The following is a 266,571-nucleotide window of genomic DNA, read 5'->3' as shown; positions in this document are numbered from 1 at the left end:
GGTGGTTGTGGCTGGAGCCCTCCGAAGGCTCTCCTGGGCTGCGCGTCCCAGATGGCTTCCTCATCCACAAGGCTGACACTTCAGTCTTCCACGGGGCCTCTCTACAGCAGGCTTATACTGTGGCTCAGCACCTCTGGAGGGGAGTGTAGCATACAGGAAGAAATTGGTGGCAGCCATCTTTGGTGACAAGCTACCCACTGGGACCTCCTGTGGTTGAAGGCAGCAGGCTGGGAGGACCAGGGATGGAGGGTGGAGAGCCAGAGCCAGGCTCTTTGGTTATTGCCGAGGGGTGTTTGTCTCTCCTCACCTTCCCTGCTTCCCTCCAGGCTTTGGAGTTTCTGCCCCTGGCTTGTGTCTTGATGAGTGTGGATGTCTGTTCCCTTTTGCCCAAGTCTGGGTGATCCTAACTCAAGGAACACATTGGTGTGTGTACATACATGTCTCTTTCTCTCACTCCACTTCTCTGTGTGTCTCTGTCCAACAAGAACTCTTCCCCCTTCTTGCCTACTCACTGAAATTAGGCTGTTTCCCATGCCTCTTGCTTACTCTCTCTCACGGATGGGGTGGGAGACTGGCTCTGGCTCTGGCTATCTTTGCTTCCCCCCAGGGACTGTCTGTTAAGTGTGGGCTTGTCTTCGAGTTCCTAGCATCTTTGTCCTTTTCTTGGTGACCCTCCTTCCACAGTTCACATGTCAGATCCCCTTGTCGTATACTCATCACTGCCATCTCTGTACGTGTCCCTGACTGGGGCCTCCAAGGGTGTAGACACCTCTTGTCACTGGCTGCTGGCAGGAATTGTGGCCTGCTGGACCTACCACCAGAAGGGATGCCAGCCCCAAGCCACAGAGTCTCAAGAGCCCTAGTTTACCTGTATATGGTGAGTACCACCCAAGTGCTGCTTTGGGGCCAATCTCCCAACTCAAGGGTAGATAGGCCTCAAAGCAGACAATACTCATGTGGAAAGGGAGCACCCTCCCCCTCCACCCTGCAGTTACTGGGACCATGGAAGTGAAAGGGGCCTGTTAGCCCAGCCACCAAGTACCTGGGTATATGGGAGTGGGGAGCCCTATGCAGAAGCTCAGCCTGGGGCCAAGAGAACACATTGCCCATCAGGACAGAAACCCTGCGAGGGCACGGATTCAGCTATGTTCTGTTTACTCAGCGGTGACTGGCACGATGTGGGTTTGATAAAGCACTTGAGATCATTGTGTCTCCTATAGGTGACATTCCCTACCCATCCGCTCTGCGTGCCCTTCAGGCTTACAGCCCCTGAGGACCAGCTCCCCACTCCCCCACGCTCTGCCTCATCAGGCTCTCGGGCTCTCAAGAAACCTCCATTGTGTCTAAACAAGAGGCTGCAGTTAGACTAAAACCAAAAATCCAGCGGCAAGCATTTGGCACGGCGGTTAAGATGCCGCTTGGGACGCCCACATCCCACGAGTGGCTGGGTTCATGTCGAGGCTCTGCTCCCCAGTCCATCTCCTGCTAATGTACACTCTGGGAGGCAGCAGGTGATGTCGGAAGTGGCTGGATCCCTGCCACCCACATGGAAGATCTGTATTTAGTTTCTTACTCCTGGCTTCAGCCTGGCCCAACCTGTTTTCTGGTGGGCACTTGAGGAATGAACCAGCAGATGGAAGATCTCTGTGTCTCTTTCAAATGCATTAATTTTTTTAAAAATCCTGAAAATCCATGTTCTAGTATAAGCCAGAGTATAGGATTTAGGCAAGAACAGTGCACAGGAGTAAGGGCAAAGGATCTGAAACAGTTGACGGGCTTAAACTTATTTTTCAGAGAATGTTCTAGTAAAACTTATCCTCTAACATTGTACTCCGAGGGGGCCCAGACCACCATGGACCAGGAGAGCTGCAAGAGGCCTGAGTCAGTTTGGAACAGGCACAGCCCACGTGAGTGCCCTCCGCTGCCCCTTGCCTGCATCCTGGATACTCCCCTAACCCTTCCTATAAAAGCCCTGGGTAACTGCTGCTCAGGGAGGCAGTTTCTGGAACTATCTTCCCTTTGGCTCCTTTAAATTAAGCCAGCTTCTGGACAACTCCCGCTTGAGGTTGGTTATTTGGCAACACCACAAGCAAGTGGATCCCTTGTGTCTGCAAATGCTGGCCTCCCATTTTGACTGTGACAAGCACTACCTTTCTCCTCTCATTTTAGCCCAGGCTTGCTGGCTGCCTCTCTTTTAACAACTGAATTAAAATATACATACAGAAAAGGATACCTAACAGAAGAGTGTACAAAACTCATTTCTTTTTTTTTTTTTAAAGATTTATTTATTTATTTATCTGAAAGGCAAAGTTAGAGAGAGGCAGAGAGAGAGAGAGGTCTTCCATCCACTGGTTCACTCCCCAAATAGTGGCAATGGCTGGAGCTGCACTGATCCAAAGCCTGGAACTAGGAGCTTCTTCCAGGTCTCCCATGTGGGTACAGGGGCCCAAGGACTTTGGCCATCTTCCACTGCTTTCCCAGGCCACAGCAGAGAGCTATGGTGCCCATAGGGATGCTGGCACTGTAGATGGTGGCTTTACCTGCTTCACCACAGCGCCAGCCCCCAAAACTCACTTCTTACAAATTAGATACTCTTCTGGAATCAATACCTGGGCCAAGAGGAGCTCCCTTCAGGTCCTCCCCACCCCCCAAATCCCAAAGGGAACCACTTTCTTGACTTCTAACAATGTAGGATACTTTGGCTTTGAACTTTTTGTAAGTACAGTAAGACATTTTTGTGTCTAGGGTCTTTCGACTAGCACAATGTGAGACTGAACGTGCCGTTGCGTACATGAGTGTCAGCAGTCTGTTCATCCTCATTGTAGTATTCTGTTTCATTGTATGACTAGACCATGCTTCATCTGTTCGAATGTTCCAAAGCATTTGGGTAAGCTTCCCTCTGTGAACATTCTTGTGCACCTTTTGATGGACGTATGCACTCATTTCCCTTGGGCATTGTACAAGGATTAAAATTGCTAAATTGTGGAGCAGATTGGTGACTCCACCATCACTTGGCATTCCCCACCTTTTTCGTTTTAGCCCTTCTGGTGGGTGACTGACCTTTCAAGAACCACAGTGGGATGAAGGGGTAGGAGTTGAATGCCAGATGCCAACAATCTGCCAGGCACTGATGGATACCAGGGCTCCCGCCCTCTGGAATTTCCCAGGGTGGGGGCGGGGGCTGGTGTGAGTGGCCAGAGAAAACAATGCTTCTGTAGCCAAGAGTGCAGGATTTAGACAAGAGGAGGCCACCAGAACACGGGCAGAGAATCTGAAGCAGTTTGTCCATTTGAGCTGGTTTTTCAGACCATGTTCCAGGAAAACTTAGATTACGGTATGTATTCAAAGGGGCCCAGGCCACTGTGGACAAAGGAAGCTGCAAGAGGCTGGTCTGAGAGTTTTGTCTTTTTTTTTTTTTTTGAAAAGCAGAGTTTGAAGGAGAGACAGAGATAGAGAGACCTTCCATGCGCTGGTTCACTCCCGAAATACCCATTAACAGCCAGAGCTGGGCCAGACTGAAGCCAGGGGCCAGGAGCTTCTTCCAAGTCTCCCACATACGTGCAGGAACCCAAGAACTCGGGCCATCTTCCACTACTTTCCAAGGCTTATTAGCAGGGAGCTGGATGAGAAGTGGAGCAGCTGGGAATTGAACTGGCACCCATATGGGATGCCGGTGCCACAGGCAGCAGCCTAACCCGCTGCGCCACAGTGCCAGCCTCCAGTCTGAGAGTTTTGAACATAGGATGTCTGGATATTGTGCTGCCTGAGAGGAGGGGCCCTTCCGCTCCCCCTTGCCTGCATCCTGAGTGCTCCCCCAACCCTTGCTATAGGAGCCCTGGCAAACTGCCTCCCCAGAGGGAACCATTCCTTCCCTATGTCTGCTTGTCATGGGGATACAGAGTTTTCCTCTGAGCAACTCCTGCCTGAGGCCAGTTATCTGGCACCCCCCCCCACCGAAGTGAACGGATCCTTTATGTGTGCTGTCCTTTTCACCCCTCCATCTGCACCCAGGGCCATTTGATCCTTGCTATTTTGGACCCACTTTGCTTTACCAATGTAACAGATCCCAACCTTCTTTATCCTTCTGTCTAACTGCATTTGGGTAACTTTTTTTCAAAAAATGTTCCAATAAAGCTGCTTTTGCAACATTGTACTCATGAACAAGGAAAGCTACAAGAGGCCTGGGGTAGAACATACAATGTATGCAGATGTGTGAACAAGACACACAGTCCCTGGTAGCAGGCACCGCAGGTTCCTGCCCACAACCCCCAAGGCCTCACTGCTCCAGTGGTGCTGACCAACGTCCTGTCGCCAGGGTCTAGATTGCTCTGCCAGAGGTCAGGCTGGACGTCCCAGGCAATGAGCCCCGTCTGGAAGCAGCCCTCAACCCCTGACGGATGAGAGTTGGTAGATAAATCCCCTGCCCCTCCTGCCACTCGGAGAGGCCAGCTCTAAGTGTGCGTTCTCCAGCAAACCCCAGAACCAGCAGTGCCAATGCGTGCCAGTTGTCTGCAGAGCCAAGTGGCTGCAGTGGGGTGCCTTCTCCATCGTCTCTTCTTTAGTTCCTGAATCACTTCCTAAGTAAACTGATTTCAGTCCTTGTCTCTGGGTCTGCTTCTGTACGGACCCAAACCAAGGCAGTTTCTGTCCTCCAGGAGTTCACAGGGTGGTGGGCCTGGCTGAAAGTCAACAGGACTTCCATCAGCAGATGAGACAGGTTCTACCAAAGACCAGTATGGCTGGGATATTGTGAGCAGAAGCATGGCTAGAGATGACTATGGAACCTGTCAGGGGCCAGATCCGTAAGGTTGTGATTGGCAAGAGTTCAGATTTTACACACGGCACAAAGTTCACTGGAAACTTACTGCAAATCCAGATTAGCAAAACCCATCCCAGACAATTCTGCACTAAGGGGGATTACTTACTGTTTATTTTTTATTTTTTATTTATCTGACAGAGTTAGACAGTGAGAGAGAGAGAGAGAGAAAGGTCTTCCTTCCGTTGGTTCACCCCCAAAATGGCCACTATGGCTGGTGCTGCACCAATCCGAAGCCAGAAACCAGGTGCTTCTTCCTGGTCTCCCATGCGGGTGCAGGGGCCTAAGCACTTGGGCCATCCTCCACTGCCCTCCCGGGCCACAGCAGAGAGCTGGACTGGAAAAGGAGCAACCTGGATCAGAACCTGGTGCCCATATGGGATGCCTGCACCGCAGGCAGAGGATTAACCAAGTGAGCCACAGCGCCGGCCCCTGCTTACCGTTTTTCTCATGGATCATCCAGGATATGAAAACAAAACATCATACCAGATGCACAGTGGCTATTATAGTATTCTCCTTTCACCTGTGCAGGATACATTTCAAGACACCCAAACCACACACACACACACACACACTCACTGTGCTTTTTCCTATAAACATATATCTGTGATAAAGTGTATACAATAGGCACGGTAAGGGATTTAACAGTAGTAACATAGAACAAATTACAACAAGTAATAAAATTGCCAGCATCACTATTCTTATTCTTTAGGGCCATTCTTATGCAAAATAAAGGTAACTCAGATGTAATGGTGCCGGTCAGAGCGTTGAAGGGTGCACAATTTAAAACTTAAGAATCGTTGGCTTCTGGAATTTTCCATCTATTATCTCTGGACCTTAGTTAATTATGGGTAACTGAAATCATGGAACATGAAACCATGTGTTAAGGGAGGGCTGCTATACTGATCGATATTATAATCACCACCGAATATATTAAGCAGCTAAAACTGTGGACTTGAAAATGTAGTAGGGGAAAACTGGTGGAAGGATCCAATATGGGCCTGCAGATTTTGATCCTGAAATATTAGACTGGGTAGTAACTGGCTGCAGATAAAGTTCAGAATGACAGAAGGACCTCCTGGGTTTCCTGGGACTGTGATACAGCAAGGAACAAAAGATTGAAAAAACAGTGCCATGGCGCAGTAGGTTAATCCTCCGCCTGTGGTGCTGGCATCCCATATGGGCACCAGTTCTACTCCCACTGCTCATCTTCCAATCCAGCTCTCTGCTGTGGCCTAGGAAAGCAGTGGAAGATGGCCCAAGTGCTTGGGCTCCTGCACCCACGTGGGAGATCTGGAGGTCGCTCCTGGCTTCAGCCTGGCCATTGTGGCCATCTGGGGAGAGAATCAGTGGATGGAAGATCTGCTTCCCCCTACCCCCCGGAACTTTTCCTTTCAAATAAATAACTACATTTTTAAGAATAAATAAATAAAAATGAAGCCCAAAGGGGGAATCAGGAAGTTGGAGTTGGGGGAAGGACATTCAGACCAGTACCGAATCCCTGAAGCAAGAATGTGCCTGTGATGTTCAAGGAGTAGCCTGGGCCCAAGGAGCTGTCTGGAGGGAGTTATAATTGCTTACACTTGATACAGATAAGAGACCTGATATATGGCTTGAATTATCACTATAAAAACTAAGAAGAAAAGAAATAACCCCTCTGTAAATTATTCCAGGAAATGAAAACAACAAAAGTTGGCTTTGGATTAACTGCATCACAGGATGACACTGATTGAGAAGTGAAATTCACTCAGGAGAATTCACTCTAGAGCAAGCTTTCTCAACAGAAATTCACCCGAACTGGTCGTATTCCAATTTCCCATGCTGGTTCTATTTGGAAGCAGAGTCGGCACATCAGACGTCAGTTGTATGCGAGTTAGGATGGGTGACCCCAGGGCCAACTGAAGGGCCAGGATCCAGGCAGCAATCATTACCTGTACATCAGTGTGAAGAAGGGTTCATTCACTCGTTCAATCATTTATTCATCCCACAAATACTTACCCAGTGCTTACTCTGTGATGGGATATAGTAGTGCATAAATCAGGTGAAATGGTGTGGGCATTTGCCCTAGCAGTTGAACTCTACTTAATGACACCTGCCCCCCATATCAGAGTACTGAGGTGTGATGCTTGGATTCAGATTTTTTTTTTTTTTACAAATAGACAGTGAGACAGAGAGACAGAGAGAAAGGTCTTCCTTCCGTTGGTTCACCCCCCAAATGGCTGCTACGGCTTGGCACGCTGCACCGATCCAAAGTCAGGAGCCAGGTGCCTCCTCCTGGTCTCTCATGCAGGTGCAGGGGCCCAAGCACTTGGGCCATCCTCCACTGCCTCCCCGGGCCACAGCAGAGAGCTGGACTGGAAGAGGAGCAGCTGGGACTAGAACCCGGAGCCCATATGGGATGCCTGCGCTGCAGGCAGAGGATTAACCAAGTGAGCCACGGCGCCGGCCCCGGATTCAGATCTTGACTCCAGCTTCCTGCTAATGCAGACTCTGGGAGGCAGCAGTGGTAGCTCAAGTAGTTGGGTCCCTCCTACCCCCATGTGGAAGACCTGGATTGAGTTTCAGGCTCCTGGCTTCGTTCTGGCCTTGTTCCAGCTGTTGTAGGCATTTGGGGAGTGAACCAGTGAATAGGAGCTCTGTCTCTCTTTCTCACAAAGAAATAGTACAATAAAACACCCCCAAAATTCCTGCCTTTTTGGAGCTGACATCTAATATAGGAGATAGATAAATTTCAAGACCAAATAATTTTGGGTAATTGTCGCTCCCCGTCTTCGTGGAGGAACGACACAGGACCCTGCGCTGTTCTTTCGTCTGCTCGGCCCTTCCCGGGTTTGCTGCTGGTCCTTCCCGGGTTGGCTACCGTCCCTTCCACCTCCGTGGAAGGGCGGTTCCCCCTGCCACATTCCCCACTTCCGCAGGGGAGCGGCACACCGCCGGCCGGCTCTCTCGGGGGCTGCACAGGTATTCCCCTTAAATGTTCCTGGTGCATGCCGTCTCTCTCCTCCTTTATAGTCCTCCTCCGCCAATCCCAACTCGGCTGCCCACACGCCGAGTACGCTGCTCTCCTCCAATCAGGAGCAGGATCAGCTCCTGGAGGTCATCACTCAAGTTGGCAAGAGGCAGCTGCGTGGAAGCTGTTTTCTCCTCTCCCAGCGCCATATTGTGGGAGAGCAGATGCATAGAATAAGTCTTAATTCCAGTAACTCAGTCCAGTCTGGGTTGCTCCCCACAGGTAATGATAATCACTAGACAAACAAGTAACATACGTAAGCTGATGCTGTGCACATGTGTGGGTGTGAGCACCCTCAAGCATGTGTATCTGTGGGAATTCTAGCTAGAGTGGTCAGGGTAGAGGCCCCATTAAAAAGATGTCATTTGAGAAAGACCCAAAGAAGGTGTGTAATTGAAGAGCACTTTGAAACAAGCACTCAAGTTTGGGGACAATCAAACTTAGTGGTTAGGGGTACATCTTTTGGAGCCAGATGGCCTAGGTTCACATCACAACCCCCTCTAAACTAAATGTGTGACCTTTTGCCCCTTTTCCACCTCTGTACAGTGGGGGCCATTGATGTTAACTACCAGATATAGATAGCAAGAGGCTTGAGTGCTTACCACAGTACTTGACACAGATGAGCTGTCTGTACACATTAGCTGAATGAAATGATGGAGGCAGGGAGGCAGCTAGCAAGGAGGAGCTGAGAGGCTGGCATTGTGGCCATTCTTCCAGGTCTCCCACGTGGGTGCAGGGACCATCTTCTACTGCCTTCCCAGGCCATAGCAGAGAGTGGGACCGGAAGTGGAGCAGCAACCATATGGGATGCTGGTACTGTAGACTGGGGCTTTAACTCACTGCACCACAGCACCAGCCCCTGCTCCACTTCTGATCGTGGTCCCTGCTAATGGCCTGGAAAATCAGCACAGTGGAAGATGGCCCAAATTCTTGGGCCCCTGCACCCATGCAAGAGACCCAAAAGAATCTCCTGCCTCCTGGCTTCTGCCTGGCTCAGCCCCAGGCCATTACAGCCATTTGGGGAGTGAATGAGCAGATGGAAGATCTCTCTGTCTCTTTCTCTGTAACCCTGACTTTCAAAGTAAATAAATCTTTTTTATACATATACAGACATTTATTTAATCAGAACAATAAATAAATCTTAACAAACAAAACAAGGTGGAGCTGAGGTCGTCAGCCCCTCCCTGCAGCCCTGCCTGCACTGCCCAAACTCCTGCCTTTCTGAGCAGTGGAAAACTGCACCTTCTGCGGCTGGCGCCGTGGCTCACTAGGCTAATCCTCTGCCTGCAGTGCCGGCACCCCGGGTTCTAGTCCCGGTCGGGGCACCGGATTCTGTCCTGGTTGCCCCTCTTCCAGTCCAGCTCTCTGCTGTGGCCCGGGAAGGCAGTAGAGGATGGCCCAAGTCCTTGGGCCCTGAACCCACATGGGAGACCAGGAGAGGCACCTGGCTCCTGGCTTCGGGTCGGTGCAGTGCTTGCAGGCCGCAGCACGCCAGCCGGAGCGGCCATTGGAGGGTGAACCAATGGAAAAAGAAGACCTTTCTCTCTGTCTCTCTCTCTCTCTCTCACTGCACCTTCTGCAAAATCACCACTCAAAGCTGGCACTGGCCAAAAATATCCATCCTGACTGCAAGCTGCATCTCTGCAATGCCCTTTAGCTCATTATAATTGTAATAAAATTACCAATGACTGACACTCCTATTCCCATCATGCACCTGATGCCATGATGCTTCTGAGATTTCAAAAGAAGGGCAAGGAAATGAGTGGCACTCAATCCCTGCCCCAGACACCGCTCATTATGAATAATCCATTAAACCCCACCCCAGTCACCATCCCCTATGCCCCCAGTTTATTCAAAGGGCTAGACTTGAATCGAATGTCATCGACTGTAGCTCTCTCTTAAGCATGCCCACACTCCTTCTTGAATGTACGCTTTGCTTTGCTTGCAAATAAATCTTGCTTCTCTGCTAATCTTTACCTACATCTCACCCTGGAGTTCCTTCTTGTGTTAGAGACAAGAACCTGGACTTAGCCACCCCATGACAGAATGAGTCTTCTTTAATTTTTAAAAAATATTTTATTTATTTGAGAGGTAGAATTACAGACAGAAACAGGGAGACAGAAAAGTTTCCCATCTGCTGGTTCACTCCCCAAATGGCTGCAATGGCCAGAGCTGGGCTGATCGAATCTGAAGCCAGGAGCTTTTTCCAGGTCTCTCACGTGGGTGCAGGTGTCCAAGCACTTGGGCCATCTTCTGCTGCCTTTCCAGGCCATAAGCAGAGAGCTGGATCGGAAGAAGAACAGCCAGCACATGAACTGGTGTCCATATGGGATGCCGGCACTGCAGGCGGAGGCTTAGCCTACTATGCCACAGCACCGGCCCAGTGAGTCTTCTTTAATATTAATGTAGTGATCATGGGAGTTTTAAAATATATGCCCTTAGCACCAGTTCTAGTCCCGGTTGCTCCTCTTCCAGTCCAGCTCTCTGCTGTGGCCCAGGAGGGCGGTGAAGGATGACCCAAGTGCTTGGGCCCCGCACCCGTGTGGGAGACCAGGAAGGAGCACCTGGCTTCTGGCTTCGGATCGGCACAGCGCCGGCCATGGCGGCCATTTTGGGGAGTGAGCCAAACGGAAGGAAGACCTTTCTCTCTCTCTCTCTCACTGTCTACAACTCTACCTGTCAAATATATATATATATATATATATATGCCCTTAAAAATGGAATGGTGGGACCCATGGTGTTGGGAAAGTTCTGATTGTGGACCTGAGATAGAAGGTGGTTTGGGAACCCTGGCAAACACGATGGCAAGGTTTTGTGTTTGGCATTGAAAGTAGTGGTTCCATGGGGCCAGTGCTGTGGCATAGCAGGTAAAGCCACTGCCTGCAGTGCTGGCATCCCATTTGCCCGCCGGTTCAAATCCCAGCTGCTCCATTTCCTATCCAGCTCTCTGCTGTGGCCTGGGAAAACAGTGGAAGATGGTACCAAGTGCTTGGGTCCCTGCACCCATGTGGGAGACCTGGAAGAAGCTCCTGGCTCCTGGCTTCGGATCGGTGCAGCTCTGGCCATTACAGCCATCTGGGGAGTGAACCAGCAGATGGAAGACCTCTCTCTCTGTGTAACTCTGACTTTCTAATAAATAAATAAATCTTTAATAAAAAAAAAGCAGTGGTTCCTGGAGATACACTTTGAAAAGTACATCCAGTCAGGACTTGAGCAGTGGCTGTCAGAAAACCTGCATGGTTCTTAGAGTCAGTCGTCTCAAAGGCAGAGAGGGTTCTGGGAAACTGCAGGGCGCAAAGTGAGGCTCTGGGGCCCCAGCTGAAACTTAGGGAAGCTGATGATTGCCACAGGTGTAATTCAGTGTATACCTCTGGGGGCTCTGAAATGCTGCAGCCTCGCCTCTTTCAAGTCTGGTAAACATCAGCTTCTCAAAGAGAACCCCCCTTCACTAAACGTCCCATCCCCACTCCCAATCCACCTGTATTATTTATTCTCCATGCTTATTAGAGGTTTTTTCCCTTCCATCGCATACACTATGGATACACCCTACATTGTGTATATCATCCTTTCAGTTATGGCCATGACACCAGGACTTTAAAAAATAAATTAAATAACTGTTTCAGTGAAAGGAGAGAGGAGAAGGGGAGGGAGGAGAGGAGAAGGGGGAGAAGGGAGGGAGAGAAAGGAAAGGAAGGAACCCTGCAAAAGCCCCACGCTAAGATGATAAGGCAGGACTGGTGTGCTGGAGGCAGATCACACAGGATTTCAGAGGTGTGTATATGTGTGGTTATTTAGAGAGATATTTAAATGTTATGTCTACAAAGCCTGGGCATGCCAAGACTTTACCCACAGGGGAATGCCAAACCTGGGAATAGGTTTATTAGAACAAAAGAGTGATCACAATTTGAGTCCAGATAGACCACGTGCCAACAGAGTGGCCTTGGGAAAGGCACTTACTTTCTTAGTACCTGTTTTCTTTTGTAGGAAAGGGTGATCAGGTTAGCACCTAACCCACAGGGTGGCTAATAGCCTTAAGCAAGGCTGTAATAGTAATAATATAATAGTGATAAATGCTAACATGTATCCAGAGCTAACTGTCCTAATCACTTCACATGTATAATTGCCCCCATTGTTTACAGATGAGAACAACTAAGCCCTGTTCCAGGGCAACCCTTAAACTGCTTGGGTTCAAATCCCAGCTCTGCCACTTTACAGATCTTTCCCTATCATTTTTTTAAGATTGATTTTATTTATTTGAAAGAGTACAGTGAGAGGTAGAGACAGAGAGAGAGGTTTTCCATCCACTGGTTCACTGCCCAAGTGGCCGCAATGGCTAGAGCTGGGCCAATCCGAAGCCAAGAGCCAGGAGCCAGGAGCTTCTTCCAGGCCTCTCACGTTGGTGCAGGGGCCCAAGGACTTGGGCCATCCTCCACTGCTTTCTCAGGCCATAGCAGAGACCTTATGGGAAGTGGGGCAGCTGGGACTAGAACCGGTGTCCATATGGGATTCCCGCACTGCAGGCCAGTGTTTTAACCTGCTGTGCCACAGCGCTGGCCCCTTGCTATCTTTAGCATGGGGAAAACCAAGGTGTCTACTTGTGAGGATTAATGAGGTAATATGTGAAAGGCATGTAGAATCATTCCTAGTACATACAAGGGCACTTCAAAAAGTTTATGGGGAAAATGGAATTAAAAGATACATTTATTTTAGTCCAAAAATTTTGAAATCCATGTGTATGAGAGAGCTGCAAAAAGCTTATGGAAAATGCATATTGTGAGAAACAATGCATGGATTTCAAATATTCTTGCACCAAAATAAACTTTATTTATTTATGAGTTGGAGAGACAGCTACCATCTACTTGTTCACCTTCTAAATACCTCCAATGGCCAGAGCTGAGCTGGGGTTAAAGCCAGGAGCTGGGAACTCAACTGAGGTCTCCCACATGTGTGGCAGGGACCCAAGTAATTGGGCCATCATCTGCTGCCTCCAGGGTGTGCATTAGCAGGCAGCTGGATCAGAACCAGAAGTGAGACTTGATCTCAGGTGCTGTGACATGGCATGCAGGCAAGCCCAAGCAGGGGCTTAACTGCTTGCACAGCAATGCCAGTCCTGGAAGCTTTCATTTAAAAGCATGGGATCTGACCCTGAAAAAAAAGCTTCTGATTAATCACATTTAAATAAATTTTCAAAATTTATTTATTTTCCTTTTGCTTGAAAGACAGAAAGACACAGGGAGATCTTCCCTGCACTGGTTCATTCCCCAGATGTCAGAAACAGGTGGAAGCCAGAAGCTAGGAAATCTATCCAGGTCTCCTATGTGGGTGACAAGGAACCCAAGAGCTTGGGGCATCACCCACTGCTTCCTATGACACACGTTAGCTGGGAGCGGAGCCTGGACACGAAGTTGGGCACTCCGTAATGGGATGTGGCAGTCCCAAATGGCATCTTAACCACTCCGTCAAAAGCCAGCGCCACCCCCCCCCCAGTTTAGTATATTTTAAAACAGTCACACACACACGCGTATAATATTTCCCATACTGGGATTCAACTCAGGTGGTCTGGGTGAAAGCTGGTACCTAAGCATTGTAGAAGAAAATCCAAGCAGCAGCTGGTTCGTTTAATTTTAAAAAGTGTTTTGGACACACCCTCAGCTCTGCCCCCTTCCCTCGCATTGTGGCTGCATAGATTCTGGGCCCCACTGAGCACTTGGGCCATCTTCTATTGCTTTCCCAGGTGCATCAGTAGGGAGCTGGATGGGAAGTGGAGCAGCCAGGACTCGAAACCATACTCATGTGGGATGCCAGCATAGCTGTTGGCACCTTAACTCGCTGTGCCACATTGCTGGTCCCCAGCAGGGGGCTGGGGCTGTTTCTGATGGAATGTTTCTGGGGTGAATGATGGTGATTCTGGAGACACTCATGGAGATTTGCAATGGTTGGTTAGTTGTTGAGGTCAGGAGGGCTCACCCGTGTAGATGCCCATAGTAAGAGCCTCTTCTCTGTGAGATGCACTGTGGACCCACGCGGCTGTTGGAGCCTGCACTGCCAGATCACTGCCCTTGTTCCCTGAACATAGCAACGCAGCCACCATGATAGGCTGGGCACAGAATGAAGGACTCTATTTGTACGTTTCTGGCACAGAACATTTGCAGTCTGACCATGGGTGTACCTTGTGTTGCAAAGGCCACCCAACATTGGGCCAGCAGTCCAAGTGTTCAGTAGCCAGTGCACATTCCCTACCACCTGAGATTGTTGAGCAGCACAACACAAACGCAAAGGGATTTCAGACCCTGGCCCTCTCACTTCCTCCTGGGCTATACTAACCTTAAGTAGGCAGTTTGGTCAGTGAATATGGCTGTCCTCAGAATGGAGTCATCTCCTATTGGGTACCTCCTAAATGATGGTTAGGACAAATTTCAGGATTCTGCTCTGACCATTCCTGGACATGATGTAGTTTTGTTCTAACAGCAATCACAGGCTAGCCTAGTTGCTAACCCTCTGGGTGGCAGCCCAGTCACAAAGGAGCCTAGGAGATTTAGACTTAATTCTGATTCAGCAAGCTGGATTCTTTTGCTAGATGGACATGGCGTTAGGTCATTGTGTAATGTCCACTTGATTGAATGTACTGCTTACTGAACTACCATACAGTGGCCCACACTAGCCAAGAGAAAAGACATAAAAAAAAAATACTCTGGGGGCCGGCATCGTGCTGCAGTAGGTTAATCCTCTGCCTGCAGCACCGGCATCCCATATGGGCACCAGTTCGAGTCCCAGCTGCTTCTCTTCCAATCCAGCTCTCTGCTGTGCCCTGGGAAAGCAGTGGAAGATGGCCCAAGTCCTTGGGCCCCTGCACCCACGTGGGAGACCCAGAAGAAGCTCCTGGCTCCTGGCTTTGGATCAGCGCAGCTCCAGCCATTGTGGCCAATTGGGGAGTGAACCAGCAGATGGAAGACCCCCTCCCCCGCCTCTCCTTCATCCTGTGTGTAACTCTGACCTTCAAATAAAGAAATAAATAAAATAAATCTTAAAGAAATAGCTTCGTCCAGTTCTCGTGTCAGGAGACTTCTGACCTCATATCATGTGTTTAGGAGTGACTGCTTGTCTTCAGTTTTTGAAGAAGCACTTGTTTAAAAGTTATTATTTCTTTCTTAAATGTTTGTTGTAATTTACCGATCTTTGGGAAATTTTCCAAGGATCTTTCTGCTACTGATTCCAAATTTAATTCCAATGTGATCATAGAACATTTCTTGTTTGACTTGAATCCTGTTCCATTTGTTCAGACTTGAAAAGAATGTGTACTCCGGCTGCTGTTGAATGGAGAGTCTCCCGAATGTCAATCAGGTTAAGCTGTTAAGAGTGTTGCCCACGTCCACTGTGTCCTTGCTAATATGGATGGATCGCTCGCTCTGTTAGCACTGAGTGAAACTTATTAAAATCTCTGACTGTAATTGTAGATTCCTGGCTACATATTGTTATAAACTCCCTAATCCACTTTTTGTTTACACAGTCAACTGTATTTTAAAGATACCAAGGATAGACAAAATCATGCATATTCCAGGTAATTACCATTTCTGATTCTCTTCTTTCCTTGGATAGATTTATATTGTATTTACAACTGGAATATTTTTCCCTTTGTCTGATGAATTCCTGTTTACATTTCTTTTTTAAAAAAAGATGTATTTATTTAATTCTAAGAGTCAGAGAGAGAGAGAGAGAGAGAGAGAGAGGCCGGCGCAATAGCTCACTAGGCTAATCCTCCGCCTTGCGGCACTGGCACACCGGGTTCTAGTTCCGGTAGGGGCAGGATTCTGTCCCAGTTGCCCCTCTTCCAGGCCAGCTCTCTGCTGTGGCCAGGGAGTGCAGTGGAGGATGGCCCAAGTGCTTGGGCCCTGCACCCCATGGGAGGCCAGGATAAGTACCTGGCTCCTGCCATCGGATCAGCGCGGTGCGCCGGCCGCAGTGGCCATTGGAGGGTGAACCAACGGCAAAGGAAGACCTTTCTCTCTGTCTCTCTCTCACTGTCTACTCTGCCTGTCAAAAAAATAAAAAATTAAAAAATAAAATAAAAGTATGGAATCTAGCTTTATAAAAAAGAGAGAGAGAGAGAGATCTTCCACTTCTTCCTGGTTCACTCCCCAAATTCCCCAAGTGCCTGCAACATCTAGGGTTGAGTCAGGTCAAAGTCAGGAGCCAGGAACTTCATCCTGATCTCCCATATGGGCGGCAGGGGCCCAAACACTTGAACCATCATCTGCCACCTCCCAGAGTGCATTAGTAGAAGTTAGATTGGAAGTGGAGGTGGGACTACATACATACCAGGTACTCTTATATGGGATGAGAACATCCCAAGCAGAAGTTTAGCCCTCTGTGCCACTTTTACTTTAAAGATGTTGTTTCACTGTATCATTCTTATGTCTCTTGTCAAATTTTTGAACTTGTGCAACAGTTATAATACTTCTTTATTTTTTAAAAGATTTATTTTTTAAATTATTTATTTATTTATTTGAAAGTCAGAGTTACACAGAGAAAGAAGGAGAGGCAGAGAGAGAGAGAGAGAGAGAGAGAGGTCTTCCATCCACTGGTTCACTCCTAAACTGGCCACAACCACTGGAGTTGCACCAATCTGAAGCCAGGAGCCAGGAGCTTCCTCTGGGTCTTCTCACGCGGGTGCAGGGGCCCAAGGACTTGGACCATCTCTGCTGCTTTCCCAGGCCATAGCAGAGAACTGGATCGAAAATGGAGCAGCTGGGACTCGAACCAGCACCCGTATGGGATGCCGGCACTACAGGCAGCGGCCTTACCCACTATGCCACAGCACCAGCCCCAGGATTTATTATTTATTTAGGGGCTGGCATTGTGGCATAGTGGGTAAAGCTGCTGCCTGCGATGCCAGCATTCCATATGGGTGCTGGTTTGAGTCTCGGCTGTTCCACTTTTTATCCAGCTCCTGCTGATGTGCCTGGGAAAATCAGTGGAAGATGGTTCAAGTGCTTGGGCCCTTGCACCCACATGGGAGACAAGGAAGATGCATCAGGCTCTTGGCTTTGGCCTAGTCCAGCCTTGGCTATTGCAGCCATTAGTGGAGTGAACCAGCAATGGAAGACCTCTCTCTCTCTCTCTCTCTCTCTCTCTCTCTCTAACTCTGCCTTTTAGATAAATAAAATAAATCTTAAAATACAAATATTAAAATCTGTTAAAATATTTATTTATTTATTTAAAGGGTAGAGTTAAAGAAAGCCACAGACAGAGAGATCTTCCATCTACTGTTCCCACTTCCCAAATGGCCACAACGGCCGGGCCTGGGCTGAGCTGCAGCCAGAAGCCAGAAGCTTCTTCTGGGTCTCCCACATGGGTGCAAGGGCCCAAGCACTTGGGCCATCTTCTACTGCTTTCCCAGGCCATAGCAGGGAGCTCGAACTGGTGTAATAGCTGAGACTCAAACTGGTGCCCATATGGGATGCTGCCTGATTCGTCACAAGTGCTGGCCTGGTATAGTTAACTTTTAATGTACATTATTGCTAATTCTCATATATGTGCCAAAGCTGATTTGGTTTTTACTGATTGATTGTTATCCTCATATTTCCCTGCCTTGTTAGATGACTGCTAAGATTTGATAACATGCCAGACATTGTAAATTTTTTCTTATTGAGTGCTGGATAGTTTTGTGTACCTATAAATCTGTTTTACTTTTAAATAAAGATTTATTTTATTTATTTGAAAGGCAGAGTTACAGAGAGAAAAGGGGAGAGAGAGAGAGATTGAGATATTCCATTTGCTTATTTACTCCCCACGTGGCCAACACCTGGGCCATCTTCTGCTGCCTTCCATCAGCAGGGAGCTGGATGGGAAGTGAAGCAGCCAGGACTGGAATCATGGGATGCCAGCATGGCAGACGGCAGTTTAACCTGCTATAACACCAGCCCCTTCTTTTTTTTTTTCTTTTTTTCTTTTTAAAGACATTTCTTTACTTGAGAGGAGAAGCATCAGAGAGAAGAAACACACACACACACACACACACAGAGAGAGAGAGAGAGAGAGAGAGAGAGAGAATCTTCTATTTGCTGGTTTATTTCCCCCAATGGCTACAACAGCTAGGTTGGTCCAGGCTGAATCCTAGAGCCCATCCAGGTCTAGGAGCCCAAGTACTTGGGTCATCGTCTGCTGCCTTCACAGGTGCATTAGCAGGAAGCTGGATTTGAAGCAGCAGAACAGCTAGAACTCCTCCTCCTGCTGCTCCTCCGCCGCCTCCTCAGCTGCACAGCTGCTTGGAGGGGTCTCATCACTTTCACTTTCACTCTCACTCTCCCGCTCCCGCCTGGGGGCTTGCAGCTGCCCCTCTCTTGCCAGAATCACTGTAATCAACGCACTCCTGCTTGCAGGTGGGAGGGGTGCTGCTCCTGGGTTTGCCACCCAAGCACTTGGGCCATCTTCTACTGCTTTCCTAGGCCACAGCAGAGAGCTCGATTGGAAGAGGGGCAGCCGGGACTAGAACCGATGCCCATATGGGATGCCAGCACCACAGGTGGAGGATTAACCTACTGCGCCACGGAGCCAGCCCCGAATCAGACCTATTTCTAGAAAGTGACTGTATATAGTGATGTTTAGAGCAACTCTTGATGGAATTAAGCAACACACATGAAAATGAGCTTACAATCACATTCTGCCTTAGAAATAATTTCTCACTGTGAGTTAAGGAAAAACTAAAAAGAAGCAGTGTGTTTTACTTATTTATTTGAAAGACAGAGAGGGAGAGACAGAGGTCTCCCGTCTGGGGCCAGCACCGTGGCGTAGCGGGTAAAACTGCCACCTGCAGTGCTGGCATCCCATGTGGGTGCCAGTTTGAGTCCTGGCCGCTCCACTTTGATCCAGCTTTCTGCTGTGGCCTGGGAAAGCAGCAGAAGATGGCCCAAGTCCTTGGGCCCTGCACCTGCGTGGGAGACCTAGAAGAAGCTCCTGGATCCTGGCTTCAGATCGGCACAGCTCCGGCCATTGCAGCCAACTGGGGAGTGAACCAGCGGATGGAAGACCTCTCTCTTTCTCTCTCCCTCCCCTTCTCTCTGTGTGTAACTCTTACTTTCAAATAAATAAATAAATCTTTTAAAAAATGAGAGAGTTCTTCCATCTGATGCTTCATTCCCCAAATGGCTGCAACAGCTGGCTCGGGGCCAAGCCAAAGCCAGGAACCCAGAACTCAGTGCAGCTCTTCCACATGAATGGCAGGGACTCAACTACTTCAGCAGTCACCCACTGCCTCCCAGGATGGGCATTAGCAGGAAGCTGGATGGGAAGTGGGTCTGGAACTTAAACCCAGGCATTCTGATATGGGATATGGGCTTATCAAACAGCATTTTTTAAAAACGATTTATTTATTCATTTGAAAGGCAGGCGGGGGGGGGGGTGGTCTTTATGTGCTGCTTCACTATTCCACATGGCCAAAATGGCCAAGGCTGAGCCAGGCAGAAATCAGGAGCCGGGAGCTCCATCCAGCTCTCCCACATGGATGGCAGGGTCACCATTCACTGCCTTCCCAGATGCATTAGCAGGGAGTTGGATTGGAAGTAGGGAAGTCAGGACTTGAACTTGGACTCTGATATGGGATGTCCATGTCACAAGTGGCAGCTGAATCTGCTGCTCTCTGACACCCACTGGCCAAGCAGCATCTTAGCCGCTGTGCCAAATGCTGGCCCCAGAAGCAGTATTTGTTTTTAAATGATTTTATTTATTTATTTGAGAGGCAGAGTTACAGAGAGAGAGAGAGAGAGGGAGACAGAGAGAGAGGTCTTTCCGTCCACTGGTTCACTCCCCAAATGGTTGCAACAGCTGGAGCTTGGCCGATCCAAAACCAGGATCCAGGAGCTTCTTCCAGGTCTCCCACGTGGGTGCAGAGGCCCAAGCACTTGGGCCGTCCTCCACTGCTTCCTAAAGACCAGTCAGGCATGGAGGGTAGGGAGTTCTGCTCATAATCTCTTACTATTTCAGCTTTCCCCGGGGTCTGGTCTAAAAGAACTCCGGATCCTCTGTGGTAGTCTGTGGAGCTTTCTCTGCTGGTTCCTCTCCTTTCCCTTCTCCCCTGAATGAGAAATGTGATCATGAAATGCTTAGGCTGAGGATGGGGAGTTAGATAGCTTCAGTGACTGCTTGTGAAAATTTGGACTTAGGGGTTGGCATCGTGGCATAGCAGGTAAAGCCGCTGCCTGTGGTGCCAGCATCTCATACGGGCACTGGTTCGAGTCACAGCTGCTCAACTTCTGATCCAGCTTCCTGCTATATGCCTGGAAAAACAGTAGAGGATGGCCCATGTGCTTGGGCCCCTGCACCCACATTGGAGACCTAGATGAAGCTCCTGGTTCTTGGCTTCAGTTTGGCCCAGTCCTGGCTGTTACAGCCATTTGGGGAGTGAACCAGCAGGTGGAAGATCTGCCCGTCTGTCTCTCCCTCTCTCTCTAATTCTTGACTTTCAAATAAATAAATAAATAAATAATCCTTTTTTTAAATTTGGAACTTAGCCTTTGTAGAGAAAATGAGACAAAGAGTGGGAACTTAGGGACAGGCATTTGGTGCAGTGGTTCAAGACACCTCTTGGGATAGGTGTGTCCTACATTGGAGCACATGTGTCAAGTCCTAGCTCTTCTGTTTCCAATCTAGCTTCCTGCTAATGCACACCCTGGGTGGCGGCAGATGATGGCCCAAGTCCCAACCACCGATATGGCAGACCTAAAGAGTTCCAGGCTCCAGGCTTTGGCCTGGCCCAGTCCTGGCTCTGGCAGGCATTTGGAGAGTAAACCAGAAGATGAAAGATCTGTCTTTCTCTCTGCCTTTCAAATAAAATGAAAATAAACAAAATTTTAAAAAGAAGTGGGAACTCCAACCCTGGGGCTGAAACTGGGACTTGAAATCTGGAGGGCAGAGTGAAGATTTTTAGTTCTCGGAGAGGAAATTGGGGAACCTGGTGTTGGTGGCATTAAGTTGGGACTTTTCCTCTGGAGGCAGAGATCTCAACTTGATTTCTGGCAGGAGAGGTCAGAACTCAGTCTTTGGAAGGAAAGATCGGAACTCGTCTCTGAAGCAAATAGTGAGAGTTGTGTCCTGGAGCTTTTGGTATGGAGTTAGCCTCTGGAGGGGAAACTGGGGTTGTGGCACTTGTCAGGATGGGTTAGGAGCTGCTCTCTTGCAGGGGGAAGACAGGGCTTGGTGCCTGGTCTGCAGGGTCCAGTGTTAGTGCCTGGCCTGAAGACCTTGGATTCAGTGTCTGATGGGTTAGCATCAGTGTCCAGAATTGCAAAGGGTCTGAGATTTGATCCTACTTGCAAGATAACAAGCTATGCTGTTTCACGGGTAGGAGCAGAAGATGTGAGATCAGAGATAAAGATAGGCAGGATATCATCTTGCTGTTTGGGCTGGATCCCCATCCCCCCCCTCCAGGTCTCAAGGGGCTAATGCAGGTGGGTCTAAATGCAACCCTGTACGCATGGTGGGTGATGTTACAGGAGAGGATAAACTGAGTGTGGGGAATTCATTGCTCTTATAATGAGCAATAACAAGCTTGCTTTTTGTCTGGAAGGAGATGCTACCTCACTTCAAGGGAGCTTGCTGAGAAATGGCCTGTGTAAAGAGTGTTCAGGACCTTGCGTTCTTGGCATGCCTAGCAAGAACGTGCAGGGACCCTGGGAGACCATGGCAGATTGCCTTTTGGCAAATCAGATGGACCAGATGGCCAGTTTTGTAGTTTGACAAATGTTCTGATTGGGAGGTTGACTTTAAGTCTGGGTTTGCAGGTTGACCAGATGTCTTTTTTTTTTTTTTGGACAGGCAGAGTGGACAGAGAGAGAGAGAGAGAGAGACAGAGAGAAAGGTCTTCCTTTGCCGTTGGTTCACCCTCCAATGGCTGCCGCGGCTGGCGCGCTGCGGCCGGCGCACCGCGCTGATCCGATGGCAGGAGCCAGGAGCCAGGTGCTTTTCCTGGTCTCCTATGGGGTGCAGGGCCCAAGCACCTGGGCCATCCTCCACTGCACTCCCTGGCCACAGCAGAGAGCTGGCCTGGAAGAGGGGCAACCGGGACAGAATCCGGCGCCCCGACCGGGACTAGAACCCGGTGTGCCGGCGCTGCTAGGCGGAGGATTAGCCTAGTGAGCTGCGGCGCCGGCTTGACCAGATGTCTTGATTCCCCATCAACCAATTGTCCTTTCTAGAAGCTTGGTTGACTAGATGGCCATTGAGGAAATTAACCAGGAACAACTCAGTGTAGGGGATAGCACTGTGGCACAATAGGTTAGGCCACCATCTGCAGCACTGCCATCCCGTATGGGTGCTAGTTCAAGTCCTAGCTGCCGCTCTTCTGATCCAAGGTCCCTGCTAATGTGCCTAGGAAAGCAGCAGCAAATGGCCTAAGTTCTTGGGCCCCTGCACCCACATGGGAGACCCGGAAGAAGCTCCTGACTCCTGGTACCTTGCTTTAGCCTAGCCCAGCCCTGGCTGTTATAGCCATTTGGGGAGTGAACCAGCAGATAGAAGATTCTCTCTCTCTCTCTCTCTCTCTCTCTCTCTCCCTCTCTCTCTCTCTCAGTGCAGAGAGGTTACTGCTTGCTACGCGGGAGGCTTCTGCCACTGAGGAATGAGACTAGAGCCTGTGTCCCACTAGATTCAATTTCCACGTTTAGGGGTCCTGGAGAAAGCAAGTGAGTCACACTAGGGGCTTGGGATCATCTGCAGTTCTTGGAGAACCCCACCTTGGAGTTCTCAGAACACTGCACTATGGCGCTCCTCAGCCATTCATTGCTCTCTAACCTACCTTGACTGAGAAATGGGCTGGAAGTGACTGGGTTAGGAAGCCATACTGGGGTGCAGGTACACTATCTTATGTTTCAGATCATCATCCCTGATTTCTTGAGGATCTACAATAAGGTCTCTAGATCCTCTTTTTTTTTTTTAAGATTTATTTATTTATTTGAAAGGCAGAGTTACAGAGAGGCAGAGGCAGAGAGAGAGAGAGAGAGAGAGAGAAAGAGAGAGGTCAATCTTCCATCTGTTGGTTCACTCCCCAGCAACTGCAACAGCCGGAGCTGGGCCTATCTGAAGCCAGGAGCCAGTAGCTTCTCCCATGTCTCTCACGTGGGTGTAGGGGCCCAAGGACTTGGGCCATCCTCTACTACTTTCCCAGGCCATAGCAGAGAGCTGGATGGGAAGTGGAGCAGTTGGGACTCAAAACCAGAATCCATATGGGATGCTAGCACTGCAGGCAGCAGCTTTACCCGCTACGCCACAGTGCCAGTCCCTAAATCCTCTTTGGAACCGTGGGAGCCTCCCTGTGTCAGTCCTGTTTCTTTCTGAACTCTCTTGATGGAGAAACAGTGATGGAAATTAACCAAGTAGAGACTGGACGACTAGTGGACTACAGTGAGGTTTGGGAGTGGTGGGAGGAGGCAGCCTGAGCCTGCGTAGGTACTGCGTTCTCTGGAGAGCTCCAGTGAAAAGGCTCTCACAGGCTGGGTTAGAGCCTAGGCATTTCACTTTCAGCAGTTGCTTTTCTAAGCTCCCAACTTTCATATGCATGGATTAGATCCTGATTAACAAACCAAATACTGAAAACCAAGTTTCAGACTAACCACTGGGGGCTACATACATGGGACAGACCCCCACCCCCCCAAACACTACAAAGCCTTTGAAAGCTGAACAGACATTGAAACCACACCCACAGAAGACAAGATGGAACGTGTGGCCTGAACCTAACCATCTAGATTGCTTGATAAAACAAATATGCCCACGCTCTTCATAGGATTTAAACAAGACCCAGAGTCTTATAATGTAATGTTCAAAATGTCCAGGATAAAATCCAAAGTTACTCAGCATACAAAGAACAATGAGACACTCAACTCAAATGGGGAAACACAACCAAAAGATGCCAAGGATAAGGTCATGAAGATGTTGGAATTATCTGACAAGTACTTCAAAGAGGCTGTTAGAAAGGCAATTGAATGAGCAACCATAGAATTCTCAAAACACATATATTAAAATGAAAATTATTGGAATAGAAAAGACATAAGGACTAACCGAATGAAAATTTTAGGACTGAGAGATAATTTTTTTAAAAAAACACGATGGACTCAATAGCAGAATAGAGATGACAAAAGAAGTAAGTGGACTTGAAGACACAGAGAAAGGAATATGGGTCAAAAAAATGTGTAGAAGGGACGGCACTGCGGAGTAGTGGGTAAAGCAGCCTCCTGCAATGCCAGCATCCCATATGGGTGCCGGTTCCAGTCCCAGCTGCTCCACTTCCGATCCAGCTCTCTGCCATGGCCTGGGAAAGCAGTAGAAGATGGCCCAAGTCCTTGGGCCCCTGCACCTGCCTGGGAGACCCAGAAGAAGCTTCTGGCTCCTGGCTTCGGATCGACACAGCTCCATTGCGGTCATCTTGGGAGTGAACCAGCAGATGGAAGACCTCTCTCTGCCTCCCCTTTTCTCTCTGTTTAACTCTGACTTTCAAGTAAATAAACAAATCTTTAAAAAAATTGTGTAGAAACAATGGTGCCAAATTTCCCAAGTTAGGTAAAGAAATAAACCTACAGATTCAAGAAGTCAACAAATCGCAGACAAGATAAAGCCAAAGAAATCCACATCTAGAAACACCGTAATCAAACTGCTGAAAACTAAAGACAAAATAAAAAGTCTTGTAAGCAGTAAGAGAATGATCCTGTAGAGGAACGATTATTTCAATGCCTAGAGATTTCTCATCAGAAACCGTGACAACTAGGAGGGCACATTTTTAAAGTGCTGAAATGATGACAGAAAAGAACTATCAACCCTAAATTCCATGTCCAGTGAAAATAGCTTTCAGAAATGGAGGTGAAAGACATTCTCATACGGAAGAAAATGAAGAGAATTTGTAACCCTGCTCTAAAAGAATTGCCAAGGTTAGTTCTTCAAATGAAAAGGGATACAGGAAGGAAATTTGGAAGATTAGACATGAAAGAACAACAGTAATGGTAAATATCTTGGTATATATAATAGACTATTATCCATTTGAGTGTTTTGAAACATGCTTGATATTTAAAAGCAAAAAATTAACACTGATGGGGCCGGTGCTGTAGCATAGTAGGTTAAGAGAGAGTGAGAGAACGAGATCTTCCATCCACTGGTTTACTCGCCAGATGGCTGCAATGCCCAGGGCTGGGCCAGGTCAAAGCTAGGAGCCTGGAGCTTCTTTTGGGTCTCCCATGAGGGCAGCGGGGTCTCAAATACTTGGGCCATCCTCTGCTTTTTCGCCAGGGAGCTGAATGGGAAGTGGAGCAACCGGGGACTTGAACCAGGACCCATATGCGATGCTGGCTTCACAGGTGGCAGCTTAACCCACTAAGCCACAGCGCCAACCCCAGAACTGACAGTTCTTTAGGGAAGAACTAAAAAAGGCTGGTACCATTGCTTACACAACTGTCTTGAATTTAATGGAGCTTATATTCAGAGATAAAGTTTATATTTTAATTTTTTATCTTTTAATTCTATTTTTCTTGTATATATGAGGGAACTTTGAACAGTTTGTGGGAAAATGGAAATAAAATATAAGTTTGGGGTGGGTTCTTGACGCAATGGTTAAGCCACTGCTTGGAATACCTGTATCCTGGAGTTAACTTTTTTTTTTAAGATTTATTTAGGGGCCGGCGCTTTGGCGCAGTGGGTTAATGCCCTGCCCTGAAGCGCTGGCATCCCATACGGGCGCTGGTTCTAGTCCCGGCTGCTCCTCTTCTGATCCAGCATATCTTCTATGGCCTGGGAAAGCAGTAGAGGATGGCCCAAGTCCTTGGGTCCCTGCACCCACATGAGAGACCCGGAGGAAGCTCCTGGCTTCAGATCGGCGTAGCTCCGGCTTTTGTGGCCAATTGGGGAGTGAACCATTGGATGGAAGACCTCTCTCTCTCTCTGCCTCTCCTCTTTCTGTGTGTAATTCTGACTTTCAAATAAATAAATGAATCTTAAAAAAGATTTATTTATTTGAAAAGCGGGGTTACAGAAAGAGAGAGAGAGAAAGAGAGAGATCTTCCATCTGCTGGTTCACTCCCCAAATGACCAAAGCAGGTAGGGCTGGGTGAAGCCAAAACCAGGAGCCTAGAACTCCATGCTGTGTCTCCCACATGAGTGGCAGGAGCCCAAGTACTTGGGCATCCTCTTCTGCCTCCCAGTCACATTAGCAGGGAGCGGGATCAGAGATGGAACAGTCAGGACTTGAACCAGCGCCCACATGGCATGCTGGTGTTGCAGGTGGTAGCTCCACTTGCTGTGCCATGATGCCAGCCTCTGAGTTAAAATCTTGGCTCTGCTTCTGATTCTAGCTTCCTGCTAATGCTCACTCTGGGTGGCAGCAGGTGATGGCTCAAGTATTTGGGTGCCTGTCACTTATATGGGAGACCCAGACTGGGCTCCTGGTTTTAGCCTGGCTCAGGCCCAGCTGTTGCAGGCATTTAAGGGAGCAAAACAGTGGATGGAAGATCTCTATCTCTCAAATTTAAAAAAAAATCAATACAATTTTTTAAAAATATAGAACTTTGTTTTGGGTCAAGACATTTGAAATCCATGCACATGAGGAGTTTTTAAAAACAATGTAAAATGCATTTTATGAAAAACTATGCATGATTTCAAAACTTTTTTGGACCAAAATAAACTTCTCTTTTTAAAAAGATTTATTTTCTTTATTTGAAAGGCAGGGTTATATAGGCAGAGACAGAAAGAGAGAAAAAGATCTTCCATCTATGGTTCATTCTCCAGATGGCTGCAATGGCTGGGCCAGGTTGGGTCGAAGCCAGGAGCCTGTAACTCCATCCAGGTCTCCCAGGTGGGCACAGAGGCCCAAGGACTTGGGCCATCCTCCACTGCTTCCACAGGTGCATTAGCAGGGAGCTGGATGGGACCTGGAGCAGCCAGGACTCAAACTGGCATCCATATGGGATGCCTGCTTAACCCACTATGCCACATGCTGACTCCCGAAATCAACTTTTAATTCCATTTTCCATAAAATTTTTGAAGTACTCTCATACAAGAAAATAACTCAATCCAAAAGAAGGCCAGGAAGTGGAATTAGAAGAATATGCCCAGGAAAAAAAAAGATAAACAAATAATAAAATGACATAACTAAGTCCAAACATATTGGTATTTATATCAAGTATAAATAGTCTAAACTCAGCAATTAAAATACAGGGCTTATGGGGTGGGTGTTTGACCTAGTGGTTAAGACGTCTCTTAGGATGCCCACATCCCATAGTAGGGTGCCTGGGTTCAAGTCCTGGCTCCCCTCCTGATTTCAGTTTACTGCTAATGTGCACCTTGGAAGGCAACAGGTATACCTCAAATAGCTTGGCCCCTGCCACCCATGTGGGACACCTGTATTGAGTTCCAGGCTTCTGATTCCAGCCTGGCCCAGCCCCAACTGGTGCAGGCGTTTGGGGAATGAACTAGTATATAGGAGCTCTCTGTCCATGTTTCTCTGCACCCCAAATAAATAAATAAAAACAATGACAGAATATAACAATTATCAGAACAATTTAAAAAGACCCAATTATGTGATATTTATGAGAAACTCACTTCAAATATGATACAGGTAGTTTAAAAGTAAGAGGATGGTGACTAGTATTGATCCTAGTGGTTAGGATGCTAATTAAGATGTCTGCATCCCTGGGGACTGGCACTGTGTCGCAGCAGGTTAAGCCTTCGCCTGCGACACTGGCATTCCATATGGGTGCTGGTTCAAGGCCCAGATGCTCCACTTCCCATCCAGCTCCCTGCTAATGCTCCTGGGAAAGCAATGGAAGGTGACCGAAGTGCCTGGTCCCCTGCACACCATGTGGGAGACCTGGAAGAAGCTCTGGGCTCCTGGCTTCAGCCTGGCCCAGCCCTGGCTGTTGTGGCCATTTGGGGAATGAACCAGCAGATAGAAGACCTCTTTCTCTATTTCTCCCTCTCTCTGTAACTCTGCCTTTCAGATAAACTTTAAAAAAATGATTAAAAAAAATCAAAAGATGCCTATATTTCATATTGGAGTGCCTGAGTTCAAATCCTAGCTCTGTTCCCAATTCCAGCTTCCTGCTCATGCACACCCTGCAAAGCAGTGGTGATGGCTCAAGTTACTGGGTCCCTGCGACCTGGATTGAGTTCCCAGCTCCTGGCTTTAGCCCTCTGACCAGCCTTGCCATTGAGGGCATTTGAGGGAGTGAACCAGCAGATAGGAGTGAGCACTCTAGTTCTCTCTCAAATAATTAAAAGTAAAAAAATAAGAGGGTGGAAAAATATACACCTAAGAGATATAAACATGAACCAAAAGAAAATCAGAAAAATTACGCTTTAGAAAAAAGAAAATTACCAGGGATGAAGAAAGGCATTAATATTGAAAAAAGGGTCAATTCACCAAGAAGACATAGAATTCTAGAAGGGTATGCACCTACTGAATTCTAAGATATACAAACCCCAAGCTGTCGATATTGAAAGAAAAATTAATAATTACTCTTTACTAAGTAATGGATAGAATTAGTAGACAGAAGCTTAGGAAAGCTATAGAACTGAACAATACCACCAACCAACTGAATCTAACTGACATTTATAGAACATTCTACACAACCACACAATGGATATTTTTCTTAAATGTCCATAGAACACTATCAAGATATACTGTAATCTGGGTGTTAACTAAAATCTTAATGAAATTCAAAGAATTAAAATCATAGAAAGTATGTTCTATGACCATAACGGAGTTACACCTGAAATAAAAACCAAAAAGGTAACAGAAAAGTCTCCAATCATTCAGAAAATAGACAACACATTTCTAAATAATCCCTGGGTCAAAGGAAAAGTCTCCAGAGAAAGTCAAAAATATTTTTAACCAAACAAAAAAATGAAAATACAATATATCAGATTTTGTGAGCTGCAGAAAAAGCAGTGCTGAGAGAAAAATTTATAGCATTAAGTGCAATTTTAGAAAAAAAGAAATTTCTCAAATCCACAATCTACGATTCCAACTGAAGAAGCTATAAAAAGAGCAAAAATTAATCCAAACATAGCAGAAGGAAGGAAATAACAGGCAATAGGATAAATCAGTGAAACTGGCAATCAAAAAGGGCAAAATCCATAAAATTAAAAGATGCTTCTTTGGAAAGATCAATACAACTGAAAAAATTCTAGCAAGACTGACAAAGAGGAAAAGAGACAAATAACCAATATCAGGGGGAAAAGGATGGATATCATTACAAATCTCACAAACATTATTAAAAGGATATTAAGGAAACTTAATAAACCACGCACAATAGACAACTTGGATGAACAGGATAAATTTTTCACAAACTACCACACCTCTCCAAGATTAAATTAATAACCGGAGTGACCCTATAATTATTAAAGAAGTTAAGAACTTTCTGGAAAATAAATCTCTAGGTCCAAATGATTTCACTAGTGAATTTGGCCAAATATTTAAAGAATAAATAACAATAACTATATGCTATCTTTTCCAGAGAATAGGAAGGAATACTTTCCAACTCATTTCATAAAGCCAGTATTACTCTGGTATCGACCCCAGATAGAGACAGGAGAAATCAAGAAAACTAGAGAGCAATATCTCTCATGCACATAGATACCAAAATCCTTAACAAAACAAGAATATCAAACCTAACAATATATAAAAATAATACCATACCATGACCGAAGTAGGATCTATCATATTAAAAATCTAAAGAAGAAAACCACATGGTCACATTAATAAATGCAGGTGATGACATACATTCTTGATTTAAAAAACCAATCCTCTCAGCAAGCCAGACTATAAGGGAACTTCCTTAACCTGAGAGGCAACATCCACAAAAATACATACAGCTAATATCATATTTCGTGATAAAAGGCTGCCTGCTTTTCTGTGAAGATTAGAAACAAGATGGATATTCACTCTTCCTATTCCTGTTCAACATAATACTGGCATTCTTAGTGCAATAAGGCAAGCAAAAGAAATAAAAAAAATACATATTGGAATGGAAGAAATAAAACTGTCTCTATTCACAGAAGACACGATTATACTTGTAGATCCGAAGAATCTCTGAGACATATTACTAGAGCTAATAAGTGAGTTTAGCAAAAGCATCACATACAAGGGCAACCTATAAATGCCATTCAGACTTCTATAAATAAGCAAGGATCAATTGAAAATAAATAATATTTACAACAGCTCTAAAAATGAAACACTTGTATATAAATCTAGCAAAACATGTATAAGACCTATATGCTGAAACCTTCAAAATGCTGATGAAAGAAATTAAAGCCATAAAAAATTATAGAGACATACTGTGTTCATAGATTAGAAGACTTAAAATAGTAAAGATGCCAATTCAATCCAAATTGGTCTATAGATTTAAAGCAATTCCAACTGAAATTGTACTAGAATTTTTTTTATAGATATAGTCATGCTGATTCTAAAATGTATATGAGGGTCAAAGAAACTAAAATGGCAGAAACAATTTTGGAAAAGAAAAAGGTTGGAGAAATCATACTATCCAATTGTAAGGATAATTTTTAGTGACAGAAAGAACCTGAGAACAAGGGGCAGGCATGCAGAGGGACTCAAAAAAGTTTTAGGCTAGTGGAGAGATTCATTATTTTGTTTGTGGTCTTGGCTTCATGAATATAAATATATATTATATATGATACATTTGTCAAATTGTATACTTTAAATATGTACTGGCTAATTCTAACTCAACAAAGCTATTAAAAAAAAAAAAAAAAGCTTTCCAAAGTGATGCATTACTTTGGTATCCAGTAGGTGGCAGTCGGAACCACGGATTTGATCAGAGTGTTTGACACAGTCTTCCCCTCCGGCAGTCTTCTAGTTTGTGAAATCACACACAGAAAGAGGAATAACAAGGTGGATTAGCATTGTGGCATATTTTCTAAGATTACAATGAAAATTAAAAGGAACATAATTGTACCGTCGTTACCAGGTTTCTATTTATTAGTTTTTTTTTCTTGAAGCTTTAGGTATGCTGAATATGGAATGCAGAAGAAAGAACAGATATCATCCCATTCCTCACCCCCTCTCGCTCCCAACCAATTTTCAGAGAATCAAGAGGCTTGCATTTCTATAGCACATTTTACAAAAGGTCTTACAGTGTATTATCAAGGGGTGTGTTGTCATTCTTTGTTAAAAATTAAATGGAACTGCAACCTGGTTAACAAAATCATTGATTCCTTTTTCTGACTGATTGACATTTTGGCCCCAGAATTCCTTCATTGTCTCCAAAGCTTTCTCTGGCAGGAAAGAACACCTATTGCTCAGCCCGCGTAGGAGTAGGGGGGAATTCCTTTGACCCCCAGGCCAGTTATCTGTTGAAAAAGAAAACAGAGAAACTCTGACAACAGGTAATTCGCAGGTGTTCTTCAAAAGCATTTTTATGTTTAATAATAATAATGTGCTTAGCCACTTATTATTCTTGTTTTAGTTCCTATCATAAAGAGGAATATATGTGAAATTTACCTGCAACCCAATTATTCACATATATTATAATCCAACTAGCATCCATTTACAACTAATTTGGATTTTAAACTGAATTTTATTTTTATCATCTCTCCACCTGTTACAAAAGGGGTTTCTCCATTTCTTTTCAGCTCAAAAGGTCTATGATCTTTATGTATGTGTTATGTTGCAAAAAAAAAAAAACCTTGAAAATATTTTTATGACATCAAAATAACCAACTGATCGATCTTATAAACAGTTTCAGGGTCGATGCCATGGTGCAGCTCATATGGCATCCCATATGAGCACTGGTTGGAATCCCAGGTGCTCCACTTATGATCCAGCTCCCCACTAATGCACCTGGAAAAAGCAGTGTGAGATGGCCCAAGACTTGGGCCCCTGCCATCCATGTGGGAGACCTTGATGGAGTTCCTGGTTCCTGCCTTTGGCTTGGCCCAGCCCTGGCCGTTGCAGCCATTTGGGGAGTGAACCAGCAGATGAAAGATTCTCTCTCTCTCTCTCTCTCTCTCTGTCTTTCCCTCTCTTTCTGAAACTCTGCCTTTCAAATAAATAAATCCTTTTGTAAAATTTTCAAATAAAGAATTTCAACAAATATTACTAAAGAAAACATTTGTAAGTACTGTACAAAGTAGGCAAACACATCATCTTCAATTTCAGATAACTTGCAGTCTAGAAAATCTAAAATGCCTTTAAGCCTAGCATGATGAGATTAACATGCTAAACAGAGTTGTGTTTGGGAAGTATACAATAGCATCAAGTGTTCAATTATTTAACCAAGGGTCCACCACCCCTCTCCAAAATAAAAGAAACAACCACATCACCTTGAAAATCCCACCAGCTTCAGGTTGCCTTGAAAGACTGTCGGGGTCTAGCCCATCCCGGGCACAGGTCACGTACATTTCAGAGTAGTCCTTCCCTCCAAAGCAGCATGAAGTTGTTTTGTCAACAGGCAGCTTCACAGTTTGGAGTCTTTTCCCTAGATCACCAGATATTTTATTCAGTGTTAAGCTCTAGCAATTTCCCACCTGTGCAATGTTTCTGGGCCCTTTGTGGAGGAATTTGGAAGTTTCTAGAAAACTGTGGCAGTCATCATTCATTCATGCATTTATTTTGAGCAAAAATACAAGAAAAGATGTTCTGGCTATAAATTGTCGTCTATATCTTTGGCTTTAATTTCAATTGGGACCATTGACTAAATCGCCAACTTTATTAGTAATGTTTCTCCAGTCCCTAGTGTGTGGTGTTTTCTAGAGTTGACAGGGATTTCTCATTTTGCTGCGGGCCTACCTGTTTCAGGATCTAAGCGAATCACTCTTCCTCCATTGTAACAGGCCACCCAAAGCTTCCCTTCAGTATCAATACACATTCCATCTGGGATTTGTTCTTCTTTCTCCAGCTTGTAAATACTTCGGCGGTTGGCTATGGTTAAAAACCAAAAATAGAAACAAGATCCCAAAAAACACAACAAAGCAACAAGTCACTGAGAATCAAATAATGAACTCTCAGAAATTCGTGACAAATATGTATTGCTAGAAAAATGCAGGGATTTCAAGAAAATTTTTACACCAAAAGGAATTTCTCTTTTAATTTCATTTTCCATGAACGTTTAGAAGCCTTGTAAATGCAGATCACTTCTGCTCATCCAGTGTTTGGCATATGAACAAAGGATTTCCTTTGCCACATGATTTGGGATGGATTTGTTCCCTTTTGTTTGGGTACAGCCTTATCTATCTAAGCTTTCAGAGGAGGAGAGAAAAATGAAAGCAAAATTTTTAATAAAATACCAATAGTTCTCTTTGAGGCTGACCTGACCCAAGCTGAGGCTCTGCATATCCATCTCAGATACTCTTCAGTCTGTGGTTAGACCTTAACTGTTTTGCTTCAAAGATGCCTACCATGACGAACTCCAAAACCCATAAGGCAATTTAATGGTGCCACATGTATGGTTTATGCACACAAGTTAGTAAAATATATGAGTTTTCTTTTCTGCCTGACTGAATGCTCTAAAAACCAAGACTAGATATTAAAAGGGCTTGCTTCTGAAAGGAAGGCACAGTCTGAACCCCCACCCCCCACCCCCACCATGGGCCTTAAAAGGGGAAATCCCAGCCTACAACAACAAACATCAAAGTCCAGGAGAACTTTACATCACAAAATCCAGATCACTACAATAAGCACATCAAGGTATAATGGGAAAATGTTAAAGCCATGTGTATGGAAAATGGGTAAAAAGTCATAAAAAAAGAGCACTGTGTATTTTAAAGCAAAACATCCCCCCATTGGAATATTTTGCCTTGGATTACATCTGCATGGAGATTCTTGTGATTTTTTTTTCCAGGTCATTTTTATGATTGGTTTTCCTCTTTTGGTTTGGCACCTTTCATGAATCGGTTCCAAGGACTCTGTTGTGCATTCTTCTTTACAATTCCTTCCCTCCCAGTTTCCAACTGTGGCTCATTTAAAGCCCATTGATAGAACTGAACAACATGCAACTGCTTTTTTTTTCTGCTTTTCCACTTTGAAAAGTTGTCAATTTGCCTCTGAGTAATTGCCTATGGTTAGTTAAAGAACAGAAAAGAAATATCAACCCCGAACTCTACTATTCTGCTCTTTTATTCCATTCTGTTGTACATTATTTTCCTTTCGGTACCTTCTGGTAGAACAGGACCCATTTTCCAGTGAGGCCCCCTCTGATGATGCGTGACAAGAAAGGAGATGAAGGACCTAGCCATATTATGCCAACTATGGTCATACTTGTGTTGAGGGCCATGGTTTCGCTGGTGGCATTGTCAAGTCTCTATAATCATTGCTGTATTGAAATACTTTTTTTTTTTTGACAGGCAGAGTGGACAGTGAGAGAGAGAGACAGAGAGAAAGGTCTTCCTTTGCCGTTGGTTCACCCTCCAATGGCTGCCGCGGCAGGCGCACTGCGGCCGGCGCACCGCGCTGATCCGATGGCAGGAGCCAGGAGCCAGGTGCTTCTCCTGGTCTCCCATGGGGTGCAGGGCCCAAGCACCTGGGCCATCCTCCACTGCACTCCCTGGCCACAGCAGAGGGCTGGCCTGGAAGAGGGGCAACCGGGACAGAATCCGGCACCCCGACCGGGACTAGAACCCGGTGTGCCGGCGCCGCTAGGCGGAGGATTAGCCTAGTGAGCCGCGGCGCCGGCCGTGCTGTATTGAAATACTAACACTGGCAAGTTCTCTATTTGACAAGTAAGGGCCTCTTTAATCTGAGCTGAAGAAAAGGTGCCTTCACGAGAGCAGAATCAGTAGTCCTGAGAAAAAGAATAAAAATACGTACAGATCTGTCCTGTCTGCAGGTCGTAGTCAAAGGCATCCACAGAGTAAGCCAGGCTGTCAATGTAGTAGAAGATTTTGTGGTCCAGGGACCAATCCAAACCGTTGGAGATGTCTACTTGATCAAAGTACTTTTTCACCTGGTGGTCAGGGAACAGGGCGTATAGGGACCCTTGGTGGCGCTCAAGAACCGCTGGGGCTGTCTCTTCAGCCATGGTGCCTGCAAAAATCAAACCACTCAGAGTTCAGCCACATGGCATTTCTCCCCATGCATGGTACCACCTTTTCTCACCACGGAATTGTTCCAGTGTTTTGTTTTTTTTTTTTTTTTTTTTAGATTCACTTATTTGAAAGGCAGAATGACACACAGAGAGGGAGATACAGAGAGCAATCTTCCATCTGCTAGTTCATTTCCCAAATGACCACAACAGCCAGGGTGGGACCAGGCTGAAGTCAGGAGCCTGGCTCTCCCAAATGGGTGGCAGAGGACCAAGTATTTGGACCACCTTCCGTTGTTTTTCCAGGCGCATTAGCAAGGAGCTGGATTGGAAGTGGAGCAGTGGAGACTCAAACCATAGCTCTGACATGGGATGCCAGCGTCACAGGTAGCAGCTTAACGCTTTGTGCCACAACACTGACCCTCCCCACTGACCGGTGTTTAAATCAAGGAAATTATTATACAATCCTAATCTGGGTACTATATATTTTTTTTAAATATTTATTTGAGAGGCAGAGGAGGGAGGGGGAGGAAGATGCAGAAATCTCATCTACTTGTTTATTTATCAAATTCCAGCAACGGTCAGGACCAGGCAGGCCTGAAGCTGGGAACTCAATCCAAATCTCCCATGTGGGTGGCAGGGACTCAAGTACTTGAACCATCACCTGCTGCCCTTCAGGGTACACATTAGCAGGAAGCTGGAGTCAGGAACTGGAGCCAGGACTTGACCCCAGGCACTATGAGATGTGGGAGTCTTAACTGACATCTTAACTACTAGGACAAATACCTGCCCCTCCCCCATATATATATATATATTTTAATTACAACTATGTGGAGAAGTTCTTTACCAGAAAAGGAGTAAACATCATTTTCTCCTGTGGAGCACAACTCTATAACCTGGATCAAATGCGTGGCACGGCTATTTGGGAATGCTGCAGAGTAAGTATCAAGAGGAAGTTCAGGGAAGAACAGCAGGATTTGTAGCGCCACCTAGTGGCGGTGAGTTCTTTATTCTCTTCTGCAGTATCCCCTGGCCAGCTCAATACAGCCTGACATCTGGAAGCGGGTGCTTGCAGTGCAGACAGACAATCAGAGAGCCAAGAGAAACTATAGATCTGGCTCAAGGAGCAGGAAAGAAAACTCCTGACGCCCACGGAGAACGGAAGGAATCCCTGAGTTATTTTCCGCTGCTTTTTCTTCCTTCTCTCCTGTGCCAGTCCCCAGATCATTCTGAAGCAGGGGGAGCCACGGAAAGAGAGAGCGCCAGCAACAGGAAGACTACATGAATGAAAACTCCGAGGGCAGGGACATTCCTCTCTATTCCAGGAAACTGCAACTCCAAAAGGGCGGAGTCAAACACTATTGCTTTTCTATTCTCTTTCCTCCCATCCTCCTGCTGCGTGGTCGCGATGCGGCACAATCATAGACATAGGTGATTTCTGGCTGGAGGAACGAAAAGGAGAGTTCCAGGAAGCTGGAAGAGAAACTGTATTGAGAGACAGCAAAGAAACAGCTGCTCAGGGACACAAGCCCTTAGACAGCTGTTTAGGATCAACGAGGCTCATCCTCAACTTGTACAGGCATGGAGGGCATTCTAATGAGCACAGCAAAGATTTTGAGAGTGGAGCTAATGGATCGACCTCCTACCAAGTCCCAGATTGACCCCTGTGTGGCACACATGAAGGACAGATCTTAATAGAATCTAATAGAGACACACTGGAATTTGGGGCTTGGACTTAAACACATGCAGCCTTGACTGCATAAGGACATTTCAGTCAGTGGCAGTGGCCCCAGAAGATGACATAACCTGGTGACACCCCTGCCATCTCAGCGTGGGTAGGGCTACTCTGTGATGGAGCAGGTAGTTAGTCTAGCAGTTGAGGTGCCAGTTAAGATGGCCACATCTCACATCAGAGACCCTGGGTTTGATACCCAGCGCTGGCTCCAGCTTTTTGCCAGTGTGGGCCCTGACAGGCAGTGGTCAGAGCTCGAGTAACTGGGTTCCTGCCACCCATGTGGGAGACCTGGATGCAGTGCCCAGACTGTGTCTCCGGTTTAGCCTGGTGATGTCTGTTGTGGGCATTCGGAGAGTGGACCAGCAGATGGGAGCTCACTCTCTCTCTGACTTTCATATAAATAAATAAGTAGCGAAAAAAGAATATTTGCACAATGACAAAATCGGCTAACAATGCATTTCTTAGAATGTGTCCCCATTGTTAAGTTTTACATGACTGTACATTGCTTGCTAAGACAACTATAGCAACATTCTCCAAGGGATTTAAACAAGACTCAAGGGCTCATGGTAGTCAAAATGGCTAGGAAAAGCCCCAAATTACTTAGTAACACAAAGAAACATGGAAATCTCAGCTTGCATAGGAAAAGATAATCAACAAGTGTCAAAAATGAGATGGCATAGATACTGGAATTATTTGACAAAGACTAAAACAGCTCTTATAAAAAGTTCAAATAAGCAATTATAACCGTCTTGAAACAAAACTCCAAACAGAAAGTGTCAGCAAAGAACTAAATTATACAAAGAATAACCAAATGAGCATTTTGGAACTGAAAACTAAAATTACTGAATGAAAAAAATTCACTGGATGGGCTTGGTAGAGATGACGGAGGAAAAGAGTCAGTGTAACCAGTGATACAGTCAGAAATGTGCAATCTGGATGACAGAGAAAAACTGGACAAAAAGGAACAAAGCCCAAGGGATCCACAGGCCAAAAAGGGGCTAATGTGTTATAGGATTCCCCGCAAAGAAGTGCAGGGCTCCTCCAAAATATTTGAAGATTACATGACTGAAAACTCCCCACGTTTGGTGAAAAGCATAAAATGATACATTTAGGAAGATGAGAAAATTAAAAAAAAAAAACAGGATAGAACCAAAGCATCCCCCATCCAGACACATGATAATAATCAAATTGCTGGAAACTAAAATCAAATAAAAATCTGGGGCTGGTGCTGTGGCGTAATTGGTTGAGCCACCGTCTGCAGCTCTGGCATCCCATATGGTTGCAGGTTTGAGTCCCAGTTGCTCCACTTCCAATCTAGCACTCTGCTGTGGCCTGGGAAAGCAGTGGAAGATGGCCCAAGTCCTTGGGTCTCTGCACCTGCGTGGGAGACCTGGAGGAAGCTCCTGGCTCCTGGCTTCAGATTGGCCCAGCTCCAGCTGTTGCAGCCATTTGGGGAGTGGGCCAGTAGTTAGATGATCTCTCTCTCTCTCTCTCTCTCTATATATATATATACACACACACACACACACACACACACACATATATATATATATATATTCTGTGTGTGTGTGTAACTTTGTCTTTCAAATAAATAAATAAATCTTTAAATTTTTAAAAAAATAAATCCTTGAAAGCCACGGGAGAAAAGTGACACACTACATACAAGGAAAGAAGGATATACAAAGCACAAATTGTCCGAACTGAAAGGAGAAATAGACAAATACAGAAGTATAGGAAGGTACTATCAACATCCCTATCTCAGTAGTAGATTCAAGTGGATGGAAAATCAGCACAGATAAAGAGCTGAGCACCGGCACTGAACTGCATCTAATTGCTATTTACAGACAGAAGCACAGCGGAATACACATCTTCTCAAGAGCATGCGGAGTATTTGCCACTGAAATCATTACTCAGCGTTCACTCAGGGAGACTTGAGTGTGATCTCAGGGGATAGAGCAGAATTTGAGTCTAATGAAGAAACTGGAAAGCTCATCTACTACAGCATAGTCCACTGGAAAGAGCAGTGAGTTAGAAGAGGAAAATGGACTAAAAATGGAAAGCCTGAATAAGAAAAGACAGGGTGGATCCTGGGGAAGCTATTAGACAAGAGTGGAGTAATGCCTAAATCAAAGGAATTTTTTTTTAAAGATTTGTTTATTTATTTGAGAGGCAGCGACACCGTGAGAGAGAGAGAGAGAGGTCTTCCATTCGCTGGGTCACTCCCCAGATGGCTGCAATGGCCGGAGCTACACCAATCCAAAGCCAGGAGCCAGGAGCCTCTTCCGGGTCTCCCATGTGGGTGCAGGGGCCCAAGGACTTGGGTCATCTTCCGCTGCTTTCCCAGGCCATAGCAGGGAGCTGGATCAGAAGTGGAGCAGCCAGGACTCAAACTAGCACTCATATGGGTCTGGCTTAACCTACTACAGGGCCAGCTTAACCTACTATGCCACGGCACCGGCCTCCAATCACAGGAATTTATCCAAGCTCATCTGGCAGTGACCGTGACAGTGAAGATGACAAAAAGTTAAAGAAGGCCCGGCGCTGTGGCTCACTAGGCTAATCCTCCGCTTAGTGGCGCCGGCACACCGGGTTCTAGTCCCCGTCGGAGCGCCGGATTCTGTCCCGGTTGCCCCTCTTCCAGGCCAGCCCTCTGCTGTGGCCAGGGAGTGCAGTGGAGGATGGCCCAGGTGCTTGGGCCCTGCACCCCATGGGAGACCAGGAAAAAGCACCTGGCTCCTGGCTCCTGCCATCGGATCAGCGCGGTGCGCTGGCCGCGGCGGCCATTGGAGGGTGAACCAATGGCAAAAGGAAGACCTTTCTCTCTGTCTCTCTCTCTCACTGTCCACTCTGCCTGTCAAAAAAAAAAAAAAGTTAAAGAAGCTGCATCAGAGAAACCCATGAAGAAGCAAAAGACTGGGGAAGCTTGCAGAGCTCTGTCCTCTTGCCAACAAAGCAGTAGCAGCCATGATAACTTGCTTCAGATCAGGAAAACGAGGGAGGCCAGTGTCCAGGATTTTAAAGGACAGTACTAACTGATACTGGGGAACATTGAATGGATCTATAACATGAAACGAAACCAGGAAGCCAAGGTACTTCTGTTGATCTGGAACAATGGAGCCAGCTAAAGCAGCAGGATATCTGACACTGACGATGCAGTAAGAAAACTCTAAAATCGGAGCCATATAAAGCTGTACCGTTCTAGTTGCTTTAACTTGTCTCATCACGCTGGCTTTTATTTTTCTATTTTATAAATGTTGTTTTCCAAGCTATTTTATATTTGGATTATAATTTGTAAGATGAATACTTTTTAAAAACTTATTTATTTAAGAGAGAGAGTGAGCACAAGCTCTCATCCACTGGTTCACTCCCCAAATGCCCACAATAAGCGGGGTTGGGCCAGGCTGAAACCAGGAGACAAGAACCACCTGAGCCATCACTGCTGCCTCCCAGGGTCTGCATTAGCAGGAAGCTGGAGTCAGGAACCAGAGGCCAGTACTTGAACCCAGGTACTCTGACATGGGTTGTGAGGACCCCAACTGCTATCTTAACCCCTGTGCCAAACACCTGTCCTAATGAGTACTTTTTTTAAAAAGATTTATTTATTTATTTGAAAGAGTTACACAGGGAGAGAAGGAGAAGCAGAGAGAGAGAGAGAGAGAGAGAGAGAGAGAAAGAGAGAGAGAGAGAGAGAGAGAGAGAGAGGTCTTCCATCTGCTGGTTCACTCCCCAATTGGCAGCAATGACTGGAGCTGCGCCAGTTCGAAGCTAGGAACCAGGAGCTTCCTCCAGGTCTCCCATGTGGGTGCAGGGGCCCAAGGACTTAGGGCATCTTCTACTGCTTTCCCAGGGCACAGCAGAGAGCTGGATCAGAAGTGGAGCAGCCAGGACTCGAACCAGTGCCCATATGGGATGCCAGTGCCACAGGCGGAGGATTAACCTAATGCACCATGGTGCTGGCCCCATGAGTACTTTTAAAATGTGCATTATTAAAAATGTTTTGGGGGCCCAGCACTGTGGCCTAGAGGATAAAGCTGCCACCTGCAATGCTGGCATCTCACATGGGCGCTGTTTTAAATCCCGGCTGCTTCTCTTTCCATTCAGGTCCCTACTAATGCACCTGGGAAAGTATCTAAGGATGGCCCAAGTGCTTGGGCCCCTGCAGCCACATGGGAGACCCTGAAGAAGCTCCTGGCTCCTGGCTTCAGATCAGCGCAGCTCCAGCCGTTGCGGCCAATTGGGGAGTGAACCAGTGTATGGAAGACCTCCCTCTCTCTGTCTCTGTCTCTCTGTCTCTCCTCTCTCTGTGTAACTCTGACTTTCAAATAAATAAATATATCTTTAAAAAATTCTTTAGAAAAATAAATAAATAAAATCAAATCACGTAATTTTTTTTTTTTTTTTGACAGGCAGAGTGGATAGTGAGAGAGAGAGACAGAGAGAAAGGTCTTCCTTTTTGCCGTTGGTTCACCCTCCAATGGCCGCCACGGCTGGCGCGCTGCGGCTGGCGCAATGCGCTATTCTGAAGGCAGGAGCCAGGTGCTTCTCCTGGTCTCCCATGGGGTGCAGGGCCCAAGCACCTGGGCCATCCTCCACTGCACTCCCTGGCCACAGCAGAGAGCTGGCCTGGAAGAGGGGCAACCGGGACAGAATCCGGAGCCCCGACCGGGACTAGAACCCGGTGTGCCGGCGCCGCTAGGTGGAGGAAAATCACGTAATTATAATCTTAAAAAAAAGATATGGTAGCTCCTCCCTCCCTGGCGTTAAGGACGTCCACTTGCTAGTGCCCTGCGGTAGCGCAGTTCGGTTTGTTTCATGGATGTTCTTCCACGCCCTCTGCCTCACAGAAACAGATGCCCCGCATGTGAATGTGAATCCCCCACTGCTTAGAAAGGGCTCTTTCTTAGTGAGCTGGTAGCACCATAAAGGTCAGGCCTTGGGTACCATCACTTTGAGACTGCAGTCTAGACTACCAGGGGGCCTCATGTTTTTCTGGACCTGAGACACTTCTGAGCCCCTGCAGGGAACTATGATCTGTCTTTAGAAGAAGGTTCTTGGGTCATTGCTGTGGCCTAGCGGGTAAAGCCACAGCCTACAGTGCCAGCATCCCATATGGGCACCGGTTCAAGTCCTGGCTGCTCCACATCCGATCCAGCTCCCTGCTAATGCATCTGGGAAAACAGGAAGATGGTTCAAGTGCTTGGGTCCCTGTACCCACATGGGAGACCCAGAAGAAGCTCCTGGTTCCTGGTTTCAGCCTGGCCCAGCCACTTTCAAAACAAACAAATCTTAAAAGAAGAAGAAGGTTCTTGGGCATTTCTGGTGGATACACAACACTAATAGATACACCCACAATGACACCTGCAATTTTAAAGGGTCTCCTGACGGTGTAGGGACTGCAAGATGACATCTTTATATTTGTCTCACAAAGCGCCACAGAATTGTAAAACTTCCAGCCACCAACAGAGAGAAAATTAATTACATCAGGAGGTAAAATATCCAATCAGATTTTTTTTTTATGCTGCAGGCATTGCTGGCAGAAGGGCCTCCAATGCAATCTCATCTTTAGTCCTACAACCTGTCCTGAAGGATATTGGTGGTCATGGAAACTCCAGGAAGATGGGAAACAACCTATAGCCAGCTGTTCAGATCTCTCCTGCCTCCAAGTGGGCAGTCACTGGAGCCAGTACAGCCAAAAACATGAGGGGCCAGTGTGGGGATGAGGAAACAGTGGGGGGGGGGGGGTGAATCCTCTTTGCTCAACTCAGGGGGTTGTTGTGATGGGAAGGAAATGTGAAATACATGGTGGATTTAAAACTATGATCGAAATCCTTTTAAATCTGTATGTAACAGATTGGTACCCAAGGTCTGACCTGGTTGGTTCCAGCAAGAATCATCAATAGATGCAAAAGCTGCGGCCGGCGCCGTGGCTCACTAGGCTAATCCGCAGCCTTGCGGCACCGGTACACCGGGTTCTAGTCCCGGTCGGGGAGCCGGATTCTGTCCCGGTTGCCCCTCTTCCAGGCCAGCTCTCTGCTGTGGCCAGGGAGTGCAGTGGAGGATGGCCCAAGTGCTTGGGCCCTGCACCCCATGGGAGACCAGGAGAAGCACCTGGCTCCTGGCTCCTGCCATCGGATCAGCGCGGTGCACCGGCCGCGGCAGCCATTGGAGGGTGAACCAACGGCAAAAGGAAGACCTTTCTCTCTGTCTCTCTCTCTCACTGTCCACTCTGCCTGTCAAAAAATAAATAAATAAAAAAAATAAAAAAGAAGATGTAAAAGCTAAGGGAGAGATTCTGATGAGGACCAGGGTGTCTGCCAGTCTCCCAGGGTTCACACCTTCCTCCATCCCTGTGTATGTGATGACCGATAGCACTAGGGAGCTAAAGCCTCCTGCCAACCCCTACGTGAGCGCGCTCAGAAGTGGACGCTCCAGGGCCCTTCAGAGATCCCAGCCTCAGCTGACAGCTTGAATACACCCCCAGGAGAAAGCCCGTTCTAGAACCATCTAGCTGAGCTGCGCCCAGGTGTCTGACCTTCAGAAACTACATGAGATTAATATGTTATTTTAAGTCACCAAGTTTCAGGGCAGTGTGCTACATGGCAATCGATAACTAACAAATCCCACACATTGCTTATCAATTGAAATTGTAAAGTAGTTACAGTGCGGTAATCTGACAGGCCAGGTCATCAAAATTGCTGTCACCAATGAGGGGCCGAGGGACATCGTGTGCCTGCAAACAGACACGAGGAGGACAGAGGACAGAACCTCACTTACATGGTATACCGTGCCAAGAATGTGGAACATCAGTCTAGTCACAAGGCCACACCGCAGAGATACGGAATAAAGAATGTGCTATTCACACAGGGGGTATAGGATGGCACTGTACTCATCAAAAATGTCAACGTCATAGAAAACAAAGAAGAGCTATGGAAATGCCCCCGGTTAAGAGGTTAAAAACACCCATCGAAGTAACATAAGGCTGTATACTGGATTGTGTCCTAGAGGGGAAGAACTGATAGAAAGGCCAATTGGTAGACTGGAGGGAAGCTAGCACATCGGATAAAACAGCTGTATCAATGTTAAACTGCTTCAAGTTGGTATCTACCGTTATGTATAAATATGTCATTTTTCTTGGAAAAGTCATGCTGAAGGATTTTAGGAGTAAAGGCACATGATGTATATGCAACCTATTATCAAATGAGTCAAGGGATGAATACAGTTAGATATATAGAAACAGCAAAATGTTAGAGTGAGTGAAGCAAAATGTTAACACAGGGTGAATCCAGGTAAATAGTATATAAGTGCTGGGGCCGGCGCTATGGTGTAGCAGGTAAAGCCGCCGCCTACAGTGCTGGCATCCCATATGGGCGCCGGTTCGAGTCCGGCTGCTCCACTTCCGATCCAGCTCTCTGCTATGGCCTGGGAAAGCAGTGGAAGATGGTCCAAGTGCTTGGGCCCCTGTAACCGCGTGGGAGACCTGGGGGAAGCTCCTGGCTCCTGGCTTCAGATCAGCGCAGCTCCAGCTGTTGCTGCCGTTTGGGGAGTGAACCAGAGGATGGAAGACCTCTCTCTCTGTCTCTCCTTCTGTCTGTAACTTTACCTCTCAAATAAATAATAAATAAAAATCTTTAAAAAAATAAAATATACGTAAAATTTCACAAAGTTTTTGAAGTCCCCTCATAACTCCCTCCACAGCTCAGAAAGCAGGCTCTAGAAAGCAATCTTACCAGCAAAGTATCTTCCTGCGGGATCTACCTTCCCATCATTGAATCGATTGTTTTTCTTGTCTTTATCCACTGTGGCCAGGGCAACTACTGATTGATCTTCCAAGTTCAAAGCGCAGAACTTTGTTCCCACGGTGGCGACGTAGCCTCCTGACTTGCGCAGGGCCACCGAGGTAACTGGGGCATCTGTGGAGGCAAAAGCAGCAGTTAAAAGGCAGCAAGCAGTCTCGTGCCTCCTGTATCTCTTAGAGAAGGCATCCAGCAACTTGGACAATGGACCTATTCTCTGCCAAGTTCAAGGGAGAGGCGTGGGCATCTGGCACAACAATTAAGGTGCTGTGAGTGCCTGGGTTCCAGTTCCAGCTCCGCTCCTGATTCCAGCTCTCATCTAAAGCCCACCCTGGGAAGCAGCAGGTGATGGCTCAAGTACCTGGGTCCCTGCCACCCACGTGGGAGACCCAGATGGAGTCCTGAGCTCCTGGCTTTGGCCCAGTCCAGCTCCTTCCATTGCAGGCACTTGGGCAGTGAAGGAACAGATGGAAGATCTCTCCAGCTGTCTGGCTATCTGTTTCTAATCTCCGTTTCTCTGCCTCTCAAATTTAAGGTTTTGTGACATCTCTGCCTCTAATACAGGACTTTTTTTTTTTTTATAAAGGGGACCCTATTTTATGTATTTAATTGGAAATTGTTTCTCAAATATTGTCTGGAAGTAAGCATGATAAAAATAGTAAATAGGTAGAAATGTAGATGCAGTATTGGTACAATCACATGTCTTCATAAAAACCAAGTACTTCAAAGAGTTTGAGGCAATGGAATTAAAAGATAAGCTTATTTTGGTGCAAAGAAGTTGAAGGTCCTGCATAGTTTTTTCCATAACACTCACTCTTCATGAATGTTTTAAAGACCTCACATATCACTATATTTTGTAGTTTGAAATTTCAGGTTCTCTGGGGTTTAATATTTTTTTCATGTATAAGAACACTGTTCTTTTTAAAGTGGAGAGATTGATTGCCATGGCGAGCAGAGAGAGGAAATACATTTACCAGAATTTATTTTGAAAACATGACACAAGCACTTCTGGGTGGCCATGGGTGTGCTGAGAAGTCCCACTTGGCTGCTGATTTGAAGCCAGGGACCATGCAGGAGGGTCACACGTGATCTCAGCAGGGGTCCTGACCTGCGGCCTGAGACTTCCTCAAACTGGTGCTGACACCACAACCCCTTCTCCTGGTTGGGGGCTTTGCAGAGTAGGGGGAGGCCCCAGGGCATGCTATGAGAGAGAGTTAAGGGAAGCCAATGGGTCCCTAACCCTAGGCTGCCCTCACAGCTCACACAGCTTTGCCACTAGCCATGGTCTTGCCCTCAGGTGAATTTAAAAGCTGATCCCTCTCATTTAAAAAATAAAGGAAGGAAGGGAGGAAGGAAGGAAGGAAGGAAGGAAGGAAGGAAGGAAGGAAGGAAGGAAGGAAGGAAGGGAGGGAGAGAGGGAGGGAAGAAAAAAGAAAGAAGGAAAGAAAGGAAGGAAGGGAGGGAGGGAGGGAGGAAGGAAGGAAGGAAGGAAGGAAGAAAGAGAGAGAGAAATAAAGAAAGAAAGAGAGAAAGAAAGAAAGAAAACAGGGGTTGGCATTGTGGCGTAGCAGGTAAAGCCACTGCCTGCAGTGCTGGCATCCTTATAGGGCGCAGGTTCAAGTCCCAGCTGTGCCATTTCCGATCCAGCTCTCTGCTGTGGCCTGAGAAAGCAGTGGAAGATGGTTCAAGTCCTTGGGCCCCTATAGCCATATGGGAGACCTGGAAGAAGCTCTTGGCTCCTGGCTTTGGATCAGCACAGCTCCAGCCATTGTGGCCATTTGGGGAGTGAACCAGCAGATGGAAGACCTCTCTCTTCCTCTGCCTCTCTATAACTTTGCCTTTCAAATAAATAAATCTTAAAAAAAAGAAAAGAGTCAGCCTTTGGTGGGGGTCCCAACTGGATTCATGGGAAGGGATGCTGGGAATTCCCCAGGCTACAGGAATTCCTGGCATCTCCCCGCAAGGAATTTATAATCACCTCCAGCCCCTGCCCTGGGCCACAGAGGAGAGATAAACCCCTTCTCTGGACATGCTGGGGCCTTAAAGGGGATCACGCTGAAAGGCACATGAAATTCCTGATGTACTCTAGAGATAGGCCTGGTCTGATAAGTCCCAAAGCTCTTCTTTTCACCTTCAAAGGGCTTGGGACAGACTTTTTTTTTTTGTTCCTTTTCTTGTTTTGATAACGAAGTTCTTAGCCTGACTCAAAGAGGGCAGCAGCGGGCCTTGGCTGGGCCCCTTCACTGAGTCTTCCTATGCTAGCATAGGATGGCGTTAAGGAAACACAGTGCCGCAGCATCAAAACAAGACTGGGGCAATTTGCCCTGCCTCAGTATTAACCATCCCCAATTGCTTCCTGGGTCAAAGTGGGAAGACTTGGATTGCTACCCAGAGAGCATGACAATTCCCCAAAGCTTCCAAAGCTTTAATGCATAGTCAGTTGCTTTAACAAGAAAGACCTGGGACAAGGGTGAACACTGGGTAACAGCTCCTCCCTTGGGAAAAAGTGCCTGGCCCGGAACATGTGAGCCCAGCCTTCCTCCTTACCCATGGTCATTCGCTGCACTGCCTTGGTGAGTGGATTCCACCGGCAAAACTTTTTTCCAGGGATATCTACGAAGAGCAGAGAGCCGGATGCTTCCTCCCATACTGGAGACTCGCCGCAGTGGCAGTTCTCCGGCAAAACACACTCGATCTTAATGGAAGACATTGTCAGAGGGCACAGCTCCTGGAGGTAAACAGAAAATCAAATGCAATCGCAAGGTCCGAATTCAGTAAAACAGCTCAGTTACAACCCTGGTAAGATCCTGATACAGACTACACACCTACTTCAATTTTTTTGTGCTTTGTCTTACTGCATGTTGCAGGTTTTGCATGTTTTTTTCTTTTCTGGCCAGTTCAAGGTTTGTGCAACCCTGCACTGAGTTGAGTCTACTGGTGCCATTTTCCAGCACATGAACTTTTACATTTTTTAGCAAAAAAAGTATTTTAAATTAAGGCATGTATGGCTTCTTTTTTAAAATTTATTTATTTTGTTTGAAAGGTAGAGTTAGACAGATAGAAGCAGAGAGAGAGAGAGAGGTCTTCCATCCCCAATCGGCTGCAACGACTGGAGCTGCACTGATCTGAAGCCAGGAGCCAGGAGCTTCTTCCAGGTCTCCCAAGCGGTTATAGGGCCCAAGGACTTGGGCCCTCTTCCACTGCTTTCCCAGGCCATAGCAGAGAGCTGGATTGGAAGCGGAGCAGCCGGGACTCGAACCAGTGCCTATATGGGAGGCCGGCACCACATGCGGCAGCTTTACTCGCTACAGCACAGTGCCAGACCTTGTTTGTTTTTTTTTTTTAAAGGCACACTTAATAGACTACAAATATAACTTTTATATGCACTGAGAAATCAAACAAAAGTGGTTTGACTCACTACACTGTGACATCAGCTTTCTTGCAGTGGTCTGGACTGGAAGCCACAGGGTCTTTGAGGTTTCCCTGTCTTGGATTAGAACTGGACAGGCAAGACATAGGTCCTCAAAGTCAGGACAAGATACACAATGCAGTGGCTGGCACTGAGCCAGTTTGAGTCCTAGCTGTTCCACTTATGATCCCACTCTCCGCTATGGCCTGGGAAAGCAGTGGAAGATTGCCCAAATCCCTGGACCCATGCACCTGCATGGGAGACCTGGAAGAAGCTCCTGGCTCCTGGCTTCGGATTGGCCCAGCTCTAGCCATTGAGGCCATTTGGGCAGAGAACAAAGTGGTTGGAAGGTCTCTCTCTCTTTCTCCCTTTCTGTAACTCTGCCTTTCAAATAAATAAATAAAAAAAAAAAACTTTTAAAAAAGATACCCAATGCAACAGGAGAAGACAGGTAGGGAAAAGAACTGATAGGAGATAACAGGAGATATCTTCCGTGGACTTACCAGGGACTTTTGTTTTCAAGCTATCTTGAAAAGAAGTGACACCTGGGCATCCACACCTTGGTGCTAGTCCCCTGCTGTTCAGATAGCTGCAGGGCTTGTCCTTTATGCCAGCACCCTAGCTTCCGAGGTGGGTCAGAGGGCGGGCAGCTCTCTCATTGGTGGCCCCTCTGGGTGTCTGCAGGTCACCTTCTCCTGTTCCCCCACCCCCACCTATGCTCTTGAGCCCCTTCTCTGATGGTTCAAAGGTCAGAGCCTTTTGATTCTGCATTTTGAGAACCATGGTCACCCACGCTAATACAACTGAACTACAACCAGCATCCATTTTCCACTTCCGACAATGGAAGGAGCACAGGAAAGGAGCTCTGTGGGAGAGACTGACAGCTCCCTCAGCTTCTTCTCGCTTCCTAGGAGGGCGTGGAGCCAGTCTGGCAGTCTTAAACGCCACAGATGAGGAACATTCATTCTATGCCAGGACTTCAGGACAGGGGCTGTCACCAGCGAACTGGGAGAGGAAAAGTTAACTATTATTAGACAAGAAAAAACCCTGATCCTATAAGAATCCCGTGCGTGGGACAGGAAAGGCAGGCGACTTCCCAGAGCTTCGCCCCTTCCCAACTCTGCCCCAGGGAGAGGGGGGGTTCAGCAATGAGAAAGACTGCCTGCACCTGCCCCCCCCCCCCCAAGGAGTCTGTGTGCTTTGAACTAAGTGCTCCCACACGAGGCTGGGCAAACGAACAGAGGGGACACACAGAAAAAAGCAGCTTTGGTCTCAAAGAAGGTGTTTTTTTTTTTTTTTTTTTCTCAAACCGGTGGCCAATGCTGACTGCCAGAGTCTAGCATTTTCACCTTCGTGGCCTGTTAAACATTGGCTCCGACTCCAAAGGCTTTCGGCTATCAGGCGTAGATAAGGCCCCGAGATCAGAAGGATCAGAAGCGGGAGTTTTGCAACAGTGACTTTTAACCCCCCACGCTGTGTCGTGCAAGATCCGGGGAGCCTCCAAACGACCCAATTCTCCCAGGGCTAGGGGTGGCTGGACGCAGGGAGGGGGCGGGGCGGGGGCGTCAGGGTCCCCAGCGCAGCTTCTGGGTCGAGTACCTTCCCCGGGTGACCAGGAGCAGGAGTTGGGGGGGTCTTCGCACAATCTGGTAGCGCCCTGCGGCCTGCGGCGACAGCGACAGCGATGGCGACAGTGAGGCCCTGGGAAGCTGAAGGCTGAGCCCACCTCGTCCCCGGTGCGCGAGCTCCAGGCAGCCCGGGCCCAGCCTGCGCACTCGGCCTCTAGCTGGCTGCTGGGGCCCGGTCGAGCAGGTCTCGCTCCGCCGGCACCGTCACTTGGACTTTGCCTCGCCAGGGAGGGGGCGGGGAGGCTGCGCGCCCAGGGCACTCGTCTTCGCGGCGCGAAGGGCTGGCGGCCAGACACGGGAAGGGAAAGGGGCACCGCGCCTGGGACCAGTTGCTGGGTAAATGAATGGCTGCAGGCCTGGCTGGGGACAGGTGGGCGCCAGCGACCTCAGTGGCGCTTGCGCTCTGGCCCCCCTCTCAGCCAATGCTGACCTTAATTAAGCCTTGGAGCTTGGACAGGTACCTAAAATTTATCTCTTAGTTAAACAAAAACATTGGTTAAAATGCCTGAGAGATTGAGACGGGTTCTGGTTAAACACAAATAGCCTAAGCAGGAAAAGAACAAAGCAGTTAACAAATCCTTCGAAATCCTTGCTCCCCTTGTGGGGATGATTCTGATGGACCGAGGCCAACTTTTGCAAACCACTTTTGGTGGGGGAAGAGGAAAAGACTTCCTGTGATTTCTTCTTAAACTCTTATGGAGGGGTTGCGTTGTGGCACCCCCTATGGGGGCCTGTTTGAGTCCTGGCTGCTCCGCTTTGCTCCAGCTCATGTGCCTGGAAAGGCAGGGGGAAGATGGCCCAAACGCTGGGGCCCCTGCACTCCTGTGGGAGACCCGGATGGAGTTCCAGGCTCCTGGCTTCAGCCTGGCTTAGGCATGGCAGTTGCAGTCATTTGGGGGAGTGAACCAGCAGGTGGAAGACTTCTCTCACTCTGTCTCTCTACTCTGCCAAAAAAAATAAATAAAAACTTAAAAAAAAAAAAACAACCAAAATTGTAAGGAATGAGCCACCGAGGCAGCTTCACATCCTCCACTGGGAGCCTAAATACATCCCAGGCTCTGCCACGAGCCTCTCCGTAACTTTCCATAAAAAGCCCCACAAGTTTAAAACATTTCAAAAACGTGAGGGAGGGGGAGATAAAGAGAAGGGGCGGAGTAGGGGAATGTTCTGTATCCAGATGGAGCGCGGAGCTGCCCAGGTCTGTGTCCCAGCAGAAATCACGCAGTGGCTCACTGGAGGGTTTGTGCTTTTTATGGCACACATGGACTCCAAGGTCTGTTAACCTCATTAGTTATCTCTCAATCGAGCGACCCCGTTCCTTGCTCTCTGGACTGTCCTAAAAGCCCTTATTTACTCAAATCACAATCATTTTGGCATTCTAATACCCTTTATCTCATTAAAGAAGGTCAGAAGGCAACATCCAAAGGCACAAGAAAGGTCAACGCCAACAGGATAGGGTTGGAGCAAGGTCAGCTCCAAATTTAAGGTTTGTGCCTTAGAGTAATGAGCACTTAGGGCTCCGATTGTTTTCCTTTCTCCCTGGGAGGTACTTAAGACAGCTGCTCTCCCATGTCCCCAATTACAGACAGTAAAGTCCGATGCTGCACAGACCAGGACTCGCGGATTGGGCAAATAGCCTAAACCAGCAGCTGAAACTTACTAACTAGAGGGGCCCTTTCTTGGTGGGGCAACGGGTGGAACTGTGACCCCCCCCCCCCCCAGATGCTGGGGATCTCTGGCATTCAATTTGTTTAAACTTTTTTTTTTATTATTTCTTTGAAAGGGAGGACGAGAGAGAGAGTCAGTTTTGCATTTGCTGGTTCATTCCCCAAATGCCCACAACAGTACAATAGCCAGGGCTGGGCCAGGTTGAAGTCAGGAACCAGGAACTGCATGCAGATCTCCCGGTGGGTGGCAGGGACCCAAGCACTGGGGACACCCTCTGCTGCCTTCCCACAAGCATTAGCAGGGAGCCGGTTTGGAAGTGGGGCAGCCAGGATGGAACCAGCACTCTGATATGGTATGCCAATGTCGCAAGCAGCAGCTTAACCCACTGTGCCAAAATGACCATTGTGTCCTCTCTAAGAAGTTTCTTCCTCTCCCACGGCTTCTTCTTTTTTTTTCTTAAAAAATGATTTATTTATTTGAAAGGCAGAGTTATAAAGAGGCAGAGGCAGAGAGAGAGGTCTTCCATCGGCTGGTTCACTCCTCAGATGGACGCAATGGCCAGAGCTGGGCTTATCCAAAGCCAGGAGCCAGTTGCTTCTTCAGGGTCTCCCACACAGGTGCAGGGGCCCAAGCACTTGGACCATCTTCTACTGCTTTCCCAGGCCACAGCAGAGAGCTGGATTGGAAGTGGAGCAGCCAGGACTCGAACCAGCATCCATAGGGGATGCCAGCACTGCAGGCGGCGGCTTTATCTGCTGCACCACAGCACCAGCCCCCTCCCCCCACCCCCGCCATGGCTCCTCCTACTTCCTTAGTGCCGATGCGTCTCTCTAACCTGTGTCTGGGTCCAGATCGCTCTGCGCTACAAGCCTGTAGATCAAACCCTCTCTTCAGTAGCCCCACCAAGCTGCCCCAAACCAATCACTGTGTTCTCACGCACACTCCATCTTGGTGAATGGGACCGTGGTGCATCCAATGCACCAATCATGCGAAAAGCTCAGACACCGTCCTGGACTTCTCTTGTTCCCTAAGTCAAGTCCAGTTGGTCACCGGATCACAAACTTCTGCCTTGAACACCCTCCAACTGCGCTGGCACCACCTTCGTTCATTCAGGGCTTCCCTAGTTCCCACCCACACCACTGGCATCTCCCTGCGGGCCAGGTCTCATCCCGCTGGATCTGCTGCCTCTGATTGGGCATGCCTCTGAGTCCCTGACTCACCGGCTTAGTCCCTGGCTCCCACCACAGTACTGCCAGCCAGAGGTTATTCAGCGGCGGGTGCGGGTGTGGGTGTGGGTGTGTGTATAGGAAGGTAACTTTACTTAGAAAATATAAAGAATTCATGAATACCCTTCACCCACCAGTTTGTGTCTGCCAATCACCTGTAAGAATATATTCTGGCTGGCGCCGCGGCTCACTAGGCTAATCCACCTTGCGGCGCCGGCACACCCGGTTCTAGTCCTGGTTGCCCCTCTTCCAGGCCAGTTCTCTGCTGTGGCCAGGGAGTGCAGTGGAGGATGGCCCAAGTGCTTGGGCCCTGCACCCCGTGGGAGACCAGGAGAAGCACCTGGCTCCTGCCTTCGGATCAGCGCGGTGCAGCGGCTGCAGCGCGCCGGCCATGGCAGCCATTGGAGGGTGAACCAACGGCAAAGGAAGACCTTTCTCTCTGTCTCTCTCTCTCTCTCACTGTCCACTCTGCCTGTTAAAAAAAAGAGAATATATTCTATACAGTCTGAGACTAGTTTATAGACATTGTGCTCCTTTAAATATATGAGTACTTTGGTGGACATTTCCTGAAAATCCGGACATTCTCTTATATAATTGCAGCACAATGATCAAAAGCAGGCAATTAACATAGATACAGTATTATCAATTTTCCCAATTGCCTCACTAATGTCCTTTACAACAAAAAGGGTAAAAAAAAAAAAAAAAAGTATTTCATTCCTGAATCTAATCCAGGAACAAAGCATGACATTTAGCTATGTTTAGTCTCCTTTAATCTGGTACAACTCCTCAGCCTTTCTTTCTTTCATTTTTTCAAAAGATTTATTTATTTGAGAAGCAGAGTTACAAACAGAGAGAGGGAGAGACACACAGAGAGAAAGAGAGAGAGAGGGAGATCCTCCATTTGTTGGTTCACTCCCCAAATGGCCGCAATGGCTGGAGCTGTGCCGATCTGAAGCCAGGAGCCAGGAGCTTCTTCTGGGCCTCCCACGCAGGTGCAGGGGCTCAAGGCTTTGGGCCATCTTCCATTGCTTTCCCAGGCCATAACAGAGAGCTGGATCGGAAGTGGAGCAACTGGGACTCGAACCAGCACCCATATGGGATGCCGGCACCACAGGCAGAGGCTTTACCCACTACAGCACAGTGCCAGCCCCATGTTTTACACCATTACCATTTTTGGAGTTGAAAATGCAGAATGTGAGACTGGTGTTGTGGCATATCTGGTTAAGCTGTTGCTTGTGACCCAGCATCCCACAGTGCTTCTTCAAGTCCTGGCTGCTCCACTTCCAATCCATCCTCCTGCTAATGCACTTGGAAGGCAGTGGATAGTGATTTAATGGTCCCTGCCACCCATGTGGGAGACCAGGATGGAGCTCCTGGCTTCTGGCTTTGGCCTGGCCCAGTCCCAGCTGTTGCAGCCATTTGAGGAGTGAATGAGAGGATGCAAGATAGATCTCTTGGAGCCGGCGCCATGGCGCAGTGGGTTAATCCTCCACCTGCGGCGCTGGCATCCCATATGCATGCTGACCATGCATCTGCAGGTAGCATTGAAGACTGTCCAGCACATACGGGTCAAATGTAACAGGGGCAATGATCAGAAACAAGACGGTGCTTAGTCCTCATAATAGATGGCTAGGCAAGGAGAATATGTCCCAAAGGCCACCTTGTCACCGGTGCCAATCTAGTCGCCTTTTTTCCTTTAGTCTCGTTACAGACTATTGCATTTCACATGTTGCATTTCCACACAGGGGAACTTCCAAAGGCTCATGGAACATGGAATTAAAAGGTAAGTTTATCTTGGTGCAAAAATGTTTGAAATCCATGCATACAAGGAGGATGTCTTTAAAAAGTCCATGGAAACCTTGTATTATGAGAAAACCATGCGTGGATTTCTTTTTTTTTTTTTTTTTTTTTTGTTCAGGAATACAGATGTATTCCATTTTCCATGGACTTTCTGAAGTACTCTGATAAGTGTAGCAGAAGGTACAACCCCCTTTTGGCTAGCCCAAGGAAATAAAAGGCCATGTGATGACAAATGACAAATAATGAATTTTAACTGTTTTTTTTTTATAGGGGGCTTCCGAAGCGGAGCTTGTGTCTTTACGGCATTGGCCACTTGTGGGCCACCTTCTCCCAGTGTGGGAACTTCAGCTCACAGAGCACGCACCAAGAGTCAGTGATCGGGGCTGGCCCGTGGCCTGGGAAAGCAGCAGAAGATGGCCCAAGTGCTTGGGCCCCTGCACCCACCTGGGAGACCCGGAGGAAGCTCCTGGCTCCTGGCTCCAGCCTGGCCCAGCCCTGGCGATTGTGGCCATCTGGGGGAGTGAACCAGCGGATGGAACATCTGTCTTTCCCTCTCTCTGTCTAACTCTGACTTTCAAATACATAAATAGATCTTTAAAAACAAAAAAAGAAGACTCAGTTATCTTTCTTGGGAATTATTCAAGTTAACTTGTGTTTGCCTCTTCAGGAAAACAGGATTAACAAAAGAAGTAGCAGGTGTTTTTTTTTTTTTTTAAAGATTATTTATTTATTTATTCATTTGAGAGTCAGAGTTACAGACACAGGGAGAGACAGAGAGAAATATATTCCATTTAGTGATTCACTCCACAAATGGCCACAATGGCTGGAGCTCTGCTGATCCAAAGCCAGGAGCCAGGAGCTTCTTCCAGGTCTCCCACGTGGGTGCAGGGGCCCAAGCACTTGGGCCATCCTCCATTGCTTTCCCAGGCCACAGCAGAGAGCTGGATCGGAAGTGGAGCAGCCGGGACTCGAACTGGCACTGCAGGCAGTGGCTCTACCTGCTACGCCACAGCGCAGGCCCCCAGGGTGGCAGTTTTAAATAACTGAAAGCCTCTAACAAATTATTCCAAATATAAAGATACTCCAAAAAGACCATGGAATGAAAATTTGTTTTGCAAACATTTATGTACTTATTTATTAGGGAGAGAGAGAGAGAGAGAGATCCTATTTGCTGATTCATTCCCCAAATGCCTGCAATGCCTAGGACTGGGCTGGGCCCAAATGTGGAAACCAGAAACTCGATCCAATTCTCCCAATCACTTGAGTCATCACTGCTGCTTCCCAGATATTGCTTAGCAAGACATGGGAGTTAGGAGATGGAGCCAGGCATGGAGCCCAGGCACTCCCATACGCCATGTGGGCATCTTTATCACAAGGCCAAATGCCTATCCTGATACGTGGTTTTTGGTGCAAAACAATGTGAAACCCATACATTATTTTTTCATAGTATGTGTGTGCCATGAGCTTTTTTTTTTTTAAAGATTTATTTATTTGAAAGTCAGAGTTACACAGAGAGAGAAGAAGCAGCAGAGAGAGATCTTTTTTTTTTTTTTTTTAATTTTTTTGACAGGCAGAGTGGACAGTGAGAGAGACAGAGAGAAAGGTCTTCCTTTGCCGTTGGTTCACCCTCCAATGGCTGCTCCGGCTGGCGTGCTGTGGGCGGCTCACCACGCTGATCCGAAGGCAGGAGCCAGGTGCTTCTCCTGGTCTCCCATGGGGTGCAGGGCCCAAGCACTTGGGCCATCCTCCACTGCACTCCTGGGCCACAGCAGAGAGCTGGCCTGGAAGAGGGGCAACCGGGACAGAATCGGGCGCCCCAACCGGGACTAGAACCTGGTGTACCGGTGCCGCAAGGCGGAGGATTAGCCTAGTGAGCCGTGGCGCTGGCCGGAGAGAGGTTTTCTATCTGCTGGTTCACTCCCCAATTGGCCGCAATGGCTGGAGCTGTGACTATCCAAAGGCAGGAGCCAGAAGATTCTTCCGGGTCTCCCACATGGGTGCAGGGGCTCAAGGACTTGGGCCATCTTCTACTGCTTTCCCAGGCTATAGCCAGCACCTATATGGGATGCTGGCTCTGCAGGCTGTGGCTTTACCCGCTACACCACAGCACTGGCCCCAACCATGAGCTTTTTGAAGACCCTTGTACACAAGGATTTCACATCATTCTGCACCAAAACAAACTTCCGTTTTCATTTCATTTTCCCCACACATTTTCTGAAATCTCCTTGGATGCTAGATCAGCTAGGATGTGGCAGGTGGACATACGTCTGATGGCCACATAAGGCATGGCACCCTGGTGGCGACAGATTCTTCTGGGGGTCTATGTCTCACTGGCTATGAGCAAATGCTCTCTGCCTTGACATGGGCAGTTTCCTCGTGCATTCAACAGTTCCTGAAAAGCAGGCCAGAACAAGCCAGGCATTGCCCAAAGATTAGTCCCCATTCTTGATGAGCAAGGTTTTACTAACAGGATTGTAGTGATATCAGCAGAGGCAGGGAACAGTTTTGAGGTCAAAGGACAATTGAGGACCAAGGAGAATTTTTATGAGACCAAAGTTTGAGATTATTGATGTGAGGGAAAACTGAAGAACCTTAAGGGAGCCATAAAGGACACGTGTTTTCTCAAATGTTTAAGGGAGAACGATTAGATATTTGTGAGCAGAGTTAAGTTCAGGACAGCAGCGACGATGGTCAAAGAAAAATCCATCGGGAGTACTTTCTGTTTCTTAAGTGGGAGATTATCAGGGGTCAAAAGTCACAGGATGACGATAAAGGGGAAGAGATGGAAGAATCTTTCAGTAGGTTGCAGGAGCCTGTCAGGTACAATTGGCCAGATAAGTGGCATCAGGCAAGGCAAGGCTGCTGACTGATCAAGAAATTAGCTTTGGCCTGAAGCTGTCCCCTGGTTCTGGGAGGTGAGCAGTTTCTGGGAGGTTCCTAAGAACTCTCAGTTGCAAGTGTCCCCATGGAACAGACACCCCGTAGGCAGGACAGCTTTGAAGTTTGCGAAACACGAACTTAAGTATCAGTACCTTGGAGATCTTGCCTGTGTCGTTTGCTCACAAGAGCTGACCCTGTCTTTTCCACTGAAGCTCAAGGCAATTGTTCTCTGATGTCTTTTCGGCAAACCAACCCTTCCGGTGTGAGGGCACGCAGACTGCTCATGTGGGTGTCCTGCAAATGCAGCTTGTCGGAGGGAGAATCTAGGGTGGGAAATATTTTCTAAATGCATGCGGAACCCTGTTATTAACTTGAAGGAGATAGCTCAGGGCTCCTAGAGAGGACAGATCTTATCGTCCTCAAGAATCATGGCGACATTCTAGCCCATGGATCTTCAAGGGATTTCCTTTTTGTTTGTTAAGATTGATTTTTTATTTATTTGAAAGGCAGAATTAGAGGAAGGGAGGGAGGGGGGGAGAGAGGAAGGGAGAGAGGAAGGGAGGGAGAGAGAGAGAGAAAATCTTCCATGCTTTGGTTCACTCCCCAAATGGCACAACACCCAGGGTTCGGCCTGGCTGAAGCCGGGAGCCAGAAGCCTCTTCCAGGTTCCCCACGCGGGTGCAGGGGCCCAAGGCCTTGCGCCATCCTCAGCTGCTTTCCCAGGCCGCGACAGAGAGCTGGATCGAAGTGGAGCAGCCAGGTCTCGAACTGGCACCCATAGGGGATGCTGGTGTCACAGGTCGAGGCTTATCCTGCTAGGCCACAACGCTGGCCCCTCAAGGGATTTCTGAAAGCTTTGATAATTGTGGTTTTAGAATTCCGTTCATTCTCTATACCTTTCTTGAATTTATGCTTGATAAAGACAATTCCATTCTAGGAGATAAGAACAAAAATGATGTCTGACCAGTGTTTCGTATCTGTTTCCTACTTAGAGACTGTCAGTTTCTAATCTGTCCAAAGATTATTTTTTAATTCACTTTGTCCTGTATGTGAGGTCTGAAAGAATCTGGAAACCTTAATTTAAATCTTTATGATTAACAATTTTAGCAATTTTAAAGAATTTCATAAAATTAAAGCCTTTGAAAAGACATCTCTTATTATCATTCCACTTAGTTGTTCAAATATACAGGAAGTTACAGTAACAATGGTAACACTTTAATCATAAAAGCTGTGTAGGAAATTTAGGAAATCTAAATAATTTAACACTGTTATAAACCAAAATACTCTGCTAACATTACTTCCAAACGATAAACTAATTTTACCTAATCTCATTTAATTTTAACTAATCTCATTTTAACTAATCTCCCTAATTTTAACTAATTTCAGTCACATCCAAAAGTCTTTTTCATTGGGGACAGTGCTGTGGCACAGAAGGTTGAGCTACTGCTTGCAACACCTGCATCCCACATCCCAGTGCTGGTTCGAGTCCTGGCTGCTCCACTTCCGATCCAGCTCTCTGCTCATGCACCTGGGAAAGCAGCAGAAGCTGGCCCAAGTCTTTAGGCCCCTGTCAGCACGTGGGAGATCTGGAGGAAGCTCCTGGCTCCTGGCTCTAGTCTGGCCCAGCCCTGGCTGTTGTGGCCATTTGGAGAGTCAACCGGTGGATGGAAGATCTCTCTCTCTCTCTCTCTCTCTCTCTCTAATAAATAAATAAATAAATAAACAAATAAATCTTTTTAAAAGGTCTTCTTTGTCTTGGAATTACATTCTGTTTGGTCATAACTGTAATAACAAAGGCTATTTATTATGTAAACATGTTTTTAAGTGTCCACAAAAAGAAACACATTTTAATAATTTTTCTTTACTTTAGACACTTTTGAGTTTATCAGGACAAGATATTCCGAGAGCGTACACAAAAGAACTGAATGTTTTTATTTTATCATTCATTTTTTAAAGGTTTCCCAGGGAGTAAAAGAGAGGGAAAGGCAGAAAAAATTCAGAGGGAGCTGTTTTCATATATGAGATGATCATTTTAAAAAGCTAATTATGTTCATTCTTTAAGGACAGAGAATAATATGTAGATATAGAAGACCTATTTTCACAAGCACACCGTGGGGAGAGGGAGATAGATTCTAACTGGTTCAGATGATGACTTGGGCCCTTGACGATTTTCTCTGAAGAATTTTAAAGCTACCATTCATGAAAATCCTTGAAATATGGAATGAAGCATTTCCTATGTTACACTGACTGATTTTCAAATGTTAGAACCATCTTGCATTTCTAGGATAAATTCTACTCGGGGAGAGGGGGAGAGTGGAAGAGATGGAGAGGGAAGAGGGAGAAGGAGAGGGAGGGGGGAAGGGGGAGGGGGAGGGGGAGGGGGAGAGATTGTCCCATCTGCTGGATTACTCCCCTAATGCCTTCAATGGCTGGGGCTGGGCTGGGGCTGAAGCCAGGAGGTGGGAACTCAATACAAGTCTCCCACAAGGGTGGCAGGAACCCAATGAATGAACCACCACCACCGTCTCTTGGGGTCTGTATTGATGGGAAGCTGGAGTCCAGAGCCAAAGGTGGGGACTGAACCCAAGCATGTGTGGGATCTGGGCATCTTAACCACTAGGTTAAATGGCTGCTCCTATTTACCTGGTTTTTGGTACTGGGTTAACGCTGGCTTCAAAGAATGAGCTAAGAGGGGCAGGGTTGTGGCTTAGTGGGTTAAGCCATTGTTTGTGATGCCAGCATCCTATACTGGACAGAGCACTGGTTTGCTTCCTGGCTGCTCCACTTTGCATACAGCTCCCTGCTAATTCACCTGGGAAGGCAGTAGACAGCCCAAGTACTTGAGCCCCTGCCACGCACATGGGAGACAGGGATGGAGTTCTAGGCCCCAGACTTTGGCTTGGCCCAGACCTGTCCATGGCTGCCATTCAGGGAGTGAACCAGTGGATGGAAGATCTGTCTGTCACTCTGCATTTCAAATGAATGATTTTAAAAAATGAGCTGAGAACTATTCTCTCCTGTTTAATTTTTTTGGGCGAAGAGTTTCTGTAGAATTAGTATTATTTGTTTCTTAGAAGTTTGTTAAAATTTACCAGTGAAGTCATCTGGGCCTGGAGTGCAATTTTTAACAGAAAATTTCTTTTTTTTTATACTAAAGAGCTATTCAGACTAGCTATTTCTGCTTTGGTAGTTTGTGTCTTTGAACTAATTTGTCCATTTTGTCTTTGTTATTGAATTTACTGACATAAAGTTGTTTCTAGTATTTCCCTGCTATCTTTTTAATATACATAGAATCTGCTAGATGCAGTTATGAGTTAGGCTAGCTGTGGAGAAGGCAGGCCCATCGGTGTCTAGACCCACTATGAGCTCTTCCGGCCCATGTTTGTATGAATTATCTTGCTCTTTCCGTGTAAGCACTCAACCTTTTCTATTTTTTTTTTTTTTTTTGACAGGCAGAGTGGATAGTGAGAGAGAGAGACAGAGAGAAAGGTCTTCCTTTGCCGTTGGTTCACCCTCCAATGGCCGCCACGGCTGGCGCGCTGCGGCCGGTGCTCCGCGCTGATCCGATGGCAGGAGCCAGGTACTTATCCTGGTCTCCCATGGGGTGCAGGGCCCAAGCACCTGGGCCATCCTCCACTGCACTCCCTGGCCACAGCAGAGAGCTGGCCTGGAAGAGGGGCAACCGGGACAGAATCTGGCGCCCCGACCGGGACTAGAACCTGGTGTGCCGGCGCCGCAAGGCGGAGGATTAGCCTAGTGAGCCACAGCGCCGGCCTATTTTTTTTCTTGCTTGATCTCACTAGGAGGGCTTTATTCATTTGAGTGGATTTTGTCAAAGAATCAGCTTTGGGTTTCCATGATTTTCTGTACTCTATTTCAGTCCTGACCTTCATTATTTCCTTTCTTCTACTTATTTTGAATGCCATTTCCTTTGCTGCTTTGAATTTAAGGTGGAAGCTGAGGTCATTGAGCTGAGGCCCTTTTTTTCCTTTTAAAGATTTATTTATTTATTTGAAAGTCAGAGTTACACAGAGAGAGAAGGAGAGGCAGAGAGAGATCTGCCATCTACTTGTTCACTCCCCAATTGGCCGCAATGGTTGGAGCTGTGCCGATCCGAAGCCAGGAGCCAGGAGCTTCTTCCGGGTCTCCTACATGGGTGCAGGGGCCCAGGGGCTTGATCCATCCTCCACTGTTTTCCCAGGCCACAGCACAGCAGAGAGCTGGATTGGAAGTGGAGCAGCCAGAACTTGAACCAACCCGTATGGGATGCTGGCACTGCAGGGGGCGGCTTTACCCACTACGCCACAGCACTGGCCCCAAGAGGTTCTTCTTTTGTAATATAGGCATTTGCTGCACTATCAAATTCCCTCCATGTACTGTGTTTGTGCCCTCCCACCTATTACGTGTTATGTTCATTCAAACTAACCTTTTCTTTTTCTTTTTCAGTTCCTTTTTGATTTGTGTTATCTGGGAATGTGTTGTTTTGTTTCCTATAATTGGATTTTCCAGAACTGTTTCTGTTATTCTGATTTATAACTTCATCCTATAGTAGTCAAAGAACATACTTTTGACTTGAATCCTTTTAAAATTAAGATTTATTTGTTGGGGCTGGCATTGTGGCATAGAAGGTTGAGCCTCTGTCTGCAGCACAGGCACCCACGTGGGTGCCTGTTCGAGTCCTAGCTGCTCCGCTTCCAATCCAGCTCCCTGCTAATGCGCCTGGGAAAGCAGTAGAAGACGGCCCAAGTGCTTGGGCCCCTGCACCCACACGGGAGACCCCGATGGAGTTCTGGGCTCCTGGCTTTGGCTTGGCCCAGCCCTGGCCATGTGGCCACCTAGAATGAACCAGCAGATGGAAGGTCTGTCTATCCCCCTCTCTTTCAAATAAACAAATATTTTTAAAAAGATTTATTTATTTATTTGAAAGGTAAGAGATACAGAGAGAGAAGAGAGATCTCCCATCTCCTGGTTCACTTCCCAAATGGCTGAAATGGCCAGGGCTGGCCCAGGCTGAATCCAGGAGGCAGGAGCTTTTTCTGGGTACACCCCCATGCACGCAGGGGCCCAAGTACTTGGGCCATGTTCTGCTGCTTTCCCAGGTGCATTGGCAGGGAGCTGGATCAGAACTGGATCAGCCAGGACTTGAACTGGCACCCATATAGGATGCTGGCATTTCAGGCAAAGGCTCAACCTTTTAGGCCTCAGTGCTAGCCCCAACAAATAAACCTTAAAAAATACAAAAGCAATCAGGGCCAGAGCTGTGGCATAGTGGTTTCAGCCACTGTCTGCCACGCCACCATCCCATATGGGCACCGATTCAAATTCTGGCTGCTCCACTTCTTTTTTTTTATTTTTTGACAGGCAGAGTGGATAGTGAGAGAGAGAGACAGAGAGAAAGGTCTTCCTTTTGCCGTTGGTTCACCCTCCAATGGCCGCCGAGGCCGGTGCGCTGTGGCTGGCGCATCGCACTGATCCGAAGCCAGGAGCCAGGTGCTTCTTCTCCTGGTCTCCCATGGGGTGCAGGGCCCAAGGACTTGGGCCATCCTCCACTGCCCTCCTGGGCCATAGCAGAGAGCTGGCCTGGAAGAGGGGCAACCGGGACAGAATCTGGTGTCCTGACCGGGACTAGAACCCAGTGTACCAGCGCCGCAGGCAGAGGATTAGCCTAGTGAGCCGCGGCATCGGCCAATGCTCCACTTCTGATCCAGCTCCCTGCTAATGAGCCTGGGAAAGCAGCAGAGGATGGCCCAAGTGGAGACCCAGATGAAGCTCCTGGCTCCTGGCTTCAGACCAGACCAGCTCTGGCCAATGCAGCCATTTGAGGAGTACACCAGTGGATGGAAGCTCTCTCTCTCTCTGTGTCTCCTCCTCTCTCTGTAAACTCTTAACTTTCAAATAAATAAATCTTTTTTTTTTTTAAATTTGTTTAGGGCCAGCCCTGTGTGCAGTGGGTTAACGCCCTGGCTTGAAGCACCGGCGTCCCATATGGGCACCGGTTCTAGTCCTGGCTGCTCCTCTTCTGATCCGGCTCTCTGCTGTGGCCTGGGAAAGCAGTAAAAGATGGCCCAAGTGCTTGGGCCTCTGCACCCACGTGGGAGACCCGGAGAAAGCTCCTGGCTCCTGGCTCTGGATCGGCGCAGCTCTAGCCGTTGCGGCCATCTGGGGATTGAACCAGTGGATGGAAGACCTCTCTGTCTCTTCCATCTCCCTATAACTCTTTCAAATAAATAAAATAAATCTTAAAAAACAAAGATTTGTTTAATGGTCCAGAATATGGTCTGTCTTGATGTTTCCTTATCAAGAACATCATTTGAAATGGATGCGTGTTCTGCAGGTGCTTGGATGAGTGCTAAATCTAGGTAGCTGATAGTTATGTTCAAATCTTCTATATTACGGATATTCTGTGTACTTGTTCTGTTAATAAACTATAATTGCTGGACTTTCCACTTTTCCTTGTAGTTCTATCAATTTCTGCTTAATGCGTCTTGAAGCTATTAGGTACATTAACACTTAGGATTATCTCCCCTTGATGAATTTATCCTTGAATAATATTAATATAGCTTCTCTAGGGATGGGTGTTTGGTGCAGCTGTTAAGATGCCACTTGGGAAGCCAGCATCCTATCACTGTACCTGGGTTTCAGTCCTGGTTCTACGTCTTTTTTTTCTTTTTATTTTATTTTATCTATTTGAAAGAGTTACAGAGAGAGGTAGAGACAGAGAGAGAGGTCTTCCATCTGTAGGTTCACTCCCCAGATGGCCACAGCAGCCGGAGTTGTGCCAGTCCGAAGCCAGGAGCCAGGAGCTTCCTTCGGGTCTCCCACATGTGTGCAGAGGCCCAGACTTAGGCCAACTTCTACTGCTTTCCCAGGCCATAGAAGAGAGCGGGATCGGAAGAGGAGCAGCCGGGACTAGAACCGGCACCCATATGGGATGCTGGTGCTTCAGGCCAGGGCTCTAACCTGCTGTGTCACAGCGCTGGCCCCTCGGTTCTATTTCCAATACCAGCTTTCTGCTGATGTATACCTTGGAAAGCAGCCAATGATGGCTCACATTCTTGGGTCTCTGCTGATGATGTGGGAATTATGGATTCAGTTCCAGGCTCCTGGCTTCAGCGTAGCTCAGTACCAGGTCTTGTGGGAATTTGGGGAGTGAACTGGTGGATGGAAGATTTCTCTCAGAAAAATACAAATTAAAGTGTTCGCAGTATCTATCATAAGTGTACCTACCTTTTATTAGAAATACGTGTATAGTAGCTCTGGTTTCTTTTGGCTAGCGTTAGCATGGTATAACTTTGTCCATCCTCTTAAATTGACCCATTTGTGTCTTTATAATATGGGTTTCCCGTAGGCAGCAGGGGGTTGTATTCTCTAATGTCCAAGCTCTGTTGAGGTATTTGGAGTTGTCAAGAATTTCCTAAGTCTAGGGACTGACATTGTGGTGCAGCAGGTTAAGCTGCCACATGCAGTACAGGAGTCCCATATGGGCACCCATTCCAGTCCTGACTGCTTCACTTCTGATCCAGCTCCCTGCTAATGTGCTTGGGAAAGCAGCGGAAGATGGCCCAAGTACTTGGGTCTCTGTCAATCACATGGGAGATCCAGATGGAGACCCTGGCTCCTGGCTTCAGCCTGACCCAGACACCGCCATTGCACGCATTTGGGGAGTGAACCAGTGGATGGAAGATCTCTTTCTCCTGCTCTGCCTTTCAAATCAATCAATCCAAGGTTACCTGTGAGAAAGACTACCGTGGAGATGGTTGAGGGGCGAGCAAGAAGAAAGTAATTTCTCTAGGAGAGGATTTTATTGATAGAAAAAGACACCTGTTTTTCACTTTTAAGAAACTGTTCCAACTGAGAACAAAAGCTCAGGACCAAGAGTACTGCAGCTCAGACAGATCCACTGAGAATGAAAAGCCCATGGAGCCAACGTGGCACAGTGAGTTAAAGTCCTGGCCTGCAGCGCCAGCATCCCATATGGGCGCCGGTTCAAGTTCCGAACCAGCTCTCTGCTGTGGCCTGGGAAAGCAGTAGAAGATGGCCCAAGTCCTTGGGCCCCTGTAACACCGTGGGAGACCTGGAAGAAGCTCCTGGCTCCTGATTGGCCCAGCTCCAGCTGTTGCGGCCATCTAGGGAGTGAACCAGTGGATGGAAGACCTCTCTCTCTGTCTCTACCTCTCTCTGTGACTATGTCTTTCAAGTAAATAAAATAAATCTTTAAAGAAGGAAAAAAAATTGCTAGAGAATAAAAAGTCCCCTGAAAGAGCAAGGAGCATTTGCTCTATGTGCAGTGTATGTTCCCCATTTCAAATTTGTTTCTATTTCTGCTGTAAGAAATTACCACAAATTTAGCAGCTAAACCCAACACAAACTTATTCTCTTATAGTTCTGGGGGTCAGAAATCTATAAAGTCATCATGTAGGCAGGGCTGGCGCCCACGGAAAATTTTAGAGCAGAGGTAACATGTTCATAGGTTCCAGGGATCAGGACGTCGAGACCTTTGGGGCAGCCATTATTTCGCCTACTATAACCAGTTACAACTTTGACTAGCTATGGAGAAGGCAAGTCTGTCAGGTTCTAGGTCTACTGTGAGGCTGTCCTGTCCATATTTGTATGAATGACTGTGCTCTTTGGATGTGAGCCTACAAATTGCCTCTTGGTTACATGGCTAATTTTAGTCCAATCAGCTCTAAGATGGCAGGGGTCAAGTGGTGCAGAAACTATGACTAAACCTCAACTCAGCCTGCTTTCTCGAGAGGTGACTTTGGGTACAGGAGTCAAACAAAGTAACGAAAAGGTGTGTACTACATCTAGGGGACTTTGAACGACTGTCTTAACCATTTGTCAGTTTTTACCTGTGTCAAATGGTTGTCATGAGAGCTAAATATAAGGTAGTACATGTGAAAGGCTTAGCGAAAGGCCTGACACAGAATAAGGGCTTGACGAGTATTTTTGCTTTTATTATCTGGAGGCTTGATTAGTCCCAAATGTTTCCTGGTTTGTCTTACCAAGGATTTTCAGTTTGGTTGGTTCCCGTAGGGACCTAAGTAGCTGTTTTGAAATTGAGCTTTAGCTTGGTTTTTGCCTACGTGATTCTCAGTCCAGCACTGAGGACTGGAGGATGACACTGGCACAAATTCTGCTCCAAAGATGCAGGCATCTCTCTTTAGATTTTACGCCTGGTTACCCTTTGGAGACTGAATGGCCACAATATTGCAGAGCCAACACAGCCTTGTAAATACCATCCTTGGTCTTACCCCTGTGGCTACCTTCTGTTTGCACAACCAGGGGGAGATGAAGAATTAACCAGAGATCCCATTTTGGAAAGATCAAGAGGAAGTTAGGAAAAGTCTGTTACCAAAACCCAGTATGTATGCCAGGCTAGGCTTATATGAAGCAGGAATAAGTATTTAGTATTTTTTTTTATCCTAAGCAGTTCAAAAACCTAAAAATGGCAACTGTCCAATGTAAAGTATCTTTCTATTTTGAGGCTAAAGTGATTAATTCAGTGAGGTTATAATTTTCAAAACAGCCATTTTTAGAATGAAGGTTTTATTTTTTTTATTTGACAGAGTTAGACAGTGAGAGAGAGAGAGAGAGACAGAGAGAAAGGTCTTCCTTCCATTGGTTCACCCCCCAAATGGCTGCTAAGGCTGGCGTGCTGCGCTGATCCGAAGCCAGAAGCCAGGTACTTCCTCCTGGTCTCCCATGCGGGTGTAGGGGCCCAAGCACCTGGGCCATCCTCCACTGTCTTCCCGGGCCACAGCAGAGAGCTGGACTGGAAGAGGAGCAACCGGGACCAGAACCCGGCGTCCATATTGGATGCCGGCGCTGCGGGCGGATGGACGATTAACCAAGTGAGCCACAGCGCCGGCCCCAGGTTTTTTTTAATTTTTATTTTTAAAAGATTTTACTTATTTGAGAGGCAGAGTTAAGGAGAGACAGAGAAAAGTCTTCTATCTGCTGGTTCACTCTCCAAATGGCACAATGGCTGGAGCTGGGCCGATCTGAAGCCAGGAACCAGGAACTTCTTCCAGGTCTCCCATGTTGGGTGCAGGGGCCCAAGAACTTGGGCCATCTTCTACTGCTTTCCAAGGCCATTAGCAGAGAGCTGGATCAGAAGAGGAACAGCCGGGACATGAACTAGTGCTCATAAGGGATGCCAGCACTGCATAGCTGCTTAGCCTACTACACCACAGTGCCGACCACAAGAATGAAGTTTTTTATCATGTGAGAAATGACTCTAAAGTGAGGCCCATTTCCATGTATGAGTTTTGAAAGCAGCTTCATTACATCATGGCAAGACTTTTTAATATTTATTTATTCGAAAGGCAGAGTTACAGACAGAGATCTTTCATCCACTGGTTCACTCCCCAAATGGCTGCAATGGCCAGGGTTGAGCCAGGCTGAAGCCAGGAGCCTGGAACTCCATCTGGGTCTTCCATGTGGGTCTCAGCGACCCAAGCACTTGGGCCATCAGTGCTGTTTTCCCAGGTGCATTAGCAGAGAGCAGGATGGGACTTGGAGTGTGCAGGACTGGAACCAGTGCTCCAGTAAGGGATGCAGGCCACGATGCTGGCCTTGATGGGAAGGCTTTCTTCTGCAAATGCTCTCCAAATTCAAATCACTCCTGTAATCAGTTTGGCTTGAATAGTCAATTCCATTTTTCCAGTTTGTTGATAGACTGTTACTCAGTTGTAATTAATGAAATTGAGAAGATGCACAGAAGGAATGAGGGGAGGAGCACTTAAACTTGGGGTTGTTGCGGGCCTGTGTTGTGGCTCCCACCTGCAACGTTGGCATCCCATATGAGCACAGATTTGAGTTCCTGCAAATGAGCCTGGGAAGGCAGTGGAAGATGCCAGAGAGGAGAGATAGAGTGAGTGATCTTCCATCTGCTGGTTCACTCCCCAATTGGCCACAAAGGCTGGGGTTGGGTCCGGTCAAAGCCAGGAGCCCAGAGCTTTTTCTGGGTCTCCCATGTGAGCACAGGGAACCAGGCACTTGGTCCATCGTCTGCTGCTTTCCCAGGTGCATTAGCAGGGAGCTGGATCAGAAGTGGAACAGCCAGGTCTCAAATCATATGGGATGCCAGCATCCAGGAGGCTTAACTTACCATGCTGGATTTTTACCTAAATTCTTAAGCATGAGCAAAGTTCTGGAGGGAAGAAAACCCCAAGAATGTGCATCTTCTGGTTTATTATCTGAATTTCAAAGTTTCTTCAACACAAAGGTTCCTCCCCTGTTGGAAATGTACACACTACTAGAATTAAACCCAACAGCTCTTTGGGGGCCATAACAGTGTATATTTATAGTTTCAGTTCTCCAGAATTTTACCCTAACAGTTTATCAGGACAAAACAATCATTCATTAACAGGTAAGGGAGGGGGAGGGAGGCAGAGATTGGGAAATCAATTTCACCTTTTATCTAACTTCAGTACTGATTTACCCAATGACCTTTGGCAAGCACATTTCTCAAACATGAGAATGTAGATGATTTCTTTTATTTTTATTTTTATTTATTTTATTTATTTTTTTAATTTTTTGACAGGCAGAATGGACAGTGAGAGAGAGAAAGAGAGAGAAAGGTCTTCCTTTGCCGTTGGTTCACCCTCCAATGGCCGCCGCGGCCGGTGTGCTGCGGCCGGCGCACCGTGCTGATCCGATGGCAGGAGCCAGGAGCCAGGTGCTTTTCCCGGTCTCCCATGGGGTGCAGGGCCCAAGCACCTGGGCCATCCTCCACTGCACTCCCTGGCCATAGCAGAGAGCTGGCCTGGAAGAAGGGCAACTGGGACAGAATCCGGCGCTCCAACCGGGACTAGAACCTGGTGTGCCGGCGCCGCTAGGTGGAGGATTAGCCTAGTGAGCCGCGGCGCCGGCGAGAATGTGGATGATTTCTTCAAAGTGTCCCCATGACATTAATATACCCACATGACTCCAAATGAATATTTTAAAGAGTATATATGTAAATAATGCCTGACCTAAGCCCTCTGGATCCTGACACTTTAGATAGGATCATTTCCATGGTCATTTAAAAAATTATGACAGCAAGGTTTTTAATCTTAATAGCTTGATGAAATCATGAGTTCTGGATGGAGTTCACATATTCAGAGTTCTCTTTGGCTCTTGGTATTGACATGAATCGTGAATCTGTGCGTCTGAATCTTCCATTTTTCCTCGCCTCTTTCTTCCTCTTCTTGTTTTTATTGAATATACTTTTTTTAAATATAAAAGGGACATGTTTTTGATTTTCAAAAACCAGTATGCCAAACTATAAAATTACCACACTGATAACAAGTAGCAGTTTTCATAATTTAATGAAAAAGTATTGGTAAAAAGGAGACAATTGAAAAAAGACTGCATTTATCTTGGAAAACTGGGCTATATAAGACAAAATGAAAACAAATTAATACAGAAGATTAAGAGGTAATACTTCAAATAACAAGAAAATGTAGCAAATGCATTTTGGGGCAACAGAAGGCTCCTTCATTTACCTAGGAAAATCCTGTAAAAATATTACAACTCTATTTCCCTGACTGGAATGATATTAAGTCAATACTCTCCCAGTGGTGTTACATATGGAATTTGGCTGAAGCACTGTTTTGATGTTTGCTTTTCCTCCCACTCGGAATTGAAAGGCATGAAAGTACACCAGCTACTAGTGGCAGTGCTGGCCTCTAATGTACGGAGTTTACAGCACAGCTCCATTATAATCTCATTGCCATGAAGGTGTCAAATGAACAGCTACCCCAGGAGAACGCAAAGACAAAGCATAGAAATCTAGTGCACAAACGGGAAATTCTCTTCCTCCGTTTGGATAATTTTCATAGCTTTTTCCATTCAAACAAAATACAGGACACTTACAACACATGCTATGGCATGTTCACACACGTACATAGGCACAAAAGAAATTTTTTGAAGATGTAGTCAAAGGAGAAGCAAAATACAGATGTTTTCAGAACCGGAGAGGAAAAAGCAAAGGAACCCTTTAACAAGGCTACAAGAACAAAAGCCAGGTTGGGGGGGTAGGCGGGGAGGAAAACCTTGTGTTCCATATGGATGGAGAGAAGGCCCCTGCCTTGACTGACTGGCACCTATTGTAGCTAGGCTGTTTCCCCAGTTAGAAACTTTAACAACTGGATGTGACCTTTTTTTTGCCTGAAAATTTCATGACCACACTTTCCCAAACTAGAAGAAAGAGAACATTAATTTAAGGCTAAGAAGAAAAGAGAGCTGAGACTTATATTCTGCTTCACATTTTAAAACCTGTAACATTTCCCCCTTCTTTAAATGGGAAGCAGACATGTTTTTATCCACCCCCCCTCAAAATTTAATTATTCTCTTTCTCCCAGAAATTCATCAGGGCTGATAGTTTGGGAACAGAGTATAAGCAACTTCTGAAAAAATGGCTCTAGCCTTACTGTTTGGGAACTTGCCTTGGATTCAAAATTGCTACAAAGCTAAATTATATCCATGTGTTACACACATGCTTTCAAATTCTGTTTGACAATAAAAATCTGTTTCAAAATTAAAGCAGGTAAGAATACTTAACCTCTGTGCACTTTATATTTAATTATACCTCAATAAAAACTTTATAAACATTAAAGCAGGTATACAAAAACTGTCAGCCAAACTCATTTTAGTCAAATTTATTTGAAAACAACAACACAAAACCCCTGACCTGGTACAAATACCCCAGAAATGGTCTCAACTTTTGGAAAGGCTCTGGGATCCTTCACAAATGACCAAACAGAGAATCAGAGCATTTTCCTTGGAAGTAGTACTTTTGTACTTCTGTAAACACTATCCACAAGTTAGCCTCTTATGCTTGTTAGCTGCGTGAAATAGTTATGAGTGCGTCCCCAACAAGCAAGTCTAGGAACAGGCACTGGACACTTGTAAGCAGTAGCAGTATTGATTCAGTACGTCAAGATACTGTGAAAGGAACTCAACCTCGCGCAGAGCAAAGGAAGAGGGTAGTGAGTTTGACAGTATCTGAGAGTTGGTCTCCTGGCTTAGAGATACCAGTGGAATTAGAAATGTCCTACAGACAGGAGCTCTCAGAGTCACATGCTGTAGTTTCAAAAGCTAAGTAGTTTTAGTGTCTGGTAATCATGGTCTCTTGCAAATCTGTTAGTGACGCAAGGACACTTAATAATGTATTCATCAATGTGTTAATATAATTGGAAAGCTGCCCTGTATTTACTCAATAAATACTCTGGGTCCAGCTATTCCCAACAGCCTCTAACAAACCAACCTCTGGACAATCTGCAATTCTTGTAATGTGCTTGTGAAAACGAGACTTTGAAACCTTTTCAAAAACTGCAAGCAAATTTTACTGTGGAAAATTCTCTTTCTTTTCTCCATAACTCCCCCTAACATATGCTAGAATCCTTTTGGTCTATAGGCTTTCCCCAATAAATGGGACAAAGGCAAAGGCTGAGTTATATTTGCGAGTATCTCATCACCTCTGCGTTGAACTGTGGGAAAGGGGATGTGCTTTGCTTTTGCCATGGCACTCCCGTCTAGAGTCATGGGAAGGATTCTCCCTGTCTGAGCTCTCTCTCTTTACCCGAACTTTTTCTCTATTCCCATCACTTTCTGTTTCTGAGTCACTCAGCTCCACATCTGGGCAATACCCATCATTTTCATTATATGGAGCTTGCCCTGCAGGTAGCCTGAGAAGCTGCCTATCCCAGAACTGTTCCTTGGGATTCACATTCTTAGTTGGCTTCATATAGCACTGGAGGTCCTCAGTGGTCTTCACCCACCTATTGGTGGTCTCTTTAAATGACCTGCTGAAGTGATCCATACTGGATTTTCTAAAGCTGCACTGACTAGCCAAGTGGGGGCTGCTCACGGACTCCTGGTCAGAGAACATCTCGTGTGAGCTGTCTTTTTGGGTGACATTCCCAGACCAGTTGCCCTCCAGACCATTAGGTGCGGCAAACTTGGAGCTAGGCTGATTTTTCCCATTCCCAATGGAAGACTGTCCCTGGAGGGCAGCCTGAAGGACCAGAGGCTTTCCCTGTGACTGCCCATGATAGAACTCCAAAGATGGACTTCTCCAACCAGGACTGGAATCCTTTGCTTCACCTCTGGAATGGCTGAGAGTGGCTGGCAAACAGTTATTCTTGCTCTCTAGTGGATGCCTTGGAAACGACTGCATACTCATTTCTAGCGACTCCTGAAGTGCCTGCAGGCTCCTTATATCGTTACCAGAAGAGGTGCTGTCAGGAGAGCAGGACTGGTGATCAGTCTCTGTGGAGCCATTTCTGCAGTCTTCTGCAGCTGACTTGGGCATTTTTAACTTTAAGGTAATTCTTGGTGGTGGGTAGAACAATGAGCTTTCTGGTGTAGTTGTCAAAGGAAGTCCTGAGTTCAAAAAGAAAATACTCATTTTAGCAACTGATTTAAATAACAATGTCCGTGCTTATGGCAGAATTAGGGCACATACCTACTTTCACATGGGGTAGCAGGCAGAGTAAGCTAAACCAGAAGCTGCAGCTAAGTGTGCTACAGACGAAAAGCTTAGCAATGACACTGTTTGCTGTATGGCAATCCTCTATCTCTTCACCTCTGTTCTCCTAGTCCATAAATGACCACAAAGAGTTGTCTGCCGTCTCCTGCATCTCCAACTCTGTTCCTTCCATTTCTGAAAACAGTGTCATGAGCAATGTGGAACAGGGTCTCCCAACTGTATGTCTGTGTGTTTGTGTGTGTGCATGTGTGGGTACTGTCTAGCACTTGGGATGTGCCTTAAACACAGACTTTCCAGATCCCCTCCTCCAATAACTCTTGGCCTTCCTAAAGCAAACCAAATACAAACCTACAGAAATGTGGCACAGGTTGTGGTAGTACAGAGTATGTGTGTGCTCTACCCTGGCACTAGAAGTGCCTGTGAATTTTAGGACCTTAACCTAGAATAATCCCTTGACTACAAATGACAATTTTGGAGGTGTGAATGAGGTTTTGCAGTGGTAAGGCCAGCAGAAAAGAACTACAACATTTCTGCCAGTGGCCAGCTATGGGCCTGGCCTGGGGAGCATGGGCAATCAGCTACCTGGTGATGTTACTCAAAATCACAGGATAGATCTAACTCTATTATTCTGAGTGCTCTGAAATTAAACAAAAAAACACTATCAAATAATTCCTCTCTGCATATTACTTAATCTTTTGTCATTATCATCTTACTGTAACCTCACAAAAATGAAAAATTGAGAGGACAGCTTTTAGTTGTCCCAATGGGCAGCATTTGTTCAAGGGTCCGTATGGAATATCTACAGCCCCCACCTCTACCTGGGGTTGCCACCTGCTGATGCTGCAAGCTGTAATGAGGCTGATTCCTACCAATCAGAAGCCATGTGACTAGGGGCCAATTTCCTCAGTGGGGGGTGGTGGTGGCAGGGGGGCTCCTCCCTGCTGTCCTTTGGTTTGCCTTGTTTTACCTGGCATGTTGCTCTTCAGCTGCAAAGGTGGCTGGCCCCTTCTACACCACTCTGTGACTCTTGCCACTCACAAATGCCTCAGAGCCTCTGCTGCCTACCTGACACTTCATTTCTGAGTGTTTCTTTTGCTCTATGGCTGGCCCAAGGCAGGAGCTGATTCTGCACATCTTGCTTAGTGAACTCTAGTTACTCAGGCTCTGCCATCAACCTCTGTGTTAAATGAGGCACAGGGAAGCTATAGGTATCGCTGATACCTATAGCTATTGGCTGTCGTCATTCCAGCCAAGCTCCCCATGCTTAGGGCACTGTAATTACGCTGACATGCCTCTCTCACCAAGTGGGCAGTGTATGTCGCAGCTGAGAATTCAGTCTTGCTAACCACTCTGTCTTCTAACTCAGTTCTTAGTCCACAGTAGGTGCTCAAAAAATATTAGTAAATAAAAAGAGCCCAGATCTGTAACTCCTAGTTAAGGATTTGTTTTAATAGACTATTATTAAGCTGAGTAACTCTGGGGTTAAGTGTTTTCTGTAAAATGGGACTAGATCTTATCACATTGATTTCTAAATGTAAAAGAATAATTTTGTGACTCCAATTAATGGCCTTGAATATCTCTCTGGGATCTAGATCATCTGTCTTAGACCTGAAACACCCACAACCTTACTCTGGGACTTTTTGCTTCATGATTTGACACTGCAAAGTTGTATCAGTGCTAGATGAAAGCAAATAAGACATTAGACAAGATATTAAAAGGATTTTTCAGTGGACAATTGACATACAATCTAAATTGCTAAAATAGGTTAAACAAGTTTACATATGCATTAGGACATCTTGAATAACAGGTTACCTGCAGCAATTTCTTGGTTAATAAGCTGGACTTGCAACCCGAAGATCTGTTCCTGTAGTTTGTTTTGTGACAGTTTCAGCTTCTCACGTCTGCTTATCATGTAGCACAGGTTTCGGACCTGAAAGCCCAATCCCCAACAAGCAGATTTGTTTGTCATGTTAAACAACCTGACAGTTGAAGCTGTTAAGCTTCACTGAAGACAACTGAAGTCAGAAGAGGGGCTGGAGGGTTGGTGAAAACAGAAGATAGAACCCAAGGGTCCTAGAATAGTCACTCCACAGAAATGCACACAGGATGGTCAATGATGGGATCATAGTTTCCATATATATCAATAGCACAAGCAAAATGCTCCCAAACAGCCTCCTGAAATCTGCTCTATTTGTAGTATCCTGGAATCAATATTAATCTGAGCAGCCATGCTGGGAACATCAACTGATGGTTTTAACAATTCAGCTTTGGGGCTGGTGCTGTGGCATAGCGGGTAGTTGCCACCTGCAATGCCAGCATCCCATATGGGCACTGGTTTGAGTCCTGGTTGATCCACTTCCAATCCAGCTCTCTGCTATGGCCTGGGAAAGCAGTGGAAGATGGCCCAAGTGCTTGGGCCCCTGCATCCCTGTGGGAGATCCAGAAGCTCCTGGCTCCTGGCTTTGGATAGGCACAGCTCCAGCCATTCTGGCCATCTGGGGAGTGAACCAGCAGAGGGAAGACCTCTCTCTCTGTCTCTGGCTCTTTGTAACTCTGCCTTTCAAATAAATCTTTAAAAAATATTCAGCTTTCCCTTCAGATATGTGAGTACAAATGATGACAATGCTGAATCCAGTACAATTTTCTAAGGAGTGCTGGAACAGCAGGATAAAGGTATGCTGAGAAAGTGGAAGTGTTTTTTTGGCTCATACTTTGAGCTCAACAAGTTTCTACAACCACATGAGTAAAGTCCTCACTTTCTTATACTGTGTCCCAGTTTATTCATCTGTAAACAAGGATGATAACAGTATCTTTCCAGATGCATACTAGGATTAAATGAGTTAACATTTATGAAATGCATAAAACACTATTGACAACAAAATAGTAGATATTATATAGGTACATATTAAATTTTTAAAAGTGAGCCAGATATGTCAATTCTCTTTCAAATTTGGTACAGAAACAATTCAAGTCACTTTATAATTATGCAATTCTCTAGGATAAACATAGGACCTAACTTATCTTTGAACCCCTGCAGTACCTAATTTAGTAGATATGATACATATGAGTTATACTGAATTGTCTGGTTGAGTGGATCTCAACCAGGGATGATTTTGACCCCCCGTGTACATTCGGTAATTTGAAGACATTTTTGGCTGTCATGTTGGGAGTCATGGAGGTGCTACAGTATCTAGTGAGTAGAGGACAGGGATGCTGCTCATCCTATAATGTCTCCTACAACAAAGGACAGTCCCCTACAATAAACAACTATCCAGCCCAAAATCTCCACAGTGTTGAGTTTTTGAAACCCTGATTTAACACGTTCTTTAATAAAATTCACTAAAGCTTTCTTCAGGTGGCAGTATCAAAATGTGTCAGTAAAATACAGTTGAGTCAATTTAGGCTCAAAAGTGAATAAAAGTAAATTAAATGAGAATTTATTTCAAATTAAAAGTTCAGAGCATATAAATAAGGCCTCTCCAATCCCCTGAATGTGCCTGCTAAAAATTTAAACAGAGCCCAATGTCTGGGGCCACGACGATATCATAACATAAGCAAGGTCTCAGAAGCCCACACCATAACGAACTATTTTTAAAGTGGAAGTGGGTACCCCATTTCTATGCAGACCATAACACATCAGTCACAGGTGGTGGTGGTCACCTTACCCTTTCCAGGTCCTGCCGAAGGTGCATAAACATTCTCATGCGAGTGTGAATGCTTTCCTCTTTTGGCTGTATCAGGGCATTTTCTTCATCTTCCTTCGGAGGAAATAATGGCTTATTGAAGTTACTTTTGCGCTTCAGTTTCCAGTAGTTATAGATATAATCCACAGCCAGTGTGGGCATCCCCAGCTCTGCAGCCACATCTTCCATTCGGACGAAGGAATAGAACTCTTCCTCCAGCTCCCGAAGCTTCTGGGCCCGCAGGCTGATTTTCTCGCTTTTGGCCTGGCTCTGCTCTGTAGCCCTGTGGTGGGGGTACTCGGCCTCCCTGAGTTTCTGCCTGTTTTGGCTATGCTTGAGGCAGTAGGACCTGAACTTCACTTCATCCCCCTCATCTAGGATGGTCTTCATCTCAAGGCTGTGCTCGAAGGCACAGGTGACGTGGAAGGCAGTGATGCAGCTTTTCACAGAACACTACAAGAAGAAAACAGCTGTCAAGGTTGGGGGCGAGAGGGAGAGCCCTATGTCTCTGGGCCTAAATTGACAGCTTTTTAGGAAGCAAAAGAAAGACAAGGAGAAAGTTGGTCCTAAACTGACCATGATAGATGCTTTTTAAGTAACTCAGGAAGCCTGCTCTTATGGAAAACAGCAAAAACGGCAGCTTAAACATGTGAAACTCCCCCTTTTAAAGTTTCAACTCAAGAATTCAAGCTTTGGGCCAGTGCTGTGGCTCACTAGGCTAATCCTCTGCCTGTGGCACCAGCACTCCAGGTTCTAGTCCTGGTTGGGGCGTCGGTTCTATCCCGGTTGCTCCTCTTCCAGTCCAGCTCTCTGCTGTGGCCTGGGAAGGCAGTGGAGGACGGCCCAAATGCTTGGGCCCTGCACCTGTGTGGGAGACCAGGAGGAAGCACCTGGCTCCTGGCTTCAGATCGGCGCAGCGCACCGGCCTTAGCAGCCATTTGGGGGGTGAACCAATGGAAGGAAGACCTTTCTCTCTGTCTCTCTCTCTCTCTCACTGTAGATGGACGACCTCTCTCTCTTTCAAATAAGTAAATAAATCTTAAAGAAATACTGAAATCTCATTGTTGAAGCTGACTCTTTTGGAAGTCTACACTTCCAAAAAAAAAAAAAGTGAAGGGCACACTGCTTAATTAAGTATCTAATAAGCTGGGTTTTTGATAATTAAACACACAGAATGACCTTGGATACAACCAAGGAGAAAAAGAATGCAAAACCTGACAGATTCTCCTTAGACTGAGAAATTCAACAGGATACTGGCAACCATCAAAGATTTAATGAGGCAAATTCTGCTTAAACTAATTTCACAAGGGGCGGCATTGTGCTGTTAACAGGTCGGTGCCATCTGGGTGCTGGTTCAAGTACCAGCTACTCCACTTCTGATTCCGAGCCCTGCTAATGTGCCTGGGAAAAGAGAAAGATGGCCGAAGTACTTGGGCCCCTGCCACCCACATGGGAGATGCGGAAGAAGCTCCTGGTTCTGGTCTGGCCCAGCTCTGGCTGTTGCGGCCATTTAGGAAGTAAACCAGTAGATGGAAGATCTCTCGATCCCCCCCCCCCCCCCAAACACCACATAACTCTGCCTTTCAAATAAATAAAATAAATCTTTAAGCTAATTTCACAGGATAAGGAATATCTTTCCAAGGATGGAATTTAAGTCTAAGGCCATCAGATCAGCCTCACATTTACTTTTGCTTGAAATTCCTCTAGAGTACCTGATTTTCTACCTCCAGACCCTCCCACCTTTCTCCACCTTCCATTAAGTGGTGATCTAGCTACTTATTGAATTCTTCCACTGAGAAGAAACTCATAATCTCCTAAGAGAGCCCACTCTAACTTTGGAAAACTCTACAGGAAAAGTTTGTTACATGACATTGAAACCTACATCCTTAAAACTTCCGTGTATTTGACAAGCCTCACGAAAATGAGGATGATGGAAACTCAAGACATACTTTTAGCTTTTGTTTTTGGGTAGCTTTTGTTTTCACTTGGCTAAGACACTAGTCAGACAGTTAAAAAATAAATAGCAGGGCAAGCATTGTGGTGCAGCAAGTTAAGCTGCTGCTTGGGATGCCTGTATCTCCTATCAGAGTGCCTGGTTCAAGTCCCAACTGTTCTGTGCTTCTGATCCAACTTTCTGCTAATGTGCTTGGAAAGTAGCACATGACGGCAGTTCTGTACTCCTGGATTTGTCCTGGGGCAGCCCTGGCTGTTGTGGAGATTTGAGGGGAATGAACTAGTGGGCAGAATATCTTTCAGTCACTTTGCTTTTCAAATAAATAAATAAGCAAATGAATCTTTTAAAAAAGCAAAAAAAAAATTGCAACTGCATTATTTAGCAAAAGATTTAAAGTGTTGGGCATAATGCTGGTTTAATGTTTTATAACAGCTAAAAATAAGGGAAGAAAAAGCAAAAGAATTTTCCAAGGGAATGTATGCATGACATAAAACTACTACTAGAAAAAACCTAAGATCATCTGGTATGGGTGTTTGATCTAGAAGCTAAGATGCCAGCTGGGATGCACACAACTCAAGTGTCCTTAGGAGTGCTTAGGTTTCAGTTTATGGCTCCTAATATGAGCTCTGGGAGGCATGAAGACAGCTCAAGTAGTTGGTTCTCTACCACTCATGTGCGAGACACAGATTTAGTTTTGGGCTCCTGGCTTTGGCCTGGCCTAGCCCTGGCTTTTGCTGGCGCATGGAGAGTGAACCAGCCAATGGGAGCTCTGTCGTCTGACTCTCTCTTTCTGCCTCTCAAATAAATCAAAGAATGTTTTTTAAAAGTCACTTCTCTCGGGTCTAATTTTACAGAATACTGAAGTCAAGTACCTATTTCCTTTTTTTTTTTTCTAAAACACATGAGGGCACTGAAAAATTCATGGAAAATAGAATTAAAATATAAGTTTATTTTAATGCAAAAATTTTGAAATCCATGCATATGAGGGGTCTTCAAAATGTGTATTATGAAACAAACTATACACGGATTTCAAAAAGGTTTTGTACCAAGAAGCAGCTATACACGGATTTCAAAAATTTTTTGTACCAAAATAAACTTAAAAAGATAAAAAAATGTAAAATCTTATTTATTTCTACCAATGTGACAGGGGAGGTATTATGACTTTTTTTTTTACAAAGCAGCTTTATTTTTATTTTTAAAATTCTTTGAAAAACTAACTGTAAAAACGATGTTGTCATTGTGATAAGCCATGATAAGCCAAGTAGCACTCATGAATGAGATATACTTTACATAAAACTCACCAGTTTTAAGTGTGTATTACAGTGGTTTCTAGCATACTTCGAGTTGTGCAATTATTGCCATTATCTAATTCCAGAACATCTTCATTGCCTCCATTAAAGAAATATAGGGGCCGGCACTATGGTGCAGTAGGCTAAGTCCCTGCCTGTGCTGTCAGCATCCCATATGGACAAGGGTTCGAGACCTGGCTGTTTCACTTCTGATCCAACTCTCTGCTATGGCCTGGGAAAGCAGTGGAAGATGGCCCAAGTCTTTGGGCCCCTGCAGCCACATGGGAGACCCGGAAGAAACTCCTGGCTCCTGGCTTTGGATCAGCTCAGGCTCTAGCCGTTGTGGCTATTTGGAGAGTAAACCAGTGGATGGAAGACCTTTCTCTCTGTCTCTCCCTCTTTCTGTCTATAACTCTACCTCTAAAATAAATAAATAAAATCTGTAAAAAAAAGAAAAAGAAAAAAATCACACCCATTTTTAGTCATTCCCTGTTCCCAAACCTAGTCCCAAGCAACCACTATTCTACTTTCTGTCTCCCTAGATGTTCTCCTTCTGAACATTTCATATGACTGGAATCATATACCGCATGGCCATTTGTGTCTGGCTTCTTTCACTCAGCATTTTTTAAGGTTTATGCATATTGTAGCATGCATTAGAACATCATTCCTTTTTATAGCTCCCGAATATTCATTGTGTAGATATATTCTATCCACTTACTAGTTGATATTTGAGTTTTTTTTTTTTTTTTTTTTTTTTTTTACTTTTTGGCTATTATAAAATAATACTGCTAAGAGAATTCACATAGAAGTTTATATGTGAATATATATTTTCATTTCTCTTGGGTATTGTGCAGCAAAGGATTAATCTTGTCCAAAGAGAGGTTTAGCCCTTTGCCTTTAGCTCCTGAAAGGTCACCTCTAAGCCCTTGGAACATACTGCCTGATAAGAGTGTTTCTGTTTCCCAGAGGCCTTGAGCCAAGTCAGATAGCCTCTGCTAACAATGTGACTTATGGTGCATGCTTTGGGCCTTGCAGTATCAGTCTGACCTTTGGGATCAGAGACTAAGGTCAGCCATGCAGATGGACAGCTGTGTCTAGGTAGCTGACACCTAATAAAATCTCTGAACGCTAAGGCTTGGTGAATCTTCCTAGCTGACACTACTCTGTGTGTATTATAACTGTGCCTGGGAGAAATAAGCATGGTTGCATGACTCAAGTTGGAGGGGGTAATTGGAAACTCCTTTCCTGGTCTCTCCTGGACCAAGATCTATCTATGTGCCAATTTCCTTGGCTGATTTTAAATCTGTATTCTTTCACTGTAATAAACCACGACTGTGAGTAGAACAGCTTTTCTGAGTCCTTCTACTGAATTATTGAACCTGAGGGTGGTTCTTGGGGACCTCTTGAACTACAAGTACACACTTAGGAGTGGAACTGCTAATTCACATGGTATATCTGCATTTAATGTTCTGAAGAATTGCCTAACTCTTTTCAACAATACCTGTATCATTTTCCATTTCCATCAGCTATGCACAATGGTTCCAGTTTCTCCACATTCTAGACAACAGTGCTTACTGCTTGCCTTTCTTGTTGTTCCCAACCTACTGCATATGAAGTGGTATCTCATTGTGGTTCGCTTACTTCTAAAGGGGGAAATTTTTTCTACATAATTCTGCTGAAACTGCAGAAAATAATTTTTTAAATACTTTCCAGTAGAGGGAAAATGCTACACTTACACATCCACATTTGTAAGGAGAGTTTCTGTGTGATGAGCATTGGACTGAATAGGGTGGCTGGAATAAAAAACTTGAAAAAGAACATCACAGACTGATTTAGGAATTAAAGCACTTCTTTCTTCTGAACAGAAGTATTTTGCTACCTGCAAACAGAAAAGTATGCTCTCCTAAGAGCAGATCAAACCTGCCTGGGGCACCAAGGGCCTGGGGCCTACATCCTCACTGTTTTTTGTCCTGTCGCAGGACAGTATCCATTTGGTTGCCCTTAATCCCCAGTAATTCATGAACAGACAAATGGATGCTGTTAGAACATTTTGATCAAATTTTGTCCCCAGAAACAATGTCATAAATGGTCCAAACCAGCAAAAAAAGCTTACTTCAGCCACTGTGTACTTAGAAACACTAGCACCAATATCGACCACTGGCCCATCTGATATCTTAACCCTAAGGGTCTACAGGTCTGAGGAGAGATGTCACTGCAGTATTATTCAACTTTTAACAGACTTCAGGCTCCTGAAGGCAAGGAGCAGACAGTCTTAGAATAATTTTTACTGACAAAATTTGAAGCATGTGAGGAAAATATTAAGGCATTCCTTTTTGGAGGGGAGTATCCTTTTATCTCAACATTTCATTTTATTTTTCCTCCACCAGTACTACCTCTAACAGTCATTAAGTAGATGTACTTGTCTGCTCACCATTTCCCTATTGGCTGAAGATTTTTGCATTTTTAAAAAGTTCACTTCCTTCACAAACTCTTTTTAGCCTAACAATAAACTCACAGTGACCTACCAATTTATTTTGATTTCAACAGACATATAAATGACTTCAGACAGGTCTCTCTACTGTCAAGAGGAATGTATCTGAGCCTCAAATGTCTGACGATTCTATTCAGCTTGGTTGGATGAATGCTAGGCCTTTTAATTAGCAAAGTCAGATTGGCTCTAGGAAATAATGTGAACAATAACAAGCATTACTAAAAGGACCACTGACATTAACTTTCTGTTAGGCACTGTGTTGAGTTCTTTAACACTTTAAGTAGGTACTATCATCTTCTCCATTTATAGATGGGGAAACTGAGGCACAGAGATGTTAGATAACTTCTCCAAGACTGCACTAAGTACTGAAAAGTGAAACCAAGATTTGAATCCCAGGAGTCTATCTCCAAAGGCCATATTCTTAACTACTCTTCTTTATTTCCTTTCAGAGAAGACCTAAAGCATCTGGATTTAGGTTAAATGGGGCTTGAACAGAAGATATAGAAGGACCCTAAGGGAATTCTGGAAGGCTGGCCATTAGAGTGAGAGTGTCCAGGGTCTAGTCAAAATTCAGAGCTGCCTGGCATACCTGATCTGAACCCAGACTTTAGGATCTGCTCCAAGATTACAGAGAAGCCTGTTTATGTGTGGTCCCATGAGCTAAGAATGGTTTTTACAATTTTAAATGGTGAAAAAAAACCAAAAGAATATTTTGTGATATGAAAATTATATGAAATTTAAATTTTAGAGTCTATAAATAGTTTTATTGGCACACAGATGTTCATTTGTTTAAGTATTGTCTATGGCTGCCTTCACACTACAAAGGCAGGGTTGAGTAGTCATGACAGAGACAGTATGGCCCCCTCAGCCCCAAAATATTTACTATTCAGCCATTTATCAAAAAATTTGCCAACCACTGCTCTAACCAATCAGGCCCCTAAGTAATCTCTTTGATCTTCTCTTTTCACACACACTATTCCAGTTGCACTGGTCTCTTTCCTGTCTTTCAAAATGGCCAGACACATTTCTATCTTAGGGCCTTCACAATGGCTGTTCCTCTGCCTGGAATTCTTCTACCCTAAAATCCGCATAGCCCCTTTTCTATTTCTTAAATTTATTCTTAAATTTTGGATTAATATGTGCTACTGCACATTTTTAAAGGGTATAATGCAACATTTTAACACACATACATAGCTTAAACTGACCAGAATAGGCAATCAACTTTCCAATTTCCTATCTTTTCTTTGTGTTTAGAGCCTACCAGCTCTTCTGTTCTTTTTTTTTTTTTTTGATGGGTAGAGTTATAGACAGAGAGAGAGACAGAGAGAAAGGTCTTCCTTCCATTGGTTCACCCCCCAAATGGCTGCTACAGCTGGCGCTGTGCTGACCCAAAGCCAGGAGCCAGGTGCTTCTTCCTGGTTTCCCATGTGGGTGCAGGGGTCCAAGCACTTGGGCCATCCTCCACTGCCTTCCTGGGCCACAGCAGAGAGCTGGACTGGAAGAGGAGCAACCGGGACTAGAACCCAGTGCCCACATGGGATGCCGGCGCTGCAGGTGGAGGATTAACCAAGTGAGCCACGGTGCTGGCCTCTCTTCTGTTCTTTACATAGAATATAATACAACCTCATGAGCCACAGTCACCCCACTATGCTGCAAAACCCCAGAACCTGTTACATTCACCTTCTCTTGCCTTCAAGTGTTTGCTGAAATTTCACTTCCACAGTGAGTCCTACCCTGACCACTCTATTTAAACTGTTAACTTGGGCTTCTGCCTCACATTCCCTTCCTTAACATACTCTATATCTTTACCTTCCTATAGCACTTAGCATCCTCTAACAATGCTGTTAATATTTACTGTTTATTGTTTATTTCTCCCAACTAAAATGTAAGCTCCATGGTACAAGATTCTCCGTTGGTTCATCAATAGGCTCAAAGCCTGGCATACAATTAGACATAAATATTTGTAGCATAATGTAATTTCTTAAAAGAAAAATTTATGGATTTCAATTTGGCAAGACCAAAATGAAGAATCTGAACTCTAAGAAATGACAATGAGAAAATTGCCATGAAAATGAGGAATCTCCTCCAGAATGTTTCATCTACCCATCTGTTCATCCATCAATCTAATATTTATTGTCTGCATGTGATGTCAGGGCCTGGGGGGAATCTAAGGATGAAACAGTCTGAGCTTACAGTCTAAGAGGGAAGAAAAAACTCATAAATAACTACAATAAAGGGAAGAATGTGGTAGTGCATAATGCAGGGCTGTAATGCAAATCTAGGTCTGCTAAGGTCAAGGTTAATATTTCTCTTACCACAGTCATATTGCCAGTAACTAAAGGTTATTAAAAACATTCCTGAAGACAGCAAAAGTTGGGGAAAAATACAAGAACTACAATAAGGAAAATAAATAAATTACTGGATATAAGGTCAATATACTATTATAAAATGATTAATTACAAAAACATGGGAAATATTCCATTTTTAGTGAAGAAATACATGGCACAAACTAATCTATGGTACAATAAAATATAAATATATTTTCTCAATAAATACTAACTGAACACTAACAATGCAAAGGCACTTTACAAGTATCAGGTGAAATTCACAAAAGAATTGTAGACAATCTTGGCCCTTAAGGGGCTGATATATGGGGAGCATGGACCAAGAGAACTAAAACATAAACAAGTAATATGTTAGGGCAAAAGACCCCATTGGATGATTTCCTTTCAAATTTTTCTTTTTTGCAATTGCTAAAGAGCTGTAGTTAAAATAAATATAATTAGCAAAAAGAAAAAAAACAAAGAACAAAAAATATGAAAAATATACAACTCTGTTAGATATAAAAATTAATTTAAAAAATTAAAAAAGCCTTTGGGAGTCTAGATTGTGTTTTTTTTTTTTTTTTTTTTTTTTTTTTTTTTTTTTTTGACAGGCAGAGTGGACAGTGAGAGAGAGACAGAGAGAGAAAGGTCTTCCTTTGCCGCTGGTTCACCCTCCAATGGCCGCCGCTGCAGCCGGCGCACCGCGCTGATCCTGGCAGGAGCCAGGAGCCAGGTGCTTTTCCTGGTCTCCCATGGGGTGCAGGGCCCAAGCACCTGGGCCATCCTCCACTGCACTCCCTGGCCATAGCAGAGAGCTGGCCTGGAAGAGGGGCAACCGGGACAGAATCCGGCGCCCCAACCGGGACTAGAACCCGGTGTGCCGGCGCCGCAAGGTGGAGGATTAGCCTATTGAGCCACGGCGCCGGCTCCAGATTGTGTTCTTTAAATATCACTTCCCAGTAGAAGAACCAGGGCCCCTTGGAAGAGTAGCTGATTCCAGGTCTGGTGCAAGAAATATACAAGATGAACCTGGAACATGATGTTCTCATGCTAGACAACAAGAACATCTAGAGCCACTGTGCCTAAGCTATACCACCGTATCGCTCTTTCTCTGTGAAGGTCAGCAGGTGAATCCTAACTCCAATTAGTTCTGCAGTTCATTTGCAAGAGGTCTGAGGGGTAGAAGGTGGTCAATCTTTCCTTCCCTCTTGTCAGCAAAGCTACCTTGTTACATTTGTAATAGAAAGTAAAATGATAGTATGGAAAGGAAGATTATGAAGAATTATCCTTTATCCCTTTACTGGAGGCAACTTCTTTTTCCAATCTTATCTAAGTCCTCAATCTTACCAGCTGCTATTATTGGGTTCCATGCCAGCTGCTACTTGTATTTCAAGCAGCTGAATTCCTTTGCCTCAGATATCTCAGAAAAGTTTACCTGCACTATCATATACAACAAATGTACCTATGAGAATGATATTCAAAACTATCCAAAAGAATTAACTCACTCAGTGCATCTTTCCCTACCAAAATGGCTAACATCAGCACCACCTATCAAATCATTCTGTAACCCTAGTCCATTTACAGTTAGTGGGTAGGCCACACAAGAACATGGGTGTGAAATTTTAGAGTTATTGCTTATTTCCACTTAGGATGGTATCTATCATTAGCTTCAGAATGCAATGCATAAACTCTGACAGCAATGGATGGAAATGAACTATCCCTATGAATACTGAAAAGAAAAGGCAGGACAGTTCAGAGGCAACAGCTAGAATAGTCATTTCCAGAAATGGTCTGTACAATTGCAGAGCCCTAGGAATGAGTGAGCGGCCTCCTGAGTGCCCCTTGGCCAATTTGGGGTTAGCCTGCTCCACCACTTCTCATGGGGACTTACCTGAATACAAGCCCCTGTCTTCAACTTGCACAGACTGCAGACTAAGGCCCACCGACTTGGGGGGATGTGAGAAATCTTTGTGATTGGTTCCATTCTCTCAGGACAAGCAATGCTGACCTATAGATAAAACATCACGTAAGGCAGAAGCACCAAGGCATCCCAGAAATACCATTCACAAACCATAAATGATGCTACATGAAGCTCCAGAACACCAATACAATGGAGTTTAATAAGCCACATCTCTTAAGGTTAATATGGAACCAAGAATAAATAAAATCTGTCTATCCACTGCATGGTTCTTCATTTCCAGTAATGTAAATGATTCATATAAGGGATGAGAGGGCAGGAATGTAGGCTAGGCATGGTTACCTCAAGGAATCAGAGATTGTCAATATTTTACATAGGAACCAAAGAAAGCTACTAAGGAAAGAAATTAAAATTTACAAATTCTAGCACCTTTAGTATGTTAGAGATGGTGCCACATGACTTGCTATTTCATTTAATTAAGTAAGGATGAATATCTGAGCCAGTGACAAGTTTTTCCTTTTGATTTACAAAGCAACATGATATTGTTGGAAAGCTGAGGTAAATTTATGAAGAGGCTGCAGCATATGAGTAAAAAGGATGAAGATGCTAGCATTTCTAAACCAAAGTCTTTAAAACTTATCATCAGCTTACTCTACTCCTTCAACCAAGTAGCCTCAAAGTGAAATTAATCTTTGGAAAATTGCTGAAAGGAAAGGGATGCTTTAAAAAAGATGGAAAAATTCTTTTCCATGTGGAAATAAGAAGTCAAACAACCTTGGGTAATTGTTGTGCGGGTGTTTTTTTTTTTTTTTTTATAAACATATACATGTGTTTCTAAGAGAGAGATACAATTTAAAAACATGAAGACCTACCAACTAAGGATGGTCAAAGTAGTATAAATCCTGCCTACATCAGGAAACTGAGTTCAAAAAGGTAGTAGAAAACAAGAACTAAAAATCATAAGAGAATGTCAACAGCTGTGAAGTCTTACTTTATTTTATAGAACTCTTCCTGAGTCATATTTCACTTTTATGAGCTGACAAGACTGCTCTATTAGTTGGGGAATTTGCTGCTAGAAAACAGTCACTCTCAGGGCAGAAACCTGAGCTCATTTTACAATGTCTGTAAGTTGGATGTTCTTAGCTAGAAAAAGAAACTACTACTCAAATAGTTTTTAAAAATACTGATGTCTATAAGCCATAAGAACACAAAACTTTGTATGTAGGGCTTTTAGTTTAATTCTATGAACTTAATTATTAGATAGAAACTCCCCTAGAACCAATATTAACAAGATTAAAGCCACAGAAATTTTAAAGGTGAATGAATTACTAACACAGTATTACCAGCTTCCCATTAACTGAATGCTACACTCTCTCATGTCATGCAGTTAAATTGCCTAACAAATTTGTTAGCTTGGACAGGGGCTAGGGAGAGAGAGAGAGTGTAAGGAATCTCCAAATAGTTAAAAAAAAGGGGGGGGGGTCACAGCCACAAGAAATAAGAAGAAATGTCTGGAAGTCTTGTTTTAATAAAGTTAGTGCACATGTAGACCTTCAGGAAATAGCATCTACTGAGAGACCAAGTTAGATAATGAGGACTAGCATTTTAAATAAAGAAGGTCTTAGGCAAATGGTGAGTCTAAGCTCTGAAAAGAGCTTCAAAGGTAAAGGACAAGGGTGGGTGTTTTGGTGCAGCAAATTATGCTGCTGCTTAAGGACACCTGCATCCCCTTCAGAGTGCCGGGCTTTCAGTACTCCATGCTTCTGATCACTCTTCGTGCTAATACACCCCGGGAGGCAGTAGATAAGGCCCAAGTACTTGGATTCCTGCCATCTATGTGGAAGATCCAGATGGAGTTCCAGGCTCCTGGATTCAGCCTGGCCTAGTCCTGGCTGTTGCAGGCATTTGAGGAGTGAACCAACACATGGAAGATCTGTCTCTCTGCTTTTCAAATAAAATAAATCTTTTAAAAAAGGTAACATGTAACCATTATAACGGGTAAAAGAACTATTGCTCACTTTATATGTAACAGCCCAAAATCAGAAATAACAATCAAAGGAGAATGGACAAATAAATCATAGTATATCCATATAATGGAATATTACACATCAATCAAAAGGGGTAACTATTGATTTATACCACAACATGGAGTGATAGCCAGATAGAAAAGAGTACATACTGTATGAGTTCATTTAAATTCAAAAACATATAAAACTAATCCACAGTGACAGAAACAAAATGATGGCTATTCTTGAGGACAGGGTCTGCAGAGTGGGTATGAAAGATCTTTCTGGGGTGCTCTATGTCTATCTGGGGTATTCCATGTTTTCATCTGAGTTGTAGTTACAGATACATACACTGTAAAAATCCATGAAACTCTACAATTAATATTTGCTATGTTAAGGACTGTTTTATTTAAAAAACAATCTGCTACTAACATCCTGGTCTTTCTTGCCTCTCCTCTCCAACTGCTGGAAGTACCACATATAAACTAATTAGCATGGATTTCCATGGACACTTGTATCCAGAAGGATCTGAGGTAGCTCAAGTGGAAGCATTATTTACCTCAAAACAAACAGGCAAGCATGAAGCATCTCCATGCTAACCTTAAGTCAGTCTGAACAGGGAATAGGGACATCCTGGAGCAAACAGCCTCATAGGCCTGGATGAATTCTTACCTCTGGAATCCATAGGGCACAGCTGACATGAGCCCATTTACTCCCTGTCCTGGTGGACTTCATGGCTCCCCCTTTCTTTGGACATAACAGACACTGTGGATGAATGCCCAGGACACAGGAGCGACACAGCCAGCTGCCTTCTGGGACCTTGAGGATGCCATAACAGGCCTGGAAGCACGAGGAGGAGAAGGGAAAATGGTCAGCATCTTCTCACCAGGGTTGATGTCTGTTCTGATAGTCACAGAACAACCTCTGCTTTTGAGAGAGGCAAATAAAGCCAAAGAAGTGTATACCCAGGATTTAGTTATTTTGAAACAAAAAAGCAACTTCCAGCATCTGTCCTAAGATCAGCATGTCTGTCCATAACTGGTTTTCAGGACGACAGAACAAGACTAGAAGGAGATAAACCCAAAGGCTAGCCCAACTGTTACCTGACTGTTGGGATTACAAACCTATTTATTTATTTTTTTGTCTCTGTTTCTAAAGTTTCTCTAATGATTATATATTATAATTAGTCAAACTTACTAAACAATTTCTACATGTTGGGCACTGCTGTGATCAGGAAAACAAAGTGTTATAAGGAACAAACAAGTTAATGTTTATAAAGAATGTAATAAAGCCTGGTGCATGAAAAGCACTCAGCAAATCACAGCAATCATCTGCTTGGGTTGAAGAAAATGGGACTTATGAGTGAATCTTGAATAGAATATTATACTAATCACAATAATCCATAATGAATTCTGGAAACTGCTTCAAATCCTTTATAGAATGAAGTTGAGCTAATAAATGAACTACTGGTAGAGGTGGGAAATTAGCTAGGAAACATTCTAGATGCCCCTTTCTGTATCCCCAATTTCATCCATCCTTTCCTCCTTACTGCTCCACACTATTTAAGCCTGGAGGACACCTGCTTCCCTGTGTGACATGGCACACCCTTCATCACTGATTCAATATGGCAGTTTCAAAATCTCTACCTGCTTAAGAGATTCACACTTGGCTCAGCTTCAAGTAATAAGAGCTGCTATCATATAGGCCCTGAAATAATTGTTTCTTTTCTAATCTCCTTTCTGTATCACCACCATGCTTCCTTTTCTCTAGATCTAAATTCCTGGATTACCCACTTTTCTTCATCCACTGTCCCTTGGGCTTCCTATTCTTCTCAATAGAGTGGTCCTAAGACTCTTGCCTTCCTCTCAATACCCACCACAACTGCTCCATCCAAGTTCTCATCATTTCATGCCTGTATTATTTCTAGATTCTCTTCACACCTTTATTTTTCCTCTATTTGGCTTCCATATTCTTCTCACTAAAACAAAGCTTTCATACTGTTGTACAGTGGTAAAATTTTCAGGGATTCCTTTTGCTCTCATCTGTCCCCCTATTTAAACTACAAGTTGGCTACTGCTTGAGGCCTGTCTGTAAGGCCAACAAGAAAACAACGTTTTCATATTTTTAAGGGCTGTAAAAAGAATATTTAACAGAGACTGTATGTGGCATGCAAAGTCTGAAATATCTACTATCTGGTCCTTCAGAAAATAAATTTGCAGGCCCTTGATCTAAAGCTTGTGGCTCCTCACACCTCACTGTGCTCTCATGCCCCATCACACCCAAACACAGAGCCCCTGACTTGGACAGGCAGGCCTCCTGTTTTTTTCCACAATCAACTCCCTTTTTTGCATAATCAAACCTTTTACACCTGGCTCAAACTCCAGGCCTCTTCCAAGAATCCTGCCCAGTGTCTACCCCATGGCCCAACTTTGGTCTGCAACTCCATGCAATTTCCTTCACTAACTATGTAGTCAGCATGATGATGTATTCTTGTTCTCTACTTTTTCTGCTGGGCTTCATCTCTTTAGAGAAATTTTAAAGTCACTGAAGCTAGAGCTTTTATTTACCTGGAATTTATTTACCTGGAATGCCTCCTATGCTGAGCTCAAGTGGATGGTTTCATAGAACAAATTAAAGTAGCCCCCAAGCGCACACTGTTCTCATGACAGTGGTGCATCATTTTATAAAGTTCCTAATCTTTGAAACTCTTCTTTCTCTGAGGTCCAGAATGTTTACTAGGAAATGAAATCAAGCTTCCTCCCTAAAATAGAGCCTCTTTCAAACTGGCAGAAGGGAGGACAATGGCCAGTTCTAGGAATACCTTTTATCTCCTGACTATTCTATCAGGCAGAAAATAATATATTAAGCCTTTCTAAAAACACATTTATGGCCATAAGATGATAGAAACTTTTATTTCATAGCAGTGGCTCTCAACTTTTTCTGGACCATAAAATGATGGAGCCTGTGGAATCTTTTGAGAAAACTGTACACATCCACTGACATATTCATACCACACACACACATAAATATATATTTATAATTTCAGGGGACAAATAAACTCGGTATCAAGTATTTTAAATATATGTAAATACATATATGTATATACACAACATATTTAAAAACTAAGAAAAAACACGAATAAGAAACAAACAAAATCACCCTATAAGAACATGTACCTTCAAGCAAATTAAGTCAGGTCTTAATCTGAGTGCTCAACATTTGGGCTAAGAAGCAGAAAGTGGAATAGTCCCAACTTTCACATTTTTTAAAAAGAAGACATTAAGTTTATCATTAAAACCTAAAGCCCACTCATGTACACTTTTCTTCTAAGGTACTGAGCACAGTGTATTTTCATCACTGAAAAACAAAAACTGAATATAACCTAGTGGTTGTAAAGAAGATAAGTCATATTAATATATTCAGATGCCAGCATGTCCCCATTCTGTTTGAGTAAATATCACCTTCCAAATAATCTTAAGTCATTTTTCAGTCAACAGAGGGAGCTCTAACTTAAGTATCTCTTTAGAATCTAAGTAAATGCACTCTGGAAGAATCTCCTACATGAAACTTAATACAGTACCAACATTTCAGCTTTAATACATATCAGTTTACATTCTGGAAGGCCTGATCTGTTGTTATTGTCATGTCTTTCTAAGTGAGGGAGGAGTATCACAGTCATTATTGGATATGTTTTAAAAAAATACAATTACTTTGGGGAGAATTACTATGTTACATTTAATTTTGTTGAAGAATCAGAAAATAATTCCATAATATTTGTTCTAATTGTGAAGGAAAAATATTGAAAATTTATGTAGATGATCTTTGCACTATACCATTTAAGCGTACTACAGATCCATAATAATTTATCTGAAACCTTGAGGTTGAGAAATTTTAGGAAAATGATATGGTATATACATGATATATTACTTAACTTCACAGTGGGAATATTATATAATCTAATAATTAATAGTTCTCTAACAAAATATTTATGAATATTTACACAAAACAGATAAAGACTATAAATAGTTTTGTATTGGGTTTTAGTATTGTCCCAAAATCAGTTCTGGTGTAAAACTTCAGCAAATTATGAAGTTTTCAGAGCTTTATAATTTTTGAATTGTGAAGGGACTGTGGGCCAATTTTTTCAGATACTGAAGTTTATACTTAAATGGTAAAGTTTTTTTATCTCACTGAAAATGTGACATAAATGCCAATAATTGCTAGAGTGGAGATAAATTTTCAAATTTCACTATTTTGAAGGATAATCGTAAAGTTAGGAAAAGGCCCAATTAATCACAGAATAATTCTGAGGACCTTTAACATACAGAGGGTTGGGTTAGGGAATTAAAGTCTTAAGCCCTCTCTATATCTTACGTGATCTATCCTAATCATTTCATCCAGAATGATCTTTCTAAAATATAAATAGTATCCCTTCAGGGTTGAGAAGACAAAATATAAGTTCCTCAGTTTGTCAGAAGGTCCTTCGCATGTACCCCTTTTATCCTCCCAGACTATCATGCTCCGTGCCTTCCTCTGCTGCACTCCAGTGCTCCACAGTTCTGAAGCACTCAGAGAGTTGCTTCTGATACATTCTGCCTACTCTTCCTATCCCATCTGAACATGTTCTTGTCTCTGAACATACTTTGGTGGTTTACCTGTCATATGCTTTTGGATATTAAGATTCAGTTTGGATGCCATTTTCTGGAAGTTATCCCTGATTCCTATCCCTCCCAAGCATTACCACAGCAGCATGGACTTCAATCTATAAGAACACGTGGCATACTATGCTAACTTGGAAGTTTCCTTGTAGTCCCTACGGCAGACTAAAATCCTCCTGGGGGCAGAGACCATGTCTGCCTCTTCAGCACTGACCGTTTCCTCAGCATGCAGCACAGCCTTGGCCCATGGATGGTGCTGAGTACCTATTTGCTAGATAAATCAATGACATGAATGAAACATACAGCAGGTTCAGAAGAGTGAAAAATCATTTAGGGTAAGGGTAGGGGAGTTCAAGAAAGGACTGAGCTAGATCCTAGAAGTTATGCAGATTTTTAACAGCTGGAGATGGGAGAAATCTTTTTAAATGGGGGTGTCATGGAAATATAGAAACAGGGCAGTATAGGGATATTTATCACTGCATCTTGAATAATCTTATTTCACTTGTAGGGGAAGAAGGGGGAAGAATAGGAAAGAGTATTGATACAATCAACATTATTTATTTAAAAGACATGATGGTAGAAAGAATGACAACTTAGTAAAGTTACTTCATCTCTCCTGGTAGAGCATATCAAACCGAGGAGTTAGTCCTTTACATTCATAAAGTTATGTAATCTTTAAAAAGTGGGGTGGGGGAAGGCAAGCATTTAGCCTAGCAGTTAAGGGGCCAATTAATAGACACTCATGTCTCACATCAGAGTGTCTACGTTCAATTCCTGATATTCCAGCTCCTGATTCCAGCTTCCTGCTAATGTAGACTCTGGGAAGCAGCAGTGGTGGCTCAAGTAACTGGGTTCCTGCCACCTACATGGGAGACCTGGATTTAGTTCCTGGCTCCTGGCTTTGGACTGTCGTGGTCATTTGGGGAATAAACCAGATGAAATCTCACAGTTTGTTCATCTGTCTCTAATAAATGGATAAAAAATTTAATAAGTAGAGTGGGCCTAGCTTCCTGGGAGTGACACATTAGGGGATGGAAAAGGCCCTAGGGTATGAAGATAAGGAGTCCTGACTTGCATCTGTAGCAAGTGTAAACTCACCAAGGTTACTGACTATGAATGTAACCTGATGATGCTGCAGCGATTTGAAGGCAGAAGAAAGATAACCAGGCAGGCAGCAAGGACACCCCCTGGGGGGAATTGAATAAGGCAATCCCAATGGTCAGGGCAATAAGTGACATAATATAGATCTGCATTTAGCCCCCTTGAGTAAAGTTTGTAGGTAAGTCATCTAGGGGATCATAAGAACTATTGATTATGCAAGAAATTCTGAAGAACTTCCAGGCCAAATTTTTATTTTCACCCTTAATGCAAGCTGCTACCCAGATATGGGTGCTGGAGATCATTACTGAGCTTCAGAAAGGCTGACCGTGGGGAGGTGGCGGTCTCCACTCTCACTAACCTGATGCACACAGATGTTACACTTATCACAGAATACCATATCATTCCCTTCTTCACTGTCTGGAGACCGGCACACATCACAGATCACATCTTCATCATACTCTATGCCTAGCCCTTCCTCTGTCTCAATAGCATGGTTCATATTTTCATGGCAATGGCGTTCCAGGACTTCTACTGTCTTTTCCATAAGATTCTCATCAACTGGCCCACAACCTGCACAGAAATACAAACAATCAATCAACCCGTCAGTCAGCTGTCATTTCCAGATCACCTACTGTAAGCCCAGTGCAGGGATGAGTAGAATTCTGAATGATAAAACCATCTCTTCCCTGCTCTAAAACAACAGATTTCAAAGAATCTTTTACTAGAGCTACTCCAACATTTACCTATAATTATAAATTAGTGTTTGACATGTGAAAGGAGAAATGCATTTCACCATATTCCTTAAAAGATGTATTATGGACCCTTTCAATTTTCTGTCTAAATCCTAGCCAGTCTCCTACTAAATCTCTCTCCGTTTTCTTATTCCCACTGTGGAAAGATATTGACTGAGCATTGTAATTTTGAACACTTTAATTTGTAGTATAATAACTAAACCATGTAACTATTTAGATATAAACAAACAGTAATTCATTCTTAACAAATTAGCTTCAATGAGCATATCTAATGGTTATCCCAGTAAATTTTCCTATGAAAATGTATTATGCCATAAAAATTCTAGATACTAAAGCATACATGATTATACATATGAAATATTTTGTTTTTCAAACTTGAGTTTAAAAAAAACAACAATATTTTCAATGGCAAACTATAGTATGATATTAACCTATGAGCATTTACAACGGTCTAACTACAACTCTGAAATTACTTTTTTGCTTGATTCTTTATATATTTTATTTTTTTAGCCTTCCACACTTAGTAACCCAATTAAAATATTTATTCAGTGGATGTTGGTAACAACTAAACATTTTTCTTCTTAGGAGGACTAATGATTTTGTGAGAGCCCAAATATATTTATTCTAACAGCTTGTAAACTCAGGAATAATTCTCAAAAGGATCCAAAACAAATTTACTAAAGTATTTCATTTCATGTGTAATGTAAGATGTCCTGAGGAACTTTGGAATTGCACATAAACTACCTTTTAAACATTGTGGCTACTTGTGAAACTGAAAACTATCCAATCCTTACATTTCATTTTTTCAGCCAAGACAAATTACACATGTTTTTATTGGAGTACAATGTCTGGTTTTAAAAGAATTTAGGTTCAAATTCCACCTTTACCTAATATTAGCTATGTAAACTCTGACAAGTTATTTATCCTTCTAGGGCTGAGTGTTATCTATAAAAAAGGATAGTAACACCAAACTCATTGATTTGTTGTAAGGCTGAGATGAGGCAATGTTCTTACGTTGCTTAGTATGCTTAGACTATAGTAAGTACTGCTTAAAAAACCTTTAATCTGAATTTAAAATTGCTTAATTATTTTTAAAAGTTTATTTTAAGCTTGTAAAAGCTGCCTCATTCACTTTTTTGAAGAGGAACTTAAAATCAATCAATCCTCTTTTAAAAACCCTTCAAACCTAAATGTTGAATCCTGGATGGGATGCTGAAATAGAAGGTCATTAGCAGAAAAGCCCATGGGATCCCAAAAAAGCCTGGAGTTTAGTTCATAACAATGAACCTGTGCTTGGATTCTTGGTTTTGACAATTGTACCATCATAAAGTAGGATGTTAACATTAGGGAAACGGAAACTGTGTGGTGTAAAGAGCAACTCTGTGTACTAAAAGTGCAATTTTTTTATAAGCCAAACTATTCCAAAATTCAAAAGGACCTAGTTATAAAGTGATTTCACGCCAAAGGTAGCACTGTAATAACTGTGTAATGTCTATGGATGCTATATGCTTCACAGTCACATAGTGTGCCATCAATCCACCTGATTATGCCCTCATACTTTAATTTTCCTTTTCTATCAGTCTTTTGTCTTCTTTCCTGTGGTTCCCATTAAATTGACTAACCCCTTCTTTTCTTGGAGGGCACAGCAGGGAAAAACATAAAACACAAGTTTTCAAAAACAAAGAATAAGGATTGGTTCTTGGCAGAACAACTATCACTGCCATGCCAAACTGGATTTAATATAATTTTAATTTTTTATTCATGCACATTCAGATACCAGCCTCAAAAGGAAGAAAAAGTGAGGAAAGAAAAGGAAAAACACCATGTGATTCCAACAAAAATGAAATAAAATGCACCCTTCACCGTATCTCATATGGAAACTTAAAATCCACCCACTGTTCCACAGAAAAACTTGGACCTAAACATTGCCTAGACTGAAAACAGGTGAAAATAAGCTGAGTGTAAGTATAAAGTGAGCTTCCTTTCAGTGTATCATTTCCTAGCATTGCCAGTATGGTACTCTATGAGACACATTTATCTTAAAATTATTATTGTGTTTTTTCTAAGTTTTCTGCTTGCTTGTTTTCATTTTATTTCCTGAGAAATCGTTTGACAAATCTAGAACTCACTAGGAGTAGGTAAGAACTACATTGGGGATGCTTTTCCCTAGCCTGCCATTCTTCTAGGCAGGAAAATTACAAGTTCTACATTAAGGGAACTGTCACAGCAATCTGGCAGATGCTGAGGTGTTGCCCAGTGATAAAGATGGAGCTTCTTTCTGGCCTCCTGGTAGAGGTAGAGATGCCTGGCACTGCTCACTGCTCAAAATGCTTTTTGGGGCTCAGCCAAGATCTGGTCTCAGAATCCTTCTCAATCAGTTCACACTCAGAAATGGGAATCAGCCTTATGAACTCTACATGCTTTCCCTGATCTCTGCTACTTACCATGAATGAAAAAGTCAGATTTAAATGTCATTGCTCTTTTTCAATATATTCATGTAGTTATAGAAGTGACTCATTAAGATAAGATCAAAGAGAAAAATAAATGAAAATGCCAGAAAAGAAAGGAAGCAACAAGATAAAAATAAGTTAAAGGGTCTGGATAACTTAACACAAAAATTCTGAGTTGAGTCAAGGCACAATTTATGAGAAAAGAATTTACCCATTTCTGCAAGGTCTTCATTGAGTTCCTGAAGCCAGAAGATGTCCATGTCATCTAGGTCATAGCGGCATACAGATGACGCCAGCTCCAGGATGTTGAGGCAGCCAGGCTCTGCGGGTTCAGGGCTGGAGCACTGAATGTACTTCCGGGGCTGGACAAACAAAATTTCCTTCACTTTTTCGGCTGTAATCCTAGAAAAGCAAGAGAAAGACATTGACAACAATCAACAAATAACAGATTATGACAGATTCCAGACAGTGGATGGGCCCAACAATTCTCAGGCTATATAGCAGAATTAGATGATCTCCTTCCTACCACTGGTAAATGCTCTGCTTTGCCCTCCACGGGGTATGGCAGATCCCTTTCTAGAGAGCAAATGGTCCCACAAATTGAGTTTTTTCAACTGTTGTGAACTCAGCATTTTCTAACAACATGCTTTCATTCATCCTCCTGGATCTTAGGTCCCTACTACCATTTGTTCTAACAAAATGTTGTTGGCATTATTGTGTGCTCTTGGTGCAATGACCACAAATTTATAACAGGAAACCTGGGAGGGAGGATATCTGTGTAAAGGTATAGTCAGATTGCATACCAAAGATATCAAAGATATATTTCAGTCAAATTCATGATTATATGTAATGGAGACAATACTGGATGGTGGTAAAAATTATAGGTTTAAAACTCACAAAGGCTTTTTTTTTTTCTTCTGGTACTCATCCCCACAGTGATCTCGGGCAAATTTATATGGGGTAGAGGGAGCAGCATTTGGTTAAGCAGTTAAATGTCAAACTGCCTGGGTTCAAGTCCCAGCTTTGCTTCTGATTCCAGCTTCCTATTAAAGCACACTCTGGGAGGCAGCAGGCAATGGCTAATGTATTTGGGTCTCCGCTACCAATGTTGGAGACCCAGGTTGAGTTTTTGGCTCCTGGCTTCAGCTTGGTCCAATCCTGGCTGTTGCTGGCTTCTGGGGAGTGATCCAACAGATGAAAGACTTATCTGCCTGTTTCTGTCTCTCTCTTTCTGCCTTTCAAGACAAATGAAAATAAATAAAAATAAAAATTACATGAAGTTCAGTTTTCTTAGCTAAAAAGTAGGTATAGCTACTTTTATTTACTTATTATTTATTTCAGTGACAGAGACAGGGATCTTCTATCTGTTGGTTCACTCTCTAAATGTCCACAACAGCCGGGTCTGGGCCAGGCTAAAGACAGCAATTAGGAACTACAACTAGGTCTCTTACATGGGTAGCAGGAATTCAAGCACTTGGGCCATTATCTGCTGCCTCCTAGGTACATTAGCAGAAAGCTGGATTGGAAGCAGAGGTAGAACTTGATCCCAGGCACTCTGCTACAGGATGCAGATATCTCAACTTGGAGGCTTAATCCACTGTGCCACAATGCCTGCTCTTATTATGATGATTATATGAAATAAAATGTTTAGCATAGTGTACAGTAAAAAGAAGTTCAATGTCATTGCTATAATTCTTATTATTTTCAATATATAGATGAGTTAAAGACAAGAATCCATGTAGTTAAACAAACTCCAGTCATAAATTCCACAGTCATAAATGTTACCAACCATCAGTCTGAGCCAGGGTAATACAATGAGGTAAAAGATTTCTACTGTTGTGTCAACTTCTCCAGGAAAACTCAGCAAATCCCTATTTCCCTTCACTCTTCCTGATACCTATACACATTACTATAAATATTCTCAAATTATACTAGTATATTTATTAAACCTCTGGAAGAAAACAAAGGACAATGCATTTATGACCTTGGGGTAGGCAAAGATATTTTAAGTAAGACACAAAAGCTATTGACCATAACGGTTAGAGATGGAAAAATCAAGCAAGAAAAGAAACAAAAAAGTTTTTCATGCCAACAACTTATCCTACAATTGATGGTTTAAATATTGCATGAAACATCAGAAGATATAACCAACAAGATATCTAGATTATATTTCCCGAAATTTCAAAGAACAGGATGGGCCATCAAAAAAATGAAAGACACATAATTATCACCATAAAATAATGGAAAAGAATTTACCTGAAAATTCTGGAGTGTCTTTACTTTAGAGTTATATGTACAGAAGGATTCATAAACAAACATTTTTATGAATACAAGTAAATAAATATATATATATAGGTATAATATATCCTAAAATATAGAGAATATTTCCTCCTAAAAATTCTCCCAAAAGCCCAGTTCTTTTTTTTTTAATTTATTTTTGATAGGTAGAGTTATAGACAGTGAGAGAGAGAGACAGAGAGAAAGGTCATCCCTCCGTTGGTTCACTCCACAAATGGCCACTACAGCTGGCGCTGCACAGATCCGAAGCCAGGAGCCTCCTCCTGGCCCCCCATGAGGGCGCAGGGGCCCAAGCACCTGGGCCATCCTCCACTGCTCTCCCGGGTGACAGCAGAGAGCTGGACTGGAAGAGGAGCAACCGGGACTAGAACCCAGTGCCCATATAGGATGCAGGCGCCACAGGTGGAGGATCAACCAAGTGAGCCACGGTGCCAGCCCCCTAAAAGCCCATTTCTAAATCATGTATCCTTATTAAAGTCAATACTATACACATTTATACATTTTAATTTTTCTATCATATGGAGGTTTTTTTTAAAAAAAGATTTTATTTATTTTACTTGAAAGTCAGAGCTAAACAGAGAGAGAAGGAGAGGCAGAGAGAGAGAGAGAGCGAGAGCGAGAGAGAGAGAGAGAGGTCTTCCATCCACTGGTTTACTCCCCATATGGATGCAATGGTCAGAGTTGCACTGATCTGAAGCCAGGAGCTAGGAGCTTCTTCCGGGTCTCCCACATGGGGGCAGGGTCCCAAGGACTTGGGCCATCTTCTACTGCTTTCCCAGGCCACAGCAGAGAGCTGGATCGGAAGTGGAGCAGCCAGACTCAAACCGGCACCCATATGGGATGCCGGCACTTCAGGCCAGGGCTTTAACCTGCTGCGCCACAGCACCGGCCCCCATAAACCCAAGTAAAAAGGACAAGACATACATATGAATTCTCCAGAGACTACAGGATTAAATATGCTGTTTTTCTTTGATGTTATGTTCTATAAAGTAATTACAGAATAATTTTTCAAGATTCACCTTTCTATAAAGGAAGACTATTTTGCTAATTATTCATCTCAATTGCCTCAAGTTCTACATGGAAGAAGTTACATTATAAATATTCTCAAATTAAACAAGTATGTTTATTTAGCTTCTGAAAAAAAGGAGAATATATTTATGACCTTGGGGTAGGCAAAGATATTTTAAATAAGACATAAAAGCTATTAACTATAAAGGAAGAGGTGGAAAAATCAAGTTAGAACATTTTTTTAATTGAAAGACACAATTAAGTACAGGCAATCCACGGAAGAGAAGAAATTGGCAATCATATATAAAGAAAGGACTTATATCTGCATATTATATATATATATATATATAAAACTGTTATGAGTCAATTAGAAAAACAATTCAATTAAAAACAAGACAAAACCTTGAATAGACAGTTAAGGATATCCACGTGGCAAACAAATTTTTGAAAGGTTCTCACCTTTATTGGTTGTCACAGAAATGCAAATTGAAATCATAATCACTATGATCTACCAGCATGGCTAGACTTAAAAAGACTGACCCCAAATTGACAATGCCAAGTGCTACTGAAGAAGCAGATCAGAGACACCTTTCATATATGCTGTTGGTGGGGCAGTATGAACTGACATAATCACTTTGGCAGCAGATGTTACAGCTGAACATGTGCAAACCTGGTGACCTAGCAAATCTACTTCTGGGTATATTATTTAAAATACACACATATGAAAAAAAAAACACACACACACAAAGGCTCATATCAGTGTTTTTACAAAAGCTGAAAACCCAAATATCTATGGAGGGCAGAATGGGTAAATAAAATGTGGCATAGTCACATAACATAATGTGATATAGATTATCACTGTATTATTAGTAGTATCACTGACCAACAAAAGCTCATAAGCTGGGCAATTTTGTCAGGATAAGTATCACTTTTAATTTGGATTTTTGAGAGTAACCAATTGTAGTACTAGCTTTATGGATGAATGGTCTTTGGTGGAAGGATCCACGATCACAGCTGCTTAGCTCTACAGAGAGAAAGCCTATTCATTCTTCATGGTGTGCCAGAGTGGCTGGAATACCTCTGGCTCATATGGACACTGCTGTCACTGAGGTGGCAATAAAGGAAACTGCCACCACTCTAACTTGATCTATGGCCTTCTCCAGTGTCTTAGGCACAATGATCTATCAGTGTCTCTTCAGTTGATTTAAACATTTGGTAAGTACAGACTACGCTACAGTTTCTAAGTAGATTAGAATTACTTGGTTTTTACACAGAGAGAGAAGGAGAGGCAGAGAGAGAGAGAGAGAGAGAGAGAGAGAGAGAGAGAGAGAGGTCTTCCATCCACTGGTTCACTCCCCAGATGAAATGAGCCATCTTTCACTGCTTTCCCAGGCCATAGCAGAGAGCTGGATTGGAAGTAAAGCAGTCGGGACTTGAACCGGTACCCATATGGGATGCTGGCACCACAGACGGTGGCTTTACCCACTATGCCACAGTGCTGGCCCCATGCAGCTGTAACTTTGTCTTTTCAGTTTTTCAGGTGAAAATCCTTAACATCATCTTTCATTCTTAATTGTCTTATATACCATATTCAATATGTCAAGAAATCCTCCTACCTGTACTTTCAAAATATATCCAGATTTCATATAGTAAGTCAAAGGATTGATAAATGGGAGCACAAGCCAGTCTCCCACTCCACTGTATTGTACTTGGTCATCTAGGCCTCTCCCACCTCCCCCTGCTCTCCTTATTCCATTCTTCCTACACCTCCTTTCCTGTTCCATTTTAGGTAGCAGCACTTGATTTTCTACCACTCTTGCTTTCAATTATGAGAATTAAGTATGATGCACAATGTACAGAGCACTTTCCATACACATGTTTATCTTATTTCAAGTTTAAAGTAATTCTTTGTAAGTAGTTCAAGTTACTATTGCTGATAATAAATTCCTCCCAAACTTAGCATCTAGGGATTCTGTGGGTCAGACTTTCAGACAGGACACAGTATCATACTCAGGGATTCTGTGGGTCAGACTTTCAGACAGGACACAGTAGGGTTAGTTTCTCTGTTATACCACATCCAGGTCCTCATCTAGGAAGACTACTTTGAGGATGACTCCACAGCTAGGAGCTGGAACTGTTTGAAGGCTTACTCACTACTGATCTGACAGCCCATTCCTGGGCCAGATGCAAGTGGTCTGTCCATGTAGTTTGGCTTTCTTACAAGCCTGACAACCTCAGCACAGTCAGACCAGACTTTTTACAGGCTTCAGGCACAGGATTCTAGGAGTGCATGTTTCTGCAAATCAAGTGTAAGTTGCCTTCCATTTTATGATCCAGCCTTGCAGGTCTCATAACATCACTTCTGTTGGTCTATCACAAGCGCTCCCTTATTCAAGAGGAGAAATAGACTTCACCACTTGATGAGACAGAGGCAAAGTAACAGTGTAGAAGAACATTGGAATTTGGAAGAAAACTGTCTGTCAGAGAGTTTGTAATTGTCCTTTGTTTCCTAAGTTGAGTCATGGAGGCTTGGAGAGAAATAGTTATCCCAAGGTGGCAAGATTAAAAAGGGCCATCTTACAAGGTTATACCTGAAGATATTACTACAAGGGGCAACTAACTAGTTTTTATTTTATTTATTTTCATTTTATGTTATGGGTAGAGTGATGAAATGTTCCATCCACTGGTGCACTCCACAAATGCCTGTATCATCCAGGCTTAGGCCAAGCTGAAGCCAGGAGCCCAGAACTTAATCTGGGACTCTTACATGAGTGGCAAGGACCCACGTATTTGAGTCATCATCTGCTATCTCCCAGGGTGTGCATTAGCAGGAAACTGGATCAGAACTAAAGGAGCTGGGGGCCGGCGCTGTGGCGCAGTGGGTTGACGCCCTGGCCTGAAGTGCCGGCTCGTGTGCTAGCTGCTCCTCTTTCAATCCAGCTCTCTGCTATGGCCTGAGAAAGCAGTAGAAGATGGGCCAAGTCCTTGGGCCCCTGCACCCACGTGGGAGACCCAGAAGAAGCTCCTGGCTCCTGGCTTTGGATTGGCACAGCTCTGGCTATTGTGGCCAACTGGGGAATAAACCAGCGGATGGAAGACCCTTCTCTCTGCCTCTCCTTCTCTCTCTGTTTAACTCTGACTTTCAAATAAATAATAAATACATCTTAAAAAAATATGAGATTTCTGGGGTTGGTGATGTGGCTCAGCAGGTTAAAGCCATGGCCTGCAGTGCCAGCACCCCATATGGATGCTGGTTCAAGTTCTGGCTGCTCCACTTCCCACCTAGCTCCCTGCTAATGCGCCTGGGCAAGCAGTAGAAGATGGCCAAAGTGCTTGGGCCCCTGCACTCACATGGGAGACCTGGAAGAAGCTCCTGGCTCCTGGCTTTGGCCTGGCCTGGCTTGAGTCAATGCAGCCATTTGGGGAGTGAACCAGCAGGTGGAAGATCCTCTCTCTCTCTGCCTCTCAAATCAATCAATCAATTTAAAAAAAGTCTGAGAGTTCTACTGGAAACCCAAGTGTTCTGCTCTCCATAGCCCAATAAGTTCTGAGTCCACATTTCAAGGGGATATAGGATATAGGAGGTCTGTCTTTATATCCAATTATTTCCTCTTTCAGCTTCATCAGTGACACAGAAATATATGAAGATATATTGCTAAGTGAAAAAAGTTAAAGAATGATCCCATTTATACATACTACACAGTTAATGTTCTGTACTGTTTTTGTTTTTATAAGTCAATAATTCATCTACTTTAAAATACACAACTGAGGTGGATGTTTAGTGTAGCAGTTAAGCCAGTGCTTGGGACACTCATGTCCCATATCAGAATGCCTGGCTTTGAGTCTACATTCTAGCTTCCCACTAATACACACCTTGGGAAGCAGCAGGTGATTGTTGAAGTACTTGGTTCTTGTTACTCATTGGGGGACCTGGACTGAATTCCAGGCTCCTGGCTTCAGCTTGGCTGTTGCGGGCATTTGGGAAGTGAGCCAATGGACATAAGATTTCTTTCTGTCACCCTCCCTCCCTTCTCCATCTCTTTGCTTTTCATATAAATAAATACTAAAAACCATGCAAACATACAGTAAATCAGAGTATAATTTATAATGCATATCTGCTTTCAAGAAAAAAAATGTAACTTTTCATTCCATTGGAATCTTACTGCAATATAAACTAATGCAAATACATAAATGAAAACAAAAAATATCTAAAAGTTATTGCTTTCTATTATCTTAAAAACAGCTGAGATTTAAAAAAAAATGATTTATTTATTTATTTTAAAGTCAGAGTTACAGAGAGAAAGATCTTCTATCTGCTGGTTTACTCCCCAGATGGCCCGAATGGCTGGGGCTGGGCCAAGCTGAAGCCAGGAGTTTTATTCATATCTCCTACATGGGTGGCAAGATCCCAAACACTTGGGCCATTTTCCACTGCTTTTCCCGGGCCATTAGCAAGGAGCTGGATTGGAAGTGGAGTGGCCAGGATGTGAACTGGCACCCAAATGGGATACCTGTTACACTACAACAATAGCCCCTTGAGGTTTTTTTTTTAACATTTTATTTTTATTTGTGTGAAAGGCAGAGAGACAGAGAAAGATACCTTCCATCCGTTGGTACACTCTTCAAATGCCTGCAACAGCCAGGGCTGGGCCAGGCTGAAACCAGGAGCCTTGAACTCAATCTGAATCTTCCACGTGGGAGGCAGGGATTCAGGTAACCAAGCCATTGCTTGCTGGTACTCTGGGTGTGCCATTAGCAGGAAGTTGGAATTAGGAGTGGGGCTGGGAACTTGAACCCAGGCTCTATGCTACAAGATGCAGGCCTCCCAAGCAACATCCTAACTGCTTTGCCAAACTGTCCACCCCTGTTTATTATTGATTAATGTCAAAACCATCCATAGTCTACGTAGAAACATGTAATGAGGTAAACAACATCTTTGTTGAAATAACTTTTAAAAAATTCCTTGTGGTACTAAGCAGCCTCACCTAAGTGCAAACTAGCTATGTAATTCTTTGCACTCCTCCCCTCAGTCACCACATTCCACTACACTAAAAGAGAAATTGCAGAAAGGCCAGTGAAACAAAGGGAAAAATCTAGTCTGAAAGCCAGAACAAGGATTTTTAAACGATTTGCTCCATAATCTCTTGTATCTTCCCCCTTTTCATTACTATAGTATGAGTAGAGTAATTCTAACACCCAACATCAGGTCAATTAATTCATATACATCCAAAATGAATTACTTCAGTAAATCCACTAGGAAAAAAATACTAAAGCATTTTTGACAACCTTATGGATTAGGCTGTAAGTACAAAACAGATAGGTACTTCAATTTGAAGCATTAAAAACTTTGAGAATTAAACCCTTCTGCTGGGGTCAGTGCTGTGGTGCAGTGGGTTAAAGTCCTGGCCTGAAGTACTGGCATCCCATATGGGCGCCGGTTCTAGTCTGGCTGTTCCTTTTCTGATCTAGCTCTCTGCTGTGGCCTGGGAAAGCAGTAGAAGATGGCCCAAGTCCTTGGGCCCCTGCAACCGTGTGGGAGACCCGGAAGAGGCTTCCGCCTTCGGATCGGCGCAGCTCCGGCCGTTGCAGCCATCTGGGGAGTGAACAGGTGGATGAAAGACCTTTCTCTCTGTCTCTACCTCTCTCTGTAACTCTGTTTTTAAAATAAATAAAATAAATCTTAAAAAAAAACCCTTCTGCTTCTTTGTAAAAACTTATTAAGGGTACAATGCTTGTCTCCTTTCCATTGTATAACTTATAAAACAGAATAAGTACCTTTTCTATCCCTTTGCAAAATGTCATGTTACTTACTAAGTTTGGATCAGCTTCCAATATTTTGTTCTTTGTGCTTTAAATGTTGTATAATATTTACAAGAGCTTAATGTGCAATTTTACACTGGTATCATATCCTCTGAGACACCTTCATCCTTTTTATCATGATCACTTTATTTATGTCAACAAGGTGATCTTCCTTAAGTTCTTATGGCTGCAAATCTAGAGTTCCTCAAGTGGCAGAATATGTCCATATTCCCATGGTTAGTTTTTTCTTCTACATTTCATTTACATTTGATTCAAGTGTCTCTTTGAGCATGATTACTTTCCACTTCTTTAAATGTTTGGTAGAATTTTCCAGTGAAATCAAATGGGACTGGAAGTATTTTTAGGGGGAGTTTAAAATTAAAATTTTAATTTTGGGGCTTGCATGACTCAGCAGGTTATGCCACCACTTGCAATGTCACCATCTTAATTGGAAGATGGTTAGAGTTTAGACTTCTCTGCTTCCAATTCAGCTTCCTGTTAGTGCACCTGGGAAGGCAGCAGAGCATGGCCCAAGTACTTGGGCCCCGGCAATCAATGTGGGAGACCTGAATGGAGTTCCTGGCTTCTGGCTTCAGCCTGGCCCAGACCTGGCTGTTACGGGTATTTGGGGAGTGAACCAGCAGATGGAAGACCTCTCCCTGTCACTCTGCCTTCCAAATAATAAAGAAATAGGTAAATATTTTTAAAAATCCAAATATATACTGTTTTAAAGGAAACATATTTAAAATATAAGTAGGATTTAAGTAAAATGAAGTAGGATAAAGTAAAATAAAGAAAATATATGATGCAAATATTACTCAAAAAGAGTGACTATATTAACATCAAATAAAGTAGACGTCATAGTAAAAAAAAAGTTACCAGGGATGGAGAGAAACAGTATATAATCATAAAAGAACCACTGCACCAAGAAGTTGTCACAGTCATAAATGTATGTGCACCAAACAAGATTACTGCAAAATATGTGAGGACAAACCTGTTGAATTCAAAAGGTGAAATGGACAAATCCACAATTATAGTTGGGAACTTTAACCTCTTTCAGTAATTCACAGAGCCAGCAGACAGAAAATCATCCAGTATACTGAAGAAAAATAAAGATACAGGACACAACAACCTATCAACTAAGAGGACTGACTGAATTGATCCACCAACAGCAGCAGCAGCATACACACTAGTTATAAGCACCCATGGAAAATGCGTTGTGATAGAGCATATCCTGGGCCATAAAATAAACCTAAACAAATTTAAATGAATTGTAATCATATAGTGTGTGCTCTGATTACAATAATAAAAATTAGTAATCAATAACAGAAAGATAAGAAACTAACATTTTTGAAAAATCTGTGGGTGAAAAAGAAATCTCAAGTTGAAGTAAAAAATAGATTAAGGGAGCTGGCACTGTGGCATAGTGGGCTAAGCCTCTACCGGCAGTGCCAGCATCCCATATGGGCACCAGTTCTAGCCCTGGATGCTCCTCTCCTGATATAGCTCTCTTCTATGGCCTCGGAAAGCAATAGAAGATGGCGCCCACGCACCAGTGTGGGAGACCTGGAAGAAGCTCCTGGCTCCTGGCTTTGGATCAGCCCAGCTCTGGCCATTGCAGCCATTTAGGGATTGAACCAGTGGATGGAGGACCTTTCTCTCTGTCTCTCCCACTCTCTGTCTGTAACCATACCTCTCAAAAAAATAGATAAATAGATAAAAATTTAAAAAATAAAGATAATGAAAATAAAAACATGAGAATGCATCAAAATTTGTAAAACAGCTAAAGCAATACTGAGAAGGAAATTTATAGCACTAAATGCTTACACTGGAAAAGAGGGAAAGTTTCAAAATAACAAGCTAAGGTTTTAAGAAAGTAAAAAAAAAGAGCAAAATAAACTCAAAAGTAAGCAGACGGATGGGAATAACAAACATAAAAGCAAAAATCAGTAAGATTAAAACCAGAATAATAGAAAAAATAATAAAATGACTCTGTGAAATGATCAATATAACTCATGAACCTGTAGCAAGAGAGAAAAGGAGATAAAAATTTCTAACATCAGGAATGAGAGGGATTTTATGTTTTTTTACTTGTTCCAGGTGTGTTTGTAATTGTTCACTGAAGCATCTTTTTTTTCCCTTGAAGCATCTTTATTATGGCTGCTTTATTATCTTAAATAATTCCAATATCTCTGTTATCTTAGTGTATCTTGTTTGATCAGGTTGAGTTCTTGTTATTCTTGGTATGATGAAAAGTTTTGAAATTGAAACCTGGACATTCTGAGTATTACGAGACTCTGGATCTTATTTAAGCCTTCAGTTTTGGCTGGTTTCCTGTGACACAAATCTGGCTAGAGATTAGGGTAAAGGTAGGAGACATTTCCCTGTTAACAGCCAAGTAGTTATAGAAGTTCACTATTTGGCCTGTGTCAACCTCTGAGAGCAGGGACTCCCTTTTACTGCTGGGTGGGCCCAAAAGTTCTGGCTCCCCATTAGGACTCCACTGATATTTCCCCAAGATTGCTTTTCTTTTTTTTTTTTTAAGATTTTATTTATTTATTTGAGAGGTAGAGTTATAGATAGTGAGAGGGGGGTCTTCCTTCTGTTGCTTCACTCCCAGATGGCTGTGATGGCCAGAGCTGTACCGATTCGAAGCCAGGAGCCAGGTGCTTCTTCCTGGTCTTCCATGCAGGTGCAGGAGCCCAAGGACTTGGGCCATCTTCTACTGCTTTCCCAGGCCATAGCAGAGAGCTTGGTTGGAAGAGGGGCAGCTGGGACTAGAATCGACGCCCATATGTGATGCTGGCGCCGCAGGCGGAGGATTAACCTACTGCGCCACAGAACTGCCACCCCCCCACCCCCCCAGATTGCTTTTTGTCGCTCCCCCTCTTCGTGGAGGAACGACACAGGACCCTGCGCTGTTCTTTCGTCTGCTGGGCCCTCCCCAGGTTTGCTGCTGGTTCTTTCCGGGTTGGCTACTGTCCCTTCCACCTCCATGGAAGGGCGGTTCCCCCTGGCCACTTTCCCCACTTCTGCAGGGGAGCGGCACACCGCCGGCCGGCTCTCTCGGGGGCTGCACAGGTGTTCCCTTAGATGTTCCTGGTGCATGCCGTCTCTCTCCTCCTTTATAGTCCTCCTCTGCCAATCCCAACTCGGCTGCCCACACGCCGAGTACGCTGCTCTCCTCCAATCAGGAGCAAGTCCTACAGTTTATTGGCTGAACTGGAGGCAGCTGTGTAGAAGCTGTTTTCTCCTCTCCCAGCGCCATATTGTGGGAGAGCAGATGCATAGAATAAGTCTTAATTCCAGTAACTTAGTCTAGTCCGAGTTGCTCCCCACACTTTTCTTATCAAATTTTTTTTTTTTTGGTATTCACTGCTTATTGTTTCTGGGCTGTCACTGTCTCCAGCGTCAAGTCTGTGAGCAAAAAGAAAACCAAGGAAATACACAGCTGTGTTGTTCCTCAGGTCTCAAGGACTGTACTGTTCTTCCTTCTCCTTGAGCTTTCAAGTCTTCTGTGAGTTTAATATAAAATTCTCAGGAGTTTTAGTCGTACTTAGTGGGAGGCACAGGGAAAAGTACCTCTAACTCTACCTTTCTGGAAGTGAAATTCTGGCAATGACTGTTAAATTTTAAAATGAAAGCTACAGAAGTAATGTTATGAGTAATTATATACACATACATTTGACAGAACAAACAAACAAAGCCTTTAAAACACAAATTATCAAAAATCACCAGTAGGGAGTAAAGCCCTGTAACTTAAAAAAAATCATTTATGTAAAAGAGTGATAGAGAGGGATGAAGGAAGAGAGAGATATCAATTGATGGATTTCATCTACTGGTTCAGTCCCCAAAAGGCCACAATAGCTAGAACTCGGCCAGGCTCTAGCTAGGATCCAGGAACTTTGTCCCAGTCTCTCAGGTGGGTAGCAGGGATCCAAGCACCAGGGGCATCCACTGCTGCTTTCTCTGGCGCATCAGCAGAGAACTAGATCAGACACAGACTAGCAAAGACTTGAACAGGCTCTGATAGGTACGCCAGCATTGCAAATGGCAATGCCACAATGCTGACCCTATTGAAGAAACTCCCAAAAGAGAAGTCTCCAATCCCAGAGTGTTTTACTGTAGAACTTTGCCAAACCATTTTAATAATTATCAAGGAACCCTGGCTACCCTGTAGGCAGGATGCAGCTCACTCTCGGCAGTAATCAGAGCCTAGCCAGGAGGAAGGTATTGGAAAAGCCTCCATCTTATCTCTTGACATGTGGATGTGCTTTTAAGGTATTTTTTTGGGAGGGAGGATGCTGCTCCTTCGTACGCGGAGGAGCCGCACCGGAACGGACGCTTGTTGTTCCCCTTTTTTACAAGTCCTTTCTATAGTAAAGTAAGAATAAGTAAACAGCGAACTCCCAAAGCAAGAATGAGTAGAGAGAAACGAGAAAGAACGAAGCAAGGAACTTCCCCGCGAACTCTCCAACGCACTCTCCAACCAACCCACACCACCATGCCGTCTCTCTCCTCCTATATAGTCCTCTCCACCAATCCGTGCTCTGCTACCCACACGCTGAGCACGCTGCTCTCCTCCAATCAGGAGCAGCTCCTGCAGCTTGTCAAGTTGGTGAGAGGCAGCTGGGTAGAAGCTGTTTGCTCCTCTCCCAGCGCCATATTGTGGGAGAGCAGATGTATAGAATAAGTCTTAATTCCAGTAACAGTCTAGTCCGAGTTGCTCCCCACAGGAGGAAAAGAGTGGGCAACAAGAGAACTGGCAGGTATTCTGTGGGTGTGATAAGGGTGACATCTACCCATGTGCCCCTTCCCTGCCATCTGGGACTTATCACTGACTTTGCAAGGCCAGGGAACCAGCTTGCCAGAGAGTAGAGAGTTCTCACCTCCCAGGGAGAGTCTAAAATGACTTTCCCCAACTATTTTTGGGATAGAGGGAGAGGAGTGGGCCCGGAGACAGGACTGAGGGTTACTGGCCTCCCAGACGAAATTCAACCAGGTTTGAGTGTCTTCAAAGGACCTTCCTAATTTTCCTGTAATTTAGTTTTCACTCTGGAAAAAACTGTGGTGAACCTGTTTGGTCTACACACCTACAAGGCATGGGTTCAGTGTGGCGCCTACCCTGCAGAGCCTCCGTCCAGGCACCGAGTTGCCCTCCCCACCTCCACTCCTCCTCAGGCCCCAGGGCGCTGTCCAGGGCCGCTGGCAGCCACACTTACCGGTTCCACGTCAGCTGCCCCAGGCCTGCCTTAGCTTGGCTGCACAGCCCACATGATCCTTTGCAACGACAACTGGGAGTGGGGGGGGGGGCGGCTACCAAGCCCCTGCTGGAGGTAGAAGGAGCGGCAGCGGGGGCGGGGGGGAGGGTGTTGCAGGGTTTCCCCTGCCCTGCCCAGAGAGTGTGCAGAGCTCTGTCCTGGGTGAAGCCTGTGGTATTCCTAGGAGTAGGTAGAAATCTACTCTGGGGATTGCTAGGGTAGGCATGGCAGATAGGCTGCTGAAAGTGGGGTAGGCTGCTGAAGGTGAGAATAAAGGGATGGGAGAAAGGCAGATTTGGAGACTGGTAACTGAAGGCTGTAGAAGCTCAGAACACTCAGGACAGTGATGGAGGAAGGTTGTTGCATTGCTGAATGGGAGCACCTTGTGGGGGAGTGCAGGCAAAGACAATCCTTTCTTTTGATTCTGCTCATCCTCCAAGCCTACTAATGATGAAAAGGATCCATGCTGTCAAATTCTTGTGAAGTTTCTAAAGGGTGGGACTTTTTATTTTGCATTTGAATTTTCACTCAGCAAATTTTTCTTTAAAGCTTTAAATTAAGTTTTTAAATTTTTATTTAAAAAAGATAAAATAATAGGCTAAAAAAAGAATTATCACTAATTCTGCACAATCTCCTCCCAAAAATGAAGAGGGGACAATTCTCTCCAACTAATTTTACAAGGCCATTATTACCCTGACATAACACCAGATTAAAATATTGCGAGAAAAGTACAAGCCAATATTCCTCAGGAACATAGACACAAAAATCCTCAACAAGGTATTAGCAAACCAAATCAAACAGTATATATAAGAAAAATGATAAGCCCTGACCAACTGGATGCAATGGACCCAATATGTCCCTCTAAAATCCTGTTGAAGCCCTAACCCCTACTGTGACTACTTGGAGAAAGGGCCTATATGGAGTAATTAAGATTAAATAAGGTCATAAAGGTGAGGACTTATGCAACAATGCTAGTCCTCAGGCTCTTTGTCTCTCCCTTTCTTTCCTCACCCATATCAAGGAAGGGCCATGGGAGCACACAGTAAGAAGGCAGTAATCAAGAGAGCTCTCATAGGTGCCAGCGCCATGACTCATTTGGTTGATCCTCCGCCTGCGGCACCGGCATCCCATGTGGGCGCTGGGTTCAAGTCCCGGTTGCTCCTCTTCCAGTCCAGCTCTCTGCTGTGGCCCGGGAAGGCAGTGGAGGATGGCCCAAGTGCTTGGGCCCCTGCACCCGCATGGGAGACCAGGAGGAAGCACCTGGCCCCTGGCTTCGGATCTGCGTAGCTCCAGCTGTAGCAGCCATTTAGGGGGTGAACCAATGGAAGGAAGACCTTTCTCTCTGTCTCTCTCTCTCACTGTCTAACTATCTGTCAAATAAAAAAGAGAGCCCTCAAACTATTGAACTCTGCAAGAATTTGATCTGGGACTTCCAGTCTCTAGAATTTTGAGAAATTTCTGTTGTTTAAGCTACCTAGCCTATGGAATTTTGTTATGGCAGTCTAACCTAATACATGGAGGTCTATCCCAGCAATGCAAGGCTGGCTCAATAATAAAAATTCAAACAATGTCATCTGTAACATAATAGGTTAAAGGAGAAAAAAATCACATGATCATTGATAAAGAAAGTATTTGATAAAACTCAATACCTATTAATGATAAAAGTACAATGAACTAGTAGAGAGGTGAACTTCCCCAACTTGATAAAGAATATCTAAAAAACACCCTACAATTCACATCATACTTAATATTAAACAACTGGATGTTTTTCCCTTAATATTGGGAATAAGGCAAGATGTCTGCTCACATCACTGCTATCAACACAGTACTGGAAGTATTTCTCACTATAATAAGGCAAGAAACAAAAGGTAAACAGGTTAGAAAGGAAGAAATAAAGCTGTGCTTATTTTCTGGTGACATGATGGTTCATAGAGAAAATCTCAAGGACTATTTTTTTTTGACATGCAGAGTGGACAGTGAGAGAGAGAGACAGAGAAAAAGGTCTTCCTTTTGCCGTTGGTTCACCCTCCAATGGCCGCCGCGGCCGGCGCGCTGCGGCCGGTGCACCGTGCTGATCCGATGGCAGGAGCCAGGAGTCAGGTGCTTTTCCTGGTCTCCCATGGGGTGCAGGGCCCAAGCACCTGGGCCATCCTCCACTGCACTCCCTGGCCACAGCAGAGAGCTGACCTGGAAGAGGGGCAACCGGGACAGAATCCGGCGCCCCGACCGGGACTAGAACCCGGTGTGCCGGCGCCGCTAGGCGGAGGATTACCCTAGTGAACCGTGGCGCCGGCCCTCAAGGACTATTTTTTTGAAAAATTGCCAGAACTACACAATTCAGCAAGTCTGCAGGGATAAAAGATAAACATACAAAAACTGACAATATTTGTACATACCAGCAGTGAATACATGGAAACCAAGTTAGAAATCTGGTACTATTAAAATTGTTCAAAAAATTTAGCACAAGTATAAATCTAGTGAAATATGTACAGGACTTCTTTGCTGAAAACTACGTAATACTGATGAAAGAAATCAAAGATAATGGGGTCTGGGCCGGCACTGTGGTGTAGTGGGCTAATAAGCCTCTACCTGCGGCACCAGCATCACCTACGGGCGCTGGTTTGAGTGCCGGCTGCTCCTCTCCCAATCCATCTCTCTGCTATGGCCTGGGAAAGCAGTAGAAGATGGCATGAGGAGGCTGGTTCTGTGGCGTAGCAGGTAAAGCTGCCGCCTTCAGTGCCAGCATCCCATATGGGCACTGGTTTGAGTCGTGGCTGCTCTAGTTCCAATCCAGCTCTCTACTATGGCTTGGGAAAGCAGTAGAAGATGGCCCAAGTCCTTATGCCCCTGCACCCATGTAAGAGACCCGGAAGAAGCTCCTGGCTCCTGGCTTCGGATCGATGCAGCTCCAGCTGTTAAAGCCATCTAGGGAGTGAACCAGTGGGTGGAAGACCTCTCTCTCTCTCTGCCTCTCTTTCTCTGAGTAACTCTGACTTTCAAGTAATTAAATAAAACTTTAAAAAAGAAGAAGAAGATGGCCCAAGTGCTTGGGCCCCTGCACCAGTGTGGGAGACTGGGAAGAAGCTTCTGGTTTCGGATCGGCGCAGCTCTGGCCATTGCGGCCAACTGGGGAGTGAACCAGCAGATGGAAGACCTCTCTCTCTCTCTGCCTCTCTGTAACTCCACCTCTCAAATAAATAAATACAATTTTTTAAAAAGAAGATGAGATCAGTGTTGTGATATAGCAGGTTAAGCCAGTGCTTGTGATGCCAGCATCACATATTGAAGTACTGGTTCAAGTCTTGCAGCCCCACTTCCAATTCAGCTTCCTGCTAATGTGCACGCTGGGACGCAGCAGGTGATGGCTCAAATAACTGGGTGTCACAGATTTCAGACTTGCCCAGCTGTGGTTTTTGGTAGCCATTTGGGAAGTGAACCGGTGGGTGGAAGTTCCCTCCCTCCAGCCCTGCCCTCTCTCCACCTGTCACTCTGCCTTTAAAATAAATCTTTTTTTAAAAAAAGATTTTATTTATGTATTTGAGAGATAGAGTGACAGAGAGAGGGAGAGACAGAGAAAGGTCTTCCATCTGTTGGTTTACTCTAAATGACAGCAAAGGTCAGAGAGGGGCCAATCCAAAGCCAGAAGCCAGGAGCTTTCTCTAGGTCTCCCATGCAAGTGCAGGGGCCCAAGCACTTGGACCATCTTCTGCTGTTTTCTTGGTGCACCTTAACAGGATTGGAAAACGAAAAGCTGGGACTAGAACCAGCACTCATATGGGATGCCAGCACTGCAGGTGGAAGCCCGTCCTACTATGCCACAACACCCGGCCCTATAAAAATAAATCTTAGGAGCTTGTGCTGTGGCATAGCAGGTAAATCCATCAGCATCCCATATGGGAGCCAGTTTGAGTCCCAGCTGCTCTACTTCTGATCCAGCTCCCTGCTGTGGCCTGGAAAAACAGTAGAAGATGGCCCAAGTCCTTGAGCCGCTGCGCCTGCACGGAGACCCAGAGGAAGCTCTTCAGATTGGCACAGCTCTGGCTGTTGTGGCCGGCCATCTGGGAAGAAAACCAGCGGATATAAGATCTCTCTCTGTCTCTTCCTGTTTCTCTCTCTCTCTTTCTCTCTTTGCCTCTCTATAACTCTGCTTTTCAAATAAATAAATAAATCTTTCAAAAAATCAAAGAAGATCCAAATAAATAAAAATCAGAAGGCTGAACATAGTAAGAATGCCAATTTTTCTCAAATGATAAAGGGTTAATGCAAGTCCTATGAAAATCCAGTAAGACTGTAGATATAGACACTTACAAAATTTGTATGGTAAGATAAATAATCTAGAAAAGCCACACTAATTTTGAAAAGAAGAAGAAAGTGGGAGGAATAAACTTATCTGATTTTGAACTTAGACCTAAACCTCACATCCTACACAATAGAAATTCAAACTGGATTATATGTTTAAATGCCAAATGTAAAGCTATAAAACTCTTTTTAAAAAAAGGACTTATTTATTTGAAAGGCAGAGTTACAGAGAGGCAGAGGCAGAGGGAAAGAGAGAGGTCTTCTATCCATTGGCCTACTCCCCAAATCACCACAATGGCTAGAGCTGAGCTGAGCTGATCTGAAGGCAGGAGCCAGAAGCCTCCTTGGGGTCCCCTATGTGAGTGCAGGGGTCCAAGAACCTAGGCCATCCTCTACTACCTTCCCAGTCCATAGCAGAGAGCTGGATCAGAAGTGGAACAGCCAGGTCCCCCACTGCAGGTGGCAGCTTTTACCTGCTATGCCACAGCACCGGCCCGGCCCCAATGAAAAACTCTTAAAGGGACACACAGGAGAAAATCTTTGGGACACAAGGCTAGGTGGGAAGTTCAGACAGGATATTAAAAGCATGATCCAAAAGAAATAAAATTTGGGGACTGGTGCTGTGGCATAGTGGGTAGAGCTGCCATCTGTGGTGCCAGTACGCCATATGGGCGCTGGTATGAGTCCCGGCTGCTTCATTTGTGATCCAGTTCCCTGTTAATGTGCTCTAGGAAAGCAGAAGATGGCCCAAGTGCTTGGGACCTTGCACTCATGTGGAAGACCCAGAAGAAGCTTTTGGCTCCTGGCTTTGGATTGGCCCAGCTCTAGCTGTTGCAGCCTTTTGGGGAGTGAACCAGTGGATGGAAGATCTCTCTCTCTCTCCCAGCCCCACCCCAGTTAACTATGCCTTTCAAATAAATGGAATAAATCTCAAAGAACATTTCAATAAAGTGAACTTCATCAAAATCACTGACTTTTATCCCTCTGTTAAGAGGATGAAATCTAATCCTCCGCCTGTGGCGCCAGTACCTTGGGTTCTAGTCCCGGTTGGGGCGCCAGATTCTGTTCTGGTTGCTCCTCTTCTAGTCCAGCTTTCTGCTGTGGCACGGGAAGGCAGTGGAGAATGGCCCAAGTGCTTGGGCCCTGGACCCACATGGGAGACCAGGAAGAAGCACCTGGCTCCTGGCTTCGGATTGGCATAGCACACTGGCCATAACAGCCATTTGGGGGGTGAACCCATGGAAGGAAGACCTTTCTCTCTGTCTCTCTCTCATTAACTCTGCCTGTCCAAAAAAAAAAAAAAAAAGACGAAAAAACCATCCATGATAGACTGGAAGAACATATTTGCAAACCACATAGTTGATTCAATAGATTCATGTACCAGATGTACAAATAACTGTCAAAACTATAGTAAAAGAATCCAATTAGAATGGGCAAAAAATAAGAAGATATATTTGATCAGAGTATATAGGATGGCAAATATGAAATCTTAAGACTAGGTCCTACATAAAAGGCCACTCTTGGAGTAATTTCACACCATGGGGTTAAATAAAGTTTGAACTTAAACAGAATTTAAAACTGTTAAACGATCAAATTTGATTTTGAGAATTTGATGAAGAACATAAAAACTAACTCTTCACCAATGTTCCAATACGATTTCATGTCACAAAGATTTATTTTAAGGAGGCCTACAAAATCCAAAAAGTAAAAATTATAAGACACAGTTTGGTCCCTGTATAATGATGACAGCTAAGGACAGCTGCAATAAACAGTTGTAATTGAAGAGATGAGCCATTTCAAACATAAAGTTTCAATGCTATATGAACTGAACCTCCAATATGGTTGATTCGCACTGAAAGCTAAAAGGAAAACCCAACGCAGTTGACAGAATTATGAAAATTTCCACACAATTCAGGAAATAAGATAAGCATATTTCATAACAATTATGCTCAAAGTGTTATTCTCAGACTAGCAGTATCAGCATCATGTAGAAAGTTGTTAGAGATGCAAATTCTGAGGTATCACACCTCAGATCTATTGAACCAAAAGCTCTAGGGGTAGGGTTAAGAAGGCTAACAAGCTCTCTAGGTAATTATACACTCCAAAATTTGAGAATCACTGCTCCACAGGGAAGGCTATATATTATGGTAGGATTCTTATTGATGCCCTCTAAAAAACAGGAATTACAAAGAAAACGTGGTACATACATACAATGGAATACTGCTCAGCCATAAAATGGATGAAATCTTGTAATTTTCAACAACATGGATGGAACTTGGGTCACTATTTAAGTGAAATAAGTCAAACACAAAAAGACAATTATCATATAATCTCACTCTCATGTGGAGTCTAGAAAACTGGTGATATCACAGAAATTAATGGTGGTTACCACAGCTGGGGAAGAGGAGACAGGGAAAGGTTTATTAATGGGTACAGGCGGGCTGGTGTTATGGCATAGCAGGTAAAGCCACCAGCTGCACCCATATCAGCACCAGTCTGAGACCTGTCTGCTCTGCTTCTGATCCTGCTCCCTGCTAATGTGCTTGGGAAGCAGCACAAGATATCCCAAGTGCTTGGGCCCCTGCACCCACGTGGAAGATCTGGAAGAAGTTTCTGACTCTTAACTTTGGCTTGGCCTATCCCCAGCTGTTGCATCAATTGGGGGAGTGAACTACCAGTTGGAAGACCTCTCTGTCTCTGTCTGTCTGTCTTTCTCTTACAGTTTCTTCCTCTCTCTGTGTAATTCTTTCAAATAAATAAATAAATATTTAAAAATGGGTACTGGGTCATAGCTAGATATGAATAAGAAGTTCTGAGGTTCAATTATAAAGAACAGTGACCACATACAATGTTAATATACTATATATTTCTCTCTACAAAAAAACCACCACCAATAAACTAGAAAATAGGATTTAGGATGTATTCATCATAAAGAAATGTTAAATGTTTGAAGAGATAAATATATTAAGGCTTATTGGACATTATATAATGCACACCTGTATCAAACCATCACTTGGTACCTCATAAACATGTATAATTTTTGTATGTCTGTTGAAAAATTTTTTAAACAAAAGATTAAGAAAAAATAGAAAACTATACACTATTTACTTATTTGAAATTCAGAGTTAGAGAGAGAGAGAGAGGTCTTCCACCCACTGGTTCACTCTCCAATTGGCCGCAAAGGCCGAAGCTGCGCCGATCCACAGCTAGGAGCCAGGACCTTCTTCCAGGTCTCCTACGTGGGTGCAGGGGCCCAAGGACTTGGGCCATCTTTTACTGCTTTCCCAGGCCATAGCAGAGAGTGGGATTGGAAGTGGAACAGCTGGGACTTGAACAGGCGCCCACTTGGGATGCCAGCACTGCAGGTAGCTGCTTTACCCATTACACCATGGCGCTGGTCCCAATACATTCTACTTACCAAGAGCAATCAGTTCAGGATTTCATTGAGAAATTAATATGATTAATAACTTAGTAGTATGTTAGTATTTTTTTTTATTTGACAGATAGAGACAGACAGTGACAGAGAGAGTCAGACAGAAAGGTCTTCCTTCCGTTGGTTCATCCCCCAAATGGCCGCTACAGCCGGAACTACACCGATCCGAAGCCAGGAGCCAGGTGCTTCCTCCTGGTCTACCATGCGGGTGCAGGGGCCCAAGCAATTGGGCCACAGCAGAGAGCTGGACTGGAAGAGGAGCAACTGGGACTAGAACCCAGCGCCCATATGGGATGCCGGCGCTGCAGGTAGAGGATTATCCAACTGAGCCATGGCGCTGACCCCAGTATTTTAGTATTAAAAGTTGAAATATGGGAAACAGAAGAGACTTAGCAAAAAAAAAATCAAAACACTTAAAAATATTCTAAATCTTCAAAACATATATTAGGATACCAAGACTTCATATGAATTAGAGACCATGCTTCTCCATTTTTGAGAACAAGAAGACTCTTCTAGTCCTAAACTTATTGTTCCTAAACTGTTGCTCCATTCTTGTTACCTGACTTATTTATGGTTCACTCATCAGACAGACACCATTTTAAAATAGTACAATGAACATTCTCTACTTATCTTCAATAATTAAAATCATTTTCAATGAATAAATAATTGATACTGACTTACCAACAAGATCACAGTCAAAATGTTAGCCGCTCTCAATAATAACCAGGGCTACTACATGGTATATAAATGCTTGAAAACATTTCAAAAAGCTCATGGAGAAATTAAAGTATGGGTTCATTTTGGTGGAAACAAGTGTTTTCTTCATAATACATGAAAAGTATGTATTATGAAAAAACTATTCATGGATTTCAAAATTTTTTGCACCAAAATAAACCCACACTTAACAAAATTCACTTATTTGAAATGCAGAGCGACAGAGAGTAAGAGAGGTATCTTCCATCTGCTGGTTCATTCTGGAAATGCCTAGAACAGCTGGGACTGGGCCAGGCCGAAATCAGGAGCCTGGAACTCTATCCAGGTCTGTCATGTGGGTGGCAGAGACTCAAGTATTTGAGCCATAATCTGCTGCCTTCTAAGACACATTAGCAGGAAGGTGGATTGGAAGTGGAGTAGCTGGAACTTGAATCAGGGTTCCCAAGGGGCAGGCAGCTTAACCTGCTGTGCCACAATATCTTCCACAAACTCATAACTCCATTTTCCACAAACTTCTAGAAGTACCCTCATATTAAGATCAAGGAAATGAAAATGCCTGACTCTTGGGTTCATTCATGATACTAGTCTGAGTTTTAGGAGGCAGGAAATGGTTTCTATGATGAACTGGTGAGGCTCAGAATATGTGTTAAGGGGGGCTGTGGAAGCTTTCTTTCACAACATATAAATAGCCTCTCTTTGGTGGATAGCTTGGACCTGGGTTTCTAGAAGTGATTTCACAAGAATTTCTGGAGCATGAGTAGGTTCGAAGTACCTGGAGATAGGAGCAGAAAATTCAAGGATGTTTATCTCTACCCTTTAAGAAACTGACATGTAGTAGTAATATATGCACAATTTCTCACAGAAATCAGCAGGTCTCATCAGTCCCTTTATCTAGTATTCTATATTCTATTCATTCATTCCTTAATTTTTTTATTCATGCCATACATTAGGTAAAACACTGAGTATACAGAGACCAGTACAAAAAAACAAGCCACTACTCTTGAAGAACTGAACTTACTACTTCGGCAGAATGTCTTCCCTCTTCCCTCTTCCTTTATCAAAACCAAAGCTCTCGCTCTTATTTCAACTTTCTTCTCAAGTCTGCAAATGAAGGCTATGTGCTTATAGTCAATCCAATTATTCTAGTAATCCCCTTCCATTTGGGTTTACACATTTTTATAAGTTCTGTTTTAGTTCACTATTTATAGACACTATTACTATACAGCCCCTAACATACTGAAGCAACTTCCCAACCATGTTAATTAATTAATGCTCTGTTTCTCTTTGAAGACTAATAAACACTATTGATAACTGAGTTACACTTGGAAATCTTAGTCTCTAAAACCTTACCATAATTTCAGACTGGACTTCAAATAATTTCTTTTTTTTTTTTAAATATGGAACGCTTCACGAATTTGCGTTGTCATCCTTGCGCAGGGGCCATGCTAATCTTCTCTGTATCGTTCCAATTTTAGTATATGTGCTGCCGAAGCGAGCACATGGACTTCAAATAATTTCATCCTATAAATGGGCACATATTATGTTCCTAAATAAATGAACTTGACTTTAACTATTGACCTGTCATGGTGTGGTATCATCTGCCACTGGTCTCTGTGAATTGGTGAACATCGTATGTAACTTTGTATTTTAAATGTGTAATTAGTCTCCAAGCAGTACACACATAACCATTGAAGCATCCATTTCCTAAGTCAAAGATGCAAGCATACAAATACCTGAGGGAAGGCTGTGGAACATTGTCTGGATTGGCTGGTACCTGGACTCCTTTTTCCCATTCTTCCTTCCATGTATCCGCAAAGAGGTAATAACTGTCAGGATTAACGTGGTGAGAATCTGGAATTTTCATGGCACTGATGAGGTCCTTGCGGAATACCTGGGAAGATAGTGCACACAGTTTGAGAAAACCATTACTATCGGGTAATATCATTTAAAAAAACTTTATTTATTTGAAAGGCAGAGAGACAGAGAGAGGGAAATGAAACAGAGAGAAAGATCTCCCATCCACTGGTTCACTCCCCAAAGTTTCCTAATAGCCAGTGCTCAGCCAGGCTGAAGCCAACAGCCAGGAACTTAATCCAAGTCTCCCATCTGTGTAGCAGGGACCCAACTACTCAAGCCATCACCTGTTGCCTCCCAGGGTGTGCATCATCAAGAAGCTGGAATGGACAGCAGAGGCAGGACTTGAAACCAGGTACTCCTGGGGCCGGCGCTGTGGTGCAGCGGGTTAAGGCCCTGGCCTGAAGTGCCGGCATCCCATATGGCGCTGGTTCTAGTCCCGGCTGCTTCTCTTCTGATCCAGCTCTCTGCTATGGCCTGGGAAAGCAGTAGAAGATGGCCCAAGTGCTTGGGCCCCTGCATCCGCATGGGAAACCCGGAGAAGGCTCCTGGCTCCTGATCGGCACAGCTCTGGCCGTTGCGGCCATCTGGGGAGTGAACCAGCGGATGGAAGACCTTTCTCTGTCTCTACCTCTCTCTGTAACTCTTTCAAATAAATAAAATCAATCTTTTTTTTTTTAAAGAAAGAAACCAGGCACTCCAGATAGGGTATGCAAGAATCCTGCTGTGGGGGCCAGTGCTGTGGTGTAGCAGGTAAGGGCACAGCCTGCAGTGTCAGCACCCCATATGGGCGCCGGTTCAAGTTCTGGCTGCTACACTTCAATCCAGCTCTCTACTATGACCTGGGAAAACAGTAGAATCCTGGCTCCTGGCTTCAGATTGGTGCAGCTCCGGCCCTTATGGGCATCTGAGGAGTGAACCAGCATATGAAAGACCTCTCTCTCTCTCTCTCTCTGTAACTCTGCCTTTTAAATAAATGAATATATCTTTTCTAAAAAAAGAATCTTGCAGTGTCAAACATCTGGCCCCTAAGATTATTCAATTTAAAAAGACCATCCCCACCTACTGTCTGCTTCAAAGAAGAGAAATGTCTGCAAGTTCCGAAATGGATAGATGATTAACTTCTACTTGAAAAGGTTTGAAGTACTGACAGGGAAGTGAACTTATTTTAGATTTAATAAAGGGTAAAGGAATCCTTCATGAATTATTTTTGGGGGGCTACTTAAATGTAAATTATAAATTCAAGTTATCTTAAAACAGTCTATATAAAATGAACAATTATTTTTTAAAAAAGATTTTTATTTATTTGAGAGGTAGAGTTACAGACAGTGAGAGGCAGAGACAGAGAGAAAGGTCTTCCTTCCGTTGGTTCACTCCCCAGATGGCTGCAAGGGCCAGAGCTTCGCTGATCTGAAGCCAGGAGCCAGGTGCTTCTTCCCAGTCTCCCATGTGGATGCAGGGGCCCAAGGACTTGGGCCATCTTCTACTGCTTTCTCAGGCCACAGCAGAGAGCTGGATTGGAAGAAGGGCAGCCAGGACTAGAACCAGTGCCCATATGGGATGCTGGTGCCACAGGCGGAGGATTAACCTACTGTGCCACGGTGCCAGCCCCAAAATGAACAATTCTTAATTCTCCTAAATTAAGCAGCAAGTATCTACTAATTATTTAGCTATAATTTAAAAAATTATGTACTTATATTTCGAGACCTATTGAGAAGAGAAGTTACAAAAATAACACACAGTTCCCACACAGACTTCATTTAGTCTCCTCTTTAATATTAACATCTTACAGAGTACCATTACCTAAATCAGGAAATTACCATGGCTATACTATTAACTAAATACAGGCTTTATTGAAATTTTACTAGTTTCCCCTCTAATGTCTTTTGTTCTAGAACTGAACCCACACAATCGCACATCATAATTAATTGTCATGTCTCTTTAGTATCCACTAATTCATGACTGTTTCTCAGTCTTTGTTTTTATGATCTTGACATTTTGGAAGAGTATGTGTCATGTATTTTGTAGTATATCCCTCCAGTTTGGGTTTGTCTGATGTTTTCTCATGACAAGATTGAGATGACTCATTTTTAGCAAGAATAAAACAGAAATGCTGCTGTGTCCTTCCCATTCCATTATATCAGAGATCTATGATATTGACGGCAATTGCTGGTTATATTAAACTCAATCACTTGGTTCAGGCAGATTCATGTTGTTAGGTTATTGTATTTCCATTTTAAAAAGTTAAATGTCTTGAGAGACTACAAAAATATCCTATTTCTCTTCAAGTTGCCATGAACTAATTTTAGTGTCCATTGGTGGATATATGCTTGCACAATTATTGCTGTTGTTTTTTTAGAAAAGATTTATTTATTTGAAAGGCAGAGTTACAGAGAGGCAGAGAGAGAGAGAGAGAGAGAGAGAGAGAGAGAGAGAGGTGTCTTCCATCTGTTGGCTCACTTCCAACTGGCTGCAATGGTCAAAGCTAGGAGCCAGGAGCTTCATTTGAGCCTCCCATGTGGGAGCAGGGCCCAAACACTTGAGCCATCTTCCATTGCTTTCCCAGGCCATAGCAGAGAGCTAGATCAGAAGTGGAGCAGCTGGGACTTGAACCGGCACACATATGTGTTGCTGGCACTGTAGGTGGTGGCCTTATCCACTATGCCACGTGCTAGCCCCATTATTACTGTTCTAACGGTGACCTTATATGTCCATCATTCCTTCCATGTTTATTAATGGAAACTTCTCTATAATAAAGATCTATCCCTTAATTCTTTGGTATTCCATTTTTGTTTTTATACTTTTAGCAAATGTGTATGTATTTTTAAAATATATTTTGTAGTTTTAAAAAAATATTTACTTATTTAAAAGTCAGAGTTACCCAGAGAGAGGAAGATACAAAGAGACAGACATCTTCCATCTGCTGGTTCACTCCCCAAATGACTACAATGGCCAGGCCTGGGCCAGGCCAAAGCCCAGAGTCAGGAACTTCTTTCAGATCTCTCACATGTGTGTTTGGGGGCCCAAGCACTTGGGCCATCTTCCACTGCTTTCCCAGGCCATAACCAGAGAGCTGGACTGGAAGAACAGCATCCAGGACACAAACCTACGCTCATACAGGATATTGGAACCACACGCGGAGGCTTAGCCTACTTTGTCACAGCATGGGTCTCGGCCCCTGTAGTTTTAAAATGTAAACTGTGTCATACTCAAAATAAATAAATAAAGATCTATCCCTTAACCCGAATTTATTTATGTAATTATTTATTTCTATCATTACAGGCTCATGGATATCTATTTTATTTTCTAGGTAATTCAGGATCACTGTTATTTTATTGTTCAAATTATTCCATCTTTGGCCACAGGGATTGCTTTCAGATTGGTGTCTTCTCTCTTTTGGCATGTCCCATCCTTTTTTGAACAATTCCTTAATTTTTTTGAAGATTTATTTTATTTATATGAAAGACAGAGTTACAGAGAGAGGTAGAGCCAGGGAGAGAGAGGTCTTCCATTCTGATGGTTCACACCCCAAATGACTGCAATGGCCAGAGTTGGGCTGATCCAAAGCCAGGAGCTTCCTCCCGGTCTTTCTTGCAGATGCAGGGGCCCAAGGACTTGGGCCATTTTCTGCTCTCCCAGGCCATAGCAGAGAGCTGGATTGGAAGAGGAGCAGCTGGGATTCCAACCAGCACCCATATGGGATGCTGGTGCTGCAGACTGGGGCTTTAACCCGCTACACCACAGTGCCAGCCCCAATTCCTTAACTTCTTTTTTTAAATTTATTTATTTGAAAGAGATACAGAGAGAGAGGTAGAGACAGAGAGAAAGGTCTTCCATCTGCTGGTTTACTCCCCAAATGGCCGGAGCTGCGCCGATCTGAAGCCAGGAGCCAGGAGCCTCCTCCGGGTCTCCCACATGTGTGCAGGGGTCCAAGGACTTGGGCCATCCTCCGCTGCTATCCCAGGCCATAGCAGAGAGGCGGATCAGAAGAGAAGCAGCCAGGACTAGAACCAGCGCCCATATGGGATGCTGGCGCTTCAGGAAAGGGCGTCAACCCATTGTGCCACAGCGCCAGCCCCAATTCCTTCATTTTTAATACTACAACATGCCCTAGGCAGAGTTATATTCTTAACTGATTATAAAAGTTATTTACGGGGCGGGCACTGTGGCGCACTAGGTTAATCCTCTGCCTGTGGTGCCGGCATCCCATGTGGGTGCCAGTTCTGGTCCTGGTTGCACCTCTTCCAGTCCAGCTCTCTGCTGTGGCTTGGGAAAGCAGTGGAGGATGGCCCCGGGTGCTTGGACCCCTGCACCCGCATGGGAGACCTGGAGGAAACACCTGGCTCCTGGGTTTGGATATGCGCAGCTCTGGCCGTTGTGGCCACTTGGGGAGTGAATCAGCAGACGGAAGACCTCTCTCTCTCTCTCTCTCTTTCTCTCTCTCTCTCTGTAACTCTGCCTTTCAAATAAATAAATATTTAAAAAAAGTTATTTACTTTTATATATTGACTTCTTATTCCATAATTTTATTCAATTATTTTACTGTTTCAATTAGTTTTACCATTGATTTTCTACATTTTTCCAGATATACTACTGTATGACCTGCAAATAGAATTTTTTAAAAGATTTATTTATTTATTCTAAAGTCAGAGTTACACAGAGAGAGGAGAGGCAGAGAGAGAGAGAGGGAGGGAGGGAGGGAGGGAGGTCTTCCATCCGATGGTTCACTCCCCAGATGGCTGCAACGGCTGGAGCTGCACTGATCTGAAGCCAGGAGCCAGGAGCCTCCTCCGGGTCTCCCATGCGGGTGCAGGGGCCCAAGGACTTGGGCCATCTTCTACTGCTATTCTAGGCCACAGCAGAGAGCTGGATGGGAAGAGGAGCAGCTGGTTCGCGCCCATGTGTAAATGACAGCCTTCAGGCCAGGGCGTTAACCTGCTGCGCCATAGCCCTGGCTACAAATAGAATTTTGCATCCTCTTCATTTAGTCTTGTATTTCTAATTGATTTCTTTTATTTTTAATTGCACGGCTATTACCTCTACTAACATTTTGACTAGTAACAGAGATAGTGGGCACGCCTGTTTTCTTTCTGAAACTAGTGTAAATTTAAGAGGAAGATGGTTCCCCATTAAATATTAGATTCAGAACTATAATATATGTATTTTATAATCTTAAGAAAATATCACAGGGGCCAGCATTGTGATGTAGTGGGTTAAGTTTCCACCTGCAGTGCCAGCATCCTATACGGGCGCCGGTTTGAGTCCTTACTGCTCTACTTCTGATCCAGCTCCCTGCTTCCATGTGGGAGACCTGGAAGAAACTCCTGGCTCCTACCTTCAGCCTGGCCCAGCCCCGGCCATTGCAGCCATCTGGGGGAGTAAACCAGTGGACTGAAGACCTCTCTGTCTCTCCCCCTCTGTCTGTTAACTATGCTTTCAAATACATAAAGTAAATATTAAAAAGAAAGTATATTACAACTGCTATCTTAATGTTTTTAACGACTGGGTATTAAATCTGTTAAAGGCTTATTCAGTATATATTGAAATAATTTATTTTTCCTTATGTATATTAATATAGTGTATGGTATTATTAGATTTCCTAACATTGAATGAGACTTCTATTTCTGGGATGAACAATACTTGGTCATGGTGCATTATTTTCTTAGTATGCTATTACATTCCACTTTCTAATATTTTATTTAGTATTTTTGGGGCCATATTCATGAATAACACTGATCTGTAATTTTCTTTTTTGTAATTTATATAAGGTTAGAGTATACTTTAGTGTTACATGTGTTTGATAAAAGGAATTATGACATTTTCCTTCCTTACTAAGGCTCTAGAATAACCTGAGAATTATTGGGACTATATGATCTCTGTGAAACCATCTGGACTTGGTGATTCTTTTGTGGGCTAATTCCTCACTCATTTTCTCTACTTCTATGGAAATTGATCTCTTTAAGTTTTCTACTTCTAATGGGTCAACTTTAGTAATCTATTTCCAAAGGAGGTTATCTATTTTATCTAGGTTTTCAAATTTATTTGCACAGAGACATACAAAGTATAGTCAGTCCCACTTTGAACAGCAGTGTAGGATCATAAATATCATGCATATTGAAACCATGAAAATCCATCTTATGGGAAAAAATTATGGCTGTTTTGTGATCTTTAAATTTTTTTTCAAAATGACAGAAACTCTTACTGCTGGCTATAAATGTATAGAGAAAGGAAAAACAGAATATTTAACATATTGTAATTACATTAGAAACACTGAGAATGAAACAGTTTTCTTTCTTTGCAGATAAACTTATCAAGAACAGGTAGGGACAGGCATTGTGGTTCAGCAGGTTAAGCTGCCAGTTGGGATGCCAGCGGCCCAACATTGGAATGCTGGTTTGAGTCCTGGTTCCTCCGCGCTTCCTATCTAGCTTCCTGCCAACCTATCTGGGAGGCAGATGACTTACTTGGGTTCTTGCCATCCATGTGAGAGACTTGGATGTAGTTCCTGGCTCCTGGTTTCTGCCTGACTTTTGTGGCATTTTAGAAATGAACCAGAGCCGGCGCCGTGGCTCACTAGGCTAATCTTCCGCCTTGCGGTGCCAGCACACCGGGTTCTAGTCCCGGTCGGGGTGCCGGATTCTGTCCCGGTTACCCCTCTTCCAGGCCAGCTCTCTGCTGTGGCCTGGGAAGGCAGTGGAGGATGGCCCAAGTGCTTGGGCCCTGCACTCCATGGGAGACCAGGAGAAGCACCTGGCTCCTGCCATCGGATCAGCACGGTGCGCCGGCCACGGCGGCCATTGGAGGGTGAACCAACGGCAAAAAGGAAGACCTTTCTCTGTCTCTCTCTCACTGTCCACTCTGCCTGTCAAAAAAAAAAAAAAAAATGAACCAGAGGATGGAAGATCTCCATCTCTTTCTATAAAATAAATAAAACTTAAAAAATAAAACAATGAGGCTGCCACTGTGGCATAGTAGGCTAAGCCCCCCTGCCTGCAGTGCCAGCATCTCATATGGGCACCAGTTCGGGTCCTAGCTGCCCCTCTTCCAAACCAGCTTTCTGCTAATGGCCTGGGAAAGCAGTGGAAGATGGCCCAAGTACTTGGGCCCCTGCACAGTGTGGGAGACCTGTAAGAAGTTCCTGGCTTCTGGCTGCAGATCGGCTCAGCTCCAGCTGTTGCAGGCATTCAGGGAGTGAACCAGCAGATGGAAGAACTTCTTGTCTCTCCCTCTCTGTCTGTAACTCTGCCTCTCAGATAAATAAAATCTTTAAAAAAAATAAAATAAATACTAAGCTTCTTGGTATAAAATAAAGAGTAGGATGAACAATGTTTGTCTTCTTCTCACTGTTAAATTATGATATGAAACAAGAATCTAAGTTGTAATGTTTTCATTGTCATTCTTTTTAAAAACATTATAATTTCAATCTGTTTTCTCATTTTCACCATACAGTGGTATAATAGGTTTTAAAATTTCCATGTTGGAGGACTTATTTTTGCTATTAATTTCTGATTTTACTGTATTATAGTAAAAGTACTGTTTATGTCTACTTAATGGAAATTATCTGATGTTTTCTTTTGGTCTTAACACTTGATCATATTTTGTGTATGCACCATATGCTTTTGACAAAGTACATCATCTATTGTATTTAAAATCAAGGTGTAGAATTTGCTAGATATTCACCAGAATCACCTTACTGTTTTTGTTATTTAGATCTTTTATTTCCTTATTTATTTTGCTTATTTAATATGTCTGATACTGCAAGAGGTGTTATGAATAGTGTGTTTCTTTGAGTCTTTCCACTCCTATAGCTTTTGCTTCATAAAGATGGGTAGTATGTTATTCACTACATAAATACTGGAAAGTATCATATCTTCATGGAGAATAGCCTTTTGTATTAAGTCTCCTACTTTGTCTTCTTCTTTGAAGATTTATTTTATTTACTTGAAAGGCAGAGTTACGAACAGAGAAATCTTCTATTGGCTGGTTTACTCCCTAAATTGCCACAATAGCCAGGGCTGGGCCAGACCAAAGCCAAGAGCAAGGAGCTTCTGGGTCTCCCACATGGTTGCAAAGCCCCAAGGACTTAGGCCATCCTCCGTTCCTTTTTCAGGTGCATTAGCAGGGAGCTGGATCAGAAGTAGAGCAGCTGGTACTCGAGTTGGCACCGATATGGGATGACAGTGTAGCAGCTGGTGCCTTTACCCACTATGCCATAACACTGGCTCCTCCTACTTTGTCTTTTGGGCTTCAGTTCTAATTTCACTGATCTTTCATTGATATTAAGATCACTATTCCTGCTATTTTTCCTTCCATTTTCCTGATATACCTTTATTTGTCTCTTTATTTTTATCCTTTCTAAACAGGTGTCTCTATTATATAACATATAGTTGGATTTTCTTTTGTGAATCAAAATGAAAGTATTTTTAAAGGTGCTAGGCTCATTGACTTTATTGGTATGATTGTGTTTGGTCTCTCATATTTTATAATTATGTATATCATATCTGCTATACTTATTTTTATGCCAGATGTGTGTTCTTTACTTTTATTTATTTATCTGAGAGGTAGACACACGAGAGTGACTGAGTGCTCCCATCTGCTGATTCTCTCCCCCAAATGCCTGCAATGGCTGTGTTTGAGGGTGTGCATGTGCCTGCACGTGCGTAAATATAGCCCAGGGGCAGGGAATTACAACCAGGTCTCTCACTTGTATGGAAGGAGCACAATTATTTGAGCCATCAGTGCTGCCTTTCAGAGTTCACATTAGCAGGAAGCTAAAACTAGGAGCCAGAGCTGGAAATCAAACCAGGCACTCCAATGGGACAGACATCCCAACTGGCATCTCAACCACTAGACCAACTGCCTGCCTCCGTATTTTTTTTAATTGAGGAAGGTTTGTAATTTTATTCTAGTTGTTAACTTTTATACTCAGAGCTTTAAAAAATTCCCTTAATTTCATTTTAACCTTTTACTATCTGGCTTATCAGTTTTTATCACTATTATTGAACTCCTCAGAGGTGAGGAGGATAGGAATGATGTGGCAGCCAAGAGATTCTCAGTGAGAGCCCAAACCTTATCCTTGGAAGTGAGCCTGAGTAGTGTGGAAAATCTGAACATCAGGGGTAGGCGACACCTTAGACTTGTGTTATCCTCTAGTTTAATGGGCATTTGAGTAATTAAGGGGCATAGAAATAAAGCTCACCAGTCTGAAAATGTGACTGTATAACAGCTGTGTCAGTTTCAGCTTAATGATTCTGTCTTTTCAACAAAATAAGTACATTTTGAGTTTTTTTTTTTTTCTTTGACAGATAGAGTTAGACAGTGAGAGAGAGAGACAGAAGAGAAAGGTCTCTCTTCCGTTGGCTCACCCCCGAAATGGCCCCTATGACCGGAACTACACCAATCCGAAGCCAGGAGCCAGGTGCTTTCTCCTGGTCTCCCATGCGGGTGCAGGGCCCAAGCACCTGGGTCATTCTCCACTGCCTTCCCGGGCCACAGCAGAGAGCTGGACTGGAAGAAGAGCAACCGGGACAGAACCTGGCACCCATATGGGATGCTGGCGCCACAGGCGGACAATTAACCAAGTGAGCCACTGCGCCGGCCCCAACATTTTGAGTTCTTAAGCTAACCTGAGAATGACTTCAGTGATGAAGACCCAGTTAACATTAAAACAATAAAGGAATACACTTTCACACAAAAGGATGCATAGACTGGTCTGTGCCTCACATACTAATCTCTACTATTAAAAATCATACTACTTTCAAGTTGAAGATAAATATGTCCCCATTTCTAGAAAATCAATGGAAGACATGCTACCAAGCAAACACATTAGCCTTTAATGCTTATAAAGGTCCTCTAAGGGGTAATACTGTCCAAGTTCTGTGTAAAATGAAAGTAGAGTTAAGGAGCATGATCTAATAAAACAATTCTCAATGAGTGCAGTTCTACTTAAAACGATATTTCACAGAGTATAAGACTCAACTATCAGGGGCTGGCACTGTGGTGTAGTGAGTAAAGCTGCTGCCTTATAATGCTAGTTTGCCATATGGGCAGTTCGAGTCCCGGCTGTTCCACTTCTCATCCAGCTCTATGCTGTGGCCTGGGAAAGTAGTAGAAGATGGCTCAAGTCCTTGGGCCCCTGCACACGCTTAGGAAACCCGGAAGAAGCTCCTTGCTGCTGATCAGCACAGCTCTGGCTATTGTGGCCATCTGGGGAGCGAACCAGTGGATGCAAGACCTTTCTCTCTCTCTCACTCTGCCTCTCTGTAACTCTGCCTTTCAAATAAATAAATAACATCTAACAAAAGGACTAAACTATCTTAAAATCAAATGGTGCCATTTAAATGCATAAGGGTTTAATGTATTTGCTACTTTGCAGGACAACTCTGGAAATGCTTCCTGGTTTTACTTAGGGAAGATTTAGAATAATATGACTAGAACAAAGTAGAGAAGGAAATCCACCATAAACATGCTGGTGGCCAGGTGGCAATAAAATGACCTTCCTACCAAGAACCCTGGACAATTAAAGTTAATTGGATGTTACACAGGGAGAAAGCTAAGTCTACAGGAAACAAAAACTGGTGGTTTATTACATAATGCTTTGCATAAGTAAGAAGGGATCACACATATTCATTTAACATGTTTTGCACAGAGCTGAATGTTCTGTGTGACTTGTGGGAGACACTGAATCACCATTTTGCTCAACACTCCAAACCATTTTTATAAATTACTAGAGTGCTTTTAATGGGCCAGTGGTTAAGTAGTGGTGACAATAATAGTGCTAAATCATTGTCTTTGGGAAAAGATGGTGCTGTGGGAAATTCTACTTTCAATTTGGAAAGAATACTAGAGCCAATTATTTGTCAACATCTTAAAATATTTTATTATTTTCCAAGTGATACTCTTTACAAAATAAATTGTGTGCCAAATCATGGTTTTATCTTAATAATGTACCAGCTAATCACATAGCATAAACCATGTCTTTATACTTGATATATCTGCTTATTAAAATCTGTTCAGGCCTGTGCCGCGGCTCACTAGGCTAATCCTCCACCTAGCGGCGCCGGCACACCGGGTTCTAGTCCCGGTTGGGGCGCCGGATTCTGTCCCGGTTACCCCTCTTCCAGGCCAGCTCTCTGCTGTGGCCCGGGAGTGCAGTGGAGGATGGCCCAAGTGCTTGGGCCCTGCACCCCGTGGGAGACCAGGAGAAGCACCTGGCTCCTGCCTTCGGAACAGTGCGCTGCGCCGGCCGTGGCGGCCATTGGAGGGTGAACCAACGGCAAAAGGAAGACCTTTCTCTCTGTCTCTCTCTCTCACTATCCACTCTGCCTGTCCAAAAAAAAAAAAAAAATTTGTTCAAGTGGCCTGGAAACATAGTCTAATAGGTTGACTGGTAGCCCCTCCCAAAAGATGTCTACATCCTAATTCCCAGAGCCTGTGGATGTTACCTTATTTGGAAAAAGGGTCTTTGCAGATGTAATTAAATTAAGGATTTTGTGATGAAGAGATGATTCTGGAATATTTAGGTGGGCCCCAAATCCAATGATAAATGTTTCTATAGGATGAGGGCTAAGGGAGATTTGAGACAGAAGACAAGTAGGCAATGATCAAATGATTGATTAGTAAATCAATGAATGCTGACAACTACAAAGAATAGACTCTCCTCTAAAGTCGAGGGAGGAGGCACAGAGTGGCTAATTTTGAATTTCTGGCCTTCAGAAAGAACTGTGAGAGAATAAATTTCAGCTGTTCTAAATCACCTAGTTTTTTGTTATTTGTTATGGCAGCCTTAGGGAACTAATACACATATTTATCAAACAGAAGATTAACTTAAAGATTCTAGACAAAGACTGCAGAACACCATCCAACTTACACTTGTTTTTCTTAAGCAAATGAAAGCTAAATCCAATGACTATAATTTTCCCTTTCTCTTTAGAGAAAAAAAAGTAGACTTATATGATAAACCCATTTTCAATTTTACAAGCTAGTCAGATTAAACAGCATCAGATTCAAGTTTTCTAGAGAAGCATTTTAACTAAAGGCAAAGAACAAGGGTCTGCCTTATCTTCTTGTATAAGTCAAAGCTCTCAAGCATGAGGCAGAATATAAAATGTTGAAGAGGGGATCAGAATGTAAGTTCAGCACTCAGGCAGCTATCTGCAACGTGATATGAAATATACTTACTAAACTAGTCTCATGAACCTGCTTCTGATAAGAAAAAGCATCTATTAAGGTTTTTTTTTTTATTTTTTGACAGGCAGAGTGGACAGTGAGAGAGAGAGAGACAGAGTGAAAGGTCTTCCTTTTGCCGTTGGTTCACCCTCCAATGGCTGCCGCGGCCAGCGTGCTGCGGCCAGTGCACCGCGCTGATCCGAAGCCAGGAGCCAGGTGCTTCTCCTGGTCTCCCATGGGGTGCAGGGCCCAAGCACTTGGGCCATCCTCCACTGCACTCCCGGGCCATAGCAGAGAGCTGGCCTGGAAGAGGGGCAACCGGGACATAACTGACCGGGACTAGAACCCGGTGTGCCGGCGCCGCTAGGTGGAGGATTAGCCTAGTGAGCCACGGTGCCGGCCCTCTATTAAGGTTTTAAACTGAATGCAAACAAATCAGCTACAGTATATCTTTGTCAATGATGTGAGTTTTATACACATACAGTAGTCTGAAAACAAATTTGTACATATTTTGATGAAATAATGAAAGGATAAACCAAAATTTTTAAAGAAAACTGCAGTGGGAGAAGAAAGCAGGGAGGAGAGAGTCTTAGTCTGTTTTCTATTGCTGTAACAGAATACATGAGGCTAGGTACTTCATAAACAACAGAGATTTGGTTTATGGTTCTTGAAGCTGGTAGGCCCAAGAGCATGGTGCCAACATCTGGCAAGGGTATTTGTGCAGAGTACTCCGATGGTAGAAGGGAAAAGAGAAGACTAGAGCAAGAAAGGGCCAAACTCAGGGCTGGCATTGTAGTGTAGCAGTCTGTGACGCAGGCATCCCATATGGGTGCTCGTTCAAGACCCTGCTGCTCCACTTTCAATCCAGCTCCCTGCTAATATACCTGGGAAAGCAGTGAAAGATGGCCCAAGTGCTTGGGCCCCTGTACCCATGTGGGAGACCTGGAAGAAGCTCCTGGCTTCTGATTTTAGACCAGACCAGCTCTGGCCATTGCAGCCCTTTGAGTAGTAGAACAGCAGATGAGAGGTCTCTCTCAATCTCTTTTTCTCTCTCCTCTTCCTCTCTCTGTAACTCTGCCTTTCAAATAAGCAAAAAAATCAATCTTAAAAAAAAGGGCCGATGGGGCTGGCGCTGTGGCACAGTAGGTTAATGCCCTGGCCTGAGGCGCCAGCATCCCATATGGGCGCCGGTTCGGGACCTGGATACTCCACTTCCGATCCGGCTCTCTGCGATGGCCTGGGAAGGTAATGGAGGATAGCCCAAGTCCTTGGGCCCCTGCACCCGCGTGGGAGACCCGGAGGAGGCTCCTGGCTCCCGGCTTTGGATCGGCGCAGCTCCGGCTGTTGCTCAGCCCATTGGGGAGTGAACCATCAGGTGGAAGACCTCTCTCTCTGCCTCTCTCTATCTCTCTGCCTCTCCTCTCTCTGTGTAACTCTGATTTTCAAATAAATAAATAAATAAATCTTATTTAAAAAAGGGCCAAATTCGCTTTTATAACAAATCCACTCTGATGATAACTATCTCACTCCTCCAATATTAGTCACCTCTTATTAGGCCCCTAACCACCAACAATGTCACATTGGGAATTGAGTTTCCAGCATATGAACTTTGGGTGACACAGTCAAACCATAAAAGGGAGAAAGACAAAAGCTGGATCTCTATGAGTGTATTTCGTTTTATAGTTTCTGTTATTTCAATCAGGCAAATGTTACATATAGTTAAATTTTTTTAGAGAAAGGAATATGAGTTCTGGGACAGACTACCTGGATTGTTCTACTGGTTTCACTACTTAGAGCTTTTGGCTAGCTTTCTAAATTCTGTATCTCAGTTTACTCATCTGTAAAATGGTAATAATAATAACACTCACCTCATAGGTGGTAATGATTAAAGGGAGTGGTCTGGGATCATAGTAATTACTAAATAAACGCTAGATGTCATTATCTTATTACTATCATCCTAGTCTGTTTTTGTTCTAAAAGTAGAAAGAAGTATATGGCTGAGGTCTTTTATCTAGTCCATAAAGTAATTATTGACGGGATAAGAGAGATGAGTTTATAGCTCAACTAAAACATGTGTGCCTTGGCTCTCAGACACAAGGTTCCATCAAGAAAGTTAAAAAATTCCACAGTCTACAAGGTAATGCAGAAAGTTCACAAAATAGAACATGGCCATTTGTTGTTACATGAAAGATAATGAATGAGGGATCTGGATGTTGACACTGACCTTTATGGATAATGAAGTTGTGAAGTTTTACAAGTTCTTAATTGTGTGTCTATTTTATATGCACTGATAGTTTTCCCAAAAGCTCCTGAAACAAAAAGGCTTTGTACTTATCAGATAACTGCTCATTTGTGGTCAATGAGGGGATTCACAGGCTAACATACAGTCTAAAAGCTATGCCAAGTCCAACACTGCGTGTGCATCTGGCCTCTCAGTTGCTTGCAAAACAAAGGAGGCCTCACTATAAATTCAATGAGACCATCAGTGCTTAACCTGCCAGAGCCACAAAATGAAAATGCTCTTCACAAACAACTCTGGTTTTTATTGTTCTTATTAACATCTCTCAGTGGGCAATTTCTTAAAGTATAGCTAGTCTGAACATCTGTGTACATTACTCAGAGGAAAAGTCAAAACATTTATTTCCTATACAACACAAAGGGAAACAGTGTCTTGTCAGTATCAATGAAGCAGGGAGACTGATCAATTTTGATTCATATTCACTTGTATCTGAATCTATATGTAACTGACTACAAACTGATGTGTTAACCCAAAACTGTAAAACAGCTGCAAACATGATAACTATATTTAATCAAAGATAACAACAGAAGATTTTCAGGTAATCTAAAAGAATCAACCACTTAAAACAGACATTATATTCCATAATGCTTTTTCCAATGAAGAAAAATGTATTCAATTTCTAAATTTAGAAATTTAAAATAATTCTACGTTTCTTAGAAATCATAAATAACATTTTTGATGGCTTGAGGTTGATACCAACTGGAACATCAATTACAATATAGCAATGTATTTTGGGTTGCTTAGGTAAGTTGGATTATTCCCCTTACCCTGTACCAAAGAGATGTTTGCATCCTGGTAATGAAGGAGAGAGAGCAATCCCATCTGATATGAAGATCTGGGCAGTTCTCACACAAGAGATGACATTTGAGGTTTGTCTTTCAAGTTATTCTTCCTTCCCTCAATGTTCCTTTCTGTGCAATAAGTGTGCACTTGCAACTTAGTGCTTTTTACCTGCTGTAGGTCAGAAAACCAAATAATCAAGCTTATTAGAAATATAGGGAAAATGATGAAAACAGGCTATACTTGAGGGTATATAGTATTCTCCCATGAATTAAAATATATGAGTTCTTGCTCTGTTGTAATGGAAGTCTTGGGTAGTAACAAATAAGACTCCAGGACTACAGATGACATACAGTCAATCCTTTAAGACAGGTTGACAGATTTTATAGACTGGACTAATATTAGGTAAATATCCTGGCTTTTGAGAGAGAATGGAAAATTTTTAAAATATGTGCTTTTTCTAGGAAATTTGGTTTTTAAAAAACATCTTTAGGGGGCCAGTGCTGTGGCACAGAGGGTTAAAGCCCTGGCCCACATCACCAGCATCCCATATGAGTGCCAGCTGCTCCACTTCTGATCCAGCTCCCTGCTAATGCACCTGGTAAAGCAGCGGGGGATGGCCCAAGTCCCCCTGTACCCACATGGGAGACATGAAAGAAGCTCCTGGTTCCTAGCTTTGGATTGGCTCAGCGCCAGATTGTTGCAGCCATTTGGGGAGAGAACCAGCAGATGGAGGGCCTCTCTCTCTCTGTCTCTACCTCTCTCTGTAACTCTTTCAAATAAATTTAAAAATAAATCTTAAAAAAAAACATTTTAATAAGAGTATGGTCCTTTTGAGAATCAGATGAAGGATACTAGCCCAGAGAAAAAAAAGAAAATTCATATAAAGGTCCAGCAGATTAAGCTAAAGTTTGCAATGCTGGCATTCCATATCAGTGTTGGTTGGAGTTCTGGCTCCTCAGCTTCTAATCCAGCTCCCTGCTAATGAACCTGGGAAGGCAGTGGATGGTGGCCCAAGTACTGAATACCTACTACCCACATGGGAGACTTAGATAGAGTTCCTGGCTCCTGGCTTCAGCCTGACCGAGTTATAGCTGCTGAGGCAATTTGGAGAGTGAACCAGCAAACCTAAGATTCTCTTTCCCTGTCTTTGTGATTACTTCTCTCTGTCACTCTGTCTTCCAAATCAATCTTTAAAAAAAAAAATTCATGTAAGAATATACCCTTCAACGGGCCTGGGTCGTAGCACAGTGGGTTAAGCTGCCACTTGCAATGACGGCATCCCACATGGCCATGGGTTTGAGTCTCAGCTGCTCCCTGCTAGTGTGCCTGGGAAAGCAGAGGAAGATGGCGCAAGTGCTTGGGCCCTGTCACTCATGTGGGACACTATGATGGAGTTTCAAGTTCCTCGCTTTGGCCTGGCCCTGCTCTGGATCTTATGGCCATTTAGGGAGTGAACCAGTAGTTAGAAGCTCTCCTTTTCCTTATATCTCTGTTACTCTGCCTTTCAAATAAAAACATCTTAAAAAAAGAATATATGTTTCAAAATCTGTAGATTCTGAACACAAAGTAAAGATAAGGAAATGGAAAAGGCTGGTTGCCTGGTATGGTTGGTTTAGTCTATGTGTAAGTATGCATGTATGTACTGTATCACTTAAAAATGTGCGAGTATTACATGTTAAGCCAAAATTAAAAAATAAATGTAAAAGTAGTTTTTAATAAGAAATCAAACACTACTCTTCAGGATGTAATGTAATGTAGTGAAAGGAACACAATTACTGCGTCCTGTGTTGAGGTCAATGACTTCTTATTTTGTTCTACTTTAGGTTATATATGACCCTTCCCTTTTTATTTTATGTCTTCTTAAGATGGAGAAACTACGACTGGACCTTCCTTTAAAATTTTATGTCAATGCTAATTTTTTTTATTTGTGAGAACCAGCTTTTTATTAGTGGAACATCTCTAATCCTATACAATATGCTAATTATGTCATTTTGTGACCTTTAATACTTGTTTCTATAATAAAAGACCATTCCTTTTGTTATTTTGTACCCTTGTATCTCCAAAGTCATAGTTCCAGCATCTGAAAGCCAACAAAAAAGAACAGAAACTATTAAGTACTGTGTTCTTATAATAAATTAATACTTCCTGAATACCAATTGTTCTGATGCTAAGGATTCAAAGAAAAATTAGGTGTCATACTGAAATGGATGAATTCAATGTCACATAAGGAAGATATGTACATAAACCAAATGCATTTCAGTTTGAGTAGAGATTTGTACAACTCAGTTTATTCTGGTAGCCTTGCAAGACTGCCATTGTTCACCTACTGAAATTCAGTACTAATCCTTTCACAGGATTTAATAAGATGTATCACATTTAATAAGATGTATCTAGACAAACATGTGATGTAAAGAAATTTGTATACAATTTTCACAAGGTACACAAAGTCCCTTACTCATAGCTGGGATTCACATACTCTAGGAAACTCTTCTCTAGAGGATAAATCAGAGTGAGGCATGCCTAAAAATCACACTGATACACTAGCAAAGAAAATACATACCTAGCAATTTAAGAAATTAAGCCCCAGGAAAGAAGTTTATTTATGTCATATGCCAATGTCTAATTCCCAGTAAAAACATAAGGTTTGAGACTTCCAATTTTACCTTAGACCCACTGAATCAGAAAAAAAGATATTCCCATCTTAAAAGAAAGAAAAAAGCAGGACAGGCATCCAATTAATAACTTTTTGTGAATCCATCAGAGAAGTCACAGAACAAGTGGCCAACTCAAAGAGAGACAGATGTCTGCAGGGGAAGATGAGATAGAGCTTTGCTTACCTGGGGCAAATGACATTAAACTAGAAATTTGCCAAATTATTAGAGGCTGAGCTAGGGCTGTAGCCATAGGTGATTCCCACTCTCTTGTACACTTTCTCTCCTGGAACCTAACTAGACTCACACAGGGAAATGGGGGAGGCAGAGAATACTTGGAGAAAGCTCCTTGAGTGGTGCTATCTGGGTTCCTGGTGCCTACAGCCATGGGCCCTTCCTGAACGTGAAAAGCTTTATCTGCAGGGGAAGGTTATCAAGTAAGGGCAATACTACTGCTGGGGCCAGTTTCAGCCTCCCTGTGTTATCTAGCACCAGTGGGGTGGGGTTGTGAGGGGAAAGGGAGTCAATCTATTAGAAGTGGAAATCTCAAGGACAAAGATTGAGAACACCAGAGGATACCTGCTGCTGGCAGGCAGGGGAACAGGGAGCAAGAGCATAAAAGCTCTAGCCTAAAGACCATCTACCCCATCCCAAGCCCTAGACTGAGGACTACTATACACTGAGACTTTATCAGAGTATTAGAGAATGCTGCCCCTACCTCATACTTTATTGCCATGCTAAAGTCTCCAGTAATAACTGGCTAACAGCTGGGACTGCTGCAAGAAACAGAATATCTCTGAGGACAAGCATAAAAAGATCCTACCTAAGCCAAGAGGCGAGATAAAACAAGGTCACTAGAAGAAATTATGGTTTCTGGTGTCCATGGCAACAAAATTTGAAACGCCCTGCTGCATTGCTCATGGGACTGAAAAATGATCAATCTGCTTCCGAAAACAGCCTAGCAGTTCCTCAAATGGTTAAACAGAATTACTGTATGACTAAACAATTCCACTCTTAGGTGTTATGATCAAGACAACTGAAAACATATGTCCACATAAAGACTCATACATGAATGTTCATAGCAGAATTACCAATAATATCTAAAAAAATGGAAACAATCCATATGCCCATTAACTGATGAATGGATAAATAAAATGTGGTATATTTATACAATGTAATGCTATCCAGCCATAAAAAGAAATGAGGTACTGGTACATGCTATGACAGAGATGAACCTAGAAAACATCATGCAAAGTGAAAGAAGCCAGCGACAAAAGGCCACATATTATATGATTTCATTTATATGAAATATGTAGAATAGGTAGATTCATAGTGATGTAAAGATTAGTGGTTGTCAGGGACTAGGGCTAAGGAGATTGGGGAGTAACTGATAATAGGTAAAAGGTTCCTTTTTGGAGTGATTAAAAAGGTTCTAAATTTAGACTGATGATGATAACACAACTCTGAACATACTAAAACTCACTGAATTATACATTTAAATAGGTGAATTATATGCTATGAGAATTATATTTCAGATGTAAAAAATGTTTTTACAGGGTTAATATGGTATCAATGGATACCACCTTAAAGGTCCCTCCTCGGGCCGGCGCTGCAGCTCACTTGGCTAATCCTCCGCCTGTAGTGCCGGCACCCCGGGTTCTAGTCCCAGTTGGGGCACCGGATTCTGTCCCAGTTGCCCCTCTTCCATTCCAGCTCTCTGCTGTGGCCCGGGAAGGCAGTGGAGGATGGCCCAAGTGCTTGGGCCTTGCACCCGCATGGGAGGGCCAGGAGGAAGTGCCTGGCTCCTGACTTCGGATCGGCGCAGCCAGCCATAGCGGCCATTTGGGGGGTGAACCAATGGAAGGAAGACTTTTCTCTCTGTCTCTCTCACTGTCTAACTTTGCCTGTCAAAAAAAAAAAAGTCCCTCCTCCTCAATGTAGCATTAATAGAGTACAGGGAGGAAGCCTGGGCTGTCATCTGTACCCATCAGTAGTATACCCCTTACCACTACCACACCTCCCACTATCAGTGAAGCCAACAAAGTGAGGATTTCCCAGTAAAAAAACAAAGTAGGATTTCCCTACTAAGTAGTATGAGACTCCTCTACTTCCCAGAGAGATATGAGGATGGGGAGTCTAGGCATTCTGGAATTAGTGGTAATGAGTCAACATCCTCTTTCTCCACTGGCCCAGTTAAGGCATGAGTCTGATAAAAGAGAAGATTTAAATAAGACTCAGCGTTTTATAACATAATACCCAAAAAGTCCAGAATACACTAGAAAATCTTTCGCCACACTAAGATCTAGAAATGAGAAAAGACAATCAATAGGTACTAACACCAGGATGACACAGATATCAGAATTACCTAACAAGAATTTTTCAGCACCTATGATAAAAATGCTTCAATGAGAAATTATAAATACTTTTAAATATTAATTAAATTAATTAATTTTCATTCTATATGAAATGCAGGGGGAGGGAGAGGGGCTGGGGGAGAGGGAGAGAGAGAGAGAAACTGACCTCCCATCTACTTGTTCACTCCACAAATGCCTGCAACAGCTAGAACTGGGTCAGGCTAAAGCCGGCATCCCAGAATTCAATCCATGTCTCCCATGTAGGTGGCAGTGACCCAAGTATTTAAGCTATCATCTGCTACATCCCAGAGTGTGCATTAGCAGGAAGCTGGATCAGAAATAGAGCAGCCATCCCTTAAAGCAGGTACTCTGATAAGGGCTGTGGGTACCATAAGCAGCATCTTAAATGCTGTGTACCCCCACAAACACTTTTGAAAGAACAGGCAAACAAAGAAACCCAAAAAGTCTCAGCAAAGAAGCAGAGGAAAGAAAGAATAACTAAATTGAAATTTTAGAATGGGATATTAACAATGGAAATAACACACTTTTGGGTTGGTTTCAATTAAAGAATAGACTCAACAAAAGAAAGAACCAGAGCCGGCGCCGTGGCTCAATAGGCTAATCCTCCACCTTGCGGCGCCGGCAAACCGGGTTCTAGTCCCGGTTGGGGCGCCGGATTCTGTCCCGGTTGCCCCTCTTCCAGGCCAGCTCTCTGCTATGGCCAGGGAGTGCAGTGGAGGATGGCCCAGGTGCTTGGGCCCTGCACCCCATGGGAGACCAGGAAAAGCACCTGGCTCCTGGCTCCTGCCAGGATCAGCGCGGTGCGCCGGCTGCAGCGGCGGCCATTGGAGGGTGAACCAGCGGCAAAGGAAGACCTATCTCTCTCTGTCTCTCTCTCTCACTGTCCACTCTGCCTGTCAAAAAAAAAAAAAAAAAAAAAAAAAAACAAAAGAAAGAACCAGTAAACAAGAAAAGATATTACTCAACTGATGGTGGGGAGTACTTGAGGGATCTGTGGGAAAATAACAAAAGATCTAACATTTATGTAATTTAAATGACAAAAGGAGAAAAGAAATAAAGTGGAACTGAAAAAATAGCTGAAGATATAATGGCTGAAAATCTCCCAAACTTGGGAGGAAAACATAACTGCAAATTTAGAAAGCTTAACATACCCTAAAGAAATCCATACCTAGGGGATGGGTGTTTGACCTAATGATTAAGACACTAGTTGAGATACCTGAATCCCATATTGGAATACCTGGGTTTGATACCTGGTTCTGCTCCTGACACCAGCTTCCTGCTAATGTGGAACCTGAGAGGCAGCAATAACAGCATAATTAACTGGGTTCCTACTATTCACATGGGAGACCTGGATTGAATTTCTGGCTCCAGGCTTTAGCCCCCAGTCCAGGGCCTAGTTTGGTTTACACTTTGTATATATTTTGAAATATTTCACTGTACCTCATAAAATGTATAAGTATTGAGTATTAAAAAAATTTAAAGCGAATTTAAGGAAAAAATATAAAAGAATGGATAAAGGAATTTCTTCAAACATAAAGGAAAACTGAAACATCAAGAATAGAGGACAAATATGGGTAAATAAACTATCCTTTGCTGGATAAAACTTTGATGGTTAGAAGCAAATATCTAATGTGGTTCTCAATGAATGTAGATAAAATATGTAAGACAATTACAGGGGCCGGCGCTGTGGTGTAGCAAGTAAAGCTGCCTCCTGCAGCACTGGCATCCCATATGGGCTCTGGTTTGAGTCCTGGCTGCTCCACTGCCCATCCAGCTCCCTGCTAATGTGCCAGGGAAAGCAGCAGAAGATGGTCCAAGTCCTTGGATCCCTGCACCCACGTGGGAGACCCAGAGGAAGCTTCTGACTCCTGGTTTCAGATCATCCCAGCTCCTTTGGCCATTTGCAGAGTGAACTAGCAGACAGAAGTCCCCCCACCCAACTCTGCCTTTCAAATAACTAACTAAATCTTTTTTAAAAAAGACAATTATAGAGGTGATCTAAATTAAATTGTTGCAAAGTAGTTACATGTCACTATAAGTGGTAAAATGAGAGATCAGGAGAATGATAAGTTATATATGTAAAAGAGAATATACCAAGAGCAGGAAGCAAATAACTACACAAAGATATACACTCAAAAATTACTACAGACAAATCAACATGGAATGCCAAAAATTGTGAGTAATCCACAGAGAGGCGAAAAATAAAACAGAGGAATGAGAACGAACACCAACAAAACAAAGAACAAATAAAAAATAAACAGTAAAATGACAGACTTAAGCCAAATTACACCAACAGTTATAGTTTAAATACACTAACCAGAAGACCATGACAGTACATTTTTAAAATGACTCAACTCTATATCATTTATGAGAAACTTAATTCAAAATATATATAGATTGAAAGTATATGGATGAAAAAATTTCATGAAATCATGAATCAAAAGAAATCCAGAAACTATATTAATACTGAAAGGAGTCAGAACAAAAATCGTAGGAAGGCAGAGAGGACAAAAGGCCCCTTAGTAATTTGGAAAATTTTCTTAACCTAGCTGAGAAACCAGTCTGAGCTAAGAAGCAAGTTTGATAATGAAGGAGACATAAAGAATTTCGTTGATTAGTCAGGAGAAAAGCAGGCTCTGGATTCAGGCCACGTACAAGGCCTGTGGCTGGAGTTGCCTGTGACCAGTCTCAGGAGTATGGTGAAGAGAAATAACTTCCCAGACAGGACCCCAAATAGAGTTTTTTTTTTGTTCTGTAAGAAATGTTTGATGTTTTACTCATAAGCCCCTAGCACAAGAAAACAGTGAAACTCTCCCTTCCTGGCTATATTCACAGGAGTTTCTTATCTTTCCTTTCTGATAAACTTTTATTTTCTAAAATTGCCTTCTCATGTGTTCATCTGCTTTGTACTTTGTCACAGATAGAGCAAGTTCCAGGGTTTCATTTCAGCTGTTACAATAAAAATAGTGTAGACTTCAGAGCAAATGAAATTACCAAAGACAAAGAAGGGTATTACAATATGCAAAAGCGTCAACTTACCAGGTATACACAGTAATCTCAAGTGTGTATGCACCTAACAATAGAGCTGCAAAATACATATAGCAAAAGTGACAGAACTGAGTGGAGAAACAGGTAAATCCACAATTACAACTGGAGACTTTTACAGGCCTCTCTGAACAACTGCTAAAACTTCTAAGCAGAAAACCATTGAGGATACAGAAGAACATGATCAGCCAAAGGGACCCAACAACAGCAGAATATACATTCTTTTCAGGGGCCCATGGAATGTTCACCAAGATAAACCATATTATAGGCTAAAAAATAAACTTCGATGAATAGAAAAGAGTTGAACACATATAGACTATGTTCTCTGACAAAAATGGACTCAAACTAGAGTAAGTACCAGAAAGGCAGTAGGAAAGTTTCCAAACACTTGGGAATGAAACAACATACTCCTAAATAGTCCACAGTTGAAAGGAGTCTCACAGAAATTAAAAACATGTTAAATTGAAAGAAAAAAATAAACATCTAAATCAATGTGATCAGCTAAAACAAAGTTAAAAATTTATAGCACTAAAACTATTAAGAAAAGAAGAAAAATCTAAAATTAATAACCTATGCACCCATCCCAAAAATCTAGAAGAGCAAAATAAACCCAAAGCAAGAGGGAAGAAAATAATAAAACTAGGAGAAGTCAATGGAATTCAAAAGACAACATTAGAGATGATTTCACTGACTTAAACAATTTGAACAACAAATTAAATTATGTAGTAGTATTGGACTATGTATTAGTTTTTTATTTCTTTAAAATACATGCTAGGGGTGCTGGTGCTGAGGCGCAGTGGGTTAACGCCCTGGCCTGAAGCGCCAGCATCCCATATGGGCGCAGTTCATGTCCCGGCTGCTCCACTTCTGATGCAGCTGTCTGCTATGGCCTGGGAGAGCAGTGGAGGATGGCCCAAGTCCTTGGGCCCCTGCACCCACGTAGGAGACCCGGAGGAGGCTCTTGGCTTCGGATTGGTGCAGCTCTGGCCGTTGTGGCCAACTGGGGAGTGAATCAGGTGATGGAAGACCTCTCTTTCTTTCTGCCTCTCCTCTCTCTGTGTAACTCTTTCAAATAAATAAATAAATCTTTAAAAAAAATACCTGAGGGGAACAACTTAGGAAGGAAGGAAGAAAGTTTATTTTAGTTTATAGTTTGGGAGGATCATAATCCAAGATCAGGTAAATTCACAATCCATTGGTTTAGGCATCTTGTGAAGCCAGAAGAATGGTTACGTGAATGGCAGAAGAATGATCACATGAGAGGAAACAGAGAGAGGGAACAGGTTTTTTCCATGTCTGTGTGTCTCTCTTCATAAAGCCATCATGATTTCTTTTTAAAGATTTATTTATTTGAAAGTCAGAGTTACACAGAGAGAGGAGAGGCAGAGAGAGAGTTCTTCTATCCAATGGTTCACTCCTCAGTTGGTGCCAATCTGAAGCCAGGAGCCAGGAGCTTCCTCTCCAACCCCACCCCCCCACCATCTCCCATGTGGGTGCAGGGGCCCAAGGACTTGGGCCATCTTCTACTGCTTTCCCAGGCCATGGCAGAGAGCTGGATCAGAAGTGGAGCAGCCGGGACTAGAACCAGCGCCCATATGGGATGCTGGAGCCTCAGGCCAGGGCGTTAACCCACTGCGCCACAGCACCGGCCCCAGCCATCATGATTTGCTCATGGAACTTTACCTTAGCAATCTAATCAAACCCAATCACTTCCAAAAGGCCCCATTTTCAGATACCATAGTTGGATCAAGTCTTTACCCTTAATCTATTAACCCTTAATATTAATCCATTAACTGTTAACTTAGACTTAGGGGTTAAAGATCTGCATGACTTTGGGGAGTAAAATCTTGTTCAAATCACAACAGATCATAACCCAAAGCAAAAATAAATATCTATGAATCTGTATTGATATGAATCATTAAATAACTTTAATGGAGATAAATATTTCCTAAAAATATTATTAAATGACATTTGTAAGATATATTATTAATCAATAACCTAAGCACACGTCTAAGAATCTGGAAGAGCAAAATAAACCCAAATCAAAAAGGAGAAAAACATTTTATTTCTACTCTTTTTCTACCACGGGATTAGATCCTTCCATGTTAGCCTTGGTGTCTAGGTTCTCAGTCTCTGTTCAATGCCAGACATTTGTTCTCTTTAGTCTCACATCTTGTTCTCTGTTCATTATAGAAGCTTTGATCGTAACTCTTCCCTTTAGGAGGTAAAGAATAATCACTGCCCAACATTAGTCGTCTTAATGACAGGCCATATTTAATGACTTGCTTTCAAGAACAGAATAGTGAAAGGGGAAAATAGTAATCTTACAATGGAGAAACCTCATTAAAATCAAAAGATAAGTCCCCTGATATAATGTGATGAGACGAGCCGGCGCCGCGGCTCAGTAGGCTAATCCTCCACCTAGCGGCGCCGGCACACCGGGTTCTAGTCCCGGTCGGGGCGCCGGATTCTGTCCCGGTTGCCCCTCTTCCAGGCCAGCCCTCTGCTGTGGCCAGGGAGTGCAGTGGAGGATGGCCCAGGTGCTTGGGCCCTGCACCCCATGGGAGACCAGGAAAAGCACCTGGCTCCTGGCTCCTGCCATCGGATCAGCGCGGTGCGCCGGCCGCAGCGCGCCGGCCGCGGCAGCCATTGGAGGGTGAACCAACGGCAAAGGAAGACCTTTCTCTCTGTCTCTCTCTCTCACTGTCCACTCTGCCTGTCAAAAAATAAAAAAAAAAAAAATAAATAAATAAAAATTAAAAATTAAAAATAATGTGATGAGATGAGCACATCATCTCAGTATATTTCCTCCCAAAACCATAATTACACTCTACTCAGAAGACAAACAATGGACAAACTCAGACTGGGGAAAATTGTACGGGATAGTCAATAGTATTCAAGACTGTCAAAGTAATATAAAACAAGGACAAACTGAGAAACTGTCACAGACCAGAGGAGATGGAGGAGACATGATAACTAAATGTGATGTGGTTCTATGGACTGAATCCTGGAACAGACAGGGAACATCAGTGGAAAAAAATTGATGAAATCCCAATGAAGTCTAGAGTTAACAGTAATGTACAAATATTGGTTTTTCAGTTTTGACAAATGTACCATAATAATGTAAGATGTTAACATTCAGGGAAAATGAAACTGAGAATGGGATACTCAATTCTTTGTAAATTTGCAAATTTAAAACTACCCCCAAATAGAAAATTTATTAGGAAAAAAATAAGGCTGAATCTGGATGAACTAGTGTTTTGGACGATAAAAGAATGTTTTTCAGAAATACTGAGTAAAAGAAGTAATGAATTCTCAATTTCCCTAAGTATATAAAACAAACAGAAATGGACATAAAAGATGAACAATAAGAAATACCAGGAAAATGTATTCCTCTTTTTAAATGAAAAACGACTTCCCTTTTTTAAAAATTTATTTATTTATTTGATAGACAAATAGAGAGAGAGCTCTTATCTGCTGTTCGACACTCCAAAATGCCCACAAATGGCTGGGACTGGGCCCGTGAAAGCCAAGAATTAGAAACTCAATCGGGGCTGGAGCTGTGGCACAGCAGGTTTAAAGCCCTGGCCTTCAGTGCCCGCATCCCATATGGGCGCGCCTGTTTGAGTCCCGGCTGCTCCTCTTCTGATCCAGCTTTCTGCTATGGCCTGGGAAAGCAGTAGGAGATGGCCCGAGTCCTTGGGCCCCTGCACCTGCTTGGGAGACCCGGAAGAAGCTCCCGGCTCCTGGCTTCAGATCAGCTCAGCTCCAGCCGTTGAAGCCATTTGGAAGTGAGCCAGTGGGTGGAAGACCTCTTTCTCTCTCTGGCTCTACCTCTCTCTGTAACTTTGTCTTTCAAATAAATAAAATAAATCTTAAAAAAAAAAAAGGAAACTCAATCTATGTCTCCCACATGGGTGGCAGGAACACAATTACTTGAGCCATCACCGCTGCCATCCAAGGTTCTCATTATCAGGAAGTTGGGGCCAGGAGCCAGAGGCAGGTATCAAACCCAGGTGTTTCACAGCCTTCTTAACCAGTAGGCCAAATGTGCACACCTGGAATAGGTTTTCTTGTATTAGGACACATATGGGTTAACTAACAGGCTAGGCTCAGTAAATGCTTCTCATCTCTACCAATTCCTACTTCTATTTCTCTACCAAAGGTTCCTTCCATGTTTTCCTCACTGCCTGAATTTCCCAGCCCCTATTCGATTCCAGACATTTGCTTTTCTTTATTCTCAAGCTTTGCTCTCCCTTCATCACAGAAATTTAAATTTTGATCGTTAACTACATGAGAAAATTGTGCCATCTCATTTCTTTTTAAAAAAGATATATATTTTTTAAAGATTTATTTAAGACCGGCACCGTGGCTCACTAGGCTAATCCTCCACCTTGCGGCGCCGGCACACAGGGTTCTAGTCCCAGTCGGGGCGCCGGATTCTGTCCCGGTTGCCCCTCTTCCAGGCCAGCTCTCTGCTGTGGCCAGGGAGTGCAGTGGAGGATGGCCCAAGTACTTGGGCCCTGCACCCCATGGGAGGCCAGGATAAGTACCTGGCTTCTGCCATCGGATCAGCGCTGTGCGCTGGCTGTGACGGCCATTGGAGGGTGAACCAACGGCAAAAGGAAGACCTTTCTCTCTGTCTCTCTCTCTCACTGTCCACTCTGCCTGTCAAAAAATTTAAAAAAAGATTTATTTTATTTGAAAATTGGAGTTACACAGAGAGAGAAGGAGGGGCAGAGAAAGAGAGAGAGGTCTTCCATCCGTTGGTTTACTCCCCAATTGGCTGAGCCGATCCGAAGCCAGGAGCCAGGAGCTTCTTCCAGGTCTCCCATGTGGGTACAGGGGCCCAAGGACTTGGGATGTCTTCTACTACTTTCCCAGGCCACAGCAGAGAGCTGGATTGGAAGTGGAGCAACCGGGACTCGAACTGGTGCCCATATGAGATGCCGGCACTGCAGGTGGCAACTTTACTTGCTACTGCTCAGTGCCGGCCCCTAAGAAGATATTATTTTAAAAATTGTATTTAAGAGGCAGGGATGGAGGAAGATAAGGAGAGACAAAGGGAAGGCAGAGGCAGACAGACATACACACACACACAGATGAATGGAGAGAGAGCTCATATTCTCTGGTTCACTCCCTAAATGCCCGTAACGAGTGAGGTTGGAGCCAGGAGCTCAGAACACAATCCAGGTCTCTCAGTGGGTGACAGGACCTATTTACTTGAGTCACCACCACTGTCTCCAAGAATTGGCACTGGCAGGATGCTGAACTTGGGAACTGAAGCTGAGAATCAATCCAGGCACTCTGATTTGGGATGCAGACATTTGAACCAGTAGGCTATACATCTGCTGAGTCCACTATTTCTTTTTTTAAAGATGTATTTATTTATTTGAAAGTCAGAGTTACACAGAGAGAAAAGGAAAGGCAGAGAGAGAAAGAGAAAGAGAGAGAGAGAGAGAGAGAGGTCTTGCATCCGCTGGTTCACTCCCCATTGGCTGCATCGGCTGGATCTGCGCCAATCCAAAGCTAGGGGCCAGGAGCTTCTTCCCAGTCTCCCACGCGGGTGCAGGGGCCCAAAGACTTGGGCCATCTTCTACTTCTTCTCCAGGCCACAGCAGAGAGCTGGATAAGAAGAGGAGCAGCAGGAACTTGAACCAGCACCCATATGGGATGCCGGTACTACAGGTGGAGGCTTTATCCGCTATACCATAGCGCCTGCCCCAGTCCACTATTTCTTAACTGCTTAAAGTTTTAGAAAATATCTAATAAGGGGCCAGCACTGTGACATAGTGGGTAAAGCCCCTGCCTGCAGCGCTGGCATCCCAATGGGCACTGGTTTGAGTCCTGGCTGCTCCACTTCTGATCCAGCTCCCTGCTAATGCTCCTGAGAAGGCAGCGGAAGATGGTGAAAGTGCCTGGGCCGCTGCACCCATGTGGGAGACCTGGATGAAACTCCTGCCTTCTGGCTTTGGCATGGTCCTGCCCTGGTGGTTGTGGCCACTTGGTGAGTTAACCAGTGGATGGAACACTTCTCTCTCTGTATCTCTACTTTCAAATAAATAAACGAATCTTAGAAAAGATGCCAATTTCACTCATATACATTACATTTTTAAAAAAGAAAGAAAATACTAAAAATTATTGTACTTTACATAATGTGTACAGTGCATACTGGTTAACAGGACAGGATTCAGATGAACCAAAACTTGATTTTCAGCTCTGTTCTTATTTGTGTGACTCTGGGACAGTAACTTCTCTAAGCCTCAGATTTATCATCTGCAGAAAGAACAGTACCTACTTTACGGTACTATTGAGAGAATGAAACAAGAGTATATTATTTTCCCAATGTGCCTGATCATAAAAATCACCTGAGCCATTTTTTAAACACTAACTAGATCACAGGCACCTTCCTTGAAAACACTAATTCATTAGGGTCATAGGCTGGGTGTGTCTGGAATCAATATCTTTAACAAGCATCCACGAAGAATCTCAATTGTTTAAGTTTGGGAAACAATCAGATTATGTAATATAAAGAAAGCTCTTAGTACAGCTACCTCCTTCAATAAATGGTAGCTATGAGAAGTTAAGTATGATAATGTTCATCTTAGGGTGATAAAACAAATGATTTCACATTTGTTTTTCATGGAGAGAAACAAGCCAACAAAGCAGAACAGAATCAAGCTCATTAAGGATAAGGCTAGTTTTGTCTTACAATATCACCAGGTTCTTTTACAACAGAATGTGAACTATAAATGAGAAAATTTTCTTCTAGCAGCCCATGTTCCTTATCTTTTGCAACAAAGACTGCCATTTCCACTGACCTGGCAGCAGACATCAAGATTCAGAGCCCTTAAAATTGCTTTATGTCCTGGGACTGGCTGTCCTCCTAATGTAACAAGATTTCTTTCTAATTATTCCACAGTCAAAACCTCCTATGGGGGCCGGTGGTGTGGAGCAGTGGGCTAAGCCTCCGCCTGTGGTGCTGGCATCCCATTTGGGCAACAGCCTGTATCCTGGCTGCTCCTCTTCTGGTCCAGCTCTCTGCTATGCCATGGGAAAGCAGTAGAAGATGGCCCAAGTGCTTGGGCCCCTGCTCTAGCATGGTAGACCCAGAAGTAGCTCCAAGCACCTGGCTTCGGACTGTGCCAGCTCTGGCATTTGTGGCCATTTGGGGAGTGAACCAGTGGATGGAAGACCTCTCCTTCTCTTTCTCTCTGTCACTCTCTCAAATGTAACAAAAACCTCCTATGGATAGATAGAAAATTTCTTCCACTCTTCTTTATGTGCATTATATTCCCTAAGATTTTCTGTACAACAGACACACACAAGGATACTTCAAAAAGTTCACTGACAATGGAATTAAAGGATAAGTTTATTTTGATGCCAAAAATGTTTGAAATCTATGCATAGCTTTTCATATGAACACTGTTAAAGATTTATTTATCTATTTATTTGAAAGGCAGAGAGAGGAAGAGACAGAGAGAAAAAGAGAGAGAGATCTTCTATTTACTGATTCATTCCCCAAATGCCTGTAACAGTCAGATCTCTGCCAGCCTGAAGCCAGGAACCAGAAAGTCAATCCAAGTTTCCCACATGGGCAGCAGGGGAAACACTTAGGCCATCTTTGTTGCCTTCCCAGGCATATTATCAGGGGCTGGACTTGAACTGGCACTCTTATGAGAAGTTGGTACTCTAAGTGGTGGCTTAACTCACTGTGCTACAATGCTGGCTCCCCACAATATACATTTTTCATGAACTTTTTGAAGATTCCTTGTATATGTGAATTCAAATTTTGTTTGCACTCAAATAAATTTATTCCATTTTTCACAAACTTCCTGAAGTACCCTCATATAAATATATTCTGATATTCTGTTGTACCCAGAAAAATCTCTGGCAAAAGGAGGGAATGAAAAGTGACATTTGAAGGGCTAGTGTTGTGTCTTAGTGGGTAAAGCCGCTGCCTGGGATTTCAGCATCCCATATGAGTGCCGGTTTAAATCTTGGCTGTTCCACTTCTGATCCAGCTCCCTGCTAATGCACCTGGAAAGGCAGTGGAGGATGGCCCAAGTGCATGAGCCCCTGTATCCATGTGGGAGACCTAGAGGAGGCTCCTAGCTCCTTGCTTTGGCCTGACCCAGACCATGCCATTGTAGCCATTTGGGGAGTGAGCCAGTGGATGGAAGACCTCTCTCTCTCTCTCTCTCTCTCTCTCTCTCTCATTCTGCCTTTCAAATAAATATTTTTTAGAGTTACAGAGAGGTAAAGACAGAGAGAGGAGTTTTCCATCCGCTGGTTCACTCCCCAGATGGCAGCAACGGCCGGAGCTACGCTGATCTGAAGCCAGGAGCCAGGAGCTTCCGCTGGGTCTCCCACACAGGTGCAGGGGCCCAAGGACTTGGGCCATTTTCTACTGCTTTCCCAGGCCATAGCAGAGAGCTGGACCGGAAGAGGAACAGCCGGGACTAGAACCAGTGCCCATATGGGATGCTGGCACTTTAGGCCAGGGTGTTAACCCGCTGCGCCACAGTGATTTACTTCTAACTAATAGAATATGGAAAACATAATAGGATGTCACCTCCATACTTATGCTACATAAGACTCCATCTTAGCAGACTGAAGGGAAAGACTCTTTCTCCTTACTGGCTCTGAAAACATAAGCTGCTATGTTATGAGAAGACTTACAGAGAGGGTCACATGGCAAGGAACTGTAAATGGCCTTCAGAACTGGGAGTAGTTCTCTGCTAAGAACCACAAAACAGGGTCCTCCAGTTTCAAAATGAGTTATGCCAATAACTTGAATGACCTTAGAAGTGAATTCTTCTCTACTCAAGCCTCCAGATGAGAATACATCCTGGTTAACGCAGTGACTGCAGCCTTTAAAGACCCTGAACACAGAACCTAGTTATGCAGTGCCCAGACTCTTGACCTACAGAAATTGAGATTATAAATGTGTGCTGCCTTAAGTCACTAATTGTGATAATTTGTAATGCAGCAACAGATAGCTATCATATTCTCTTTTCCTTTAATGCCAGGAAAGTCTACTCATGGTACAAGTGAAGACAAACAAGGTTAGTTTTTCGTCATTTAATTACTACAAAGGAAAAGTCTGGGGGCTAGTGCTGTGGTGTAGCAGGTAAAGCCGCCATCTGCAGTGCCAGCATCCCATATGGGTGCCAGTTCGAAACCTGGCTGCTCCACTTCTGATCCACCTCTCTGCTATGGCCTGGGAAAGCAGTGGAAGATGGCCCAAGCCCTTGGGCCCCTGCACCCTCATGGGAGACCCAGAAGAAGCTCCTGGCTCCTGACTTCGGATTGGCTCAGCTCCAGCTGATGCAGCCATCTGGGGAGTGAACCAGTGGATGGAAGACCTCTCTCTCTGCCTCTCCTTCTCTCTCTGTGTAACTCTTTCAAGTAAATAAATAATTTTTTTTTTTTTAAAAAAGGAAAGTCTGTAGGATCCGCTATACCATGATCAAATCCAAGTCCAACCATGGCATGTGCAGCCCTTTGGCAGAATATTACTAGCCTCACAAACAGGGCCCTATTCTTCCTGGGCTATCAGGCTCAAGGTTATAAGATGCTATCATTATCACTCACAGTCCAGATCCTAAGCTAGTCCTTTCACAATCTCCTTTCCTATCCCTCCCTATATCATTTCCCACCTGCCAGCTTAGCTCCTTCCGATCAAAGTCCAGAAGATCTCTGGATCCTTCCTAATTCCCCCAGTCTGGCTCCCTTTGACTTCCTGGCAATGAAAGGGATATTCTAAAGCCAGGCACTTAGTGTCATCACAAAAATGAAATCACAGTGTGGAATCTTTATCAAAAAAACAAAAAAAGTTCATCAGAACAGAAGCCTATCCATTAGCACAAACTTTACTTTTCACATCTTCACATTTTGGGTATTGCAAGTATGTGGAAAAGAGATGTCTGTTGGACTTTTTTTTTTTAATTCTAAAAGCTGAATATCTGATCTCACCTCAGCAGGCTTCTTGTGTTCCTTTGGGATTTTTAACTTGCTCCTATACATTGGGCCAGAAGTAAAGGAAGTAGAAGGACCTGCAAAAGATAATTAGAAAATTATTACCCCCTAATATAACGGAATATCTTTTAAGGGACTATGAAAGGTAAAATATTATGTTTTCCTTTAGTGCCACAAAAAAAAAACCAGAAAGATTTCACACTACTAAAGAAGTTAAAATATACCCAAGAGAACCTTATAATGGAATTCATTTATAGGTGCCTTCCCAGAGTACAAAAGTTTCAACAAAGCTAAGGCTGGGAAGACTTAACTGGATGTAACCACACCTTACAACATTTTGGACTAACAAAATTCATGTCCCACCTAGAAAAAATATATATAAATGTAGAAATTGAAACTGTGAAGCAAGTAATCTGTATATCCTTCAGAACTTCCCTAAAGGCTATTGTTAATAAGGTTGTTGCATTTCACAAATTATAACTGACCCATGGTAAAATATTTAGTGCCTTAGCTACAATTAGAATCAAGACCTACAATTTATGTAACCTCACACTTTTCTTACTTTCTAGAGAAGCTCTGTTAAAGCATTACTAGATTTGGCTTTTGTTGCTTAAGTATGTGAAAAGTAAAAAATAAAATGTTATATGTCACACAAAACCAATTATTCTACCAAATTTATCCATCTGTGATGAAATTTAAATGAGTAAGAAAACGGTGCCCTGAACTTTCCTTCCCAGAAACACTGATTTTAACTGGAAGCATGAAATGGTTTGTTATCAAGTCAAAGAAGAAATCCTCAAGGGGTATAAGATAAAGGGGTTACCAGCTGCCAGCCAGTTCTACTCACACTCATCTGAACTGTCACTGCTGCTGAAAGGCCTATGGCGTTTCATCCTGGAGCATCCTGGGAAAGAGAACAATAGTGATTGAAATAGTCCACACATATCCAACCCAGAAAGCAGTCAATGCTGTCTCACAGATCCCAGAAGCAGCAGCAACCATATCACACAACTTGAATATTTCTGTCAATAATATTCTCAAATGACCTAGAGTAATGGGAAAAAGAGTACTACCAAATTCTCTAACACAAAGTGTGCTGATGATTGGGCAAAGCCACATATTAGCCTTAGGAGGAAGCCCAATTCACAGGGTATGAATGGTACAGCACTGGCTGGAACCTCAGAAGTAGCCACATCGGAAGTGCACTGTCTTAAAAAAAAAAAAAAAAAAAAAAAGCAAAAAACAAAAACCAAAGGGGGCAGCCAAAGGGATGTTGCCAGCCAGGGATTGCCAGTAAGGAAGAACCAGGAAAGGATAAAGCAGTTATTGAAGGCCAAGCTGTCAAGAGCCAAAGCTGAAAAGCATCAGACATACTTGGGCTGAAAAAAGAACAAGTGAGGTACTTCCCACCTTTAAGAGTACATGAAGTGGGCATTTGGCCTAGCAATCAAGAAACTCATATCCCATATCAGAGTGCCTGGGTTTGATACTGCCTCCAGATCCTGACTCCGGCTTCCTGCTAATGCAAACCCTGGGAAGCAGTGGTAATGGCTCAAGTAATTGAGTTTCTACCACCCATGTGGGAAACCTGGATTGAGTTTTTAGCTCCTGGCTTTGGCCTTGGCATAGTCCCAGCCGTCATGGGCATTTGTGGAATGAACCACCTGATGAGAACTCTGTTTCTCAAATAAATATTTTTTAAAAGATTTTATTTATTTATTCGAGAGGCAGAGTTACAGAGAGACAGAAGGAGAGACAGAGAGATCTTCCATCCACTGGTTTACTCCCCAAATGGTCACAACGGCTGGAGCTGAGCCAACCTAAAGCCAGGAGACAGGAGCTTTCTCCAAATCTCCCATGTAGGTACAGGGGGACCATCTTCCACTATCTTCTCAGGCCATAATCAGAGAGCCAGATCAGAGGTGGAGCAGCTGGGACACTAACTGGCACCCCATATGGGAGCCGCAGGCAGAGGCTTAACCTACTACACCACAGCGGCAGCCCGTAAATTTTTTTTTTTTTTAAAGATCGTGACTATAGTTTTTCTGCCTATTCTTTCTCCCTCCTTATTACTCTCTCCCTGTCCCCATCTCCCAAACAAGTAGCCTAATCCAACTATGATTATATGTACATCACAAGGAATGTTATAGAAAGCTCCTATATTGTATTGTAAAGACTGAGTATGCTTTGGACTAAAATTTCTAATGTCAAGTGTCCTTCTCAGAATGTGGCCAATGACAGGTAAAAAAGAGGCATTATCCTTATGGGAATATACCAGCACTAGAGTGTAAGAAAAAGGAAGACACAATTAAGTTCTTAAATTACAAAGGAAGTACTAAAAATATAAACTAGGAAAGACAGTGAAACCGTCAGTGAATGACAATCTTTTATGTGCCACAATATACAAAATGATACTGTAATTACTCCACAAGGAATAAAGGTCAGGGATACTGTCTTCAAATCGCCTAAAATCTACCGAGTAGGTAGAAATCCAAGTACATGACTATTGAGAAATTACGAAACACAACAGCAAACTGTAGGTTAAAAAGCTTATAGAGGGCTGGCACCGTGGCTCAACAGGATAATCCTCCACCTGTGGCGCCGGCACCCTGGGTTCTAGTCCCGTTCGGGGTGCCGGATTCTGTCCCGGTTGCCCCTCTTCCAGGCCAGCTTTCTGCTATGGCCTGGGAAGGCAGTGGAGGATGGCCCAAGTGCTTGGGCCCTGCACCTGCATGGGAGACCAGGAGAAGCACCTGGCTCCTGGCTTTGGATCAGCACGGTGTGCTGGCCATAGTGGCCATTTGGGGGGTGAACCAACGGCAAAGGAAGACCTTTCTCTCTGTCTCTCTCACTGTCCACTCTGCCTGTCAAAAAAAAAAAAAAAAAGCTTATGGAGTTCCACTTTTGACATGATAGGCCCACGGACTTGCTCACTCCCCAGTAAAACTACTGAAAGTTATTTCAATTAAAAAAAAAAACCTGCTTAAAGTCTCCTGAAATGAGCCTAAGGGTACACAGCAAACGAATAAGGATTTATTCAAAAAACCTATATTAGAACTCAGTACATAAAATGAGTTGTGGTATGTGGACCTAGACTCAACCCCTCTATTTTTGCTCCCAGCAAAGATCTCACACCAGACTGGTACAGTCAAGAACACAGGGCTCCCTTTCCCTCAGCTCCCACTTGGAAGCTTTTTTCTCTGGGAAATGCAGAATTTCAACATTTTTCATCCTGCCTCCAGATTCCTGTTGCTGACGCTTAGTTCTAGGCAAGTGTGCTTGAGAATTGGGGGCTCTGTTCTTCTACACACCCCCCATTCACAGGATGGAGATCATGCCTTGGATATGGTACCACTAGGAATACTGATGCTTGATTGAACTGGCCTCAAGTTGTAGGGTAGAGCTTCTGTACCAAGAGAGAGGCAAACTTAGGAGATCTGAGGCTATCACTCAAAGGGAAACACATGATCGCCACCATTCCTTACACCAGAGCTGTGGCTCAGATATTTTTCCCCAAGAAGAGAGGTAGGACACAGAATAGAGGGCATCAATCCTACCCACAGTGGAACTGATACCATTTGCAAATGAGTGTGAAAGTGTTCAAGCCTTAGGATGGTTTATACACCAGAGAGAACCAGGGAAAGAGCAGAACTTCTTGGGGTCAGAAGAAATTTCAAATGCTAATCTTGGGAACTACGCCTTCAAAGAAACTGTAATTTAATTGGATCAGTTTAGCAATTTGTGCCACAGGACATTATTAATAACAACAGAGAAACCAGTTAGCAAGTAGTGGAGCTTAAAATCTGGCTGTGGTCAGGGAAAGAGACAAAGAGAGCTTTTGCAAAAACCAGTCACCCCAGGGTGGCTGTGTGCATATGTAAGGCTGCATCCCTGAAAGCAACAACAGGGCTTCACACTGCAGAGTGGGTGTGGGGGGTTGAGTAAATAGACTTCAATAAAACAAGTCAATCACTAAAGAAATAAACAAGCAAACAAAGAGTCCTGGGGGAGGGGGATTAGTACTGAGAGTTGATACACTAAATTGTCTAAAGTGTCCAGTTTCCAACAACAAAGGATAAGATATGTGAAGAAACAGGAAGTGGTCGGCGCTGTGGTACAGCAGGTTAATGCCCTGGCCTTCAGTGCCGGCATCCCATATGGGCACAGGTTCGAGACCCAGCTGCTCCACTTCTGATCCAGCACTCGGCTATGGCCTGGGAAAGCAGAAGATGGCCCAAGCCCTTGGGCCCGGGTGTGGGAGACCTGGAAGAAGCTCCTGGCTCCTGGCTTCGGATTGCCACAGCTCCAGCTGTTGAAGCCAACTGGGGATTGAACCAGTGGATGGAAGACCTCTCTCTCTCTGCCTCTCCTCTCTCTGTGTAACTCTGACTTTCTAATAAATAAATAAATCTTTTTAAAAAAAAAAAAAAGAAACAGGAAAATATGACCCTTACACTAGCAAAAAAAGCAAGCAAGAAAAAGTCTGCAAGAGTAACCAGATATCAGATTTAAAATATAAAGACTTCAAATTAATTACATAAATGCATTTAAAGAACTGAATAAAATCACAATTAGTGAAGTAAAGGAAGGTATGACAACAATTTCTCGTCAAATAGAGAACATGAATAAAGAAACAGAAAATATAAAGAAGAACCAAATAGAAATTCTGTAGTTGAAAACCACAACAATTGCAAATTCACTAAAGGTCCTCAGCAGTAGAACTGAACTTGCAGAAGAAGGAACCAGTCAACTTCAAATAGATACATCAAGAAACAGAAAAGAAGATGAAGAATGAACAGGGTCTCAGAGAAATATGGGACACCATTAACTACAACCACATATATGAAATGGGAGTACCACAAAGACAAGAGAGACAGATGCAGGGAAAAAAATCTGAAAAACTCCACAAACTCACTGAAAATATATTTAACATAATTAGAAAGCTCAAAAACTTTAAGTAGAACAAACACAAAGATCTATAAATATACCACAGTACAACTGCTGAAAGCCAAAAATAAGGGAAAAAAAAATAGTATCCCAACAAGTTTAACATCTGATTTTTCATCAGAAACAATGGAAAATAGAAGGCAGTGGTATAACGTATTCAAAGTGCTCTGTGGTGATGGTTGCAAGTTTCTGTGAATATATTTTAAAAACACTGCCATACATTTTAAGGGGGAAAACTGTATTGTATACTCAACAGACATTATTTAAAAAAACAAGATTACCACAGCATTCACATCATTAATATTATGCTTGTCCTACTGTTAGTCAATTGAACATTATAAAAAGAAAACAGAATAGTAGCTCCTCATCACAGAAATTTTGGGGGCCATGTTTAGATTCTTAATAAATCTTTTAAAAAGATTTATTTACTTATTTGAAAATCAGGTTACACAGAAAGAGAAGGAGAGGGAGGGAGGGAGGGAGGGAGGGGGAGAGAGGAGGCACGAAGGAGAGAAAGAGAAAGTTGGTCTTCCATCTGCTGGTCCATTCCCCAACTGGCCACAACAGCCGGAGCTGTGCTGATCCAAAGCCAGGAGCCAGGAGCCTCCTCCAGGTCTCCCATGTGGGTGCAGGGGCCCAAGGACTTGAGCCATCTTTCACTGCTTTCCCAGGCCATAGCAGAGAGCAGGATCGGAAGAGGAGCAGCTGGGATTTGAACTGGTGCCCATATGGGATGCCGGCACTGCAGGCGGTGGTTTCACCCACTACGCCACAGCCTTGGCCCCATAGATTCTTAACAAATCTTAACACATCAAATATCCTTCTGAAATGCAAACAAAAATATCAACAAAACACTTCCCATCAAAAAGTAATGTGGGGACTGGCACTGTGGCATAGCAGGTAAAGCCGCCAACTGCAGTGCCAGCATCCCATATGGGTGCCAGTTCAAGTCCTGGCTGCTCCTCTTCTGATCCAGTTCTGCTATGGCCTGGGAAAGCAGTAGACGATGGCCCAAATCCTTGGGCCCCTGCACCTGTGTGGGAGACCCAGAGGAAGCTCCTGGCTCCTGGCTTTGGATTGGCATAGCTCCAGCTGTTGTGGTCATTTAGGGAGTGAACTAGCAGAGAGAAAACATCTGTGTCTCTGTCTCTGTAACTCCGCCTTTCAAATAAATAAAAAATTAGTAAGTCTTTTTTTTAAAAAAAGTACTATATAATTTAAAGTCATTATGAATGTAGAAATTTAAACAGAAATAAAAGTAATAAATGAAACAAATTTTATTATCTTACAGGTCTCACTGGGCTAAAATCTAGATGTTAGCAGGGCTTGTTTCCTCCTAAAAGCTCTAGGGGAGAATTCATTTCCTCACTTATTCTAGCTTCTAGAGGACACTCACATTCCCTGGATGCTGGCCATCTTCCTCTATCTTCAAAGCCAACCAATACTCTATCTCTTTGATCTTGCTTTTGTCATAACATTCACTCTCTGACCTTTCTCTTTTTGTATCCTTCTAATTTTAAAGACCCTTGTAATTACACCAGGCCCACCCAGATAATTCAGGATAATGTCCCAATTTTAAAGCAGCTGATTACTGACCCCTACATCCCCCTTGCCATGTAGCGTAATATATTCATAGGTTACAGGGATTAGGACATGGATATTCTTGGGAACTCATTACTCTGCCTATCATAATCTAATATTTTTTACTTATTAAAAGTGAATAACCTCTCATATAAATATGTCTAATATATTTCTGACAAAAGTAGAAAAGAAATTCAATGGAGGAAAGATAGCCTTTTCAGCAAATGATGTTAGAATAAGAGGCTGACAAAATGAACCTCAAACTAGATCTCAAACCTTCTACAAAATTTAACTCAAAATGGATCACAGACTTAAATTAAATATGCAAGTATCATACAACCCAGCAAATGCACTCCTGAACATTTATCCTAGAGAAATGAAAACTTATAAACACAAATGTTTATAGCAGCTTTATAGATACTGGCCCCAGACTAGAAATAATTGAGATGTTTTCCAACCAATGAATGGTTAAACAATTTGTGGCACATTCATACTACTGAATACTACTCAGCAATAAAAGGAACAAAATACTGATAGATGATACAACATGTAAGATAAATTTAAAAAAAATTTTAAAACACTGTAAAAACATTAGTGAAAGAAGTCATACATATGATTCCAGTGATATGAAATGTCCAGAATTGGCAAATCTATAGAGCCAGGAAGTATATCAGTGATTGTCTAGGATTGGGGGTGAGACTGGGGACTAGCTATACATAAGGAAAAGTCTTCTTTTAGGAGTGATGGAAACGCTATATAATATTGGAAACTGGTGTTGGTTGCATGACTTTGTAAATATACTAAACTCACAGAATTGTATACTTAAAATGGATGAATTTTATGGCATGTAAATTAACCTCAATAAAGCTAAAAACTATTAAGGTAGTGTCAAAAAGAATAGAAACAGACAAAATTCTGTGCCTACTGAACACAGCCTTCATATGGATGACCCACGTTGGAACAATGGCCACAAATGCCATATAAAGAATACATTCTCTGAAACTCTCAGTAAAGAAAGTCAGCTGAGCATGGACCCTCTCTTCTCACCTCCCTAAGAATTTCTGGAGACCCAAGGCCCCTTGTGAGATGGATATTCCTCTCTCATATGAAGTTCTGGGCTTATGAATTTTGGATAAACAGTTTCTCCACTTTATAACATTCTGTTATTTAAGTGAAAGAGTTGTCAAACTGCTCAGAGGGAGACTTTCGAGACTGTAAAATATGTTGCTCTTTAAACTATTACAGTAACAACATTTTAAAAAAATTATAGATGGAAGCAAAAAACTTTGTATTATCAATAGAGCCTAGGGAACTGATCATCTAATGCCAGTAACATCAGTCCTGACAATGGCTTTAAGGCATTAAAACTAAGCAAGCTAATCTCTTGGTCTGGGCTGTTAAAAGTTCACTGGTCTGTGTCTGTCCACTTATGTTTCTCTGTTCACTGCTGTTTTAATTACTGTAGGAAAATAACAGAGTAGTAAATATCAGAATGAAACCAATAATGGTAACTCTTTAAATATGTCTTTATTATTTCTAATCACAACAACAGTCTTACATGTATCAACAGCAGCCATTTTACAGATGAGGTAACTGGGGTTCAGAAACTTAAAACAACATTCTTGAAGCCACATGGCCACTAGAGGGCACAGCTGGCAGGTGCAGGGACAGTAAGCATTTCAAGCTGACCTCTATGCCTGAGGCAGGCTGGAAGGGATGACAACAGGAATGCAACCTCTTCTAAGCCCAGCCTCCTCAGTACTAGCTGTGAGGTCCACAGTGTTCCAGCCGTAGTCTATCAGGCCTCATCAGCTACCTCCCTTGCCTCTCCCAATCATCCCACGCATGCTATGCCATGTGAGTCCATAACCACATCTTGTTTCATACTTGCCAGCCTTTGCATGAGGCTCTTCTTCCTGCGTACAATTCCCCTGTTTACCCTGATGAGCCCATTTTCCTTCTTGTTATTTGTTGGATTCCCCCCAGTGAAGCTCCCAATACCCCTCCCCATAATTACTCCTTTACTTTCTAGACAAGTCTGCAAAAAATACCTCACTAATACCGTGAACATTCTTTACATGGTCAGCCCTGCCACTAGAACACAAACATCTTGAAAGCACAGACTGTGCCACATTCATCTCTTGTCTGCAGCTCTTAGCAGTCCTGCACAAAGTAAACATATGAAAAAGGTAATAGACACTGTGGTGTCTCACTCAGATATCCTTAACCTAGTTAGTGTACCCAGCTCGCAGCTACTGCTTGCTAGCCACTAATGGTTCACAGTAACCCCTCTGCCCAAGATCTGGGGATTACTCTTTCTTGGTATCTCTGCCAGGAGCAGTCAGCCCCCAATAATTGTTCTACTCTCCTCCTCCCCACCACCCCAGCATGGCAAAGGTTAAATTTTCCTAGGGTCATATATATCCTTACTTGGCTCCTTCCTCTTGCCTACTCTGCTGCCTTACATGTTTCTCCTGAGATCATCCTTAATAAATCATGTACATGTGAATATTTCAGTTTCTGCTTCTAGGTACCCCTTTTTCAGATAACATGTCAATCTTCATTAAATTGTACATTAAAAAGTTACCCTATGAGTAGGTTCTAGAGATCTACTGTACAGCACAGTGCCTACAGTTAACACGACTATACTATACACTTAAAAATGTCAAGCACTGTTATCAGAAAATAATAAATAAGAGAGAAGATAATTTTGGAGGTGAATAGGCTGATGGCATAAATTGTGATGATAATTTCACAGTTGTATACTCATCTGCAAAGTATACATTAACTATGTACAGCTTTTTGTATGTCAAAAAGAGAGAGAGAAGAAACATCCCATAGAAGAACTAGTCCTCCTTAGCTTACCAGGTAGACCTCAAAGTCACAGCAGCTTAGGGACGAGCATGATGCTTGATAATACCCAGAAAGCATACAGCGCCACAGGTAAGCAACTCTTTTCTGTGACATTCCTGTCACAAATACTCATTTAAGAATTAGAGAGGAAGGAAGTCTGATAAGGTCTGTATTCATCAAAGTAACTCCTTGGGAAAAAAAGGAGAAGACAGATAAATCGTTTTTATCTGTACTGTGACAAAATTGCCCTAGAATACAATGTTTTGTTAAGCAAAATCATAAACAGGTATAATGCAATCTTGGAGTAACCTTGTGACATGCCTCAATGCCTAACATGTGGGTATATGATTCAGCTGTTTGTTTTCTTCTATTTAGTGTACAGAATTTATAAAGGCATTCTTTTCTTTCTTACTTCCAACAATATACCCCTTTGTTTTGAAAGAAATGAAATGTTCACCAGACTTCACTTTGCATCCTGGGAAAGAGTAATTTGGTGACAGTTTTCAGAACTTATTCCTACAAAATCTCAACAACACTGATGAATTTTTTTTTTAATTTTTTGACAGGCAGAGTGGACAGTGAGAGAGAGAGAGAGAGAGAGAGAAAGGTCTTCCTTTGCCGTTGGTTCACCCTCCAATGGCCGCCGCGGCTGGCGCGATGCGGCCGGTGCACCGCGCTGATCCGATGGCAGGAGCCAGGAGCCAGGTGCTTTTCCTGGTCTCCCATGGGGTGCAGGGCCCAAGCACCTGGGCCATCCTCCACTGCACTCCCTGGCCACAGCAGAGAGCTGGCCTGGAAGAGGGGCAACCGGGGCAGAATCCGGCGCCCCAACCAGGACTAGAACCCCGTGTGCCGGCGCCGCAAGGTGGAGGATTAGCCTAGTGAGCCGCGGCGCCGGCCAACACTGATGAATTTTAACAGTGATTGTGAGACAGGCAAAGTACAAATGTCTGCAGTAAATGTCTTGCCTGGGTGAAACGCCCTTTCAAAGGAGCACTATCTGGAAGTAAACCCAACTGGGACAGTTTGGGCCTGGAACCTAAGTTTGTGGTTTGGTGACTGCTTGACTCTCCTTTAATATTCTCACAGAAGTGTACACAGACAGAGGAAAAGAAAAGTGATGAACTTAAACAGTCCTTTTTTCTCCTATTCATCTATGAGACACATTTCTGAAATGTATGGTCAGTGCAATGAGCCTCTATTCATTGTCCTCTGTGAGACTATACAAGAGCTTAAAAAAATCATCTAAGACTCTATTTTAAACATATTCACATTCTATGGCCTTGTGATTCTACTTGCAACTTTCATTTTTGAAAAATAATCTAAAACACAGAAAATGATTCATGAACAAAAAGTCCATTAAAGTCTCATAATAAAAATAAGTGAAACAACAATCACAAAAAAATGGAAAATTAAAGTACATTAATATTATGGTATTTCATCCAATAATTTAAATATAGCACACAGGGAAACATTTATGCTAAAAAGTTAAGTGGAATAAAACTGTGTAAAATTTGATTTTATAGTGAAAGTATATCTATGAAATAAAATACATGGAAAATGAATGAAGATCATAAACCAGTTTACTAATAACAGTTGAAGTGATAAATTTCTGAGTGATAAAAACATTCTTTCCATATTTTTCCATTCTCCACATTTTTATAATATACAAACAAGACATTTACAATCAGAAAAATGATTTAAGATTTCAAAGTATTTGTCCCCTAGCTGCCCCCAAATGATGTAGCTAACCTGGAATACTGAAACTGCAAAAGTAGCTGTTACTGTCATTCAAGATGGACATCAACCAGAGCTGGAAAAAAAAATCTAGAAATGCATAATATAACCAATTGGTAGAGAAGTCTCCATATCATAAAGATAGTACAAAAAAGCAAACTTTGCAGTTTGGAAAAGCCAAAGATCAAAGTTCTCAATTGAAGAAAAATTTATACCTCAGGGGACATCTGGCAATATCTAGAGACATTTATTGGTTGTCACAATAACTGGTATGACTGGCATCTAGCGGGTAGAAGCCAGAAGGAATGCTGCTAAACATCCTACAAGGCACGGGATGATCTCTTATAATGCACAGTCTTATCTGGCCCAAAATGTCTATACTGTCAAGGTTGAGAAATCTTGCTCAAAATGAATTATGCAGAAATGGATAAGGATCAAGAAGAGGGTAGAAAAGATGGACTTGAGTTTATTCACCCAATCACAGAATTAAGTAACAAAGGGGCATTCCCTGAAACTCCCCAAAGATAATTTTATCAAAAGGAAAACAGGACTGTCTGTAATGCTTGGGGTACTTACAGAACTCATCAGCTCAAGAAGTAGAACAACATGAAAATGTAAACAGGTTCAAGAAGAACTGAGCTAAAACCAGGGAGGATAAGTCTATGATGGCATTTAGAAATAGTTCTTCAGTAAAAAAGCATCTAAAAGTCCAGGTCCCTTAACACTTTCAGGAAAGTATACTTTAGAGACATTATCAGAAACAGATCAGAGCAGCACATTTCTTATATCTTTAAGAGCGGATTCCTGCCCTTGAAGGCAAAGAATCTCCCCAAAGACTACTTAAAACAGAAGTCATGAATGCTATCAATGTGTTTCTTGAGCTGATAATCTCTGTATTGGGGTAAACAATACTGACAGACTCACTGAGTTTGAATGCTTTTAGTCAGAATTCTCCCCTTTCTACAAAACAATTCAGTCTATGATTCAATGTCATAGAAACAAAACTTTTCCCTTCAAGTCTGTTCATCTTGCTTATCTTTCATTTATACCACATCTCAGCAGTTCAATGATTAAAGTCATAAATATCTATCTAGAGATTAAGTAACCAGAAGGAAAATCAGAACAATCTCTACATATTCTACCAGTTCTCCTCACCAACACATCTTTATCTTTATAAAAAAAGACATATTTAAAGTTGGAGTAGATGAACTTTTCTGTACTTCCTAAAAGAAGACCATCATCTCATCATTTTAAAGCTTTATTTTTAAGAATTTAGACAAATCATATGACTCTTCAGTCCCCTGTGACCAGATGGGGAATCTGGAAGTCAACTCTTTTCCAAAGCTCTCAAAAAACATTAAAGAAGGGGCCGGTACTGTGGCATACAAGTTAGGCCGCCACCTGCAGTGCTGGCATCCCATATGGGTGCCGGTTCAAGACTTGGCTGCTCCACTTCCAATCCAGCTCTCTGTTATGGCCTGGGAAAGCAGTGGAAAATGGCCCAAGTCCTTGGGCCCCTGCACCCTCACGGAGACCCGGAAGAGGCTCCTGGCTTCGGATCAGTGCAGCTCCGGCCGTTGCGGCCAACTGGGGAGTGAACTAGCAGATGGAAGACCTCTCTCTCTCTCTGCCTCGCCTTCTCTCTCTGGGTAACTCTGACTTTCAAATAAAATAAATAAATCTTTTTAAAAATCATTAAATAAAAAACAAAAGGAGGCCGGTGCCGCGGCTCACTAGGCTAATCCTCCACCTTGCGGCGCCGGCACACCGGGTTCTAGTCCCGGTCGGGGCGCCGGATTCTGTCCCGGTTGCCCCTCTTCCAGGCCAGCTCTCTGCTGTGGCCAGGGAGTGCAGTGGAGGATGGCCCAGGTGCTTGGGCCCTGCACCCCATGGGAGACCAGGAAAAGCACCTGGCTCCTGGCTCCTGCCATCAGATCAGCGCGGTGCGCCGGCCGCAGCGCGCCGACCGCGGCGGCCATTGGAGGGTGAACCAACGGCAAAGGAAGACCTTTCTCTCTGTCTCTCTCTCTCACTGTCCACTCTGCCTGTAAAAAAAAAAAAAAAAAAAAAAAAAAAAAAAAAAAAAAACAAAAACAAAAACAAAAGGAAAGAAGAAAAAGCAAATTTATGTATGTATGTTCCTGCCACAGAGACAAGTATTTCTATGTCTTCTACAATTCAGGCTGTGAGCAGGAAGCAGCTTATCCATTTTAATACAAATATCCGTTAACAAATTAGTTGGGGATTTCATACTGTTTAAGTAGAAATCACCTTGATGTGAATGTCAGGTTGGGAAGTAAGTCTAAACCAGGGGTCAGTAAGTGTTTTCTCTAAAGGACAAGATAGGAAATATTTTTTGGCTTCGTGGGCCATGTGATCTCTGCTGCAACTACTCAAATCTGTCACTGCAGCATGACAGCAGCCATAGACAGTACATAGGTAAATTAGCATGGCTCTGTTACAACAAAATGTTATTATACTGGTATTTGAATTTTGTATCTTTTTTAAAAAGATTTATTTATTTATTTGAAAGGCAGAGCTACAGAGAGAGAGGGAGAGAGAGAGGTCTTCCACCTGCTGGTTCACTCCACAAATGGCTTCAACAGCTGGCGCAGAGCCAGTCTAAAGCCAGGAACCAGGAGCTTCTTCCCAGTCTCCCATGTGGGTGCAGGGGCCCAAGCACTTGGGCCAACTTCCACTGCTTTCCCAGGCCATAGCAGAGAGCTGGATCACAAGTGGAGTGGCCAGGACTTGAACCGGCGCCCATGTGGGATGCTGGCACTGCAGGCAGCAACTTTACCCACTACGCCACAGTGCTGGCCCCAAATTTTGTATCTCTTAATATGTCATGAAATAGTATTCTTCCTTTGATTATTTTTTCAATCATTTGAAACGTAAACACCATTCTGAATGGTTTGTAGGCCATATCAAAACAAATGACTAGATTTGGCTCACAGGCCAGTTTGTCAACTTCTGGTCTAAACTACAAAGAAATCTTTCCTTTTAATGGAAAAAAAAAAAAAAAAAAAACAAGAAAGAAAATTGAAAACTGGAAGCATACCATTGAATTATCAGTTTCCCAAAACCTTCTCCCTTCTTACTCCCAAATTTCTCAGCTCACTACTTGGCTGATACAGATCTCATCGTAAGGTTTTAGCCTGGATGGCCTGTTCAGTAATGTTATCTTGACAGATTTTAATGGTCCTAGCCTTCTCTAAATCAACATTCACTTTATGCCTTTTAGGAAAATAAGTCCCTATTCCAATAACTTTTAATATTTAGCAATAAATTTTATTTTTAATTTGTGTACAAATATTAAAAAATTTCAGCTACAGAGATAAACAAGTAGGCTTGGTATTTTAAAAATCAAGAGATATATATGTTGAAAGAATAAATCTCTTTAAGACAAAATACTATTTGCAGATAAAACCTCTTAAGCATAAAGTAAATCAACAAGAATTCATTTTACTGTGAAATATATAATTCTTCCTCCAAACAGAAACTCAATTTTCTTAATAATGATCTTTCATTACATTCTATATGCTTCTGTGATTTGCTTCCACATTGAAATTTTTACCTACATGTACCCCTAATATAGTCACAATTACTAGTTGACTTAATCACCAAACTGATTAAATGAAGGAAAATAACCTTTATCCCAGGTTTTTAGTAACAGTAACAGGCATATAAGCCTCACATATAAGGTCAAACACACAGAAACAATCCCAGACTTACTGAGCAAGTTCAAATCCACCGCACACCAACAGTTAATATTATGCTAACAGAGGGCAGGCACTGTACACTGGCCACCAAAAAAGGGAAAAGGAAAAAACTGAGAAGCCAAGTCTTTCAGCCCCCTCAGAGCCAGGGTCATAGGACCAGGTGCACCAGACACATTGTCAGTATGGCTTGGGTGATCACAGCCTAAAAACTGGTAACCAACGATGTGTGACAAACCAATCAGAGGGGGATTTTGCAGTTAATACCAAAATCAATCAAGGCGGGGTGTGGGTGTGAAGTGAAGGAGGACTTCTTTTAAATGCTCAAAATGTTCATCTCCGGTCAGAGCAATGCCCATGGTGAAGGAGCAGTAAGATATGGAAGTTAACAGACAAGGCAGTACTGAATTTGAGGGCAAAAAAAAAAAAAAAAAAAAAAAAAAGAGGGAAAATGAGTTGGCTACAAATTTCCCTCAGGAGAAATGAAAGGGTCTTGGATATAGATGCCAATGGTATGTTCAATCTCTAGAAAATGTATCTAGCCTACCTAGCAGAAATTCTCAACTCCCATTATACCTGAGAATCATCTGGGGTATTCTTGAAACTCCAGATTCTCAAATTACACCCTAATTACCAATTAAGTCTTTTTTATCAAAGAACCATTTTTTAGATTCATCATTTTTCTGTTTTCAATCACATTGACTTCTATCTCTTCTTTATTATTTCCTTGCTCTGGGTTTATTTTTGCTCTTCCTTTTCTAGTTCCTTGAGATGGGGGCTTAGAGTATTCATTTGAGACCTTTCATATTTTCCTTCCTATAAGCATTTGGTGCTATAAATTTCTCTCTAAGAATGGATTTAAGTTATATCCACAAGCTTTCATATGCTGTGTTTTCATTTACAGTCAGGTCAGACTTATTTTTTCAAAAATTCCCTTGAGATTTAATGAGAAGTATATTGTTTATTTTTCAAGTGTTTGGAAACTTTTCTGTAGTTTTTCTGGTTTTGATTTCAACTTTGATTCCATTAAGGCCAGAGAACATACTCTGTATGATTTCAGCTCTTTCCTATTTTTTGAAGTTCTTTTATATATCTTGGATATAGTCTATTTTGGTGAGCAATTCATATGCATTTGGAAAAGTAAGTTTACTGTGCTGTTGAGTGGGAATTCTATAATTGTCAATTAGATCTGGTTGATTGCTGGTGTTATTGGTCTATTTCTCAATTCAGTTCTGTTGGATTTTGTTCATGTACTTTGAAGCTATCTTATTTATGTGTATTTTAAGATTGCTGTTTTCTTGATGGACTGATCCTATGGTAATTCTCTTTGCTGTGATGTCTAATTTATCTGGTATTATTATAGTCAATCTTATTTTCTTTTGATTGGTGTTTGCATAGTGTATCTTTTTCTATCCATTTACCTTCAAACTCCCTGTATCATTACATTTACTTGGAATATAGTGAAATGTACCCATTCCATCCTTTCTAGAACAGCAAGTCTGCTCTCTGTACTATTTCTGCAACTCCTAAGTTTATTATTTCAAAATCTCTTATCTCAAAATAAAAAGTAACTGCTAAGAAAGCAAGCATATGATAAAAAGGGCAATTTATTCATGTTCCCAACATATTTGGAAAGTATTAATCTGAGAAAAGGAAGAAAATCATCCTACGGTCTTGTGAGATTTTCATTTACTGTATTTTCCCAGAGCAAGGAAACAAACAGGCTAGGAAACAGGTAAAGCTCTGTAGGCATGCGATAATTGGGAGGCTGACTCCTGATCTGTGGCCCCAGAATACACCAAGCTAGCTGGTAACAAAGATATATCTAGTTTTCCTCAAAAGTTATTCACTATACTTAGTGTTCCTGGTTTAACTTTGAGAGTGGGGAGCTAATTTTCCAGTACTTGCATTTTCTGGTTTGCCTGCTTGTGTTTTAGTCATTTCTACTCCTTATTAGCATTCCAAAAGGTTATCAGAATTTTACACATATAACTTGAGAAGGGATAAGGGTCTAATTGATTAGTTATACCATTTAGTTCTGTAAAGAAATGACTGAGAAAGTTGGAAAGTACTGACTAAAATATGGCTTTCTGAGAATTAGTTTAGTCATTTATGCTGTTTATGCTCCAGTACCCCTAGAAAGACAGATTTGGCTATAGATAAATACCTGAGTCACTTGAGAGAAAACAGCAAAGTTTACCTCTCTGTCATTTCCAATGCTAACTTAAGAGAATGCTTAAGGATTTAAGATGAGTACTAGAGAATGTGGATGGAACCTAATTACCTCCTTTTGACCCCAGAAAACCAAAATTCTATGTTAAAATACAAAGCATCCAAAGAAGAAAATAAAACGCAGAAAAGGAAGCAAATTATTCTTCTTTGTCCATTTCTCCTGTCATCTCAGTGCCATTTTAATTATTCTGAATAGAAAAATTTAACAAAAATGGACAGATTAAAAAATAAGAATCAAAATATTGAAACAAAACTTTTGTTTCTGGGAGTGTATGGAAAGTGACTACCTGGTCAAAAACACCTATGAGCCCACAGCATGGCTGACTGTTCATCATGACCAAACTTTTCTGTATCCTAAGCCTCAATATTTTCTTATCAGAAAATCTGTAGTTTAATTTCATCCTTCAAGATCAAAGGCAAATAAAGTAACTTGGCCCAGTGATTCAACAAATCTCTGGAGAGTTGCCAGGCAAGCCAGGTCCACAGAATAATTCATTAGTTTAGAATGCTTAAAGCAACTTTGGGAAAACTGTTAGGAATTGAACATAGGCTAAAACTCTTGACAGCACTCACCAATTTATCTTTCTATACAATTGGCCAGAAAACATTTAATCTCTGCTTAACTGCTCCAGTGACAGGGAGTTCACTGAGAAGGCAATCCATTCCAATATCTAAACAGTTCTAAATAAACGATTTTCTATTAAAGACAACTTGTCATTCAACTCCTGAATTTTCTTGATTTTTAAAATTTTATTTATTTTTAAAGCAGAGAGAGATCTCCCATTCACTGGTTCACTTCCCAAATGCCTGCATAATAGCTGGGACTGGCTCAGGCAGAAGCTAGGTACTCAATCTGGATTTCCCACAAGAGTGGCAAGGACCCAATTACTTGAGCTATTGCTGCCGCCTCCCAGGGTGTGTATTAGCAGGAAGCTAGAATCAGGAGCTGAGATTTAAGCACAAACACTCCATCTTATTTCATTTTTCTCTAGCTAATATCCAATTTCTTTCCCTTCTCTTGCAAACTTCTCAAAAACTAGTCTACGGTCTGTTTCTCCTTACTTTTTCTCTGTCTGTCCTCAATTGGCTTATACACACCAGAGTTGTTGAAAAGGTCAGCAGTCTGAGTATTTCACAACTCTCATCTCTAAGTGCAAGTGTGCTGCATTTAAGATGCTGATCACCCCTCTGGCTCCTTTTGAAACAACTCCCTTGGCTCTTTGAAAGACTGTCTAACATACTTTTCTTCCTCTAACCACCTTGTAAGTGATGGTGGTTCCCTGAGGTGCCCTACCCACATGCTTATGGCTCCCAGAGCAGGGCCCTCCAAATCTAGAGCTTTTTCTAGAGCTTGAGATTTGAAAGAGAGGGAAATAAACAGAAAAGAGAATGGATGGAAGGGACAGAAAAGGACAAAACATAATGCCAACCAGAAACATCAGTCTAGATGATGATTAGCATTAAGGTAACTATCTTCTCTCCACTGGTTCTTCTTCCCTTCTGGTGCTCTCAGTTGGCATCTTCTTCTATACAGTCAAAAATCTATAAAAATCTATTTTATCTCACCCTGGAATATCCAATTAAGCATCAAATATTGACGAATTAACCTCTGAAATAGTCTTCTAAACCAATGTTCCTTTCCCATCTCTGCTATCATTTTCTTAGTTTAGGATTTATTTCCTCAAACTTGGAATTCAACAATTTTCCTTACTGGTCTTAGGACTCCAGATATTGTTTCCTTCAAATCCATTCTCCACCCAACTGTCAGAGACCAGAGAGGCATATAAACCACAAATTGGACCACATCCCATCATTGCTGAGGGACTTCAATAGTTGCTTTCTGCTACTAGAATGTTTATCAAGATCCTCATCAAGGTCAACATGGCCTTCCACAATTAAGCTGCATATCCTTATTCAGCATTTGTACCTACCACACTCTACCTCAATTTTATGTCCAAACAACACTGAATCTCTATAGTTCCCTCTCCCATGCTTCATATACTCCTATCATCCCCTCTGCCTGCAAGGTCTTATTGCTTCCTCACTTTTAAAACATGTAAATGCATCATTTTAATGCTCAGCAAACATGTCACCTCCTCTAGGAAGCCTCCCTTGTTTGACTAACCTAGACCTTGACAATCTCAACAACAATATGCTCTTAGAATGGCCTGTGTATTGGATTATCACTAAATTTTTAAAAAATTTTAACCACAAACAAAAGTATGTATTATATAAAATCTCCAACTAGAATTGAGTTCCCACCAGGATTGCACCAGATTTTTAAAAATTTTGCAATGAATGTTATTTTCTTTTTGAAAATCATGAACTTTAATATCTTTAAAATTTCAATTAATTTTCATTTATTTATCTTCTATTTATTTGAAAGGCAGACAGAGAGAGAACACAATAGAGATAGACAGAGATCTTTCATCCATGGGTTCACTCCACAAATGTCTCCAGCAGCTCGGGCTAGGCCAGGCTGAAGTCAGGAGCCTGGAACTCAATCCAGGTCTCCCATGAAGGAGGCAGGGACCTGCCTCCCAGGGTCTGCATTAGCAAGAAGCTAGAAAAAGGAACAGGCTGGACTCTAATCCAGGCATTTCAATATGGAATGCTAGCATCTGAAGTGGTGTCTTAACTGCTATGCCAAATGCCTTTTCCCTTTATTTTTTTTAATTTAACATAAAACTGCACATATTTATGGGATGCCATGTGATCTTTGAACACATGTATCCACTGTGTAATGTCCAATCAAGGGAGATATATCTATTTCTTCAAACAATGAATATTTCTTTATGGTGAAAACATGCAGAATCTTATCTTCTTGTTTTTTAAATAAATATACAGTATATTATCTATCTCACTCTCCCGTGCAACAGAACATCAGAACTTCCTACTCCTATCTAGCTATAACTTAGTGTTTGCTAATCAACATTCCCTCCCTTAGTCCCCTTGCCCCTCCCCACCATCTGCCCTCCATTTTTTTAGACTCCACATACAAGTGAGATCATGTCTTTCTGTGCTTGGCTTGAAAATCTTAAACTTTAAAGTCATTCTAAAATGATTCTCATTGGGAGTAAATGGATTTCCTGGTTGCTGTTATGGATGACTGTCCTCACTACTTTGAAATTTCAGTTTGCACTCTTGGAGAAAGTTTATTTTTTCTCCCTCTGATTCATGCTGTATGTTCAATGGCTTCTTTCTAAGAGTCTCAGCCCTATACTGCCAATAGGGAGAAAAGGGCAGATTTAGACAGTAAGCCAATAATATATTTGTTCCCAGGCCCGAGTATCTCTCCTGCCTGCTGCTCTAAGTAGACTATTACCTGTCTCTGCCCATGAGCAATTCCTGACATCACACAATCAGGGATTGTTTCCTATATTCACTGAATGTTTTGATCTCCATTATCTACAGAAATACAATTCTCAGTCATCTCTACTTTCTTCTGGACCTAACAGTCCTGCATGTCAGTAACTAGAGATACGTGACTAACGATCCCCACTTACTATCTGATCTATTTGGGCTCAGAAGTTTATATTTTCTTAATGACAGATGTCTTTCTAATTTTTGTTTTATTTACTATCACTTTATTTAGAAAAGAGATGAGTTTAAAGTATTAAATCAGAGCTATCTTGACCAGAAGGCCTTACGTTTAAATTTTACAAAGCCTATGTAATCAGGGTAGGCAAAATAGAGCATTTAGGCTAAATCTAGCCTATTGTTTATTTCTGGTATAGTCTGGGAACTAGGAATGGTTTCTATAATTTTAAATGATTGAAAAAATTAAAAAGCAGAATACTTTGTGACACATAAAATTATGTGATTTCATATTTCAGTGCCCATAAAATTTTATTGAAACACAGCCATGGAGATTCATCTATGCTGTCCTAGTAACTGACTACTGTGTAACAAACTGGTGCAGAATTTAATGGCATAAAACAAGAATCACTTTATCACCTTATGAATTCTGTGAGTCAGGAATTCAAAGAACAGTGAGGATGGCTTTTTCCTACTCTGCAATGTATAAGATCTCAGATGGGAAGACTCAAATAGCTGGAATCATCTGGAAGCTTTTCCTTCACTGGCATCTTTGACTGTGATGGCTGGGCTTGCAGAGACTATCTCCAGGGCACCTACATGAGCCCTATCCAGCATAAGTGGCCTCAGGGAAAGTCAGAATTCTTATGTGGCAGCTCAGAGGTTCTAGCATGAATTCCAATGAACATACTCTATTGTACTGAAGCAGTCACAAGTTCACCCAGATTTAAGTTGAAGGAGACATAGACTTCACCTTCTGAGAGTAGGATCAAATAATTTGCAGCCATTTTAAATTTATTTTTAAAAAGTCATTTGAATTGGGGGGAGGGAAAGATAAACACCGAGACCCTTCATCCACTGGTTCATTCTCCAAACACAGGCAACAGCCAAGGTTGGGCCAGGTGGAAGCCAGGAAGCCAGAACTGCATTCAGGTCTCCCACATGGGTGGTAGGGACCCATGTACTTGAGCTGCCTCCCAGGGTGCTCATTAGCAGGAAGCTGAATCAGAATCAGAGCGGGGACTCAAACTCAAGCACCCAAATATGGATGTGGGTATCCTAAGCAGTGCCTTAAGCGCTTTGCCACAATATCTGTCCCCTGCAGCCATGTTTTAAACCTCCATTTGTGGGCATCACATCATTTTGCAGCAAAGACTCAGAAGTAATAACTCTGACTTAAAATGTGAGGCATATATAGGTATTAGAACATCCAAGTTTCAAAAAATTGAGTTTCACAAAAGGACTGTCATCAGGGTTCTGACACATGAACAATTTTAATACTTTCTATTTCTTTTTGATCTGTCTTTATTGCTTCTGATCCATCTCTGAACATATAGAATATATGTGTTTTCAAATGTTACAGAAGCCTTTAAGAAGATTGATCTATATTTCTGTGATAGCTAAAATGACCCCAATTCTCCACTCTTCTTTATCCATCCCCTACTTCAATTGGGATAGACTCTCTAACTTTCTTAGGGCAACAGAATACAGTAGAGGCCTTTGATGTATCTATTCATTCTTAGATACCTACCTTCCTAGCTACCATGAGAACAAACCTAGGCTAGGCTGCTCCAGTGCTCCTACCCGGTAGGATTGTTCCAGTTCACAGCCAATTTCCAAAGGAAACTTCCTTTTTGATCTGTGGTTGACTGTAAGCATAAGAGAGACCATTTGAGAACAGCAGAATTGATCAGTTGAACCTAGGTCAAATGAGGACCCACAGAATGAACTAGAAGTGGTAGTTATACAGCAACAGTTAACTGACAGAATTTGAAAGGTAGTTTTAAGGATGAACTGTAGAGTGGAAATCTCATTATGTACCTATCCTATTACACTGAATCACTTTAGACAACAGTTAATTTTCCAAATAGCTACCACTGTTGAGATTCCTTAAGGAAGGCATTCCAGTTAATGCCAAGACAGAGGGGCCAAACATCTGACCAAAAAGAAGCAGCCTGTAATGGCGGCCATAAAAATGGCAAGTTTCATTCGACCTGCATGTCTCTCATCCTATGTGATGCAAGGCACCTCTACCCATCAGAGATAAGTACCACCTACAGCCAGCAGTTAACTAGATAACTAGAATGTCAGAGTAACACATTACAGCACCCCTAACACCCAACATGAAGAGCTTTAAGCTCTTTACTGAGAACTTAACATTGTTTTTAGAATCCCTATTCTTTTAGGAATAATCCATACCTTTTTTTTTACTTATACCAGCATCACCTTTCCATGCATTCCAATAAAGGTACAGTAAATATCAACCCAAAAGATTAACTATATACATGCAACGAAGCAATTTTTAGAAAACAAATACTCAAATATCAGCATTCACACATCCAATTATAGGCTAACTTCCAAGAGACTTCTAGGGCAGCAAATATTTATTCCAATAGTAATATTTCTCAAAAATACTTAGGACTTTTTGAGCTAATTCACCTTCTGTTCCTTTGACATATCATATTTCTCTGAATAAGGTTAAAGGAGGCAATTTTTTTTTCCTTTGAGAATGAATCTGATTTTTGGAACCAACCAAATATTATTCAAAGTCCACTCAAGTGAACATGCAATTGAGATGTGTGAAGCCAGTTTTAGTCAGCAAGCTGGGAAACCAAACTTCAGGCCTGATTTATAATTCTAATTTATCTATCATTAGCTGACATGTTGAAACTCCAAATGCACAAGACCTTCAATAGCTCCTTATTGCTCACAAGGCAAATTTCAAATTCACACAGCTAGCATCCAAGGCACTAAACAATGTGGCCACAGATACCTTTCCAGTCTTTTTTTTTTTTTTTGACAGGCATAGTGGACAGTGAGAGAGAGAGAGACAGAGAAAGGTCTTCCTTTACCATTGGTTCATCCTCCAATGGCTGCTTCGGCCGGCGCGCTGCAGCCTGCGCACTGCAGCCTGCGCACTGCACCGATCCAAAGCCAGGAGCCAGGTGCTTCTCCTAGTCTCCCATGTGGGTGCAGGGCCCAAGCACTTGGGCCATCCTCCACTGCACTCCTGGGCCACAGCAGAGAGCTGGACTGGAAGAGGGGCAACTGGGACAGAATCCGTGCCCCGACCGGGACTAGAACCCGGTGTGCTGGCGCCGCAGGCAGAGGATTAGCCTAGTGAGCCGCGGCGCCGGCCCAGTCTTATTTTTCTTGAATGGTCTCCTCTCCAGGGAGGCTGAGCCCCTCACATGTCCTGGTGCTTTATAAAATGCATGTATCTGTGTGCACCCCTCACCTGGACCAATCTCTATGTTCTAGTGCTCAACATTACACCTGACTCAAGCAAATACTTACTAAATGAATGAAGTGAATGATTAATTCCTCAGAAGGCTTATAAAATGGCTTTGAAGCTAATGCCAAAAAGAAGAGTTCCAAAAACATTCTGAGTAAGAAAATAAATAGCTAGCTTTCGGCTGCATTTTGAGGATGTTCTGAGTTGGAAAAGCAATTGCTTTGCAGTCATGCCTAATAACTGCCTATGAAGCCAGAAATGAACTAAAAACTCCAGGCACTACAGTCTACCCAGACCACGGATCACAACACCATTATACTGTAGGCAACAGGCCTTGGGGTTTGGGATTTCTTTGAGATTCTCTACCAAGAATATCCAAAGTGGGGCCAGTGCTGTGGCATAGCAGATAAGCCGGCGGCGGCAGTGCCGGCATTCCATATGGATGCCCGTTCAAGTCCTGGCTGCTCCACTTTCAATTCAACTCTCTGCTATGGCCTGGGAAAGCAGTAAAGGATGGCCCAAGTGTTTGGGCCCCTGCACCCACGTGGGAGACCCAGAAGAAGCTCCTGACTCCTGGCTTCAGATTGAGCGCAGTTCCAGCCATTGTGGCCATTGAGGAGTGAACCATGGATGGAAGACCTCTCTCCCTGCCTCTCTGTAACTCTGCTTTTCAAATAAATAAATAAATCTTTAAAAAAAGATTCAAAGTAAAAACACATACTACTTCCATAAGAGATGGATATATCACAAATTATTATAAAGAGAATATTTTCAAAGCATTTGTGTGGTGAAATGAGTTTACATTAGGTTGAACCATAGAAACTGCCACTGTACATCAAAATATTTGAGTATTTGCAGTTTTGTATGGCTTGATCTAACACTACAGGATTTGCTCACAAAAATAAATAAAAAGAGGTCTTTTTTCCTTTGCTTCTCTCCCTTTGTACTCAATGCCCTCATATACTCTAGAGAACTTTAATTTCTATGAACTTTTGAGGGCTTACAATAAACAAAGAAAGAAATGACATGAAGCCTCTCTTATAAATACATCTTATTCCTTAGTTCAAAACAGTTTCCTTTAGGGGTTGTATTCCACTTAACAGGTTCAGAGTAATTGGCCTGTGGGTCCCTAGTGTGATATTAGGTCTCTACCTACATCTCAAATTTCTAGGTCAAATCTGAGCACCCTTTTCCCATGTTCGGAACATCATTTGTACTGCAAATAGGCCATCACACCCAGAATTCTTCAGTGTTAATTCCAGAGGAAGTTGCTGATGAAAAGGGTGTTCTGATCATTACTATCTGGATGGGCTCAGTGGTGGGGTGGTAGTGGGGGTGGCAAGAGGAGGTTGCTTGATTTTATTCTAATTTCTTCAGCTTTTCCTGCTTCAGAGCTACAGACAGATGGCTAGACTGTCATCTCTGAGTCTCTTGTCAGTCAGAGCAGGAAAAGTCTCATAGGCAGGATTCCTAGCCTTGCATGTCTGACTGGATTGGTGAGGCAGTTCTCTTCCATCTTCCTGGGCAGCCAACCACCAAGACCCTGTGAAGAGGCACAGGTGCTTTGACTAACTGGCACACTCCCAGGCCACAGCTGACACCACATGGTCAGAACAGAGGTTCAGTTTTAATCCTCTGAGACACCATTTCAGAGACTGGCTAGTACACAGACATGTAATCAATGTAATGTTTGTGTGTGCTCATGTGACCTTAAGCTGGTGAATTTTCTGCATTAATATTTTTAGAATTGTCTGCATAGAAATTTTTAGAATCACCCAAGACAAGTGTAAATGTAATCTTTTTTATGGTAAATGTTATTTCATGAAAAACACTGCATACATAATTTCAGCTTCAATGGTCAGAAGATCCTGTGCTTTCAAGCTTACTGTTAGAAATGCAAAACAGGGACAGCAAAACTCCATCATCCCACCTCTGTTCCCTCAGTACAGGATGTTTTCCTCCTTCAAAGGATTTTTAATAAGATCTTTCATTCAGTATATTTTATATACCCACCTTTTTCTATTTTCCCCAAGAAGATTATTACACAGTCTAATTAAGTTTTCCCTTAGGAAACACCACCTCTGACACACAAAGAAAGACAAAATAATGGTGGCAGATTGTGGAAAGAGGAATATTTCAGTTTTACTAACTGCAAAACTATAAAAATTAAAAGTGCCAAACTACCCCTAAGCTATTAATTTGCACTGATTTGAAATATCAGCAATTCACAGGAGACTGGTAAAAAGTTATTTGTTCACTTACTGTTTTTCCCATGTTCTTAAATTCAAAAGCCCACATTCCTACTGTAACAGATGACAGCATCAGAGTCACCAAAAAACAAGTTCAGAGTGTTCCACTGTAGACAGCATAAATGATGCTTGTTTTTGTATGACCTATCTCAGAAGACAGACCAAGGAGGAACTGATTCTCACATGTCCACTCTCACAGGGCCCACGGAAGGACTCAATAAAGATCTGATGAAGAAACTTGAGCTCAAATTTGGGAAACCTGGATGTTACATCAAATTTATTGTCAATTATCATACTATTTTTATTATAGTGGCCTTGTAAGTAAGTTTTAATCTGATGAAGCAAACTACTCTCACAAACTTTCCTGATTTTTGGGCATCTTTTTGTTCTTTTCTAAATGAAATTTGATCATTATAGTCAGTGTAAACTCCTTTTATTGCTTCCTAATGCTCACAGACCTCCTTGTAAGTGTTCACAAGATTTTGTTCTGCAAGGGTGCTGTATAAGGGTTCCCCAATATCACCCCAGGTTCTGTGATTCACTAGGACTCACAGGATTCAGCATATAGTCATATAAATGTCTACAATTTATTACAATGATACAAAGCAAAATCAGCAAAGGGAAAAATCTCATGGGGTGCAGTGTAGGGGAGACCAGGCACAAGCTCCAAGAGTGCTCTCCCAGTGTATACACAGGACATACTTAATTCTCCTAGCAACAAGTTGTGACCACTCATGTGAAATGTTGCCTACTAGGGAAGCTCATTAGAGACTCGGTGTCCAAGGTTTTTATGGAGCAGGAGGCTGCTCACATAAGCATCTTATGACTGGCACAATCCAAATTCCAGCCTCCAAGAAAGCAAGCAGGTATTCAGCATAAACCACATTGCCTGTATAAACAATTCAGGTACAATGAGCCTGCCTTATCAGTTCTGGGAATGGTGGAAACCCTCCTGAAAATCAAGATCCCAGATGCTGATCCAGGCTCAACCTTGTAAGCAGGCTTTCAAAGTCAGGCCTGTTATGATAGCACTTTTTAAGTCTGTAATAGGATCTTTAAAATTTTTTAATCACTATATAATACTCGTGTATATTTATGGAGTACAAGTACATAATTTGACACATGTACACAAATGTGTAATGATCAAGTCAGGGTAATTATCATTTCCAATTCCTCAAATATTTATCATTTTGATGTGTTATGGAGAAAGTTGATCTCATAGAACAGAGTAGAATAGTGATCACTAGAGACTAGGAAGAGTAAGGGTATGAGGAATGAAGAGAGGATAGGTAACAGACATTAAAATACAGTTAGATAGGAGGAACTAGTTCTAGTATTCTATAGCACAGCAGGTAATGACAACAACTTATGATAATCTGCTGTTTTTGCACACAGACCAATCATTAGTCTGGCTGGGCGCTCACATGTCCCGATCAGGTCTGGATGGGGTAAATAAACTGTAACAGTGCTCAAGCAGGGAACTAATGGAACAGGAATGGAGGAACATTTATTGTCTCCCAGCGGCAAAAAGAAAGGGACAATGAGGACTGCTGCTTGGGAGAGGCAATGCCTGAGCATTCTCGGGACATAAACCTTGGACTAGAACCTCTCAATTTAGAGCTCATGGGCTCTGGGAAATGTAATACAATTATCTAAGATAAACTTTTAAAAAATGCAACAATCTGAATTCAATACAGTACTGAACTGTGTTACCTGGGAATATTTCACAATCAATAAGAGATAATTCACTTAATTGGGCCTAAAATTATCTAAGTAGAGGGGTCACAAGAATTATACTGACCTTGAATAAAGCTAGCTTTAATTCTCATGCTATGCTCACCTTATGCACATAATTATATCAATATTAGGGGGCCAGAGCTGTGGCAAACCATTGCCTGCAGTGCCGGCATCTCATATGGGTGCTGGTTTGAGTCCCAGCTGCTTCACTTCCAAACCAGCTCTCTGCTATGGCCTGGGAAAGCAGTAGAAGATAACCCAAGTCCTTTGGCACCTGTACCCACATGGGAAACCCAGAAGAAACTCCTGGTTCCTGGCTTTGGATCAGCACAGCTCCGGCAATTGCGGCCTTTGGGGGGAGTGAACCAGTGGATGGAAGACTGACTCTCTCTCTCTCTCTCTCTCTCTCTCTGCCTCTCCTTCTCTGTGTAACCCTGCTTTTTAAATAAATAAATACATCTTTAAAAAATCAATATTATGTGGAGAATTATCACCTATTTAATCAGTTTATGTAACTTATTATTTGATATCCAAAATCAAATTGCTTCCACAGCTAAGGAGATTTCCACAGAAACATTCCACTGAAACGAACATTCCCTTTGTAAAATGAAGAGTAAAAATAATGACTGTATTTTTTAAAACTAGTTGCTTTGGCTACTGCTAAGAAAAAATAAAAGTCTTAGCAATGAAAAACAAGTATTACTGAACTGTCCTTCTGGGAGGAAGGCAGCCCGGCATAAAGATAGTGGGGTCAGAACTCAGGCAGCTCCCTGCTGCTGCCCTGCTCGCAGCCAAGAAGATAATGGATTTCAATAGTAGTAAATGAGAGAACATGCAGTACCTGGAGATTTTCTTTTCAAAAGGTACCATATCTTTTGTACTAACAGTTTTCTTTCAGTACATGGTTAATACATGCCTAGAATATTGAGTTGAACAGTCTTTGCATGCCTGGAACCTGATGGATCTGAACAGACATCTGGGAAGCCCACTGTGGTTTTTAAAGAAGTATGTTTCCACCATAAAAATATTGAAGGCATGCTACAACAGAAAACATGTGCTTTTGTCCATGTGTTTTTGCCCATTTAGGACTTTTTTTCCTGTAATAATTCTATATCACATAATTAATAGAAAATATTTGCATAAAATAACTGCATATTAAATAACTGGTATTTAAGTTTCTTCTATTAAATTTCAAGACTAAAATCAAACCAAACCAAACCAAACACAGCACACAAGACTCTTACATATTCCCAAGTTAATGAGGTTAGTGTGGCTTGAATATTATCTTCTTTCTAGACCCACATTCCTGGGTAGGCTGTAACTTAGGCTCATTCCCTACTACCTACCAGCAAAAAGAAAAAGCCCAAATGGGCTGGAAAAGCAGCTGGCTAGAACCCCACAACCCTTGCAAAGACACAGGTCTCACCCTAATCCAATGAGCAAAAACTTATTCCCATCTCCTGCCCCATCCTACCATCCTAGTTTCTCCATGCCTCAAATCCAAGTATGTAAACATTAAAATGTCACAAAGCACTGCATTTACCCTTGAAAGTTAAGAGTTTGGTGAAAATTTATAAGGTGAGAATGCTAGGAAAGAAAGTGGGAAGACCAGAGACAAACAGGGGAAAAAGGTGATGAATGAAGTCCTAGAGGGCAAAGGTTACTGGAAAATAGGATAGAAGCAAAAGAGTGTGACAGAGTCAGGGCCAAGAAAAACAATGAGGTCAAGTATATGCTACACGAAGACAAAGAACTGAACTTCCGGATGAGATGACCACGGATGAGATGACCACGTATGCCTTCAAAAAAGTGGCTCTGTTTTTCAGAGGGTTATTATGTATTCAGTCAACAGTGCAGTTCTTCTGCTTACCCTTAGCAACTTTTGTTCACCTAAGTACACCAAACACTGCATCTCTGAAATCATTATTTCAGAGATGTAAATACTATGAAGAGGAGAAATCAACTCAAAACATCTAATAAAATATTGGTTAAGACTTCTGGTTCTAGGTAAGATGGAATGAACACTCACTCACTTTTCTGTTCACCGAATGCAACTATAAAATCTGTGAATACACAGCAGCTATTAAGAATGAGAACTTTTAAAAGTATGTAACCACAGGCAACCAGGAAAGAACACTAGAATGTGAAATACAACTGAACTGACAGTGACTTTACCACTTTTCCCTCCATTATTCTCTGCAATGAACTCAACACAATGAAATCTGAAAGTTAAACTCTGTGGTTAGAGCACATGTTCTGGCTTAAGGTGCTTTTTTGGAAAAGGGAACTAAATTGGGGGGAAATCCCCTGGGTTTTTCTCTCCTTTCTCCTATCTAGAAAATCCCATGGTAGAGGCTGCAGCAGAGCAAAGAAAGTGACACCCAGGAGCTAACACTCTGAGGGAGAAGAATCTTCCATTTCATTTGGAGGAACTATGGCTACAAAAGTGCAAAGTCAAATCCCATTTTTAAAAATTTCTCCCTCTACCTGCCCCTTATGCTCCAGATGTAGTACACTGTGAAAGTGGGGTTTTTCTGAATAAATAACCAAAAAGGAAAGCCCTAGAAACTTAAAAATACCAGGAAAATAATGAAGGGGGAAGGGCTCAGGAAAGCAAACCCAAAAAGCTGCTTAAATTCCTGGGATCACCCCCACCTGCTCCTGTGTGAATGTGATTTTAATTATCACATCAAAGACTGAGAAATGAGTTAACAAACACCCAGGTCCTCCACTGACCAGTGGGTGGCATATAGTTCTGAAATAGCAGTGCAAAGACAATGAATAACTGATATTGAAACTACAGCCCACAGAAAGCAAGTTGTAATTTGAAGTCTAAACTGAACCAGGTCGACTATCACTAAAGCAAATATATCAATGTTCTCCACTGGATTGAAACAAGATCGAGTCTCATAACATAAATAAAATGGCTGAACTATTTTATTATTCCAGCAAGAATTCCTGGAGAATGTAGCTTGTGCAGTAGAAAAGCATGTGTATTTTGCTTGTCTTTCGAAAGGAGTGTTTTTACATGCTAGTTAGGTCATTTTTCATTGGTAGTGTTGTTTAAGTTTTATATATTCTTGATGATTTTATTTCTAGGTCCATATGTATGCCAAAATGTGGTTTACCCATGTGATGGAATACTACTCATTAATAAAAAGGAGTAAATAACTGATACATGGTATAACCATTGGTAAGTCTCAAAAACATACTACTGGAAAGAAGTCAGACATAAAAGACCTTTATTGTATGATTCTGTTTGTATGAAAGGTCCACAAAGGGCAAATCTACAGGGCCAGAAAGTAAAACAGCAGTTCAGAAAGTAAAACAGTAGTTGCACAGAGCTGAGGGGAGAAGAATGAGGTGACTGCAAATGGGCACAAGGAATTTCATTAGAGTGATGCAAATATTTTTTTTTGACAGGCAGAGTGGACAGTGAGAGAGGGAGACAGAGAGAAAGGTCTTCCTTTGCCGTTGGTTCACCCTCCAATGGCTGCCACGGCCGGCGCGCTGCGGCCGGCGCACCGCGCTGATCCGATGGCAGGAGCCAGGTACTTCTCCTGGTCTCCTATGGGGTGCAGGGCCCAAGCACTTGGGCCATCCTCCACTGCATTTCCGGGCCACAGCAGAGAGCTGGCCTGGAAGAGGGGCAACCGGGACATAATCCGGCGCCCCGACCAGGACTAGAACCTGGTGTGCCGGCGCCGCTAGGCAGAGGATTAGCCTAGTGAGCCGCGGTGCGGGCCGTGATGCAAATATTTTAAACCTGGATTATGAAGACAGCTGGATAACTGGGTAAGTTTATTAAAAGCACTGAATTATATATGTAAATAGGTGAATTTTGTGGTATGTAAATTATACCTCAATAAAGATATTTTAAGACTTTTTTTCCAGGGCTGGTGCTGCATTATAGTGGGTCAAGACTCTGCCTGCACGTCGGTTGCCCATATGGGTGCCGGTTCAAGACCCTGCTGCTCCACTTACAATCCAGCTCCCTGCTAATGCACTTGGGAAAGCAAAGTAAGATGGTCCAAGGTCTTGGACCCCTGCACCCATGTGGGAGACCCAGAGGAAGCTCCTGGCTTCAGCCTGGTCCAGACCCGGCTGTCGCAGCCATTTAGGGAGTGAACCAGCAGATGGAAGACCTCGTTTTCTGTCTACCCCCCCACCACGTAATTCTGCCTTTCAAATAAATAAAATAAATCTTAAAAAAAGAATTTTTTCCAAATGAAATAATACAAAATGTACATTTTTTGAGAATGGCTTTTTTTCACTCAGCATAATGCTCTTGAGATCCATTTAAGAAACTGCATGTATTAACAGTCAATTCCTTTTATTGTACTACATGCATATACTACAGTCGATGTAACCATTTACCTACTGAAGGACATCTAGACTGTTTCCAATTTTCGCTCATTACAAATAAAGCTGCTATGAACATTCCTATGTAGTTATTCTGTGTGAAAAATATTCTTTAAAAGGTTTTATTTATTTGAGAAGGAGAGTTACAGAGAGAGGGAGAGACAGAGAGAAAGGTCTTCCACCCGCTGGTTCACTCCCAATATGGCCACGATGGCTAGAGCCAGGAGCCAGGAGCTTCTTTCAGGTCTCCCATGTGGGAGCAGGGGCCCAAGAACTTGGGCCACATTCTGCTGCTTTCCCAGGCTATTATCAGAAATCTAGATTGAAAGAAGAGCAGCCAGGACATGAATTGGCACCCATATGGGATACCAGCACCGCAGGCAGAGGCTTAGTCTACTACGCCACAGCGCCAGCCCCCAAAAAGGATATTCACACAATAGTGAAAAGTCAGGCCTCAGAGTAGAATAGACTCAGATCCAGGCTATATAAAGAACTCTAACAATTAACAAGACAGACAACCCAATGGAAAACTGAAAAGTCTTGAACAGGCTTGTTACAAGAATATATTCAAATGGCAATAAACTTATGAAAAGATGTTAACAGGCTAGGCATCTGGTGCAGTGGTTAAACCACCACTCCCATACCAGAGTATCTGGGTTTGATCCCCAGCTCCACTCTACTTTCTTGCTTCCTGTTAATGTGTATCCTGGGAGGCAGTGGGTAATGGCTCAAGTACTTTGGTCCCTGCCATTCACATGAGAGGCTTGGACTGGGTTCCAGGCTTTGGCCTGGACCAGCCCCAGATGTTGCAGGCAGTTAAGAGACTGAACTAGTAGATGGGAGATTTCTCTCTGTCCCTCCATCTCTTTACCTTTCTAAATAAATGAAATTACAAATTAAAACCACAATAAAACTTAAAAACAAACCCAAAACATCCACTGAGAGAATACATTTTGGAACACTGATATAATGAGATATAGTAAAATAGAATGGACTACTGAAATACAAAACATGGATGAATCTCAAAAATATTATAGTAGTTCTCCTTATCTATGGGGGACACATTCCAAGATACTCAGTGGATGCTTGAAATTGCAGATACTACTGAATCTGGCATAAGAGTACTTATAGAACAATATTAGCATACTGTAGGGGCTAGTGCTGTGGCACAGTGGGTAAAGTCACCACCTGCAGTGCGGGCATCCCATATGGGCACCGGTTCAAGTCCAGGATACTCCACTTCTGATCCAGTTCACTGCTATGGCCTGGGAAGGTCACAGAAGTTGGCCCAAGTGCTTGGGCCCCTGTACCCATGTGGGAGACCTGAAGAGGCTCATGGTTCCTGACTTTGGATTGGCACAGCTCCGGCTATCACAGCTATCTGGGGAGTGAATCAGCAGATGGAAGACTCTCTCTCTGCCTCTCTGTAACTCTGCCTTTCAAATAAACAACCTTTTTTTAAAGAAAACATACTGTAATAAAACTTACATGAATGTGGTCTCTCTCAAAATACCTTATTGTACTTTAGATCTCAGCAACCTCAGCATGTAGTTTTCTTCTTTCCATATTAAGTCAAGTACATTTACTTTTTCAATTAAATAGAGCACTCTGTGGCTTCTCTTTGGCATATCTGAATTGCCAGTAGTACCACTCTCCAGCTTTGGGGCCATTATTATATAAAACAGGATTACTTGAACACAAGCACTGCAGTATTGTGAGTTAGATGATGTGAAAACCAAGATGTTTATTAAGTTACTAATAGGTAGGTAGCATATACATCATGGATACTCTTGAAAAAGGAATAATTCATGTCCTGGATAGGATGGTATGAGATTTTGTCACATTACTCAGAACAGTGTGTAACTGAAAATTCATGAATTATTCATTTCTGGAATTTTTCATTTAATATTTTTGGATTGCTATTGACTGTGGGTAACTGAAACCATAAAATGCAAAACCACAGATAAGGGCAGGAGGACTATTGTATATTTGGCAAAGTAAACCAAAAACAAGCCAGACATAAAAATATATATTATGGCCGGCGCTGCGGCTCAATACGCTAATCCTCTGCCTGCGGCGCCGGCACACCAGGTTCTAGTCCCAATTGGGGCGCTGGATTCTGTCCCAGTTGCCCCTCTTCCAGGCCAGCTCTCTGCTATGGTCCGGAAGTGGAGTGGACGATGGCCCAAGTGCTTGGGCCCTGCACCTGCATGGGAGACCAGGAGAAGCACCTGGCTCCTGGCTTCAGATCAACGCAATGCGCTGGCCGCAGCGCCGGCCTTGGCGGCCATTGGAGGGTGAACCAACAGCAAAGGAAGACCTTTCTCTCTGTCTGTCTCTCTCTCACTGTCCACTCTGCCTGTCAAAAAAATATATATATTATATGATTTCATTTTCTGAAGTTTAATAACAGTCAAAACTATAACTAATGGTGGCAGATAACAGAATAGTGATTGCCTCTGGTTGGAGAGGATCTACTGAAAAGAGACATTATGGGCCTGTGGCGCCGGCACACCGGGTTATAGTCCCGGTCGGAGCGCTGGATTCTGTCCCAGTTGCTCCTCTTCCAGTCCAGCTCTCTGCTGTGGCCCAGGAGGGCAGTGGAGGATGGCCCAAGTGCTTGGGCCCTGCACCCGCATGGGAGACCAGGAGAAGCACCTGCTCCTGGCTTCGGATCAGCACAGTGCGCCGGCCACAGCGCGCTGGCCGCAGCAGCCACTGGGGGGTGAACCAACAGAAAAAGGAAGACCTTTCTCTCTGTCTCTCTCTCTCTCTCTCTCACTGTCCACTCTGCCTGTCAAAAAAAAAAGAGAGACATTATGGTATTTTCTGAGTTGATAGAAATCCCCTACACTTTGATTGTGGTGTAGATTACATGGATATATATAGTTGCTAAAAATTCAAACTGTACTCCTAAAATCTTTGTATTCTAGTGTTCTAGTGTTATGTGAATTATACCTCATTAAAAAAGAAAAAAGTCACAATGAAATACACTACTACTCATCAGAATGGTGAGATTCAAAACATTAATAAGTATTGACAAGATGTGGACAAATGATATCTCCAGTATGTTGTTGCTAAGGCTTTGGAAAGCTGTTTGACTGTCTACTACTGCTTAACATATGCATACCCTAGGATTAAGCTACTCCACTTAGTTATATATCTGATAGAAATGAGTATATGTGTTATCTAAAAGACATGTATAGGAATGTTAAGACATGCCATATACGTTTAAACTCCAAATGGGAAACACTCTCCAAATATTCAATAGATTTAAAAAAAAGATATATTTATTTAATTGAAAGAGTTACAGAGAGGCAGAGGCAGAGGCAGAGGCAGAGGCAGAGAGAGAGAGAGAGAGAGGTCTTCCATCCACTGGCTCACTCTCCAAATGGCCACAATGGCCAGAGCTGGGCCAATTTGAAGCCAGGAGCCAGGAGCTTCTTCCCGATCTCCCATGCGGGTACAGGGGCCCAGGGACTTGGGCCATCTTCCACTGCTTTCCCAGGCAATAGCAGAGAGCTGGATCGGAAGTGAAGCAGCCGAAACTTGAACTGGCACCCACATAGGATGTCGGCACTGCAGGTGGTGGCTTTACCCACTATGCCACAGCATCGGCCCCTCAATAAATTTTTTAAAGACATAGTTATTTATTTGAAAGGCAGAGTTACAGAGAGAGGGAGGGAGGGGGAGAGGGGGAGAGAGGGAGAGGGAGAGGTCAGTCTTGTACCCACTGGTTCACTCCCCAAATGGCTGCAAAGGCCAGGGCTGAGCCAAGCCGAAGCCAGGTGCTAGGAGTTTCTTCTGGGTCTCTCACATGGGTGGCAGGGGTCAAAGCACTTGGGTTGTCTGTCCTTTGTTGCTTTCCCAGGCACATTAGCAGGAAGTTGGATCAGAAGTGGAGAAGCCAGGACTTCAACCAGCACCCATATGAGATGCAGGCGCTGCAGGTAGCAGCTTAACCCACTAAGTCATAACACCAGGCCCCTCAATTGACTTTTTTAAAAAAAAGTGTGTGTGTGTGTGTATTCTCCATCTATGCAAAGTGTGAAAAAAGGATTAATCTATAGTGATAGAATTCAGGATAGTGATAATGGTAACTTGGTAACTTCTGGAATACAAAGAAAAACTAGGCAAGAGGGTCTTTTTCTTGATCTGAGCATTTGTTGAGTGAGTGTCTTTACTTTGAGATTATTAACAGAGTTGCACACTTAAAATGTGGTCACTTTCTCTTCAGCATATTATATTTTATATTCACTTTGTAGAGTCTTGTCCCTTATGCTATATGCACATATATTTAAGGCCTTCCTTCTTTGCTATCACCACTATTTCCCTTTTTCTCTGCATTTTCGTCTGCGGAACTAACAATAATATATGGCACTTACCTTAGATCTTCCTTGCCAGTGACTAGGCACACTTTACAGTCAAAACTTCAGCAAGTAAGATGAAACCACAAAATGACTGCTGGAAGAACACAGGCATCCTTTACACAGGCAACTCTCACAAGAGTTTCATGAGCCAGTATCAAAGATGCTTGCCCCTATCTATCCATAGAGCAGAAACTATCCTTAAGGACTAGTTCATTTACCCACGTAATTCTATAACAAAGCTGTAAACCAAGAGTGATTTTTCTTTATATGCTCCTTCCTGTATAGAAAATCTTCCAAACGCATTTTCACATACTTTAACAATTACTAGTGCTGAGAAATATTAAGAGGGCAAAAAGACTGTCTCAGAACTGATTCTTAACTAGCATTGTAACATCTGGATTTAGACAATGATCTTAATTTTTAAAAACCACCTTCCCTTTAACTTCATAGAATTTTATCAATTTATTCACGCTCTAAATTTATTTAGAGGTCTGACACCATGTTTGGTACTATGAATACAGGGAGAGATCATTGCAAGGTCTATAATATCAAGGAGTTTAGAGCTGTAGAGGAGGGCTATGAAGGAGAGGGGGAAAAATACCACAACCCAGGGTGACAGGTTTTATAACAAAAGAAGAAAGGAAGGTTCCAAATTTCCTGGGAACATGGAAGGATAGTGATGAAATCTGCCCAGAGAGGGCACAAAGCCTCCATGTTGGAAGTCATGTGTTATCAGAATATAAAGCAAATATCACATACATCTCAAGAACTTGGAGATAAGCAATGTGCAGGTGTTTACTCTGAAACAGACCAGTAAAATCCACATTCAGATGCAACCAGAAATCTACAGGGACAAACCTGACACTGACTGCACAGAGAACCAAAAAGCTCATCAACACATTAAATTCCAAGCAAATTAATCTGAGAATGGGGCTGGCGCTATGGTGTTGTGGGTTAAACTGCTGCCTGCAGTGCCAGAATTCCATATGGGCACTGGTTCAAGTCCTGGCTGCACCACTTCCAAACCAGCTCTCTGATAAAGTGCCTGAGAAAGCAGCAGGAGATGGCCCAAGTGCTTGGGCCGCTGCACCCACGTGGGAGACCAGGATGAAGCTCTTGGCTCCCGGTTTCAGCCTGGCCCAGTCCTGGCTGTTGTAGCCATTTAGAGAGTGAACCAAAGGATGGAAGACCTCACTCTGCCTCTGCCTCTCTGTAACTCTGCCTTTCAAATAAATAAAAATATCTTTTTAAAAAAGTTAGTCTGGCCGGCACCATGGCTCACTAGGCTAATCCTCCACCTTGCGGCGCCGGCACACCGGGTTCTAGTCCCAGTCGGGGCGCCGGATTCTGTCCCGGTTGCCCCTCTTCCAGGCCAGCTCTCTGCTGTGGCCAGGGAGTGCAGTGGAGAATGGCCCAAGTACTTGGGCCCTGCACCCCATGGGAGACCAGGATAAGTACCTGGCTCCTGCCATCGGATCAGCGCGGTGTGCTGGCCGCAGCACGCCAGCAACAGCGGCCATTGGAGGGTGAACCAACGGCAAAGGAAGACCTTTCTCTCTGTCTCCCTCTCTCACTGTCCACTCTGCCTGTCAAAAAAATAAATAAATTAAAAAAAAAGTTAGTCTGGGAATGACAAAAGCAGTGGAAGATGGCCAAGTGTTTGGGACCCTACCACCCACGTGGGAGACCTGGATGAAGCTCCTGGCTCCAGCCTTGCTCAGTGCTGGCCATTGTGGCCATCTGGAGAGTGAACCAGCAGATGGAAGATCTGTCTTTCCCTCTCTCTGTGTAACTGACCTTTAAAATAAATAAATAAATAAATGAAGTTCCTATTTACAAATGACACAGAGGAGATACAGGCCATGTCCAAGTACCTACCCCTCTGGGCTCAGGGACATGAACACTGCAGTTGCAGAAAAGGACGAAAAGGAGCTCTCATGATAACATCAAACATAAAAATCACATCACCAAAATCCCTGGTCCAAGTCCACACTTGTGACATAACCTTGTGAAGATGGCTTGCCTCCCACACAACTCAAAAGAGACAGAGAGGATTCATAGAGTGCTGAAAAATGTTTACCATAGGGCTCTCTGAGAGGAGAAAAGGCCATGAGTTGTGGCTTACTGGTTTCTGTGATAGATACTGCTACCACAGTCAATTTTAAACTGCTAAGGTGATTTCACTCATTGTGAAGTCAGGAAGCCATAAGTAAACTGGCTCTTACAAGGTGGCTCCATCTCACAAAAATAAAATCACAGTTGGAGTTTTACGATACAACAATAAACTGCCATTTTAGCTTATAGAGATCAGATCTCAAGAGTCAGGTTACCTCAAGTCCACTCTCAAGTAAGGATCTGTCCTCAATATGAACAAGATTGGGTCTCAGAGCCTACGGAATGGAAAGCCAACCCTGAACCAACGTAGATGCTCCACGATGAAGGGTGTGATACACACAATGTCATAAAAAGGCACAATATACTTAAAAAAATTGAAGTAATAAACTGTTGATAATTCTGAATGATTATAGACTGTAGCATGGTATGACAAAGTGAAGAATGAGTTCAGCACATCAAACAAACACAGGCTATAAAGAGGAGTTAAAGGGATTATACACTTGTGGGTACTTTTTTCTGTGATAGATGCTGCACATACTCTTAATTCATTTAATCGTTCTCTTCCACAGGATATTATCCATTTATACAGAAGAGCCTCAGACAGCTGCAATTTGAACCCAAGAACTGATTCCCAAAGCCATTATCTCCCCATTATATCATGCTACTTACATAGGAGGGCTGGGTGATGCTGTAGAAATGCCATCCTTGACCCCATCCTGCTCATTGCCTCTTATTTCTTTATATCTACCTTAAACTCCAAAAGGGAAAATGTTGAATTTTTCTCAGGCTTAGCTAGCAAATTCTATCATATCCCTTTGGGATCTATTGCAGCATTTCAACAGCTGTCAAAAAGAATTACTGGGCCGGCGCCGTGGCTCACTTGGTTGATCCTCTGCCTACAGCGCCGGCATCCCATGTGAGCGCCGGGTTCTAGTCCCGGTTGCTCCTCTTCCAGTCCAGCTCTCTGCTGTGGCCCGAGAAGGCAGTGGAGGATGGCCCAAGTGCTTGGACCCCTGCACCTGCATGGGAGACCAGGAAGAAGCACCTGGCTCCTGGCTTCGGATTGGCACAGCGCCGGCCATGGCAGCCATTTGGGGAGTGAACCAATGGAAGGAAAGGAAGACCTCTCTCTCTGTCTCCCTCTGTCTGTCTATAACTCTGTCCAAAAAAAAAAAAAAAAAAGAATTCCTTCCTTTCCTAAACCCATCACAGCAGTAAAGTCTTTATATTATTTTCAGTACTCATAATTATAACTGGCTACTACCAATTTTTGTTTAAAACATACCTAGTACTGAAGGGACATCCTTTTAATAATCTCTTTTGCAAGGACAGTGATCATAATCCTTTTCCTGCTTCTCTGAAGTCTCAATTTCCAATTATTTATCATTTTCCATGTTTCCCCAGGACACTCTTCTAAAAAGTAGCATTCAATGGTGAAAACCATGAAGACGTTACCCAGTAGCTCCTGTATTCTATACTGTCACACATTCATCCAATTATAGAAAAATGACAGGCAATGAATAAAAAGTTCTCAAAGAATAAGAATTATCAAGGTAGTTAACTTTTAAAAATTTTTAATTCTTACTAGTAAATACATGTTTTGAGGAAGAAGGAAGCAAATACTATAAAACTTACAAATATGCAAAAGACACTATCTGGGTGAGTATGGGATTTACAAATGTGACAAAAAAGCATAATCTTTTGAAGTCTATGATGTAATCTTTAATCCCTTCCTTAAGCATATATTTTTACAAATGTGCACAGGAGCAGAGAGGTGACTATAATTGATACTGATTTATGAAGACATGTGAGATTATCCATGATGGCTAATAAACCTAACCATGAAAACTTTGCTGGAGGCTAAAAGTTCAGCAGGAGGCAGTAGAATGAAGAACTATGAAACTTGCATATAAATAGATCCAAAGGATCCTAAAGCCTGAAAGACATCTTTTTTTAAGATTTATTTATTTGAAAGTCATAGTTACAGAGACAGAAAGACAGACAGAGAGACACACATACACACACACAGAGATATCTTCCATCCACTACTTCATTCCCCAGATGGCTGTAATGGCCAGCACTGAGCCAGGCTGAAGCTAGGAGCTTCATCTGGGTCTCCTATGTGGGTGGCAGAGGTCCAAACACTTGGGCCATCTTCCACTGCTTTGCCAGACCATTAGCAGGGAGCTGGATTGGAAGTGGAGCAGCCAGGACACAAATTGGTGCCCATATGGGATGCTGGTATAGCAGGCAACAACTTCACCCACCTACCACAACACTAGCCCCAGACCTGAAGACATCTAGATTATATAATACTTGTTTTGGAAGGTGGGGATAGCTGGGATTTGTTTTCTTTTTTTAACAAAAATTATTTATTTGAAAAGGAGCAAGGGGGAGAAGAAAAGAAGGGGAAAGGGTTTATACCCCAAATGCACTAGGAGTTAAAAATTCCATCTGGGTTTCCTATGTGGGTGGCAGAGACCCAACTATTTTGAGATATCACTGCTGCCTCCCAGAATCTACATTAACAGGAAACTGGAATCAGAAGCAGAGCACGGACTTGAATGCAGGCACTCTGATAAGAGCTGCAGGCATTCCAAGTGTCATCTTAACCACTATATCAAATGTCTACCCCATCAATGAGCATTTTTTTTAAAAAATGGAACTGGGAGGTATAATATGTCCAAGGTCACAGGATTACTGTACTGCAAAAGAAGGACATGGGTCCAGAACTTAACTCTTTATCTAGAAAGTTTTCCATCTTATCATGCATGTGAAATCACTCATGAAGATGCCAGAAACAAATCTAGAAAATGTATTCTAGGGATAGATGTTTTATTGCTCTCTGAAAAGCCAGCAAACATAAATGGTCTAAATAAACCAATGAAAAGACAGTTTGGCAGAATGGTTTAAAAAACATGATCCATCTTAATGCCATTTATAGGAAACTTCAAAAATAAGGAAAGTAAAAAGAATTTAAAAAAGATAACAAACATTACTCAAAAGAAAGAGTATACATATTTATATCAATCAAAAAGAAAATCACTAGGGTGTAGAGGGCAAAGCAAGATTCTCTCTCTCTCTCTGCCTCTCTGTAACTCTTTCAAGTAAATAAATAAATCTTTTAAAGTAAGAAAAAGAGAGGCTGGCGCCATAACGCAGTAGGTTAATCCTCCGCCTGTGATGCCGGCATCCCATTATGGGTGCTGGTTCTAATCCTGGCTGCTCCTCTTCCAATCCAGCTCTCTGCTTTGGCCTGGGAAAGCAGTAGAAGATGGCCCAAGTCCTTGGGCCCCTGCACCCACATGGGAGACCAGTAAGAAATTCCTAGCTCCTGGCTTTGGGTTGGTGCAGCTCCGGCCGTTGCAGAAATTTGGGGAGTGAACCAACGGAAGGAAGAGCTTTCTCTCTGTCTCTCCCTCTCATTGTCTAACTCTACCTCTCAAATAAATAAATAAATCTTTAAGGCCGGCGCCACGGCTCACTAGGCTAATCCTCCGCCTTGCGGCGCCGGCACACCGGGTTCTAGTCCCAGTCGGGGTGCCGGATTCTGTCCCGGTTGCCCCTCTTCCAGGCCAGCTCTCTGCTGTGGCTAGGGAGTGCAGTGGAGGATGGCCCAAGCACTTGGGCCCTGCACCCCATGGGAGACCAGGATTAGTACCTGGCTCCTGCCATCGGATCAGCGCGGTGCGCCAGCTGCAGTGCGCCGGCCGCAGCAGCCATTGGAGGGTGAACCAACGGCAAAAAGGAAGACCTTTCTCTCTGTCTCCCTCTCTCACTGTCCACTCTGCCTGTCAAAAATTAAAAAAAAAAAGAAAAGAAAAATAAAGTCAACTTCTACAAAGTAGCAACAATGGATAAGTTAGTCAACTTTAGACCTGAAGTGGGCACAGGTGGTCCATGGCAGAATATTGTGGCAAGGAGAAAGACTAAATTTATGCCAACATCTCAGATGAGTACAGGGATAAGCCTAGCTTAGGAAAATGTAGAAATTAAGTTCAGAGCTTCCCATAGCAACTGACAAGTTTAAAAATCTCAATGAGAGAGGAACAGGGATATATCTACCATAAGGCATGCATGATCAATACCTACACATAAATCCACATATATACCTCACTTGAATCAATGGGATTCTAACCTGTAAGGTGAATGTGCCTAGGAGCAGCCTATCCTACCAGGAATCTATATTCCTGAGGGACCAAGAAATCTCTGGGTGAAGTAGTCCTAAGAAAAGATGGTAGTGCACCAACTGGGTCTAGTGGCAAAACTCCAAGGTGTGAGGGAGGAGTAATTCAGAAAATGATGTGAGGAATATTTCTCAGACTCATCGTATAGCCCAAGCCAGTCTGCAAGGAATCCTGGTAAGAGAGAGGCTTTTTGCAGAAACCTAAACAAGCAGACATGCAGCTCCCACAGCTCCAGCTCCAGCAGTAAGAGAGAAGTCAAGAGCCTCACAAGAGACACCAGTACCCTTAGCTAGGTTCTTCAAGAGTGGGTCACCCCATTGACAGCACCTGTCTATGGTATCAGTGGCACTGGGGGTTGTGCAAACACAATACAGCAGCCTCCAGGGGCTGAAAGAATTGTATCTGAGCAAGGACTCTCTCCTCAGAGACCACCAAAGGTGCTAAGAGGAAAGAAGAGAGAAGGGGAATGACATGTGGTACTCTAGAGTACATGTTCAGGAAAACACAGTATATATCTCTGGGGTAAACTGGGTATAGTTAAAGACTGCACTGGAAGCTACAGAACTATCATAGCTAGTTAAAGCCTATGAGTGACTGCTCTGCAGACTGGTTTCACCACTAGGACTGTGTGGTCCAGGGTATTTAGGACAGCTGTATCTCATGGTAGTAATATATCCAAGAATGAATGTATAGTTATAAAACACACATATATACATAAAATACATACACAAGCATAGTACAAATTAAGATTGGTTGTTTCTTAAGACAACCCATAAGAATCTTAAATTTCAATAGGTATTGGTGCCTTCCAAAAGATCCTTAAATGCATGCATAGCACAAATGTAGCTCATTTGGTCCTTGAGATGGAGCAGAAGAAAAAGGGAAGCAGAGAGAAACAGGCCACAGACATCTCAAGGGAATTCTGACACCAGCTGGCAAGGCAGGTCAGTAGGCCCAAAGGAAAAGGCCTGCTAATGGGATGAGGGGAAACGGCAAACTGGGCTCCTGATCAGAGATGGGCTTTACTCTTCACTTAAAAGTAACCAACTATTTCTTCCCACTATCCACAGAAAAACATTCTCACAAAAGAAACCTACTAGAGGCAATTATGTAATTAGACCTGTACAAAATCCAACTCATAACCAGAAAAACAGAAACTTAAATAAAGGCCGTTATCTCTTCTAGCCAACGAAACCTTCCTAAATCCCTTACGCTTAGACATCAAGTGCCTCCAACTAACAAACTTCTTCAAATAAGTTGGTAGAAAAAGTTCTCGCTTTACCTCTAATCAATTTCTGCTGATCTAAAAAGATAACTGCTGGAGGACTGAAAATGTTTAACTCATGTTAACGGACTAGGACTGTAATCAGTTAATTCTTCTATGTTTCCTACACCTAGAATAGTCACTGAAAGAGCAAAGCTTGAATTTTAGCTACCCATTTTGCACAATTCAGATCACTGACACTCTAACTCAATTCACTAGACATTATTCTAAACCAGGAATTCACAAACTTTCTACAAAGAGCTAAACAGTAAATATTTTTTTATTTGCAGAACATTCAGTCGCTCCTAACTATTTAACTCTGCCCTTGTAGCCTAAGAAACCACAGGTAATATGCAGATAAATAGATGTGGCTGTGTTCCAATAAAATTGCACTTGTGGACACTAAAATTTGAATTTAATGCAACTTTTACACGTAATGAAATATTACTCTTTTGATATCTTTCAATCATTTCAAAGCAAAAACAAAACAAAACAAAATTCTTAATTTGTGTGTCATATGAAAACATGCAGTGGGCCAAAGTTGGCTAGCAGGCCATCTGTGCTAATTCATGCTAACACTTGATGCCTTTCTGAAAGAATTTAAAATTTCAGACTTTCTATGATAACAAGTAGACATTTCAAACCAGCATCTCAGCATAAATTTAGGTTAAAGTTTCAGGTTGGGGAAGGAAATCATATAAGTATATATCCATACATTAGAATGGAAACAGCACTTGAAAACAACACCTGCAACTTACTCGGTGTGTAAAGATAGAAAACTCATTCACCGTGGGGCTCAATTCTCTCCATTCTATTCCATTCCTAACAATCTTCAGTATCATTGAAAAGGAGTTGGAGCTACAAAAATAATTCACTAAGCTAATATTAAATTCTGTCTTGGATATATAGCAAATACTTATAGTTCTGAGGTCCCTAAGATGCAAAACCACTCTCAAAAGAAGCCTTTTATTATTATTCCAGTCTTTCCTGGAATATAGAGTTTTATACTTTGAATAACGTGAGCAGTGAAAAAGCCTAACCGGAAAGAATCCAAAGAAATTCATATCCAGACATAACTAAAAACAACACAAAGAAATCTTGAAAGCAGCAGCTAAAACATACCTTATGGGGGTACTTGAATGACAGTGGATTTTTCATCAGAAACCATGGAAATCAGAAGGAAATGACACAGCATGGTTTTTTTATTTATTTGAAAGAGTTACAGAGAGAGAGAGAGGAGAGGCAGAGAAAGAGAGGAGAGAAAGAGAGAGAGAGAATCTTTCATCCACTGGTTCACTTCCCCAGTTGGCTGCAACGGCCAGAGCTGCGCTGATCCAAAGCCAGGAGCCAGGAGCCTCGAGCCTCTTCCGGGTCTCCCACCTGGATGCAGGAGCCCAAGGACTTGGGCCATCTTCTACTACTTTTCCAGGCCAAAGGAGAGAGCTGGCTTGGAAGTGGAGCAGCCGGGTCTTGAACTGGCGCCCATATGGGATGCTGGTGCTTCAGGCCAGGGCGTTAACCCGCTGCGCCACAGCGCAGGCCTCAATGCAGCATGTTTGAATTGCTGGGGAAAAACTGTCAACTCAGACTCTATGTCTAGAAAAATGTTCTTTAGGAATGAGAATTTATAGCTGGCATAGTTTCTCTGAAAGAATTAATAGAGAATGTTCTTCAGACCATTGATATGATACCAGAAGGCAACTTAGAACACTAGATACGAAAGATGAACAATATAAATAGCAAATATTTAGGGAAATACAATAGATTATAATAGTTTCTGCACTCCTCTTAAGTGATCAAGTACTAATTCTTTTTTATTATTTTTTAAAATATTTTATTTATTTATTTATTTGAGAGAGAGAGTTACAGACAGTGAGAGGGAGAAACAGAGAGAAAGATCTTCCTTCCGTTGGTTCATTCCCCAGATGGCCACAATGGCTGGAGCTGTGCCAATCCGAAGCCAGCACCCTCTTCCCAGTCTCCCATGTGGGTGCAGGGGCCCAAGGACCTGGGCCATCCTCCACTGCCCTCCCAGGCCACAGCAGAAAGCTGGATTGGAAGAGGGACAGCCGGGACTAGAACTGGCACACATATGGGATGCCGGTGCTGCAGGTGGAGGATAAACCCACTGTACCACAGCGCCAGCCCTGATCAAGTACTAATTCTAATGAGACTGTGTAAAGCTAAATTTGCATACGGTAATACTTAGAATACCATAAAATTATTCAATGTTCCAGCACAGTGGGTTAAACCACCACTTCTTTATTTTTTTAAGATTTATTATTTGAAAGTCAGAGTTACACACACACACAGTGGTAGGTCTTCTATCCACTGGTTCACTCCCCAAATTGCTGCACAGCTGGAGCTGGACCCATCCAAAGCCAGGAATCAGGAGGTTTTTCCGGGTCTCCCACGTGGGTGCAGGAGCCCAAGGATTTGGGCCATCTTCTACTGTTTTCCCAGGCCAAAGCAGAGAGCTGGATCGGAAGTGGAGCAGCCAGTACTCAAACTGGCACCCATATGGGATGCTGGTGCTTCAGGCCAGGGCATTAACCGTCTGCTCCACAATGCTGGCCCGAAACCACCACTTCTGATGCCTGCATCTCAAACTGGTTTGAGTCATGGTTACTCCATGCTTCCCATCAAGCTTCCTGCTAATGACCTGGAAGGCAGCAGATGATGGCCCAAGTATATGGGTTCCTAACACTCTTGTAGGAGACCTAGATGGAGTTCCTGGCTCCTGCCTTGGGCTTGCTCTAGCCCTCACTGTTGCAAGTATTTGGGGAGTGAACTGGCAAATGGAAGATCTATCACTCTTTCAAATTAAAAATTTATTTTAAAATCACAGTATATGCATTAAAATATAGCAGTGTAAAGGTTTAAATAACCTAAAAAGAGTATATTAAAGTATAAAAAAGAAAACCAGGGGTATCACAAAAAAGAAACAACAAAATGGTAAATCTAAACCAAGGATATTAATAATTACATGAAATGCAATGCTCTAAGCATACCAATTAACACAAAAATTATAAGAGATTTTAAAACCATGACCCAACTACATGCTATCTATAAAAAAATCACTTGACAAATAGGCGGAAAGTGAAAGGATGAAAAAGGATATTAGATACAAAAACTGATCAAAATAAATAATTCAGAGCAAAGAAAATTACAAAGATAAAGACGGATACAGGGGGACATGACACAATGATAAGACTTCAACAATTCTAAATGTGTTCTTAAGAATCTTAAATGTGGCCGGCGCCGCGGCTCACTAGGCTAATCCTCTGCCTCGTGGCGCCCGCACACCGGGTTCTATTCCCGGTTGGGGTGTCGGATTCTGTCCCGGTTGCCCCTCTTCCAGGCCAGCTCTCTGCTGTGGCCCGGAAATGCAGTGGAGGATGGCCCAAGTGCTTGGGCCCTGCACGCCATGGGAGACCAGGAGAAGCACCTGGCTCCTGCCATTGGATCAGCGCGGTGTGCCGGCCGCAGCACGCCGGCCGCAGCGGCCATTGGAGGATGAACCAACAGCAAAGGAAGACCCTTCTCTCTATCTCTCTCTCTCACTGTCCACTCTGCCTGTCAAAAAATTAAAAAAAAAAAAGAATCTTAAATGTTTTGAAGCACCTAAGAACAGTGCTTCAAAACGTTTGAAGCAAAAACTGTCAGACCTAAACATGAGAAACAACAAAATACAATTGTAGAAGGGTACTTCAAAAAGTTCATAGAAAAAAATGGAATTAAAAAATAAGTTTATTTTGGTGGAAAAAAATTGAAATCCATGTATAGTTTTTTTCATGATATGTATTTTCAATGAGTTTTGGAGCCCTGGAGTTCAAGATTCTTATCTAATTAACATAGAACTACTAGAAGAAAATCAGGAAGAACATATAAAACTAAACACCATCATCAATCAAGCAGAATTTGCTGACACATATAGAACTCTCCACCCCAAAATAACAGAATACATACTCTTAAAAACTTATTTACCTTTATTTTATTTGAAAGGCAGAAAAACAGATCTTCCACCTATTGATTCACTTTCCAAATGCCTGCAACAGCCAGGAGCCCCAAACTCAATCTGGGTCTCCCATGTAGGTGGGCAAGAGTCCAAGCACTGGAGCCATCTGCTGCTGTCCCAGGGTGCTCATTAGCAGAAAATTCGATTAGAAGTGGAGCCCCGATAATCAGGCATTCCAATGTGGGCTGCAGGCATCCCAAGCAGCATCTTAATCACTGTGCCAATTGCCTGCCCCCAGAATACATATTCTTTTAATAAGATATACCATATCCTAGATCATAAAACAAATGTAGAACTTCCCATAGAATTGAAATCATAAAAAGTATGTTCCCTGACCACAAAGGAATTAAAATAGAAACCAACAATAGAGAGATAAGAGTGAAATCTCCGAACACTTGGAGATTAGATAGAATACATCTTAAAAATCCATGAATCAAAGTGAAACTTATGAAGATAATTAGAAAAGATTCCGAATAGAGGTATTATCTTATTTAAAAAAAAAAAAAAACCCTCCTACAACCAATGGCTTAAGCAATGTAGCAGGATAGAAGGAAAATACAAAAAAAAAAAAAAATCAATCATGTGGGCACCAGTTCGAGACCTGGCTGCTCCACTTCCAATACTGCTCTCTGCTATGGCCTGGGAAAGCAGTAGAAGATGGTCCAAGTCCTTGGACCCCTGCACCCACGTGGGAGACCTGGAAGAAGCTCCTGGCTTCAGTCTGGCGCAGTTACAGCCAAAGTGAACCAGGGGGTGGAAGACCTCTCTCTCCGTCTCTCCTTCTCTCTCTGTGTAACTCTGACTTTCAAATAATAAATAAATAAATCTTTAAAAAATCAATCATACATGGGGCCGGCACTGTGGCACATCAGGTAAAGCCGCTGCTTGTAGTGCCGGCATCCTATATGTGTGCTGATTCGAGTCCTGGCTGCTCCACTTCCGATCCAGCTCTGCTCTGGCCTGGGAAAGATGGTCCAACTCCTTAGGCTCCTGCATCCATGTGGGAGACCCAGAAGAAGCTCCTGTCTCCTGGCTTCAGATTGGCACAGTTCCAGCCATTGCGGCCATCTGGGGAATGAACCAGCAGATGAAAGACTTCTCTTTCTCTTTCTCTGCCTCTCTTTCTCTCTCTGTGTAACTCTGACTTTCAAGTTAAATAAATAAATCTTTAAAAAAATAAAGCTTATCTCCATACACTAGCAATGAATAATCAAAAACCGAATTTTTAAAAATCATTTACAATAGCTCCTATGAAATGAAATACTTCGGCAGAAATCTAACAAAACATATACAGGATGCTGTATGCTGAAAATAATAAAATATCGATGGAAGAAATCAAGGAAAACCTAAATAAAGTAAAACATATCATATTCATTTGATGGAAGACTCAACATTTAAAGACCATTGGAACAAAAGAAAAATTCCAGAAACTGACCCACATAAATAAAGGTAATGATTTTTGACAAAGATGCAAAAGCAATTTAAATACATCCATATACACAGAATTAGACCTCTACCTGGGGCCAATGTTGCATAGTGGGTAAAGCAGACTTCTGCAATGCCAGCATCCCATATGGGTGCTGGTTCGAGTCCTGACTGCTCCATTCCCTATCCAGATCCCAAGCTGATTGCCCAGGGAGAGCAGTAAAGATGGCCCAAGTGCTTGGGCCCCTGTCATCCATGTTGGAGAACCAGATGAAGCTCCTGGATCAGCCCCAGCTGTTGCAGTCAAATGGGAAGTGAATCAGCAAATGAAGATCCCTCTCTCTCTTTCCCTTTCTTTAACTCTTTAAAATAAATAAATAAAAACTTGAACCTCTACCTAAATTTCACATCATCCATAAATACTAATTCAAAATAGACCTTAATGTAAAACTATGAAACATTTAAAGAAAACATAAGAGAAAATCTTCATGACCTAAGGTTAATCAAAGGGTTCTTAGATGTGTCTAAATACGGATGGACGGGAGGGGGGAAGAGAGGGAGGGGGAAGAGAGGGGGGGAGAAAGGGGGGAAGAGAGGGGGGAGGGAGGGAGGGAAGAAGGAGAGAGAAAGAAGGAGAGAGGAAAGAAAGAAGAAAATTGAGGCAGGAGTTTGGCAAAGCAGTTAAGATACTGCTTGGGATGCCCACATCCCATATTCAAAGTGCATGGGTTCAAGCCCTGTCTCTGCTTCCAATTTCAGCTTTCTGCTAGAGTGTACCCTGCTAATGGTGGAGAAAGAAAGAGAGGGAAAGACTGAGACGGACTCTCCATATGAATTGAGCAAATTGCAAACATACCTATCAGAAACAAATTTAAATGTTATATAACAGGTATAGAGATGGTTAAAGAAATAAGAATGCAATAAAAAGGCAAGTTTACTTCACTGCGAACTTTTTTTGAAATTTATGCATAGGTTTTCTTTTTAAAAAAATTTATTTATTTTACTTGAAAGTCAGAGTTATACAGAGAGAGAAGGAGAGGCGGAGAGGCGGAGAGGCGGAGAGGCGGAGAGGCGGAGAGGCAGAGAGAGAGAGAGAGAGAGAGAGAGAGAGAGAGGTCTTCCATCCGCTGGTTCACTCCCCAGATGGCTGAATGGCCGGAACTGTGCCAATCCGAAGCCAGGAGACAGGAGCTTCTTCCGGGTCTCCCATGCGGGTGCAGGGACCCAAGGAGTTGGGCCGTCTTCTACTGCTTTCCCAGGCCATAGCAGAGAGCTGATCGGAAGTGGAGCAGCCAGGACTTGAACCGGTGCCCATATGAGATGCTGGCACTGCAGGCGGCAGCTTTAACTGCTACACCACAGTGCCGGCCCAATACATAGGTTTTCATACACACATCTTCCATGAACTTTTTGAAGTTCATGTGCATGCATGAATTTCAACATTTTTTGCACCACAATAAACGTACCTTTTAATTTAATTTTTCAGGAATTTTGTTCTGATCCCCCCCCTTTTTAAATTTTAGCTTCCATATAAGGAAGAATATGCAGTATTTGCTTTCTGCGTCTGGCTTATATCACTCAACATGATATCCTCCAGTTGCATCTTCCAGGAATTTTTTGAAGTACCCTCATATTTAATAGTTAGTGGTCTTGCAGATCACTAAGCTTTTCTTTTTTCAAGTTTTAGTTTTTAACAGATTCAGTAGGGTTTGAAGATACAATTCTAAGAGCATAATGATAGTCCCTTCCCTCCTCCCCCTCTCCTTTCTTCTCCCATTCTTTTGTTTTTGAGATTACATACTTCAAATTTACATTACTGCAAAAAAGTTTAATACTTCATCAAATAAGAAGTTTAACAAGTAAAAAGCAAAAGACCCTAGTTTAGTGGGAATATAGACAATGACTATAAAAAATAATTGAATGGAAAAATGACCATTAGCCAAGCTTTTTTTTAATGGAAAAATCTATTCTTTTGCTCAACTCTATTTTGAGTCCTTTGGGTGCTGACATGGCAGACTACAAGCCTCCAATTGAGCTATGGTCTCCATTTTCATCCCAGATAACTGAAAATCGGTGATTGACATTGAATGGACGGGAACTGGGGTGCACAGGACTAAAAATAATGTTTGCAGCAAACCATTGGGCATTTACTAATTTGTTGATTTGATTATGCCATTCAATAATGTGAAAAGGAGAGTGTTAAAATAACACCTGTTAGGGAGAAGGAAGCTGTCTCATGGGTTGTATATTTTGGCAAAGTTATCAGATTTTTGATGCAGCTGGTAATTTATCAATTTTTATTGCCACAATATAGTTATTTTATGGCCATTACAAGCAAAAGTAGATTATAGGAATAGTATTTGACAAGAAAGAGGATCCTTGTGTGAGTCTGTCTGTTCTGAATCTCCTAAAACAAGGTGGGTTTTTTTTTTTTTTTTGACAGGCAGAGTGGACAGTGAGAGAGAGAGACAGAGAGAAAGGTCTTCCTTTACTGTTGGTTCAACCTCCAATGGCCGCTGTGGCCGGCGTGCTGCAGCCGGCGCACTGTGCTGATCCAAAGCTGGGAACCAGGTGCTTCTCCTGGTCTCCCATGTGGGTGCAGGGCCCAAGCACTTGGGCCATCCTCCACTGCACTCCCGGGCCACAGCAGAGAGCTGGCCTGGAAGAGGGGCAACAGGGACAGAATCCGGTGCCCCGACTGGGACTAGAACCTGGTGTGCCAGCGCCGCAAGGTGGAGGATTAGCCTACTGAGGCACAGTGCCAGTCAAAACAAGGGTTTTTCATGTCATACTCTCAGCTTATTAGGATAGAACAGTAACGTGATAGGAAGGAATATCAGTTTCTGATTTTGTGAGAATAGTTACAGAAAGTCTTTTGGCACTGTTCTTGACTGCTTGCAGAGGTATCCAGTCTTTTTTTTCCTGTGAAGACCTCTTCAGCTACTACCATGATCAGAGGAGTATTTTCAAAGTGCCAGTACAGCATCAAAACCAGCAATGAGTAGATTTCGTGGACTTTCTACAGATTGGAACATGACCCACAGGCAATGCTGTAGGATGTTTGGGTGCCAAAACCTAATCCTCAAAATTAAAAACATGACTCACATATAAATACTGAATAAACATATGTCAAAGACTTACTTAACTCATTAGTGAGAGAACTAAAAGGATGTAAAGGTGATGCAAATAATATTTCAGAGTTGGTATATACAGGCACTGAAAGTAAGAATGCTGTAATAAGACTGCTGAATTGGAAAAGTGCTTACTATAGAAAGATTAATCTATTATCTTTGGAATTATTTCTACCAAACAGAAATTTCTGCATCTCTACTAGACAAAAATCTGAGAGTTAACATGTTATTTGAAAAAGTCTAGATCCCAATCTTTGGTGAACAATGAGCCAAAAGATGCAGTCCCCTAGAGAACTAAATAACAATTGGATGTGCCTCTCAGCCAAAGTTCTAGTATGAAAATGAAGGGACATTCAGTAATCCTTCTAAGTTTGAAATTATTTCTCTTAACAGGGGGTTATGGACTTATTCTGTATCTGAGTCCAAGTCTCTTAAAGTAAAATTAAGGACCTAGGGGGCCACCTTTTAGAAGAGTATGGCAGTAGTGATATACTTTTACTTTACAGAAGCATCCCAAGACAGTCAGTTGTTTAACTTTTTAACCAATCACAGGATCTCAGAGAAATCATCAGAGATCCAGTTATCTTCTAAGATAAGAATGTTTTCATTATCAGCCTTAACAGGTGATCATGAAGGATTTGTGTGCAAGGAAGAAGGAAACATTGCTGAGTGTCTAAAATGTGCAAGTTTATTTTATTTTTACAGGGCCAAGTTACCTAGACACTTAGCCACATTTATCAAATAAGAATTTCTTTAGTATGACTGCTTTGAATTATACTTAAAAATTTATATAGTATAATTTACCCTTTTTAATGTATATATAGTTCTAAAGTTTTGACAAATGCATATAGTTGTAATCACCACACAAACAAGATATAGAAGATAAATGCCAACTTATCAACATTTATTGATTACTAATGTGTCTAATAGTCACTGGTTAGTCCTTGAGTAGGGATAAGCAGGGCAGTATGAAAATACAGGAGAAGTAAAAGGTATTATGCCAGTTTCCAAAGAACTTCCTTCCAATTTAATCATTGAGCACAATTTCACACATATAAACCAAGCAGGTAATGCAAAAAAAATTACTGACACATCACATAATAATTTCTCTGAGATGTGAGTTCTAGTCTTGACTCTGCCATTATGTGACCTAGAATAAGCTATTTATTACTAACATTTCTTATCTGGGCCATCCTTTCCTTATTCATAACCGCAAGGGGTTGTCCCAGAAAATCACTAAGGTCCTTTCTAATTATATGTGATTCAGGCAGTGAGGGTTCAGAATGATGATGGAGGACTTGGAAGTTGGGAACAGTTTTATGGCATTGGAGTGGCCAATGAGTTGACTCTACAGGGTTGGTGAATGAGGTTAAGTAGGAGAGAAGTAACCTGAAGCTGAGGGAGAGGTATAAGAATCCATGAGGCTTGGACAAGGACAAATGTTGCAAGCACTTCCTAAAAACCAAGAATAACAACATTTTGTTTGTCATATGTGTTGCAGAGATGTGCTCCTGCTTTTCCCATTGTCATTTAGCTGTGTCTGTCTGTCTGGAATGTCTCCAAGCCACATCATCTGCTGGAAAAGTAGAAGGTCACCCTGACAGTAATACCAAAATCTCATCCATTCAATTAATAATCACCCAATTTACTACTACTAAGCACCAGCATTTACTGAGCAAATGGATGGATGTTCACTCAGTGGAGCAAAGAACTCCAAGGTGATATTCTGGAAGACCGTGTTACAGCCAAGTTTTGAACTGTTACCAGGTAGAGACATGAGGATTGAGAAGCTTTGTTACTTTTAAGTTATTAAGCAAAGAGATAAGTGACATCATGGTGACAGTGATCCACAATCTTTAACTGAAAACCTGCAGTGGGCTTGCCCCCTGGTGCTGGGGATACAGAAGTACAAAACCTACCCTTTCTGTTATTTATTACTGTGTATAAATTAACCCCAGAATTTAGTGGCATAAAATCCAACCATTTTATTTGCTTACAATTCTGAGATTAGCCATTTGGACTATAATCAGTTGGGTGGTTGTTCTACTGGTTTTTTTCCAATGGTCCTTCATGCAGTTGGTCATTCAGCAATGTGACTAGGGATGAATGTTCTAAGATGGACTTAACTGTCATGTATGCTGATTGGGCCTCTCTGCCCACACATCTCTCTTCCTCCAGCAGGTAAGCCATGGATTCTTCATATGGTTGCCTCTGGATTCCCAGAGAGCATGAGGGAACTTACAAGACTTCGTTGACACCTAGACTCAGGAGTCACTCAGAATTACTTACACTGCATTCTATTGGTCAAAGCAAGTCACAAGAGCCCAAATTCAAGTGGAGAAACATATTTCACTTCTTGGTAAGAGGAGTTGCACTAGGCTAATCCTCCGCCTTGTGGCGCTGGCACACCGGGTTCTAGTCCCAGTCGGGGCACTGGATTCTGTCCCGGTTGCCCCTCTTCCAGGCCAGCTCTCTGCTGTGGCCAGGGAGTGCAGTGGAGGATGGCCCAAGTGCTTGGGCCCTGCACCCCATGGGAGACCAGGATAAGTACCTGGCTTCTGCCATCGGATCAGCGCGGTGCGCCAGCCGCGGCGGCCATTGGAGGGTGAACCAACGGCAAAGGAAGACCTTTCTCTCTGTCTCTCTCTCTCACTGTCCACTCTCCCTGTCAAAAAAATTAAAAAAAGAGTTGCAAAGTTACATTATTAATGGGTATGTGCACAGAGATAAAAGCACCCCTTGGTCATTAAGCACTCTACTGGACTGTCCTATTTGGGTAAATGAATGTTGAGCACATTTTACTTCTGTGGGGCTTCAGAGCTGAGAAGAACCACTAAGTAAAAAATGATTTTTTGATTGGTCCAAGAACATATAGGATGAAACAAATGCAGAAGAATACGGTAGAAGATTATGGAGGGGTCTGGCATTGTGGCACAGCAAGTCAGCCCACAAAACCAGCATCTCATCTCAGAGAATGGTTTTGAGTCCTGGCTGCTCCACTTCCCATCTAGCTCCCTGCTAATGTACCTGTGAAAGTAGCAGAAGATGGTCGAAGAGCTTGGGCCTCTGCACCCACATGGGAGACCCAGATGGAGTTCCGGGCTCCTGGCTTCTGGCTTCAGTCTGGTCTGGCCTGGCCTTGGCTAAATATTTTAAGTATCTGGTCAGTGCACCAGCAGACGGAAGATCAGTTTCGCTATCTAGCTCTCCCTCTCTCTGTAACCCTGAGCTTCAAATAAATGTTTTTTAAAAATAGGAGAGAATTCATGTAAAAAAAGGGTGTGTTTTAAGGTAAGACTTGTGGGGCCAGCGCTGTGGCATAACAGATAAAGCCACCACCTGTAGCGCCGGCATCCCATATGGGCACCGGTTCGAGACTCGGCTGCTCCACTTCTGATTCAGCTCTCTGCTATGGCCTGGGAAAGCAACAGAAGATGGCCCAAGTCTCTGGGTTCCTGCACCAGCGTGGGAGACCCAGAAGCTCCTGGCTTCAGACCAGTGCAGCTCTGGCAGTTGTGGCCTATTGAGGAGTGAAACAGTAGATAGATGGAAGACCTTTCTCTTTCTCTGCCTCTCCTTCTCTGTCTGTGTAACTCTGACTTTAAAATAAATAAATAAATCTTTAAAAAAAATAAGGTAGGACTTGTAAATCAGAGAGCTCACATTATGGGAGCTCCTAGCAATCAGTCCTCATCAGTGTTCTTAACAGTTAGATTTTTTAAAATAAGAAACATGAAGTTTAATGATTATATAAAGGAGTTATTTTGTGATGAGGCATTCAGGTTCGTATTAGTTGAAGAGTGTCTAACCTGGGGTTTGGTATGTTTAGTATGGTGAGCACTGCTTAGCATTTTATCCTTAAGATGCCATTTTTTCTACAAGACAATCCTAGTGGTTATTATTAATTTCATTTTGCAAATGAGGAAAGTGAGACAAAAGAGGTTAAACTTACTCAAGTGTTGGGACCGGCACTGTGGCGCAGTAGGTTAAGCCACCATCTGCAGTACTAGCATTCCATATGGGCACCAGTTCGAGTTCCAGCTGCTCTACTTCTGATCCAGCTCCCCACTAATGTGCCTGGGAAAGCAGAAGAAGATGGCCCAAGTGCCTGGGCCTCTGCACCTACGTTAGAGATCTGAATGAAGTGCCTGGCTCCTGGCTTCGATCTGGCCCAGCCCTGTTCATTGTGGCCATTTGGGGAGTGAACCAGTGGATACAAGATTTCTCTCTCTCTCTCTCTCTCTCTCCCTCTCCCTCTCCCTCCCTCCCTCTCTTACTTGTAATCCTGACATTCAAATAAGTAAGTCTTAAAAAAAAAAAAGAATGCTACTAAAAAAACTCACTCAAGGGTGTACAGCTAATAAAAGGAAAAAGCAGGATTCAAACTTGGGTCTCTATTACTCTATTGATTCTGGCATTCAAAATCTAGCTAACAATAAATGGTAGTATAATTCTAGCAACCTCAATTTACCCTATAGAAACACAACCTTATGTGCATACAAGCATCAGCACATAAATTTTTATAGCAGCTATAATCACTAAAAACTGGATAGGATTCAAATGCCCTTCAGCAGTGAATGATTAAATAAACTGGTGCATCTGTACAATGGAATACTACTTAGCAACAAAAGGGAACAAACTATTGATGTGCACAACTTGGATGAATCTCAAAAGCATTACAAATAGGACTGGCATTTAGCCTAGTGGTTAATACACCAGTTAAGGTGCCCATGTCCCATACTGTCTGGATTCGATCCTGGGCTTCAGCTCCTGACTCTAATTTCCTGCTAATGCAGACTCTGGGAGGCAACAGTGATTGCTCAAATGGTTCAGTCCTTGTCACCCAGGTGGCAGACCTGGATGGAGTCCCTGGCTGCAAGCGTGGGGCAACTGTGGGAATCTGGGGCATGAACCAGTAGATGGGAACTCTCCCTACCTACTTCTCAAATAAATAAGATTACCTAGTTTGACTCAATTTATGTGACATTCTCAAAATAACTAAAGTGATGAAACATAAATCAGTGGCATTCAGGAGTTGAAGTAGGAAGAGACTATGAATGAAGAACTAGAACAGAGTTTTTTAGGATAATGAAACCATTGTGTACTTTAATTATGGTGGTGGGTACACTGATCTATAAATGTATTTAAATCCACAAACCATACACAACCAAAAAAGCCCATTTAACTATACAAAGTTTTTTTTTTTTTTTTGACAGGCAGAGTGGACAGTGAGAGAGACAGACAGACAGAAAGGTCTTCCTTTTTCCGTTGGTTCACTCCCCAAACGGCCACTGTGGCCAGCACACCACGCTGATCCGAAGCCAGGAGCCAGGTGCTTCTCCTGGTCTCCCATGCGGGTGCAGGGCCCAAGCACTTGGGCCATCCTCCACTGCACTCCCGGGCCACAGCAGAGAGCTGGACTGGAAGAGGAGCAACCGGGACAGAATCCGGCGCCCCAACCGGGACTAGAACCTGGGGAGAGAGAGAGAGGTCTTCCACCCACTGGTTCACTCCCCAAATGGCTACAACGACCAGAGCTGGGCTGATCCGAAGCCAGGAGCCAGGAGCTTCCTCCGGGTCTCCCACGCAGGTGCAGGGGCCCAAGCACTTGGGCTATCTTCCACTGCTTTCTCAGGCCATAAGCAGAGAGCTGGATTGGAAGAGGAGTAGCTGGGACACAAATCAGCATCCATATGGGATACTGGTACTATGGATGGAGGTATAATCTATTATGCCACAGCACCAGCTACTCAAATAAGTCTTAAAAAAATTTAAGGGGCCGGCGCTGTGGTGTAGTGGGTAAAGCCGCTGCCTGCAGTGATGGCATCCCATATGAGTGCCGGTTCAAGTCCCGGTTACTCCACTTCCGATCCAGCTCTCTACTATGGCGTGGGAAAGCAGTAGAAGATGGCCTAAGTCCTTGGGCCTCTGCACCCACGTGGGAGACCTGGAAGAAGCTCCTGCCTCCTGGCTTTGGATTGGTGCAGCTCCGGCCATTGCGGCCAATTGCGGAGTGAACCACTGGATGGAAGACCTCTGTGTGTGTGTGTGTGTGTGTGTGTGTGTAACTCTTTCAAAAAAATTAATTTGGATGCTTGTTCTCTTAAAAATAAAAGTATTTCACTAAATTATCAGATGGTATAATATTTCATTTGTAATTTGCACAATAAAACTAAAGCAAGTAAGCAAAATCAACCCTGGAAACGAGAATATGAATGAGGATATCAAAAACAACTATGGGGTTTTCTACATTTTTTCAATTTTTACAAATATAGTTAAAAATAAAATTCTTAAAAGAAAATTTTAAAAAATCCTTCTAGACTGAAATGAAGGTATTTCACAAGCTACATCACCCTACCCTCCATAAGTCTTCCACTACTCTTGGGGATTACTCAGCTACTCTTCTTACCAGGTCAGGCTTATATTCTTCTCAACACTTAGTGCTTCATTCATAGCACAGAGGTTACTCAACAATATTTGCTGAACTGAATTGTACCTGACCATGTGGAAAACAAAACTTATCAGTAACAAAATCTGTAATCTAGATGGATTAAATCATGCTCTAATTTTTAATAAGGTAAATCATTACCAAGTTCTAATGATATGCTCAATAATTACAAGGCATACACAGAATCCTGGAAGAGAGCAAGACAAACGTTTAACATATTTCCAGTTTTGTAGAGATTTTTAAAACCTAAAACAGGTAGAACCCAAATCAGAATCAATTGTTCTTGGCTTCCTAGCTATAAAATCATAAAATTCAAAGGAGTAAGAAAAAGAAAAACAGGCAGGCGTTGTGGTACAGCCACTGAAGCCTCCACTTGGGAAACTATATTGTAATGCCTGCTTACTCTGCTTTCAATTCAGCTTCCTGAAAATACATGCTGGGAGGCAGCAGATGATGGCACAAGTGCTTGGTCTCCTGTCACTCCCATGGGAGACCTGGATAAAGTTCCAGGCTCCTGGCTTCAGACTGGCCACTGTGGCCATTAGGGGAATGAACCAGCAGATGGAAGACCTCTCTCTGTCTCTCCCTCTCTCTGTAACTCTACCTTTCAAACAAATAAAATAAATCTTAAAAAAAAATCATCAGAGAATTCCTTTCTCCTTTACCAACCACCACCTGGCAAACCAGGTAGGTATAGGGTTAGTAACAGTGGAATACAACTGGGAGAGCTGTAAAACACAGCTCTTAGGAAGCAGCACAAAGAAAAAATTCAAAGCCAAGCAACAGTCAAAACGAAGGAAACACTAGAAAAACCAGACATCTCTGTTGCCTACAGCAAAAGCAAACATCATACACAGGCCAACTCCTTGACTAAATTAATATAAATCCCCACCCTAAAGGCCTAGCAAAAGAAAACAAACAAACAAACAAACAAAAAAAACAATGTTCTCCAAACACACCAATTATTTACCTCAGCATCTCCTGCCAATGTTCAGTTTTTAGCATGTTTATGAGAAATGACAAAAGGCAAGAAAACAATCCAGGTGACAAAGCAATCATCAGATCCAAACTCAACATGATACAGATGTAGGGACTAACTGAAATGGAATGTAAAAGAACTATGATTAATGTGTTAAATCCCTAACAGAAAAGGCAAATACTATGCAAGACTCGACAATTTCAGCAAAGAGATGGAAACTACAAGAATCAAATAAAACCACTAAAAACTTAAAAAGAGTAAAAAGTAAAAAAACAAACAATAGGCTCAACAGTAGACTTGATACAGGCAAGGAAAGAATCAGTGAGCTTGAAGATCAAGTTTATTCATCGGGTCAATAAAAACTAAAGCAAAACAGACAAAAGGATAAAAAATTTAACAGCATTCCAAACCTATAGGGTGAGGGGCTGGGGCTGTGGCATAGCCGGTAAAGCTGCTGCCTGCACTGTCGGCATCCCATATGGGCGCCGGTTTGAGTCCTGGTTCCTCCTCTTCCGTTCCAGCTCTCTGCTATGGCCTGGGAAAGCAGTGGAAGATGGCCCAAGCCCTTGATCCCCTGCACCCACGTGGGAGACCTGGAAGATGCTACTGGCTCCTGGCTTCGGATAGGCGCAGCTCCAGCTGTTGTGGCCAATTGGGGAGTGAACCAGGAGGTGGAAGACCTCTCTCTCTGCCTCTCCTTTCTGTAACTCTGACTTTCAAATAAATAAATAAATATTTTAAAAACTATAGGTTGATAAACAGTACAACATACTTCTAATTGGAACTCTAGAAGGAGAGAAAAAAATGCAGTAGAATTATTTGAAGAAATGGTGACAGAACTTTTTCAAATTAGTGACAGACAACAAACCATAGATACAAGAAGTTCAGAAAACACTGAGCAGGATATGAAAAATAATTTGACGCTGTACCTGGACAAATCACATTCAAACTGCAGAAAACCGAAGACAAAAAGTAAATCTTGAAGGTGTCAGAAGAAAAGAAAAAAGACATTAAGCATAGAGGAACAAGGATAACAATTACAGCATACTTCTTATCAGAAACCACAGACAAGGCAATGGTGGAATAACATTTTGAGTGGGAAAAAAATTGTCAACTCAGAATTCTATATCCTGTGAAAATGTCCTTCAAAAGTGAAAGAAAAATGAAAAACTTCTCACACAAAAACAGGTAATTTACTGCCAGCAGACCTTCCCTAAATTCTCTGACAAAAACAGATAACTGACTGCCAGCAGACCTTCCCTAAGAGAAATAATAAAGAAAGTCTTCAGGAAGAAAATTATAATTAAAATGGGAAACTTGGGGGCCGGCGCTGTGGCCTGAAGTGCCGGCATTCCATATGGGCGCCAGTTCGAGTCCCAGCTGCTCCTCTTCCAATCTAGCTCTGCTATGGCCTGGGAAAGCAGTGGAAGATGGACCAAGTCCTTGGGCTCCTGCACCTGCATGGGAGACCTGGAAGAAGCTCCTGGCTCCTGGCTTTGGATCAGCGCAGTTCTGGCCGTTGCAGCCAATTGGGGGGTGAACCATCAGATGGAAGACCTCTCTCTCTGTCTGTCTCTCTCTCTCTCTCTCTCTCTGCCTCTCCTCTCTATGTGTAACTCTTGACTCTCAAGTAAAAAAAAATAAATATTTTTTTAAAAAAGGGAAACTTGGATTAGCATGAAGAAATAAAATTGGAAAAGTAATAAAAATAGAATACAATCTTTAATTTTTTTAAAAAGGATTTTTATTTATTTATTTGAGAGGTAAAGTTACAGACAGTGAGAGGGAAAGATAGAAAGGTCTCCCATAGGTTGGTTCACTCCCCAAATGGCCAAAATGGCCAGAGCTTTGCCACTCTAAAGTCAGGAGCTTCTTCCTTGTCACCCATGTGGTTGCAGGAGCCCAAGGACTTAGGCTATCCTCCACTGCTTTCCCAGGCCACAGGAGAGAACTGGATTGGAAGAGGAGCAGCCAGGACGAGAACCAGCTCCCAAATGGCCCCGAGGTATTCCACTTCTGATCCAGCTCTCTGCTATCACCTGGGAAAGCAGTAGAAGATGGCCCAACTCCTTGGGCCCCTGCACCCATGTGGGAGACCTGGAGGAGGCTCCTGGCTTTGGATCGGCATAGCTCCAGCCTTTGCAGCCATCTGGGGAGTGAATAAGTGGATGGGAGACCTCTCTCTCTCTCTCTGCCTCTGCCTCTCTGTAACTCTGCCTTTCAAATAAATAAAAATCTTTAAAAAAAAAACAAAATGAAAACAAAACACATCTTTACAGCTAACATTATATTTAATGGTAAAAGACAAAAGGCTTTCCAATATTAGAATAAATTAAGGATGTCCTCTCTAAGTACTGCAACTCTGAAAAAGAAAAAAAGCTAGAGTACTTATATTACCTTACTTCAAGACTTAATATTGTAAAGTTATAGTAATCAGGACAGTACGTTAATGGAAAAATGACATATATGTCAAACAAAAGTCAGAAATAGGTGTATATAAGCAAAGTTATCTGATTTTTTACACAAGTGCAAAGGGAGTTCAACTGATAAAACAGTCTTTGCAACAAATAGTTCTGATACAACTGGATATCCACGTGCAGGAAAACAAACATATACTTAACATTCATGATGTGTAGGAATGCAAAATGGAAGAACCACTTTTGAAGACAGTTTGGCAGTTTCTATCAAAGAAAGACCTAATAATCTCACACTTTCAGGTATTTATACAAATGAACTGAAAACGTATATCCACACAAAGATCTATACCACAGCCTTATTCATAATTGTCCAAAAGCTGGATGAAACCAACGTGAATGAATAAATTGTCGCACATTCATACAGTGGAGTCTTAATCAGCTATAAAAAAGAACAGGCTAATAATAATTCACATAATATGGATGAATCAAGTAAAAGAGGCTAGACCAAAAAGAAACTTCATATTATACAACATTCATATGACATTCCAGAAAAGGCAAGACCGAAGTTAAAAATTCAGAGGTATGCTACCATGAGGCATTTCTAGCAGGAAAACAGTTGTTGGACTTTTTTTTTTAAATAGAGATAACTCTAACCAGATGTCAGTTCATGTCACCATCATCATCTCTTTTAAAATATATTTAAATTTTAAAATAGGGAAATATATTCACACAGCTTAAAATTCAAAAGGTATATACAAAAATCTATACAGTCAAAGTCTCCCTCTCACCCAGTACCCTTAGCCATGCATACCCCCAAACTGTCAGTGCCTTGAATATCCTTCCAGAGAATTTTATGTCTATGTCGGCAAAGATGCACAATAATATTATTGCCTCCATTCACTATCTAGTTTACATAAAAGGTGGAATATAATACACAGTGCTGTTTCTTGCTTTTTTTTTACTTTGTACATCTTGGAGATCATGCAATATCAGTGTAATATTCCACTGTATAACAAGCCTTGGTTTATACTAAGATATCTTTTGCTATTATAAGCAACACTCCAATTAATATGCAAATATTTGTTGAATAAATCCCTGGAAGTCTTTGCTAAATCAAATGATATGTGTGTTTATAAATTTGTATAGCTCTTTCCAAGTCACTGACTTTTAAAATATCAGAGATTTTAAATTTTTATCCTTGAAGGAAAGAAGAGATACTAAGATTCTACCACCAGGCAATTTTGTGTAAGAATACACAACTCTAAGATATACAAAATGAACCTTGTACTCAGTTTCCAACATGCGTGCATTTTTATGTAATGTGTTTCAGACCACAAACTGCTGTAAAGCCTATTTAAATTATGTGACAAGTGTTTCCTGAGATCCTCACCAGCAAAGGTCAAGAACTAATACCTTAAATTGGTGGTTCCTGGACACTCACTTCACAGTACAATGCTGAATTCTTCACTGCAACTAAAAGGAGATCTTTAAATCCTTTTTTAAAAAATTATTTATTATCACTTTATTTGAAAAGCAGGGAGACAGAGACACAGAGATAGTTTCCATTCGCAGATTCACTCCCCAAATGTGCCACAAAAGCCAGGAGCTTGGAATTCAATCCAGGTATCCCATGTGGGCAGCACAGACACAAGTTCTTGAGCTGCCTTCCAAAGTGTGCATTAGCAGGAAGCTGGATTGGAAATGGAGGAGCCAATAATTGAACTAGGCATTCAAACATGGGACATAGGCTTAACAAGCAGTGTCTTAACCACTCTGCCAAAAGCCCACTCAAGAGATTTTTATCAAATAAAACATGAGGGTACTTCTAAAAATTCTAAAAATGTGTATTATGAAAAAATTATGCATAGAATCAAAATTTGTGCACCAAAATGAGGCTTTATTTTTTTAAAAAAAATTTATTTATTTGAAAGAGTTACACACAGAGAAAGGAGAAGCAGAGAGAGAGAGGAAGAGAGAGAGACAGAGGAAAAGGTCTTCCATCCACTGAAATGGCTGGAGCTGAGCCGATCTGAAGCCAGGAGCCAGAAGTTTCTTCCAGGTCTCCCACCTGCATGCAGGAGCCTAAGGACTTGGGCCATCTTCCACTGCTTTCCCAGGCCATAGCAGAGAGCTAGATCAGAAGCAGAGCAGCCAGGAGCTTTACTGGCTACGCCACAGCACCGGTCCCTAAAGTTTTCTTTTAATACCATTTCCATGAACTTTTTGAAGTACCCTCATATCAATGGAGAATGTCTTGTCTTTATTACAATTCTAAAGTAAGGATCCCTTCTCTTAGGTAAAAATTATAAATTACATAAAGATTTCAAAGAAAGGCTGCAAATATTTTTCTCATCTCTTAGGTGTTGGTAGATTCCCAAGTAATCGTCTTTTTAAAAATTCATTTGAAAGGCAGAGTTACAGAAAGAGCTCTAGGGAAAGAGAGAGAGAGAGAACTCTAGAGAGAGAGAGAGATCTTCCAGCCACTGGTTCACTCCCCAAATGGCCATGATGGCTAGAGCTGGGCCAGACCAAAGCCTGGAACCAGAAGCTGACTAGAGGAGACCATGTAGAGTAGAGATGAGCCATCCCAACTTAAGGCCTCTTAGATCAACCAGCCCGCCAATCACCAGATGCACGAGCAAGAGCAAACTATATCATCCAGCTACCAGCTAACAATTCTTGCCAAAATAGCTAACTGACACCGGCCAGTTAAAAGTAAATATGTTTGGAGCTGGTGCTGTTGCACAGTGGGTTAAAGCCCTGGCCTGACGCGCTGGCATCCCATATGGGTACCAGGTCTAGTCCCATTTGCTCCTCTTCTGATCCAACTCTCTGCTACGGCCTGGGAAAGCAGCAGAAGACGACCCAAGTCCTTGGGCCCCTGCACTCGCGTGGGAGACCCAGAAGAAGCTCCTGGTTCCTGACTTTGGATTGGCTCAGCTCCAGCTGTTGCAGCCATCTGGGGAGTGAAATAGCAGATGGAAGACCTCTCTCTCTCTCTCTCTCTTTCTACCTCTCTTTGTAACTCTCTCAAATAAATTAAAAAATCTTAAAAAAAAAAAGTAAATATGTTTATGGCCCAGTACACATGGGAAGGGGAAGAGAACAACTGGTTTTCCTCCTGTGAAGTTTCCGCTATATGTAAGAAATGATTTCAAACAGAAAAATCTCAGGTACCCAGATGAGAAAATTATGTAAGCACTGAAAAAATAGTTGTGTCTTCCTAGATTCTCACAAATGTGCTGTCTGTCATCATAGATGGCACACACACACACACACACACACACAAAACAAAAGAATTTCCATTTAGTCACTAAAGTATTTTTATCATGACATATTTAAACCAAAGTCATATAATCAACAGCTCCATTTCTAACATTGAACAACTCAGGTTTCCAGGAATTGCTTTTTCTACCAATCCATTTTTTTTTTTTACCTATTTGACAGGGCTCAGTAACAACTGAAAAAAACTCTCTTCACGCCATTAGATATACGAATCTAATTAAACCTGCTTCTAGAAGCACTCTGAATGACCAGCTTCTTCGAGCATCATAGCAGTTCTTTTTAGCCATGTTAATTGTGGGCAGTAAAAACTGTTTAAGACCTACATATTTGGCCCAAAACATTGCCTGTATTGGATCACAAGGTGGGATACTGAAGGGGAAATGACATTGTGAAGCCATTCTTACTCAGGCCTCACTAGATGCTTTCCCATAACACACACACACACACACACACACACACTATTTAAGAAAAGATAGAAAACACCTTCCAGTAGCCTCCCATTATCCTTGGAATAAAACACAAGCTCCTTAATGAAGTCCCACAAGACCCTGTCAATCTTCTGCCTACATCATCTCTCTTTCCCCAGGACCTAGCCAAACCTCTGTGGATCCTTTCCTTATCATATCTCTCTCCCACCTCAGTGCCCTCACAACACCTGCTGTTCCCTTTTACCTTGCTTACTGCTACTCATTCCTAAGGCTCCAAGGGCACCTTGATAGGTCTCCCTCACAGAGGCATTTTACCTCTTACTTGCTGTGCAACTTTGGGCAAGTCACTTGTGCTTCACTTTTCTGAATCTCACATTTCAGAGAGATATCCCATGTTAAATACTTAGCACAGGGGCCGGCACTGTGGCGTTGTGGGTAAAGCCACCACCTGCAGTGCCGGCATCCCACATGGCCACTGGTTCAAGTCCCAGCTGCTCCACTTCCAATTCAGCTCTCTGCTATCGCCTGGGAAAGCAGTACAAGATGGCCCAAGTCCTCGGGCCCCTGCACCCACGTGGGAGACCCGGAGGAAGCTCCTGGCATCTGATCGGCTCAGCTCCAGCTGTTGTGGCCAATTGGAGAGTGAACCAGTGAACTGAAGACCTCTCTCTTTCTTTCTGCCTCTCCTTCTCTGTGTAACTCTGACTTTCAAACAAATACATAAATGTTTTTAAAAAACACTTAGCACAGTGCTCCACACACAGGAAATGGTCAACAAATCATTGCTGCTGATATCATTATTATCCCATGCAGTAATCTCCACTACAGCCCTTAGTACAACTAGAAATTAGATATCTATTTGTTGAAAAAATGACAACATCCCTTTGGATCCCACATTAATATCTAATACTTTTCATGCTATTTTCCCACATACTGCATTTTTGCAGGAAAGATGAAATGAATATTTACAGATCAACTATTACCTCAATTAATTCTCACTACCACCTTCAGGGATATGGCTTGGCATATGAAGAACTTGGGGCACAGTGAATTTAACCAAGTCCTAGTACTATTTCTCCACATCAGCCCCGTTACTTTCTTCAGTTGGCTGCCTTTTGGGTTCTTACCTTCTTTTTCCCAAGCCTAGCTATAGGACCAGGTAAGTTTTCCCCAGGACCCTTCTTTCTTTCTCTCTGCCAAGACAAGCACGGAGGCAGTTCTGATGGCAAGAGACTTGCTGCCCTTGTCCAAGACAAGACCTACAAGGGAGGAGGCAAAAATAATTATTATAGGAAGTCACAAAGATATGCCAGGATTTGAATCCAAGTTGGCCTGGCCCCACAGCCTGTGCTGGGTATATGAAATCAAGGTCTCCCCTAACTCATGAACCATGTCATCTAAGAGCAGCAGGCCTCAGGGAAAAAAACTGCATATACACATTAACATCCACCCCAAATGACTCCCAGGTGTCTATTCTTCAGAACCTGCTGTGGGGTAGTGGGTAAAGCTGCCGCCTACAGTGCCAGCATCGCATAAGGGTGCTGGTTTGAGTCCTGGCTGCTTCACTTCCAATCCTGCTCTCTGCAATGGCCTTGGAAAGCAAGATGGAAGATGGCCCAAGTCCTTGGGCCCCTGCATGGGAGACCCAGAAAAAGCTCCTGGCTTCAGATTGGCACAGCTCTGGTCATTGCAGCCATTTGGGGCATGAACCAGTGGATGGAAGACCTCTCTCTCTCTCCCTCCCTCCCTCCCTCCCTCCCTCCCTCTCTCTCTCCCCCCCTCCCTCCCTCCCTCTGCCTCTCTGCCTCTCTGTAACTCTGCCTTTCAAATAAATAAATAAATCTTAAAAAAAAAACCTTAACCAGGCTGATGTTCCTATGACACCCTATGAATCCCTTCAGCAAAGAACTCTTCCCCTGCCTGTGAGAAGATTCCTAACCTCCTTTCCACTAAATGCTGAGCTCTTAAAGGAATGAATGTCTTTTACCTCTTATACTCCTAGCAAACAGAAGATACTACTTGTCTGCTGAATGAAATGAAATGAAAATCATGAATATTACGTCATGACTATAATGTTGGAAAGTGAATTTTCCTAACAGTATTAAAGTTTGACATACTCAGGAACAAACTTGTCAAGAATGGTGAGAAAAGGGGATTCTCTGAACCATAATGAACAATGATTTCTGTATCTTGCCCCTCCGATTTCACAATTATAGGCAGACTTCACTCTACCTCTGGGGCCTTGCTTATCACCAATTTTTTGTTATACCCAATAGCTGCATCTGAGCCATTGTTCACAACAGGATGTCCTTGACAAGTACCAGTCTCTCAATGGTTACTCTCAAATGGTTTAGAAAAAGAAACAAAAAAGTACATGATAAAACAAATGAGAGCAAACTGTTAAAAACTGGTGACCTTGGATAAAATGAAAAGAGTGAGTTCTCTGTATTCTTCTTGCAACTTTTTTTGTCATCACAATATTATATCAAAGAAAGTTTCCAAAAATCTACAAAACAGTAAGTTTCCCAGGAAATTCTAACACACACAGTCCAGTGTGTACTGGTCATCCTGATAACATTCTCTTGTCATCTATTCCAAAAGATACATTCCAGGCTTCAAGTATCTTTGCCTATCAGCTAATATCAAAGGACAAGTAGCTCTTTGGGTAGCAGGGCACAGTCATGGTTTATGGGTTGGGACAGAGACTGAATTATGTGCTGCTTAAAGAATATTCATGAACTCATAGGATCTCTTATTTGCCAAGCCTTGTGCTATTTCTCCACATCAGCCCCGTTACTTTCTTCAGTTGGCTGCCTTTTGGGTTCTTACCTTCTTTTTCCCAAGCCTAGCTATAGGACCAGGTAAGTTTTCCCCAGGACCCTTCTTTCTTTCTCTCTGCCAAGAGAAGCACAGAGGCAGTTCTGATGGCAAGAGCCTTGCTGCCCTTGTCCATGAAAGACCTACAGGGAGGAGGCAAAAATAATTATAAGGGAGTCACAAAGATTCCAGAAAACAGAGGATGAGGATTCAAAGCACTAGTTTCTTGGCTTGTAACAACCACTTGCCAGCACCATTTTATTCATTCATCACTTCTATCCATTCATCCTAGATCCTTCTCACCTATTACGTCAGAATGCTTCAGCTTTCCCACTCACTGGAACAGGAACAAAAGAAACTGTGAGCTATTCAACCATCTTCATTTCAGGACAGTGCTAAATTGTTGTCACCCAACACCTACCTATGAAGATATTTCAAAAAATTTATGGAAAATGAATTTAAAGTTATGAATTTATTGAGGCAGGCATCGTGGCACAGTGGTTTAAGCCACGGCTTGCAACTCCTACATCCCATATTAGAGTGCCTTGTAGAGTTCCAGTTACTCCACTTCCAATCCAGCAGATGGTGGCTCCAGTGCTCAGGCTCCTGCCATCCAAGTGGGAGACCTGGGTGGAGTTCTAAGCTCTTGGCTTTGGCCTGGCCTAGCCCTGGAGAGTGAACCAGTGGATGGAAGATCTCTTTCTCTGCCTATCAAGTACATGAAAAAATAAATGAGCATTTAAAATTTTAAAGTATGAATTTATTGTGGTACAAATTTTTTTCATATGTGAAATATGTGCATTATGAAAAAACTATGCATGGATTTCCAAAAATTTGTCCAGCCCTCTGTATCCCTGATCAAGGCTTCTAAGAGCCCTCTGTAATGCTGTCTTCAAGAACATCTGATGTCTCCTGCCTCCCCACATTTCCCCCAGCAAAAAGAAGAGGTGGCTTTGTGTAGCTTAGCAGAAATGGGTTGTTATGTTTGGTGGAATGCAACAGAGGGGGGAAAAAGCATTATTTCTAAAAAGGATGTCAATATATTTTTAAAGATTTATTTATTTGAAAGACAGAGTGACAGAGAGAGGAGAAGACAGAAAAAAAAAGTGTGAATGACTGAGAAAGATCTTCTATCTGTTGGTTCATTCCTCAAATGACCACAATGGCCTGGCTAATGTCAAGAGCCTGGAACTCCATCTGAGTCTTCTATGTGGGTCATGATCTGCTGCCTTTCCAGGCCCATTAACAGAGCCCTGGATCAGCTTGGACTCCAACTGGCGCCCCAATGCCAGGGTTACAAGCAACAGCTTAACCCACTGTACCACACCGCCAGTCCCCTTTGTTCTTTGTATTTCACCAAACCATACTTCTCAGCTATGACAGCCCTACCCCACCGCCAGTCCTGCTCATGGAAATTTCCATGCAGGTTTGGTCACAGGTGCTCCTAAGGCTGCTCCCAAGTCACTCCTGGCTTTCAGCTAATCAATGGGAGGCCCTTCTCCACTTTCCCTACCTGGGACCAAGACTCACACCACACTGCCAAGACTAACCAATATGGCCCATTAAAGAGGGGGAGACAAAGTATAGATTCTAAAACAAGAATACTGCAGGCTGGCGCCGCTACTCAATAGGCTAATCCTCCACCTGCGGTGCCGGCACTCCGGGTTCTAGTCCTGGTCAGGGTGCCAGATTCTGTCCCGGTTGCCCCTCTTCCAGGCCAGCTCTCTGCTGTGGCCTGAGAGTGCATTGGAGGATGGCCCAAGTGCTTGGGCCCTGCACCCGCATGGGAGACCAGGAGAAGCACCTGGCTCCTGGCTTCAGATCAGCGTGGTGCACTGGCCGCAGCGCGCTGGCCACAGCGGCCATTGGGGGGTGAACCAACGGAAAAGGAAACCTTTCTCTCTGTCTCTCTCTCTCTCACTGTCCACTCTGCCTGTCAAAAAAAAAAAAAAAAAAAAAAAGAATACTGCAGCCATGAATATGCCAGAGTCGGATTGGACAACAAATGCAAGGAACTGTTCCAAGGCAACATTACTAGAGTAAGAGCTCTTCTTAAGCAAACAGTGTAGAGAAGAGAAAAATTGAAGAAAAGGTGACAATGATGGTAGCTAAAATTGAGAGCTTAATTTTTATTTTTAAAATTTAATTTGAAAGGTAGAGTTACAGGGAGAGATACACAGAAAGAGCTCTTCCTTCCACTGGGTCACTCCCCAAATGGCCGCAACGGCTGGGGCTGGCCAGGCCAAAGCCAAGAGCTTCATCCGGGTCTCCCATGTGAGCACGGGGGCCCAGGGACTTGGGCCATCTGCTCCTGCTTTTCCAGGAGCATTATCAGAGAGCTAGATAAGAAGTGAAGCAGCCAGGCCTGGAACCTGCATCCATTTTGGATGCCAGTGTCCCAGGCTGTGTCTTAACCTGCTATGCCACAACGCCAGCCCCAAATTGAGAGCTTAAAATATGCTGGGCACTGAGAAGCACTTGCCAAAGATCTCAGGTAATCCTTGAAGAGAGGGTATTATCCTTCTACAGTTCAAGTATTTAAGCTCAGGGTTCACTTTAAATGAATGAGAAAATTATATGTTATGGAAGTAGAATATGCCTCAGCTAAACAAAAAGAGAGAGAGAGAGAGAGAGAGAGAGAGAGAGAGAGAAACATCTATTTTCACTTATCCGGAAAGTACATGATGCTATAAGAGCATGTGGACTACACTACTCAAAGGGTACCAAAGGATACAAAGACGGAGATCCACTGTCCCACTGTCTACAGATGTTATGAAAATATTAAACTAAATAAAACCACGATGCTTTGTTCAGGCCAGATTCCTCTCTCATGCCCACCCCCAGGCTGACAAGAAGTGGCTGCAGGGAAGGTATTTAAGAGAACTAATCTGGGAAAGTGGATTCTGGTTGCTGAAACTAAGCAAGGATGTCGTGCAACCAGTTTTTGCCTAAATTATTTTTCACTACTTTCTCAGTGTAGAAAGCAGCCGGCAGTTGTCCTTATCTACTGAACACAGGGAATGAGGTCGCCTTTCCCTCCAGGCCACTGGAATCACCGTCAGCACCGTTCCGATTTCTTACACAATCAGATGGTGGAGGGGTGGGGAGCTCATCCTTAAGATGCACAGATAAACACAAGGCACAGAGAGAGAAAAATAAGGGGGGGGGCACCTCGCGCACATCTCCGGCCACGGATTTCCTTGCAACTCGGAAAGTCAGAGGTGCGGCCAAACAAGTTTCTTGCCAAATCCCTAAGAACTACACATGTCCCAGGGCTGCACACGATGTAAACTTTTAAACATGCCTTCACATACCAACATCACTGCCACTCACTCGCGATCCCGCCCCCCTCTCCTCCTCGCAAATAATAAACGCAGGTTGCCCCTCGTGCAATTTAAACCTAGATTTTACTGAAGCGGTGGCTCTGCTCTGAAAAGCGGGAAAGATCGGAGGCTATTTAAAATAAATAAATAAATAACTAAAATCCCTGGCCCTCACCGCGGATGGGATAAAACGAACCCGAAGGCTGGAGAAAAGTTAACAACTCTGCCGTGCCCAGTGGTGGGAAAATTTCCCCGTAACTTGCCAAGCCCTCGCAATTTTCCCACCACCACCCCCCACGTCCCGCCCCACCAGGACCGCTCGGTCCGGTCCTCCACGGCCTCGGACCCGCAGCGTCCGAACAATGACCGGAGGAGAAGGGAAAGTTTGCTGGGCGCCCGCGCTCCCTCTCGGTGGGCACCAGGCTCCGCCGGGGGTGCTTCGCTGCTCTCCCCGTACCACCCCTCTAGCCGCTCGCCTCTTCCCGCCCCCAACACCGAATCAGCCCGGGCGCGCCCTCGCCCCCTAGAGCATCCGGCCCCAGGCGGCAGGCAGAGCAGGTCCTCCCGCCACGGGTCTGGCCCCGTGAGCCCCGAAAGCAGGCAGAGCACGGGTGGTGAGGGCGGGGAAGGGGGCGCCGAGAGGGGGCACCGGAGGGAACGGCCGCAACAGTTATGGCGCTCAATTCCTGCCCGGTGTAGCCTCGAGCCGCCGCCCCCGCCCCCCGCCCGAGCTCCCCAGCACTGCCCCGGCCAGCACCGGGGCCACCGGGCACTTTAACTCAGCCCACACACGCTCTTACCCGAAGGCGCCCGGCACGCTGGAGGCGAGCGCGATGGGGAAGCGGAGCAGCCGGGAGAGCGGCGAGGCCGGGACACTGCTCCCCACGCCGCTTCTACTCACCGAGGCCGCCACCCCGGCTGCTCACCCGGCGCGACGCCCCCTACCTCACTCGCGCCGCGTCTGGCCTGTGTGGCGCCTACCTTGGCGCAGCTGGGTCGCTGCTCCTTCCTGGCTCCACGCCGGGCCCGGCAATGTGCCGGGCGAGTCCGCTAGGGGTGGTTACCGCCCCCCTCGCCGCTCGCTTTCTTCTCTTCCCTCCCTCGCACCTGCCCCCTAATCTCCTCCTCACCCCCCGCCTCCTCGCCCGGCCGCCTGATCCGCCGGGGCCGCCCCCCGCGTCTAAGCTCCCGCCCTCGGCCCTAGTCCGCCCGGCCCGTCAGGCCTCCGCGCTGGGCAGGCGTTTGGGCGGCGGCAGCCACGGCGGCTGAGGCGGCCGTAGCGGCTGAGGCTGCTGAGGCCACTGAGGCGGCTGAGGCGGCGCGGAGCACTATTGTATTCCTGACACTGTGCGCTCCCACGCTCCGCCTCTTCCCTTTCCTTCCTCCTCCCCGCCACTCCTCCCCCACAACGCCGACTGCGCTCGTCCTACCCAAGTGGCTCCCCGCCGTCTGCCCGCGGCGCGCTGTTCTGGCGGGCTGGGAGCAGTCGCCAACGCTACCGGCCTCGAGGCTCCGCCCACTTAGAGCTCCCGCACCCGAGGCGCCGCGCGGCGCTCCAGGTGGGTTCTCCTCCCCTCCGCCGAGGAGCCCGGCGCCCCCGCCCCCAAGCGCTGGAGAGGACGCGGTGGCGATGTCTGGGCTGCGTCGAAATACAAACTCAGCTTTTCTTGGCCCCTTCCAACTTTAAAGTTCTGCGAGTGGAACTCATATATAAACCCGGCAGTCACTATTGATTTACGTCGTTACCTATAATAATAAAGCCAAGGTGGCTATCATTTGTTCAACTGTAAGCACAAATAGTTTATGATGTGTAGCTTTTTTTTTTTTTTTTTTGGTGTCAACTTAGGTAGGCTACAGCCCCCAGTTATTCAAACACTAATCAAGTGTTGCCTTGGAGGTATTTTGCTGATGTAATTAAAGGTTCTTTTAAATCGGTTGACTAAAAGTAAGGGAGATTATCCAGGATAATCTGGGTGAGCCTGTCGGAATCGGTTGGAAAGCCTTTAAATCGGGTCTGAGTTATCTGAGAATGTAAGAAAGAGAAGAAAGTTTGCTTTTGGATGACAGTTTTGGCCCGTATCCATTGGTTCCAGCCTCCTCTTTATCTTCCCTGCCTGCCTGCCTGCCTGCCTTACAGATGCTGGACTTGCTTAGCCAGCCCCGCAGTTGTGTGATAATAGCTTCCAATGAATGCATGAATGAATGAGGAATATATAATTTCCTACTGGTTCTGGTCCTTTCCTTGAATATGAACTGGTACAGATGTTTACGAGCAAAGTTTGAAAAACATTTATGTATTTGAAAGCAAGAGAGATAGGGAGAAGCAGATCTTCCAGCTGATGCTTCACTCCCCCAGATGGCCACGAGGAGCCAGGAACTTTGTTCTGGTCTCCCAGGGGGTGGCAAGGACTCAAGCATCTCTTTCTCAGAGGTGCATTAGCAGGGAGGTGGATGGGAAGTGGAGCAGGGGACTCTGGCAGGGGGGTGTTCATGAGGGATGGTGGGGTGTTCATGAGGAATGCCGCAGCACACGTGGTAGATTAATCCGCTGCACTACAACGCCAGCCTCTAGGAGGAAATCTTTTTTATTTATCACTCTAGGCTTAGAAATGTACCATGTGCAGGCATGGTAGATTCATATAGTTGTTTTCCTTTACATTTTAGGGTAAACATCATGTAGGCTGTTTTGTATTTTACCTATTTCTATATTAAAGATATAGATCTATCTCGTGACATGTGTATGTGTATGTTCTAAAATGTTCACGGTTTGGGGCGGGCTGGCGCATTGTGGCCCAGTGGGTTAAGCTGCTAATGCTCCTGGGAAGGCCCAAGTGTTTGGCCCGGTCTCCTGCCGTTTCTGCCACTTAGGGGCGTGAATCAGCGCGCAGAAGATCAATTTCGATGTTTCTCTCTCTGCCTTTCAAGTAAAATAAATAAATCTGTTTTGAAGAAAATACTCAGTCCTTCAGACTCACCTCACTAGATTATATTTAACTTATTTTGAAATAATTATATTTATAGAAAGTTGTAAAAATTATTACAGAGCAGTCACATGCACCTCCATGCAATTGACATTGCGACAATATGAAGTCCTTATTCAACGTTTCGCCAATTTTACATTCACTCATTTCAGAGTATGTGTATATGTTTCTGTGCAATTTTATCACACGTGTAAGTTTGTGTAGCCACCACCTATTTCTCTACCACAAAGATTCCTCCTGCTACCCTTTATGATTACCTCCTTCCCCCACATTAATTTATTGCAATTGCTACCATGTTCTCCATCTCTATATAGTATTGTCATTTGAAGAAGATAACATAAATGGAATCATATCCTTTGAAGTCACCTTTTCTTTACCAAGCATAATTTTCTTGAGATGTACCCCAAGTTGTTAAATATATCAATAGCTCATTCTTATTGCTTAGGAATATTCTGTGGTATGGATGTGTCAATTTGTTTATTCCCCTATTGTAGAACATTTGCACTGTTTCTTTCACCTATCAAGAATAGAACTGCTGGGGTAGGTGTTTGGCACAGAGGTTAAAATGCTTCTGGGTGTGCTCGCATCCCATATTGAAGTGCCTGAATTCGAGTACTGGCTCTGCTTCCCAGTTCCTGCTAGTTCATATGCTGAGGGGCAGTAGGTGATGGCTCAAGTATCTGGGCCCCTGCCACCCAAATGGGAAATCTGGATAGAGTTCTTAACTCCTGGCTTCAGCCTAGTCCAGCCTAGGCTGTTGTGGGCATTTGGGGAATGAACCAGCAGATGGAAAATCTCGCTGTCTCTGTCTTTCTACCTTTCAAATGTAACTTAGTAAGTAAGTAAATAAATAAATAAATAAATAAATAAATTTGTTTGAAAGAATAAAACCACTATGAACATCCATGTAGAGGTTTTGGAGTAAGCAAAAGTTTTAATTTCTGTGACAAATGCCTAAAGGTGCAATTGCTGGGTTAGATGATAAAATATATGTTTTGTTTATAAGAAAGTACCAAATTTTTCCAGATGGGCTGTACCATTTTATATTCCTGCCAGCAATGTAAAAGAGACTCAGTTTCTTCACATCTTCGTCACCATTTCATATTGTCACTGTATTTTTCCTTTCAGCCATTCTAGTAGATAGGTGGTGATATCTTATTTTTATTTTTATTTTTTAAATTATAATTACGGCGTTTTTTAAAAAAAGATTTATTTATTTGAAAGTCAGAATTACACACAGAGAGAGAAGAAGCAGAGAGAGAGGTCTTGCATCTGATGGTTTACTCCCCAGTTGGCCACAACGGCCGGAGCTGTGCCTATCCGAAGCCAAGAGCCAGGAGCTAGGGTCTCCCACGAGGGTGCAGGGGTCCAAGGACTTGGGTCATCTTCTACTGCTTTCCCAGGCCATAGCAGAGAGCTGGATCAGAGAGGAACAGCCAGGACTAGAACCAAGGCCCATATGGGATGCCAGTGCTTCAGGCCAGGGCGTTAACCCGCTGCACCACAGTGCTGACCCCTTATGGTTGTTTTAAATTGAATTTCTTTAATAGCCAATGATGTTGAGCTTCTTTTTATGTGCTTATTTACCATCTTCATGCTCTCTTGGATGAAATGTCCATGCCTTTTGCAAATTCATTAGATTATTAAATGCTAAAAATTTTATTATTATTATTATTATTATTATTATTAAGAGGTAGAGAGAGACACACAGACACAGAGAGCTCCCATCTGTTGATCCACTCCCTACATGTCCAAAGTGGCCCCGGGGCAGAGCCAGGCTAAAGATGGGCGCTTGGAACTCAGTTAAGGCCTCTGTAAACTTAACCACTTGAGCCATCCCCTGCTGCCTCCCAGAGTCTGCATTATCGGGAAAAGCTAGGATTGGGAGCGGAGCCAGGACTCAAACCCAAGCACAGTATGGGAAGCAGGCATCTTTAGCAGTGTTCTAACCTTTAGTCCAAATGCCTGTTCCTTTACTGTTAAATTTTGAGAATTTGTTATTTATTCCAGATAAAATTCTTCTATCAGATATTTGAGCTGCAAATATTTGTTCCTGTCTGTAAACTGGTCTTTTCATCTCTTAACAGGAGATTTTTCAGGCCAAAAACTGGAATTTTGATGATGTTCAGTATATCTGTTTTTGCCTTTATGTACTGTGATGTGGTTTTAGTGCAGTGTCTAAGAAATGTTCCCTACCCCCAGGTCCTGAACATTTTTTCTTATGTTCCTTCTAAAAGTTTTGTATTTTACATTCAAAGTCCATGATTTATTTTAAATTAATTTTTGTAAAAAGATGTAAACATAAGCTCAAGGTTCATATTTTTGCCTAAGGTTGTCTGATGGTTCAGATAACATGTTTTTGCTTTTGCACCTTTGTTAAAAATTAGTTAGGCATATTTGTGTTGGGCTATTTGAGGGGGAGGGTTATTCCTGGGTTCTCTAGTTTGTTCGATTTATCAGTGCCTATTCCTCTGTAACTACCAGCCTTGATTACTATAGCTATATAATAAGCCTTAACATTGAGTAAAGTGACAGCTCCCTTTTTTATTCCCCCCCTTTTTTTTCAAAATTGTTTTTTCCACTCAAAAGTCATTTGCCTTTCTATAATAATTTTGGAAAAAACTTATTCACTATCTACAAAAATCATGTTGGCATTTTGAGAAGAATCACATAAAGCTATATAGATCAATTTGGATAGAATTGACAGTCTTTACTATATTGAGTCTTACAATTCATGAGCACGACACGTCTGTCTCTGCATTCATTTAGATCTTTGACTTCTTTAAACAGCATTTTAGACAGTTCAGTGTACAGATCCTGTCTAAATTTTAAGTGTATACCTAAGTAATTTTCTTGGAGGATTTTAAATGGTGTTATGTTTTTTAATTTCAGCTGCCCCATTCATTGTTCATTGTTAACATATAGAAGTGCACTTCATTTTTCTGTCTTGAACTTATTATATCCACTGATTTTGCTGAACTCACTTGTTAGTGGTAGGAGTTTTTGGTAGATTCTGTGTGAATGTCACTATAGACAATGGTGTAGTCTGTTAATAAGGACAGTTTTATTTCTTCCTTTCCAACCTGTATGCCTTTTATTTTCTTTTCCTGCCTTACTGCGATGACTATAGCATTCAGCACTATGTTAAATAAGAGTAGTAAGAGCGGAATCCTTCCCTTGTTCCTGATGTTAGGGGAAATACTGCACGTTTCACTATGAAGTATGATGTTAGGGAAGGCATTTTGCTGCAGTAGGTTCAATAACACTTGGGATGTCCACACCCCATATCAGGGTGCTCGTTTGAGTCCCGGGTACTCTGTCTTTCAGATCCAGCTCCCTGCTAATGCACCTGGGAGGCAGCAGATGATAGCCCAAGGACTTGGGTCCCTGCCACCCATATGAGAGACACAGTGGAATTTCCTGGTTCCTGGCTCTGGCCTGCCTATCCCTAGCTGTTGTGGGCATTTGGGGGAATGAACCAGAGGATGGACTTCCTCCCCATTCCTGCCCAACATCTATCTTTTTCTCTCTGTCACTCTGCCTTCCAAATATATGAATAAAAATCTTTTTAAAAATGTATGATATTAGCTGTAGGTTTCTTGTAAATGCTCTTTATCAAGTTGAGAACACTTCTCCTTTATTCATTTTCTGAGAGTTTTTCTTTATCAGCAGTGTATGCTGAATTTTATCAAATGCTTTTTCTGCATCAAGTGATACGATCACATGAGTTTTTCTTTAGAATGGTAGATGACATTGATTAAATATGGAGTTTTGAACCAACTTTGCATAGCCAGAACAAACCACACTTGGCCATGGTATAATAATTTTTTTTCCTGGACTACAAATCTTATTTGGGTAAAAAAAAAAAAGTTGAAGCTTCAGGAAGAACCATAAAAGTTGTTGTAAATTACTACATAGCCTGCATCTGTGAGGATCCTCTTTGAGATGCAGAGTGACAAATAGGCAAAATGACAGAGAGAGCTCCCATCTGCTGATTCACTCCCCAAATGCCTGCAGTGGCCCCAACTGGGCCATGTTTCCCATGTAGTGGCAGGAACCCAAGTACTTTAGCCATCATGGCTACCTCTCAGGGTCCACATGAGCAGGAAGCTGGAATTAGGAGTATAGTCAGGATTTGAACCCAGGGACGCATATATAGTAAGAGACACCAACCCTGGAAAATAAGATTCTAGTTTCTGGCCTTCAGGATTTCCAATTCTCTCTAAAATCCATATTTTACACTAGAAGAACAATGAACAATTTCATGTTTCTTTGAACATTAAGACCTCTATACACAGGGACCTATGAATCCCTGACCACTTCTTCCTGGAATCTAAATGCACGTTGATTTATACTAAAACCTTGGTGTGCTTCGCATTCAGATCGCTGGGCCTCATCTCAAGATTTTTATTCAGTATATTCTGGTTGTAACTATAAGGGCTTTGTCCAAGGTGAGCAGACAGGCAGGAAAACCTTAGGCTCAGGAACGAAGCCCAAAAGAACTGCCTCAGTCTTCCCACTTTGTCCTCTTAAAATGTGACCCATCAAAAGAGAATCTTCCCTTTCATCTGGGACAGTTAAGGGCACATTCTTCCATTACTGGACAGTTCAGAGGACAGCTTTGCAAACTAGAACACAGGCACTTGAAAAAGTTCATGGATATGCAATTAAAAGATAAGTTTCCTTTGGTATAATTTTTTTTTAAATCTATACATATAAGAGGTCTTCAAAAACTTTGTGGAAATGCATATTATGAAAAAATTGCGTGGATTTCAAAATTTTTGCACCAAAGAACCTTATTTTTAATTCCATTTTCCATGAACTTTTGATATTGCCTGGTATTTCAGTGAGGATTTTCAACACAAACAAGTCTTTAAGCACGTATTTTACTTATCAACTGGTATTGTTCTCACTTGATAAATGAGAAGCTCTACCTGGCCTAATCGTTGGTGCTACCTTTGTCACACACTTTTTTTTTTTGCTGTTTTAGCCAGAAATATGTATGTATATAGATAGATAGATAGATAGATATAATTTTAATTAATTTTTTAAAAATTTGTGATGAATGTGTAATACTTGCACATATTTATGGGGTACAGAGTGTTATTTCAACACACATATATAGCATAAACTGATGAAATAAGGCCATCCAGTTTCCATTTCCTTTTCTTTATGTTTGGGGCCTATCAGCTCCTCTTTTCCAGTTCCTTATATAGGGTATAATATGCTATTGGGAACGGTAGTCGCCCCACTGTGCTGTGGAATAGAGAACTTATACTTCTGGCTATGATTTGGTATCTGTTTCCAACCTTTCTCTCTCCTCCCCTTACATCCCCAACCCCAGCATGTAGTAATCACTATTCTAAGTTCAGATCAGCTTTTTTTTTTCCTAGCTTACACATAAGACAGAACATGTGGCATTTGGTATTTGTCTTTCCATGTCTGGCTTATTTGACTTAACATCTGCCACAGGCTTTTTGAGGCGAGTCAGCAAAGGAGCCCATGCCCCCCCCCCCCCCATACCCTTGACTCCTGAATCTGTTCAGTTTGTTCTCACTGTACAGGTAGGAAAGTAGAAGTGCCAGGGAAACTACATTCATATCACAAGGGAAAAGCATTTGGTAGTGTTTTTTTTTTTTTTTGTGGGGGGGGGGGATTTGTTTTATTCATTTGAAAGGCAAGGTTACAGAGATAGAGATAGAGATAGAGATAGAGATAGAGATAGAGATAGAGATAGAGATAGAGATAGAGAGATAGAGAGAGAGAATATATCTTCCATTTCCTGGTTCACAACCCTAATCGCTGCAGCAACAGCTGGAGCTGGGCCAGGCAGAAGCCAGGGGTTAGGAGCTTCTTCTCTGTCTCCCACATGGATACAGGGGCCCAAGCACTTGGGAAATCTTCTATGGCCTTTCCATAGTACAACTTAACCTGCTGCACCACAACAGGGGCCCCTTAACCAGTATCTTAACCTCCAGGCCAAATGTCTGGCCCCTTATTGTTAAAATTTTGAGAATTATTTCTTTATTCCTGATATAATTCCTTTGTCAGATATGTGATTTGCAAATATCTTTCCTGGTCTGTAGCTAGTCTTTTTATCCTCTTAACAGGAGATTAGGCAGGTCCAATTTTAAAATTTTGATGATGTGTAGTATGTCAATTTTTGCATTGATGCATCATGATTTTGGTGTAATTTCTAAGAAATCTTCACCTAACCCCAGATTCTGAAGATGTTCTCTTATGTTTTCTTTGAAAAGTGTGATAGTTTTATATTTTATAGTTACATCCATGATTTATGTTGAATTAATTTTTGTATAAGATGTGAACCTGAGATCAAGGTTCATGTTTTTACTTAAGGTTGTCTGGTGGTTCAAATATCCCAGCCTAAACTAGCTAGCATTCTGGTGTATATTGCTGCCATTGCAAGTGGTTGTTTAACCTGTTGCACCACAATGCTGGCCCCTATATTTTAAATTCTTCATTTGAGAGGCAGAAATTGAGAGAGGGAGGGAAAGGGGGAGGGGAGGAGGAGAGGAAGAGAGAGAGGGAGAGAAGGAGAGAGAGAGGACATAAATGAGAACACACTCTCATTCACTGGCTCATTCCCAAATGTTTGCAGTGGTAGGGATCAGGTCTAGCAGAAGCCTGAGCTCCGAACTCAATCCAGGTCTCCCACATTGGTGGCAGGAATCCAGTTACTTCAGCCATCACCACTGCTTTCCAGGGTTCTCCTTAGCAGGAAGCTGGAGTTGGGAGCCAGAGGCAGGTATCCAACTCAAGCATTCTGTTATGGGATATAGGCATCTTAACCACTAGGCCAAATGACCATACCTATATTGCTAATATTTTGTTGCAGATTTTGTGTTGAAGTTCCTGAGAGATAAAGGTTTGTAGTTTTTTTTTTTCCCCCAGGGGGTAGGTGGGGAGCTCGAAGGTTGTGCAAAAAAAGAGTTAATATAGCCCGTCTTGGTGGGCATCTGGGGACTTAGATTTAAGGGGATTTCTCACCAGTCCCAGCACTGATAAGAGTGGCTTGCTGTGCCTAAACTTTTGTATAAACGTGACTTATGCTGAGACTAGAACTTAAAGTTTCCAAATTCGCAAGCTCTGCAGAAAAGGGTTAACACAGCAGGCTGGACTGCTATCCTTTGAAAGGCCTCCCTGCAAGGCCAGTGGGGCCTTGGATGGCAGCTGGGACTTGGCTTTGATGAGGATTCTGACCATTCCCAGGACTGATAAGACTGCTCACTGTGCTTTAAGTGTTTGTACAAACAGTATCGTTTATGCTGAACACCTGCTTTCCTTCAGGGAATCTGGACTTCTGGTAAGTGCTAGGCAGAGGGGACTTACATGACCAAACCCCAACAAATGCCCTGGGAACTGAGTGGTGTTTTTTTTAAGATTTATTTTATTTATTTGAAAGGCAGAGTGACAGGATGGGAGAGGAGAGAAGAGAGATTTTCCATCCGCTGGTTCACTCTACAAATGGCTGCAATAGCTGGGTCTGGGCCAGGCCAAAGCCAGGAGCCTGGAATTCCATATGGGTCTCCCATGTGGGGGGCAGCGGCCCATGCACTTGAGCCATCCTCTACTGCCTTACCACGTACATTAGCCAGGAGCTGGTTTGGGAGCAGAGTAGTTAGGACTCCAACCAGCACTCTGGTTATGGAATGCTGGCCGCTCAAATGGCAGCTTAACCTGCTCTACAACACTGGCCCCAGAACTGAGTTTCGAATGAGCTTCCTGATAGACAAAATTTCATTCATGTTGTCATATTTATTTTTGGAGGAATTAGTACATCCTGTGTGACTCTTGGGAGAGGGCTCCTGGAAGCTTGTATCTGTTTTCCTCTAGGCTTTACACCATGTGCTTTTTCCTTTTGCTGATTTTTCTCTGAGAGCACTGATTACAGTGCTTTCTCACTGCCATAAATCATAGCCATGAATAGGAATACATGCTGTGTTCCACAACTCCTTGTAGTGAATCACCAAGCCTGGGAATGGTTTTGGAGACCTCTGGCACAGTAGTATTCCTTCTTCTTTGATTTTATAGGATAGATTGTATAAAATTGTTGCTAATTCTTTGAATGTTTGGTAGAAATCATGTGAACCCTGGGGCCTTTCTTTTTTCAAGGCTTTTCAAACTACAAATCCAATTTCTTTCATAGTTATTGGACTATCCAGATGATACATTTAATATTGGTTGAGTTTTGGTAGTTTGTGGTTTTCAAGCAGTTATTCCCTTTTATCTAAATTATTGAATTTATGTGCATAGGGTTCTTCATATAATTCATTTATTTTCCCTTCAATGGATACAGGATCCATACTGAGATTCACTGTCTCATTCATGGTATTAGTGATTTCTGTCTTCTCTCTTAGTCAGTCTTGCTATAGATCCATCAATTGTATTGATCTTTTCAGAGAAAGCTTTTTGCTTCATTGATTTTATCTATCTATGCACATAAATAAAACAATTTTATTGTTTTCTGTTCATATGTGTGTTATCCCATTCCTTCTGCTTTCTCTGAGGTTTTCTTCTATTTTCCCTCTCTTCTTTTTCTAATCTCTTGAGAGCTTACCTGATTGATTTGAGACCTTTATCTTTTCATTTTTCCCTTCTTTTCTTTTTTTTAACTATTTATTTTATTTATTTGAAAGAGTTAAAGAGAGAGGTAGAGACAGAGAGAGGTCTTCCATCTGATGGTTCACTCCCCAGATGGTCACAATGGCCGGAGCTGTGCTGATCCGAAGATAGGAGCCAGGACCTTTTTCCGGGTCCCCCACGTGGGTGCAGGGGCCCAAACACTTGGGCCATCCTCTACTGCTTTCCCAGGCCACAGCAGAGAGCTGGATCAGAAGAGAAGCAGCAGGGACTGGAACTAGTGCCCATATGGGATGCTGGCGCTTCAGGCCAGAGCTTTAACCCACTGTGCCATAGTGCTGGCCCCTTCCCTTTTCTAATGTAAGCATTTAATGCTATAAATTACCCTATCAGCTCTACTTTAGCTATATTCCACACATTTTGATATATTATATTCATTGTCAATAGATCGTTGCATTTTAAAAAAATTTCTCTTTTATCTGAAAGTAGACTGAGTTGAGGAAGATGTCATGGAATCTGCTCCCTTTGGAGGCAGCTCAGGTCTGCAGAGTGAGCAACTTCTGTGCCATCCCACACCTGTGGATGGAAAGAAAAGGAGATGTTGTCTATTTTAAAATTCCCTTACAACTTCCCTTTTGACCTGTGTATAATGAAAAGAATGTTGGGAGACTTTCCTGTTGACTTTGAAAAAAAAAGTGAGTTATTTTGCTATTGCTGGGTAGAGCGTCGCATAAATCAGAGCCTGTTGCTTCATGGTGTTGAGTTCTATAATCTTGCTGATGTTCTGTCAGTTCCATTGCTGAAGTTTTCCAACTGTAATTGTGGGTTTGTCTGCTTCTCTTTCACATCTACCAGATTTACTTCTTGTATTTAGAAACTGTTTACTGGTGCATATACATTTAGGATTTCTCTGTCTTCTCAGTAGATTGACCCATTTATCATTATGAAGTATCTCCTGGTAACTTTATTTGCTCTGCAGTCTACTTTATCTGGTATTAATATATAGCCACTCCTGCTTTTATAAGTTGTTTGTATAGTATATCTTTTTCCATATTTTCTTTTTTAAAAAAATATATATTTATTTGAAAGGCAGAGTGACAGAAAGAGAAGAAGAGGGAGAAAGGCAGAGGGAGAGAGTTATCTTCCATCTGCTGGTTCACTCCCCAAATGGCCACAACAGCCAGGGCTGCTACAGGCTGAAGCTAGGAGCCAAGAACTCCATCCTGGTGTCACACAATGGGTGGCAAGGGCCCACACACTTGAGCCATCTTCCTTTGATTTTCCAGGCACGTTAGCAGGGAGCTGGATCCAAAGTAGACCAACGAAGACTTGAACCAGTGCTCAGATATAGGATGCCTGCATTGCAAGCAGTGGCTTAACCTGCTGTGCCATAACACCAGCCCCCTATGTTTCTATTTTCTAACTCCCTATATTGTTGTGGTTGAAGTGAGTTTCTTGCAGAAACCATATAGTATTTTTTTTTTTTTAAATCCATTTTTTGTGGCCTGTGTTGTGGTGCAGCAGGTTAAACTGCTGCTAACAATGCCAGCATCCCATAACAGAGTGCTTGCAAATTTGAATCCTGGATATTCCACTTCCAATCCAGCTCCCTGATAATACATCCAGTAAAGCAACAGAATATGGCCACCCATGTAGGAGACCCAGATGGAATTCCTGGATCCTGGCTTCAACATGGACCAGCCCTGGTTGTTGTAGCCATTTGGGATCTGAGGCAACAGATGGAAAATTGATCTCTCTCTCTCTGTCTTCCTCCCTCCCTCCCTTCCTCCTTCCCTTTCTTTGTATCACTCTGCCTTTGAAATAAATAAATTAAATGTTTAAAATAATTATTTAAAATCCATTTTGTCATTTCTGTCTTTCAGGAGCCTGAACATAATTATTGATATCTTAGGGCTTAAGTCCCTTGATTTTTCATTCCTATTTTCTTTTTCTGGCCTTACTGTGGTTTACTTAAATATTTTTTAGAATTCCATTTTGACTTATTTATAGTTTTTAAGTATATCACTTTGTATAGTTTTCTTAATGTTTGTTCTAGGTGTTAAAATATACATGCATAACTTATCACAGTCTCCTGTCACCAGCATTTTACCACTTCTAGTAAAGTGTGGAAATCTTATTATTATTTTGATCCCTTTACCCTTATACTTTAGAAATGTAATTTTATTTTTAAATTTTATTTATTTACTTGAAAGGCAGGGTGACAGAGAGGGGGGAGAGATAGAGATCTTCCATCCATTGGTTCACTCCCCAAATGCCCAAAACAGTGGGGGCTGGGACAGACAGAAGCCAGGAGGCAGGAACTCCATCTGGGACTCCTATGTGGGTGACAGGGGCCCAAGCACTTAGGCCATCACTCACTGCCTTCCAGGTACATTAGCAGGGAGTTGGATTGGAAATGAAAACAGGACACAAACTCATAGAATCTGATTTGGGATGTGGGCATCCCATGTAACCCACTGTACCACAATGCTCACTCCTAATTATAATTTTAGTTATTTTTTTATTTTTAAGATTTATTTATTTATTTGAAAGGCAGAGTGACAGAGAGGAAGAGAGGGAGAGTGACACAGTGAGAGAGAGAAAGAGAGAGAGATGTTCCATCTGCTGCTACTTTACTCCCCAAATGGCCACAACGCTCAGGGTTCATGCAGGCTGAATTAAGGAGCCTGAAACTCCGTGTGGGTCTCCTAAGTGGGTGCCAGGGGCCCAGGCATTTGGGCCATCTTCTGCTGCTTTCCCAGGCACATTAGCAGGGAGCTAGATTGGAAGAGCAGCTGGACTTGAACCAGCACTCTGATATAGGATGCTGAAGTTGCAAGCTTCAGCTTAACTCATGCTGGCCACATCTCTGCCTTTTAACTTAATAAGTTAATTAATTTTACTTAATATATGTTTTAAAGTTAAGCTTTATCATGATGGGAACAGTAGTGGATATAGTGGGCATTTGGAGACTAAACTAGCAGATGGGAGATGTCTCTCTCTCTCCTTTAAAATAAATAAAACTTTTGTTTTATGATGGTAAAGCTGTGGGATGGACATTGGTGCAGCAGGCCAGATATTGCCAGGGATGCTTACATCCCACGTTAGAGGGCCTGGGCTGGAGTCAAGGTTCTATTTCCAATTCTAGGTTCTTACCAGTACACACTGTGGGAGGCAGGAGGTGATAACTCAAGGACTTGGGTCCCTGCCACCCACATGGGAGACCTAGATTAAGCTCCTGGCTCCTGGATTCAGCCTGGCCCAGCACCAGCTATTTCAGAAATTTAGGGAGGGTAACAGCAGATTGGTACTTCCTGTCCATCTCTTTGTCTCCCTCAGTCTCTCTGTTATTTATTATTTTAAAAGATTTATTTTATTTATTTTAAAGGCAGAGTGATGTGTGTGTGTGTGTGTGTGTGTGTGTGAGAGAGAGAGAGAGAGAGAGAGAGAGAGAGAGAGACTGACTCACAGACATACATAACTTCCATCCACTGGTTCACTCCCCAAATGGCTCCAAAGCCTGAGGCTAGTCCAGGACGAAGCCAGGAGCCCAGAGCTCCATCCAGGTCTCCCAAATGGGTGGCAGGGGCTCCCTTTCCAGGCACATTATCAGGGAGCTGGATCAGAAGTGGACATCCAGGGCTTGTACCAGTGCTCTGATGTGGGATGTCAGCATTGCAGGTGACAGCTTAGTACAACGCTGGCCCCCTTATATATAATTTTTAAATCTATTACCTATACATACATTAGACACAATATCAGATGATATAGCATTTTTAAAGATTTTTTTATTTATTTGAGAGGTAGAGTTACAAGCAGAGAGAAGGAGAGACAGAAAGGTCTTCCATCCGCTGATTTACTCCCCAAATGGCTGCAACGGTTGGAGATGGGCAGATCTGAAGCCAGGAGCCTGGATCTTCCTCCAGGTCTGCCACATGGTTGCAGGGGCCCAAGGACTTGGACCATCTTCTACTGCTTTCCCAGGCCATAGCAGAGAATCAGATCAGAAGAGGTGCAGCTGGGACATGAACAGGCACCTGTATGGGATACTGGTGCTACAGGCAGAGGCTTAGCCTACTGTGCCACAAGCACTAGCCCCGCAGTTTATTATTTTTTTATTTATCCAAGAAGCAGAGAGAAAGACTGAGACAGAGAGGAAGAGAGAACTGTCCTGTCTGCTAGTTTACTCCCAAAAGCTGGCAACAGCCAGGACTGGGACATCGGCTGAAGACCTGAGCCAGGAATGCAATCTGAGTCTCACATAGGTAGCAGGGACCCAAACACTTGAAGCATCACCTGCTGCCTCCTATTGACAGGAAGCCAGAATTGGGAGCCAGAGCTGGGAATCGAACCCAGGCACTAGGATATGGGAGGTGGGTGCCTTGACTGCTAGGCTGGATGTCAGCCCCTGTGATAATTTTGGCTTCAACAATCCAAAGTGATTGAAAAACTCGTGAGGAAAAGGAGTGTCTATTATATTTATCCCTATTTTTACATATTTCATTGTTTTTCTTCCTTTCTGAAGTTCCAGGTCGCCTTCAATGATCATTTCCTTTTTGTTTGGAGAACTTCCTTTAGGCATTCACTAATGATAAGTGCGCTAGTGAAAAATTTATAAATTTTCTGTCATCTGAGAATGTCTATTTCCCCCTTTATTCCTGAAGGATATTTTCACTGAACGTGGAATTCAGAGTTGACAGTTCTTTTCTTTCATCACTTGAAAAATGTACCACTTCGTTCCAGCCTTTATGGTTTCAGATGAGAAATCTGCTATCATTTAAATCAGTGTTCCTCTATAGGCAGTGTGTGTTTCTCTCTCTAGGTGCTTTCAAGACTTTATCTTCCGTTTTCAGAAGTTAGCTATGATGTGTTTTTGGTGTGGATATTTGTGGGTTTTCCTGGCCTACTTTAAGGGGCCGTGGTTCCAATGACAATTTAGGTTTTAGGACCCTCGCGGTGCTATTCCGGGCTATTTTGTGTGTTACTCAGAAGTCACCTTGAAACCCAAGTGATATGCCCCAGTGTATTTCAATTGTCAGACCTTGTAGGCGTTCTGACTTGGCTTTGCTGGTGTCGCGTTTGGGTCAGTCAGGTGTCTTTCCAGGACTTTCCATGCCGATTTAAAGAGCTTCTTCCCGTAAGCCTTTCCTCTCCGAGATTCTATTCTCACTCTAAATGTGAGGGTGAGGGGCAGCAGCAACCACTGGCAGGCTGGGGTGAAAGTCCAGCCTCCTGGCTCTGTCTCCCGGGGCAGCGGGAGCATCTGTCTGCTTGCTCAGCTGATGCGGATGGGAGGGGAACAGCCGAAGTCCCAACTCCGCATGAGCTCTCTGCTGACACCACTGGCGGGAGAGGGCAGTGCCTCCTAGGCTGGCTGGTGCTTCGTGGAAGTGGCCAGATCAGACTCCCCACTGGGTCGCCCCAAGGTGCCAGCTGAGGCGGGGAGGGGAGGGGATTATGTGTGGAAAGTGGCCCTCTTGGGCCGTCTAGTGCCACCAAGTGGGGAGTCGGGAGGCTACGTGGCTACCTGCTGTTGCTGGGGCTACGTGGCTACCTGCGGCTGCTGGTGCAGGACAGCAGTCTGGGCTCGGCGCCCGGTACCCACGATGCGGCTGGGAGGAGCACGCCTGCCGGCGGCTGCCAAACACGATTGCGGCTCCGGCTCGCGGGGATGAAAGTGCATCTCCAGGCTGCCTGGGGCCGCTGGGACTCCCACGTAGTCGGGACTGCTGCTCCTGGAGTGTAGGAGCACGCGTTTCCCGCGGCCGCCTGTAGCTACCGAATGAGGGACGGAACTCTCTAGTCCCTGCTGGTGGGGCGAGTGTCGTCAAAAAGGTTTTTCTTTTACTGAGCTGGGTTTTTTCCTCCTCTCCCGGTCCTTTGGTCACAGGAAGAGATTTTTTGGTTTTGTTTTTCGGTATTTCTGGCTTCTCTGGTTGGGGATTCTAGGTCGTAGGCTTCTCCAGCACCCAGTGTGCTGCACATGGAAAATAAACCGAAAAGTCGGGAGCTCACCCCGGTGTCATTCTTCCAGTCCTGAGATCTCCAGCCAGTCCGTTTTCCTCCTTCCGCCTTCAAGAGTCCGTTGACTTTTGTATTATTTTCATTGTATTTATCAGGGAGGAGCAAGGAGAAATAAGGCTATACCACTTTGTCTGAAACTTGAAGTTACCTTATTTTTAAACTAATTAAGCGGCTGGTGGTGTGGCCCAGGCCTCTGCTTGCAACCCAATCCAGGCTAGAGTCCCAGCTGCTTTGCTTCTGATCCAGCTCTCTGCTAATGGTCTGGGAGGCAGTAGAGGGTGGCTCAAGTGCTTGGGCCCCTGCACCAATATGGGAGACCTGGAAGAAACTCCTAGTTCCTGGCTTCAGCCTGTCCCAGACCTGGCTATTGCAGCCATTTGGGGAATGAACCAGCCGATGGAAGATTTCTCACTCTGCCTTTCAAATAAGTAAATAAATAAATGTATTTTGAAGTACTTAAATGAGTAACAAATATTTTTCAGGTTTAATTTGGAAAAATAATTTGACATTAGAGTCGTGACTTCGGTTTGCACTTTAAAACTGAAACTATTTTCCTTCCTCTTAATTTTCATTCATAAAATGGAGCTGATAGTGTGTGGACCTGATGAAGAGATACTTCCAGAAAGCCCAGCACATTGTTTATCTGCTTTTGTTGAGTGGCCGGTTTATGAAACTGGATGCAAGATCTTTACATTGCTTGTGCTATTGTGCAGACAACTATGGTGTTGTAACTTGCCAAAAATGCACACAGGGGACCAGAAGTGAAAAGGCCAAACAAAGACAAAGAAGTAAATGACCGCTCTCGACAGAACCTCCTTTCTTTTTTCTCCTTTCTCTCCAATCTCTTTCTTGCACATTACACTGATTTTCACACAATACAAATCCTCTGACAAGGGAAACACGTACTTTCAACATGTGTTCGTCTGGCTACACTATGATATAAAGAGTGCCTCAGAAAGTTTATGGAAATGGAATAAAGATAAGTTTACTTTGGTGAAAAAATTTTTAAATCCTTCTAGGCAAGGGGTCTTCAAAAAGTTCCCAGAGGGGCTGGCATCCTGGAGAGGCAGGTTAAGCCTCCTCCTACGACACCGACATCCCATATGAGCACTGTTTTTTGTTGTTGTTGTTGTTGTTTTTTGACAGGCAGAGTTAGAGAGAGAGACAGAGAGAAAGGTCTTCCTTTTTCCGTTGGTTCACCCTCCAATGGCCGCTTCGGCTGGCACACCGCGCTGATCCGAAGCCAGGAGCCAGGTGCTTCCTCCTGGTCTCCCATGCGGGTGCAGGGCCCAAGCACTTGGGCCATCCTCCACTGCCTTCCCGGGCCTCAGCAGAGAGCTGGCCTGGAAGAGGAGCAACCGGGACAGAATCCGGTGCCCCAACCAGGACTAGAACCCGGGGTGCCGGCACCGCAGGCGGAGGATTAGCCTAGTGAGCCGCAGTGCTGGCTAATGAGCACTGGTTTGAGTCCCGGCCGCTCCACTTCTGATCCAGCTCCCTGCTAATGCACCTGGGAAAGCAGCAGAGGATGGCCCAAGTACTTGGGCCTAAGTACTAACCCATGGGGGAGACCCAGATGGAGTTCCAGGCTCCTGGATTCTGCCTGGTATAGCCCAGGCCATTGCAGGCATTTGGGGAGTGAACCAGCAAATGGAAGATCTCTCTATCTCTCTCTGTCTCTCTCTCTCTCTCTCTCTGCCTTTCACTTTCTCTCTCTCTCTCTATAATTTCTGCCTTCCAAATAAATAAAATAACTTTTAAAAAGTTATTGGAAATGTGTAATGAAAAAAGCTGCCAGGGCCGGCGCCGTGGCATAGCAGGTAAAGCCGCCGCCTACAGTGCCGGCATCCCATATGGGTGCCAGTTCGAGTCCAGGGGCTGCTCCACTTCTGATCCAGCTCTCTGCTATGGCCTGGGAAAGCAGTAGAAGATGGCCCAAATCCTTGGGCCCCTGCACCCCTGTGGGAGACCCGGAGGAAGCTCCTGGCTCCTGCCTTCGGATCGGCCCAGCTCTGGCTGTTGTGGCCATTTGAGGAATGAACCAGCAGGTGAAAGACTCTCTCTGCCTCTCCTTCTCTCTCTGTGTAACTCTGACTTTCAAATAAATAAATAAATCTTTAAAACAAACAAACAAACAAAAGCCTGATGTTTATCACCCACTAGGATGGACTCGAAATTAAAAAAAAAAAGAAAGAAAAACTGCATAGATTGAAAAACTTTCTTACACAAAAATAGGCTTCTTTTTAAAAATATTTTATCTATGTGAAAGGCACAATGACAGAGAGGGTGAGAGATCTTCCATTCACTGGTTCAATCCCCAAAGGGCTGCAATGGCTCCTGCTGGGCCAGCTGAAGCCAGGAGCTCAGAAACTCCACCCAGATCCCCCACACAGGTGCAGGGGCCCAAGGATTTGGGCCATCTTCCACTGCTTTCCCAGGCCATAGCAGAGAGCTGGATCGGAAGTGGAGCAGTCAGGACTTGAACCTACGCTCTGATATGGAATGCTAGTGTTTCAAGCAGCTTCACCTGCTGTGCCACAACACTGGCCTCCAATAAACTTATCCTTTAATTCCATTTTCCATGGATTTTAAAAGTCCTTTCATATGTATGTAAATTTGTAGATTAAAATGTCTGGAAGGATACAGACCAGACTGGTAATAGTAGTTACCAGAGGGAGTAGGGATCAGCAAGGATTTTAGATTTATTTTCAGCTTCCTTTTTCAGAGAGGATAAAGCTGTATTATTTGCATAGTTGGTAATTAATAATAAAACAAAAATAACCTATGAATCTGCCAAGCCACATGAGTCTGATACTGAAAAGGATTTAAGATGTGCTTCATTTTTCCTCAAAAATTATTTCACACTTGTGAGGCCTGGTGACACCTAATCCTTGTTCAGGACTTCCCCTGCATGAGTCATAAAAGTATTCTCAAGATAAAATTAGGAAAACTCGCTGATTTTTCAAATAAAAACATGATTATAAAAACACATTTTGTGGGCACTCATAGTTGAAATGATAACATCTGAAAATGATCTTCGGGGCAGCCATTGTGGCACAGTGGGTTAAGCTGCCATGTGGGACACCTGCATCTTATATTAGAGTGCTCTGTTCGAGTCCCAGCTACTCCTTTTCTGACCCAACTACCTGTTAATGCGCCTGGGAAAGCAGCAGAAGATGGCCTAACTACTTGGGTTGCTACCACTCGGGTGAAAGACTGGGATGGAGTTCCTGACTTCTAGCTTCAGCATGGCCCAGCCTCAGCTGTTATCAGCATTTGGAGGATGAACCAGTGGATGGAAGAACTCTGTCTCTCCCTCTCTGTGTCATTCTGCCTCTCAAATAAACATAACTAGCCTAAACGGTATCTTCTATGCACATAATTATAAAGGAACCTACAGTGGGAGAGTCTTTATAGTGAAAATGATAAATTGATTAACCCTGGACACTCACTCACTTGATTCTTTGCTATATATTGATATCCAAAATAATGCCACCATGGGGCTGGCACTGTGGGTAAAGCCGCTGCCTGCAGTGTCAGCATCCCATATGGGCGCTGGTTGGAGTCTCAGCTGCTTCACTTCCAATCCATCTCTCTGCTATATGGCCTGGGAAAGCAGTGGAAGATGACTCAAGTCCTTGGGCCCTTGCATCCACATGGGAGACCCGGAGGAGGCTTCTGGCTCCTGGCTTCGGATCATTGGCAGCTCCAGCCAATGTGGCCATCTGGGGAGTGAACCACTGGATGGAAGACCTCTCTGTCTCTCTCTCTGACTATGCCTCTCTATAACATGGCCTTTCAAATAAATAAATACATATTAAAAAAAAATAATGCCACCAGAGACTGGGCGGATGGAGCAGGCTGCGGTGAGCTGATTCTATGAGCTGATTCCATGCGGCTTCTCCATGAGGATTGCTGGCCCCTGGTGAGTCAGGGCAAGGCTACACCAGGGCATAGAACTGAGGCTAGGATTACTCCAAAGACCCAGCCCAGCTGATTTCTCTCTGTGACGAGAGACCATTGCTATGGAAACCAGAGCTCTGGGCCAGCTGGGATTGTGGCCCAGGGATCCTAACTGGTCTTTGATCTCCCAGAGCTTTGCTGCGTGGCTGCTTCCCAAACAAACCCGCCAGCCCTCCCCCTGCAGGAGAGTTTTCCACGCAGAAAGATGCTGACCTCACGCCTCACCGACTTCCAATCCACCGTCTCCCTGACAGCACCCTCATGTGCCTTTCCCATCCAGTTCCGGCAGCCCTCAATCAGCGGCCTCTCCCAGATCACCAGCAGCCTGTGTTTCTGCAATGGTGCAGCCGCCAGCAATGAGCACCTGCTCTCCAGCAACCAGATCACCCCGGTGATCAACATCTCAGTGGAGGGAATGAACACCTTTTATAACGGTGTACAGTACACACATGTGCGGCTGGCCGACGTGCCCACCTCACTTCTCTATGATTTCTTTGACTCTATCAGTGATCACATCCACAACGTGAAGATGAAGCAGGGCTGCTGCCCTGTGTCACCACTGTGAACCACTATGTGCCTTGCTTACCTGGTAAAGTACAATGCCATGTCCTTACTGGATGCCCATATGTGGAGAAGTCGTGCCAACCCGCCATCCAGCCCAACAATGGTTTTGAGGAGCAGCTCAGCCAGCATCAGTGGATAAGAACAGTGTGTACGTGGTCAGTTCCACAATGGCAATGGTCCCTGACATCTGTGAGAAGGAAGTGCATTTGATGATGCCATTGTGAGCCATCCCACTAGACCCTCTGTGGGGTCAGAGATACAGATGTGTTGTTCATCCTATGCCAAGCTCTGAACCTGAACATTCCACTTTTGCTGATGCATAACAAAACCAGATGATGGGTTTTATAAGAGCAAGAAAAAAAGAGAGGATTACTATAGCCTTCAGCTTTGAAGCCTTTACAGATGAAACTCACTGTTATAAAATGGTGAAGATAAGATTTCTGATCTGTGAGTGGCAGGCTGTGGCTGCTGGCCTGAGGTTAGGGTGAGGTAGCTGGTACCCAAGACAAAGAGACCAGTTGCCCAGTGCATGTGGCAGACCTGGGGTCCCACAGCCCTCCCTAAGAGTGACATACCCAGGAATGAATCTGCCACAATCCCACCTTGTTCTTTCAAATCCAAAGCCAGGGCCATAAGCATTGTGGCAGCCCTGCACTTGCCAAGCTACTGGAGAAGTGACCTTCAGGCTATGCTCAGGAGCCTTGGGGGGTCCCAGGCCCCCTACTTTCATCTTTGCCACCGTGGCATAACTGGTTTTCTAGATCAGACTTATGCATGAGATAGTTTTCTTTCTTTTTTTTTTTTTTAAGACTTATTTATTTGAGATGCAGGCAGAGTTACAGAGAGAGGTCTTTCATCCACTTGTTCACTCCCCAAATGGTTGCAACAGCCAGAGCTGGGCTGATCTGAAGTCAGGAACCAGGAGCTTCTTCTGAGTCTCCCATGTGGGTGCAGGGGACCAAACACTTGGGCTATATTCTACTGCTTTCCCAGGCCATTAGCAGGGAGCTGGATCGGAAGTGGAGCAGCCAGGACATGAACTGGTGCCTATATGGGATGCCAGCTCTGTAGGCAGAGGCTTAACCTAGTATGCCAATGCCAGCCCCAAGATAGGTTTCAAAGAAAGCATTCCCCTGAACAAAATTTCAGCCAAGAAAACATCCTTTTGAGTGCTTTAGTACATGGCCAGGAGTCAAAGAGCCCTTGGTAATTCTCTACCAAACTTTGATGAAAGGTGGCATTGGTCCAGGGCTCATGAGGAAAGCAGGCCTGCCATCAGGCCTTGGCTTGGAAGATGCCAGCTGTGGGACTCAGCCCTGTCACCTTGTCTTCATGTGACTTGGGGCATCTGGGAGCCTCAGCGATCTCATATGTCCAAACAATGAGCCTATTTCTCATAGAGTTGTGAAGATTCCATGATTCCTTGGCACAGTGCCTAGCACAAGGTGCGTGCTTACTTAGTATAAATGACAGCTGTCATCAGAGGTGATACATTTTTTGGGCACGCTGGTCCCAGGTCAGGAGAGTCCTCATAACAGCATTCCCCTGTCTGTGCAAAGCCCTTTATTGTTTACATAGTGCTCCTCTAAAAGTTATGCTATGTGGGAAAAAATGGTTTACATCCTTTTGGACCCTACCACAGAGGAAGCCTAGACTTAGTAGCCTTTTCAGAGTCCCCATCATGTTTCATCTAGGTGTGACCTAGGGGTCCTGAAATGAGGGGGCACCACTGGCACTTCTCCCAAAAGGCCTTGTTTAGAATCACTGACCACTAGATCCAGCAACCGTGTCTGGCTGACTGCGGGGCTCCACAGGGTCGTGTGTCAAAGGGACAAAGGGCTGCGCTCCACCAGAAGGCCCTGGAGTCCGGGGTGGTTCGGACACCCTCTGTGCCCGAGGCCCTAGCTCAAGACCAGCTATTCTTATCCGGAGGCTTTCAGACGAACAAAGGCACAATTGCTCCACCTGCTACAGAGCTGTGTCTCCAAAGCCCAGTGGAAACCAAAGGTCTTTTTTCTCCAAACCGACGTACACCCCCACTTTCACAAAGGGATTGCCCATGGGTGCCATTTAGGGGAATCTGGAGAAGAAGGAAAATCCCTGTTCTAGACTGAGCCTCTCATTTTACAGAGGGAAGAACATGCACATAGAACACTAGGGCAGAGCCCCCACAAAGCAATTTTTCTGGCAGAAACCCAGGTGGACAAGTTGTCTTTTAAGGCATTTTTTTTTAAATGATGATATGTAAGTTTTTAAAATTGTTTTCAAATTCTAATTTAACAAGTGTCAAATTAGCTCTTTCAGATGTATGGTTCTATGATTTGGAGACAGGTACCGATTCATGTATTTACCACCACCATCCAGACACAGGACATCACCCCCCCAAATCCCCTCCTACTTCCCCTTTGTGGTTAAACCCTCACCCTGTCCGAGCCTCTGCCAAACAGGCATCTGCTCTCTGCTTCTGTAGATTTGCCTTTTCTAGAAGGTCGTGTACATAGAATCACACAGGATGTAAGCTGGAAGTGGCCTTCCTTCACGCAGCATCGTGTCCTTGACACTCGTCCATGCCATTGCTTTTTATGACTGAATAATGAGTGTTTCATTGTTTGAAGGACATTTGGGTGGTTTCCAGCTTTCAACAATTATGAATAAAGTTGCTGTAAACCAACCAAAGAAACCAAACACTGCCACCTTATAAAACAATCTGCAAAAAATTGTAGAGAACTTTTAAATCGCAAGACTTAACTTATAAAGGCTTACCTATTCGTGGAAGGAGGCAAAAAAATCAGTATTTATGGAGCATCTGCTATGTCCTAAGTATTTTACTTATATTTCTTCATTTAATTCTCCCCAAGCCCTCAAGATAGTAGTCATTATTTCCACTTTACAGGTGAGCAAATAAGGCTCAGAGAGAGAGACTATCTTGTCCAGTGTCATTAGTGGACAGTAGGAGAGTATTTCTAAAAGTTCATGGGCAAATGGAATTAAAGGTAAGTTTATTTGGTGCAAAAAGTATTTGAAATCCATGCAGAATTTTTTAATAATACACATTTCCATGCACTTTTAGAAGAGCCCTGTATACATGGATTTCAAGTTGTTTTGCACTAAAATAAACAGATATTTTAATGCCATTTTCCACAAAGTTTTTGAAGTACTCTCACAGGCACACTACAAGAAAATGGTTTCTACTCTTGTAAAGGTTTGAATATTTCAAAATATCTAGTGTTTCCTTTTTTAAAAAATAAGATATCACTTTTATTGCCCATTTTATATAAAATTTTTTTAATGATTTATTTATCTGAAAGACAAACTGACAAAGAGAGATCTTCCAACTACTGGATCACTCTCCAAATGCCCACAACAACTAGGGCCAGGCCAGGCCACAGCCAGGAGCCCAGAACTCCATCTGGGTCTCCCACATGGGTGGCAGGGGCCCAAGCAGTTGGGCCATCATTTACTGCCTTCCCAGGCACACTAGCAGGAAGCAGGATTGGAAATGGAGCAGCTGGAAATCCAACTAGCACTCTGACATGGGATACGGGCATCCCAAGTGGCAGCTTAATCCACTGTGCCATAACATACACCCCCATTTTTAAATTTTTAAAATTTCTAAAATTTTTGTTGATTTTGGGCCTGGCTTCATCCTGGCCTAATACAGGCAGTTGCAGACATTTGGGGAATGAACCAGTAGATGGAAGATCTCTCTCTCTCTCTCTCTCTCTATATATATATATATATATACCCACATATATAATACACACACAAGTACACACAAGTGTGTGTGTATATATATATATGCCTTTTAAGTAGATGAAAATAAATTAATAAACATTTTAAAATATTTATTTGAAAGGCAGTCAGTGACACAGAGAGATCACCCATTTGGATTCACTTTCTAAGTGCCAGGCCAAGAGCCTAGAACCTGAAACCTGGCATCCTGAGTCTCCCATGTGCATGGTAGGGACCCATGTACTTGGGCCATGATCCACTGCCTCCTAGGCATTATCAGGAAGCTGGATTGGAAATGTGGAGTAGTGGGGACTCAAACTAGGTACTCTAGTATTAGATACAGATGTCCTAAGTTGTGGCTTAACTCACTCACCACAATGTCCTACCCGAAAAATTACTTTTTAATTCAATTTCCATGTTCTTTTTGAGGTGCCTTCATATACACCCATTCTTGAGATCCTTCCTTATTAAATGTTAACATCAATTGAATTGAAGAATCAATTTTCTTACCAATTAACTGAAAACAGTTTAGTGGAATCAGGCCATAGCCTACACCAAATGAATGGGTTATAATCAGTCTGGCTTCCTTTTAGCACATAGTTAATAACTTTCATAGAACAAATATGTGTTAATGATGATGCCATAGATTGGTAATATTGACTCTGGCTCTTCTTGGAAACCTGTCTGAGCTTGTGATTTATTTTCACAGAGAACAGATGTTCTTTAGTGGAAGTTAAAAACAAAATCAAACACCAGACATCACTGTAATGGTTCATTTTATGTGTCAATATGACTAGGCTGTAGTCCGCAGTTATTCCATTAAACACTAATCTAGGTGTTCATTTTCCATTAACTTGTTTTGAGAGAGAGAGAGCAAGAGAGCACTCCCATCTGCAGGTCCACTCCCCAAATGCCCCCATGGCTGGAGCTGAGTTAGGCCAAAACTAACAGCCAGGGAACTCAGTCCAGGTCTCCCACATGGTTGGCAGGAACCCAATTACCTGGGCCATCACTGCTGCCCCCTAGGTTCTGCATTAGCAGGAAGCTGGAGTCAGTAGCCAGAGCTGGGCATGGAAGCCAGGCATGGAACCCAGACACTCTGATATGAGATGCAGGCCTTGTAACTGGTGTCTTCATTACTACCTCTTCAGGAACTTTTAGAAGTACCCTCATTTCTCTGGTAGAATCCTGACTGATACAATCACCATCTTTACTTTTATATGTAAATCAAGACTCTATATACATTTTAGAAAAAATAATTTTTTCTGAACTTTTAATTCTCTCTTTATATTGGATTTTTCTAAACCAGAAGTTTTAAAAGGGATTAAGGAAGTGTCTTATTCCAGAAAATGGTCGGTCAGCTTCAGAGGCTAGCTATCATTTTCCATCTTAGAAGTAAATCTCACTCTGTATGACTTGGGAAAATTCTTGTTCTTGGGAACCATCATCTGAGTGAGTTCTCAGAAGTCTCTGTATTCAGCTTTCTGAAGATAGAAGCACTAGGGATTTAAGGAACATAATCCCATGAAAACTGTTCCAGGCTTCCTTTTATGCCACATCCAAATCCGTCCATAAATCTTTACATGTCCTGTGTGATACAGGAACAAGTACTTTTAAGTTTGTTTAAAAGGCAAGGCAACACACACACACACACACACACACACACTCAGAGAGACAGAGACAGAGACAGAGAGAAAGACAGAGAGAGAGAGAAATCTCCCCTCTGATAGTTCACTTCCCAAATGCCCACAGCAGCCAGGCCTGGGCCAGGTCGAAGCCAGGATCCCGGAACTCCATCCGGGTCTCCCATGTGAGTAGCAGCGATCCAAATACTTGAGCTATTACCTGTTGCCTCCCAGGGTGTGTATTAGCAGAAAGCTGGATAAGAAGTGGAGGTGGGGCCGGCACCGCAGTTCACTGGGCTAATCCTCCGCCTGCGGCACCGGCACACAGGGTTCTAGTCCCAGTCAGGGCACCAGATTCTGTCCCGGTTGCTCCTCTTCCAGGCCAGCTCTCTGCTGTGGCCCAGGAGTGCAGTGGAAGATGGCCCAAGTTCTTGGGTCCTGCACCCACATGGGAGACCAGGGGAAGCACCTGGCTCCTGGCTTCGGATCAGCGTGGTGCGCTGGCCGCAGCAGCCATTGGAGGGTGAACCAACGAAAAAGGAAGACCTTTCTCTCTGTCTCTCTCTCTCTCACTGTCCACTCTGCCTGTCAAAAAAAAAAAAAAAAAAAAAAAAAAAAAAAAAAAAAAAAAAAGAAGTGGAGGTGGAACTTGGTCCCCAGTGCTCTAGTATGGGATGTGGGCATCCCAAGCGGCAGCTTAATGTGCTGTGCCACACATCTTCCTAGAGAACCAGGTTTTTTTTTTTTTTTTTTTTTTTTTTTTTTTTTTTTTTTTTTTTAAAGAATGACAACGATAATTTTGTTCTTTAAGTTATCCAGAAATTTCTTGGGATTTTTTTTATATTTCTCTGGGAGTCATTATCCAAATGATTTCATTCCACTCTTTATCCCCTGAAGAAACTTTTGGGTTACTTTTAGAAATGTTGTCTTCTTACTCCCAATTTCAAAACTATTGTTAAAAATCTCTCGGTTTCCTTAGAACGGATCTTTCAGAAATGATTTCATGTGGCTTTCAAAGATACATTAAATGCATCACAAACATATAAACCAAAATTTGTAGGGAAAAAAAAAGAAGGGGAAGAAAGGAAAGAAGAGAAAAAGAGTAAGAGAAGAGGAAGTGGATAAGAGAAGATTAAAAATGAATACTGTGTTATCACTGAAATTTATATGACTCAAAAGTTCTCTAGCTTCCAAAAGGAAAAAAAAAATAAGATAAAATACATACTTCAAAAGATCTGTGAGATGAAACCAGACCAACTATTTAAGAGAATTCCATCTTAAGTTGCTGTGAAGACAGGCATTCCCCCAGGGATTTGCTGTAATACTGCTGTCCTGTTGCTTTCTTTCAGCAGTAGACAAGCAATGCCTCTAACTCCAAGAATCATGGGAGGTTTTTAAAAACGACATTTTCAGATAGTAACTGATTCTGATTGCACATTTTATGGTAGCAACTTATGCCATTGACATATTTTACACTTTCTTGACTTTGGAAAGACTTTATCTGAAACTGCACAAAAATTATGAAATCTTCATACTTGTAAGGTTGACTCAAGAACCTACTTTGGGGGCTGGGGCTGTGGTCTAATGGGTAAAGCTGCTGCTGGTGACACCAGCATCCCATATGAGTGTCCCTTAGAGTCCCGGCTGCTCCACTTCTGATCCAGCACCCTGCTAATGTATCTGGGAAAGCAGTGGAAATAGTCCAACTACTTGGGCCCCTGCCACCCACATGGGAGACACAGATGGAGTTCCTGACTCCTGGGTTCGGCCTGGCCGAAGCCAGGCCATAGCAGCCTTTTAGGGAGTGAGCCAGTATGTGGAAGATCTCTCTCTCTCTCTCTCTCTCTAATTCTGCCTTTCAAATCAATAAATAAATCTTAAAAAAAAAAAAAACCCAAAACATCCTTTGGCCAGTGGAGGTATCCAGATGTGGTATGTTAGAGGGCAAGCAGTGTTGAGAGAAAATCCTACTGAAGTGTTGACCTGCTGTGGGCGTCAAAGCTCGGATAGGGTATGGAGAGTACTACAGTGGGCAGATCTGAGAGGACTCTGCAGCAGGGTGGGGGGATTGGAGTTTGAGCCAGGTGAAGAGGCCTTCTCACCTGTCAGTGTTATAATCCAAACCTAACAGATTGTCAGCTGCATGGGAAAATGCTAATAGTTACTTACTCAGTATTCAGTCTTTTCATCTTTGCTGTCAGAACCTCAGTTTTTCTGGGAGACAATGTGCCTGGTAAAAACACTCACCTCTTCAGCCTCATGCCCCCTCCAACACCCCCAAATCTAGGATGGCTGGATGATCTGCTCTGATAAATGAGATGTCACTAGAGTTCTACTCAGTGAGGCCCTGGGAAAGAGATTGCTGTCCTGGTGAACAAAGGAGATCTGGCTTTCTTGCCACTCGCCTTCATTCTTTCTGCCTGGAATGCAGTCACGGTATCTAGAGATAGGACAGCTATCTTTTTTTCCGTTTTTCTTTTTTCTTTTGAAATTGGGGCAGTTTTGTGGCGCAAGAGGTTAAGCCGCTGCCTGAGATGCTGGTATCCCATGTGGGCACTGGTTCAAGTCATGACTGGTCTACTTCCAATCCTGCTCCCTGCTAATGTGCCTGGGAATGCAGTGGAAGATGGCCCAAGTGCTTGGGCCCCTGCATCCATGTGGGAGAGCCAGATGGAGTTCCTGGCTCCTGGCTCCTGCCTGGCCCAGCTCCAGGTGTTACTGCCATTTCAGGGGTGAACCAGGGGATGGAAAATGCTCTCTCTCGCTCTTTTTCTCTCCCTCTCCTTGCCTTTCAAATGAATAAACTTAACTAAAAACAAGAAACCCAAATTGAAAAAATCAATTTACTAATTTTTTTTTTTTTTGACAGGCAGAGTGGACAGTGAGAGAGACAGAGAAAGGTCTTCCTTTGCCGTTGGTTCACCCTCCAATGGCCACCGCGGCCGGCGCGCTGCGGCCGGCGCACCGCGCTGATCCGATGGCAGGAGCCAGGAGCCAGGTGCTTATCCTGGTCTCCCATGGGGTGCAGGGCCCAAGCACCTGGGCCATCCTCCACTGCACTCCCTGGCCACAGCAGAGGGCTGGCCTGGAAGAGGGGCAACCGGGACAGAATCCGGCGCCCCGACCGGGACTAGAACCCGGTGTGCCGGCGCCGCTAGGCGGAGGATTAGCCTAGTGAGCCGCGGCGCCGGCCCCAATTTACTAATTTGAAATGCAGAAAGAGAGGGAGGGAGGGAAGGAGATAGAGAGAAAGAGAGAGAACGATATCTTCCATTTCCTAATTCCCTCCCCAAATGGCCACAACACCTGGGGCAGGGCTAGGCCAAACCAGCCTTCAGTCTGGGTCTCCCATGTGGATGGCAGGGACTCAAGTACTTGATTCATCACCCGTTGTCTCCTAGCGTGCACATTAGCAGGGAACTGGAATCGGAAGTGGAACTGGGTGTTGAACACAGGCACTCCAATGTGGGATACAGGTATCAAACACCCACCCCAAGCATTGTGGAGCAGCTGTGCCAACCTTGAGGCTTTGTGTTACATGAGATTTAGCATGTTATTCTTTTTTTTTCTTGATACCCTTCCAGCTGAACCCTATAATGCTAAGCCCATAATGGGTATTAGTAAAGGTTACTGCTTTAGTGGCATTTAGTGACTAAAGCCCCCTCAAGCACATTTAAATATGCATTCATCCTGAGGCCCACACTGTGGCTCAGCCAGTTAAAGCCATAGCCTAAAGTGCCCAGCATCTCATATGGGTGCCAGTTGGAGACCTGGCTGCTCCACTTCTGATCCTTGCTAATGCACCTGGGAAAGCAGCGGAGGATGGCCTAAGTCCTTGGGCCCCTGCACCTACATGGAGGCTCCTGGCTCTGGCCTGGCCCAGCCCCGAGTGTTGCAGCCATTTAGGGAGTGAACCAGTGGTTGGAAAACCTGTTTCTCCCTTTCTCTCTCTCTCTCTCTCTCTCTCTCTCTCTCTCCCTCTCTCCCTCTCTCCCTCTCTCCCTCTCTCCCTCTCTCCCTCTCTCCCTCTCTCCCTCTCTCCCTCTCCCTCTCCTTTTCCTTCTCCCACTCCCTCTCCCTCTCCCTCTCTAGTATTCTATATTTCAAATAAATAAAATAAATCTTTAAAAGATTTTTAAAAAATATGCATTCATCCAACCAGTTTTTTTCCTCAGGTAGCACATTCCTGAGGCAAGAAAAGGGTGGGTACAAAAGTCTTAGTATCTGTTTCCAGAGTTTTGTCTCCTTTTGGAAAAATCAGGCACAAGAAAAGTAATACCTTCGAGCTTTCTATGATTAAAGCGAAGGAGAACTGACCCTGGGGCGAGTAGCTTTGCTTACTTGTTTTTCATCAAACACTCAAAATCACTTCAAAGCAGGCATACCTCATTTTACAGATGAGGAAACTGAAGACATTCCATAGCTGGTGGAGATCTTCATAGGTGATTGGGTAGCAGACTGGATGTCAGACTCCGGTCTGATGGTTCTCAAATGCACATTTGTTCTTTGCAACTCTGGCATGCCTGGTCCAAGTGATCAGAGCTCAGTGGTTTCCTGGAAGACACAGAAATTGAGGCAGCTCTGAGGGATGGGCAGAATTTGAGTCTTCGGGATGGGGGGTGGGGGACAGGAGAAGGGGTAGTGGAACATAAAAGCAAAGTTGATCAAATGGCTGGAGCACAGGATTGAGTTCTTTAAACAAATAAGTACAACGAGACTTCACACAATTTGCAGAAACATGGAACTAAAAGATAAGTTTATTTTTGTACAGAGCTTTTGAAATTCATGCACAGTTCTTTTTTTTCGTGATATGTGTTCCTTTGCACTTTTTGAAGACCCCTCATGTCTGTTGCTTTCTCTCAGTGTCCTGTGGTAGTGACTGTGGGATATACCAATGTTGATTTTTTTAAAAAAATCTAATTTTAAGATTTATTTATTTGGAAAGCAGAGTTACAGAGAGGCAGAGGCAGAGACAGAGAGGTCTTCTATCTGCTGGCTTGCTCCCCAAATGGCCGCAACGGCCATGGCTGCGTCAATCTGAAGCCAGGAGCCAGGAGCTTCTTCCAGATCTCTCACGTGGGTGCAGGGGCCCAAGGACTTGGGCCATTTTCCCAGGCCATAGCAGAGAGCTGGATTGGAAGTGGAGCAGCTGGGACTTGAACTGGCGCCCATATGGGATGCTGGCACTGCAGGCAGCGGCTTTACCCACTACACTACAGTGCCGGCCCCCTACACTAATTTTGTGAAAGTACCTAGCATGTAGTTGCTGCTCAGTTTTTCATGTTGCCTTTTAATTTTTTAAATTTAATTTTATTTATTTGAAGTGGAGAGAGAGAGAGAGAGAGAGGAAGAAACAGAGAGGTCTTCCATCTGCTGGTTCACTCCCCAAATGGCCGCAATGGCTGGGGCTGGGCCAGGCTGAAGCCAGGAGCCAGGAGCTTCTTCCAGGTCTCCCACATGGGTGCAGGGGCCCAAGCACTTGGGCCATTTTCCACTGCTTTCCCAGGTGCACCAGCAGGGAGCTGGATCAGAAGTGGAGCAGCCGAGTCTCAAAGCAGTGCCCGTATGGGATGCCACCGTGGCAGGCAGTGGCTTTTACCCACTACGCCACAGTGCTGGCCCCTCATCTTGCTTTTGCTTTTTAAAAGTGTTCTCCTTCCTCATAACAAAACTGCTTGTCATTTGGATTACTCAAGAAAGCTGACAATCTAGCAAGGGAGATATTTAAAATTACTTAAGAGTTTCAAAATAGAAAATGTCACAAGGTGATGTAGGACTAGTGATAACAAAACAACCCCAAAGGCTATGCTCTTAATTACTATGTCCTTTCACCCTGCAGCGTGTGGGAGGCATGGGAGAAGCAAGCAGAAAAGGCATCCAGTAGAGGCCCCGCAGAGGAGGCTGATGGAGCCACTGTGGGGTCAGCGACACGCATTACCTTGATGAAGGTGGGCATGAAAAGGAGAAGAGCATCATTTTAGCACTGGTTAAGTTCACAGCTGCTTAGCAGGATGAAAGAAAGAACATTCAAAGGTGACCCCCAGATGGCAGTGGCATAACTGAGATAATTGCACGTCATCATGTTGAAATGGAGGGGCCAGGACAGGGATCTGGGAGGGAGCAGTGCAGCGAGTTCAGAGAGGACGTGTTCAGAGTAGGAGGACACTGAGTTACTCAAGTGGACACATTTGGGAGACTGGAAGATTGTGGACTGGTAGTCAGGTGAATGGCTGTGCTTAGTACGGTGGTTGAGGCTGTGAGAAGCGTTCATGTATCTAAGGGGAAGATCCTAGGGGTGTAGCCACCCTCCCCTCTCTGCGGACATCATGCTCCAGTTTCTGGTTGGATTTACCTTCAGCAACATGTGTCTGGCTCATAACTATGCCTTAGCAAACCTGGCTTCAAAACCCTGGAGAGGCCTGATGTTGTGGTATAGTGGGTAAAACCACTGCCTGTGACCCCAGCATCCCATATGAGCGCTGGTTCAAGTCCTGGCTGCTCCAGTTCCCATCCAGCTCCCTGCTAATAGCCTGGGAAGGCAACAGAAGATGCTGCGATGCTGCTAGTCCTTGGACCCCTGCACCCACGGGTGAGACTCCGAAGAAGCTCCTGGCTCCTGGCTTCAGCCTGGCCCAGCCCTGGCATTTGCAGCCATTTGAGGAGTGAACCAGCATATGGAAGATTCTCTCTCTTTCTCTCCCTCTCTCTCCATAACTCCAAATTTCAAATAAATAATAATGACAACAACAACAACAACAACAACAAAAAACCCTTAGAGAAATGTAAAGGGATTTAAATGCCTAGAAGACATCTCCTAGTTCTTGAGAACATGGAGCATGGCCTTCTGGCTACAGTGACTCGATCACTCCTGAGGGCCTGCTTTGCCATCTGATCCAAAGCTTTTGATTTCATCTCCAGCCTCATTGCTTCTCTCCTGTGCTAGACCTACACTGCCTGAGGACAAGAATGGGCCTACAAGTTAGGAAATTCTCTGGGCTGTCCAACATCCAGACCTCCATGTGCTTGGGAGGTCCTGAGACGGGAATTATGGTGCCATGTGAGTAAACCTGACCTAATTGCTGGTCTTTCCCTTGCTCTTTGGGATTTCTACTGTCTTCTGTCCAAAGAAAAATTGTGGCACAGTAGGTTAAGACATCAATTTTTTTCTTTTTCAAAAGAATTATTTATTTGAAAGGCAGAGTTACAGAGAAAGAGGGAGGTAAGGAGGGAGGGAGGGAGAGAAAGAGAGAGAGAGTCTTCCATTGGATGGTTCACTCCTCAGATGGTCAGGGCTAGACCAGGCTAAAGTCAGGAGCCTGAAACTCCACCCAGCTCTCCTGCATGGGTACAGGGGCCCAAACACTGGGGGCCATCTTCTGCTGCTTTTCCCAGGCTATGAGCAGGGAGTGGGATCAGAAGTGGATCAGTGGGCAGCACTGTGGCGCAGTGGGTTAACGCCCTGGCCTGAAGCGCTGGCATCCCATATGGGTGCCAGTTCGAGACCTGGCTGTTCCACTTCCCATCCAGCTCTCTGCTATGGCCTAGGAAAGCAGTAGAAGATGGCCCAAGTCCTTGGGCACCTGCACCCACGTGGGAGACCCGGAGGAAGCTCCTGGCTCCTGGCTTCAGATAGGCCCAGCTCTGGCTGTTGCAGTTGCTGGGGAGTGAACTGACAGATGGAAGACTGACCTCTCTCTTCCTCTCTCTCTCTCTCTCTCCCTGCCTCCACCACTCTGCCTTTCAAATAAATAAATTTTTCTAAAAAGTTATCAAAATCACAATCTAGGAAAAAAAAACTTAGGCATAAAAGCGGAGAACTCAACTAAATCCTATACAATCATGGCAGCTGAAGTGGAGGATAAGGGAAGATTAGAGAAAATAAGAAATGAGCCATAAACTAGTGCTCAAAGAAGTAGGAAAAACTCAGCCTAGTACAGTGTCAGGCCCAAGAAGCAGTGCTCAGTGAATTAATGCATGCTGGACTATTTCGCCTTCAATATCACAGGAACCAAGGCAGGAATAAAATGTTTTAAAGATTTATTTATTGGAAAGACAGAGTAAGAGACAGACGGAATGAGAGAGAGAGAGAGAGAGAGAGAGAGAGAGAGAGAGAGAGAGAATCTTCTATCTACTGGCTCATTCCCCAAATGGCCACAACAGCCAAGGCTAGACCAGGCTGAAGCTAGAAGCCAGGAACTCCATCCGGGTCTTTCACATGGGTGGCAGGGACCCAAGTACTTGAGCCATTACTTGCTGCCTCCCAGAGTGTGCGTTAGCAGGACGCTGGATTGGAAGTGGAGTTAACCGGGAATGGAATGAGCGCTTCAACATAGGATGCCAGTTGCAGCATAACCTGCTGCGCCACAACACTGGTCCATGTGGGAGAAATTTTTAAAGAAAAAAAAAAAAGGGAATGACCATCAGGGGAAAATGCTACAGGGAACAAAGTAAGAAAGAAGCCACCTGTGATTTTGAAGCACCCTTGGAAAGTATAAATGGATTGCCAGAGATAGCATTCTTAGGAGGTGAAGAGAAGTCATGCACGAACAGCAATAAACGGTGCGCCAAGCTGGCTGGATCGCTGCTCTGTGCCTGTCCCTTCAGCCACGTGGAGTTCTTCATCAACTCCCTGAGCCGCTAAGAAAACACCTTACTCTCTCGACCCAGATCCAATCTATGGTATAAAGCCAAAAGGGTTATCTCCTGTTAGCACTCTCTCAATACTTGGTTTTGTTTCTTTGTTCATTTGTTTTGTTTTTTGCTTTTTCTGAATTCCATCCCACGTTTTTATTCAAAAAGAAAATCACTCAGATAGTCTTTGGAAAAATATTCCCATGATTTTTTTTCCTACTTGTTCTTATTCTTTTCTCTTTTGATCTCCACCATCTTCTGTTTTTTTTTTTTTAACCAACTTCTAATACAGAACATATATTTACAAAGCTCAAAAATCAAAACTGTAAAAGGTATACATCCAGAAGTCCCACTCCTACTCTGGTACCATGCTCCTTGTCTCCTATAGGTAACTTGTGTTACTTTCCTAGTTACCCTTCTGGTGGTTCTTTATGCAGAAGTAAGTATATATACAGGTGCACCTCGACTTGGGATGGGGCTATGCGCACCCCACCCCTCATCGTAAGTTGAGACTCTCATTAAGTGGAGAATGCCTTAACTCAGGGCATGTTCCAGCTCCCCAGCAAAGCACACTGTAAAGCAAAGGTATGTTCCCTTTGTGACTGTGGGGCTGCCTGGGAGCTGTGCTCCTGCCCAGCACTGCCACACAGGATCTGGCCACATAGCACTAGTCTCGGAAAGATCCAAACTCACAATTGAAGTACAGTTTATACTGAATGCGTATTGCTCTCGTACCACTCAAAAATTAAATAATCCCAACTCCAATCATTGTAAATTGGGGACCATGTGTATACTCAATCACATACTTCCTTCCCCTTTCATACACATAAAGTAGCACTGTTCCAGATATTGATTTTGTAACCCAGGATTTCTCCTTATCAGCACAGAGATAAGCTTTGTATTTAATTTTATGCTTATTTATTTGAATGCCCATGTGTGATCATTTCTTTCATTTTCAGTTCAGCCCTTTGCATAATCGCCACTTTTTGGCTTTCTAACTGCCTGGAGGGTTATATGTACTTAGAAAAGTGATCTTGATAAGCGCCTCCCTGTGCAATAGTGCCCAAGAGCATGGTCACTGGTTTAGATTCCAGCCCACACGCTTGCTCTGATAATGCTGGTTTTTAGGTGAAAGGGTTTTGGGACTTCTCATCTCTCCCCCTTCTCTTTTCTCAGGAGGAATCCTGAGCTCTTCCAAAGGAGTGTTAATCTGGGTTGGGAAGATTCCATGACACCAGGCCAAACCCCAGTTTCAGAAGTTGGAACTTTAAAAAATACAGATTTTATTTATTTATTTTATTTGACAAAGTGACAGAGAGAGATCTTCCATCCGGTGATTCATTTCCCTAAATAGCTGCAATGGCCCAGGCTGGTTCAGGCCAAAGCCAGGAGCCTGGAACTCCATCTGGGTCTCCCACATGGGTGGCAGGGGGCCCAAAGACTTGGACCATCTTCTGCTGCTTTCCCAGGCACATTAGCAGGGAACTGGATCAGAAGTCAAACAGCTGGGACTTGTCTCTCCCTATCTCACTCGTTTTCAGATAAATAATCCTTAAAAAATCCAAATGCAACTACACTTAAACAATTTCTGCCTCTTTAGATACAATACTTAGGGGGAGGGAGGATGGGAGTGAAATGCAATGTTTGCCCATAAAAATGCACTCACGATACTGCATACTTAAAAATTTGAGATATCTTGTGATGGTTTTTTTCCACAACTAAAAAAATAAACTCATAGAAATATATTTTCTTAAGGGTAAAAGAAGGGACCTGTAACATTCTGAGCACCAGCTATCCTGTGGTTGTGGAAAAGTAGCTGCAATAGCACCTGTATGTGGTGCTGTCAGTGTTAGTATGAACAATAACTGGAGAGGCTGCAGAGGCGGCCCTGTATAACCATTGGTCATTTATGTTTACTTGCCTTACAGATACTTGTTAGCACCAAGGGTTTGTTCTGTGTGTTTTTTTTGTTTTTTTTTTTTTTTTGGACAGTGAGAGAGAGAGAGAGAGAGGTCTTCCTTTACTGTTAGGTTCACCCTCCAATGGCCGCTGTGGCCGGCACACTGCGCTGATCCGAAGCCAGGAGCCAGGTGCTTCTACCTGGTCTCCCATGGGGTGCAGGGCCCAAGCACCTGGGCCATCCTCCACTGCACTCCCTGGCCACAGCAGAGAGCTGGCCTGGAAGAGGGGCAACCGGGACAGAATCCGGCGCCCCAACCGGGATTAGAACCCGGTGTGCCAGCGCTGCAGGCGGAGGATTAGCCTAGTGAGCCCCGGCGCCAGCCAAACACCACCAAGGGTTTGTAATTCCACATACCTGAGGAAAGATTTGTAAAGGAGGTCAGCAGGTTTTTTTTTTTTTTTTTTCATTTCCAGCCGCAGAGCCTTGGTTCAAGTCAGGAACATCTGACTCCTCAAATCTAAGCACTACATTTACACATGTTCTTTTTTTTCCTGTTAACGCTACCTTTTAAAAAAAGACTGATTTGAAAGGAAGGAGAGCAGGGACCCAAGCACTTGGGCCATCTTCTGCTGCTTTCACAGACGCATTAGCAAGGAGCTGGATCAGAAGTGGGGTACGGGATGCAGGTGACCCAAGTGGATGACTTAACCAGCTGCACCGCGATGCCTGCCCCGTTATTTGCCTTTAAAACAGTAATGGGTAAAGGGGTGATCATGTGCCACCTGAATCCTGGTCTACTGCTACCACTGACTAAATGCAAAAGAAACACTTTCTGGCCGGCGCTGCAACTCACTAGGCTAATCCTCTGCCTGCAGCACCGGCACACCGGGTTCTAGTCCCGGTTGGGGTGCCAGATTCTGTCCCGGTTGCCCCTCTTCCAGGCCAGCTCTCTGCTGTGGCCCGGGAGTGCAGTGGAGGATGGCTCAAGTGCTTGGGCCCTGCACCCACATGGGAGACCAGGGGAAGCACCTGGCTCCTGGCTTCGGATCAGCGCGGTGCGCCGGCCACAGTGACCATTGGAGGGTGAACCAACGAAAAAGGAAGAC

The 266,571-nt window shown here is 43.4% G+C and overlaps 2 protein-coding genes, 1 non-coding gene and 2 pseudogenes across 15 annotated transcripts; 2 read left to right on the top strand and 3 right to left on the bottom strand.

The window, feature by feature from the left end:
- Positions 1 to 30,766: 30,766 nt before the first annotated feature.
- RGN (regucalcin) lies at positions 30,767 to 49,675 on the bottom strand. Of its 2 annotated transcripts, none has more exons than XM_008272336.5 (7): positions 49,371 to 49,675; positions 46,910 to 47,090; positions 44,297 to 44,479; positions 34,621 to 34,836; positions 32,605 to 32,736; positions 32,139 to 32,293; positions 30,767 to 31,166 (listed from the first exon to the last, which is right to left on the bottom strand). In XM_008272336.5, the coding sequence occupies exons 2-7, from the start codon at positions 47,070 to 47,072 to the stop codon at positions 31,116 to 31,118; spliced, it is 900 nt and encodes a 299-aa protein (XP_008270558.1). In that variant the 5' UTR covers positions 47,073 to 47,090; positions 49,371 to 49,675; the 3' UTR covers positions 30,767 to 31,115. The 2 variants fall into 2 exon arrangements, with proteins under 2 accessions (XP_008270558.1, NP_001075472.1); NM_001082003.1 differs by lacking the exon at positions 49,371 to 49,675 and adding an exon at positions 48,275 to 48,341 and having other exon boundaries at positions 30,771 to 31,166.
- Positions 39,013 to 39,739, top strand: LOC138847625 (activated RNA polymerase II transcriptional coactivator p15-like; annotated as a pseudogene).
- A 19,593-nt stretch (positions 49,676 to 69,268) lies between the features above and the next one.
- On the bottom strand, positions 69,269 to 229,035 carry JADE3 (jade family PHD finger 3). Of its 12 annotated transcripts, none has more exons than XM_051827043.3 (13): positions 228,872 to 229,035; positions 224,131 to 224,261; positions 222,429 to 222,560; positions 155,893 to 155,949; positions 155,043 to 155,122; positions 121,623 to 121,780; positions 97,289 to 97,479; positions 94,234 to 94,445; positions 88,789 to 88,956; positions 86,084 to 86,200; positions 76,117 to 76,587; positions 74,264 to 74,381; positions 69,269 to 72,345 (listed from the first exon to the last, which is right to left on the bottom strand). In XM_051827043.3, exons 4-13 carry the CDS (start codon positions 155,936 to 155,938, stop codon positions 71,435 to 71,437), a joined length of 2,472 nt encoding a protein of 823 aa, XP_051683003.1. In that variant the 5' UTR covers positions 155,939 to 155,949; positions 222,429 to 222,560; positions 224,131 to 224,261; positions 228,872 to 229,035; the 3' UTR covers positions 69,269 to 71,434. The 12 variants fall into 12 exon arrangements, with proteins under 12 accessions (XP_051683003.1, XP_089180536.1, XP_008270748.1 ...); XM_089324410.1 differs by having other exon boundaries at positions 224,131 to 224,196; XM_008272526.5 differs by lacking the exon at positions 228,872 to 229,035 and adding an exon at positions 228,423 to 228,835.
- Positions 121,281 to 121,388, bottom strand: LOC127485108 (U6 spliceosomal RNA). The gene has a single exon (XR_007912282.1). It is a non-coding gene; the product is annotated as a U6 spliceosomal RNA (small nuclear RNA).
- A 20,068-nt stretch (positions 229,036 to 249,103) lies between the features above and the next one.
- Positions 249,104 to 249,900, top strand: LOC100349604 (dual specificity protein phosphatase 18-like; annotated as a pseudogene).
- The last annotated feature ends 16,671 nt before the right edge of the window (positions 249,901 to 266,571 follow it).

The sequence above is a fragment of the Oryctolagus cuniculus genome, chromosome X (genome assembly GCF_051225735.1).
Source record: "Oryctolagus cuniculus isolate XC-2025 breed Fujian yellow rabbit chromosome X, ASM5122573v1, whole genome shotgun sequence".
NCBI lineage: Eukaryota > Metazoa > Chordata > Mammalia > Lagomorpha > Leporidae > Oryctolagus > Oryctolagus cuniculus.
The sequence above is the reverse complement of the archived record's forward strand: the minus strand, read 5'-3'. Positions and strand labels throughout refer to the sequence as shown.

Excerpts from the sequence above, each read along its gene's own strand:
- JADE3 (XM_051827043.3), bottom strand. The coding sequence starts at position 155,938 with ATGAAACGCCATAGGCCTTTCAGCAGCAGTGACAGTTCAGATGAGT. Across the intron at positions 94,446-97,288 it reads TGAAGACCTTGCAGAAATGG|GTTGTGGGCCAGTTGATGAG; the intron begins GTAAATTCTTTT and ends ATTTCTGTGCAG. Across the intron at positions 72,346-74,263 it reads TAACCAAGAAATTGCTGCAG|GACTTCCTTTGACAACTACA; the intron begins GTAACCTGTTAT and ends TTTTGAACTCAG.
- RGN (XM_008272336.5), bottom strand. The coding sequence starts at position 47,072 with ATGTCTTCCATTAAGATCGAGTGTGTTTTGCCGGAGAACTGCCACTGC. Across the intron at positions 44,480-46,909 it reads AGTGCAGCGAATGACCATGG|ATGCCCCAGTTACCTCGGTG; the intron begins GTAAGGAGGAAG and ends TTGCCTCCACAG. Across the intron at positions 32,737-34,620 it reads CCTGCAGACAGGACAGATCT|CCAACCGCCGAAGTATTTAC; the intron begins GTACGTATTTTT and ends TTTTAACCATAG.